We start from the raw sequence: 288,358 nt of genomic DNA, 5'->3' as shown, positions 1-288,358 counted from the left end.
TCCATGAGTCTTATTCCTCCAATACTCCATATTAATTAAAAAAAATCAGGATGAAGCACCAAGAAAAAAAATGCTCCTTTTTTGACAGTTAATGTGGATGTCTCCCATCAACCTGGCTATAATCCCTGAATAAAACTTGAAATCTAAATTGTTAACAGCACAATGTGTCTAATCTTTGTCTGTCGCTAGAGATATAGCCAGACTCAGTTCTGGACAAATGTCAGGACATCAAAATTAATTAGCAGACAAATTCATGGGTGCTTTTTCAGTTCAAAACCAATAATAACAAAAACTCTTAGGGAACTTAATGTTTATGGAGAGAGTTGCACAACTAGGTTCATTATCACCAAGGCTTTCCTACAGCTCATTAAACACCAGCTTTGGGCAATGCTAACTTCTGAAACTGAGCTTCCTTTCTGGTAACAGCAACCAGTCCTATTTTTGCTGCCAATCTGGCCAATCTCCTAGTGAGATGTTTGTGTATGAGTGTGTTTGTGTACTAACCTAATAAGAGTGATAAACATGTGATTAGTTCCCACTGAGTGTCTCACACACCTTTAATTGAGAATAACACTTGTTCTTGGTCACTTACTGTCTTATCCCCATAAGATCAAAGATGTGCAACATGCAACGTGTGAGCTAGTATTTCTTGTAAAAGGCAAACTACTGTCCCTCTTTTCATATAGTTCATCAGTCTTGGAATAGATGTCCCAGCAGTGCACAAAGGAGATCTTATGCTAACGTTAATATAGCACTTTATAGGACAGGAACTGAGAACCATCAGTTCATCTCAACTTGTATCATCAACAATTACAGCTCTTGTCCCAGATTTTAGAGAAGGTTCTGCATGCTAAGCATGTAGTTGATCACTGAGTCACAATGGTGGTATCTTCTCTATTCCCTCTTGTCAAAGAGGATGCTGTTCTAAAGTGACCATGCTGCCTGGGAATACTGGCAAGTTGTTCCAACACACCAGGAGAATTGCAGGTTCCAAACTGACTTTAAGTTAAACCACTGCACCATGCATCGAAACAGACTTCTCATTTCTAAAATAAAACTGTCAGCAACATGATTGGAAGAAATATAGGTTTATCTACTACTAACATAACATGAACCAGTTGGCATAATAAGAAAAATTGAGAGACTAAAAAAAACCTCTTTTCACACTAAGCAGTAAAGCTAGTAAGTTAAAACATAAACCAAAAGTTATTTAATACTTTGGGTTCCCCCACAGACTCCCATTTACAAGCTAGTGACCTCAATGGAGAAAAGTTATGGGGAAAATAAGTACATTGATATAAAATGCAAAGAGAATTGAAAGGATCCTCAATTGGATATTCTATTAAAAACTTCTCAGACTGTTGAAAAGGGACTGAGTTGAACATTCAGAAAGTTACATATCGAAAGGTGAGTTACAAGGGAATGATAGCCTGAAAATATTTCCTTGTGTTTATAGTATCATCAAATAGTAATGTAACTAGTGATTGCACACCCTGCTTGCTCCAATGTGAAGGTGCCCCATTAACTACTTATTGAAGGCATGAGCACACAACATTCTATTTCTCTCCTCCCCAGCCCACTGTGAAGATGGCCTCTGCCTAATTTTTCTTCTCCACATCGAAAGTGATGGGTTTTTTAACTTCAGCTGGCACAAACTGTGCCAAGTGAATTGTTCTGAGATACATTTAAAGATTGCCCACCTGAGGCTACTGTGGGCATGCCCACTTGGTCCCTGACATTTTCAGCACCATTTGCCTTTTGGCATGAAGCATCAATCTCTCCCACTCTGTCAAAACTCTATCGCTCTGCATTTCTCTTATCCAACCTTAAGTATCAAGCAAAGCAGAGAGAGGAGGATGGGAAGTGAATATTTGGAAGGCCAATACTTCTGGCACCAAAAAGGCCTGCTCCCCCCACCCCCACTAAGTTTTCCTTTATTTATTTATAAGGATGCTACTTGCAGGGACACTTCGTCCACAGTACAGCTGCCTGCTGCCCTCCCCACAGCTTCCGTGCTGCAGCCAGGCTGACACATGACAAGAAAGTTCCCTGTGTCTTCAGCAAGGGTGTGCCAAACTTGCAGAGGTTTGGGCAGGCAGCTGACAACCACCCTGCTTCAACAGTGTGGTGGGAAAGCTGTGGGGTGGGTGTTAGTACACTTCCCTAATGCTTGGGTGCAGCTTGTATCTGCAGAGGGGTACAAGCTACAGAGCTTCTTCCCCAGGCTTCCCTTCCACAGCTGGGTGAAGTGGCTGTGAAGCCCGAACTCTTGCTGGCAAGGATGAGAAAATCCACTTCCCTGCCTTCTATCTCCTATGGAAAGAGAAGTTGGTGTGTGTGTGTGTGTGTGTGTGTGTGTGTGTGAGAGAGAGAGAGAGAGAGAGAGAGAGAGAGAATAGAATGTGCAAATAGTTCTCTTCTCTCCCCTCACTTCTCTTGCCAGAAATGACAGAAAAATCAGAGGGGGAGAAAGAGAGAAGTGTCAAACAGTGACTCCTCTGATCCCAGTTTTGTGACCACACCTAGCATTTACACTTCTTTGAGCCAGCATATTTTGGGGTGGCTTTTGCACTGCACATTAGTGTTGGTGTGCAGAAGGGCAGTAGGTTATATCAAACCTTGCTGTATCTAGGTGAAGCAAAAATACTTTTCTAATTTTTTTGGTTGGTATGCTCCTTAAGCCTTCCCCCAGATTTCTCTGAACAGTTGGTCATACCAGCTAGTTTTTCTAGGAGTGTAGTTGCAAGTAATGCTGGAGGGGTGGGGGTAGAATCTGTCATGTTTTGCTAACAAATGTTGTTCAGTTTGAAGAAAAAGAATTTGCTTTATAATTTTTCCCAAAACAGAATTAAAAAAATAATAATCAGTGAGTTGAATCAGGTGATTTTGCACTTTCTCAATAAAAAAGTGACCATCTCTCATCACACCAGTAGTGAGCTGTCTCCCTGGCTTTCCCATACTTTCATAGAATCCCAAGAAAAGACATACTAGAGGGTTTCCTCCCATTCCTCTCAGTAGCAGTGCAACTTTAACCTCTAAGTCCTGCCTTCGAGAAATTGTGAGATAATTTTTCTCTTCCCTGGGGGGTGGGGTGGGGGGAATGGAGAAATAGTCTACTTAGTTCCTTTTCCCACAAATTTATTGGATTATTCCAAAATGTCATTAATACCCAATTCTAGTCTTTACACAGAGCACTTCTAGATAACTACATTTTACATTGCCCCTGATCTTTTGATTATCCAGCTAAAATACAGCAGGGATTGAGAAGATTTCAACATCTATAAGCCTACAAATACAGTATGGAAACAAGCACGTCTGTCAGACTATAGCACCCACAGAGCACTGATAACCAATGACCATTTGCACTTCTTGGCTAGTATCTAAGCACAGAAAACTATAATCCAATCCATTCTCATTCACTGACCCATAACAAATGTCTCATCCAACCTCTTCAGTTTTGCAGAAAAACACAAATTGCTTTGCTTCTTTGGAACGAAAGAGATTCACCACTGGCATTTCTCTATTCATCATGGTGGCCAGCTTTGTTTTTCCAAGATACTACCATGATGGCTATATACTATAGGTTTTGGGACATTTTCCCCAATCAGAATGTCCTTTGACAATTATTTCAAACTTCCAAGAGCTAAGAGCTGAGGCAAACTCAGCATATCCTCCAATTACCCCTATACCATCTCTTGTAACATAACACAGTGATACACTGCTGTTTTAGCAATTACACTTCCTTTTTGAAAGTAGAGTCTCTGGGACAGTGAAAAATACATCTGGAATGAGAATAATCCAGGATTTATTGTAATAATGATCTGCAGGAGACTTAGCTCAATCAGATTTGCACCCCATCTAGAAATGGCCAGCTTGCAAGGCCACAAATTAGGAAAACCTTGAGTTCCACTGCATGAGATAGGACAAAAGTTTTCTTCTTCTGAGAAGCAGGTTCTTTCTTAGCTTTATTCCTGAAATAATTTTGATTGAAAATCCTGGGAATAAAGCTTGAAACTTCAGTAACCAGTGCCACATTTTTTTTCTTCACCAGTGTTTGCCTGTTTTAACCAAGGTTCAGCAATTATTTCAAAGCTGAAGCAGCCTTTTCAGAGTGATAGCCCAACCAAAAACCACAAGGTTACCTACTACTCTTTGAAATGAATGACTTTTTTTTTTTTGCAAATAAAAGAGGAAAATAAGATCTATAAAGTGGAGGAGACTTTGAAGAAAAATGTGTCAAACTCGCTGATTAAATATAACTCATTCATATTGCCATTTCACAGCATTAATGCTCCTTCAGAATTTCTTATTTCTACTGAATCTCATTCCCAGCATGGCTAATTGCCCCCACCCCCCAAAAAAGAGAGAGAGTGGTGGTGGGGAAACTATATTTATTCCTGGATTCTTAGAGAGCTGTTTTTCAAACAAGGCAGAAGCAATGTATTCCTTCAATTGCATCCAATTTTCTCTATAGATTTTTTAAAAACAAATTCCTTTCTCATTCCCTCCCTTACCCTGCTAAAGTATGACAGGTCGGTCTTAATTTGTGCCAAAGGTGAATGCCAGGACCTTTATTTCTCTCACTGCTGAGCCTCAGTTTTATAGCAATAAATGTAGTATTGCTCCTTATCTTCATCATGCTCTATACCAGGGAACTGTGCAACTTCTTCTCAACTTCTCAACATGTGGCCCTTGTGTAGTATGCCTGGGGCTGCATTTGAACAAACAATGGAGCTGGGTCAAACAAACAAACAAACAATAAATAAATGTGATCTCATTCCATTAAATGCAACTGACAGGATTACCCCACAACAGTTTTTCTAAACCTTAGCAACTTTAAGATATGTGGACTTCAGCTCCCAGAATTTCCCAACCAGCCAATCAAAGAGGATCCCTGAGGTAAAGGGGATGCCACACAATTAGAAGAAAATCATATAATCTGGAGACAGATTTGCTTCTTGTCTCCACAACAGGTTATATTTCTCTTCATTAATATAAAGGATACACCTGCAAGCTTAGTTTACTTTTTATAATGAATAGCAAAAATAACTCTCTGCTAATGACACTCTGTGCACCTTTGTTTTCCGGTGTTGCTCTAATGTCACTGCTACCACTTCAAAAGGAAAGGATAGCTAGTGTTTTTTTTTCTTTTTAACCTCAATTTATTTGCAAAGGTGTAATCTCTGAGAGCATTAACAGGTTTGCAATAGATATTCTGTGTGCTCAGGTTCACAGTTTCAAGCAACACAGGCAGAAGCAAGGGTGCTCAACTACATAAGGCATCTGTTTTCGGGGGGAAAAGAACAAGGTGCCAACCATTTTATTTTTTATTTTATTTAGTGTAAAGCCGAGAGTTGGAAAATGGTGGAGAGGTTGACTTGGTAGAAAAATTACACAACCACTTTCTCCTGCAGAAAGATAAAGGCATACCTGGATTTACCCAAATATTGGAATCCAAAACAATAACAACAGAAACAAAAGCCTGAAACAAAACTGATTCCATATGTAGTGTCAAAATATGCTGAGAAAATGTTTTCAGTACTGCTTTGGAGAAACCAGTGCTACAAAGCTTTTTAATTTTACATGGGAAATAGCAGCCTCACACTTTTGTTTTTTTTGCAGCTTCCTATTAGTCTAAAAACTGGAAAAGGCTATGGCAAAAACTGAGTGTATAGCTCTGAATATCATTTCTGGGTGTATGTGCATGTGCTTTTGAAGTTTCCTTTTCCCCTTGAGGGAACTACCCATTACATCGACCTGTCCCACCCAGTCAGGCAGAAAGGGCATGCTACGGACTCCGTCCATGAGAGACCGATGATTGGCAGGGTCCAGGAGGAGGGCCTTCTCTGTCATGGCCCCCACCCTTTGGAACAAGTTACCCCAGCGCTAAGACAGGCCCCCACTCTCCCAGCTTTCCAAAAAGGGGTGAAAACTTGGTTGTGCCACCTTGCTTGGGGTGGGAGGGATGATAGTCAATCATGGGGGTGGTTGGCACCTTGATGGAGCCAATGATAACAACTTATTTACCATCTTGGACTATACGTTTATATTTTGCATTTTATATTTATGTATTTATATTTACATTTATATTTATATTGTATTTATTCTATTGATATTTTAATTTTTGATTTTTAACTGTTTGTAAACTGCCCAGAGTTGTTGTAATATGAGATGGGAGGGGTAGAAATATGATAAATAAATAAATATCTCCTGTGAGGTTTGAGCCTGCTTCTGACTCTGAAAACAAAACTTATCTTGAGTCAGAAGGGGAAAAGGAAACTTATCAGGAAGAATTTGGAGTAATAAAAACCAGAAATGACTCAGCAGAGTGGGAGAAACCAGAGATGCTGATTGGAGAAACTTTGGAGAGAGGTTTGAATTCTCCAATCAGCACTCGAGAAAGAAGAGCAGAGAAGCGTGTGAATTAAAAGGCAGCTTGATTGGCTGCAGGTGAGAAAAGGTACAGAAAGGATTCTTTTAAAAGGCAGGCAAGCCAGAGCAAGCTGCCGGAGGCAACTGATTCTTCGAGCTCACAGTATCTGCAGAAGAGTCTTTATACCAGTTGGAAGCCTTGCCTGTAGCCAGCATGGAAACAGAGCCAGCCCCTTCTGTTGTTGCAGACCTGCTTCCTTCACATGCTGCTCCACTTGAGCCTCTCCTTGCTGTCCCTGCCGAGCACAGCCTTGCATCCAGTTCCAAGCCTTGTCTCATTGCTCCAGCATAATTCAGTCTTGCCTCCAGCTTCAAGCCTCATCTGTCATGAGTACTGATGGTGAGCAGGAGGGGGCCCCTATCCAGGGGGGAAAACGCATGGTAGTAGTGAGGAGTTGAGCAGCCATTCAAAAAGACACAGAAGAGACCCGCTTTGACTTTTGGGGTTTATCTGTATGGGTTTTCTCATGCTTCTTCAATTTGTTAGGATTTTCTGTCTAATGTAGCAGTAATAAAACACTAGAGACCTATTCCTCGTCTCAGAGTGGTTCCTGACTGTTAGAACATCATCGTGACATTGTCCAGCCTTGTCTCCAGATCTGAGCCTTGCCTAGACATTCCAGCCCAGTCCAGCCTTGTCTCCAGATCCGAGCACTGCCTTGAGACTCCAGCCAAATCCAGCCTTGTCTCCAGATCCGAGCCTTGCCTAGACATTCCTGCCAAGTCCAGCCTTGTCTCCAGATCCAAGCCTTGCCTAGACATTTCCGCCAAGTCCAGCCTTGTCTCCAGATCCGAGCCTTGCCTAGACATTCCTGCCAAGTCCAGCCTTGTCTCCAGATCCGAGCCCTGCCTTGAGACTCCAGCCAAATCCAGCCTTGTCTCCAGATCCGAGCCTTGCCTAGACATTCCAGCCAAGTTCAGCCTTGTCTCCAGATCCGAGCACTGCCTTGAGACTCCAGCCAAATCCAGCCTTGTCTCCAGATCCGAGCCTTGCCTAGACATTCCAGCCAAGTCCAGCCTTGTCTCCAGATCCCAGCCTTGCCTAGATGCTTCAGTCCAGCCTTGCCTAGCCTCTGTGCTCCAGCCTAGCCCAACCTGTGCACCCGTTCACAGACTCGTGCCTCAAGCCTCCTCCTTGCCACGCACTCTAGCTTCACCAAGTCTTGCAGCTTCAATAAGAGAATTAGCTGAGTTCTGCCTCACTGTTTTGCCACAATCTGGACCAGCAGCCTTGCCTGGTCATCCTTTACTGCCAGGGTGGTCTTGATTGAATTGTGTTACCTAATCTATTACAAGGACTTTTTTGTTGTTGTAAATATTTATTGTAAATAAAGAATTTAATAGTAATTCTGCCTGGTCATCTCATAGTCTGAACAGGACACCTCCCTAATAGTTTTTTTTTTCCTGACTTGGTCATAGATCCCAAAACAAAAGCTGTTATCAAAGGGCACTGCCACTCACAGTCTCTCTCCTAGTGCTTTCACAGCTGTTGCCTCTTCCTCTTCTTTCAGACCCTTTCATTGGCCTTGCCTGATGCCAGAAGACTGCAAGAATTCATGGGCTAGTCAGCTAGTTCCATGGATACATTCTTATGGATAAATCATTGGCTAGTGAGTGGGAAGAGAGGGAGAGAGAGGGAGAAGAAAGAGGGAGAAGAACACAACAGCAAATCCTTATTATAGTAACTGATTCCCATAAGTGGAATCTCTGTCTCTGTCTCTCTAAATTAATTTCCTTCCAGTTAGACTTGACTCCTAGAGACTATATGGAGTAGTCCATGCATTTTTCTACACAACATTTTCAGAAGCAGTTTGACATCGTTTTCTTCCTGGGAATAAAAACCAGGAGGAATCTGTTAGCATCTTTTCAGACTAATAATTTGTGTTAAAAAGCAAAAACTTGCACGAAGTACAGCTTTAGCCACTTCATGCATCTGATGAAAGAAACTGTATTTCACAAAAGTGTATGCCTCTTATTAATAAACTGAAATGATATTACCCGATTCCTCCTGATGTTGGAAAAAAATTAGAACTTCTTAGAGAAAACTCAGTAGATTTAAATGGATAGTATAAACACTTTTGTGGGAAGGAAACTGTTTTTTTTTTTTTTTTTACTTCCTACATTTATATCCTATCTTTTTCCTGGTAGTTCAAGGTAGCAATATATGGATATTTCCAAAATTTTATTTCCACAATACCTCCACCAGGTAGATTGGGTCAACATTGCTAGAATCATCTAGCTAGATCTGTGACTGAGTGGAGTGGAGATCTTAACCTGACTGTTCTTCACCCAAACAACACTTTAATGGTTTGATTATGCTACACTAGCTGTCTTGAACTGTGGTTTTCTTGAAGATTCCTTCTCCCCCTGCTTGTTTTTCTCTTACTCTAAGTTGCATTTAACATCATATCTCAATTGCTCCTTAGGTTTGGTCCATACAGTCTTCTCAGTTCAAGGGAGAAGATTTTGTATGGTTGTTTTCACAGATTTCATCCTCACAGGCTGAGAATGCTGATTCAGGCCAAGAGGCTGTGTGATTCATATGTCTGATATTTCACTGACATTTGTATTGCATCCCAGTTGGACTAAGGCAGATGTGGGCAGAAAATAAATTATGATCTACTCATAAATCCCCAAGTGATTTGCAGTAGATCATCAAAAAAGCCTGATTCCCAAATGGAACACCAGTATGACTTTTTTTCACCTAAAATGGGCAGCTGAAATGAAAAAAAGTTTGGGGTAACCATGGGTGGATTTTTATATGAACAGAATATTCCATCTGGTGTTAGATACTTATTTTTAAAGCTCATAATGTGCTCAGAGGCATCCTGCTCTTGAATTAATTGCATACCTTTCATGCTTGCTTTGGTTGGTGGATTTTAAAATCTTAGTACAGGATTAGAAGAAATGGTATCTGTAAATACGAGCAGGCTGATATAACACCTCTCTAGGCATTCACTAGGTTCTCTGCCCCATCTGATTTGAATTTGTAAAGATTCTTTTAATTAAACAATGAAAAAGAAAGTGGGCATGGTGTATCCCTTTACACCATAAATCCAATTATGAGATACTGAGAAGTCACAAGCACATGTTTCCCGAAAGGCATATGTTTTTCCTTTCCCAGATGTCTATATAAATCTCCTGCTCTCTGACCAATCAGGAACTGAATATGATACTGTATCACCATGATTTTGTTTCAGTTTCTATTTAGACATAATATAACAATAAATTTTTGAAAATAAGATACCATTTTGGATAAGAAAATATCTTATATTCAGCTCAGGAGAAGTTTCTGAAAATTAGGAAAAAATATTTTAGAAAAAAAGAGCATTTTACCGGAACACTTAAGTGGTTTCTGAAAATAAAATACTGTCTAGGATAAATTGTCACTTGACTGGAACATTTAATCAGGTTTTGACAATGAAGTTCTGTAGTATTTCTCTTTTCAAGGAGATGTCAGCCAGGTATGTATCAAGAAATTTTTATTATTCTTAGTAGGACAGCCTGCAAAAGTAAAAGAACACAGCAGAGTCAAGGCCAGCCACCCATACAGCATTTTGTCCCATCTTTTAAACATCACCATTGGGCGTTACCTTTAACAGAACAGAAATACTGGAGTCTCCTTCCACCCTTTTATTACAAAACCCAACTTTAAAAAGTTTTAGATAATATTATTTTCTTTTAAAAGTTTATAGGAATCATTAAAATTCAAAATAATAATAATACTTTTAAAACATTTAAACAATCTTGGTTCTGGATAATGAATAGGAACTTTAACTCAGTGCCCACGTCTCATATATTTAGTTTCTCTTAGTTGCTTAACTGTACTGCTTAGTACAGTACAGTTGCTTCCATCCGTTGACTTGGGGATTTAGGAACTTGTCCCAAATATCCATCTCTTTCAACTTCTGCCCTTTGTGAAGTAGAACCAACTGCCAAAGACACAACTGCTGCCAGTTGCATGAACTCTGATAGTTGCTTGGTGCTCAGGATCTCTCTGTCCTGAATTTGAGGTTATTTGATCCTCTCTCAGATACCTCATTTTTTTTTAATCCATTAAATTGTGTCTGATTCTTGGAGACTGCCTGGATAAGTCTCTCCAGTTTTCTTGGCAAGGTTTTTCAGAAGTGGTTTGCCATTGCCTCCTTCCTAGGGCTGAGAGAAAGTGACTGGCCCAAGGTCGCCCAGTTGGTTTCATGTCCAAGGCAGGACTAGAACTCATGGTCTCCTGGTTTCTAGCCTGATGCCTTAACCACTACACCGAACTGGCTCTCTATCTCATGTTATATTGATATTTATTCCCTGCTCTTGTCTCACCACAGTATGATGGCAGTTTTGGATATGGTGCTGTTATCCTTGTTAGTTGCTATCCTCCTGCTATTTTCATGTACGCTGAATCTTGTGTTCCTATGCTAGATAAAAGAAGCTTTAACTTCAAGCAGCTCCAAGAATGCACTGGGCAGTGTACTGGCCACTCCCACCAGCTCTCCCCTGATGATTCCATCACTGATGTATGAGGTGGACAAGGCAGTGTTGGGGCAGGTGAGGTCCTTCATAAACAATGTGAAAAAAATGGGATCTTCCAGGTAGATAATGGACAGATGACTTCATTTTGAGATAGTTTCCATGGAACTCATGTTGTAGAGGGAAACTACTGGGGCTACTTGATTTTGGTTGCATGATTTTCCTGCGCCTGCATGATTTTCTTCTAGGGGATTTTTCGGTGGGAAACTGGGAGTCAAACAGAAAAAACTGGAAAAAGGGGCAGCCCTGTCAGTACTGTAAAATGGTGAACATGACAAAAACAGAGATAGGAGTTCCATTTTTGCCTAGCAGAGGACAGTTACCATCTATGATTAAGGCTAATATGTTTATATCATGATTTACTAATTATCATTAGAATACCCACATTCACAAAGCAAACAAATACAGGCAAGTCTTTAAGCATGCAGCTTTCAACAGTAGCTCTAAATGTATGCTGTTCTAATAGCCCTGCACTGAGAATAGCTCCCAAGTGTGATAAACATGTTAAGAAAATTAAGACCTTTTACTCACCTTGAAACGTAATACATTTTCTCCTTGTCACTTCTAAATAAAGAGAACATTAGCAAGGACCATCAGGTAGCATTTAACAGAACTTAAAAAGGAAGACTTACTAGAAAACATGTAATAGGAAAGATTTTCCCTTACCTTAGATTAGGAGAGATATATTTGAAAAGAAAGAGACAAAAATCATACCGTCTTCCATGACCTTCTCTTCTTTAGCAAAGAACAATGTTATATCAGTCTTAAAAAGTTGTTGTTACATTTAAAAATAACAATAATGAAGGTGCGTGGGTTCAACCGCTCAACTACTAGAAATGCTGGAGCATGTGATTTTGTTTTATTAAGTAGTTTTCATGCAGTTTTTTCAAGATTAGTATAGTTTGACAAATTTATTAGCATTAAATGAGAGATTACTTGATGAATTGAGGACAGGGCTGTCTTACAATTCTAGAGATTTCCTTCCCCCGCCACTTTCTTTTCTCACCATTTTCCCTTGCCTACTCAGAATTAATCAAGCATTAGCCAATACACTAGGTTACAGTTATTTTATTTCTAGGCCAAGGAGTCAGAAGAGGAATTACCAAAATAACACTTTGAGGAGGAAAATCACATTTTCTGAGGAATTAATTAAATGGCATTACTTGGATCTATTTTGTTCCATAATATTTAGCTACAATAGACAGAAAAATGGAATCACTCCTTCTTAAATAGTGTCCCCTTTGGGGAAAGAATACAAAGCAACTTATTAGTTTCTCTGAATCCAATGCTTTTTTTCATTTGTAAGATATTCTTCAAACAACCAAAACAATGCATCACATAGCATCACACAGAAATCATATTAACTATATTATTGGTACAAGGAGGTGGAAAAGCTTAGTTATAACAGCAAAGACATGGCCAGGAACTGACTGTGCATGTACCCACCATATTCAAGAAATAGAAAAAACCAGACAGGATGTCAGAACAGGTGGTGAAAATTGCCAAGAAAGAAAGAGACGCCAAAGCCAAGAAAGATAAAGGTTTCAGGAAGGATTTCAGAAAGAATTTCAGAGAGCTGTTAGAAGAGACAAGAACTGAGAACAGTATCACAATGACATATGTAAAGTCATTGAACACAGAAACAGGCACAGAAAAAACAAGGACATTTTTCCCAAAGATCTCAGAAAGCAGAAGAAGGTTCCAACCTTAATATGGTATGCTAAAGGACACTAGTAACTGATTCACACAAGATCAAGCAAAGATTGAAGTAGTTATCTTGAAATTCTACACAGTAAGGGTATCAAGATTGAAGATAACTTAGAAATTATTCCTATTTACAAGAACCTCTAGTACTAGAAGAGGAAGCTAGATAAGTACTCTGGTCATTATCAAGTCAGAAAACTAAAGTATTGATGGAATGTCTATAGAAATACGATAAGCAACAGAAGAAGAATTAGTAAAGGTTCTAAGAAAACTATGCCAGGAAATCTGGAGAATGACACAGTGGCCAATATATTGGAACAAGAGACATTATTGCTGATGCATACTTGAAAGTAAAGAATACCAAAAAGAATTCAAAAGTGTTTCATTTACTGTAATATAGAAAGAGCTTTGATTGTGTTGGTCATGTCAAGCTATGGAATGTCCTTAAGAAAATGGGAACCCCAGAACATTGCACTGCACTCATGCAAAACCTATACACAAAACAGGAAGCCACAGTCCAGATGTAGCACAGTGAAACAGACTGGCTCCAGGTCAGCAAAGGAGTGAGACAAAGCAGAATACTCTCTTTTTATTTATCCAACCTACATAAGGCAGCCTGAGTTGGAAGATGAATGAGGTTCTAAAATTACAGGAACAATGACACTACTCTGATAGTTGAAAATGCAAATGAACTGCAAGTTTTAGTCATGAAAGTCAAAATGCACAGTGAAAAAATGGGGCTAAGACTAAATAAAACAAAGACCAAAGTAATGACAACAGGTACAGCAGCCACCTTTAGAATTAACAAAGAACAATGAAGATATTGAAGTGGTGTATAGCTTTTGCTTTTTAGGATCAACTATCAACAGTAAAGGAACCAACAGTAAAGAAATATATTGCAGACTAGCACTTTGTAGGGTAGCCATGAAGACCCTTAGAAAAGATATTCAAATATCATGACATGTCTATACTTACAAAGTTCAGGATTGTGCAGGCAAGTTTTCCTTGTGACACTCTATGATATCAAAATTTGGAATTTGAAGAAGCAGAATAGAAAATGTATTGATACTTTTAAACTTTGATGTTGGAGAAGGGTCCTGAGAATTCCATGGATATCCAAGAAACCAAACAAATGGGCATCATAGAACAAGTCCATCCAGAGTTCTCACCTGAGGCTCAAACTATCATATTCACAAAGGCTGAAGACTTCCCTTGAGAAATTTATTATGCGGGAATGGTGGATGGAAAGAGAAGAGGATAACCAACAGCCAGTTGGATGAGCTTGATTACAACAGAGGTGGATGCACCATTGGAGACTGAAGGAGAAGGTTGGGGACAGATCATCCTTGACAAGGTCAATTTACCTGGCTGCTAAGAATCAACACTAACTTGATGGCACATAATCAGTATGTGTGCCATCATATGTATGTGTTTGTGTGTATATCAGCCAGGATCAATCTATTGCAGAACAAAGTCCTCTTCATTGAAAGGTTATGTGCCATAATCCACCATTCGGTCCACTGCAGGTTGATAGACAGATGTTTTTCAACTTCTCAGTCTAAGGATATGAGAGAATGACTAGCCCAAGGTCATCAGCTGGCTTCCATGCCCAGAGAGGATTAGAACTTGGGTCTTCCCACTCCAAAATCTTAACCACCACACTGTACTGTCTTTTCCTCTCTCTCTCCCTTCATTCCTCCCTCCCTCCCCTAGTCTACAGCATTGGCACTTGGAAAGAGCCAATAATATATGGAGCAACTTTTGGATAGGAAAGGGGGAATGACTGTTGCTCGGAAATTTATCATAAATTATGTTCCACTGTAATGAATATGTTTGCAGCCACTGTCAAATTCTTCATCAGCTTCTTAATTTGCAGTAGCATGCTAGAGCAATAAAGTACTTCTGCAACTTAGAAAACAAGAAAAAGTATATGAACAAACAGGCCAGACAAATGGACATAAAGTATAGCAACTGCATAGATTCTTAGTGGCAGAGTCCCTCCTAGCAGAAAGTGGAGTGAGGCAACTTTCTTAGGTAGTAGATAGTGTAGGTCATCAGAGACTGTGATTTGGCTTCTGCTCCCAGTGTTGAATTCTATGGGAGTTACTTATGAAAAAAATGCACATGACTATGCTTTTAAGCCGGTAAGTAACAGCAAAACTTTAGCCTCTGGTCAGAGATTTAACCAATTTAGGGAAAAGATGGATACAATCATAATGTCTTTCTCTTATGAATTAATCTAACTTTTCCTCTAAGAAATTAAGAGGACAAGGACAAGGACAAGGGGTTCAGGGGCTACATGGATTCACATATACAGTGCAAGTGCTAAACTTTGCATAACTGGATGCACAGCACGGTTTAAGAAATGGTAGCTTTAATGTAAACTGGAGTATAAGAACTTTCACCACAGTAGAAATGACTGTGATCAGGTGACCTGCATACAGGTTTAATTTATTTGGGGAGCAATTGCAGGCCCCCTAATGTCACAGACCTTCAAACCAGAATTGAACTGCAAAACCCTTTAAATAAAAGGTGTAGTAATTAGTGGGGCCCCCGGAGAGACCTACTGTATATTCAACTTCAGATTTAACTATGGAGCCCAAGGTATGGCTTTGGGTCAGTTATTATCTTGCAGGCCAATCTACATTGAACTGGTTGTTGGTTTTAGGATAAAATGTGGAGAGGCATTGCCCCGATCCCACTCCACCACATCACTTTTTCCTCCTAGCAGAAATGCAGAACATGGATGTAATAAACAACAAATACCTTATACCGGTAAATGATTTCATGCCTACTTTTCAAATAGAGTAGCAATTTCCAGTTTGTGATACTGCACTTAGTCTGTCATATAGGCACAGAAAAATATTTTTAAAAATGGGCAAAATCCCAGTGTTTATGGCAAGATTGTTGAGGTCTTTCAGGATTTGGGCCATTCAAATTCTTGAAATTATTTTTTAACAAAATTTGGGGTCCTGCATATGCTAGCTAAGATGGGAAGAAGTCCACATATATCATAATGCTTGAGGCTGATTACTGTTGACATTTGGCTTCCATCGAAATCTTCCAGTGATGATGTAGTGGCCCGCATAAAGAAAAAGATTGAGGACAGCTGAAACAAAGGATTATACTCTGCAGAGGATGAATTATAACCTTTGTAGTTATACTGCTACTGAATTTAGTGGGAATTACCTCTGAGTAAACACTTACTTGAGGCTTTCAACCCAGCATTTTTACTTTACTTTTTAGTGAAAAAATAGCCATTCTTAGATATGGCAGGAGGAGGCTGCTGAGAAATGAATAAAATAGTTTTGATAATCCTAATGTAGTCATTCCAAAGTCTGACAAGGTAGCTAAGCATTCTGTCTAAGAAGAAGCTGAAAATAATTACTTTTTAGAAAATGTTGACAAGTGCCAGAGATCTCTGTGATACATACTTATCACATTTAGAAACCATCTGGGGGAAAAAAACAAAATCACAGATGATCATTAAAAAAAAAAAGTAAAGTGTTTCTATGGTTTAATCAGAGACTGAACAAAACTGAACTTGGATGTAAATGTATCAGTTGCAATAGTTGTAAGATAATAATAAAGGCCCATAACTAAACTACATAATCTGAATATCTGTAGATTAGGTGCCTGAGTTAATAATATATAACCATGTATAACCGATGAACAGGTAAAAATATACTGGTACCATATATTTTATGTGCCAAGTGACATACAGCTTTGCTCCATATATTTATCTAAATGGACATGAATGAAAAATGGAGCACATGAGACCTACCCAAAGCAGGCCAAAAATGCAGAAATGTTCATTCATGAAGGTTTCAGTTTATATAGCATAGGAAAAATGATGGCTTGTTGTGAGGACAAAAAAATACACTCATAACAAAATAAAATAAGGTTCTTGCATTCCAGTGGGAAAATACCAGGAGGTAGGAGAAAAGTGCCAAGGTGGGACAGGTCAAACTTTGATAAAATTGTCAAACCTTGTTGGAAATTATGAAAGGGTATGAGAACTGTAGTTCTTTGGAATCATCACATAGAACAAGGTACTGTGTACAGTCAATGTCCTACCCCATTTCTTCTGGAACTCAAACCTCATTCATGAACACAAACCTTCATGAATGAACATTTCTGCCTTTTTGGCCTGCTTTGGGTAGTCTCATGCGCACCAGCCAGACTATGAGTTGGGAAGATATGCATGGATGTGTGAACGTAATAGTAAGCGGAGCTTTCAATTCAGGAAGTGAACAATAAAAGTTGTAAATCTGCATTTGCTTCTACATGTCTGAGACTGAACAAGAAGAAGCACTGTTCATGTCAGAAATATCCTCTTTATAACCCCCACTGTAACATAGGTGCATATTTGCTGGATGAGGGTTGCCAATTTTCATCTTTTTTCTGGCAGGACTGTTGGGTCATGAAACTCATGGCCAGCAGAATATTCATCATGGCAAGCTTTTCTGATTTCCTAAATTGTAGCATTTTAAGAGTCAAAGGAAGCTTTTTTGGCAGCAGGCTTTGGTGGAGGGGTGGAGGAGGGGTAAATCTATCCACAATTCATTTTAGTTTTAACTATTATTAAGTCTCTTCTTTCTTGAAAAGTTATACACAGATGGAAGGTGGGAGGAAGAAAAGGAAAATCCCAGAGAAGAACAAGGCATTATGAGACATGCCAAATACTGAAAAGATGGTATGAGTAAGCTTCAAGTAATGGCCCTCTATAATTATGAACATGGTCTTGGTCTTTGTTACCTTTGAAACTATTGATGAAGCAGCTGAAATTTCTTTGATCTGTTCACCTATTTCATCTTCAGCTCCTTCCACCACTTGCCTTTTGGATTGCCCATGTAGACTCGTATTTGCCACATTGTGAAAAAATGAAAATGAATTGTTTACAAAGGAATGGTTGGAATATCATAACTACAACTTACATTTATCTATCTATCTATCTATCTATCTATCTATCTATCTATCTATCTATCTATCTATCTATCTATCTATCTAAAACCCTTATATGGCCCCATCTTACATAGTGATCCTAGGCAGCTCACAAAAACCAATAACAGGAATAAAAGCAAAACACCATTTTCACCAGGTACAAGACCAACCAAATTATTAGCTGCCTGATTCAATTACCACCCAAGCCCAATGTTTGGAGGAAGACCCATGCCCTCATGGCTTTCTGGAAAGCTAAAAAGGGCTCCTCAAATCTCAGGTGGGAGGATTTACAGTAAGGGAAGGGACCTAGAGTGTGTCTACTTTATCTGACCTAATGGGACAGGCAGATAACATTGGGGAGAGGAGATCTCACACATTATTTGGCCTTGTGCTATGTAGGACCCAAAAGCACCTTGAATTGTACCTGGAAACCAACTGGGAGCCGATGGATCTCATGCAATGGTGGTGTAACTCAGAGAAACCACAGGGCACCCAGAACTTTACATGCTACTGCATTCCGGACTAGTTGTAGCTTCCAGATGACCTTCAAGGGTAGCCTCATGTAGAGCACATTACAGTAATTCAATCTGGAGGTGACTTAGGCATGAGTAACTCTGAGCAAGTCCTCCTGGTCCAGGAATGGGTGTAATTAGCACAAAAGATGAATTTGTACAAAGGCCCACTGGCCATGTCTGCCACCTTCTCTTCCAGCAGGAACTATGAGTCCAGGAGGACACCCAAATTGCAGAGATGACAACACTCCTGACCCTGCAATACAAAGACCCACAACCACTCTGTATGGCTAGAGTTGAGTCACAGACAGTTTCTCTCCATCCAGGCCCTTACAGCCTCCAGCACTGAGCAAGCACCTGAACAGCTTCACTTGTGTGGCATGGGATAGAGATGTATAATTGGGTATCATTAGCATACTGCTGATACCAAACCTCATGCTGCTGAATGACTTCACCCAGCAGCTTCATACAGATGTTAAATAGGAGTTAACATCTGACTGCTCATTGGAAGGACAGATACTGAAGCTGAAGCTCAAATACTTTGGCCACCTAATGCGAAGAGAGGACTCACTGGAAAAGATCCTGATGCTGGGAAAGACTGAAGGCAAAAGGAGAAGGGGATGGCAGAGGATGAGATGGTTAGATAGCATCACCGATGCAATGAACATGAATTTGAGTAAACTCCTGTGGAGGACAGGAAGGCCTGGTGTGCTATGGTCCATGGGGTCACAGACATGACTTAATGACTGAACAACAATAAAGCATACTGCTGATACTGAACCTCATGTTGCTGAATGACTTCACCCAGCAGCTTCATACAGATGTTAAATAGGAGGGAATGGAGTCCTGAGCCCTGAGGCAACCCACATAACAGGAGCCTACGGCAGGACCTCTTCTCCCCTACCAGCACTGACTGGTACCAGCCACGGAGGAAGGAGAAGAACCACTGCAAAACAGTGCTCCCCACTCCCAACCCCTGGAGCTGGTCCAGCAGGATACCATGATGAATGGTATCAAAAGCCCCTGAGAGATCTAGGAGGTCCAGGATAGACATACCAACCCCATCCTGAGCCCTCCAGAGGTCATCCACAAGTGCAACCAATGCTGTCTCAGTACTGTAGCCTGGCATGAAGGAAAAGTCCAAATAATCTGTTTTATCCAGGGCCCTCCACAGCTGGGAGCCTACCACCTTCTCAGTAACATTTTCTAAAAATTGTTAGCAGTTTTGGAAGGCACAGAACAAATGGCTGGGTTACTTGGACCAATGAGTTGTGGACAAAATTGCAGTGTTGGAAGGGGGCAAAAAAAGAACACATCTTAAATGGCCAGTGCTTCCCTCCCCCCACCACACAAATTCTATATTCCTGACAGAACAGTGAAAAGCTTTGAAGTGGGATTTGTTTCAGCAGTCTTGAAATATAACATCTCTCTCAAAAGTGGAGGTCAAACACTAACCAGTTGAGATGTGCAAACAACATGACTTTGGTGACTGATAGTAAGGAAAATTCAGAACAGCCTTATTGAAGAAAAATGAAAATGACAATCTGGATTAATGTTAAATATTAAGGAGGCAAACCTACATGCTACAAAAACCTATTCAATGGCATCTGTGGCATGGAAGGGCTCAAAATGGGCAGGACAGTAGACATCATCATGATGCATGCACTGCCTCTTTTTTATATATATTTGGGTGCAACACTGATACATGTATAAAAGGAGTGGGGCTTGCTTTGCAATATTGGGTTCACCATCTTGCCTATTTTGACGATCCCTGCAGACATTCTTGAATATATTTACTTCCAGTATAGCCTTCTAGTGTACTTATACATAAAAATGTGTCACAAAGATTCGGTGTTCTATACATTAATAGGAATGAAATCCCATGGTGTTATTTGGGGACGGAGAAGTATGTGTAAAAATAATGCATTTTCAGATGTTTTTATTTTTCTTTTAAACATTGGTATTATGTTTAGCTACCAGGCGCCAGCTCAACAGTTCTTTAGCAGTTTTAGAGAACAGCCAAGAATGTATTCCCTAGTGAAAAAATAAATGAGTTCTTGCTTTTCCAAGTTTTCTATTATTCAAGAGGGAGCTTTTAAAGACTTGAGGCTTTAACATCCTATTGACTTTTAATGACACATGTTCCTAAAGATGACTTAGGCATCTTGAAATTTTCCTATGAGCTCATTTATGGGTAGAAATGTTCATTTAATTATTCTTACCTGAGAACACAATTTCCCCCTTCCTATATATTCCAGAACAAATTTGTTCAAGTTGGTATATTTCATATTTGTTATATTTCAATTCCCATAATCCCCTACCAGCAGCTGGGTACCATGTGAGTTTCAATCCAATATATCTGAAGTATAGGGACGCGGTGGCGCTGCGGGTTAAACCGCTGAGCTGTCGATCGGAAGGTCGGCGGTTCGAAACCGCGCGGCGGGGTGAGCTCCCGTTGTTAATCCCAGCTCCTGCACACCAAGCAGTTCGAAAACATGCAAATGTGAGTAGATTAATTGGTACCGCTTCGGCGGGAAGGTAACGGCGTTCCGTGAGTCATGCTGGCCACATGACCCGGAAGTGTCCTATGGACAACGCCGGCTCCAAGGCTTAGAAACGGAGATGAGCACCGCCCCCTAGAGTCGGACTCGACTGGACTTTACGTCAAGGGAAACCTTTACCTTTACCTATACTGGATTGGAAGAAGTTGCTTCAGAATGTTAGGCATCCTTTTTTTTTTTTAATCTCATCAATTGTGTCCAATTCTCAGAGACTGCCTGGACAAGTCCCTGCAGTTTTCTTGGCAAGGTTTTTCAGAAGTGGCTTGCCATTGCCTCCTTTCGAGGGCTGAGAGAAAGTGACTGGCACAAGGTCACCCAGCTGGCTTCATGCCTAAGGTGGGACTAGAACTCATGGTCTCCCCGTTTCTAGCCTGATGCCTTAACCACTACATAAAACTGTCTCTCTTAGACTTCCTCAGAATCCAATCCAAATTCTTCATTCTACTCAGTTGCCTAACTCCACATCTAAAGCTACTTTTCCATCATAACTGGTAGATCAGTGATAGGCAACCTGGGGCCCTATAACTGTCTTGGACAGCAATTTTCATGATTTTAACCAGCATGGGCAATGACAAGGTATTGTGAGTATTTTTCTTGCACTATAATATTCAGACTGAAATGAGTTACTGAAATATTTGGTTTGCTGCATGAGCCTTTTAGGGGTAGCTCTCACAAACAGCAAACTTAAGGACACATTGCCTGAGTTTTATATTTGAAGGTTTCAGTTTAGTTTCAACCACTGTAAAAATAAAGATTCTCCTGAGTATTGAACCATACTTGACTTTGGTGCTCATGGTTGATCTAGCTACTTTATAGCATTAAATCTTGCTGTTCCATAACTTGGCCTGGTGACCATTGGAGGCCTAAAGACTTCTGTTTGTCATAGGCTGTTATGAACACAGTCCTCAAGCCCTACTTGTCAGCCCTCTGACTTCGCTATCTCTCATTCTTTTTTCTTCGGATATTTTCCTGATTCCTTTAAATACAAGCAGTGACAACTGGATGATTGGTAACAGTTCATCCGACAAATCTGGAGAAAAGAATATCAGTGATACATAAACTGTTCTAAGGCATTATGTGATATTAGCTCCTACAAAAATAACTCGACAGTCCTACCTTACCATCAGTGATATAAACAATATTATATGGCCAAATTTTCCCATTCATGTAATGGTAATTTCTATGATATTGTAGTGTCTCTGCCAGAGGATATTGGAAGCTATTATACCTCTTTTTAAAACAGTGCTTTAATACTACCTTGTATAAAAGAGATTTACAGAAGATGGTAGAATTTAGATGACTTTGGAGGATTGTGAAAAGCTAAGCAGGGCCAGACCTGGTTAGTAGATAGAAGACAGGACCGCAGGAAATACTAGGCTGTTGCTATACTGGCAACTGAGATAGTGATAATGATAGAAATAAAAAGAAGGCAGTGGCAAAGATTTTCATGCAAATGCCAAGAAAAGTATATAGATATGTCCCTGAAATGACCAGGTTTGGCTTGAGGGAGACTATTTAAAAAAGATATTAGCTATAAATATCATCCTGTGCAATATCAGGATATAGTTTAGGGTTAGGGTTAGTGTTCTTCAAAAACAGTAAGTCATTTCTCTCTCTCTCCAGCCCCCTCAAACATTTTCACTCATGTTTTTTTGCTCAAATTTATGGTAATTATTTTCCAGATTCTAAGCTGGAATTAAACTAAAAGACAAACTTTCGATAATAGATCCCAATGTTTTTCAGAAGGGCCTGACCTGTACTTCCATGGAAACTAGGACTGCAAAATCCATTAATATGGCAATGCAGAATTTAGGCGACCGTCTTGAAAAAAACAGTTTAACTTTGAAAGGCTTAGCATGGAGTCTTATCTAATACACCCACAGACTACCCACCTCCATCAACCTGCTGCTCTTTCAAATGCCCAGCAGTAGTTCCTAGGTACAAACACATAGCAACCTGACAGGCTTGGCTGCTAGATTTCAGGAACCGCTTGCAGGAATATGTAACGGAGGGCTTGGTTAGGCTTTGGAAGGCATCTTCCCCTTTCCCCCAGCTTCAAATGACACATGCGTTAGTATTAAAAGCAACACATTCTGTAATCAGGCTAGCATGGAATAATAATGGTGTAACACTATCTCTGCCTTTCTTTGCTTCTGAGTCTTGCACAAAAAAAATGAACTCAGGTTTGTAGATGGAAGTATCCCACAAGCACTTTGAGAAAAGTATCAGGAAACCTACCATTGTATCACTAATTGGATACGGTGTAATTAGTAGTATTTTGGAGAGATGGAGTGTTGGTTTTTTAAAAAAAAGATGGGATTCTGTGGCTACTGAAATTTGACATTTAAAAGAAGGGGATGGATAGACTCATACTTCAAGAAAGCATGGTTATAATTTTCTGAGAGACACTCCTTTGCTGACCTCTTACATCTCCTTAGCTATGTAAGAATTATAACTGTTGTTTCACATTTGGGGTTTTAAATGCCCAGGCTGAAGTTACTTGCTTTGTTGTCTCAAGTGATTTGAAAGGCAAAAGACAAAAGGAAGATCATCCTTGCAGAAATCAGGCTTTGCGTGTAAACATTCCCAGGTCTATCCCATCTATTGCCTTTGATAAAACTCTTGGGGAGAAAAGCAACTAATTCTCATTGCCCTCCTCTGCACCTATTCCAGTTTCCTGAATTTTTCTTAAAATGTGGCTGCTAGAACTGGACACAGCACTTTGGATGAAGTCTGACCAAGGTGGAACATAGTTGAAATATTTCCTGTGATGGAAACTATACTTCTGTTGATACAGCTTAAAACTGCATTTCCTATTTGGCAACGTTATACTGCTGACTCAAATTGTTTGGTAATTAACTACTCCTCCGAGACCTTTTCCACCCATACTTTTAGTGAGCCAGCTACTCTCCATTCTGTATCTCTGCATTTGATTTTAATTTCCAAGGTGAAAACTTTCACATTTGTTTCTGTTAAATTTATTCTGTTATTTTTAAACCACTTCTCTAACCTGGCAAGATCTAGTAAAGCAGAGTTTCTCAACCTTGGCAACTTTAAGATGTGTGGACTTCAACTCCCAGAATTCCCCAGCCAGCACGCTAGCTGGGGAATTCTGGGAGGTGAAGTCCATACATCTAAAAGTTGCCAAGGTTGAGAGACACTGTATTAAAGTGTCGTTCCTGACTTCTAAAGTAGTAGTTATCCCTCTCAGAAAAAAAAACATGCAGAACTGGCAAAGAACACTCAATAGAGCAGAGTAAGTAACAAAAACAAGAGTAAGATTTAAGATTTTGCAAGGCTCAAAAGAAAGCTTCACTGTCAAATGCCTTTTTTTACTTAAGGGAAAATTAAAATAAGAAAGATTTAATTGCATATACCAAGATGGTGTATCCAGACTCAGGAAACAGACTAAAGAGAGCAAGAACTGTTTAATGAGGGCAAGAATTTACCATCATTTTTATTTCCCAATCTGGTATCATCAGCAAGCGTCTTCTTTTCCAATGTTGTGCCAGATTTGTTCTTGCAGCTGTCAGCATATACTTTAATATGTACCTACAAATCGCTGGAAGAACAAAAAACTATCTCCAGAAAGAAGGAAGGACTTGACAAAGATGACAGAATTTGAAACACTTACACAGAACCAAGATCACTATTAGGAAGTATATATAAATTGTTATTGAAATGTGACATTGAGATGGAACAAATAAAAATCTGTATGATAAAGTGGATGCAAAGCTTCAAAGAAATAATCACAGTAACAATGGGAAGAATTATGGGAAAAATCAGTAAGATTTACTCCAAGTTATAATTTAAGGGAAGATTGGTGCAAAGTGTTTTACAGATGGTATATAACTCTATCAGTAATTGCCAAAATCGACAATTCATACAACAATAAATGCTGGAAATGTCATAACAAAGAAAGAACATGTTATCATATACGGTGGTTATGCAAAAATTTTTTTTAAAAAAAATCCCTCAGAAGTACAGGAAAGAAGTACATCAAAATATTCAGAAAATCCTAAAAATAAAATTTGAACTGAAGCCACAGATATATTTATTAGGTATAATCCCCAGAAAACATAAATGAAAAAAATTTCAATTTATTGAAGTATATGCTGACAGCTGCAAGAACAAATCTGGCACAACATTGGAAAAGAAGAAGCTTGCTGATGATACCAGATTGGGAAATCAAAATTGAGATATTTAGCAGTGGCAAAATTGACTGTATATCTCCACAGCAGAAGTTTAAGCAAGAATTGCTCCCAGGTATAATACACATTACATAGCAGAGCAAATTTAGATATTTGGGATACGGTTTTTAAGGGAAACGTTATGGGACCAATAATGAATAATAGACAAAAGGATTTAAATGGATATTAGCACTAATCTTCAATTTTCAATGTAAAGTATAAATATTTAGCTTGTGCTTAGCATCTGAGAAAACCAACAGGAAGGGAAGGAGAATGGGTCACTAGAAAGCTTTCTGATGTTTTTATGTAGTAGCTCTTTTGTCTTTGTATTATTCTATCGTCACTATCTAACATAGACTTTTATTTCACTATTGTTGTTTATTCGTTTAGTCGCTTCCGACTCTTCGTGACTTCATGGACCAGCCCACGCCAGAGCTTCCTGTCGGTCATCAACACCCCCAGCTCCCCCAGGGACAAGTCCGTCACCTCTAGAATATCATCCATCCACCTTGCCCTTGGTCGGCCCCTCTTCCTTTTGCCCTCCACTCTCCCTAGCATCAGTATCTTCTCCAGGGTGTCCTGTCTTCTCATTATGTGGCCAAAGTATTTCAGTTTTGCCTTTGATATCATTCCCTCAAGTGAGCAGTCTGGCTTTATTTCCTGGAGGATGGACTGGTTTGATCTTCTTGCAGTCCAAGGCACTCTCAGAATTTTCCTCCAACACCACAGTTCCAAAGCATCGATCTTCCTTCTCTCAGCCTTCCTTATGGTCCAGCTCTCGCAGCCATATGTTACTATGGGGAACACCATTGCTTTAACTATGCGGACCTCTGTTGTCAGTGTGATGTCTCTGCTCTTAACTATTTTATCGAGATTTCTCATTGCTCTTCTCCCAAGAATTAAGCGTCTTCTGATTTCCTGACTGCAGTCAGCATCCGCAGTAATCTTTGCACCTAGAAAAACAAAGTCTTTCACTGCTTCTACATTTTCTCCCTCTATTTGCCAGTTATCAATCAAGCTGGTTGCCATAATCTTGGTTTTTTTCAGGTTTAGCTGCAAGCCAGCTTTTGCACTTTCTTCTTTCACCTTCATCATAAGGCTCCTCAGTTCCTCTTCGCTTTCAGCCATCAAAGTGGTATCATCTGCATATCTGAGATTGCTAATGTTTCTTCCAGAGATTTTAACTCCAGCCTTGGATTCCTCAAGCTCAGCTTGTCGCATGATGTGTTCTGCGTACAAGTTGAATAGGTAGGGTGAGAGTATACAGCCCTGCCGTACTCCTTTCCCAATCTTAAACCAGTCCGTTGTTCCATGGTCTGTTCTTACTGTTGCTACTTGGTCGTTATACAGATTCTTCAGGAGGCAGACAAGATGACTTGGTATCCCCATACCACTAAGAACTTGCCACAATTTTTTATGGTCTACACAGTCAAAGGCTTTAGAATAGTCAATAAAACAGAAAGAGATGTTTTTCTGAAACTCCCTGGCTTTTTCCATTATCCAGCGGATATTGGCAATTTGGTCCCTAGTTCCTCTGCCTTTTCTAAACCCAGCTTGTACATCTGACAATTCTCGCTCCATGAATTGCTGAAGTCTACCTTGCAGGATCTTGAGCATTACCTTACTGGCATGTGAAATGAGTGCCACTGTTCGATAGTTTGAACATACTTTAGTGTTTCCCTTTTTTGGTATGGGGATATAAGTTGATTTTTTCCAGTCTGATGGCCATTCCTGTGTTTTCCAAATTTGCTGGCATATAGCATGCATTACCTTGACAGCATCATCTTGCAAGATTTTGAACAGTTCATCTGGGATGCTGTCGTCTCCTGCTGCTTTGTTATTAGCAATGCTTCTTAAGGCCCATTCAACCTCACTCTTCAGGATGTCTGGCTCTAGCTCACTGACCACACCGTCAAAGCTATCCCCGATATTGTTATCCTTCCTATACAGGTCTTCTGTATATTCTTGCCACCTTTTCTTGATCTCTTCTTCTTCTGTTAGGTCCTTGCCATCTTTGTTTTGGATCATACCCATTTTGGCCTGGAATTTACCTCTGATGGTTCTAATTTTCTGGAAGAGGTCTCTTATCTTTCCTATTCTATTGTCTTCTTCCACTTCCATGCATCGCTTGTTTAAAAATAATTCCTTATCTCTTCTGGCTAACCTCTGGAATGTTGCATTTAATTGGGCATATCTCCCTCTATCACTGTTGCCTTTTGCTTTCCTTCTTTCTTGGGCTACTTCTAGTGTCTCAGCAGACAGCCATTTTGCCTTCTTGGTTTTCTCTTTCTTTGGGATGTATTTTGTTGCCGCCTCCTGAACAATGCTGTGAACGTCTGTCCAGAGTTCTTCCGGGACCCTATCTACTAAGTCCAGTCCCTTAACTGTAGGTTTATGTGACCTATAATTTTGCTGAATATTCCCTTCACCTCTTCATCTGCCATGGTCCTCTCTCAGGAGTGCTGCTTAAATGAGGTGGAAGACCAAAGGTAGCCCAGCAAGATCAACTAAAGACCATCTTAGTCCAGCTTTTTTTTTTCTCATGAGAGCTAACTGGATGCCTTTGGGGTCTTTGCAAAGACAAAATGGAAACATAATCTTCCAATGTTGTTTTCCAGTGACTGGTACTGGAAACAATACTGCCTGCACCCATAGGTAATACTGATTCGTCAAGATCTATAGCCCTTGATAGACCTGTTCTCCACAAGTTTTTCCAATAATCCTGTCATCAGGATCCCATGAACACAGGTTCAAGTTCTGATGGGGAACAAGGCCACATTTCCAGATTGCTTCCTTGTATTCAAAAGCAAAGAAGTTAACAGTCTGGGTATACAATACATCAAGTCTTCTCAGGGTACATACAGTAAGTAGGTTCACTTTTTACTTGCTTCATTACTTTTTGCATTCTTTAGTGGACATTTTTTCACCTCCCAGCTGGCAAAGCCTGACACAGCCTAAAATAGAATACCAAACAAGCATTTTTTTTTCTAAATTTGTGCTTATTCTCAGAAGCAGGCAAATTTTAATACAACATGATACATACCTAACATATGTGTGTTCCCAACATACTTAGGTCCCTAATTCAGAGTATTTTTCCTATTTATTTCTCCAGATCTAGGGAAAGGACTTAATTAATTGCAATTGTACCAGCTCTCAGGCTGAAGAGATGATAAGTGACTGACTGGTTCTCTGATAGGTAAACATTTGATCTTGTTATCTTTTCTCTGCTTCAACCCAAGGCAAATAGTAAAGTCATTTTAGTTTGTGTCTTTTCTTCCTCAGCAGTCTTGCTTCCCTAGGTTGTGCTTTCAAACTGTTTGGTAGGTCTTCTTTCAGTTTCACTCAGCAACTCTTAAACTGTGATTAGTAACAATTCCTCAGTCCATCTTAGGTTTGCCAGCCAACCTTACTCTGGATAGGAATCAACAGAAGATAGTCCATCTTTAACTGTCTAGTCCATTGTAGTCATGATAGGATATCTAACTGCCAGTGAGCTCCTCCATTACTCAGCTTGCTCTCCCCAGAATTCTCTCTGATCTTGATGTGTCCTCCTGGACATTTTAAGACTTCCCTCCATGACGCCAGCTCCATATCTATTCCTTCTTTCTCTATGAGCACAATGCCCAATGAAAAGCCAAATCATCTTCCATTCCCAACTCTGTATCAGCAAACACAAACACAAAACGCTAAAAGAAGAGAGCTTGTTTCAGTAACTCTTCTTGCTCCTAATACTCTCTCCAGAGTTCACACAACTGTAGGAAAGTGTGACTAGTCAGCACCAAAACATGGATGACTGCTGGCTTGTCATAACCTCCTTCAAAGCCAGCCAAGTTAGTGGCCATAATGAATTCATCAAATGCTCCAGAGAAGACAAGATACCTTATGTCCACAGTATTCCTAAAGTCTACTTTAGGAGGATACCCATTCAAAAACTGGAGTAAGATGGTCTGGCAAGACTTGTTCTTGATTTACTCCAAGCTGATGTCTAGTAATCACTGCATTGTTTTCAAGGGCTTTATGATCTGCTCTAAAATCTTGCCAGGTATCAGTATCAGACTGACTGTTCTATAATTCCCCGGATCCTTCTTTTACTTCTTTGGAAGGGGATAGCAGTAGCCTTCCTCCAGTCATGTGGTATATTATCTATTCCACAGAGATCTGTGGGATGGGCAAAGCACCAGATCTTTGGAGATTTGAATTCAGTGAAGATCAATAAACATTCTCTATGTTTTTATCAAGATTAAATTAGTATCCTGCTCCTTCAATCAGTTCTTCACAATTGCCAAGTGGAATGCATATCTTCAGAGAAGAGCAAGCCCAAACTGGAGTGGAATAATTCTGCTTCTTCTTCATTATCTGTTACCCTTTTTCATATTCATTTAGCAGCTGGTAACTCTTTCCTTTGTCTTCCTTTTACTTTGAATACATATTCATAAGTCCCATGCCCTCTTCATAGCATCTGCGGCCATTATATTATGGCAAAGCTGTCCTGGGTTTGAGAAGCTGGATTCGCACCGAGATTCGAAAGTGATATCTCCCAGCTTCCTAGCAGTTCATTTTAAAAGAAACCCTGCCACTGAGTCTCCAACCAGTGGGCACTAATGAGTCAATTTTCCTTCCCCTCCTGAGAAATCTAATAAAATAAAGACCTCAAGTGGGATGCAAAGGGCTCTGTTCTGGGACCAGTGCATTGTCACCATTTTTATTAGTCGCCTGAATGAAGTGGTTCCAGGGGATTATTATCAGATTTGCAGGTGCTACATCATAGGAGGGATGGCTAACACTTTAAAAGAGAAAGAGAAGATTCAAAAGAAGCTAGAGAAGTTTGAACAATGAGCCAAAACAATAAAAAAAAGTGAGATGTAACAAGGAGCAATGCAAAGCCTGGCATCTGGGGAGAAAAAATGGAAAGCCACAAGTACAGGATGGAGGAGATCTATGTAGCTTGGCAGTAAGACATGGGAAAAGTATCTGGGGACACCTTGATAACTGGGGCTCCTTGTTCCCTTGCAAGGCCAGGCTGCACTTCTGCTCCTTGCTGGCCACAGCGAGGGGAACCCTTGCTAGTAAAGAACTTTATTCCTTTTATCCTTTGCTTTCTTGCAAACCATTTTTCCTTCCCTTCTTTTTCAGACAGGAAAAGACTGCCCAATTTGTTTCTTATCTCTTTCTGCAACCTCCTTTTGGCAATCTTTCTTACTTTTCCTTCTTTTTCCTTGCTGTGATACCTCTTCTTGAGCTACTTCACACTTCTTCGTCACCCTTACATCTCTCTTTTGTACCGACAGCTCACTCTCTGTTACAACCTCCTAATTCTGTTTTGTTTCTGCCTCTTTACTCCTTAGGAAAAGGACTCCTTCAATTTTGGAGGTACGTAGCCTTATTTCCTCACTGATTCCCCTCTGTTTACATTTTTAATTAATTTTTAATAAGCACTTTATTCAATTTCAATATACATAGTTGAAATGCAATATAACAAATATAGAGAAACAAGAAAAGATAGCTAACAAACAAAGAAGAGACTATAAAAGTGAAGAAATGAAAGATGATTTCTGATTTCTCCAATGCAGATATAAATACAATTTGAGATATAATCTCTTACCCGTAATGAAACCATATTAATATTGTTTCTTTCAAAGCAAACCATTTAATCACTAAACCCCATAATAAAAGCTTTATTTTTTTCCCATCACATGCAAGTAGTCTAGAAGTGGTTGCCAAGTAGTGATGAATCCAGAGACAGTATCACTGGTATTTAATCCCTGATAAGTTGTCAAAAATGTATAATGGCATAACAAATGTCTGCTGGAAATGTTTCCAGGAGGAAGGAACTTTTTATCATCTTTGGTGGACCTGCAAGAAGGCCAAAACATTCTGGGACCAAATATGTAATATTATGCAAAAGATTCTCAACGTGAATATACAAAAAAACCCCAAAAAACCAGAAATGTTTCTCTTGGGCTTGATGGAGAAGGAGTTAGAGAGACAACATGGAAATTTACTTCTACATATGATTACAGCTGCAAGACTTCTATATGCATGACAATGGAAAGATCCACATAGACCTACAGTGGAAGATTGGATTACTAACTGAATGGATTTGGCCCAAATGGCGAAGTTAACAGCGTTAATAAGAGAAAATACTGTCTCCCTCTGTTTACATATTTTGAAAGCAGCAGCTATCTCCTCTTTTGAGCTTTACTATTTCCACAGCTTATTTTCTCCTGATTCTTGGCAGCCTTTAGTTATAGATCCGTGCAATCAGATTTTAATTTTACTGCTTAGCCCTAGCAAACTCCTACCAGTTTGCATCAGACTTTAACTTCATTAATTACTCCATTGCAACTATCTGGGCTGCACATGTGTCACTAACTCCAATCTGAGCTTTAGCTTTCCTGACACCATCTCCACAAATCCGGGCTACATGTATGTACCCTTAGTGTCTTGTTCCTTTTCCCACTATTATACATGCACTTTTGGAATGTCTGGTTTTTAGCAAGCTTTTTTCACATTGATCCTCTGGCTTTTTCTTCTATCTTTCTTTTTTTCCCCTCGTTGGAATTGTGTGCATTTATGTTTTCACTATCTCCTTTTGTAGGAACTCCTATATATATTGGGCTTTTTTTCCCACTGACATTTCCTGCCATAGAATTATACTTATTGTTCTGAGTTTTATTAAAATCTGATCTCTTGAAGTCCAAGACATACATTTGATTAGGCTTGTGAGAAGTGGCGTTGTTTCAATGAGAAGTTTTTGTACTTCAAATATGACACTATTTGCTTCATTGAAATATAGCAATGAAGCAGTGTGTTCTGTAAGCACCTCATCTTACTGCTGGTAGCTCTTGACCCTTCCTGTAGCCAGAAAACATCTTGGAAATGATGTGAAGTGAAACAACTTGACAGCTTTGCTTTGTTCTTCTAAAAGCAGGAAACTGCACTGCTTTGAAAAGTAGATTGGAAAGGCAAATTAGGGGTCCAGACAAATTTGGAATATTGAAACTTTTACTATAAAATTTTGGAATTAACTATATAAAATAAACAGCTTTTCATGAGAACCAGTATTACTTTGGCTACTGCAAGTCATAACAGAGATAAGAGACCTTATGATTTAAATTGGACACTATAGGGGACTAAAGTCCAGGCAAAAAAAGGAAAAAAAACCTGGCCTTTAAGATTGGGATTTACCAAATGACACACAACACTATAACATTTGAAATATTAAAGGAGATCTTCAAAAAATGGGGTCAGAAATTAGTAGCCACAATATCAACAATATCAGTAGCAATGTCTGCCTCTATGGATAGACTATGTCTAAAAGATATTAATGAAGGAATGACAGATGTGAAAAAACAAATTGCTTGATGCAAAAATAGTGGAATGAGAAATATTGGATAAAAAGCTGTGGATTACAAAACAGACAAGGCATTCAAACTGGAAATACAAATGATAGGAAAAAGTATGGATTACAAGTTAGAGAAGAGCCAAGAGAACGACCTTGCTAAGGAATTTACTGGATACCAAAAAGAAGCTGGTTAAGGCTTTGAAAATGACTTTCCATTGGATTTATAAAAGAGGTCTGCTAAAGCCTCTGCAATGGGAAAAAGAAAGACAACATCTGAATGAATTAAAGATCAAGATTATTAGAAGTAAAAGAAAGGAATATAAAGTTGGTTTGTCTGATCAAGTTTCAAATAGGACATGTTTTTATAAAGCTCTGGTAACCCTTTATGACTTTTTGCTGACCCTAGGACTGAAAAGTTGATGTATGGTTTTGCATATAGAAGGGATGGGTTATGGGAAGAAGAGATATTTGTAACTTTATAGGGGGTGATGAGTTACCAAATTTGTTTTTACTTGTGATGAAGACTGGAAGTCTTTTCCTTACATATTTCTTTTCTTTTTCTTTATTCTACTTCTTTCCTTCTTCGTATTTTTTCTTTCTTTGCACTTTTTATTCTTACTCTCTTTTTCTGAATTTAATTTGTATTTCCTTTTACAGCTGTACTTAAAATCTTTAATAAAAATTAAAATTGAAAAGTAGGTTGGAAAGGAACTTCACTAGAAATGTAGTAACAGTTAAATACCCCTTTGCAATTTTGCACAAACCTACATTTAATTACACTTAGCTTCTGTTTCCTTTAATATTAATAATTCTAGCACCACATTATCATTTCTTTTCCAAAGAAATTCCCTTGTCTACTTTCTACCTATGAAGGAGAGAGCTGTCAGCAACACCGGTCAAGAATTTCCCAGAAGGACAATGCTTTGCAGACTTGGCCTCCAACAGATGTCACAGTAATTAAAGTCTCAGTCACTATTACTACATGGTTTCAAAGGGCAAAGGAGAGAAATAATGTACACAGGCAATTAAATTAAGTCCACAGTTTACAGCTACTTCATAAAAGCAATTATTTGGAAGAAGAGTTGTTGCTCTAGGTTTTACTATTTTAAAATCAGAAGAATAATCTAAAAGTTGAACAGGAGAAAAGGAACACCTATAATTTTTTCAGTAAATCCAGTCAGGTGGTCAGGAATGCAGGGACAGCATTTAACAGGAAAACGACCAAAGTTATTTGTAAAATGAAGTGTTAAGGCCCAGGAGAGAGCAGGCAGAGGGCAGGCAAACAGATACTCCTCAAAGCCAAAGTCAGAAATAAGTTTTATTTGCAAGCTGAGAACTAAGGAAGGCAACCTGGAAGTTTCAAGGAAGCAGTGCTGAGTGCAGATGGTTAAGCTGCCGATTCTGGACAAGGAAACATAGCCAACCTTCTATTAGCTATTCCTGAATCATCCACCAGGAACACTAAGAGCTGGAGGCCAGAGAAGAAAATTAAGGCCCATTTAAATTAGCAGGATAGCATCCAGGATGACCCAAACATGACTGCAGAATAAAGACTTACCAATCATCACCAACAGGTATGAATAAACTTGGGAAAAATAAATTCTTTAATGACTCTGCCTTTGGCTGAACAAAGCTGTTTCTGACTCGGGCTGTCTAATTTTTGTTGGACTACAATTTCCATTACTCCTAGTCATGTAGGCTATGATATCCTGTGGATATTTAGAATTGTAGGTTAACAATATCAGTGAACTATTGGCCCAACCTCTCAACTTCCTCAACTCAAACTACACCGAAAGGTTTAACCATAGGTGTGAATACCAGTTAACTAGCTCTGCCTTCATCACACAGTTAACATATTACAGTTTTTCTTGACATCTACAATCAACTCGTTGAGGTAGTTGCTCACTGCCTAATGATAGGCTTGGTAGGGCCATTCTGTAACTTCTAATCATCTGACAAACCTTTCTGAAATCCTTTGGATCAGTTCAGATTAGCTGTTTCCATCTGGGCAATTTAATAACATATACTTTAAACACTCCAGGTTGCCCTGAGAAGCAAAATAATGAAAATGATATCTGTGTGTCTGGAAGAAAAAAAAAAAAACACAGAATAGCCCATCTTAGTGGATGGTTAGACTGGCTATTTTTTTTCTTTTGCAAATGACATTCCACCTTTTCTTCTTCTTTCCTTGCCTTTGAAGCAGACATGCTCTGGAGAATACTATAAAGTAAAAGTTTGTCAGATTCGCCCACCTGAAGTTGTGAAACTGTGCTCAGTTGGGTCTTTGGGAGGCAGTTCTCTTCTTATATGCAGACAGACATGCTGTGATAGTCCAGAGATCACAGGAGGCAGTGAGCAGTATTGCAGAACATCTAGAACTTTTATTCTCCTGAGGTTTATGACATGTCCCAAAATATAAACCTTGGGCAACTAACATGTCCCCACGGTTGGTCAATTGAAGGTGGCTAGGGATAGCTCTGAAAGTGGTCTGTGTTAATGATGATGTGGCATATCATGAGGTTGAAGGATGCAGTGATGGATTTTTATCATTATCATGTCATTTTATCAAATGCCATTTTGTTCTTCTAACTTTGGTGACCTCTAAAACAGGCTTATAGAAGCACAGAATGCCACTTTTTGTTGTTGTGGTGATTGAGCCATCTTGTACAGATTTACACAGAAGTTGGTTGGCAGAAGCTTCTGTTGGCAGGGTGGACAGGGGGACAGATAACAAAAGCACCACTGTGACGTCATGGTGCAAGCTCTGCTCCTTTTCTATATACATTGTGATGTTGCACACATATATGAAAGGAGTAAACTTTGTGGTGCAACTGTGTGATGCCATTTTTATCATTCTGATGAATAGTTGCAGGGGCATCTATTGAACTTGCAGTTTTTGAGGTGGTATGGATGCATTTCAAAGAGAAAGACTTTCCCTGATATCCAGTATTGATTGGTTTATTCAAAAACAGTGGAAGTACTTGGCTTAACTCACACTATGTTTGCCAGCGACACATTTGCTTTCACCCAACTCAACAAATGCTTGTGAAAGCTCATCCTAATGCTGAAAGCGTAAGGAGGTGTATGAAAAGCACTTTGAATCAATTACAGCACTTGGTATATGTAGAATATATGATTCTTTACATTTATTTTGGTCTTAGTGTAGAAATGTGCTTAAATACCATTTGGAAACCACCAATGAATCAGTGGAACAGAGAATTAAAAAATATATATTTCGCCAAATGTGTTCTCTCAGTACTTCAGAATCTTAAAGCAACTTTCCCCCCAAAGATCCTCTGTTTATACTTAGGAGTTCAGCTCCCATATCACAAAATACACTGAGATTGGTTCCACCCCTGGATCTTCCAACATACAGTACCTTGTTCCCTACTTTTATTATTTTCCTTCATGTTTATGCCTGGTAATAATAATGGTATACAGAGTATAGCAATTAAAATAGATAAAAATAACTAGTTCATTTAGTGCATGGCCGACTATGGAATTTGCTACTAAGAAATGCAGCGAGGGCTTCAAAAGATAAATCTGATAAATTCTCAGAGAGTAAAATTATTAATAATGATTATGTATAATCTTTTTTGTGGTCACTGAGGGCCCCTCCAACCCATGGCCAAAAGTCATTATAACACTTTCCCATGTATTTTTAGGTTGGAAACATATAATTTCAGTATCATAAAACCTGAAATAGGAATATAATTTAAAATGCAAAGATTCTTTCACCACCATATACTGCTCTGAAATCCCAGTGGGGAAAAAAAAATCTTATAATCCTGGCCCAGGCTTCATACTGATATGACACAGACCTACCAAATATTAAATACAGACCCCAACCATCTTGGACTAGGTCTTCTTATACCATTCACTAATTTGTGGGGGGGAAATATATATATATATATATATATATATATATATATATATATATATATATATATATATACACATACACATGGTATTCAAGACAGCTAAACAATAGATCCAGCTTCATAAACCAATTATAATTATAGAATCATCCTTCTCAGTGCAGGATCCATTAGAACATCTCTGCCAGGTAACCATCCAGCCTCTGTATGAAGATGTCTTTTTTGTTGTTGTCTTGGAACAAGTGTTGCAGCTTTCTTGGCAAGTTTTTGGAAGTGGTTTGCCATTGCCTTTTTGAAGTTGTCTAGCAAAGGAGAATTCATCACTTCATGTGGTAGCCTGTTCCACTGGCTGACAGCTTGTACATTTTAGAAATTCTTCCTAATGTTTAGCCTGAACCTCCTTCCTTATAGTTTTAATTTCTTAGCTCATATCCTGCTCTCTGCAGCAACAGATAGTAAATCTACTTCCTCTTCAGATATTTCAAGACTGCTATCATATGTCCCCTCAGTAATCTTTTCTTTAGGTTAACATTACAGAGATCCTTTAACCATTCCTCATGTAGCTTGTTTTCCAGATCATTCACCATCTTGGTACTCCTCTTCCAAACTTGTTTACTGTCCTTTTTGAATTATAGTGCCCAGAACTGGACACAGTATTCCAAAAGATGTATGATCAGGGAAGAGTAGAGTTGAAGAATTAGTTCCTGTGATCTGGACACTATACTCCTGTTAATGCACCCCAAGATAACATTTGCCTTTTTAGCACCTGCATCACACTGATGTTTAACTTGTGGTTGACAAGGTCACTCAGATCCCCTTCCCTATCCTAGGGGTCTTTGCATCCTACACTTGTGCCTTATTGTCAAGGTCAGCCTCGCTCCGAATAAGACACGGACTCACTCAATAGGGATTAAGGATTTCCGGTTTATTGGAACGGTGCTTGACAGAAAGAAAAACGGGAATGGGGGTGTGGTGGCATGGTGTCCTGTTTGTACCCTCTTGCTGGACCCTGTGCTCCTCCACCCTCCATTGTCCCCATTGCCCTGACCGGACGGGAGATTTAGGTGTTGATGGGATTTATGATGGTTGGTTGGGCGTTTTCCCGGCTGCCATCTTTGTCCTGTTGGTGCAGGTGCGTCCTCCAGGGCACAAGGCGTGGGTCCTTCTGTGTCACTGATGCTTATCTGAATTACCTTGTGATGTCCTTCTATTAAGCTGTAGATTGGTTCATGGGTGTGGGTGCTTGGGTGATTAGTTGAGCATTGATTTGATTATATCCTTCCTCTTTTCCCTGATGATCATGATCCACGTTGTGAGGCTCTTGTGTGCCTTGCAACGGGGTCATGACATGCTGCCCCCCGAAGTTGTCTTTAGGGTGCTGGCTTCCCTGGGTATGCCTCGTGGAAGTGTCTAGTCAGTTGTTTTGCTAAGACGTGTTGTGCCTGGACCCACTCTGGGTGTGGGAAATGCTTCCATTTTATGAGGTATTGTAGTGTGCCCCTTTGCTTTCTTGAGTCCAGTATCTCCTGTACTTCAAAATGCTGTTGTTTGTCTATCATGATGGGTGGGGGCCAGGAGTCTTCCGTGTGCCATTTGGAAGGGCTTGTTGATTTCAGCAGGGCACAGTGGAATACCGGGTGGATCCGTCATAAATTGTGGGGCAGTTCCAGTTTGAATGTGACCGGATTGATTACTTCTGAGATTTTAAAGGGTCCGATGAATTTTGGTGCCAGTTTCTTCGAGGGTTGTGAGGTCTTTATGAACTTAGTGGAGAGGTAGATCCTATCTCCCACTTTGTAGTTCGGTGCCTCCGCCCTGTGATTGTCCACAAATTTCTTGTATGTGTTTTGTGCATCCGCCAGGGCCGTTTGGGTGATTGGCCAGGTTGTCGCCAGCTGTGCCGCCCAGTCGTCTGGTGAGCAGGGTGGGACGTCCGGTTGAGGTAGTTCTGGTATCGGTACAAAGCCCCTTCCATAGACCACCTTAAATGGGGTGTGGCCAGTGCTCTGATGTACTGCATTGTTGTAGGCTACCTCTGCAAAAGGTAGTAGGTCCACCCAGTTGTCCTGTTGGTAGTTTATGAATGCCCTTAGGAACTGTTCATGGGTTGAGTTTAGGATTTCTGTAGATCCGTCTGTGTGCGGATGCCACGCAGTGGACAGTGCCTGTTTGGTGCCAATGATTTTTAAAAATTCCCTCCAAAATTTGGACGTGAACTGTGTGCCCCTATTGGTCACCAAAGAGAGGGGGCGCTGTGGAGCCTGTATATGTGTGTGAGGAACAAGCGTGCCAGTTGTTGTGCGGTGGGGATGGTCGTGCAAGAGATAAAGTGTGCCTGTTTTGAAAAGTAGTCTTTTACCACCCAGATGACTGTTTTCCTTTGGCTGGGTGGGAGGTCCACAATAAAATCCATGGAAATTTCTTCCCAGGGGCGAGAGGGGCTGGCTACTGGCTGCAACAGCCCTTGGGGTCTTCCCCCCTTCCGTTTGGAGGTGGCACATGTGGGGCAGGTGGCGACATAGTCTTTAATGTCTTTTCTAAGGGTTGGCCACCAAAATTGCCGTCTTGTTAAATGTAGGGTTTTTACGAACCCAAAATGCCCCGCAGTTTTATCGTTGTGTGAGCGTTTTAAAACTTCCCCCCGCAATGACTCTGGCACGTACAAAACTTTCTCTTTCCAGGCTAGGTTGTCTTTGAGAGATACATGGTGTCGGTTGTTTTGCAACCATGTATCCGTTTGTAGTGCTTGAGCGAGTCTTTGTTGCCAGTCGAGTGAAATTGAACGGCGGCTCCGTTCGTTTTCTGGCGTTCGTGCTGGCGTGCACTGATTCCTTGTCTGGCTGCGTGTGACAGCTGGGCAGCCCAGTTGTTTGTCGGTCCATACTGTCCCCATGATGTCCGAGGCTTGCGTGGCGTCCTGTGGCCATCGGGAGAGGGCATCCGCCAGGAAGTTCTTCCTTCCCGGTATAAATTTCAACATGAAATTGAACCAGCTGAAGAACTGTGCCCAGCGCACCTGCTTAGGGCTGAAGCGTTTAGGCGTGCTGAGAGCCTCCAGGTTCTTGTGGTCAGTCCAGACCTCGAAGGGGCAGGAGGCCCCTTCCAGTAGGTGCCTCCACGTTTCCAGAGCTGCTTTGACTGCAAACACCTCCTTTTCCCATACGTGCCATCTCTGCTCTGTTTTGGAGAATTTGCGGGAAAGGTACGTGCAGGGTTTCAGCTGATTGTCAGAGTCCCTTTGGAGCAGGAGAGCTCTGATGGAGAAATCGGAGGCGTCTACCTGCACCACGAAAGGCCTGGTGGGGTCGGGGTGTTGTAATACTGGCTCTGCTGTAAATAGGTTTTTTAGTCTCTTGAACGCCATTTGGCAGTCAGCTGTCCAGTTTAGTAGCGCCCCCGGGTTTCTTGATTTGTGAGTGTCCCCCAAGCCCTTGGTCCTTAGGAGGTTAGTCAGGGGTAGTACAATCTCTGCCAGCCCTGGGATAAACCCCCTATACAAATTCATGAATCCGAGGAAACTTTGAAGTTGTCTCCTCATGCGTGGGCGCTCCCATGCCAGTATAGCTTGGACCTTGCTTGGGTCCATTTCTATTCCTTTTTCCGAAATCCTATACCCTAGATAGTCAATTTGTTGTTTATGGAACTTGCACTTGGAGAGCTTGGCAAACAGCTCTGCCTTGCGAAGTTTCCTGAGCACTTCCTTTAACAGCCGTTCGTGCTCACACTCTGTTTCTGTGTATATTAATACATCATCGAGGTAAACCAGCACCCCCTTAAAAAGGTGGTCACGCAGGACCTCGTTGATTAATTGCATAAATACACCCGGTGCCCCTGCCAGTCCGAATGGTAGCACCTTGTATTGAAACAACCCCAATGGGCAGTTGAAGGCCATTTTCCACTCATCCCCCTCCCTTATCCTTATGCGGTAATAGGCTTCCCTTAGATCTAGTTTAGAGAATACCTTACCCTTTGCCAGGTGGCACAAGATGTCCTTCATTAGGGGCAGTGGGTATTTATTGGATACAGATGCGGCGTTCAGGGCCCAGTAATCTGTACAGAGCCGCAGTGACCTGTCCTTTTTCTCGTGAAAGAGGACTGGAGCTCCTACTGGAGAGTTTGCAGGCTCAATGAAACCCCTCGCCAAGTTCTTATCTATAAACTCCCTTAATGCTGCCAGCTCCCTTTGGGTCATTGCATATATTTTGGGTTTGGGTAGGGGCACCCCCGGGACCAGTTCGATGGTGCAGTCTGTTTTCCTGTGAGGGGGGAGTCAGTCCGCTTCCTTCTCGCAGAAGATGTCTGCGAAGTCTGCGTAGTTGGTTGGCAGGCTGTCTGGCAACGCCGTCTCTCTGTGCTCCGAGGTCATCGTTGCCCTTCCCATTGCTGCCCGGGGAACCCTGTCCCCTGTGGGTGCTTGGTAGCGCCCGTCAGAAAACTTGATCTCTCTAGTTTTCTAGTTGATAACTGGGTTATGCTGCACGGGCCATGGGATCCCTAGTATAAGTAGGGGTTGCCCCACTGGTGCCACGATGAAAGCCAATTTTTCCTCGTGGCTGCCGAGCCATAGCGCGATCTTGCTGGTGTATTGGGTGACCGGGCCCCCTCCCGCTGCTGATCCATCAAGCTGCGTAAACACCAAATGGTGCTGAAGTGGATAGCAGCGGAGGTTAAGTGCGGCTACCAGGTCTGGGTGCATTAAGCACTTAGAGAAGCCTGAATCAATCAGTGCCCAGACCTTTTCTGACTTTTCCCCATGGGTGAGGGTAACATGGACATAGAGGGTGGGGCATTCTTCACTCACCCCTCCGTCAGTGCGCCTGTTGTCTTTTTCCACCTGTCCTCGGGCGCCCATTAGGCCAGGTGGCTGGCGTTTCCTGTCGGCTCGTTGGAGTTGCTTCCCTCCTCCTCTGAGCTGTAGGGGAACTGTCTGGCTCTGTTCTCCCCCGTCCCCACTGGTCGTTTTCTTGGCGCTGGGGTTGGTGTGGCTGGTGCCCTCTGCGTGCTCTCTCTGGGTTTAGTTTTGGGGCAAGCCACCACCTTGTGATCATCCTTGCCGCACTTGAAGCACTGGCCCTTTGCGAATCGCTGGTCCCGTTCCTCCTTCCACAGGTGGGATCTCGCCTTCCCCAGCCCTGCAGCTGTGCGTGATGTTCTCATTGCCTCCGCCTGCTGCGCTTCCATCTTGACTTGGAGGAAAGTGTCTTGGGCATCCTCTGCTTCCCCCGCCAGATGGATCCACTCGGTCAGGGAGTTGGGGTTGTTGCGGCAGAGTGCCCACCTGAGTACATTCAGGTTGAGTCCTTCTTTAAATTTCTCAATCAGAGTTGATTGAGACCAGACTTCCACTTTTCCAGCCAGGGCTTGAAACTCCATTGCATAATCTGCCATGGGGCGCTGTCCTTGCCAGAGCATTTTCAAAGTCCGTTTTGCTCTTTCTTTCTCCAGGGGGTCCCTGAAGTGTAGTTCCATCGCCCGAAGGAAGTCATTGCTGTCCTGCAGCTCCTGGGCGCCTGATTGGCACAGTTGGACATACCAATCAGCGGCCCGTCCTTACAATTTTATGGCCAGGGCATTAACTTTGCCCCTTTCTGTCCTGAAACAGGGGCCCCACTCTTTGAGGTAGTACCTGGCATTAGTCAGGAAAAAGGAGAGTTTCGAGGGGTCCCCGTCGAACTTTATGCCAAAGTCCTTGGCTGCCATTCTGGTCTGGCTCCAGGTCACATCTGGGCTGTGCAGCATGCGTCGCGGAGGCTGATGCGGGTCGTTTCATCTCCTGGTGTCTGGTGGTGTCGGTGTCCTCTCTCGCCGGGTCTCTTCGTAAGCAGGTCGTCCCATCGACAGGGTGGGAGGGTGGGATGTCACCCATCGGGTAGGCTCCTGGAACTGGGCTCTCTCGTAGTTGCCGCTGTCCGCTGGGTCATTTCTCCATCTTTCCTCCGGGTGCGACTCCGGCCATCTGGTGGGCTCCTGGAACCCGGCTCTCCCGTAGTTGCCACTGTCCTCTAGGTCGTCCTTCCGTCTCTCCTCCGGGTATGCCTCCAATCGTCAGGTGGGCTCCTGGGACTGGGCTTTGCCGTAGTCGCCGCCGTCCGCTGGGTTGTTTCTCCGTCTCTCCGCTGGGTGCGCCTCCGGACCTCTGGTGCCCTTTTCGATGCTGCCGCCGCAGGATTCCTGCACCACCGTCAGCTTCTGGAGCAGCAGCTGTACCGCCTGCAGCCCCTCCTCCAGCGTGCTTAGCCTCACCGCCGTCCCTGAACTCCTCCGGGTGCGCTCGATTCTCCGCTCACCCTCGACTTCCATCGCCGTGGACGATGGTCCATCCCTCGGTTCCTCGGGGGTGCTTGGCGAACCTAGAGAGGATCCCCCCGTCTCGTCCGCGGGCCCCGGGACACCTGGGTATTCCCCCCCTTTCCTCTTCCCCCGAGCTGGATCCCGCACTTACCTGGGCATCACGCCGCTGGGACCTCAGGCACATCCCGCCCGAGGGGAGGGGAGCTTCGCCGCTGGTTGCCAGGTGGTCACGTCGCCACACTCCGTTGCTCTCCATACCTAGCTGGGTCCCTCACAAGCTGGTTGGATGGGTTCTAGGTAATTTTTTTTTGTCGATTCCCGTTTTTATGTCAAGGTCAGCCTCGCTCCGAATAAGACACGGACTCACTCAATAGGGATTAAGGATTTCCGGTTTATTGGAACAGTGCTTGACAGAAAGAAAAACGGGAATGGGGGTGTGGTGGCATGGTGTCCTGTTTATACCCTCTTGATGGACCCCGTGCTCCTCCACCCTCCATTGTCCCCATCCCCCTGACCGGACAGGAGATTTAGGTGTTGATGGGATTTATGATGGTTGGTTGGGTGTTTTCCTGGCTGCCGTCTTTGTCCTGTTGGTGCAGGTGCATCCTCCGGGGCACAAGGCGTGGGTCCTTCTGTGTCACTGATGCATATCTGAATTACCTTGTGATGTCCTTCTATTAAGCTGTAGATTGGTTCATGGGTGTGGGTGCTTGGGTGGTTAGTTGAGCATTGATTTGATTATATCCTTCCTCTTTTCCCTGATGATCATGATCCACGTTGTGAGGCTCTTGTGTGCCTTGCAACGGGGTCATGACACTTATGTTTCCTAAGGCACTGATGCAGAATTAACATTTCTCTAAGTTAAATTCTATCCTATTCATTTCATTCCACTGCTCAAACCTGTCTTTTGAATCTTCTCTCTTCCAGCTAAAGCAGGGTTTCTCACTAATGTTCCATGGAACCCTAGGGTTCTGCAAGAGGTCACTAGGGGTTCCCTGGGAGGTCATGATTTATTTAAAAAATTATTTCAAATTCAGGCAACTTCACTTTAAAGAGGTGAGTTTCATTCTTTATTTTCAGTTTAAGAACACTGTTAATACATATATGCAGGCCTACACATGAAATGAATATAATAATTTTGTAACTTCTGGCCTATATTTGAACCTGAATATGCGGGGGTTCCCTGAGGCCTGAAAAATATTTCAAGGGTTCTTCTAGGGTCAAAAAGTTGAGAAAGGCTGAACTAAAGTATTAGCCACCCATTACAGCTTTGTGCCATCTCCACCGTGGCACTTCTCTTGATACTTCCCTCCAAGCTGAAGTGGAACCATTAATAAACACTATTTGGATGCAGTCATTCAGCCAGCTGTGATGTCATCTAATAGGAGCATTATTTACTCTATATTTTACCATTTTGTGGGGGAGAATATCATGGGTCACTCAGCTGAAAGCTTTGCTGAGGTCCAGGTTCATTGTGTCTATGGCATTCTACGACTAAGCTACTAACTCTGAAAGATGGAGATAAGGTTAGTATGACACAATTTGTATATACACATTATGCACATTTTCTCCTTTCAAAGATCTTCCATTTCTTTGGCTTTCCTTTTATTTTGAAAATACTGAAACACATTTTAAAAATACCTTTGGTATTTTCTGCAACCTCTTTAGCTTTTCTGATGGAGTTCTTATAATTTCTGGAAACTACCTTGTATTATTCGTTAGTTATCTTCTCCTCCTTCCATTTTCTATACATCTGTTGGATCTGTTAGATCCCCAACAGATGTCAAGATAAAATTCCCAATTATCACTAGTGCATGTTTCTTTGAAAAGCTGGTCATCTGATCTTGAAAGACTTCATCTGATTCTTCTGCCTGCCTAAGTGATCTATAATAAATCCCACAATTGTATTCCTTTTGTTACTTGAATTGCATTCCCCTTTTAGTTGGCCATTTACCCAGCTTAAAGAAATCCTGGAATTCTTCAGAGTCACTTTGAGTTTGTATGATTTAATGCATCTACAAATTAGGCCAGCTCACTACTTACCCACAAGTCAAGATCATTTATGAACAAATTTGAAAGCAGCAGTCCCAACACTCATCCTCAAGAGACTTCACTTCTAACTTTCTTCAACTGAGAAGATGGACCATTAATTCCCACTGTTTTTAACCAATTAGCAATCCATAAAAGGGCAGGCCATATGCTCTTCAAGTTTTTTTTTTGTATGCTTCTTATGTTAACCTCATACTTCTTTTGAGGGACTGCAAAGTTTTGTGCTTCTTTTTATTCTCCTCATTAGGCCATATTTTCTGAAGAGTCCCCTGTGGGACACCCTTCTCCTTGTGACCTGGCAGAGCCCCATCCTCTTAGCTTTCCAGAAAGCCGTTAGGAGCTGGCTTTCCCCCCAGGCTCTGGGTTTGCAAGTTTGGAGCCCAGGGGTCTGCATAGTTGGATGGATGTTGTTTGACTGGGCTCTGGGTTTTTCTTGTTTGTTGAATTGTTATTGCTGTGTTTTTATTATAGCTGTTAGCTGCCCGGAGTTGTGTCTCACAAAATGGGAAGCTGTATAAATCTTTTAAAATAAATAAATAAATAAATAAAAATTTCCATTTCCTAAAGGAAATCTTTTGCAGCTTACTGGACTCTACTAGAAAGCCACACTGGCCTATTCCTGGTTTTAGTTGGCCTGTTCTAACGTTGTGGAACACATTCTAGTTGAGCGTCAATTACTGTGGCATTATGAAGCAGTATGGAGAGCCATAGGGTCTAGTGGTTAAGGCACTGAAGTAGAAGTAGGAAAACTCAAGCTTTAGTCTTGTCTTAGATATGGAAGCCAGTTGGGCCAGTCACTCTCTCTCAGCCCTACAAAAAGGCAATGGCAAGCCACTTCTAAAAATGCTGCCAAGAACACTTCATGAAGTTGTCCATATAATTTTTAGGAGTCAAAACTGGCTTAAAAGCACGTGTGCATGGACACACAAAAGAGAGATGGCCCTTTTGACCCTGCTAGCAGTTTCTAATTTGCATGCATGCTAAATGTAATAGCATTATGGTCTAACAACAGCATTATTGTTTCCTGTTGCTCTATAGCAGTTACATCTCACACTGAATCATGGTTACTGCTTACAATTAAGTTTAGGGTGGCGTTCCTCCGACTGCTTCCAAGGCCAGCGGTTCTAAGGTGCAATCATTTAGGCATCAAGATATCTGGCTTCTTTAACATAGCCTGAGCTTGCTCGCTTGCTTGATTTCATTAATTCATTCAAAGAGAACAAACAGGGAGAAAAGGAAGGGAAAAAATAAAAGAAAAAGAGCACAAATTTATCCAATCTCTGTGAGAATAATTGAAGTTCTCCACAGTGATTCTATGGAGAAATTGTTTTTTGTCCCCATTATGATCTCAGGCTGAACCAAGATTTAACATTTTTAATAGGAATAAAGTTTCCAGTGGAGTCAGTGGGAGCTAACACCCCATTTTTCATTTACTTATTTATCTAATTAATTTTTATACCTCTTCCCATATCTATTGATGTGATGTTCATATCTGGGGTGTGATTTGGAAAAGCTGAAGTTTTTTTCCCCCCTATGGGATTCATGTTTGTTTTTTAACAAAACAAATGGAAATTAAATTTCAGAAATGCTATGAGAAAATGAAGCATGGTGAATTTCATAAAAACCATGCAGTATTAGTGGTCTTTCTCCCCCCCCAGCCCCCGCACTATGCAATTACAAATCTATTGTTTTAGAACCACATGTGACAATAGCCCTTTGATGGAGGACATTTGTGCCAAATTCAGTTAGGGTACATGATTTCTGTGCCCTTTCCTGGGAACTGATTCTGGCATGAATACAGATGATGAAATGCATTTGTAATAAAAAGGAGAAATGCATTGTCTTCCAGAATTTGCACCAAAGGTTGGGAAAATATGTGAATATCAAGTGCTAAAGCTCTAGGTAAATGGTAAGTATTATTATGACCTTTTTAACATCTGCAGTGAGGACAGTTCAATACCTAAAAGTTCACATCTCTTTATGGTTCACCTAAACAGTTAATTTGAAAATGCAATTTTGGACAGGAACTGACACTTTTAGAAAGCTCTGGTTTCACTATGGCAACTGATTTTGCTTAAACATAACTGTGAATGGGAAGCATAGTTTCAATTAAATGAAGAAAGGAAAAATCTGAGGTAGCATCGCTATTCACAGATCACTGAACTTTGATATCTGTGTACGTATCAAGCTATCAAGCCATTTCTCATGGCTGCCCATAAAGATATTTTGCTCTGTGACCCTGACATTCTTCCTCTAACCCATTAAAGCTAAATACAACCTATAAGTAATGTTGAAAAAAACGTATCTGTGGCCTGGCTATGACAGAACAAAATTAATTGTCATTTTAACTTTTTATTATTATTATTCTTTTTAGCTTCCAAGGGATTTTGGAAGTTACAAAGAAGAACAAAATGGATGCTTTAAGATAGTTTCACACATGAATTTTGCCACTTGGTTTGTAAAATAAAAACTGAGAGATTGCACCAGGAAAAATCAATGCTTTTGTGTGCAAATTTCAGTGGTATAATTTGGGTGACATTCTGGAGATGCAGAAATTGGTCTGGAGGGTTGCTTGCTCCAGTTTTAGGCTGTTATTTTATGCATTTTCTGCTGGTTTAACTTGTTACATTTCTACTTCCTTCCAACCCCTAAAATGATAGTAGGTAATTTGTGAATAAGGACGTCTATTCTCCCAGCAGAACAGAATTCTTAATTTGCCCCTGGCTGAAGACTGCCTATACAAGAGTGTACTTTTGTGTAGGAGGAATCAGCACATCTCAGGCAAAATTAAGAACGTTCATCAAATTCATGAGGAACAGAAGCACTTATAAAAACAACAAAGGTTTATTTTGTTTTCACAAACATCTTCAAGCTGGTTCTTGTCCTGAAGGGTTAAAGTATGTATGCTAACCTGAGAGACCTTGAGCAGCATAAAATAGACCCACACAGGCAAATTGTAATTTTATTTGTACCGTGTGCATTTTTCACCACTCTGGATCTACAGCACAAGAAATAAATTACGTGTTTATCTGACAATATCTGACAATTTTGTTAAAAGTTCTTTTTCCCTCTGATTTCTTTCAAATTATCCATATTTTAAGTATTTTATTCTGGAAAATTGGAAGATTTGGGGGGGAGGGGGGAGAAATAAAACTTAAATTAAAATGGTTTTCTTCCAATTCCCTCAAAACCAGGAATGGGCTGCCTCTGGACTGCTTCAGATAAGCTAGTAGCCCCCACCTTGGATGGAGATAATATCTTTTTAAAAATAGTGTATATTTGCACTGCTGAATTTGAAGCTAGAGCAAATGTTTACTTTGTTGTGATTATATATTTAAAACCAGGAATAACAGCTTGAGATATTTGTGCAGTTGGTCTGGCTCTGCTTTTTCAAACAAATCAGCTCTCTGTACAAAATACCCCTCTGTGATGATGGCCCCAACACACTTCACTATTCTGCTTATAGTTCCACCAGAATGAGAGATGGGGGAGGAGAGGAAGGCAAAATAAAAGATGGGGGAGGAGGGGAAGGCAGCCTTTACACGATGGGCTTAGCCCAAAATCGTCATTAATGAGTGCATTTGCTGCCATCTTACCCTTGTTTTGCACTGCACTTTACCTAAGGTTTGAGGTTTACTCAATCCAGAAGGGCCATCATTTATTAAATGGTTGAAGAACAGTGTGCAACAGGATACGACTCCCATTATCTGACCTCTTTAACTCAGTATGTCATGGGAACTCAAGCCATCCTGAACTTTGATCCAAGAAGTGCCCATAAAGCCCTCCAAGTTGGGCTTCTGTAAGTCCAAAGCTTGATATATCTTTAGTGAGATCACCAACATTTGGTGGCAAAATAAGCCAGCCAAATGTATCCAGAACTATTGTGTCTATTGTGTTTTTATGGTTTTTAATTCTGTAAGCTGCCTGGAGTCACCGTGTGTGAGTTGAGCAGCCTTGTAAATTTGTTTAGTAAAAAAATAAATAAAATCAACTAGGCAAGCCTCCTGTATTAGTGGCTGATAAACAAATTAGAATAATTCTTTCCGATCAACCAAAATCAGTCATGATAATTATTTCTACACTTTTGACCAACACCTAGATCCTTCTCCCAATTCAATACGGTAGCATTATTTCCAGGTTGCAGTACCATAAATATAAATACATCAGCAAATAATGTCCCCCACCCCATGAGCTCTTTAAAGGAAGGACTTCAAGCCACTAATGCAGTTGTGTTGTCAGGCTAGGCTTTGGGAGACACAGGTTCAAATTGGATTCAACCATTAGAAGCAATGGGTGGATTCATGCAACGCATCAATGCCCAGTGTGCTTTAGTTGGCTTTGTCTTAGCAGGCAGTATGAACCAGGCTCCTGCATGTGAGTCAAGGCAGCTTAGCATGATGTGTGTACCAGGCAATAAGTCTACTGGATTGGAGGGCCATAACAAATGTAATAAAATCAATCACTCTCAGTTTGCATTCCCATGTAACATATCCTTTAAACCACATTTATTGAGTAATTCAATTCCAAGCCCATATGCTCCCATACAAGCTACCCCACTCACTCAGCTTATTTATTTATAAAATTTATATGGCTGCCCATCTTATACAATATAGCCTTGGGTAACTAACAACCATCAAGCCACAATGAATATGTGAAGAAAAAAAAAACCAAGACACCCCCCACCCCCAAATTAAAAAACCAGCACACTCCATCCAAGGCCTCATAATACTCCCATACATGTGCTGAGGTCAATTTATTAGTGTACTACTTTTTCTGGGTCCTACCATGGGTATGTTTGACATCAACAACCAGTTCTGCTTTTTCCATGGTGGGTCCCATATTATGGAATGAACACGCAACGTATAGGAAGTAAGTCCCCTTCTTGTTTCACAATATGCTTATTAACTCAGACCTCTACTTTCTCCTATCCTAGTTGCATTGGTTTTTCATATGTAATGTTTCCAATGTTGCTTTTACAGATATTTTTACTGTACCTTGGTGAATGGCTGCATTATATAAATAATTGGTTGGGGGAACAGCCTTTGAGGAAGTAGTGAAAGTCTTGCAGAGAATATGCTGCTGTAACATTTTGAAGAGAGGTGATTCCTTTGTCCTAAGGTGTTTTGCAAAGCACCACTTCAATGCTTTTCACAGGCCCTTAGATTATAATGTGCAAATAGTTCTGGCTTAATGGGATGTGTGAACTAGCCATTGGGTCATTCACAATTTCAGACTCAAATATCATGCTAATTTTAGAGGATCAAATGTCGGGGAACGGGCGGGGTGGGGAGCAAGGGACATGAACTTGTTGAGCAAGAACAAAATATTAACCTCATAAATTGTCCTGGAAGGCCATTTGGCTGTATTCACACAGCATTCTAAGCCATAGTTAAACAGAAATTTACTGGGTTTGCTCAGCATATCAAAGCATGAATTAACTGCAATGGCTGGGCTCATACAATACTGAGAGCCACCAACTAGCTAATTTTAACCAAGAATATTGTGCAAATCTAGTATATGAGTAACAAAACTACCTTTTAGCTCTCAAAATTTCTACCAGCTTCTCTAAAATGCCTGTACTTGCCACTAATAGATGCAGAACAACTAAGTGCGGAATCTTGAAATCTTATAAAATCATGAAAAGTCTTACAAAAACTGCACTGAGATACTGAAACATAAATGAGAATTAAATAGCCGAGTGTATGGTATAGTGCACTGACGATGCTGTGCCCTGAATTTTCCAAGCTGTTTACAGATTGTGGTCTTCTGTGATCAGGGAAAGGTGCCTACCATTGTTCTCTTTCCATATGCTACAGATCTGTGTGGTGCCTCTTCTGCAGAATTCAAAGTGTGAAATATCAAGCAATGGCACACTCAGTACCTTATGGTGACAGATGCTCCTGTGCAGTAATCTTGCCTGCATAATTTCATTATTCCAAAAATACAGGAGGAGGAAGCGTGGCATGTTTGGGACAGAGTGACTGTATCATGTGTGACATTAGCATAGCATCTAACATTCAGTCATGATTTTTTCTGTGATAGTTTATTATTGATAACTGGAGAAAACAAAACAGAAATGGAACTTTGTGAGTAGCACTTGTTCCATCTTTACCAAGGGAGAAGATTGCTAGCACCTCAGAAGACAGGCTCAGGGTTCAAAAGGATCTTGACAGCTTGGAAATTAGCCTGTATTCGACAATATGCACTTCACTGGCAAGAAATGTAAGGTTGGAAAAACTAGATAGAAAGAGACAGGACAGGCAATACCTGGCTCAGGAGTACTACTTGTGAAAAGGATCGTGGCATCCTGGTAGACTGCAAAATAAGCATGACCCAACAGTGTGCTGCAGTTGCCAGGAGAGCTAGTGCCATCTTGGGCTGCGTTAACAGAGGTATAGCATCAAGATCATGGGAAGTGATTGTTCTGCTCTATGCTGCACTAGTCAGACCATTATCTGGAATACTGTGTCCAGTTTTGGTCACAATAGAAAAAGGAGGCTGAATAAGTGCAAAGAGAGCAGAGAAGAACAAAGAGGGTAATGGGCTTAGAGGTGAAACCCTATATAGCACTATTAAAAGAACTGGGTATGCTTAGCCTAAAGAAGAAAAGGCTAAGTGGGGACATGGTATGGATTTTCCAATACCTGAAGGGCTGTCGTAAGATGTGGATTGTTCTCCGTAGCATCTTTGGATTTTAAATGCCTGCTCTTCATGGGTAAAGTGGATTTTATAGCTTTCCTGTACTATTTATTTATTGCATTGTATTGCTTTATTTGGAAACATTAAACAATGCTCTCACTTGAAGAACATGGGTTATTGGGCAGATTATAAATTCAATAAACAAACAGCAAATGTGGAAAGTGGTAGGTCCCACATTCAGTTCCCTGGGATTTTGAAACTAGACATGCACTTTCCTATTGTCTATAGACTAGCCTTCCTCAACCAGGTCACCCTTGGTGTGTTGAACCTCATATTCGCAGACTTGTCAGTCAGCAGACATGACAACAAAAACACTTCTTTGGGCAAGTCAGAGGGATTGTGGACCAAGAGAAGAAACACACCAACCAAGTAATAAAGAGGTTTGCTCCCCCCACAAAGAAACCCGAATGAATATTAAATATGTACTATCACATACTGGAGATTTAATGAGACAACTTCTGGGTTCATGCACATTTTTATTGAGTAGTAATATAAAATGCTTTTTTTTTTCATTGTTACAAGTGCATGCTTTGATTGCCAACATTTCATAAGTCAAATTACAAAGGCAAGGCTGTAGGCTGTAGTGAATTACTTGGGCACTTATACAATTGATAAAAAATATCAGTGGACTGTTTTGTTGTTTTTTCCTCCTCCTTTAAGACTGAACCAGTTGTAACCCGTAACTGATATATAAAGGGAAAAAAAGTGAAAAAAATCACACATTTTGTGGCACATGACAGAACGTAACAAAATGACTAACTCATCATGACGTTAACAGTTCTCATGCATTTAGTTTCACATGTAACTACAAACTTAGTTTAAATTTCACAAGGTTTGCTAAACATGCTAACCATCTATATGTGCACTGACAAGCTTATATTAAAAACTTTTAAGAATACTCTCCCCCTTAGATTTTTTCAAAGCTTTTTTTGATTACAAAATTTCAAAGGCATTAGCATTTTCTTTTTAGAGAATATAAAGTACGCCAGTATACATACATTTCCAGTATAAGTCAGACCACTAAGCGCATTACAGTCCCATACAGGCCTATACAGCCAATTTTTTTTTCTTAAAAAACATGCATAGGCAGATTTTTTACAGAATATAGATGCTTTCACTGCACTTAATATGGTGTCTTGTTCACTATACTTAAAAATGCACCACTCATAAATATTTAAATTCAGCAAGCCACAACCAAGACTTGATTTACCAAAAAAAGAAAAGAAAAGAAGAAAAAAGAAAAAAAAAATCCTAAATATAAACTGAAACAAGTAAAAGAAAAAAAGGGAATCATTATTCCAGTTTTTTTTCCTTAAAAACAGAAATGAAAACGATTTCTCACTGCCAAATTAATTAAGGTAAATGTTATAATTAAAGAAGGGTATTCAAGCACACTAAAGAAACCTGAGGTAAGCATAATGTGTACAAAATTAAATTGTCTTTTTTTGGCATTTTTAACAAATTTGCAACATTCTTTTTTTCTTTTATATATTTTTAAAAGATTGCCTAATTTTTTGTTTTAGATAGCCATCGTCTGACAAGAGTAGCAAAACATTATCAATAAATAGTCTCCTTATTTAGTTTGTACATCACTCTGTTAAAAATGGTTTGGATGTTGTCCATGTATAGTGCTGCAACTGTAAACGTACAATAGTTAGTAAGAAATCAGACAAAGTTGTCATGTCCAGTAACATAATATTAAAGGCCTTTCAGTTAACATATCTAGAGGTTTCCAATGCAATAGGAAAACATGTTCATTCCCCTAACTTTGCAATATAGACCAGCATTAGCTTTCATTTATTTCTCTACAAGCATTTTAAAGGCATGTCCAAGGAGGTGTTCCACCTCCACCCCCACCCCACTAAAATAAAGTTTACTATCTCTTCTTAGATGATATTGTAAACTGAATCCAACATCTGGCCCCAGAGCAGGTAAGCTACTGTCAGAGGCAAGAAAATCCAACTGCTGTTGAGCAGCAGTCCCAAGATGCCCTGCTCAAAAACAAAAAAAAAATCCCTGCAAGTCAGAAAGGGTCACTGAATATTGCTGCTGTTACTGCCATTGCTGTCGGTGCCGTTCGTCTCTGAAGAGATTCCCTTGTTGATGGAATTCAGGTTGGCATCAGAAGGCATGGCATCCCTGCGTGGGGGCATCCTCTCATTGATCCGGTCCAAGCCTTTGGCTTCTTCAAAGCTTGTTATCTTATGCTGCGGCGAGAATCCTTTGATAGCTAAAGAGAAAATGGGGGTGGGGGAAGAAAACAACAACGAGAAAGAAAGTCAGAAGAGTCAAAGGGTGGGCGTTTTATCAACTTACTGAACAATGAGTGAGAAATTCCTTCAAAGTGAAGAAAAAGAGTGACAATGCAATTAAAGCTTCTGGATGTAATTGGAAACAGCTAAAAAGTAAACAGCCAATGTCTCTTGAATGATTAATATGCTCCCAACAAAATTCAGTTCTGGCATTTTGTTCTGCAGTTTAGGCTAAATGAACAACTTTCAGGACAAGTAGAGTTCAGAGAGAGAGAAAAAAGACAACTAAAATGGATTTTCTTTAAATCTGAAAGCCAATTCACATTGGGTTTTTTTGGGGGGGAGGGGGAATTGAGGATCACAATGATTTCCTGTAGGGAGTTTATTTTGCTTCCATAATGGTAGCTGGAATTATAGCAAGAAGTTTGGTCCAAACAATGAGGCAATTAATGCAGTCAGATACCAGCAATAAACTGTGAATGTGAATGGAGACACTAACTTGAAACTAGGAATTTAAGAATATTTTGCAATGACTTAATAGTAGTTTTTTAAAAAGTGTGGATTGCCCTTAATAGATTCTGTGGTCCTCACAATTTCACTTGTGATGGAATTTATGTTGATTTCATAGATTATTTTTCCTTCTTTGAAATAGGCTATGTAGGTTGAAATTTAGCAATTCATAGCAACTTTCAAAACAAAAATTAAGGTTTCAAAAGTATTGCTTATCTAGGGACTCTTGTAATCTTTTTATAGTCACACTCCTAGATGAGTCAAGCTTGCTGTGCTGCTCTGTATGGAAAATCCATAGAGGGAAAATATAACAACTAGCATTCTCAACCACTACTAAGATAAAGGCTCTAAACCACAAGTAATATCCATTCTTTTGCTCTCCTTGTAGGAATTATTCACACCTGCTGATTGCTGTTAGAGCCAATATTAAAGACATTTAAGGCTTTTTAAAATCAGGGTTTATTAAATAGCTACACATCCCACTTAATCTAGAAGAAAGCCTTACCTTTTATTCCCATCAATATTATTACTGAAGCAACATTTAACTATTGTTAAAACAGAGAATTCATAAAAAAATGAAAAGAAAGGGGTTGGTGAGTTGGTGGCATGCTGTGTAACAGCTGAGTTTCTTTATTGGGATAAATTGACTGCTCCCATAATTAAGGCACCCATGTTGGCTATCCATAAGATTCATCACTGAAGGAAAACTTTTTACTGTTTTGTACAAAAAACTCTCAGTGTCTTCACTGTAGCAGAACTGATCATGTGCTATTCAGGAACAATAAACATCTGTCAATCCCAGACAATTACAAAATAATCTCAACTGAAGTTATTCAGTGAGCCATGGACTCTGAATATAATTCTTTTAGCATATTTGACCTTAGCTTTGAAAGTGTAAGAACATGGGAGAAGGTAACTGAATCTAAAAATCAATGACCCTTCCCTTAGCACTGGCATTATGAGTTCCACATTGATCTCACCATTTTTTAAAGGAAGTATTTTTAAAATGAAAGGAGGGAGAACTTTGGGCAACAATCCATTAATAATGCTTAACTTTTCAATTGCTACTATTCTCCATACTGCTTTTTATTTCAATAAAATTAAAATCAAATGCTTTATATTAGATTTCAAAAATGTTTGGTTATGCTTATTTCTGTTCAGTTTTTTAACATGCAGAGATAATCAAGATAGTCCAGCTAGTCTCATCAACACAGGAGAAAATTATTGGATGGATGTGAGCAGAAGCAAGGGTGTTAAGAGATTGAATTTTTGTTTGTTGACAAGTCTATTTTTTTTTTCGTGTAAGAAGCACCTACCAAGGCACTTCCATATTGAAAGGATTTTCCGGTGACGTCACCATTGCTCATGGGACGCCTAAGGGGGTTCCTTTCATGTCCCTGTTATTTTCCCACTGAAGTGGTACCTATTTATCTACTTGCATTTGCATGCTTTCGAACTGCTAGGTTAGCAGGAGCTGGGACAAGACTGACAGGAGGGAAAGCATATTCTTTTCCAAAATTTGATTTGATTTTCCATTTTGCTGTTCCTGTTTAATAATAATTAAACTTGTTTATAATTTTGTAGAACTCCTCTCATGCTGACACTTTGCCCACCATGGCCATGGAAATGAGAACTGCAGAAAGATTCGGAAGACTGATCCCCCTGCCCCCATTATGTGGTGATTATTTTTTATTCATTGCCAGATGGAATCCACTGCATTCTACGCCATCTGAAATGGGGAAACATGGCATTCAGTTTGTGAAAATCCCAATTTTTTCTGGTGGATTAGATCTAAAAGAACCAAGAGTGAAAAGAGAGTTATTAACAGTTTACTTCTACAGAATCTTGTCCAAGAGGCCTTTAATACATAGGTTGTTATACTTTCACTTGAACAAGAGTATGCAAGCAAAGAAACATAACTGCATTTGATTCTACTTCTCTCAGGGAAGACTTGAGTATAAACTATAAACTGGAAGATATTTTCGCATATAAAATATTACTTCAATACAGCACTGGATATCAATCCAATACATTTGAACTTTGCACATTGGACAACATAGTCTGTTGTGAAAACTGCCACAGGACTAAAAATAGCCTTTTTTTCTGGAATTCCCTTTTCCCACATATCCCTCAAGTTTAAAATCTTACCCATTCCCCACCAAATTTCAGAGATGTTTCAGAGCTAAGGGAAGGCTGAAAAAATGACTCTTAAAAAACAACATTCCCTTTAAATTTTCACCACACTGCTGCCAGTTATGACCCCGTTAATTGAAACAGGTACATGATGAATGGCAATGTGATGTGTCCTGTGGTATGCTTCTGTGGAGGCTGTGCTGCTACTGGAGGTCTCCTGTGGCCTGGAGAGGCCACTGGTGAAACTATACTTATAGTCAGTCTCTCTATTAGATTTCCCAAAGGAGAAAACCATTACAAAATAATGAAGTAAAACTCCCATTAGAGTACAAGGTAATAATAAATAGAAGCTTAACCTGAATAAGATATATTTCCAGAATGGGAGGCATACTGTAAATTAATCTTTGTGTCAAGCAGACATATTTATACATCATAGTGTTCAAGAATGTGTTCTGCTGCAGTTGCTGGTCAGACAATGATTATTAGCAGTTTACATTGAGAGTAATGCTAGAAACACAACACAGTCACAGAAATCACAGGAAAAAAAAACAGCCAAACTGTCAACAAGAATGCACACTGCAGAGTAGAATTTGCCAACAGGAATAGAGAATTCCAATGTAAATAGCAGCTTAGTCACTGCTATTTAGAAAGCAGTTGTATTTTCTCTTACTTATTTCTAAGATTCTTTTTCCACCTCTTTAACAAAAACGTTTTTAAAAGCAAAAATAAATAGGAGAAGCCAAAATGGCCCTATTACTTCTTGCCAGAAAACTATTTTTTTTTTTTTTTTAGAAAAACTCACATTTTTATGTGGGCAAGAACAAAATACAACTGAATATTTTTGTTTTGTTTTAAAGGGGAATTTTACAGAGTCTTCTCATCTTGCAAAACAATTTGAATTACTAATTGTATCATTGCATAGAAAAAAGATTTCATCATGAAGGTTGGAGAGCTCTTAACTGTACAACTAACAAAATTTCTTAGGAGTTGAAATGAAAGGTATGCTTAAGAGAGGCAGCTTGACATTTTGCATTCAAACTGCTTTGACAGTAATTCATTTGTGCCAGAAATCCTGTAAAATAATGCTGATGTTAAGGGCGGCATTACAGGAAGTTCCCAAGGCTTGATGAAAAAATACTGTCTTACCATCCTCTCATTGTTTTAATGATTTTTTTCTTCCCCCAAAGTTTGTTTTAAAATGTGTTGAATCACAGAGAAGACCCATTAACTTTGCTATGGACTTCAGTACAGGGGAAATTCCATTCAACTTTAGAGTGTTGTACTCTCTCCGTTTTCAGAGATATCTAAAGAGAACATGAGGAACAGATTGGTCCCCCTGAAGAAACTGCTTGTTTTCCAAATAGCTTTAATTGGATTGCAAGCTTTCTTATCCTTGTGTGACACTGATTCAGCATTTGAAGCTTCATGGACACATATCAAAACATTTTTGCAACTTTAAGAAACAACACCAACAACAAAAGAAACACTTTCCCCTTTAAAGCAAGTAAACTTAGGTTAATACTGAGCCACAATTGTTAGCTCAACACCCACACACTCTATACAAGCTACAGCAAAAATGAATACACCCAGCAGAGCCCTTATCTGTTGTAAGCACAACAGAAAGGGATCTGGCCAATTTACCTTCATCAGCCTCAATAGCCTCAACAGTAGCTGAAGAGAAGAAAGGGGTAGCAAAATGAATGAGAAAAATGAGCAGAGGATTTAACTCTAAGAACAAGTCAGTGAATAGCAAAGGAGCTAGTACACTTAAAGGTTACTGTAAGTGCTGGATTTTGACACAGAAGACAACACAAAATGCCACATACAAAAACAAACACAGGTACTGTAACTTGCAAGCAATAGATTTCTTTTTTATTTTGCAGGGGGTGAAGAAGCATACGATCTTATATTTGAAAATGGCCACAATGGTTAAGTAGAATATGAATTGTCAGTTTCAATGATAAGTCACTTAGGAGAAGAATGATTGCCATATTTAATGGGGCAAGTTAGACAGAGGAGCACCATATAGAGAAAACGTAACTTTAAGCAGGCAGAAGAAATCACCACCATTGCTGAAACAGCAGTTCCTCTCAATTCCACCATCTGGTACCTTGAAGATGTCTTGGACTTCATCTCCCATAATTCTCAGGGAAACTGAGGAATTGTTGGAGTTGAATTCCAACACATACAAATGGTGGAAGGTTGTGGAAGGTTGGTCTTAATAGCAATTCTTCAAGGAAAATGCTATTTGTGGACTTTGCAAAGCATCTTTTCCTCAATTTTCTGTTCATCCTATATATATTTAAAACCAGTGTCCAACAATTTGTTTATGCATTTCTTGTTATTCTTTGAATGTACTGGTCATATTTTGAAGCAATCCCTAAATGGCTGAAGGTCTAACTGAAATGATGCGTATCTATATGTTAATTGTTGAATGGAACTAAAATACTGGAAAACAGCAGACCATTTCACAGTTGCTTGTAGTATAAAACAGATTTCAAATTTGCCTTTTGAAACTGGGCTTAAGAATTTACAAGCAGAAATAAAAAGTACTGTTGTTAGCTTGAATTTCCTTGGGCAGCCACATGGGTCTAACTTACTATCAGCCTGGGTCTGACCAAATCAGAATACTGCACTTTAGCAAATGAAATATATAATATGGACATCTGTAGTATCTCATTAAGTGCCATCAAGGGTATGTTCCCCTATATAATCTACAGCCCTTTGGTGTGGCAAATAAGAGAACTAGCTAATAAAAATAAATATGCGTAATCAACACAATAGAGAGAAAATGAAGAACAAAGATGAGCAACAAGATCTAAATTGCATGGAAATGTTGAAAATAATGACTACTAAGAATGAGCACATTTCACAGAATATATTGCCCATATTTTCTGTTAATTGCTCTTAACAGAAACTATGTGGATTTTGTATATTTGGTGAATGGTGCAAAGTATTAACTAATGGGTGGGTATAGTAATGTTTTACTAGATTTAATACTGCAGTATTTGCCAGTGCATAGTTTAATGAGACTTTTGAATGATGTGACAGAAGCAAATTTTACTTATTTAACCAGACTGCAGCATTTTTGTTGGACCAAATTATCTGAAGGTGAAATATCTTCTAGGCACTACAAATTTTATCAGTGTATCAAAAATACTCTGTCATACTGCAGCATTTACAAAGCAGAACATTACAATATCTGTAACACACAAGCCACCAAAAAGAGAGTTTACCACAGAATACCTGAATCTTCTAGATAAGAGAAAAAGAGACAAAAAAGGGAAAAGTACAGGGAAGAAACTCGAAGAAGAAATGGGAAAGTTAGAGGCTGAGACTGAGTTATTGGAAAGGCGAATGTCCGTGTCTCATGGTTACTAAAAGTTACATCATAATTACAGTAGGACACTCATGGGTGCATGAAATATATGTTACACAGTAGTGAACACAAATAACAGAATAAGAGTTATATACATTAATGTATTTGATCGTGGCTCCTTACTTCAAGAAGTCTATCCTACCAGCTATACTCTACAACATAATTTATACAAAATGTGTTTTGATACAGTCACTGGTTAAAATGCCTTCCTGCTGCATTTAGATCAAAATCACAATTACTGAATACTTTCTCCAGGTTTATTTATGACTTCCCTAGGTATGCATTAATGACTTGCTGATCACTAGATTTGCCACTAGAATTGCACCCAGGAAAGAAACCTGAATTCCAATTCCAAATTTGCAGATTTCCTTGAACAAAAAGAAAAATACAGATTTTGGCATGCTTTTGGGTGGTGGTGGTGAGGGTGGTTAAACAGCTCTCTCTCCATTAAGAGCATCCTCTCCATTGTACGTAAAGAGAGGGAGGTAATTTCCAAGAATATTACCAAATTCTGAAAAGTACTTTGTCCTATGTTTCAAAAGATGGAATTCTTAAAAGAAGGATTCCTACCGATATTAGAACCAGTCTACTAAATTACTGGATGGGGTTGATGGATTTTGCTATGGAGGGAGAAGGGGATCACATATTCTTGAAAAGTACTCAGATTGCAAGTTATTTGTGTTGCTGTATTGAGCTATTCTTCCCAAAAAAAAAAAAATCAGTATCACTGAAATTGTGTTCCCCAATCTGCTTCTTGTGCTTTTAAAACCACAATGGAAGCATCAGCCTATTGGGCTGCAGCTAAATGAACCTAGATGCTGTGCTCATTATTCCAGTCATATAGACTCGGCTTTCCTTTTAGCACTGCTGTGGGAAGGAAACGTGGCAACAGCAGCACATCACAAGCCTAAGTGGGATACTGGTGCTTTATGGTTGGCCTTGTCTACACACCCATTTTAACTTTCCCACAATAGTGCTCATCACATATGCACTCCAAGCACTGCCTGCTGGGAAGTTAACATGATAGCTAGGTTGGCCAGACAAGGAAACAGTCTTGTCAGCCTCCCACCAGGTTTCAGCTATGACAGTAACTCCAGTGTGTGCTTGTCTTGCCATTGCTTACAGGAAGGGAAGTTTTTGAGAATTATGCAAGTTATTAAAAACATTACAGAGATGTATCCATGTACAATGAGAATGTCTCTGCATTTCTAAATTGGGCACCCAGAAACACATTTTGTACTCTGCCTATCTTCCCTGTGACTCCTTAAATTGGTGCAGGCCTCAGCTACAGTCCTGCTGCTCAGACCAATACTGAGTAGAATAGGGAAAGAGCTTGGTTTGGTCTGAACATTTTATCTTTATGTTTGATCCCAAGTCACTTAGTATACTACTGTATAAGGCAGCAGAATTTTAAGGAGCTGGCACAAATATAAATTAGACATTCTTTTCCCCAAGACTTTTCTGCTCCTTTCACAAGAAACCCCTTCCCTGAAATTAAGAAACAATCTATTTTTCTTCTAAATAATATCAACTGGGATAAACATGGTTTGAAAATTGGATCTGTTCTCTCTCTCTCTCTCTAACCCAATTTTGTGAACTACTTTCTAGTCACTCTGTGGTCTTACCCTCTCTTTTTTTCTTGAAAAGACTGCATTGTTATAATGGAAAGAGAATGAAACATTTATGTCCATCACAGTATACATGTGTGAAAGCACTTACCACTTTGCAGAGTTTGTTTTCCTCCAGAGAGCACTCCGCTGGGCAGCATTCCTGTTGGGGTCAACCCTTTCAGCGTCAGCACACTCTCACTCTCTTCCCTGACAGGAACAGAATGAGACTGTGTCAACTGTGGCTAGCAACAGATAACAATCAGAGGAAACAGGCTTGGAAGCTGGGTACCCTTCTAATGCTTCTGGATCCAGTTTCAGTTGAAGAACCCTTCTTTTTTACACTTTTTTTATTGTGGCAAGCTGCTCTGGATGCCAGTCTTTGAGTAAAAAGCAGGACACATGTATAGGAAGCAGAACAAAATCCCCACCAACACTGGTCCGGGAGTTATGACAGACTCTGTACTGTCTAAGTAGTTATAAATCTCAAGTCCACCTGGGAAGATAGAGGATTTCATCTAGAAAGGATGGGAGTTCAGATAGTAAAAACACTCTTTTGAAAGGAAAAAAAGGTAAGAGAGACATGATTATTAACACATCACTATTCCGATTAATGTTCATGTATCAATGATATGCCATTTTTTCTGCTGAAGGCCTTAGGAATAATCTTTTGGGGTCAACATGCTGAGGACTGTTGAAGCAAGCCAAAGATAGTGCCAGAGCCAAAAGGAGGAAGTCTCTTTTCTTGTTTCTCAAACTCTCTTTTCTGTCTTTCTCTCCTCAAAGTAGGTCCCAGGAAAAGGATACCTAATGCTTACCAACTATCGAGTAGCTGTACTGTACTGCCCAGAGCTCTTCCAATTAAGGTAAAGGCTGTAGGAAATTAGAGCAAAGCCACAGAGTTGCAGACTGGCCCTCACATACACTGGATGGATGTGCATTCTGCTCACTACAACACTGGCAATATTTCAGCAAAATTCTGCTTAATCCTGCAGTGCAGCTTTTGGCCTGCCATGTCCCGGGATGACACGATCCCAGAAGTGATCTGCATCCGAAAACAAACCAAACGGCCTCTACATGAAAAAGAGTGAGTGTGCATGTGCAGGTAAATGTTTGCTTTTGCTTTCTGCTTCAGGTAGCAAAATGTCTTTGACTAACATCTAGATTTAAACTCAGTCGGCAGCTCAAAATCATCTGGATTGTTCGGAAGCTTGCAATATATAAAAGTTCTAAGATGACGAACTATGACTGTTGAGAGGTTTTCTGATCTGTTTGTACTGTGAAGCAAAGCACAACTGGGAGAGGGCAATTCCCTCTTTCTCTGAAGTTGATTTGGTGAAGCCCTGGGGGAAGGCAAGAAAAATGCCTCTTCCTGTTTTGCTGAGGTACGTTTCTCTGAAGGAGCGAAGAGTAATTTCTGCAATTCTAAAGGACACGGGAGCCATACCTCAGGACAGAGAACACTCGAGCCATTTTGCCTATTGCCCGGATCTTGTTCCGTATAACTTCTTTTCGAGCTGCAGCCGTGGCTCCTATAAGGAGAAAAGAAAAAGAAAGAGAAAACTAATTTAAAAATTTTAATAGTTGAGAGTAACATCTGAACTTCAAGAACTATAATAGATACATTTCATCTTCCACAAGTCTTTGCCCATCATCCTATCAATCCATTTTATTTTTAATGTGTACATAAATTACAACCCTAACCATTTAGGAGATATATGCTTTCTCTGTTAATACAACCCAGATTTAGGCTTTGAATTATTTTTATTCTTTTAAAAGACACAATCGATTTGACTGCATTGGTCCTATGAAATCACCGGTCATCTTTAATTTTAATTTAAAACTATACAATTCAGTTAGAACATTTTAGAATAGAGTTATCTTTTTCACTTGCACTATATGTAGCGAAATTATATATCAAATGATTATTTAACACGCACAGTTCCACTGATTCTTCAAATGTTTTCCCCTGCTTTTTGAAATATTAACCGTTCCTTTATAATTCTGTATTAGAATAAAAATGTGTACTGAACTCCCATTGAGACAGTATTATAATAATCAATTTATGCTGCAAATGTTTGTGTGTGTGTGTGTGTGTGTGTGTGTGTGTGTGTGTATGTATGCATATATATATATATATATGGGGAACTGAAATTAAGAGTTCATTTTAATAGAAGAAAAATATTGGAGACCTACAAATTATTTTAAATAAGATCTACTGCTTCTGCATGACACCTCTTTATATCTAATTCTAGAGTATCTTGTCAGATGGATTTGCTACTCTCATGAAATGCTTGCATATGAACCACAAACACTTTGAGGAACATGTTGCATGAAAACTGAACATCTGACTGTGAGGAACCATAGGACAAGCTGCTTTACACGTTGCAGCCAAAGAATTAACACTGGAAGCAAAGCTAAGATAATGTATACACTAGTTCTTGATCAAATGATTCTGTCCTCACTGAAATGTTATCAAAAATGCTCAGCAAAAGAATGTGTATGCTTGTCATGTGACTTGGCCCATGCATGAAAATTCATCAATCTCTAATTTCTGTCCATAGACATTTGAATATAATTCTCAATCACCTGGAAATATATACTTAATGAATCATAACTGAGCACCAGTTCAAAATCAGGTTTTAATGACTGAAAGAAAAACATCAAAAATTTTGACTTCTGAAGTGGCCATCTTTATAGCATCTTTATAGCAAATGCTCCACGTGAAAGATGAGAGACTTGATAAAGTTCTCTATTACATCTAACTACTGGCTACCTGTGCCTGATTAATTTCAAACAAGATTGCATTTTGCACTCTTATGGCATAGTGAGAGATGAAAAAAAAATCTCTGTTTATAGTCTATAATCTTTAAAATAAATGTTTGGAACATGAATCAATCAGGATTTTTTAGAAAAACCAAGAAGCAGAAAAGAAAAGGAATTTCACATTACAAGTATTAGTTTCATCTCAGGGGAAAAAGATGATTTGGGTTGATTGTGTTTTGTTACTTTGGAATATAAAACATCTTTAAAGGCCTTTGCAAACAGTAAAGTACAGGATTACTGCTTTTCTCTTTATACAGGTAGTCTGTGCTTAATGACCACATTTGGGACCAGAATTTTGGTTGCTAAGTGAATCTAACCTGATTTTATGACTGTTTTTGTGGTGGCCGTTAAGTGAACCACATGGTCATTAAGTGAATCATGTGGTTCCCTATTGATTTTACTTGCTGGAAGCCATCTGGGAAGGTCAAAAATGGCGATCATGTGACCATACAACGCTGCAACGGTCGTCAATGTGAACCGGTTGCCAAGCGCCTGAATCGTGATCATGGGATGCTGCGACAGTCCTAAATGTGAGGACCAGTTTTAAGTCTGTTTTTCAGTGCCATTCTAAGTCCAAACTGTCACTAAGCAAATGGTCATTAAGTGAGGACTACCTGTTAATTAGCTTTTTAAAATAGGGAGTATTCCCATCCTTTTTTTTTTTTTGCCTGCCATACATTTATACAAGTAACAAGGTAACAGAAAACAACACAAGAATGAATAGGTGATTAAAATATTTCTGATTTGTGGCATGTTCTGCAGTTATGTCAAGAAAACAGTGGTATTGATGGGGGTGGGGGTCATAGGTAAGTAACATTGCAACAGAAGCCCCCACTTTTCTACATCATTGCAGTGTTGCACTTACACCTAAAAGCAATAAGAGCCTGCAGCTGCCACAGCAAGTACCTTTAGAACAAGGCTCAAATCATGCTATTTCCTAATTTAGTTAGGCAATCAAATGAGATCCTAATTATACCCAGGTGTTTAGGCAACTATGCTGATTTGGATATTATCACATCCTTACCTTTTTTGTGTCATGAAAAATGGGGGTCATAAAAATGGGGAGAAAATGGAGGGGTTGCTTTAAGTAGGAAGGCTCCTTTCTGTCCCAACACAGAAATGTCTTAAAACTAGAGCAGTGAGCTGTGAAGGAATTCATGGAACAATGAAAACAGGTAAAGAAAAACAAGGATTCTTCCCAAAGATAGTGATAGAACTACATCAACACAAGGATTTATGTCAGGAGTTAAAGAAAGAAGGAAAGAGCTAGACTCAGATAAGGAAACATCCTGGACTGATGTTAAAAATTTTCTGGAACCAGAATGGGAATGGTATTACATTTAGAACTAGATCAGTTTATCCCATTATATGGAAACTCTCTGGAGTTACTTTTGCAAACTTTATTTGCCTCTCAATAAAAGGAATAATATAGACAAAGACTACACAGGCAAAATGGATTACTGGATTTTTTATCTGGAAATATGAAATAGGGCAATGGTATTCCCTTTTTAAGTCTCTCTCTATAGGAAAGAAAAATAATATATAATAATTTTACTTTCAGAATGGAAAATGAGTGGGTAATTGTGTAAATCATGGATAAAGCAAAACAATTTATTATTTTTACAGCTAACTTTAGTTTTTAAAGCTACAGTTAGATATATTAAGATTCATAAAGCTTCTTTTTTAAGAAAAAGGAAATATACGAATTTATAAATTTCTGTGACAATGTCAAAAGTGTATGAAGGCATGTTCACAAAGAATTCACAAGAGTCACAGAGAAAATAGTTGAATCCAATTAATTGGATTCAAGTAGAAAATATGTATGTTTTTAAATGAGTGACAGTTTGAAAAAAGAAACTAACCAAATAAAATACTAGCCTTCATGTTAGATAAGAAATAATTCTGTGATTCAATTGCATAAGTTAAAGTAATGAATAAAATAGTAACTTTTTTTCAGTGAATACTGTATATTGACATAATATGGTAGGGATGTAAAAGAAATCAAACACAAGTTTCTTTTCAAATAAAATGTTATCCACTAAAATGGAAAGTATTGAAGTAGACATGCATGTAATTCATGGGGTCAACCAACATCCATCTTGAAATATTTCCCAGCTCAAAAATTGTATACAAAATGCATACATTTGAGCAGGTACTATTAAAAGAAAAAGAGAGAGAACATGTTTTAGAAAGATAAGTAAAACATGCACATATTAAGGAAAGATGCTACAAACATGCAAAGTGCATACATCAAAGGAAATTGTGTACCATGACAACTGTGGGTTTATTTATTTTGTGCAGAAATTTTTATGAAACAGACTAGATTCTGAATTCAAGCTGATTTGGGCAGGATTTAAATTGATCTGTACATCCCTAAAATATAGTATTTTCTATTCTTCATATTATCCTTTAGAACAGCAGTTCCCAACCTTTTTGGGAACTGGGACCAGTGAAAGACAATTTTTCCACGGAACCAGGGTGGGGGTGGGGAATGGTTTCAGGATGATTCAAGTGCTTCCTCTTTTTCACGACCTTTTATTCTTTTTTCTTCGCACCATTTGGAGATAGCAGCCAATGGGCTTGCTTTCTCTGACAGGAGGCGGAGCTCAGGTGGTAATGCGAATGATGGGGAGCGGCTGTAAATACTCAGGCTGTGAATTCACTTGCTTGCCCACTGCTCACCTCCTGCTGTGTGGCCCGGTTCCTAACAAGCCATGGACCGGTACTGGTCCGTGGCCTGGGGACCCCTGCTTTAGAAGGAATTTAAAAAATTCGTACGGAAAATCAAATTGCTACAATGAACTAGAGATATAGAAGATTTACAAGTATCTATTGTAGTACTAAACTGCTGAAAAATTATAGATATAAGTAGTTAACAAAGTCCCAGATTCACTGGAGAACATTTTCTGTCTGTACTCAAATGCTTTATTAAAAAAATTAAGTAATATCATACAAAAGAGAGCCAGGTGTAGTCGTTAAGGTATCAGACTAGAAACCGGGAGACCTGAGTTCTAGTTCCACCTTAGGCACAAAGCCAGCTGGGTGACCTTGGGCCAGTCACTTTCTCTCAGCCCTAGCAAGGAAGCAATGGCAAGCCACTTCTGAAAAACCTTGCCAAGAACCCTGCAGGGACTTGTCCAGGCAGTCTCTGAGAATCGGACACAATTGGACAGATAAAAAAAGAAAAAAAATCATACAAAACCAAAAATGCCCTAGATGGGAAGAAGTGGAACAAAAATTATTACCAGATGAGATTATAATCTATGTAAGGAATAATTCCATATATCTGTAGTCACCCTGAATCAATACTTAAAAATATGTTTCTAAACTATTGATATACCTCTAAAATTTATACTGTAAAAAACTATAGACATTTTCTTAATCTCTTGCAGTGAAGCACTTACTTTCTGCCCTTTAGAAATTTGATATGGATGTAAATTTACCGAATAAGTTAAAGTATGTAATACAGATAGATAGACAGACAGACAGACAGACAGACATCTGGACTTGAAAATGGATAAGATCAGAATTTGAAAATCTTTAGAGAGGTCCTATAATGCTATAATTAAACACACTTTCAGTAATTTCTTTAGCAGAAGCAGTAAGAATAAATGAAGAGTTAAATAAATCTATATGCAAACTACATATTATATATGAACAAACCAGTGAAAACTTTTGAAGACTTTGTTAAGCAGGCTTAAATAATTAGACTAGTATCTAGACTTAAGTTTGGAAAGAGTTGGTTTTAACTTAATTCAAGTAACTGGTGTTGCTTTATTAATATAGAGGGCCTTTTTTTTTCTAGGAAAAATGGTTTTGTATTCTTTGGTCTGACACAAGATCAGCTTTAATTTTTTTTCCCCAGCTAGATTTTATTATTATTCTTGAATATTTGTGTGTGTGTATGTGTGTGTCCGTGCATCCATTCATTACTACTAATTTAAAAAAAAAACATATAATATTATACAATGGGAAAAAATGGAATTGCAGCTAAAATTGTGTGTACTAAATTCAATGTGGATAGATAGAATCCCTCTATAGAATATTATGGTATATTCAAGCTAGCATAGTCCACATTTGATGCATCTAAAATACTCTTCGATACTACACAAACTATAACTAGGATATAATCAAATGCTATTGTATTAAACAAGTATTTAATGCATGTGATAAATTCAATAATAGAGTTAGGGCAGATTTATCTTTGCTTATTGTTGCATAAAATAATGAAGAATGTGAGAATGAAGTACACCATAATGTGTTTTGTGTTAAGGCATTGGCTGAAATAGGATAAATAGTAGAAGAACAAAGAATACAAAGAATGAAAGCATATTCAGAAAGGGCTGAAGAAATGAAGAAATCACAACCAAGTATATTCCAACTAGGTGGAGGTAAAACATTTGTTCACTAAATTGCTCAGAAAACATGAACTACTTGTGATTTGTTTTCAAAATTCAAACTGGCATTGGATTGGTAAAATGAGTATGTTTACCAATGCATATTAAACAAGAGGTGGGAATGAGTCTTAATGTTTACAAGGATGGACTAAAACAACAACAAAACCCCGAAGTTTTAAAGAGAAAAATATTTTTGGGAGATGCCAAAACTGATTTTCAGGGTAGGATTGGAACAATGAATAATAAATACAACAAAATAATTTATGCAATTCTGTAGTGAGAGCAAAGGGAAACAGAAAATATTACACAAGAATGTTGAAAGAAACTAGAAGATACAGTTAAGAGAAAATTACAGATGTCTCTGAAATATATATGGAAGGAAGGAAGGAAGGAAGGAAGGAAGGAAGGAAGGAAATATAGAAAAGTATTATATGGAGGGAGAGAAGAAGGCCTGCTAGAAACTAATTTAGAACAAAGAGATAGCCTTCACCTTTACATCATGGTAACTGCTAAAAGCAAGTAGCTTTTCCTTTGCAATATTTCATCTCAATACATTTAATTCTGCAATAAAATCTACAAAGGATTCCCTGGTTAAAAAAAAATCTACTTTTAATAACACCCAAGAGCTAGTATAGTTTTCTTAGCAATTTCTCAATTAAAAAAACAAAACACCGTACAGTTGTCTTGCCACTACAAACTACACAGTTTGGAACAGGAATAGATAAATGCTTTAAGAATTTAGACTAGGTTCAGGTAACACTGTAAACTTGATCTCATGTCTCAATAATTCTTATGCTATGGACAGAATAGGAGAGAAACAAGATAAACTTCACTTAAGGTGGAGGAGACATGAATGGGACCTGGCTTCCTACCAATGGATGGGACCATAAGGAAAAGGATTTATTTGGGGCCACATGCAAATTGTAACTCACCATTTTCTATTACGAATGTGCAGAAATCTGGATTTGTGGGGGAAATGGTGATTCTGACTCCAAGTGGACACATACTATTTATTTATTTATTTTCTATCCTGCCTTTATTATTTTTATAAATAACTCAAGGCAGTGAACATACCTAATACTCCTTCCTCCTATTTTCCCCACAACCACCCTGTGAGGTGAGTTGGGCTGAGAGAGAGGGACTGGCCCAAGTTCACCCAGCCAGCTTTCATGCCTAAGGAGGGACTAGAACTCACAGTCTCCTGGTTTCTAGCCCGTTGCCTTAACCACTAGACCAAGCTTGTCAGCACCTCCTTAAATCAGGCCACTGCGGTCTCCAAATCACCTTTTCCCATCTGTATCTCTGCACAGCTGTATTTTATAAATCCCGTAAGAAAGAGAACTACATTAATGTCTAAAGACTATAATTTCCTGACACTCTATTCAGTTGGGTTTTGCTGCCTACATAGAAATATTTATATTTTACGTATTATTTGTGGTTTTATTGTCTTTCGATTTTTTAGCTTCATTGTAAACTGCCCAGAGTCCCTCTCTTTGCGGGATATGGGCAGTGGCAAAATTTGATAGATAGATAGATAGATAGATAGATAGATAGATAGATAGATAGATAAATAACCATGAAGTAGAGCATTCAATGTGTCTATCTGCTCCTTCTATTATGGGACTATTTGCAGAGTTGGGAGGTTTGGGAGAATTGATGATATGACTGCTCAACCAGTTGCTCTTTCCCTAGCTTCCTCTTCTCCAGAAAAAGTTGGTGATATGTGAGCGCATGCATCTGTTGACCTCAACTGCCAAGGGTACTGTACTTCAAACACTTCTGAGTTACAACGTTCTACTGGAAACTGTTTTTACTTGGGGAAGAAAAGGAACGCCTGAGAACAGGGTGAAATTAAGTGAATAGTGATAAGGGTGGGGAACATTCGATCTGGCCCTTGTGCCAGAATTACTTCATTCCAAGAAAAGTTCTAGATAGGGCCCAATGACAAACAGTTGATTAAATTAACTGATATATGCTGGATCCTGACACCAAAGTGGCTCCAGAACAGGGTTTCTCAACTAGGGTTCCATGGAACCCTAGGGTTCCATGAGAGGACACTAGATATTCCCTGGGAGATCATGATTTATTTAAAAAATTATTTCAAATTTGGGCATCTTCACATTAAAGAGGTAAGTTTCATTCTTTATTTTCAGTTTAAGAACACTGTTAATGCATATATACAGGCCTACACATGAAACAAACATAATAATTTTGTAACTTCTGGCCTATATTTGAGCCTGAATGTGCAGGGGTTCCCCAAGGCCTGAAAAATATTTCAAGGGTTCCTCCAGGGTCAAAAGGTTGAGAAAGGCTGCTCCAGAAGCTCTATGTTAGCTATGTTATGTTATGCTTAGTGAAAAACTAGATTTCTGTCCTGAGGGAATGCTATAGCCAGTGCTGTGCTGTGCTTCACACTAGTGTAAATTAAAAAAAAAAGCAAAGCAGCTCTTGGTCTCTATTATGGCATTGCTTAAAGTACTGCAAGTATATACAATGTATTACAAGGAATAAGACAATGGAGCATTCTAAGCACCTTGGGTCTCACAAGAGCTGTACCCAGTACTTCAAATATTAAACTGGCTTGTTAATTAATGGCTGTATTTATAATTTTATGCAATTTTTAATTGTGTTTTTTTTTGTGAACCGCACATGGTCCCCCGTCTGGGGAAGATGGGCAGTGATAAAAATTTGGTAGATAGATAGATAGATAAGCAAGTTGATAAAGTGTGCCCACTACAGTTTAACACTAAATGACCTGTACTGGGCTGGTTTTTCAATGTATTAATTGCTATTAAATAAAAGCTCATTAACATCATAGCAACTGTAAGGTTTTTAGACTTAAAGCTCTTCCTCATTAATCCAAAGAATTCAGGAAAATGCCAATACAGTTAAAAACATTTATTAAAGTAGCTGTTTCCCTAGCAACTTGAAATATCCTGGCCCATCCAAACTGTAGATCTCCTTAAATTTTCATGACCTTAACCAAGTTTCCATACCATTCATACTGAAGCTTGATAATATGACAGATGTAAAACACGTTTTTCTTTCCTAAAGCAATAGCTTACTGTGATAAACTGCAGCCCAGTCTGTAACTGTAACTCAGTGCATGAATTGCAATAAATCATGCACTGAGTGGCAAGTGGAAGACCACTTAATTAAGGAAGGTAAATCTTGTTCTAACACCTAGCTGGTTAGGAAAAGGTACTATGTGGGGTGGGGGGTGTTATTTGTATTAAAGCTGTAGGTTGGTAAGGATTCAGCAGCTCTCATGCAGCATTTTGTTTCTTTGAAATGCATTTTCATACACACCCAACCTGTTTGTAATTTGAATAAGGCAAACCTGTTTTAAGGATGCAAATATGCCACAACCAGCTTGATCTTTATTAGCCAATAGTGTTCTACCTCATTCTAGTACAGAATTGAGGAACCTATTCCTCTCGAGCTGTTGCTTAACAATGGTTCCCATGAACTACAGACAATAGGGGATGCTGTTTTTTTATTGTTCTACAATGTTTGGAGGGCTACAGGGTCCCCATCCCTACTTTAAATAGTCATTTGATTATTGTGAGTTTAGGAAAGTACATATAATATAGAATACAATTTTGAGACTGGCAGGAAGATATAAAGTATCTGAGAGTTAGCACTAGGACAAGTCACACAACAGCAGATTAAATATAAGCCTTTCTTGACCATTTAATAATACCTTTCTTCTGTGCATAAATAGGATCTTCTTATGAAATTCCAGAGTACGGGGAAAAAGAAAACAGATCAGTGAAGATAAGAGATTTTTAAAAAAGAAAGGATAATGAAGAAGAAGAGTATAATACAAGACAACGTCAATGGGAAAGTAATGCTTAAGTAATTCTGAAAAATAGAAAAGAAACAAATTAGACAGGGAACACTGAAAAGGAATAGAAAAAGAATTATGTGAAGAAAAAACACACTTCAGCACAAAAGCTTTGTTAGTAAACTTTGCAATAAATTAAAATGCAGGAAGATAACCACAAGGCTGGTCCACTACTGGCCATGCTGCTTGGGTCATGCAATGATTGATTTAGGGGATCAAGTATGACATGTTAACCATAGCAGGAGTTCCTTATATATTGGGAAATATGTATACAAGAGTATTTTTGCTGTCTATATCTCCCAGAGTGATTTATTATTTAATGCTGGAGGAGGAGCGGAGAGACGTAGATTCATTCATTCAAGTCTCCAGCAATTCATGACCTAACACCAGTCCTTATCTCTGAACCTGATCTTTTTCATAAAATGATAGCTAAAGGGGGAGAGAGAGCAGAAAGAGTCATGGAAAAAGAATCATGAACCTGTCTAGCACTTCTTAAATGAAAGACAGGATATAAACACATTCAATAACAAGATTCAAATCCAAACTCATTCATTTGGAATTAAGCATACTAACATCAAGGCAACCAATTCTCAAATAAATATACTTGAGGATCAGAGTCTAAAAATGCAACAACAAAAAGATGCCATAGCATCTTAGAGACTTTTCTGTGTATGCCTTCAACCTATGTAATTAGATTATTGAAGAAGAGTCATGTTATACACTTCATAATACTTTTCCTAGAAGGCCTATTCAGCAGCTAGATCCATCATGATTTTCATTTTTATGTTGAAGGATGGTGTCACTTTGGTGACTGAATGATGTGGCCATCCAAACCCTGACATCTGCATATTCAGCAAGATCCTGAAAATGAGCACCAACATGTGGATTCCTGATCAAGTAATTCATTGTCATCTAAACAGCCATAAAATCATATGCATCCTACTCTGGGCAGACATTTCAGGTCATGGCTTTCCTCTATAATTAGACTCAATGCGCCAAGGAAATAAAAAATCTAAACTCTTTGAGAACCAGTACAGGATAGTGGGTAAAGTCTCAAGGTAGCAAGAAGGAGATTTAGTTCAAGTATTTACTCAGCCATTAAACTCCTTGGATCTCTTCAGTCAGTAATTATCACTTAGGGTTGTTATGAGGATAAAATAGTAGAGATGATTACCACGTAAGCCACCCCAAAATCCCTGGAGGAAAGGCAAGACAAATATATAGCATCCTTATGACAGTAGCTTTGAAATATAACTCTTCTTCACCATTGTCCTATATCGATCGTTTCCACAAAGCTAACCAGTTAGGCTCCATAACAATAGCATTTGATATTTTCAACTCTGGATTTATACTTCAAAATGCTACATCATATCTATATTTATTTTTATGGTTGCATTCTGGCTTTCTACTCCCCTTTGGTTTCTCTTCAACTAGTTCCCTTCCTTTCCCTTCTGCTTCAGATGATATATTTGAAAAAAAAATTAAAACTAAAGATTAAACAAACATAAAAAATTGCTGGCTGTGTCACTGTTGAGATCCATTTCAGGATCCAGCTTTGGGTCCTGATTGATCAATGCTGCAAGCACTATTTATGATTCATATAAGGATTCTATCCCTGCGATCCACAAAAGCAGGTTTGGAATAAGCACAGTTGTTGAATAAATGGTGAATTAATGGAATGGCAAGAAATAAGATAGCCCCTTGTGATAGGTTTTATGACTTCTAGGATTTCAGTAATTATGCTGATAGATGCATCAATACTCAAGGATCTTAGGTGACTGAATGCAAACAAAGGCAATACCATCAACATTAGCTTATGACCATCCATTTCAACAATTATTTCACCTGTGTGCCAAAATTGTGGCTGAATTCTTTTTGCTTACTGTGTTTCCACAGCAGTTAGGGTATCAGCAAACAATAGTATTAGAATGCAAATTACATTAAGATTTGTAGTTGTTATTCAGACTTAAGAACTCATTATCAATTGTAAGAGCAACAGAAAAGTAATAGCATGCCATCATGATGTCTTTGGAAAGTTATTGTACAATATTTTTCCAAGTGATTCAAGGCTTCTTCCAAGCAAGACCCAAAGGAATATCCTATTAACTTCCAGTCCTATTGCAACAAATTTGCTTGTTTTGAAAGCAAAGACCAGTAACCAGTACTGACTCTTTGATGATTAATTTTTCTGAGATTTTTTCTAGAACAGCAGCTGATCCAATTTGTGGGATGAGTTTCAGTTGCAGCTTAAAAATATAGTCAAGTGTTTAGAGTGCTCCAGTTTATCTTCTGAATATGTAAAGAACTGCCAAATTGAACTACTGAATCTACAGAAGGAAATGTATGGTCTGAAACCAACAGATAAGTAATATCAAGGTCATCTCAGCTATTTCGAATAAGGTAACACTCTTTTGTTTAAATGGTCCTTTGGGTAAGAAGATTGCAATATTTATTGACTGGTCATTAATGTATACTTTTCCAGTGAATTTTTTGTGGTCCAATTTCAGGTTCTTCTAAATGACACCATTATTTACAAAACCAGTTTGGCTTCAGTATAAGTTATATCACAGAAACTTTCTATATGAAGACAGACAGAAAGTACAATCCTACTAACTTTTTGTAAATCACTTAACAAAATACCGAACTTAACTACAGTTTCTTTCAGGATTGAGGGACTCATGCTTGATCCCTTGGCTCCATCTTGTTCCCATGCTTTTCATTATATAGTAGATGATGATGATGATGATGTTGATGATGATGATGATAAGTCCTCTTGGCTTTAGAACAAGATGCCATCAGTATACTGGTGACATTCAACTCAATTCCTCTTAGTCAGATAGTTGAAGAACTCAACCAATATTTGAAATCCAGATTGGCCTGGATATGGGTCAAGAAACTAAAGTTACAAGATGGAATTACTGTAGGTAGATGCTGTGTTGATTCAGGCAGATTGGAATTTGTTCTGGAAGGAGTACCCTTCACATTAAGGAGATGTCCAAAATCCAGCTTTTTAACTATAAGGTGAAATAGTTGCAGTCCGGTTTCTACTGACTTAATCTGTTTCAGAAGAAGCCTCTCCCTGATAGTCTGGCCAGTAATCTGTGTCATTATAATTCTTTGACTGAATCAGTGAATGCATCAAATATGGCACTTTCTTTAAAGATCTCCCGAAAGCTTCTGGCACAGGATTTTAATGGTATGATGTATCTGTGTGTCTCACCACTGATACAAAGAGAAGTTCTGTTGACTGCTTCTGCGCTAGTATTAACTTTTAAAGCCACAAATAGCCCATTTGCAACCCTGTCTAAACTTATATCATTATCCACAGCCCCTTCCCCCCGTTCCCTCTTTGTCACAGATGAAGTGCAATAAGAACACATTTTGTTTGCAATTTTCCATTTACATTTCCCAAGGAGCTCTATTTTTTCGTGATTTAACTTTTCTCATACTAAATAATCAACTATTTTATTGTATAGTGCCATCATTTATTTTGTTACATAGTCTTGTGGTAATTTTATTTAAAGATTAATAAACACACCAGTAAGTAGTTTATTCAACTATTTTTCTCAAATGCAGTTTTCTCCTCTCCTGAAAATTACAGCACAAGCTCAGAATAACAGCACAAGCTCAGAGGCATCAGGTATGGCTGGGTGGGTGGGCAAAATTGATGAAAGCTGCATTACACACCATAACCTCCACCCTCCACCCATGACACCAGCAAGTGTCATGATGTTGCATGTATCTGCTAAAGGGGTGGAGCTTGCAACACAACACTGCTTTGATCTTTTTGACTTTCACCTTGCAGATGTTTCTGCATAAGCTCACACATATCCCAAAGTAACATCTGACTTATGTTTATTGTATCAGTATCTACAATACAGTGAAGTGGTATTTTTAACACCCAAGATATCAAAGCCCTCCAACAGGAATAGTCTCAGCCCACCTTCCTAGCCATTATGACAGCAACAGAGCTAAATTTCTAACAATCTTCATCTAATGAATATCCAACACAATTAAAAGTGTTACAGTTACATTTCAATGAAATTAATCTAAGGAACAGAAAATTAGGACAGGTAATTAGTAAAATGTGCTTCAGCTGCTGATTAGAGTACAGAGGACAAATCAAGCCCTTTGCTATCAAGCTGTCTGTCATATAAGTGGGTAATTTTAATTAGTACTTAGTTATTTCATTCATTCCCACCAAGCCAATATCCCCATTAATTAGAAAAGCAAGTCAAACTGTGAGAGCGCTATATAGGCTAGTTCCAGATGCCTAGGCAAATATGTATGCTCTATAGTCATTCATAAACATTATATGCTGAAGAATAAACTAAATGGAAATTAGAATCATTGTATGTATCTATGTGTGTCTATAAATAAATAATATAATAAAATAAAAACAGGTAAATGAAAATTCCAGAGTAAATGCTTGTATTCAATAATATCTACAGTGTTTACTTCTAGCCCCCAGCCTTTAACTTCCTAACATCTAAATCAAATAGAGATTTATTCAAATATATGGCCCTTATTGCATGGCATGGGATAATGTCATTCAATAATTCAACTGCTGTGTTGTTTATAATCTGTGGAGTACTTGGTGCTCTTTGAGCTTGGTTGTTTGCCTGCAGACATTTCATTACCCAACTAGTTAACATCATCAGTGAACAGTTCAACCCTCAGCTACACATATTCTCTTCTATTTTCTTCTAATATTGTTTTTTTTTTCTTTCTGAGCAAAGCCTTATATTGTCTGTTCTGCTCCTTTAAAATTTCAATGGAATCTGGTGAATTGGCCTGCAGTGAGGTGGCACAGGATTCCAATTAGCAGCAATACAAGATTTGTCAAACCAGCTCTTAGAATGCCATCCCATCCACCCCTAACCTCTGCCGTTGTCAGACAGCTACCAATCTCACTGATACCTGTACAAAAGAACTTTGCAGTCTTGGCCTCTCTCCTGAATATTTAGGCCAATTAACCCCAGAGAAGGCCAATTCAATAGTAAAAGAAAGAATTAGGGACATTGATTGCCAAAATAATATTACTAGTGCTCCTGAATTCTGTCATCCAATTCTAGATAGCCACAAACCCTCTACTGCAGGGTATCTATACAATCTAACCTTAAGTAGATATAGATGGGCCTTTTCCAGAGCCCACTTTGATGCCCTCCCTTCAGCACTGCTGGCAGGAAGGTTTCATGGGACTCCTTATTCACAGAGACTTTGCCCTTGTGGATCCAGGGAGGTAGAAACTCTTGCCCATGTCCTCGTATGGTGTCCTTTTTATGATGCCACAAGACGTGCTCTGAGTCGTGAGTCCAGAAGAACCGGCATCTCAAAATTGAAGGGTCACACTGATAGATTTTACGCTTATTTATTTTTTAAGGGATGCTAACTCTACACTCACACACCGGGTGGCCAAATATTTTTATCAAGTTATACAATAACTCAAAACTTTTAATTAGATATACTGTTTCACTGTTTTATTGTTTTCCTTTTTTCTGATAATGAATTGTTGGATTAAACTATTTTTTTATTGTAAAGGCTGTCAAAGACCGTAATAAAGATATTCATTCATTCACTCTTCTATTTTTTATAATCTCCTTGACATTAAGTATTCTTAGAGCTAAGTCAAAAGCTATTTAATTTTCATGCAAAGCCCCTTCTATTAGCAATTTGTGAAGTTATTATTTCAATAAGAGCTGCATCTCTGAAATTTTTATCTCTTCTTTATTTTCATGCTGTCTCACTTGTATGTTTATCTGATTAGTTAGTCAAAACACATGATTTTGTTGATAACACCATGACCTCCTGTGTGATGACATCACAAGTATCTATAAACCAAATAATATGGGTGGCCAAGGTCAATTAGATAAAATAGCAATACGAGCAAATGAGATGAATAAAAGCAGTAGCTAGGGAAGCAGCAAGGTGAAAAATACAATTTATTCTTTGGTTTGGTTTTGCCAGAAACATATTCAGCAAATCTGAATACTTACAAGGCCAATTCTTTAGTCAAAAAGCAGGATTAGGAGGCAAAACAAAAGGCTTATTATTTGACTATAAATGAGAACTTGAAATGAGAAATTTGTCTTCCTTTGAAGGAAAAGGATGCTGTGGAAGGATGGCCAAGAAAATGAGACAGATAAAAAATTTAAGTATTCAGAGAATTAAACTTTTATTATAGATTTGGTTCAGAAGCCAGATACTCAACATTATCTGGCTAGACTGGTATAAATGAGCAGCTATCAATGTTTTTTATTTTTAAAAGAAGTAATTGAAATATAATTTACCAAAGTAAAACAAGACTGCACCTTGGGATTTGGTGTCATTTTCCTCTTTTTTTCTCCCCCCCGCAGATTGGAGAGATTGGAGAGAAAGGAATTACAAGAGAGTAAGCAGGCACACAATGGGGAATATATTGGCTGTTTGCCTAGCATGCTTGCAGCTTCCAGCCCCAAGCACACTAGGCCATCAGCCAGTACCAACTCATTCCTTTCGATGTGTATTCCCCACTGTGTGCCTTTTACTCTCTTGTAATCCCTTCCTCTTCAATGAATATAAATACAAACATTAATTCCCTTCCTGATAGTTATACTAGCACCAGAGTGAATATTCCAAAGGACAGGGAAGTGGGGAAAAAGGAGAGCAATAGTAAAATAAGCACATTCACGGTCATGTGATTTTCCACTTAGTGACCTCATCACTTAGTGGTCGAGTTGCAGGTCCCAGTTGTGGCCGCTAAACAAGGACTACCTGTACTGCATCTTATTTGGCTTTGGTTTACTGTACTTCATAGGAAACTTTCTCCATATAAACTACCAAAAAAAAAAAAGTTAAGTCAGTACAAATAGGTGGCAGAAAAACTGATGGGGAAAATTTGAAATGATGCTAACTATGGTCTCATCTTAAATAGTGTTAGTGGAATAGTAGACTGATTAAAATATAGCAAAATCCATTTTCAGTTTTGTACAGTAGGAAGCCATTCAATAGCACATAAATCTATCTGTCTGTAGTGACAGTGCAGAAGTTGCTCTAAAGAGGTTTTGATTGCTCTCCTAGAATACCCATGTCCAGTATTGAGACTATTCAGGGAGATACAAAGAGCAATCTGCTGTGTCTGAAGTAAATGGTTTTGCTTGCAGGGAATTTCCTCTTTTGTATCCAGAGAGGCGTATAGACTGTATAAGACCACCACTCTTTACCTTATCAGAGAGTAGGGATTTATTAGTACAGTCATTTGGTTGTTGCACTTCTGTCAGTTTGTTTTACTTTAACGACTTGCCCTTTCTATCAGAGCACATACCAGGAATGTCTTGCTTTGCCAGAGCTTCTGCATTAGTTTTAATGGAGGAGGCAGGTCTGGCTGCGGATTTTTGAATGGAAGCCTCAAAGTCTTTTTTCAGCAGATCTAAGTAATATTTTATAGCTGACAGGTGCTCAAATAGTGAGATAACAGGTTGAGCTGTAAGAAGACATTGCTCTGCCATAAGCTCCATTGTATTTTCCCATGGGAGCCTCTCCAAATTCTGATTTTGTATCTTATTTTTAAACTTATTTTAATTTCCCTTGAAGTTATTAGGTGAGCTAGCAAGTTGTACTGGTGACATACAGTGAGAGTCCAAGAGGGAGTCCAAATGTTACTTCTTTCAGACAAGGACCTGAAAATATCCTCCCAGGTTGCCCAGTTTTGTGCTACCATCTGCACAATACACCATACCATTATTTCGGTTTAGAATTTCTTAACACAGTATTTTATTTTTATTTTAGTTTTTTTATTCTTAACTAATTTTTGATCATATCATACTAATTGTTTTTTGTTTTATGTATGTATGTAACAAACACACACACACACATATATAATATATGTTACTATTATATATTTTGATTGTATCTGGCCTTAGGGCTGTAACAAACATGATATATATATGATAATACATGGGCAGCGATAAGCAATCCGATACCTTTCGAATGTGTCATTACACTACTCTCATCAGGACTATCCAATATGATGGCCACAAATATGGAGCTGAAGCAAAAATATCTGAAATTCTCCAGGATTATTACCCTTGCATGTTGAACATGTCTCCATCCTTTCAGAAAGTGTTATTTATTACTCTTAAAAGTTTAATTAAAAAAACAAACAAGCAAGATACTGTGATTTAAGAAAGCATCCAAAATTGGTTTCTTGTATATTAGAGGGATAATAATGATCTCAAACTGCTGACTACTCTCTCTGAAAATGAGAGGGAGAGAAAATAATAGCCATTTTTCATTAGGAAAGTACAATATTCAATAATAACTGAATCATTTTAAAAGACTTACCAAGCAGTAGGTCATAAACATACAAAAGCTTTTTTTAGGCTAATATGAAGGGCCATGAGCATTACACAGAAAGGAAATATAGCTGTGATTGTATGTCACAGGGGTTTATTTTACATTTTATGGTATTTCCACTTAGAATGGTTGAGACCTTTGTTACTCCAGTGTGGGATTACACATTGCTATTCAACATGTACATGAAACTACTAGGGGAGGTCATCCAATAGTTTGGGGTAAGGTATCATTAATATGCTGATGATACCGAGCTTACATCACCATCCAAGGTCAAGCTGGAGAGGGTGTGGTAGTCCTGATCCAGTGCCTGAAAGCTGTGAAGGTCTGAGTGGATAAACCTCTCCAAAATGGAGTTGTTGTATATAGGCGACTGATCTGGCTTGATCTCACTCCCCCCATAAAAGTCAATTGCAACTGTGGAGACTTCTAGGATTTGTGGCCTGTACCTGAGCATTAGGAGCTCTGGCTGGTTTGCTACCTGTGGACCAAAAGTGACTCATGATATCATCAACTTGAATTTAGACTAGTGCAATGCACTTTATATGTGATTGCCTTTGAAAATGTATTCATGCAAAATGTAAGAGGTTTGGCTATTACCAGAGAGGGACTGATTTGGTAGCATCTTATCAGCTGTTGCACTAAGCTGCTGATAGGCTTGTGATTCCAATTCAAAGGGCTGGTTTAAATCTATAAAACCCTACATGGCCCAACACCAATATACTTATAGGACTGTCTCTCCGACCTAGATTCAGTAGGAACCTTTATTCCAAGAGGGATTCTTGAATTCTCCATCTCTTGTGAGATGAATGGAGTGGGGTCTTAGATGTATGCCTTCTCAGGAGCAGCCCCCATCTTATGGATCACTGTGGCCCACGAGATATTTGGAGCTCTCACTTTACTTGTCTTTGATACAGTGGTTAAAACCATTCTATTCCAATGAGCCCATGGTGCACATGGTGGACCTAGCCTGTCTTATAACTGTTTTGGTACCAACCTGTTATTTAGTTTTTACTGCTATACAATCATCCTGACTCCTTGAAAGTATGGTGGTACCTAAACTTATCAAAATATATTAATTCAAATACATTACTTGGATTACTGTAATTCTCCCCCTAAAGAATTACAGTCAAATAATCAACTGGAACAATTTAATGGGAGCAGAGTAATATAGGTTGTTTTGCCAGCTAACCAGAAGCAATGGGAACTGCTTTTTAGGCATGCACCAGGAGCACGTCATTCACCAACTATCTTAGCAAACGAAGAGTACAAAAAAATTACAGCAACTGTTTCTCACCTTCTTCACAAATGGTAGAAAACTATTTTTTTTCCTCAAGAGGACCCAAGGAAAGAAAAATAAACTTAATTTCATAACAGTCTCTAAATATATCAATGTGTGTTGGTGGCAACCACAGATGGCTGTCAAAGTAAGGTCTCCCTGGGTCTATTTTTGCAATCTCCAGACAATCCCAAGACTATACTGTTGAAACTTGATGACATGATTCTTTGCATAGGGAAAGGGTCTAAAATTGGTATATTTATTCATTGCAAGGCCTGACAGATTTATTTTTCATTAAAAGAAACACAATTCCCATTCCTGCCCCTGGTATGCTGATTATTTCAGCTTATTCCATCCTGTGATGCTACTGGCCATGCCACTTATATCCTTTACAGTCTGAAAGTGTTGGTTTTAGAAGTCCACTCCTCAGAAGAAAACTACTGCTTACACATGAAGTAAGGCAAATCAAATCAAAATTTGAGGATTCCTCTCAGGGATTATATGGGAATTTGTAGGAAGAAGAAAAATATTGAATTCTGTCTTTGCAACTCAGTAATTCTTGCTTCATTAAGGATTCAATATTATGTTTGTTTTGAAGCAGTAATATTGAAACGTATTTGCTGCCTTAAAACCTGGCTTCCAATGTTCAAATTCAGTATGAATGTATATATCCATTCTATTATCATCCAAGGGATAGCTTCTGTCAGAGAAAAGCAGTTAGAAGGGAAGCTGCAGCACAAAATGGTGTGTGTTAAGACTGTAAAAACTAGTGGTTGAATACCTGAGCAATTACTTCCTGCAGAACATTTGAAGGAAAGAAGCTAGTATTCTATACTTTTAGAGAATGACTATCTGAAATTCTGAACAGATGTACACAACCCTGTGTTCTTTTGCTCCTGTAATTTTAAATAATATTTTATTGTAGCAGTAAGTTTTAAATGTGAAGAGCATATGACAACTGGCTGTTTTAGAACCAGAAGCGGCAAATCACAAAAACTGATTTATTATTTTGAATGATGGTACATTCAAAATGCTAAAAATACTCTCTTGAATTTAGACAGTTTTTTCCCCTTGGAAGAAACTTATCATGGTACCATGGCTAATAGTCAAGATATTCCAATCACATACAATATTGCCTAACAGTTTTAATATTCACGATGGCCACACCCATGTGTTTACCTGAATCCCATACATGATAATATTAATATACAGGTCCAGGAAGGAACTTTTCCTCTAAATTAGGTTAAATAAATCCTCTATGCATTATGTGCCATGTACTGTCTTGTTCATTTGTTGAGCTTCATTGAACTAGATCAAGTGTATGTGGATATATCCTGGCCTGATTCATACAACGTGCTAAGACATACTGTGGTTTGTTTCATAGAATCATAGAATCGTACAACACCATAGAGGACATCTGTTCAACCTCCTGTTCAGTGCAAGATCCACGAGGGAATCTCTGACACCGAGTCTCTATTTGAAAACCTTTAGTGAGGTGATGCTGGACTAACACTGCTTCCTTGTAGTTTTAACCCATTGGTTCTGGTCCTGCCCCCTGCAGCAACAGAAACTAACTCTACTGCCTCTTCGGGTAACAACCTCCAGATATCTGAAGACTAGTATCATATCTTCCCTCAGTTGTCTTTCTGTATCCTGAACAGAAATATATCCTTTAATTGGTGCTCGTAAGTTTTAGTTTCCAGAGTCACTATTGTCTTGGTAGCCATCTTCCAAACTTGTTCCAATCGGAACTCTCTTTTTTGAACTGTGGTGCCCAGAACTCTATGGAGTATTCCACATGGGGTCTAACCATGGGGGAGAATAGCAATTGCATCATACTGCTGGATTATGTTTAAGTTGTAGTTGGCAGGGATACTCAGACCCCTTTCCCATGTACTACTGCCAAGCCAGGTATATCCTATCATATGGTTGTGTCTTATTTTTCTTCTATGCAGATGCAAAACATTACACTTTTCCAGATTAAATTCCATCCTATTCATTACAGCCCAATCCTCAAGCTCTTTTGTTTTTGAATATTCTTTGTCTCCTCTAAAATATTAGACAACTTCCCAGTTTTGTGTCATCTACAAACCTTTTAAGTGTACTTTTAATTCCCTTGTCCAAGTTATTGGTAAAAAGTGCTGAAGAGCACATGGCCAGGGACAGAGCTCTGCGGTGCTCCATTTGATTCTGCCTCCAAGCTGAAGTGGAGCCATTCATGAACACTCTTTGGCTGCAATTATTCAGCCAATTGTGAATCCATCTAACAGCAGTATTATTTAGCCCATATTTTTACCATTTTATGAAAGAGAATATCATGAAGCCCTCTGCCCAAGTCTTTACTGAGGTCCAGGTAAACTATGACTATGTCTGTGGCATTCCCTGATCTACTAAGCTAGTAACTCTATCAAAGGAGATAAAGTTAGTTTGCATGGTTCATTTGTGACAAACTCATGCTGGTTCCTTTTAATTGTAGCCTGCCTATTCAAGTCTTCATACATATGCTGTTAGATAATCTGAGACCTTGTCCAGTATGGACATCAAGCTAGCAGATCTGCAGTTTCCCAGGTCTGCCTTCCACCTTTTAAAAATGGAGATATTTGCTCTCCTCCACATTTCTGGGATCTCATCAGTCCTCTAGGAGTTCTCAGAGAATACTGGTTCTGGAATAATCTCTACTAGTTCTTTCAGCACTCTTAGATGTAATCTACTGAGCCTTGGAATCTTGAATTCATTGAAATAAACTGCATTCCCTCTTACCGCCTCCTTTTTTAGCCTAAGCTGCAGTTACCTCTTTTCCCTGGTCACATAACTATGATCCACTATGGTTCCCTTCCTAGAGAAGACATGAAAAATAGGAATGAAGAAATTCCACTGTCTCACCATCACACATTATTGCTTCACCACTTTCTTCTCACTATGGATCAACAATCCCTTTGGCTTTCTTTTTTATTTCTAACATACCCAAAGAACCCTTTTTTGTTGTTTTTGGGATCTCTCACAAGCCTCAGCTCATTCTGACCTTTTCTGACTCAGTTTCAGGACACTACCTTGTATTCTTGTTTTATGTTCTGTCTTTCCATTTCCTATATGTCACTTTTTCTCTTCAGCATTTTAGAGAGTTCTTCATGTATCCGTGCTAGCCTCTTTAATTTATCTCATTTTATTTCTTGTGGGGATTGTTTGCAATTACAGTACATCTTCAGCACCTTTTCTGGACACTTTTCTCCTTAAGCATTTGTAGACACTGAATATGACCTATTTTCCTTCTGAGTTCATCAAACATCACACTTCTGAAGGCCAGTGTGCAGGTCTGACTTTCTCAGGTGCTCCTCCTCTGGATATTACATATTCAAGGGTAACATGATAACTTTCCCTTAAGGTGCTAGCCCCATTCAGTTCTTCAACCAATCCTTCCCTGTTGGTGCAAATTTAGTTCAGAATAGAACAGTTCTTCCACTTTCTGACAAATAATGAAAGCAAGAGAGGACAAGAATTTATAGGCCCTCTGACTCTTGGTAGAATTAGATTCTCAGAAGAGCTGTATCTTCTTTCTACTCAGGTAGTTATAATAAACTCCCACAGTAGTATCCCTTTTGTTTCTCTCTCCTTTTATTTTTACCCCATATTTCCAAAAGGTTTTCTACACTCTGATTCCTGAATTGCCATTTCTCTTTATATATATTGCTTTTGGCTTAGTGTGGAACATGAAATAATGTTATTTATGAACCATATTTATTATTTAATCTATTGTGTGAACGACCCAACTGAGATTAATTCAGTGAAACATGGTTAAAAAAAAGCCATGGCCAATGAAATGTGTGAATCGGGTCACAGTGTATTTGTAGATGATGATATTCTGTTCCCATAGGTGGTATAAATGGAATTTTCTCTTCCAATCTTATGAGATGCAAAGGCTCAAAGAGGAACAATATTCCTAGCACAACCTTCTCCAATCTGGTACTCTCTGTATTTATTTCTTTATTTAGTATTTCTCATATAAAAACTTCAGAAGATACATATTTTTTCATTACATTTAATTTCTCCCATAATTTCTGAAATTATTTAGATGATGGACATCTTACGTTTGAACTCTTTGAAAAGAAAGAAGCCACATCAATTTACATGAAATAAACGTTATCCCCTGTGTTTCTTAGTTTAAAACTTATATTTTGCATAAATGCCAAAATCCACACCATATTGTATCAGAACTTTAGTGGTCTCCATATATTGTGGAATTCAGTTTACAGAATTCCCAGCTAGCATGGACATTAGTCATATTAGCTGAGAATTGAGAATTATGGGCATCATAGCCCAATACCACTGGAAAGAACAAAATTAGAGAAGGTTGGCCTAGCATCATTAGTATGGCCATCCAGAAAACCTAAAGATTCTGAACATCAGACTTAACTTCTTGAATTTCTCATTATATCCTGTCCACATAAATTATACACTGAATTTATAAATTCTACATAGCATGATCTTCTGTACTTAGAAATCTTGCAATGCGCAGCATAGTTGCAGAAAAGATATTTTAGTATTAAATGCCATTTTGATTTGAAAAGAAGCAAACAGAACATTTTATTTTCATTCTTTCTGTACAAACCATGCATAAGGGCAAACACATTATCTGGCAAGGACATTATTTGGGGAAGCATGGATGAAATGAAATCTAGACTCTTTCTCCTAAAGATCACCCTATGGCTTTCCTTAGGATTAATAAACATTTTCAAGCACAAACGTTAATCATGGCAAACTATCTGAAGAGAAGGCACAAGACACAATGCTTCTTACCATCAAAACCATCTTCCTCTGTTCCAAGTTCATCATCTGAGCAAATGTTCAGCACGTTGACCAGCATCTCTGTTACTGTTAGAAAAACCAAATGGAAGCTGTGAGACAATTGGTCACCTGATGGATCCAAAAGAGGATTCTCAGTGTACTATGGTTAATTATAGTCACGGCACAAAATTACACCTGGCACATAACAATCGCACAGAATTTTTAGCAATTTGTGCAAACATACAGAGAATTAGGTCCAAATTCTTAGGTGGTTAATAAGTGATTACTATTACTGTTTAGTGTTCAATAGAAAGGGTGCTGCACAGACAAAACTCCCATTTTTAATAAATACAGATTCATTCCTTCTTATTGATTTTTATTGATTAAAATGTGTTTTCCTATAGAGGAAAGTCCATGTCTCTTTTTCCTCCAAAAAAACTTGATTAGTCAGCTCAACTTGAAACAATCTTTGTCAGGTTTTGTTTCCCACTAAATTGTGCTACTCACTCCTCTCTCCCTTTCTTTCATGCATTAGGCACAAAGTTGAGGTAACTGGGCACTGCAAGTTACAGAAAATAAGATTTTAACTAAGTAATCATAAATATTTAAACAGACAAAGAAGGCATTTCTATCTACATGAACATGCTGTGAAATTAGCAAAGCCCAACTCTAGATGGCCATAAATGCAAGCTAATTGGATACTTTAAGGAGGGAAGTCTTGTGAATCAACAATCTTTTACTCTTCTGAAAATGCTTCATGACTGGACAGAGAGGTAAGCCTAAAAGTTATTTATCAAATTATTCCTACTTGGAATAACTGGAAGTTAAGCAAAAACAATTTCTCAAACAATTCTTATTTTTCCATAGCAACAAATTTAGCTTTGCTATGAAATATTGTTTCAGCAGGGAATTCAGCCATTTGCAGCTCCTTGCTCAGTGTATTGGCAGGATACACTGGTCTTATAATCAGCTATTGGTCACATTCCCATATTTTTAGTTAGATAAGCTGTATAACTTAGAAACTGCATGTGCAATAAAGATCGTATTTTGGGAGAAAAGTAAATAAGAAATTGTATAATTTTGTGATTAAGATTATAGACGAATTTCAATCTTTTGGGAAAATATTGATTTTTATTGATTAAAATGTGTTTTTCAATAGCTACAGTAAATTGGAAATAAACAAGGAATGGATAGGTATATAAATAAAGGATTCCTCTGGTGCACAATTTGAAACATTTTTTAAAAGGACTAATTGGAAAACAACATACAAGATAAAGTTTGGCAGGAAAAAAATAATATTAACTTATAATTATTAACCAATGGAAAAACAGTTTGGTGTAGTGGTAAAGGCATCAGGCTAGAAACTGGGAGACCCTGAGTTCTAGTCCTCCCTTAGGTACAAAGCCATCTGGGTGAGCTTGGGCCAGTCACTCTCTCTTAGCCCTAGGAAGGAGGCAATGACAAACCACTTCTGAAAAACCTTGCCAAGAAAACTGCAGGGACTTGTCCAGGCAGTCTCCAAAACTTGGACATGACTAAACGGATTAAAAAAAAAATTAACCAATGAGTGCTATTTTCATATGTGGTAGAGTTTTACCCCAGGAACTAGATGTTTTTTAGAATACTGATCAAAATTAGACTTCGATATATCTAGGATTCTTACTATTCATTACACAGTTCCTTTTAACGAGGTAAGAATTGATGGAAATTTGATACACTAAAGTTCATGAGCAGATGATATTTAGAGAAGCTATAATGCTCAAAAGTCATACATCTGCTGAATTATGCAGAATATGTTATTATAATGTTCCAGTACTTCACACAAACTAATTGAAATACAACAAGATTATAAAAGAGTGCAAATATATAAAAGAAATTGGATATTTGATATACAGAAATATACATGGGTCGGTAAGTATATAATGGAGCACGTATATGTTATTGTAGCTTGTCTGCAAACCCTCCTCTCACAACCATGCAGTACCCTTACTACAGCTTCTGGTATCTGGGAAAAACAGCCTATTCACAGTAGGAGCTTAGCATGCCCATATCATGTTTAGACTCAACAATTTCTGACCACCATTGATAAGGCACAAAATGTAACCATCTTCCTAGAGACTAGGTGATATTATTGAATCTCTCTACCAATACCATGGAGGGCAAAGTGAAGGCATAAATATATAACAAAAGTATTTGGGGATAGTGAATTATTTTTGTCTTTTGGCATTTGTGTTTTAGCCTTCAAGGCTGGCTAAAGTCAGGGTAAAGGCACATTGTAGGAGAAGTGTGAGATGTTAAATCTATCCCTTTGCACATCAAGGTAAAAAAATATGCTCTACTTCACTCCAGGCTTTGTCTAAGCCCAGTGTAGATAAAGTTATATATAATAAGGTCGGAGATCTACAAGAAAGTTGGGAAGACGAAAAAGGGAAAAGGAATGAAAATTTCTCTTCTAAGAGGGTAACTTCCTTATTAGCTCAGGGACTAGCTACTTCCTCACTCCTGGATCTCACATTCATACAAACAAACATGCATTAGAATAGAACAAAATCATACAGCCCAAATCTTGATCTATAAAAAATCAAGACTGACTATATACTGCAATTAGCTTAAATGATCCTAGTTTGGAGTTTATATTCAGTAGATTCCAGCCCAGCTGCTGCTGAGTGGAGCTCTATCTTCACCTTGATTTTAGCCAGCCTCAAAGGATAAAACGCAAATGCCAAAAGACAAAAATAAAATGGACACTACCCCTCTTTTTTTTTTTTTTTTAAAAAAACCCACCTGAGAAAGAAAAAGCACCCTCCTGATTGGCTTCTCAATGTCTGATTTTCCCAGACTGCTCTTGTCTCCTGGATGGATAGGTCTGCAAATTGCCCTTAACCTTTTCAGTATCTTGACCTCTTGAAGTGAGATTTCCCTACATTTACTATAAAGCCCAATTTGCAAAACTTCCATTTACCTATCCTTGCACCCACATACACCTGCCATATAATTGTTTTCCTGTAGAAATCCAAGTTTGTGTTGGAAAATTATCTAGGTAGGGTTATCCTCTAATACTTCGACCACACACCTCATAACAAGCATTGGAAAACAACTTCACCTCACCTTGATCATTAGGCAGCATCTGAAATATTATTATGAAAAATTAAAACAGCAGAGGACAAGGAATCTCCCCCTCCCCATCTACAATATAACTGCCTAGCTAATTTCACCTATCTACTCACCCTGTTTCCAAAATACTTCTTTTAACTCACACCATCATAATTTAACTAAGGAACTCCTTAGCAAATTCATTGTACCTACACTTACAAACCTTCTTTTGTGAAGAAATTTCAGAAGATCTTCTTTTGTTTGTAAGCTTACAAACCTTTCTTCACAAAAGAAGGTTTGTAAGTATAAGTGCAATGAATTTGCTAAGCATCTAGAGGATAAAAATGCTCATGGTTGGAGTTGGATGCCAGCTGGGCAGATTCAGTTGAGGTGACAGAGACTTCCTCTGATAGAGTTATTCTGGACAATAACCATAAATAGCTACTACTATTGCTGCTACTGCCAGTACTGTGGAATTATCTGTATCTCAGGAGCCACAGTTTAAGCCTGTGGCTCCTGAGGAGGTAAACAGGGTCTACTGAAATAGATCTCATATGTATATAGGAACCAAGAACTAAAATCAAAAGATGTGGTAACTATGTAGTAATAGCAGTAACAGTACAGTGACAGGCTCAACTCTGCCCATGGCATTTTCATACACAGAAGTAATGGCCTTGGACACAACCCATTGTCTTTTTTAGACTCAAATTCCAATCAAAATCATTCCAGACACTTCATAAAAAAAGGCAGCATTTATTTATTTATTTATTATTTTCTATCCCACCTTTATTATTTTTATAAATAACTCAAGGCGGTGAACATACCTAATACTCCTTCCTATTTTCCCCACTAGAACAACCCTGTGAGGTGGGTTGGGCTGAGAGAGAGAGTGACTGGCCCAGGATCACCCAGCCGGTTATAACAATCATCTGCATATGCCATACACATATACCAACAAGAAATAGTAGAAATCAACAAAGAAAATAAATTTCATACAAGAGTATCTAGCTGAGTCAAAATATTAAAGATTCTGAAAAAAATGTGTCTATATCATGGCAAAAACTAAAAAAATGAAATAATTTCATAGGTTCTGCTATGAAACAAACTCCAAAGATGTACCACTACCAGAAATACCCTGATACATATTACTGACAGTTCTCATGATCTTCAGATCTGGGACTTGGAACAGGATTTTAAAGCCAGAAAAAAATCATCCAACATACTTCATCTTAAAAATATCTGTAACTGAAATTCCCCTTTACCTTTCATTACAGTATAATCCACATCTATTTGTCCTCATTTTAAGCAGATGTAGATATTCTCAATTTTATGAATAATTCTTATACTTTGCCTAATGGATTCATTGTGGGGGTGGGGGAGGATGCTGCATAGTTAGAGAATAGTAAATGGCCCTCTTCTGGGGATATGGAGAGATCTAGACAGATGTGTAAAGAATACAGGTAGTCCTCAGTTAACAACCATCTGTTCAGTGATCATTTGAAGTTGCAACGGTGCTCAGCAAGTGGTGCTTACAGCTGATCCTTGAAGTTCTGGCTGCACCACCTCCGCAGTCACATGATCATGATCTGGGCACTTGGCAACCAGCTCATACTTACGACGGTTGAATGTCCTGCAGTCATGTGATCACTATTTGCAGCCTTCCTTGCTGGCTTCCCACAAGCAAAGGCAGTGGGGAAGCCAGCAGGAAAGATTGCAAGTCGCTCTGGCTGCTTTTTCTCCTGAGGAGCTCTGCTACAGAGTACGAGATCCCAGGATTCTTGTATTCCATAACACGTGCTTACACTGCAGCACCCCCTCCCCAGCCTGCAGGCACTCACCGCAACACTCCCCCACCTCACTCTGTAGTACTCACTTGCCCTCCAGCCTGACTGTGAGCTGCCCAGGACTTCCAACTTCCAGCCGGCTTCTCCATAGACTTTGCTTGTGGGAAGCCAGCAGGAGGTTGCAAGTCATGGACACATAACATCCTTGCTTAATGACCTGCGATTTTTGCTTAACAACAGCAACAGAGACTGCCAATTAGTCATTAAGCGAGGACTTCCTGTACTGGTGCTGACTGTACCATGATACTTTGCCTTCATTTAGTTCCTTCTTATGCCTGACCTACTTCCAACATCTCCAAATGTCCTGGGTGGCCAAAACCTTCCTTTCAGTGAAGAGTTCTTCCCTTTTTACATCACTGGGAAAACAATTTACATACCTTTTTCTCCCACAAATGGCAAAGACCAAGTGAAAACGTCCATGAAATTTGGAAGCCAGTATGGATGAGGAGAACAATTAAACTGTCTGATATTCATAACATTGTTTTCATATTTCAATACTGCAGCTACAAAAGAAAAAGGAGCATAATCAATTTAGCCATTTGATACTACAATATACCTGGAATATGATCCAATTACAGAGAAGTTCAGATGTGCTAGTGCTCTCTTCATGAATGGCTGCAGTTAGTTTTTTTTAACTGGCCATTCTCCAACTAGCTTAGCTCGAAGGGTTCCATTTTATCTGCAAAAAGGCAGGACCGATGGGAGGAAACTGCTGGAACTGCTGGTAACATGAGGTTTGTTATTTGTTTCGGGTATCCTTCACTGGGAATTCACGACTACCATTAATAATAGGAAGGAAAGGAAGGAAAGGAATTCCCCAGAGAAATATGATCTTGAGGAGAATCTTTGAACCAGCCCATCCAGAAACTTTACCATCCTTTATTCAGATCAAAACATGTCTAGCAGTTGCCTAAATGATATTTGACAACTTTTTTTGTACTTGCTGTCATACGTATATTAAATCATGCCACACAAAATGTTACTCCTCCAGAAACATTATTTTCTTTGTTCTGACCAATTTCCATTTAAGGGTTGTTTTTAAAAGTAAAAATATGGGATATAAATTTAATAAATTAATCCTGAACAATGTCCTAGAAATATTTAACTCTTTCAGATCATTGAAATTCTTTAACATTGGCTTCCGGTGGGAATGGCGGACTGAACGGCTGTGCCCACTGGTTCAGCAGGCGGAGCTGACAACATGGTAACTTTTTTTTGGACTCAGGCAGGTTTTCCTGAAGCCCAGAAACGTTCTCTGGATCAAGGAGAATACCTGGAATCATCTCATCTGTCCTCCAGACAGCTGCTTGCAGCCAGAAGATCGCAAACAGAATTTTGCGCTCGAATGGTAAGAGCAGCCAGGAGGCCGGGACATCACCATTTCCAAGCTGTGCTGTAGCCTTAAAGGGACACTAAGACCGGCCACCTCATTTCTAAATCACCAATTTATATTTTTTAAAAAGTATATGTACCCCAAGAGAGGCTTTCTACAGTGAGGAGAAGCTGGTTCTCTTGGTGCTTAATGTTATTTTTGGGATTACTTTTTAAAAAAAAATATTTTAAGTTTTGGATTTTGTTTTCCTTCCAAAGGAAATTCCAAAGATTGAGAGTAAACAATTGTCTTCCTGTTATTATTTTTGTACTAAATTTGAAGATATTAGCATTTTCCTACATATTGAATCTGCTGATTTGAACCCTCAGCTTTCTGTTCTCACTTTCCCTTGAGAACTGTCTGCTATCTCACTCTCACTTTATGTAAACACACTCTGGAACTCTTCCATATCTTGGACTTCTATTTATAGTATTAATAGTATTAATATTTATATTTATAACATTAATATAAATAACATAATAATTATATACTATAATTATTATGTTATTTATATTAATGTTATATTAATATAACATTAATATATATTATTATATATAATATATAATATATTATTAATATATTATATATTGTGTTATTTCTAGTAATATAGTATATAGTTGTTATTATAGGGTGCCATAATCTACTATGTGAAATATGGAGAATTTCGAACAGATTCTTTCTGACCTTCACCAGGATTTTAAACAGATTTCTTCTGACTTCTATCAAGCTTTTATGCAAGATATCCAGGACATTGTGGAAAATATGAGATCTAAAATGTGCCATCAGGTTGGGGATGCGGTGGATAAAATTGAGGAATTTAAGAGTGATAGAAAGGTCTTTTTTAAGAGTGAGATTGTGGTGGATTCCAGCACTGCTGCTGGTTCCCAGAGAGAGAACGCATTCCAGACTGATAAGAGACTTCGCAGCCCAGGCTCTGTTGATGGGAAGGTTAAGAGGTTCAAGGTAGCTCCGCCCTAGAGCCCTTCTGGGTTATTTTCCCTTAGGTTGGTTGAGTAGCCTCAGTCTGGCAAGATGCGAATAGTAAGTCTGTAAGGTGAGAATAATAGAGAACTAGGAGTTGGAATACCGGTTCAGTGTGGTTCTTGGCCTGGTTTCCTGACAGAGACTGGGACTTTTATTGAGATGCTGGATAAAGATTGGATAATGGAGTTGGAGTAATCTAAGGGAGAGAGTGATATGCTAGCCATAAGTAAAATCGATTTCCTGGTGGAATGCCATCAAAAGAACCTGGAATCAATGAGGCGGGCAGTTGGGCTGTTTGATTCTTTCAAGAGGAAAGCTCTATGCACACTGGGGATATGTAACTGCTTTGGTTTATTTTGAAGTGGGATAAGGGTTGAAGAATGTTCACCTGGTTTGCTTTAAGGGTTTGATTGATGCTATTTGCCTTTAAGGATTTGGACTTACTGTTTTGAATTGGCTTTGTTTTTTAGGTCTATTATGATGAAAATTATTAAAACTCTTGTATTAGGGTTAAAGAATCTTATTTGGTTTGCTTTAAGGATTTGATTGATGTTATTCCCTTTTAAAAGATATGGAATTACTGTTTTGAATTGTCTTTGTTTTTTGGGTTTATTAAGATTGGGATTATTAAAATTGTTGTAAGTATAATAGCAGACAACTTATGTACAGTATTTTTTAATTTGATTCTTATTATAGTAGACAGAAATGTATAAAATAGTGGTAGAAAGGGAATAATTAAATATGTTTTATCTTTTGGAGGAGAGAAAGATGTTTAGGAAGTTTATATGAGCCTTTTTTTCTTTATTTTAATATAAGGGGGAGGACTAAATGTACTTAGTGATTCTTATTATGTGATAAAGTGGAATGACTTATAGAAATAATGTGGTGTTTTGGTTTAATATAGAGTAAGAGATTGATTATGGAAATTTTTGTATATCCTTGCTGTTTAAAGTCAGAAGCCACATCTTTGGTAAATTAAAAAATCTCTTGTGTTTCTGCACTTTTTAAGGTTTTTTTTCTTTGTAGTTTTTTGTTTTGTAGTTATTATTCTTTTCTTGAAACCTAATAAAATTTACTACAAAGAAAAATTCTTTAACATTCACTGAGTCTATGAAATAGCTGTTTTGTGTGGCAAGATTATTGTATGCAAAAAGTTGGAAAAGCAATGAAATGCCTACAGTGGAAGATTGGATTATAAAATTAACTGAACTTGCAGAAATGGTGAAGCTAACCAGTCTGTTTAGAGAAAAAAATGACAAAAGTCCTTTTTGAAACTTTATGTGGACTTTTTGTTGAAAGAGGAAAGGATTACACTGATGATTTCTAGATTTGGGGATTAAAAAGAGGATGGGGAAAAGAATAAGATGATAATTACTTGGTAGAAAGAAGGGAAGAAGGCATAACTGTATGTTTTCTTTTCATTCCCTTTCTTTTTTCTTTTTTTACTTTCTATCTTTTTTGTTTTGTTTTATATACTTTTACCTGAATTTGAAAAACTTTATATATATATATATATATATCAGAAATAGCTGTTTTGTTCTTGCTTGACTGTCTACTTACTCTAATATTTAACAGCTCCAGTTTGGTACAAGAATATCTTGTAAGCCATTCCTTCTGACTTTTAACTAGCAATAATTTCACTCTTATCTCTCTCCCTTCCAGAGTCAGAGCACTTTCTCTGACTTCTTTGCTTCTTTCTCTAAATTGTTCTCTCGTAAACCACCAACTGAGTCTAAGACTGAATTTTATACGTGGTATAATTTTGACTGCTTCTGGTCCTTTTTAGTATTTCTTTTAAGAAAACATACTCTTCTGGATTTACTATCACACTAGGAACCAAGTAATTTGAAATAATGCCACCTAAATTCTCAAGTATATTAGCTATTTATTATTTCAATTTTGAGGCCACCCAACTCCATAGCATCTCTGGGAGGCTTACAAATAAAAATGAAAAGAAAACAAAATATATAAAGTAAAGAAGACAACTGAATACCCAAAAAACAAAACAAAAAACAAAACAAACTTAAAGATGATTATTTTTAACCAAATTATTATAGCTTCAAAGTTCCTGATAATTGTCAGCAGGACAATCTTTGTTGCCAAATGTATCCTCATGCTTACATCCCCTATTCAGGGTGTAAACCGCCCAAGACTTCTGTTGCATTTCTGCAACAGGTACAAAACTAACAAATGCTTTTTAAATTATTTTCCTCAATGGTGTGTTATTTTAGGAGAGAGATAAACTCTGTTTTCTTAAAAAAGGGGGGCAAAAATGGCTTGCAGTTTTCTTTCATACACAACTACACAAGAACTTAGTGTAACCTCTTTTATTTACTTTTTGTCAAGTACAATATGTAAGTATTTTCTTTTGTTTATTCCTTTCCCTCCAAGAAAGATTATTTCAGAAAAAGGATTTGCTGCAGGTGCTAAGGCCAAACAGGAAACAGAGGTAATTCACAATATATTTATTTATAACAATATGTTTGTACCACTCAGCTCAAGAGATTCCTGGAGGTGAACGTATACACTTTAGGGAATCCTAAAATATATTCTTGGTCATGTTTGGAGGGATTTTTATAGCTAAAACTAAGTTTAGCACTTTTAATGTATGAACTTTAAGAGGAGAAATTACATATACATGTGACTATTTGGATAGAAGACCACCATGGAGTATTAGGGCAGTGGGTTACTTTGGGAAATCATAAACACCCTAGAAGAAGGAATGAAACATCCGTTTTGAAAACTGCATGGACAAATACTTGTAAGCATCAGTCATTGACTCAAGGTCATCTTTATGTTACATTACTAGAAAGACATTCTAAAATCTCAGTGAAAGATCAGTTGATGACAATGTGTAAGTTCCTGCGATTTTAGAAAATAAGGAGCGATTAAATGAATAATTTATTCAGAGAATCTAAAAGCTACTCTAACATACAACACATTAAAAATGTATACTGCTGATACTGCACTCCGATACTAGTGACTTTAAAACAACAATTTAAATGGTGTTTCAAAAAACCTTTCTTTGTTTTAAAAGCTGGGGCGAAAAGGTACTGCAGTCATTACCCAAAAAGCAGAAAGGAGAACATTTAATAACCAATTACTGTGAAAAGAACCAGTTACAGAGTTGCTAACTGAAAGCAACTATAGATTAGGGAAAATAATTGAGTTCAGTATGTTCCTGCAGTGTTCTCTGCCATTAAATCTATAATATTTAAGTACTGCTAATTTTCAAATATTATGCAAAAGATAATTTGGCTGCCCAATTAAGCTATCAATCCTTCCCAAATTTAATTCTAATTCAAACTAACAAGGGTAATTGTATGATCTGATTGTTTCCAGTAGTCCAGAGCAGGAACAAAATTACGATTATAGCAGAAATTTTGTTCAGCCGCTAGTATTGTTCACCTGCCCTTTTTAATCCTAGTGATATGCAACTATGTTGATGATGCAGCGAGCTCTGGAAAGGCTTTCTCATCATACTGTTTAAACCTCAGCTTGACACGCTTGAAAAATAATAAACAGTTTTTTTTAAGTGATGAAACGGCAAGCAAGATGATTATAGATATTGGAAAAACTCTCCCATGCATAAATGTTACTACACTTGGCACTTCTAACTTAGAATAAATATGAGTAAAAGTGCATTCCCAAAGAGCAATAGGAGATTATAGGAGAAAGTAGACAGGAATGGGTTTTTCTGGTTCTCCCAAAATATTGTAACTTGTAATTGTTCCCTGAATGGTGTCCATTCAGCAAAAAGAAAAGTTAGCCCCCAAACCCCACAAAACATCAACAATTGGATTTAATTACTCAGGATGGGATGGCCAGCAACTCTAAAAGGGATCAAATAACAATGAAGATAATATTACTGGTCATCATGCTATTTGTCTGGATTTAAAATCTATCTGAATAGCACCTGCTGGGAAGTTACAAGAGAGAATTACTAGCACTATATTCAGCTGTGATGTTTCTTGGATGCATCGGGGCACAATAAATGTAGTAAGATCACTTCAGTATAAATATCCTAAACACTTGAGAAAATTTACCTCAGGGTATTTGTGAACTTGAAAGTCATTTCAAAGTTACATCTTCACCCTCACCTACGCATAGTGTCCAGGAAAACACCTGGAATCACCCCAACGGTCCTCTGGATGGCTGCTGGACACCAGAAGATCGCAAACAGCCTTTTGCATTTGACTGGTAAGAGCAGCTGGGAGGCTGGTGCATCACAATTTTCCAAGCCACACTGTAGCCTTAAAGGGACACTAAGACCAGCCACCCCATTTCTAAATCACCCAATTTATATCTTTTTTAAAGTATTCATACCCTAAGAGAGGCTTTCTACAGCAAGGAGAAAGTGCTTGTTGTTGGTGTTTATTGTTATTTTTGGGATTTTTTTTAAAAAAATTCTTTTTAAGCGTTGGACTTTGTTTTCCCTCCAAATATTAAGGAGGATTGAGAGTAAATAATTGTCTCCCTGTTGTTATTTTTGTACTAAATTTGAAGATATTAGCATTTTCCTACACGTTGAATTGGCTGTTTTGAATCTTCAGCTTTCTGTTTCTACTTCCCTTGGGAACTGTCTGCATATCTCACTTTGGCTTGTGTAAACACATTCCGGAACTTTTTCATATGTTCGACTTTCACTGGTTAAGCTCCTGGGGGCACCATAATCTACTGCATGAGACATGGAAGATTTTAAACAGATTTTCTATGACTTCCATCAAGATTTTAAACAGATTCTTTCTGACTCCTATTAAGTTTTCATGCAAGACATTCAGGACATTGTGGAAAATATGAGGTCCAAATGCATCAACTGGTTGGGGATGTTGGGGATGAAATTGAGGAATTCAACAGTGATAGAAAAGTTTCTTCTATGAGAGAGATCAGGATTTCTATTGAGATGCTGGATGAAGATTGGATAGTCGAGTTGGAGAAATTTAAAGGAGAGGGAGATTTGCAAGCCACAGGTGAAATTGATCTTCTGGTGGAACGCCACAGAAAAGAAGGGTGTCATGTTCATTGTTTCGATGTGTCTGTACATCGTAACAGTTCGCATGCCAGAGTGCTGATGCGCGTTCCTAGCTGGGAGGGAGCTGCTGATAAACCTTGCACCGAGGGCTATATCTCTCTGCACTAAACAGGAATGTGTTTGGGTTATCTTTTTGTGTCAAGGTCTTTTTGCCCATTGATCAGCAGAACTTGTTAGGAGCACCTGGGAATGTGAATTTGAGATGATTGAAGGGGTGGGTGGGACTCTGTTTGTAACGGGGCTATTTAGTTTGATTTTAGGCGCGCTTTTCTCATTCTCAGCTTTCTTTGTGTTTGCACTCTATCCTTAATAAAATCAGAACTTAAACTTTGCTTTTGAGTCTGAGCAATTTATTGGGAAAGGCATTCATTACAAAGGGGTTATTATGCATGGGAGGTTTCCTGAAGAGCAGTCGGAGTTTTTGAAGGGGGCATTTGGGCTGTTTGATTTTTTTACGAAAAAAGCTATGTGCACATTGTGGGGATATGTAAATGCTCTGGTTTATTTTGAAGTGGGATAAGGGTTTAAGCATATTTATCTGGATTGCTTTTAGGGTTTGGCTGATTTCATTTATGTTTAACGATTTGGATTAATATTATTAATGTATAATAAAAAAATGTCTATTTGGACGGTTTGGGGTTAAGATTAAGATCATTAAAATTGTTGTATTATTAAATATAATGGCAGACAATTTATGTGCTTTTTAGTTTGATTTTTATTATAGTAGGCAGAAATGTATAGAATAGTGGTAGGAAGGGAATAATTAAATAGATGTTATCTTTGGGGAGGGGAAAATTGTTTAGGAGGTGTGTATGAATTTTTCTTTTTTTTCTTTTAATATAAGGGGAGGGAGTAACTGTACTTAGTGATTTTTATAATGTGCCAATGTGGAATGATTTATAGAAATAATGTAGTTTTGGTTTAATATAGAGTAAGGGATTGATTATGGAAAATTTTTGTATATCCTTGCTGTTAAAAGTCGGAAGTCACATCTTTCTGTAAGTTTGAAAAAAATTCTCTAGTGTTTTTCACACCTTTTTAGTTTTTTTCTTTGTTTCCTCTTTTTTGTTTTTTCGTAGCTTTTATCTTTGCCTGAAACTTAATAAAATTCTTATAAAAATTAAAAAACGCTTACACAATAAACACTTTCTTCCTTCTTTCCATTTTGCAGATGGAAAGAGAAGCTCAGAGGTAATAAAGCTATACTGAGATGCATGCACATCAGCTGTTGTTTTAGTACCTTTTTAAATCTCCCTCATCTGCTACAATTCCAATACATTTTATTCAGTTGTGGACCTGATATGATGCAATATATGGCTTTCAATGGATTAGGAATGGCCGTCATTAGAAAACCATACACGCTTGCTTCTAAGTCCTTCAAAGTTTATTCCCCATATTGATACAACTATCAAATAGCCTGGGAAGACAAAATAGAAAGGCTCATTCTATCCTGCAGCACTATTAAAAGATGTTTGATTTAAATGAACCAGTGACTTTAATCAACAATATAAATTTCAGAATAAACGGTGTTAGTTTATTTTTGGACAAACTTTTAATAATATGGTAACTGTTCTTTTCTGGTGCATATATATTTTATGATGCTATAATACAATACTAGTTTATAATACAGTAAAACAATTTTAAAGAGGCCATAACTGTATGGCTTCTTCCTTCTTGTAGATCTTGGAGCATTCCCTGGCTTGCAAAAGAAAAGAATGATAAAATGAGAGAAGAGATGCCTAGAGTTCTACTAGAGGATGACATGGGGTGAACCTGACCATGAACAAGCTAGTGCCACTGTTAAGGCCTACCTTATGGCAGTAAGGGTGGCAAAATGCTAGTATTCTCCACCCTTATTGCAGCTGCAGATAGCCATCCAGTGGCCCTATTTAGAGTGACCTGGTCCTCCTGGGGTAGGTGGACCCAGACGTTCACTTGAGGGGCCGCTGTAAGGCATATGCTAAGCATCTGTTGTATAAAGTCACTTTGATTTGCACCGAGCTGGATTCAGGCTTGAGGAAGGTCCTTTGCAGATGACTGAGGCTCAGTCTGGCTTTGTTACCTGGGATGAGTTTGATCCTAATCAGGTGGAAACGGTTCCGGTTGGTGTTGCAGGGTGCAGGGAGAGATTGAGTCCACGGCCCCTGCTTTTGGGGGTTCCTCAGGGCTCAACACTCTGACTACTCCTGTTCAACATCTATATGTCATGGTTCCTGTTCCAATGTTCCTGAAACATTGTAACAAGTCTCCATGCCATGTTGGTGCTGACACGTGTTGCTGGACAGAAGGGAGTTGCTGCTGTTAGTTTGTACCAGGCAGGAAGATTGATGATGCGAGTGCGAAATAATTCATGTCTGGACTAACTTGCCTGGCCAAGGTTGTTACCTGAAGATTGCCAGCAACTGTTCTGAACACCTGCAGGGTAATGGAATTGTACTGACAATAGGGGGGAGGGGTCTGGAATTGCTTGTGGTTTAATTGGGAGAAACCCTGTGCTTTTGGTATTCTCAGCTTTGCCTGTGATTCTGCATACTATTCATCATTAAATTAGATTTCCATAGACTTCTTTGTGAGTCTGGTTGTTGATTGATTAGGCAGTCATTACATAAAGCTGAGAATGAAACTGCTAAGTGAGGTCATCCAATGGCATGGGGTGAGGTATCATCAGTAAGCTCAAAATACCCAGCTTTAAATCTCCCTGCCCCCACCTGCTGACTAAGTGATACTGTAGAAATGATGTTTCTGAGAGGAGTGGGGTTTTAAACAGGGAAGAACAGGCTTCAGCTCAACCCTAGCAAGACTAAGTGGTTCTGGGTTTTTTAGGGCCTCCTGGATGTGGTGATTTTCCATCTTTGGTTCTGGATGGACTTTTACTACCCCAAACAGAACCAATGCACAATCTGAAATTGTTGACAATCATATACTGGTAGTCATGCTACTAATATACCCAGATAAAGAATCAGTCAAATGAAATATACTGAAGTTTGAGTTGCAATATAAAGAAGGTTTAGAATACTTTGTTACTGGTGCAGACTAAGATGTGGTTCAATCATACTTGGAATAATGCCACTTCCCTTTTTCTTCCTTTAGCTAATGAATTCACAACCTATTAATAAATACATGTACTATAACCATACTTAAATAATGGAAACATCATATGCAATTAAGCCAAAAAAGCTAACTTTTCAACATTAATTCATCCTATCTCATTATAAATTATAAGTCAACATTGTTATTATCAGAAAAGGGGGGAAATAAAAGTAAAGGACTGAGTTATAATAAAATGCATGCTGTGAGAGAAATGCTCTTACCTTTGTTATTGTATACATCTAGATAGTTTGGTGCTGAAAAAATTGTAATTAGTGATGGGAAGCCTGTTGTCTGGCTTTTCCTGTACATACGATACCTACAACAAATCGCATAAGACACTTCATTAGCACTGTTAACTACTCATTTAGTAAGGTTATTTAGGCTAATTGTAATTCTGTGGATGCCTGTTTCATGGATTTTGGTTAAATGTGCTTTCATATTTTATGTGCAGCACTATATGCTATTTGGATGGAAGTCAGTAAATACCACCATTTATTATTTCAGTACAACTGGGGAGGTTACATAGGTAGGTACTATGGATAAACTAAATATGAAACATCTGCACAGACCGTAGTGAGAGTGAAACTGGCACATTGGACTGGCTGACAAATTTAAAGCGCCTTGGGTCTTGCTTGTAAATAATAGTGGATTTCTGAACAGGACAAGTCTATAATCTCATCCAAAGTTTCCTATAAAGTGGGAGTCTGCAATTTGGCATCCATAGGCACAATATTTTCTGCATCATCCACTGATCTCCAAAGTATTTTTTTTTTTTTAGAAAACTAAAAATGTTGGACTCCCACATTTAACAAGCTCCCTGTATTATCACAAGAAAACCTGAGACTTTTTAGCCATTTCTAACATCTTTTGAGTAGATTTCTTTTTAGTTTTCATGGCATCGGACCAATCATGTGTTGTCAGAAAGGTTGCTGATCTTTGCTATAAAACTAGTATTTCACTTTTACTGAATACAGACTATTCTCAATAGAATTCTCTTTACAAAAGCTTTATTTTGCTATTCACAGGTTTACATATGCCACGTTTATTCCTCTCCAAAATAAAAGGATGTCCCAAAATGTGTTGTCAAGGGGTGTGCTCTTTTTACACATGACAGTGCAGTCTTTCATCTTGCAAAGCAGAGAACCATTCTGTAGAAGAAAATTATGCTGAAAGACAGTCCCAAGAATCCTCCAACAAAAGTTGAAAACGGAAGCACAATAAACAAGTACCTAGTCCAATCCCAGGTTCAGTTCAAACCATTATTTTAAACCAAGATATATCTTTCCTGTATGAGGCTCTCCCTTTCTGAAGTCAGTGAAGGACCTCTTATAGGGGACTCCAAAGTATTCAAAAAGGGGTGCTTCCCTCCCTGAATCACTGAAACAGGCAGCTTACACATGGCTGCCTTGAATATTGCCCCTGGTTATCTGCCCTGTGTACATACAAATATGTCTACTAGGACAGACACACCCAAACTTGCAGACAGCCTTTGAAACAGCTGCAAGTCTTCCAGAGGACATGACTGCTTTAATGCTTTGGAAACAGGCACTTCATTCAGGCAAATATGCTTTGTGAAGCACTCCTTTGCAAAGCTGTACTCTCCTATGCATTTCATCTTTGTCAGAAGCATTGTGAAAGACTGGGGGAAAGCTGGAGATGAATCAACTAAACCTTTATCTCCGAAAAGACAACTCAGTCCAGCTGCTGAGAGAGGAGGGAAAAATGCTTCAAAGAGACTCTGCCATACTCAACTCATTATAACTGAGGCTGGGTAAGTCCCATTACAGTTTTCAAGATTCTATATTTACCTGTATTACTGGCACTAAGATACTTTACTGAAATCTGTATTGTTCTTGCTTCCTTGGTCTTGCCAGCTACGTGGGATTTGACAGGTATGTATAGTGGGAAAACAGAATATCCACTTTCTGTGCCTATACCAAGTTAATGGAGCTATCTAGCTCAGAAGATCCATCTGGCACCCTTTTTCATGGCTTTTCATTTTCTCAAGCTCATTTATTTTGGTAGGTGTTTTAAAATACATATATTGTTATATAAACATACACTGTTGGCAGCTTTATGCCACCTTGGAAGAAAAACTGGGATACACATTAATTAAATTAAGTCATATGCTATAAGTTGCTAGCTCATTAAAGGAAAAGAAAGTGTTAAATGTGGAAGATCTTAGGGAATTAATGTATGGCTCTACTTTTTCTAAATCACAAAACATTTTACATTTTTTTAATCTAACTTTCTGGGGAAAAAATGTACCCTCTCTCTAATTTAGCCATTAGTTGGTCAAAGTGTACTTCCTTTCATAGACTAAAAAGATATTCCTCTTTCAAACTGTTTATCTGTAGGTTTGGAAAATTAACACACTGTAAAAAACTACTATATCCTCTTTTGCTGCTTATCTGCTAAACAAGGGAACCCTCTAACATTACATCACCATAGGTTTTTGTGAGGTTTTGAGTCAAGGCTACTGAAAATAGTTTGAACATCATGATTGCATCTTGGAATATTTAAAGATATGGAAGGGCATCAGAACCCCCCTGCACAGTATATTTTGCTCAAAAATAAATAACCATACTTAGAATGTTGAATAGTTCAAGATTAATGAAAATCACAAAACTCTGAAAGGTAGTAGCCTTCTTCCCTGTCCACTAAAGATACCATTTTGGCATGTCGTTTAGATCTTCAAGAAACATTTCCAAAGGCAGCAGACTATGCTAAAAAGTCTATTTTTATCCAACTGCTTGGAACACAAGATCAAGCCCACTGATACTGGGAAGAATATTCTTAACACACATTATATATATATATATATATATATATATATATATAAAAGAGAGAGAGAGAGACTGAGAGAGAAATACCACTCACCCAGCATCTTGGGCTTCATGAGCTCGGAGTATAGATAATAAGTTATTGTGCTGTAGGAAGTCACATACAGCAGGGTAACTGTTCAAGGTAAAAAAACAAAGACATTAGTTCATACCTTTGAAATTTAAATATTAGATTAAAATACATGAAAAAACGAAATCAGCCATTTTCTTCAAGAATATATAGACGCAAGCCAAAAGTATTTGTATCCCTCCACTTTTTCCCAAAGAATCCCAATTTGCCATGAAATAAATTGAAACTGACACAAATAAATGCCATTCACCAATTTTTATTCTATGATCCATCGAGCGAACAGTTTGCTTTTGATGTCTGACTTATTCTTGTAATATCTTGTAATATTACTTTTTCTAGTTTTTTTACCATTTATGTATAACTTGCTTTTGTTCACTCTAGTTTCCTTATCAAATGCAACTACTTTAATTTTCAAATCCACATTCATCATTAGATCTATTTAACATTCACAGCAAATGATTTGGGCTCCCAACCACCAATGCAGCATCATCTGGGTCCAAAATGCTTGCACAGTCATGTTTCCAACCAACAAAACTCTAATATTGCGACAAATATTCTATTAAATATTTAGACAAGTATTATTTAAATATTCTCTAATATTGTGACAAATATTCTTTAAATATTTAAATAATATACAACACAAAGTGGACACCACATATCTTTATCTTATTCCCTTTTCATTGTTAAACTATTCATACAGAAATCAATTTATTCTCACAAATGCTTTAGTTCAATCATATACCTCTTATAATATTCAGCAGCTAACTTTAACTCCATATTCATGTACAATTTTCCATAGTAAACCTTATTCATTTTATCATATGCTTACTCTAAAATAATACACAATACACTTTCTTTCTCACATTCTCAATTTTCACAGAATTTTCTCTAAAAATCTTGTCTGCACAGTCCTTCTCTTGCATAAAGTCACTCCTGTAATTCCCAAATTGTGTTCACTCTTACCGTTACTCCTCACACCCTTTCAACCAAAATTCTGCTAAACACTTAGCCAGATATTTTTTAATAAGTTCAACTCCTTGAGGTAGTTACTGTATTCACTCTTGCTAACTGACCCTTTGTACAGAGGATCAATAATGTCATATTTCCAATCACAAAAAAACAACTGCAGTCTTCACACACATTAAACAAATTGCACAGCCACTCCATAAACAAACCACATCTATTTCTAACACTATTCATATTACAGTTTCTACACCTTACACCTTTTCAACATTGTCATAGCATTCATGATTTGCTTTTCATCATGAGGGAAACTATTTACTTATTTACTGAATTTATAGGCCACCCAATCTGTCATGACAAAGAATTACATTAAGTCTGGGAAGAAACAACCATTCAAAAGATCAAAACATCATCCACTCAAGGCCTTGGGGTAGAGCCAGGTTTTAAGAGTGCTTTTAAATAGGGCCAGGGTAGAAACAGTACGTATCTCAGATGGGAATGTTATTCCGCTAATGTTTATAGCATTTGTTTCAGTTCTATTTATTGACATATCACTATCATTCCCATACAAATCTCAAAAACGCACCTCCAGCATTCCTTCACTTTAGTTTCATTCTAAATCATTTAATCACTTTGATTTTTAATTCTATTCATTCTGTTCCTTCTTCACCTACTTCCAAAAAACTTTTTTATTCCTATCAAAATTGCTCTCTATTTTCTTTGCTTCTTTTTAATGTTAACAACTCCTTACTCTCTTTACTTTGTTTTGCAACTAACCATTTCTCTCCATATACATTACACACTATCATTCTATTTTTTTGCAGCAAACTTTTTCTCATAACCATTTTTCTGCACCCACAGCCACTTTAACTTCATCAGTCCACCAAGCATTGTTTTATATTGTTCTAATTATTATAATTCCACATTGTTCTACAGTACACTGTCGGTACCATAGAAAATTAATAATTTTTCTTAGTCTCCCATCTTGTTTCCTCCATCTATTCATGTCACTTAGCAGAATAACACACACACACACACCTATAACACACACCTGCATTAATTCAGAATGTTGCACAATTTCTCCCCAAACTCATTCTTGGTTCTTCCATTATCACCAGTCATTGGAATGTAACATATAATTGTCACCAACCTATGGAATCCTATTTTCATACACATCCACAACAACCTAGATGACACTAATGCATATGTCACTTATCCCTTTCATTCAGAATTAAACCCATACCTAACTTCCCTGCATATATCCAACTCTGTTCCACAAGATGAGGCCACTTTCATTCATCTCTATTACATCCTTTCTATTTTACATTTTACAGACATACAATATATCTATTTCTCTTTCATTCATTTCATTTGTTAATTGATGTTCTTCACCATTTATTCCTCTGATGTTCCAAGTTATAAACTTTCATATGCCATTGCCATCACTAGATGGGTCCATAGATAGAGACCTCTGCAACTCATCATGGCTTTAGTTAGTCAAAGCTTCCATGTACAAGTTTTAGTAAGCTAGATAAGGTATAGACTGTGGTTACCAACCTTAGTAACAATTGTGCCACATGTACCATGCACTATTAAGAGTAAGGGCAGTTATGGTTAATTTAAACATATTTTGGCCAGTGTGCCACAACTGCAACTGAAAGCCAATTTTATCTCAAGAATGTTCACACTATTTTATGCAAGCTAAGAACTCTTATCTCAAAACTACTTTACAAGCCATCATAGCACTGCCTGCAGATAAGAGACAGATATATTATACTTTCACACATTCAAGGCACTACTTCAATATATGTGTGTCTGTCTGTCTGTCTGTCTGTCTATCTATACACACACACACTTCACCAACAAGTGCATATATAAACATCTAATTACATTTAAGGTTGCAAAGTCAAATAAGGAAAAGAAAAAAAGTTCTGTTGTCTGCCCTGAGACCTGAATACATCACGCTTACCATAGGAAAGTTAGATTCCTATGATGAGACCCAGTTCAAATCCTGTGTATGAAGGATGTATGAAGTAGTTTAATTGAAACTGTCCCTTTTGTTGTGACATAAGTTACATTAGTGGGGAGGGAGGGCTTACTGGGGGCATTCACATGCTGTTTTCTCCCAATTTTGGCAGAACTTTAATAGGGCTTTCATGAGGTTAATTTAAGAACTTCAGTTTTTCTTCAGCATCCCACTGCAAAGAAAAAGCAAAGGATGAAATCTCAACATGTCACTTTTTATTTTTCCCCTAAATGTGCAAAAAGATGCATGGATAATAATGCTACCAGTGAAAAATCTACAATCTTCAGCATGCAGAAGTATCTTACTCTATTTCACTACAGTGGGATAAATGCTTTTTATGAATCTACCCCTCAATACAGGCATTTTACTGAAGTAACTATGGTAACTGTCTCCAGTTATATAACCAAGAGAGCTACAGGTAACATGAAACAAAGAGGAAGAATTTATTCATTTATTTATTTCTATAGAAAATGTGTGACAGCCTCTTTCATAGCTCTCGGTGCTTACAAAGATAAAATAAAAATAATACTAAATGTGTTACACAAACAGTAATCTGAAAAGGCTAAGAAATAAAATGTTTCTTAGGGACACTCCTCATTGTAACAAGAAATTACCTTGGAAATTTCTTCCACAATAAAGGCCCCACCAGAGAAAAAAGCAGAATTTGCTTGTGATGTTAGACATATCCATGATGGGACTGCAAAAGGTGCCTTGTTAAAGACCAGAGAGAGCAGAGCAGACTGTACAAGAATAAATGGTCCTATCTTTGGATATGGTTCTACTGATAATTGAAAGAAACTGCATTAATATACTTCCATTATAAAGAGATGGTCCTCTGAAGGAAATTTAACATTTTCAGATATTCAGTATTATAACTTATGAGATATAAGGGGAAATGTTCCTTCTTGAGTTCAACTTTTTAAAACTTGTATATTTTTCCTACTAATTATCTTGTTTTAAGACAAGGCTGTAATATAATTAAAGCACTTTGCCAGAATCAAATCTGCTCATCTGGGCTGGTCATTAAGGGAGGGCCTGTCCTGTTGTGGGTCTCCTTTCCACAAAAAATACACCTTATCAGGACTTTTGGAGGAAGAAATGGCAGACTGAAGACATTCTGTGAAAAGTGGAGCCAACGGTTGTGGTGAAGAACGAAGAGCAAGTGAGTACACTGGCTTTTCAACCTGCTCTGGACAAGGAGCGGTCTTGAGATCACCCAAAAGTGCTCCAAACACTGCTTCTCATGATGGACTGCAAGATAGCAGTCCCTGGTCGCTTGAGAGCTCTGAGAGATGAGGGAATAGCCATCTTGCTCAAACTGTGGTTGGCCCCTTTGAAAGTCCTTTTCTAATCACTTTTGGAAATTGTTTGTTAACTGCTTTTCAGCTATTAGAAACCTTTGTATTGACAAGTTTGACAGCACTGGGTGAATTTCCCTTCAATCCTTCATTTTAACTACAAGTATAAGAACTTAAACAAATTTTATTTGGAATAAACAGCAAAAGGGTGATTAAAACTTTGATTTTAAGCAGTTACAAATGAGTAAGGGTCCAGATAAATTTGAAATAAGATTTTGGAATTAATTTTAAAGAATCCTTCCCATGGGAAAATAATTTTGTTTTGAATATTTAAAAAAAAATAATAAGATTTTAAAAATTGGACATCAGAGGGAACTAAAAATTATAATTAAAGAAGAAGAACACATATATTCGACTTACAATTACAGAATGGAGCAAAATATTCTAACATTGGAGATATTGAAGGGTATTTTTGAAAAAAAATGGACTCAGAAGTTAATATTAATAGTGTCAATAGAGACACATGACTCTGTGGAGAGATTGTATATAAAAGATGTTATGTTTTACCTGACAAGATTGAGACTGAAGTTGAAAGTGTATTTACAAATGACAGGCTACAAGGATGACATGGAAAAAGATGTTTCACTGGACATACAAAAGAAATCGGCTGATGTTAATAATTAAAAGGGATATACAAACAATAAACCAAGAGAGTGACCTGGATAATTTTCGTATACTGAATTTACAAAAGTGGCTTGTAAAAGTTTTGAAGAATTTTGTGAGAAGGGACAAAGAAAAAATGAAAAGAAATCAAGTTCTATGGCATTATTTGAATGGACTAAAGATTGTTAGAAGTAAAAGGAAGGAATATAAAGTTGGTTTATTTGAACAAGATTACCATAGATATGTTGTTACTTCTGGTAACTCTTAATGGACTTTTGCTGTCACCAGGACTGAAATGACAATGCTTTAGGGATTTGCTTATAGATATGAGATGAGATATGGGAAGAAGAAATCATTTATTGTATTTTAAGAGGAGGTGATCAGTTATTCAAATTGTTTATGCTTGTGGTGATGAAGGTTGGAAATTAGTTCTTTATATATTTTTCTTTTTCTTTTTAAAAATAATTTTAATATATATGTATGTATGTATGTATGCATATATAGTTAGATACACACACACACACACACACAAACACACACACATACTGCACTATAAAGAGAATGCTAGAAGTGGTTTTATTTACCACTGTTTATACTACTTGCGAGATACTTTGGGAGGAATCTTAAGCATAGAAATAATTGCAATAAGGCAAGTAATAAAAAAGTTAATATATTGATATATAAGCTTGAAGTAGAAATGTGAGAGACACAGAAGCTCTTTGGGACTGTTACCGGCAGTGTGGACTTTATGCAGAACAAGAGAGAGGTTCAAACCGAGGTTCCAGACTTCTGCCAGATGAAACCTCAACATATTACTAGACTGCTGCTAAACTAGAAGTTTCAGTACCACCACTTACAAAACACAGAAATCTCAAAAATCTCACCCCCATATGTTATGAAATCCTCTCATATTTAGGCCAGAGTTAGCCATCCTACATGTACTGAATGTGGAATTGCACATGCTGCTTTTGTTTGAACAAACAATATTCTCTCCTAGACCCAGGCTCAGGAGAAATAGAAACAGCAGCATTAATGTGATTAAGTAACTTATTTTAATTTTGAAACAATCTTCCAATTTTTAAAATAATTATGTAGTTAAAGAGGGGTATGAATATTTATTTGAATGTGTGTGTTTTTATTTATTTATTTTAAGGAAAACAAAATGTTTAAGCATTGTTGGGGATGAATGGTGTGCAAGATAGTTTAATGAACTGGAACTGTGCTTGCCACCAGCACACTGATGATTGACAGAAGCCAAGCTTCAACTGCAATGACTCCTGTCAAAAATCCTGGAAACATAGTTCCAAGGCAGCACACGACTGGCGCAACTTGCTATGGAATCACAGAGTCTGAAAGAGGTATTTAGGCCATTGGTTCCAACCCTCTGCTCAGTGTAGGAATCCAAATTAAAGCATCCCCAACAGTTGGCTATCTTCCTTCTGCTTGAACAGATCCAGTGAAAGGATGATTACTGTTTCTCTTAGTAACCAGTTCCACTGTAAAAATGCTTCTACTGACAGGTTGCTTTGAATGCTCAGAAGAGTTCAGAAGCAATCCTCTCTTTCTCTTTCTCTGGAGGAGCCCAGTATGTACCAGCAGCTTTGAAGCTTTTTGAAGACAAGATGTTGCTGGAGCTCAGTTAAAACCAGATGTCAATTATGACAAACTTGCTTCCTAAGAAAGTTATTTCAGGTGGCAAAATGTGTGCCTAATGCGGTTCCACATTTGGAAGCAAAGTTTATAACAACTGAAACAAGGGAATGACTATGTGCACACAGATATTGGCTGAAAGCTCACTTTCAGCCCAATGTCTTGTACCTCTTATACATTCAGATAAATCCTATTCTTCTTGGAAGCTCCACATAAATGATAAATAACTTATATTGGGGTTTTCCAATGAGATGCTAATGCACCTGGGACAAGACAAAGAAATGGTAACTCTTAAACGAAGAATTCTTGACATTGTAATTCTTGACAGAATTACAAACAGAATACACAAAGATCTCACTTAGAGCTCAGTTAGGGTGCAGCAGGTTTATTTTTAAACCAGCATTATATCTGGTCCAATTTACAAATAGGGATTTTGCAAGATTCACATTAGATTCTGCTGTAATACAATTTGTTGTTCCATAATTCTTTTTTGCTGAAATTTTCATACGTTAGTCAATATGTAAGGGGAAATAGAATTTTATTAGATATGCATCTTTTAAAAAGTCCCCTCAGAATGGAATTTTAGACATCAGTTATATTTTTTGCAGAAATTAAGATTTATACATGCTGAAGGAATAATAATGATGGGTTACAAAGCAACAAACATGTTAAATAGGAAATCATTCTCACCTGTAGAAGTATGAACACCCTCTGACTGTGTTGTGAGTGAAATGTTCCTGAGTCTTCTCATTTCCAAAGTCCTCTAGTGGATCTGACCAGAGGATGTCACACATAGGTCCATATGCAGGTGGTTCCTTGAATCGATCTAACTGAGAAAAAGAGAATATAAAGAGAAAGGCTAAGGGCCATGTCTGGATCAGAAGAACCGGAACAACTTTTGACCACAACAGTAGAACCATATTAGCATTTGTGCTGCCATCTTGAATTTATCCACTTCTGTCTCAACTACAATTGAACCTTGAAGCCACAAGAAAGTGGTTATAATAATATAGCTGTACAATATTGTAGTGCTGCATGATAGTGTAAAGTTAATATGTAAATTTTATGGCATTGTATATGTACAGTATCTCACTAAATCTTTGTACCTGATGAAGTCAACACGAGTCCCCAAGGGATTATATACTGCAATGACAAAGATACTGACCTCACAATATTCCCTACATGCAAGATTTTGAAGGAAGCAACAAATCATAAAAAGAAATGTTGTGAATAGTCACACTGGAATTAATATTTAGAGATAAAGCTGTTCCTGACAAAAGGATACGCAACCTTACTACAAGAACAGCATGAACTGACAAAATGTCACAATTATACTATAATCTCAAAAAACATACCCATCACAGTACTCCCTGCAACTGCTGACAGATTAAAATTCAGCCTGTCAGCAAGCAGATAGCAGCATTGGCACACAGCTCCATAGTCACCTAGCCATGCCCTGCTTTATCCCATTAAAAATAATGTTGTTTGGAAAAACCCTTTCGGAACAAGATGTCACATACAATATTAACTGCTCTATGAATTAAAATCCTTTGAATATCTATTCCCAGGATACTGTAATGAACAGACAAACATAACCAGAATTTTCCAAAACTCAAATCGATTCATGCATTTTAAATGCTATTTATTTTTTTTTCTTCAGTTTTTATGCTGCTCAATCAAGGCTCTGAGCAGCTTAGAGCAACCCACAGAATTAAAACCAGTAAGCCATAAAACAGTAATTATTGTAAGATACCAGCAACCTAATTCACAATTATTTGGGGTAGATGATTCCTCATCCATCCCCAAATGCTCTCTTAAAGTGCCATGTCTTTACAGATCTTCCAAATACCAGTAGGGAGGGGCAGAGTGAATATCTGGAGCAAGCTGTTTCACAGGAAAGGGGCCATCAATGAGAAGGCTTGACATTAGAATCTCTGCACTTGACATTCACTTCATGGTGGGACCCTCATCAAGTCTTTCCTCCCAGATCTCACTAGAAAAGACAGTTGGAATCCAGAGAAGGTGGTTTGAGGGTGTAGGACTGTGCCATATAAGGCTTTTACCTGATGAGCTCTCCCAGCAGCTACATGTAGCTATTTAACAGCAGGGTGAAAAAGGCTGACATTGTGCCTGAGGATACAACTCCCCACCCCCTGACTGCCACTAGCCATTCAGATAGGAGTGCCATTCACTCCCAGTCCTTGCAGTTGGTCAGAACGCTACATGATTGATGGGACTGATGCCTGCCAAGACAACCAGCAAGACCAGGAGAACTGCAGTCCCCTTATCCTGCTCCCATCAAAGGCCATGTAAAAGAGCGACCAATGCACTTTCCATCCCATATTTAGGCCTGAATTCTGACTGATACTTAAATCACTTTCACATAAAATGTAACTATCAATTTGTAGAAGCAACTTACATTGCTTATAAACAAGGAACAGTTTTATTCAGACTGAAAAACAAGCACTTATTACTAAAAAAACAAATAAATAAAAGGAGGCCCCTAAACCATATAAATTTTGTGTGAGTTAAACAATGGGAAAAACAAAAGTTAAGTGTTGCTTATTATTGCAGGCAATTTAAGTGAGTTTTAAGGCCAGTCAAGACATAATCACAAAAAAGTGTACTTCTCAATCATTCTGAATAAATCCCCCTCTAGAGCATCTATTGAAACTGTGAACTGTTTCAAGTAAAAAGTCAGAGTGAAAGTTTGTACAGGAATGACAATGTAGAATGCTGAAAAATCAACATTAATCCAGGCTTCTCCATTTATCAGCCATATTGACAAAGAAATGTGGACGATGCATTTCAGATTCATCTTGGGGAATGTGGCACCTCTGCCTCATAACTTGCCTCAACATATGCTTTCTATTCTCTCACTGATCAGGGGGGAAGTATACAGGAAATCAATTGCAACAACTGAATAACTCCCTAGTAAAGGTAAAGGTAAAGGTTTCCCTTGACGTAAAGTCCAGTCGTGTCCGACTCTAGGGGGCGGTGCTCATCTCCGTTTCAAAGCCTTGGAGCCGGCGTTGTCCATAGGACACTTCCGGGTCATGTGGCCAGTATGACTCACGGAACGCCGTTACCTTCCCGCCGAAGCGGTACCAATTAATCTACTCACATTTGCATGTTTTCGAACTGCTTGGTGTGCAGAAGCTGGGACGAGCAACGGGAGCTCACCCCGCCGCGCGGTTTCGAACCGCCGACCTTCCGATCGACAGCTCAGCGGTTTAACCCGCAGCGCCACCGCGTCCCAAATAATAACTCCCTAGGTACATATTAATAATAAAGCTATTTAATTCTATTTAAACCAGAATAACATTTAAACACTGATGACTTGCTATAAATAAAATCAGATCTGCTTGGCTTAAGCAACATAGTGGAGAAATCTTTTGTATAAATAGGACATTCCTTGTTGAATGGGATAGCCCCACAAATTATTCTCAGTTTCCTTTCCATCAATTGAAGCTCATTTGCCCCTGCTGGGGTTGAGGGCAGTTTAATTTTTTATGCACCTTACTTTTGGTTTTAAGTGGACTAACAGACTAGTTAAGGTTCGACACAACCTAAGCAAATAGTTATGTGGCACAACGTCACCTACAAATTTCATTCCCAGCTTTTAGACTATTGGAGATGGAAAAGCATGACTTTGATTCCCCAAATTGTTGTCTGCATGTCTCCACAGTCACAAAGGGCAGAGGCCATCAGATAGCCCCATTTGTTCAGAGTATTTTTGGATCTTGTTATGCCTGTGTGCAGTCTATTCAAAGATTTCCACACTTCCCAACTTTCTCCAGACCCAGGTGCCAGCTCCTCTGCTGGTTCCATCCAGTGTTGGTTCTTTGTAGCTTTCCACCCTACTTTTAAATTCATCGAAATCATTGATTGACCTAACAAAACTGTTCCTGGATTTTAATCTCTGAGGAGCTGGTTGTAGGCCACACAGAGGGTGTTGTTTGGATATTGATGATTTAAGCCTCTCACTATATGCTGCTGCTTCTCTATGGACAGCAGGCAGGGCAATGCCGGTTAAGGGGTAGATCTTATCTAGAGAGGTAGGTTTCAGACATCCGGTAATACTTCTGCTAGTTTCATTTAAAGCAACGTCTACTTTCCCAGCATGTGCTGATTTATACCAAACTGGGCAGGCATATTTGCAGTCCTTTGTGACTGTGGAGACATGCAGACAACAATACATATGTATACTTATCCTTTGTGCCCTGATCAATGCACATTTGAAGACCTCATGACACTGTGACAGAACACAATTAATGTTGCCAGTTTCTGGGCAAGATCTGTTTAACTTTTATATATTTTAACTTTTATATTTCATATTTTAAATTCTATGTTTTACAGTATGCCTCATTTTAATTGTGATGCTTCTGACACGAATAAATAAATAAATCCCCCAAATAACACCTTAAAAATGAAAGTGTTTTCAAAAGAATAGATGATTGCTACATGACAAAAAGGCCACTATCTCTTCGTAAACTCCTGAAAAAAATATTTCTAATAAATCTTTGAACTGTTAAAATACAGTATAAAGTACACTCTTGTTAAATATACTTTATTGATTTCTACTATTTAAGCTGTGATAATACAGTTACTTTGAAAAAAACCTGAAGTTTTAATGCAGAATCTAAAATTACATGGCATCCTTCTTAGCAATCTGTGTCAAATGGACATGCTGAATTAGATCATAATCTAATAGGTCACTGGAAACTTTTTTTTAATGATAAACATTTTTACCCTGATTCAGAACAGGCATCTGTACATTGACAGTAACCCCAGGTGTATACAAGCAGTATTTTAGGTACTTGTTCTCCAAACTTACTTTTCTGATGTCATCTAAAGTATTGATCTCAGGAGACAGGCCACCATGCACACATAGAAACTGTTGGTTCATCAGAGCAGCCAAGGGAAGGCAGTCGAAGGCATCCATGCAGGCGTCATACACACGTTCTGAATACTTTATTTTACCTTTTAGAATGGCATCAGAAAAAGGAAAAGTTAGATAAGGTTGCTATCTATACAAACCAGTAGCAAATATTAACCCATCTCCTTTCCTACTTCTATCACCATCAACACAGCAGTAGGCATGAATGTGCAACATGAATCTATGGATATCAACTATGTTGTGATATTCAGTATTCCCAATGAATAGGTCTTACGACAAAGACTGTCTATAAAAATAAAACGATTGAAAGCTTTTCTGTAAATGCAAAAATTCCTTCCCAGTGGAGATGAATTTTGTATCTTCACTGATCTCCTTCAGATATCATATGGAATATATTCTGTTCATGTGAAACTTTTTGTAGTTCATTTTGATGACTTGATTGGGGTAATTTACTTAACTTTGGCTGAATGTAATTTTAAATCAATTGTAGATTTTATGCTTTTTATATTCAGTAAAGATGCATTTTTATTCTGCTTGCTTATTAACTTTCATACATTTCCAGCTTTTTTATACATTTTGTTGAGTTATCTTGAATGTCATTTTGCAAAAATCCAGTATAATAAATTAAATTTAAAATTATGTAATAATTACTATTAATTTCATACATTGTGAATAACTATTAAAATACATTAAAAGCTCCTATTAAAGATTATTAGTATTTTTTTAGTCAATGCAAAAGTTTTTTTTCCAAAAATTCAATTTCTTTCCATATTCCATTAAGCATTCTCCCACCCCATTTAAGAGTAGGTCGCTCTCCAAATCTGCCCTCTGCATTTTCCTAATTATTTGCACAATCATAACTATAAATAAATTAGAACATACAATTAATCTGAAATGCTAACTTACAACTATGCATAGTAAAGAAGCAATAAATTATGACACAGTCAAGTAAATTAATAGACTCTTCATTCTCTGCTCATAAACTAAATGCCACTGTACACATTTTCATAGGTCACAGCTCCTAGGTCTTACGAAAAAGACTGTCTATAAAAATAAAATGACTGATGCATGACCACAGCAGATTTTGATGCAACCACCAAAGGAGAAAATGATGAGAAGCAAATAGGAAGAAAAGAAGGCACAAAGCTGTAAAAATTAGAGTGGGAAACCAACTCTACACTGTTCCTTTCTTCAATTTTGGAGAAAATGACAATTTAGAGGTAAGGTCAAATGCATCCTTTCAACATTTACTAATTTCCACAACTGCAGTCCTCTCATCTTTTAATAAAGATCAGTGAAGTTGAAATATAATTGCTGTCCCATCTGTAGTAAGAACATTCTACTGAAGATGTATGCAAGCTGCAGTATGAATGCATTCAGTACTATTAGAATTTGACAGCAAATTGGCCCATTTTTGCTGGCATGTTTTTTGTGGTTCTTCTTCCCACTCCCCAAGCAATATGGTGGGAATAGGAGAGGGAAGTCAATGGGAGACAAATCACTCCCATTTTTACCTTAAATATCCCAAAGGAAAATAGCCAGAGATCATTTGGCCAAAGTTTGAACTTTTTGATGCCAAATTTTAGTTTTAGACTGTTTTATGGATGTGTTGGTATAATGGTATAAATGAGAACAATTTGCTTTCAAAGGCACTTCATCCCCATTTGCACTGGATAACCTGAGTAGATACATTCCTGAAGCACCCCTGCTGTCCTGAAACTTTGCATCCAACGTGGAAAACCAGAAACTCACATTGTGCTCAGGAATATAGAGCGATAAATTCTGTTAAAGTAAACCCTTGGAATCTTGATACAATTTCAGGGACTCTAATCACATATGAAGATCAAGACTGAAGTAAATTGTCTTTAGATTACAGCTATCCATGAGCATTTTTGAAAAATCTAAATGCATGTTTTAAAATGGTCTTTAGTTTACTTGTTTTATTCCTGAATGAGATTTTTAACACTCTCTCAAAAAGGAACAGAATCAAAAGAAGGCATTTTGAGTCATACTTACATTCTTGTTTAAATGTGAAATACTCTGTTAAATGTCTACATTCATGATTCCCACGCAGTAAAAACAGTGTTTTGGGATAAAGAATTTTCAAGGCCCACAAATAAAGCACACACTGCAAAGAAAAAAAAAGGTAGAAAGGTGGTCAAGGATGAATATTCAATTCTGCTTTATAAACATACACTATATATATATATATATATATATATATATATATATATATATATATATATATATATATATGAGAAATATTAAATTAATCATGCCTGGTCATATTTAGAGGCTTTTCTAGGTTTTTAGATAATTTGCATGGCACTTGCTTTCTATGTTTCATAGTAAACTTAGTCTTGTTAATACATTTACTAGTGATTGACAAGCCGTAATTCTTTCAGAAATGTTTTTATACTAGGGGAAAAGACCGAACTGCAATATCCATACAAAAAGATCAGTTCAGACAACATTCACCAAAAAAGAAGGGAACAAACACTCTTCTTCATAAGTGTTTTACAAAAGCCTTCTTTGTTTAAGAAAACAATGCAGGAGTGGTTTCCTAACCTTGATATTTGCTACTTTCATGAAAGACAGTGAAGTTGTCTTTATTTGTCATTAGCTTGCATTGCCCTTAGGCAGGTGAGAATTTGGCAAATGACCTCTTTGCTTTGATAAGCCTGTAAGAAAAATCAGTCATACTTTTGGGATTTCCCCCATCTGTTTCAGTTTGTTGTTATTAGAGACGATCTAGATTTTCAGGCTTGTTAAAGATTCACAGCTAGTTCATTTTCGGAGAGATAAACGGAATGGGTATGTGACTTTGGGTAGGTTGGGTCGCATCCACATCCGCTATGGAAATCCTACAATATTAAATGAAACTTAAACAAAGAGAAAAGCTTAAGCAACGAGAAGGGCACATTTCAACCAGAGAAAGAAGAAAAATCACACTTTTGAAATAATTTTCTTCCAAGCAATCCTAAAATGATCTTGTTATTATTTCTTTAGCTACTTGGAAATAAATGTGAACAAATACATCCCACAAGCCCCTTTTCATAGATATGGTGCTTGTTAACACTTCTTTCAACAGTTATACCAAGTTTAGAGACATCTCCACAAATAATGGAAATATCCAGAAATGTAATATTTTATACATTTTTAGAAATACAAAAATGACAACAGGAAAAGTCTGGAATTCTGTGGAACAACTTCCTTATTTTTGAGAAAGGGAGAGCATAATTTTAAAGCAATTAATAACTACCATGCAAAGTTAATAATTAGTACACAAAAGACCTGAAGTTCAGAGAAAGATGTGCATCTAACATGGTGAGAGTGATGGGACATTATAGCACTAACCCCCAGCTGTGGTATATTTGTATATGGAAAAGTAGTCTTAAAGGCATTCCTCGAAGAAGAAAATTGACTTGGGAAAACTGCCAGCAAAACCAGAAGACAAAATCATTTAAAAAGATCCAATAAGATTGAGAGACAAGCTAGCTAAGGATTATTAGATAACCATAAGCCCAGTGAAGTCAAGTTACATCAAGGTATGCTTAATTTAGTGCTGCAAGCTAATCAGTGGTAAAAGTTGCTGTATAACCCAAAGAATTTCATAAGAATTCTTCTGAAGTATTGATAATCAGGTAAAGGAAGCTACTTGTGAATAAGCATGCTCATTTCTGTACCTAATACATTCTATTTAGCCCTATATTTTTTTACTCAGGTCAAAGGTAAGAGACTATATGCAGGTTGTACAACAAGATATTTGTAGAGGAAAAAAAAAATCAAGGAGTGCATAAATACAAAGTACAGTACTAAGTGGCTAAGGATACTGCTTTGGAAGGGAAGGGGAGGGGAGGAATGGAAAACTTGGAGGAAATATGCAATTAAATGCAATGGAGGACCATGGAAGAAGGTAGGCTGGCAAATAACACATTCATACAAGGAAGACACGACTTGGCATCTTTTTTTTTTTTTTTTTGCCAGTCCACTTGTTAGGAAAGTAAAAGAATGAGAAATGATTGAAACTTCTCCTTCCCAATTCAGCTGAATCCTCCTGATTTATTTATTTATTTATTAAATGTAAACAGCACCATATATTGACCATATATATGATCAGATCACACCCTGGTGGCCCTGAGATTCTCTTATGTTGCCCCACTCCACAGGGAGGCAGGTCCCATTCGATTGGTCCACCCCTGGCGACTGATGGACCCCAAGGGGTTTCGGGGGGGGGGCTGGGATCTGCTGGATGGTCCAGCGAAGGCCCTGGCTGCTGCCTGGAATAGGGAAGTGGCTGGGGCCTTGGACAGGATCGCGCCTGTGCAACCTCTCTTGCCCCATCCAACCCAATACTCCCCGTGGTTTACAGAGTTGCGGGTTTTGAAGAGGGTCAAGAGATGTCTAGCGTGCCGCTGGAGGAAGACAAAGACCAAATCCAACCGAACACAAGCTAGAGCCGCTATTAAGGCCTACCTTGTGGCAGTAAGAGTGGTGAAATGTCAATATTTTTCTGCTCTTATTGTGTCCGCAGAATGCTGTCTGGTGGCCGTTTAAGATCACTTGTTCCCTTTTGGGGAAGATGGGGCCAGTGACCCATCTACAGGGCTGTGCGGAGTTTTATGTGCATCTGCAGGATAAAATCGCTCAGATCTGTTCTAAGTTGGACTCCAAGCATGAGGCACAGTCTGAGGAGATACTGAGGGAATGTAGTTACCCAGTTATCTGGGAACAGTTTGATCCTGTTGGACCTGAGGAAGTGGACAGGATCCTCTGGACTGTCGATGCCACTACTTGTCATCTAGACCCATGCCCCTCCTGGCTGGTGAAAGCAGCCCAGGAGGTGACATGTATTTGGGCCCAGGCAATGGTTAATACATCCTTGGGAGAGGGAGTGTTCCTGGCTGCCTTTAAGGAAGGGCTGGTGCACCCCATCTCAAGAAACCATCCCTGGGCCCTACTGTGTTGGACAACTTTTGTCCAGTCTCCCACCTCCCTTTTTTGGGGAAGGTGGTTGAGAAAGTGGTGGCATTGCAGCTCCAGAAGGTTCTGGATGAAATGGATTATCTAGACCCTTTTCAGGCCCGGATATGGGACATAAACAGCATTGGTCGCACTTATGGATGATCTCTGGCGGGAGTGGGATGAGGGTACTGCAGGTCCTAACTTAGAGTGAAGTACCACGCTGAGACAATGAGTAGGTCTGTAGTGTTTACTGAAAGCTCAGAAAGTAAGAATCCTGCCAAACTGAAATAGCGTGGGAACCCACACAGATAAATCCAAAACTCAAGGTGGGTCTGCTTTGAGTTTCTTTGAAGGACAGTTCAAAGCCTCTAAACTATACATTTTCCCCCCTGAATAGGGGCCGCCTCCTGCTCACTATCAGTACTCATGACAGTGTATCCATCCTTGCTCTTCTTGACCCCTCAGCAGCTTTCGATACCATCGACTTTGTTATCCTTTTGGGGCGGCTCAGGGAGTTGGAGGTGGGCAGCACTGTGTTGCACTGATTCACCTCCTTCCTCCAGGGCTGGTCCCAATCAGTGTTGATAGGGAATGAGACATCCGACCCTTGGCCCCTCCTTTGTGGGGTGCTGCAGCCATAACTTCGAACTCAGAAGAGAAACAGCCTGTGGAGGCTAAAGGTACTTTCATTCCTTAACAAATTATGGTCACACGGTATAAACTTGATTCTGCATCTCCAAGCTGAAGGGTTATTCTTTTTCTCATTTCTTTTGGTCAGCAGAAGCTGGTCGCTAAAGACTCATGAGCTTTCTTTTATGGAAATCTGTTCCTTTCCCTCTTCACAATGCACTAAACAATCCAGCTGACATCTGGGAAGTTACAGGTCATTTTTCAAAAAGGCACAGATTTGTTTTTCTCTCTTGCTCAGAGGAACTTGAAGCACAATAATTTGCTATTTTCCTGATGGAGGGACAGCAGGGTCATTCGCCATCTACCCAACAAAATGGCCGTCCTCCAGGCAAAGACTCAAAATAATATCTTGAATCTATTTCCTTGTCTAACTTGCCCTTTTTTTCGCATTGTGTTGGCTCCTGTAAAGTTGGCATTCTCAGGAGTGTCTCTTGCTATCTGACAGGAATTTGAACTAATGAGCTGGAGAGGACCTCTTCCTCCAGAAAAAAAAAAAAAGGGAAGGTGGTTCGCTGGCCCCAGAAGTGCACCTCCTCAACCTAGCTGGCTTCTTTCCAGGCAAAATGTGTTGCTTTTCAAAGGCATGGTACTCTGCCCTAAGTACTCTCCCTTTGGGGAAGAGTAATGTGAAGAATTCCCATATTACTTGCCATACTGACTTAGGATAATTGAAATTGTGATCCTATAGTGTTTCAACTCACTGTATTTTAATAACATGACATTCTGGATTTTTTCAGTCATGGCTATAGAAAATGCATTGTTGTTTTTTTCATAAAATGATCACATGGTCTCATTATTAAACTTTTCACTTTAACAAATGTAGAATGCAAATTTATATATAAAGTGCAGTTACACTGAAATATAATAGCGTTACCATGTTTTTGTTTTTCCATCTTAGAGCAAATCCGCAACTCAATGATAGCATTGAGATATCACCTATTCCTTAAGTTTCAACAATAAACTCCTTCCTTCTGGACTAATTTTGGGTGGGAATTATGGGAACTGAAAGCTAGAAGGAATATGTGATGATTGCCTTAATCCAAATAAAACTCTCAGACTCAAAATCACAATTCAGGTTCTGGGTTTATTTAGAAAAGAATGCAAACAGGTAAAAAGCTGAGAATGAGAAAAGCGCGCCTAACCTCAAACTAAATATCATCGTACAAACATCAGCCCACCCCCTCCTTTGCATACAGTACAACCCCACATTCCCAGGTGCTCCTAACGAGCTCTGCTGATCAACGGGGAAAAAGACCTTGACATTTAAGAACTAGCCGAAACACATTCCTCCCTGGCACAGTCCATCACGTCTCATGTACAAGGCTCTCAGCAGCACCCTCCCAGCCAGCACACGTATCAGCACCTTCGCAAGTAAACCGTTACGATGCAGAAACACCGCAACGGTGAACATGACAGAATATTAGGTATTATAAAACTAAGAGAATTAGGGAATCTGTGTTTCTCTCTTGACAAGCATTTTAATCTTGTGTTACTCCTGGCTGTTTGCCATGCAAAGAGCTACAGAATAATTTTGGCTAGTCCACACAGTATTTCTACTGTGTATTGTGCATATCATTGGGGTAATATGGCCACTCCAGTCAACCCTCACTGTGCATGCTTATTGTACCTCAGGAACTCCCTGATAGCTATACTTTGCATGGAACTAGGAAAGGTACAACAGAATGCAATGCCTGTGAACCCAATCCACATATAGTTGGCATTTCTGGATCATCTTACAGATTAGCATCTTGGAGATGCCTAGAGATCCTATTCCATGTATATACTGTATGTATGTATGTATGTATGTTTTAACAGCAATAATTAGAACTAATACAAACTAAAATAGAACAAAGAAACTGAAAAAAAGAGAAATAACAGAAAAAGCTAAAAGTGCAATAAAAAATGACTAGAAGAAAATTAAAAAAAACAAAAGATAGAAAGAAAGATATAAAGGTATAAAGAAGTGGCTTCTGATATTCTTCACAGCAGTTATAAGTACAATTATATTTTAACCTCTCTCTAAAGTTACAACATAACTCTCTTCTATAATCTATCCTGTCTAATCATCAAAACTGTAACTCACAAGTTCATTTTTTTTCATTTTTAGGCAAAAAGTCCATAAAGGCTTTCCAGTCACCAATAAATTTATTGGTGGCTGGAAAGCCTTTATGGACTTTTATTTATTTATTTATCCTTTCTCAGTTTGGCCATCTCAGCAAGTTCTGTCAATTTCACCAACCATTCCTCCATAGTGGGTAATGCAGAATCTTTCCATCTTTGTGCATATAGTAATCTCGCTGCAGTAATCATATATTGAAATAATCTTCCATGGCTTTTTAAAAAACTGTTTAGCCATCAATCCTAAAAGGAAATATTCTGGCTTCAACTGAATATTAATCTTTAAAATTCTCTGTATTTGAATCCATTTTTTAAGCTTTTTTACATTCCCACCAAGCATTATAAAATGTCCCTTCATGTTGTTCATTTTTCTAACATATATTTGAAATGCCTTTATACGTTCTAGATAATTTCTCTGGCATCATGTATCAATGACACATCATTTTATAAAAATTCTCTTTATGATCATAACATAAAGTAAATTTCAACCCTTTCAACCACATATTTTCCCATTGATCCATCTGTATATTATAACAAAAATTCTTAGCCCACTTTAACATCATTCTTTATCCTGTTCTTCCTCTATTTCAAATTTCAATAAAAGTTTGTACATTTCAGCAATTACATGTTCATCACTGGTACACAATTGTACTTCTAATTCTTACTTTCCTCCATACCATAAGTCTTTTTATCCATTTTGAACCTTTCTGATAACTGTTAATGGGAAAACCATTGACAACTATATCCTTCTGCCATTAGTTGCTCTCTTGATTTAATTTAACATTCTCCTTGATGATTTTCCAGTAATTCCTGGTATGTTAACCATTTATCTTTGCCTGCTGTTTCTCTTCTATGGAATGCTTCTTGTGCTGAGATCCACAGAGGTGTTTTCAAGCATAGCCTGGGTTTATTTATTTATTTATTAATCAAATTTATCACTGCCCATCTCCCAAATGGGACTTTGGGTGGTTTACAATAAAGCATAAATAAAAATATAAAACTATAAAACACTATAATACATAATACAATAAATATAATAAAAACCACAATGGCTGAAAGTTCTTTATGATTTGCAGGCAGAGCTGGGTCCTGCTAAGAAACTAACCATCCCCAAGAATGGCTACTCTCCCTCCCACCCCAGGCATAATTACAGAACCAGGTATTTCCTAAAGTCCAGGAGACAGGGAGCCAATCTCACTTCCGGGGCAAGGATATTCCAAAGGGCAGGTGCTATTGCAGAGAAGGCCTGCCTCCTGGACTCTGCCAGATGGAATTCTCTTGCAGACGGGGTCCGTAGCATGCCCTCTCTGCACGACCAGGTGGGACGGGCTGATGTGATGGGGAGGAGACGGTCCCTTAGGTAACCTGGACCCGTGCCATGTAGGGCTTTAAAGGTGATAACCAACACCTTGAATTGGACCCAGAAGCATACTGGCAACCAATTCAGCTCGCAGAGGAAAGGAGTAACGTGTGCTGATCTTGGGAAACCCAAGATCGCCCTCGCAGCTGCATTTTGCACCAGCTGTAGCTTCTGGATACTCTTCAAGGGTAGCCCCATGTACAGCGCATTGCAGTAGTCTATATGGGAGATAACCAGGGCATGAGTGACTGTTTGAAGGGCCTCTCGCTCCAGGAAGGGGTGTAATTGGCGCACAACATGAAGTTGCACAAAGGTCCTCCTAGCCACGGCTGCCACCTACTCTTCGAGCAGGAGCTGTGAGTCCAGGAGCACCCCCAAGTTACGCACCAGGTCTGTCTGGGGCAGTACAACCCCATCCAGAACTAAAGATGACAATTTCCCAGAAATCAAGGAGCCATTAATCCACAGCCACTCCGTCTTCCCCGGGTTCAGCCGCAACCTATTATCCCCCATCCAGGCCCGCACAGCCCCCCCCCCAGTTTATATATATTCCGTATTTTCAAAATCCACATTAATTTTAATTTTATCGTACCATAAGTATCCATGGCATCCAAACCTCATGCTGTGGCTTTCTAACTCTTAAAAATCTCTCGTTTCTCAGCAACATCCATTCTTTCATCCAGACAAAACAACAAGCTGCAAAATAGTTTCAAATCTGGTAAAACCAGTCCTCATATTTCCTTTGCATCTTAACTTTAACTTATGGTTTTTTTCCCTTGCCATACAAATTTAGATATATCTTTTTGCCATTGTTTGAATGGTACATCAGTTGTCAAAATAGGTATTGTCTGAAACAAAAATAACATTCTAGGCAAAATATTCATTTTTATCACAGAAATTCTCCCTAACAGTGACAATTTTAATTCCTCCCATCTTAACAAGTCCTTCCTAATTTCATTCCATTCTTAACATAGTTATTTTGAAATAACATACAATTCATATTTGTCATAATAACAGCCAAGCATTTTACTTTTTTCTCAATCTTAAAACCAGTTTTCTCCATAAGTTCTATTTGATCTTTGATCTGTGTATTTTTAATATTTTTCACAGAAGTTCTCTTTTTGTAGGGAAAGCACCCCATTCCAATCTCCCAGGAGACATCAATTTTCATATGGAAAGTCCAGTAATTTATCCGTAAGGCCTTTATAAAATGTTCTTCGTTTGGGGCATAAATGTAGATTAACTTCCACCCCAACGTATCTGCCATGGTTGTCAGTCAATATAAGATCTGGGTTTATATACAAAATAACTCCATTTCTTTTTTTCATTCCTGCTGAAATAAATTCTTCACCCAAATTTTTGTGACTCAAATATTTTATATCTTTTTTCCTAATATGCGTTTCTTGTAAGCAAATCACATCTTATTTTAACTTTTTCAAACAATGATTTTTTTTCTATTTTGAGGAGCATTTGCTCCATTTATATTCCATGTTAAACATTTATAATCCATAGTTATGCCAAGATTTTAGAAGTCAATACCTGCAGTGCCCAATGTGGTGTCATCTTCAGTGTCTTCTTGTATCTGTTGTGGCATTTGTTTAGTCACATCTGCCATTGTCACTTCCATTTGCATTTCTTCCAATTCTTTAAAATTTCCCCAAAAATCTCGTTTCCACAAAGAATTCAGTCTGAATCTCTGTTTAAAAGTAAAAATTACCCCTTCCAACTTATCCCATCTAAATGGAATACTCTTCTATTTAAGTTTGTCAGAAAAAAATACTCTTTTCTCTTACGTAATATTCTAATTGGAATTTCCTTAAGTATAATTATGTCTGTATTATCAATCCTCAATCTAGTATTAAAATGCTGCCACAAAACTTGATCTCTTGTCTTCTTCCTGACAAAGTGCACAAGGACATCCCTTGGAACATTTCTTAATTTTACATATTGTGCATTAATCCTATAAACCTTATCAATCCCTGTCTCATTGTCATCTTCCACCCAATCCAGAAAATTAGAGACTTAATAATCTTTTCTTGGATATCTTCTCCATGTTCTTCTGGGATTGCTCTAAATATTAAATAAAATTCTTTTTCTCTCAGTTCCAGTAATGCCAAGTTGTCCAACTCTTTCTCCATCTATTTATAACTTCTGCCTTACCTTCCAAAATTTCCACTTTGTCATTAATTTGTTTCAGAGATCCAGCCAATTGTCCTATAGATCCTTCAATTTTCTTAACTTCTTTCATATCCTTTTTTATTCCTGCAAATCCTCCTACCATTTCCTTTTTTAAAGCATCAAACTATTGGTAACCGTTGCAGTTATCTTCTTGCCAATGCTCCTCAAACATTTTCTGCAACAAATCTGGTGAAATGCCCAATCTGTAAGTTGTTCTAAGGAACCTCTCCTTCCTTCTCCTAATTTTGCACCTTTTCTTGTGGTTGCCATTATTATAAAGTGAAAGCATGTCAATTACTAGGGTCAAAGTAAGAAGCAGGCTTCTCCTTTTTTTTCTGTTTTGCTTTTCCATCTTTTATTCTTTAGTTCCAATTAGCTCTCTGTAGTTACAGTCATACAATATGGCTCATATTACCTTTATCTTCTTATTTTATAAAATCCACCAATTATTTACTTTCCTTAATAATAAACAATCAGCATTCCCATGAAGGTCCAGCCTGTTGTCTTAATTAGTAGAATTATTAATTTTACTATTTTGAAAGGCAGTTCCATCAGGAAAAAAAATAATTCTTTTGTTTCTAAAATTACTATCCCCTTTATCTCTTTAAAACTTTCTTGAATCACAATCTTGTTAAGCTTTTTGCTTTTAAATTAGAATCCTTTAAGATAGCATTTTTCCCCCTATTCTTAATTTCAAAAAGAAGGCAACTCACTGAGTGTCTTTCCTGCCATTCAGAATCTCTCTCTTAAGTTTTAAATTGATAATATCCAAAGGTGTTTAAGAAAGTGAGTTTTTTGCTGATCATATGTTCATAAAGGCTACATGGCGGTTTTGGTCGCATTGATATTCCCTTGGCTCCCAAGCTACCCAAGTCATAATTGGCCACAAGAAACTCAATTCCTGTGGGCTCCTCACAAGGAGCAGCTATCCAAAGCACAAGTAGGCAATCCCACGATCCTTCCTCCAGAGAGATTTTCATAGCCAGAACCTGTCTCCAGGCTGCCTATTTCACAGCAATGCTGTACCCTCCGCTCGCATAGCTACTCGCAAGGATGTCTAACCCACCATAGGTCCTCACCCAGAAGCCCCCTAGAGCTCCTATTCCAAATGTGTGTCTTTTGGCAGATAACAGAGAAATCTGTTATCAGGGACAGAATAAATGACAGAATAAATGTAATTTTTTTCCTCTCTCTAACAAATTAGATGATGCATGTTAACCATATGCATTCAGGATATACAATATACTTATAAGAAGAGGAAACTGCAGTGGCATCATTACATAATCAAATGGCTTGAGAGGATACAGCAGCAATCTTCAGCTAATCTGGTTGGGAATTTAAGTGTTTAAACATTGCAGTCGCAACCTGTCTGGACAGCATCAAGTTAGTGATACATTTTCGCTGATAACATCTGCCTGTTTTATTTTACTCTCAAAAAATCACATTAGCACAAGTTTCTTTTACCATATGCTGAACATTCTTCAACTTATTTATTTATTTGTGACATCTGGAAGCTCATTCATCAAGTTTAGGATTAATCACTAAATTAGCAATTCATTAAGATGACGATATGCAAAAAGAAAAAAAAATCCTCATACTTGAAATGGCTTCCATCCTAAGAGATTCAATACCAACTAGACATATAGCTTTTTAAACAGCATATACTAACTTTATTGAACACAAAATTTTTTATATTGAGTTTCATGAAAATCTGATTTTAAATGGCAGCATATACATCAGTTAAATATATAAATAATGCAAACCTCCTGTGGTTTACTCTTTAATCAAATGAATAAGTATTTGGCCAATTCATAACAAACTTGTTCTAAACAGAATATAACAGAATTTGGATTCTGGTTTTATTGAAAATTGATCAAAGGCTCTGTGTATGAAATAATTTTGTCCTAAATGTGTACATCTGCTTTAATAGTCAGATCAAGTTTTATTTAAAGTTGAAAGCTAGAACCAATTCTTGAACATGTAGATCAACATTTACTACAATATCTCCAAAACCCGAGCATTGCCTGATTAGCAAATGCCAAACAGGCAATTGCTAATCCCAAATATGTGGTATTGTTCAGGCAATTATCTGATTGCTATTTAGAACAAAATTTAGATACGCTGCACAAACCTCTCTGTACTCCCTACATAGAATAACTGTTTTCAGATGATTGTATGGAGAAAAATCCATATCCTCTATATGCTTTGATCTGTCTGAAATATGGGTGGCCTGCACGTTGCTCTGGATGGAATAAAACTGTTCAGATATGTCATTCTGTGTTAGTTCCTTGTTTCGTGCAATTAACATTAAGCCATGTTATCTTTCAAATTCCTTGCCTTTGCCAATGCAGTAGGAGAAATGGCACATCCCTCTTGCTGAAGAAGCTGCCTGGACAAGCAGTGAAATGTTTCTACCAAAAAGAAAGAAATCCAGTTGCCATGACTCAACCTACAGACAATTCCACCTGGATGACTCAGAATCTTCATCCATTCATCGACATCCCTCTTGCTATTGATTTAGAAGGTAACTTAGATGGTGTTCTAGAGCTCAGCAGCAAGCATAAGGAGCACATGGCACAATGTAAGCCATTCCGGATTTAACTGCTGGGTTGGAGAAAGACGACTGGAAATAGATCAGGACGAATGTACAAGGGACTATGCCAAACAGGTGCTTCTCCTGCTGCTGACTGATCAAATATCTGAATACCTGTCTACCTGATTGCCAGCAAGGCAACTCACAATCCCATTTACTTTTAGTTCCCCCCTCCCCAGTTTGGTTCAGAGTAGTGGGATAGGTGATGACTTTAGTAAGAGAGGGGAATTCCCTCACTCTTTCCATTTCCTTGCTTTTCAAAGTGTCCCCCTTTTAGTTTAAACAACCTCTTCCCCTGAATAAGTCAACTTAGCTTGTTTGGGGGAATTCCTTCTTCCCATTAGTTTGTGTGTATGTATCAGCACAGATCTTCAGCAAAGGATCATTACCTTGTCGTGGTGCTGGAGCTTCAGCACCTCAATGATGCCATGAGCTAAACCGTGAAGGGCCACCCAAGATGGGAAGGTCATGACAGAGAGGTCAGACTAAATGCAATCCCTGGGGAAGGTAATGGCAACCCACCCCAGTATTCTTGCCGTGAAAACTAAATGGATCAGTACAACCAGAGATATGTCGGTATACCATCGGAAGATGAGGCCCCCAGGTCGGAAGATGGTCAAAATGCTACTGGGGAGGAACAGAGGATGAGTTCAACTAGCCCCAGAAGTGATGACGCAGTTAGCTCAAAGCCGAAAGGATGGCTAGCAGCCGACGGTGCTGGTGGTGAACGGTGAATCCGATGTTCTAAGGATCAACACACCACTGGAACCTGGAATGTAAGATCTATGAGCCAGGGCAAATTGGATGTGGTTATTGGGGAGATGTCAAGATTAAAGATCGACATTTTGGGTGTCAGTGAACTGAAATGGACTGGAATGGGCCACTTCACATCAAATGACCACCAGATCTACTACTGTGGACAAGAGGACCACAGAAGAAATGGAGTAGCCTTCATAATTAATAGTAAAGTGGCTAAAGCAGTGCTTGGATACAATCCAAAAAACAACAGAATGATCTCAATTCGAATTCAGGGCAAGCCATCTAACATCACAGTGATCCAAATATACGCCCCAACCACAGATGCTTATCATGAGTACTGATGGCGAACAGGAGAGGGCCTCTATCCAGGGTGGAAAACACATGCGTAGTAATGAGGAATTAAGCAGCCATTCAAAGAGACACAGATCAGACCCACCTTAACTTTTGGGGTTTATCTGTCTGGGTTTTTCCCACGCTTCTTCAGTTTGTTAGGATTCTGTTTTATGTAGCAGTAATAAACACTAGAGACCTACTCCTCACCTCAGTGTGATTTCTGACTGTTAGGACAATGCTGAAGAAGTTGAAGTAGAGCAGTTCTATGAGGATCTGCAGCACCTACTGGACAACACACCTAAAAGAGATGTTATTTTCATCACGGGAGACTGGAATGCTAAGGTGGGCAGTCAAATGACACCTGGAATTACAGGTAACCATGGCCTGGGAGAACAAAACGAAGCAGGACATAGGCTGATAGAATTTTGCCAAGACAACTCACTCTGCATAACAAACACTCTTCCAACAACCTAAGAGATGGCTTTATACATGGACTTCCCCAGATGGACAACACCGAAATCAGATTGATTACATCCTTTGCAGCCAAAGGTGGCGGACATATATACAGTCGGTAAAAACAAGACCTGGAGCTGACTGTAGTTCAGATCACGAACTTCTTCTTGCACAATTTAGGATCAGACTAAAGAGATTAGGGAAGACCCACAGATCAGCTAGATATGAGCTTACTAATATTCCTAAGGAATATGCAGTGGAGGTGAAGAATCGATTTAAGGGACTGGACTTAGTAGATAGGGTCCCGGAAGAACTATGGACAGAAGTTCACAACATTGTTCAGGAGGCGGCAACAAAATACATCCCAAAGAAAGAGAAAACCAAGAAGGCAAAATGGCTGTCTGCTGAGACACTAGAAGTAGCCCAAGAAAGAAGGAAAGCAAAAGGCAACAGTGATAGGGGGAGATTTGCCTAATTAAATGCAAAATTCCAGAGGTTAGCCAGAAGAGATAAGGAATTATTTTTAAACGAACAATGCGTGGAAGTGGAAGAAGACAATAGAATAGGAAGGACAAGAGACCTCTCCCAGAAAATTAGAAACACTGGAGGCAAATAACAGGCCAAAATGGGTATGATCAAAAACAAAGATGGCAAGGACCTAACAGAAGAAGAAGAGATCAAGAAAAGGTGGCAAGAATATACAGAAGACCTGTATAGGAAGGATAACAGTATCGGGGATAGCTTTGATGGTGTGGTCAGTGAGCTAGAGCCAGACATCCTGAAGAGTGAGGTTGAATGGGCCTTAAGAAGCATTGCTAATAACAAGGCAGCAGGAGACGATGGCATCCCAGCTGTACTGTTCAAAATCTTGCAAGATGATGCTGTCAAGGTGATGCATGCTATATGCCAGCAAATTTGGAAAACACAAGAATGGCCATCAGACTGGAAAAAATCAACTTATATCCCCATACCAAAAAAGGGAAACACTAAAGAATGTTCAAACTATCGAACAGTGGCACTCATTTCACATGCCACTAAGGTAATGCTCAAGATCCTGCAAGGTAGACTTCAGGAATTCATGGAACGAGAATTGCCAGATGTACAAGCTGGCTTTAGAAAAGGCAGAGCAACTAGGGACCAAATTGCCAATATCTGCTGGATAATGGAAAAAGCCAGGGAGTTTCAGAAAAACATCTATTTCTGTTTTATTGACTATTCTAAAGCCTTTGACTGTGTGGACCATAACAAATTGTGGCAAGTTCTTAGTGGTATGGGGATACCAAGTCATCTTGTATGCCTCCTGAAGAATCTGTATAACAACCAAGTAGCAACAGTAAGAACAGACCACGGAACAACGGACTGGTTTAAGATTGGGAAAGGAGTACGGCAGGGCTGTATACTCTCACCCTACCTATTCAACTTGTACGCAGAACACATCATGCGACATGCTGGGCTTGAGGAATCCAAGGCTGGAGTTAAAATCTCTGGAAGAAACATTAACAATCTCAGATATGCAGATGATACCACTTTGATGGCTGAAAGCAAAGAGGAACTGAGGAGTCTTATGATGAAGGTGAAAGAAGAAAGTGCAAAAGCTGGCTTGCAGCTAAACCTCAAAAAAACCAAGATTATGGCAACCAGCTTGATTGATAACTGGCAAATAGAGGGAGAAAATGTAGAAGCAGTGAAAGACTTTGTATTCCTAGGTGCAAAGATTACTGCAGATGCTGACTGCAGTCAGGAAATCAGAAGACGCTTAATCCCTGGGAGAAGAGCAATGACAAATCTCAATAACATAGTTAAGAGCAGAGACATCACACTGACAACAAAGGTCCGCATAGTTAAAGCAATGGCGTTCCCCATAGTAACATATGGCTGCGAGAGCTGGACCATAGGGAAGGCTGAGAGAAGGAAGATCGATGCTTTTGAACTGTGGTGTTGGAGGAAAATTCTGAGAGTGCCTTGGACTGCAAGAAGATCAAACCAGTCCATCCTCCAGGAAATAAAGCCAGACTGCTCACCTGAGGGAATATTAAAGGCAAAACTGAAATACTTTGGCCACATAATGAGAAGACAGGACATCCTGGAGAAGACGATGATGCTAGGGAGAGTGGAAGGCAAAAGGAAGAGGGGCCGACCAAGGGCAAGGTGGATGGATGATATTCTAGAGGTGACGGACTCGTCCCTGGGGGTGTTGACGACCGACAGGAAGCTCTGGCGTGGGCTGGTCCATGAAGTCACAAAGACTCGGAAGCGACTAAATGAATAAACAACAACATCAGCACAGATAGCATTGCTGCTTGCTACACACACGCACGCGCACACACACAAACAAAATACATAGAAACCAGCCGTTCTTTTTCTGCTTTAAGATGCTTGTCTTTAAGGATTCTCCCCATACTCCTTGGTTTAGGGCAATCTGAATATGTGCCTCTCCTCTTTCCATCCCTGAGCACCCATTAAGTGAGCATCACACTGCAAGAAACTCCACATGAACTTACCAAGTCCCCATACCATCTGCAGTGGGATTCCTCCACCATTCTTTCCATGCCTACCCATTACGACCCAACTACCTTCATGCACAGCTAATGATGATTCTGTTGGGTCCCAGTTGTCTGACCGTGCCATGTCACAGTCTTATGGCCATACGTAGTCATAATATGTTCATGTTGAGATGATGTTCTGTCAGCAGCAGACCACATAGTTCAGACAGAAGGGGAAGACAACTTTTTCTGATCCCACTTACCATGTCACTGATTGCCTGAATGCCTGAAAATTAAGTATTACTGTGGGCAGGATGTTGGACTAGATGACCTCTAAGTTTCCTTGCAACTCAAAATTCTATGATATTTTCAATTCTTCATTATGTTGCAAGAATATGTACAGTATGTATGCTCAGACTGGTAGATTTAACTTGCTTGTAGTTTTCCTTTAGAGCTTAAAGCAGTGGTTCTTCTACTGTTTGACCCAATTACCTCTCTTCCCAGTCTCAAATGTCATTACCCCACCACCACAAAACTGACTGATGTTTTACACAAGTGTCTTAGCAGTGGCAGTCCCAAATTGGATCAACTCACAAACAAGCTATTACAAATTGCTCCATTACCCACAGTTTAAAAACCACTGGCTTGAAGTGTTGAAAAAGAGTTGTTTCAGGTAAAGAGAATGTGTATAGTACAATTTATATTAGGAATGGCAGCTAGGTTGGGAAGTTTTTTTTAAAGGTCTTTCCTTCCTTTCTCTTCCCTTCCCTTCCCACTGCAATTTTTTTTTCTTTTGGTAGACAGTCAATACCCAAAAGAACTGGGGGAGATTTTTTTAAAAAAAATACTGGGATGGGTGTTTTAAGAATCTGACTCTTTCCAGTGATCACTAGATGGCAACGAGTTTTTTAGGTATCTCTGCCGCCATCTAATGGTCTCTCCTAACTTCTACAGCTTCAAATCCTGTTGTTTGCTGTGTCTGGAATTTCTGCATCTGTTCCATATTCCAGTTTGACAAAACCTGGAGCAGGCAAAGGTACATATCAAACTCAATCCAAAAACCAGACAGCCAGGAATGGAGTGACATAATCTATGGAACACATTTTTTTTTTTCATCTGTACACAGAGCAAACAATTTACAGTTATTTCAGGTTTCTTTTGAAAACTGGAGGAGGCACTCATATCTGAATTCGCTGTCCAGTTTCAATTGTTACTTCAAAACTATTCCAATTCTTCACCACCCAACCAGCAGGAAGCATATCAGGACTGATAAATCATTTCCACTAACTATACACATATTCATTCCATCACATATTAGAAGAACAGGTTTGGAAACTGTTCACAAATTCTGCCTCTTCTCTTCAAATCCCAGAACACTGAGTCATACTACCCAGCATTTTAGTTTAGAGTGTATGTCAAGGCACAATTTAAGCAGAATGTTGTGCTGTGGCATTCCTCTTTGATTTTAGCATATTGAAACAGAAAGGGAATCTTCATTGCAGCCAGAAATGTATTTTTGCTTGCAGAAGATATGCTATATTTGCTAATCTATATTTACAAATCATATTGTTGCTAGACCCTTTAGCAAAACATGTCACCATATAAAATCCAATATACTTTTCCAAGTGACACTTATCTGAAGGTCAGCCTGGGAATAGCTAAACATCACTGATTTGTAAGATTTCCACTATATAGGACCTACAGTAGAAGAATGCATGAAAATGCTATTACTTACAGCTGGCATGTGACTCAGTGCTTGCACAGGGGACCTTTCACCTTTTTCACAACAAAGATTTCAGGTTTGGCGTCCATTTTAGCCTCTTTCACAGCTACAAATCATTTGCCTACTTTTCCAGAGACTCATATTAAACTATTAAAAGGGAAGAGGAAGGTATCTTTTTAAGGGAGGGTGTATGCTTTTGGACTTCTTCTAGGCATTTGGGTGGCCACTATAGGAAAAAGGATTTTGAACAAGATAAGCCAAGATAAGTCCTCTGACAATTTCTGGAGTGCTCTTCTTAAACAATCATTACTGCTTCTTTACATTTTTGCAAAGAGAGAAAGAAAGATGGATGCAACTGTTTAAAGACTAACCTGTATAGTACGGTTGTATAGTAACAGGTTACAGTAACAGAATCTTCCAAGTCTGAATGCGCTTCCCTCTTCCTTCCCTTTATCTTCGTAAGAACTAGGGAGGGTCTTGTCTGAAACATTTACTCAGACTACAGTTTGGAGGCCAGACTGATTTCTTTTATCTGACTTCCAGCTCTTCTTTCTGTTCATCAAGGTTATTCTTTCTTCCCATTACATCTTGCCCAAATGGATATGCCATGGATTCATACTCCTCATGCAATGAGATCAGTGGGGCCCAGGGATGTTGTTTTTCAATGGGAACCCCTGTCCTATGGAATATCTTTCTCCTGGAGGTCAGTAGCAACCCTAGCCTTATTCCAAAAGGCAGTGAGAATGGATTTATTCTGAAGGATCATTGAAAGTTGAAGTTGCCTATCTGGGCTGTGACTAAATGATGTTAAAATGAACTGGCACTATAAAAATATGAGAAATAAATAAATAAATAGAATCTGAATATCTTACTTTCTGCCCGCCGTATACGTTACAGCAGAACTGGCATATTCGAGATCCCATGGATTAAACAGTGTCACCTGATGCGACCCAAATGAGCCCTTAAAACCTTGGCTCTTGAGATAGAGTGGGTGTTGAACTCATGTGGGATGCTTGGTGAGATTCTGTTGTTGTTCTTTTTTCCAGACATGTCTCTTTGTATTGTTTGGATTGTACTGTTTTAAATTCTTGTATGTCACTCACAGTCATGTTGGAGTAGGGTGGTCTATAAATTTAATAATAAATAATAGATAAAATTTAAATGTAATGATAAATACTTTTAACTAGCACAATTAGGGCTACCAGAGCTGCAGAAAACCAGACGGACACTAGATGACAGCAAAGTGACACAGATACTCCAATTCTATGTTCTCTAATCCAAATTTTTCATCACAGATTTGGTAGCCTTCTGTAACAGCCTTATTCTGCTTTAGTACCATTACTGTTAATATTATGAGTGATTGAATTGTTCCTAACAGTTTGTATTTGTTATTGTCCTTTTGTGTTTTCTAGATCCAGAAAAAATGTTTGGTTAATGTTCTCCTTGAAAGGGAAAAGGATAGTTTTGTGGTGTCCTTATGCCCAGCCTTCCTATGATGGCATGAAACTCTTTTACTAGTTTTTGCCAATTGTTAACCTGAGGACAGTGTACAATTCTCCCAGGTTTGATCATAGAGTGATTTTGTTGCAGCTTCCAAGTAGTATTCAAAGATACTACCAAATCAAGACGTGACAGCATCTCTGCCTTGCGCCAAGATAAAGATAGTTGCCTAATCCTGAATCAATAGATGATCTTTCCCAGAGACCATATGTAGATATAGACTGATGATTTTGTTAAATTTAATTCACATTTTCTAACTTTTTTTCTTCTTCCTCAAAGACATAAAGGTATCAGTAACCACATCAAAGTCAGTACTGGTGGGTATGCCAGCTGAAGAACTTGCAAACTCCTTATCTGTCTTCCAGAAATAAGCGAGGGGCTTTCTTGAGGCCCTATGCCAACCTAGCAAGATGGATAAGGCACAGTGTCTACAGGAGCCCCATCTCTGCAGCTGAAAGTAGCCAAAGGACTATAAAGAAATGTCCATGTCCATGGACATCTGGACAAGGGTGTACATATATCTCTGTGCTATTGCTAGAAGCCACTGAACAAAGAAGTTAATGCTATATGAGCAGCCAGGACATTATAGATATAATGGGCACAACAGGGAGCTGGTGAAAAAGAGAAAGCTATAAGATATTGTTATTTCTGGACCTAAATTATATCAGAAGGATTAGGAAGCACTTACTAGGAATTATGATGCCATGCATGCCAAGGAAATTAAAATATCAAAGAAATAAGAAATTAGGGTGGTAATGGAAACTCCTCCACTGAAACTGACACTGTGGTGCATATAGCCTCTTATGCTATACTGGAGATAATTTACAGCAGTTGTAACTAATACCCACTGACAGCCTTATCCTCCATGAAGTTGTATAATAGCCCTAAAAGTAATTCAAATTAGCAGCTATCTTGTATAAAATATTCCATTTTGCAACCATGCATTCTTCCTTTTGTCAGTCTTGAATCATCCTGTGTTCTAGAATTAAGAAAAAGAAAAATGTCTTTCTACCCATTTTTTTATGTAATGTTACACATGTCTATTATATTTCCAATTATTTGATCTTGAAGAATTCCTATAATAATTTATCTTAAAAAATGTTGTCATGAACATATAACAATGTTCATATGGTGATTTAAAGCACTCCGAGAACACCTGAGTAGGGCTTGTATTAGGGACACAAGTTTTCTTGCATATTATTAATATTAGAACACAGAGAAAATGTATCTGGAGCCCTCATTTTATTCCTCTTAATTTTTATGCTAAACTGAAGTATTATCACTATCTAACGATCTCCCTTCCATAGGAAGAAATACATTTTTTTTAAAAAGAAAAAAATCCTAATTATAAAGTAAAAGGTAAACTAAAGTGGAACAAACATTGCCTACTATCTTAACTTATTTCTGGGGTTGGGGAAGGACAAATTTATTTACTTTTTAATCTACACATTTTATTGAGCTTTACTGCATTTACTTACACACACACACACCACACAACACACTCACACAAATAAAAGTTTGAAATGCTTCATTTTCCTTTGCCATGCGTTATTATAATCTACCACCCACCTTGTATAATTTCCAATTCTTGTTCCTAACAATACAGAGGTTTCCTTCATGTACCGTATTTCTTCACTTGAAACAATTTGCAGCCAGCAGGCAAGAATAATCCCACCCACCACAAAAAAGAGAGATTCAAAGAACTTAGAAACTGTTTGTCCAAGACCTTAAATCCAGTTTGGCTTTACAATAGATACTGTCTTTTCCTTAATATTTAGAATATGATTAAAACATAGAATGGCCTTAAGAAGCAGTATTAATTATTACGAAGTGTCATTTAACATGGCCAGGAAGAATACATGTTGTCCCTTTATTCCTCTTATTTTATATTATGTTAGGAACACAATTAAATGCAAGACAACTCAAGTGTTAGTCATCATAATTATCTGATGCCACTGGAGGAAAAAAAAAGGCAGATTGCTTTTAGTTTAACTATACTGCAGTATAATTGCGCAATGTAAAGTTGTTGCTCTATTTCAACTTGGCCAAATTACAAACCAGTTTAAAATGATTTTAAAACTTTTAGGAAAGAGAACATGCATGATTAAGATCGCAATCCTGCATACAGAACTTGGAAGTCTTTTGAACTCAGAGAGACTTACTTTGAAGAAACAACCTCAGCCTAAGGGAGAAACAGTTTCCAGGGCCATGTGACAACTTTCTAAAATCCATAAAGCTGTCTTTAAAAAAGAAATGCTTTGTGGGAAAGGGAAGGGAAGGGAAGGATGGGATGGCAGATTACTATAAGCCAAATTGCATGACTGATTTACTGTCTCATAGGAACAGATGTAGGCAGGTTCGAAGAATGGTGCCTATGAAAGTATCTTTAAATTGGATCCATTAAATGTGTCATACATTAGCTAAAAAAATTGGGAATTTTACCACACTGAATGAAAGATATAGGTTAAGTCGCAGGAAAGGCTACAATTAATTTGATAAAACAGATTTTTATTTAAAGATATGTGTAAATTATCTTTTGGGGCATACAATAAAATGAGTTTTACAAGTCCAATAAAAACCTCATAATTACTTTTTAAAAAAACAACATAATATAGATTAAACCAGGGCCATTTAGGCTAATGTTCATGCTGAGTTTGTTAGCTACTAGAACTTCAAATAGTAGAACTCCAAACCATTAAAGGCACTGAAAGTAAAGGTGAAGACTTCCAAAATAAAGAGTGTTTCATTTTAATAGCTGGTTTTGTACCAGTTGAATATTCTGGATTATTCAATGGCAGCCCAGAGTCCCTCTTCTGGGGGAGATGGGCTGTAACAAAATTTGAACAATAAAAATAAATAAATAAATAAATAAATGAATGAATGAATGAATGAATGAATGAATGATAGTAGTCAAATCTGAAAATGACTCTCTAGATGACTATATAAGTCCTGCTCAAATTCTGTATTTTATTCTTCTTGGGAGAACATTTTGATACTGAATTCACATCCAGATATAACATTTGTTGCCTTTTTGTATTACATTGCTGTGATAATATAATGCATTTCGTTGTTTGGTAGAAAGTAAGCATTTTCCAATCTGGATGATTCTTTCTGACTGTCTGTCTTAAAAACCCTCCAACCTTATTTTGAAAATTTCATATATTTAATAACTTTTAAAATACCAGATTATTTATGTATTTTTGTGGTTTAACATTTTATGATCTCTTGTATGTGAACATTTTCTGGCTGCTCATTATAAAATTTATGATTGTGGATTAAGATCCATATTAAACAACAAATATGTTATCCCTAGCTCCCTATTATGGCTTACAATTACCTAGAATTACCCAAGATAATTCAATACAGGGCTTTTTAAACGTTGTGTTATTTTAATGCAATATATATACGGTACAAGGAGAATAAAGTTAAGAGGATGAACAGGAACACTAGATGGATGGAATGAAGTTCACTAACTGCTTCTGACTTGATTCAAAACCTGGATTACTTCTGTCACTACATTCTGAAATAGCGGGCATTCAGTGCCATATATATTGTACATCTGTTTGCATTGATTGGCTTTTAGGTTCTAGCAATCATGACTTTCACTTTTCCATGTCATCTTAAAAAACAGTTCTTTCCCACACTCTGAATGATCTCCTTTAAAATATCTACATCTGTGGAATCAGACTCCAGCCAACAAAAGTTAATGCCACAATGAATATGTTAGTCTAATGCCACAGGGAAGTTTTGTTTAAGCAGCAAAAAATTAAAATGTCCATCTTTTGGGAGTATGTACTCTTCAAAGTTATCAAAGTTGAACAGGGTATAATTTTCCAAAGCGAAGTTTCCCCAATGCTATTTTGAATCCATTTAGCATTCAATGCTAACTGCACAATTTGTTTTGAAAATAATTTAGATTAAAAAGTTTAGACATTTTGAATATGCAAAATTATTTGGTTTTAACAAATAATTCTTTGACCAAATAGGCTAACATTACATACTAGTGCTCAGGAGAGATATGCAAAATAATTGGGACTGGAATTTCTGTTGCTAAGTGAAGATGTCGTAAGTGCAATGTCATGTGACTGCGTTGCTTAGCAATGCCAATCCCAGCAATCCCTGTTGATATTGTTAAGTGAGGATTACTAGGCATAACTCGGCTAGGCCCCTCAAGGAAGCAGCAAGACCTGGACAGGCAATTGCGCATGGCAAGAAGGAGACTGGAGATGCGGGGCTCAATCTTGGCACAGAGGCTGGGCAAGGCTTGACTGGTTCTATAAGACAGGACTTGTTTCTGGAGGCAATACAGGACTCAACTGAAGCAGCAAGGCAAGAAGTGGAACTCAGAGTGATACTAGACTGGACTGGAGCTGCGAGGCAAGGCTTGGATCCGAAAACGAGGGAGGACTTGACTGCAAGGAGCTAGACGTGGAGCTAGGCTGGACTGGAACGACAAGACTGGACTTGGGAAGACTGGGTGTAACTGAGGTGGCGAGACTAGACTGGGAACTGGAAGCAAGGCTGGGCTGGACTGGAGTGGCAAGACAAGACTTGGAGCTGGAACTCTGGCTGGACTTGACTGGATCTGCACAACAAGGCTTGATGCTGAAGGCAGGACAGCGTGTGGCTGAAGCAACAAGGCAAGACTGGGAGCTGAAAGCGAAGCTGAGATCTGCTGGACCAGCAAGGTTGGACTCGATCAGAGCGACTGGCGAGAGAGGCAGTCCCACAATGTTAGAAGAAGCTGGGTCTGATTCCACAATGGCTACAGACGAGGCTTCTGACTTTGGTAAGGACTCTTCTGCTGAGACGAGCTCAAAGGATTGGTTGTCTCCGGCAGCTTGCTCAGCGCACGCTTGCCTTTTAATTCGTTCCCTTCCACGCCTTTTCTCTTCTGCAGCCAATTGGGCTGCCTTCTGATTCATGCGCTTCTCTGCTCTCCTCTCTTGTGCACTGATTGGAAATTTCAAATCCTCCTCCGGATTTTGCCCAATCAGTGCTTGTGCTTTCTCCCACTCTACCGAGTCATTTTGGGTATCTGTTTCCCCGATTCCTATGGATAAGTTTTGTTTTCTTCAGATTGTTCAGGGTAAGTTTTGTTTTTGGAGTCTGATTCAGACTCAAACCTCACAACAAGGCAAACACAGAATATTCTTACAGTAACACAATGAGCTGCTTTCTAATGAAGAATCCTCTACATCACGTTTGTCAAAAGCAACATCAGGAAAATATACATTTAGAAGAATAATATATTTAAAGAAACCAACCTGCCTTGCAAATTAATTCCATAGCTAAAGTGAGAAATAAAACTTACTTCAATACTGAAGTATCCTCTGTCAACATAGTCCCCTAGAAAAAGGTATCGTGTGTTGGCAGGAGAACCTCCTACTTCAAACAGCTTCATCAAGTCAAAGAATTGTCCATGGATGTCCCCGCAAACTGAAGAGACAGATGGAGATAATAATTAATGTTATATGTTATACAACTGTATTTTCTAGATAATAATTTCTAGCTTAATTTAAATGTAGGATCTGGACAATTTCTTCTTAACATATCGCACCACTGACCTGCCGAGCCTAATGCTATCTACACTGACTACCAATAGCCTTCAAGTTCGCTATCCAAGATTTTTTAGCTACTATGAAACATGGAACAAGAGAAGAACTATGCAAATGATCTACCATATGGATGGAGTTGGGTCAGGCATAACTTTAGGCAAAGCACACTGACTGCCTCAGGTTACTCATGTGAACTGGCAGCAATGTCCTGTAAGAGAAAGCCATAATGCCGTGCACTCCCTTTGCTTTCCTGATATTAGACTGTATCTTATCCATAAATTAGCAACTATGGTATAAGATACTATCACATCATCCGTGTTGAAGAAAGATTCAATGGTCAGTTCAGTCAGCCTTTGAACATGGCATGGGAAGGAACACTATCTTGTTCTTTGCCTCAGACAGCAAGATGTCTCAGGCCAGCTGTAGATTAGAAACTAATGGACTTTTTTTTAAAGAATCACAACTACACTTAGAATGCAAGTTTATTCTGCCCATAATAATTTTTGATCAAGGAGATTTTGTAGCACATCTTCTATTGACCAAAAACAATAGTGGGGTTTGGTCCTGCTATCGAAGGAGAAATGAAGATTAAACGTATGCCATGAGAAACAGTATCTCCACTGTATCAACTCTATTAAACATTCGCTTGATTAAATATGAGAGAACTTAATTGAACTACTCTTTTCCGTCAATCATTAGAAGTCATTTTCTGCTTTATGGTTATACTAGAACAGACTGCAAAGAATTAAAATGGCAGTAGTAGAATTCTGAGAAATGAATGGCAGGAATTATTTGATTAGCAGAACTTTCCGAACTATTACATCAAAAAATAATAAAATACACTGTTAAGCTACATAAGTAAACCAAAAAATGCGAGAGTCCTAGCTTTTTGTTTTGAGAAGGGTACGTTCATTTGCACTGAACACTGAATTCAAGAATAAAAGAGTATTACAGAATTTGTCATGTACTCAAAAGTAAATAAATACAGTAGCTCAGTTTAATAATCACACCAACGCACTGTGTCAGCATCTTGTGTGTAATATTAGTGGATACTAAACTTACTTGCCTGTATTTTAAAATCATGCAATGTTAATAAATCTGATTTCTACCTGTGCTTTCTGCTAAGGCATTCAGACGCAACTCAGTTCTTATGCTATATTTTTACATCATTACTCTTTTCTTGCAGGGCCATTTCAGTCCTTACACTCCCACACTTTCATTGTTTATTTCAATTTTATGGAAATGGAAAAAATATTTAATTGGACAACCATTAGCCATTCCTGCACCCAAGAAATAATCAATTCTCATCAAGTTTATTTACTAAAACTGTGTGCTACCCAATGATATACGTATCAACATATGACTTAGAATGGGAGAAGCCACATATTTATAGAGAGTTGAAATTATGGTGTAGCTCTAGTGCTGTTAATAAGGTCACACTAAAATTTATCATACCATACAATTCAGTAGTCATATTTCATTGTGGGTTTTTTTCCCCCACAGCATGGTGCCATATTATCTTGACTTATCCTACCAGGGAAAACAAACTCCCTCGTTTTTGCCTTAATTGCTGGGATATCCTTGCTTGACATATATAAGAAATCAATGCAGCAACCCTAGCAAAAGCTTTACTGCTTTAGCCTTTATTCATACAGTAGCAAAGGCATGCTCCCTTCAGTAAGTTTGACTTATTTGGGTCCTTTTTTCTCTATGTCTAGGAAACTAGTTTGAGCACTCTCAAATAATAGATATTTGCATGCCAAATACGTTCATATCCTGTATTATTACATCAAAGGCCACATCCATATTATTTCCTCTTCCAATATTTATTTTTATTTATACATTTCTAATATTTATAATCCAACATTTTTCACAAATATAACCAGGGGGTGGAATCCATCCATTCTATTAATGGAAACAAGTTCTGCTGAGGGATTTCCTTTACAACTGAAGGTAAAGAGGAGTGAGAATCATTTATCCAAGCCAGTTATCATGGATGGAGCCACCCAGTCATGAATATGTTACCCAAATCTTTATTTATTGCAGCAATATTAAAACAAAGATGTTTAAAATGGTGTGCCTTCCAATATTTATGGAAATATTTATAAATATGCTTCTGAAGGGGAGGGGGACAAGCCTATGTTCTTTATAATTCCATGTGCTTCTGATATAAGTTTAAGTTATAATGGGCATATACCAATATGTCTCTAACACATTCAAAAGAGAAGTATCAGCAGAGAGGTGGTTTGTAGACATATAAAGATTTGGAAGAGCAACCTACATGAGAGAGTGCCCAAGAACCCAGGGAAAGATCCCTCCATTTCACTCTGGGAAGTCTTCTAGTGCTGGTTTTGTTTTGCTTTTTACCTTCCATTGTTGCTATGGAATTAATAACTTTTTAGAAACTGTATGCCACTGTTCCAAGCCAGGTTTTCCTAGGACAGCTTACAACATAAATATCACATGTAAAAATAAACATTTAAATATGCCATAATACAAACAATAAAAACAGCCTGGATAACACCAGAAGCATAGTTCTTCAAGATGAACTTGGGAGACAAGCAAAAACTCATGAGAAGAGATGCTCCTTTAAACATTATGGTGCCAAGTTATGAAAGCTGAGATGGCAGCTATTTGGATCTGAAGCAGAAAAGATATTCATAAGGAGCATGGGTATGTTTGCTGCACCTTTCAGTGCTTCTTAAAGAAGCCATGCCTTTTCCAGGGCTTGCATACAATAGTAGCCACGGTAACCATTTCTGCTGCATCCTTAACTCAATATATCATTTTCCTGGGGCATCCTAGTAGGAGAGGATACCATGTTTGACAGCACTGAAAGCTATTGTGAGTTCCAGGAGAATCAGCAGGGTCACACTCCCCCTTAACCCCACCCAGCAAAGACCAATACAGTTTCAGTGACAAAACCAGGTTAAAACAAAACCTGACTGAAATGGATCTAGAAAAATTGAATGTCTAGATCTGAACAAACACTTCTTACACAAGCATCTTGCCAAAGGCCTACTACTGTTCAATTCTTTTTGGTCATGTGATGAATTTTTCAGGAGTGTTTTCACTGTGGCTTCTCTAATACGGAAGCACTATTTCATGTAAATAGGAATTAATACCCTCCTGCACTAGCTGAACATCCCCTTCCTACATGAGGATATAAATCACAAGACAAGTTAACAGGGCACTGGCTGATTTCTTATCCACATCCACGTTAAAAACTGAAAGTCATCCAAAAGAATCTGATCAAACAGTGCTACAGAAACATTTGCAGATGGAACTGACAAAAGTGCAAGGTCTAAAACATAATAAATGCTATTTTTTTCTCAAATTATGTATTTTTAAAACACAGACTTATAATCAAAAGCAAGGTCATAACTAAACTTTTAAAATAAGAATTAGATTATTAATCAAAGATATTCAAACTTTTGGGGCTGGTAGGCACAGATGGTGGTCTGGGCATGTTGCATCCTAAATCAGTCTTTGCCAAAACAGGAATACATGCTTAACTTCATTCATTATGTAAGCATTCCATTTTTATCCTGAGTTTACAAAATCTGGTGAATACCATGAAATCTCAGGTATCTTATTCAGATAAGAAGACACAGATCAGTACGTATTAGATCTATTCCTATCTCATTTGTCCAAAACTTATCTAAACTACATTCCATTTAAATTCTGTATTAAAGAAATAAACAACCTCCAATTTATTTTCATGTTTTTTTCCTACCATAACAATTTGCATACACTTTTCCTAAAATATAGTCTGTCTGTCTCTCTCTCCAGACTTTCAGCAAAACTCCAGAGGTACACAATTTGAATGACAGTGTTTTTCAGGGCAGACATTAATCTAGGAAATGTAGACTAACAAAAGAAATTATCTGCTCTTCAAATACTGGTTAAATATGTATAGGATTACTGCTTAAATAGTGGGACGCGGTGGCGCTGCGGGTTAAACCGCTGAGCTGTCGATCGGAAGGTCGGCGGTTCGAAACCGCGCGGCGGGGTGAGCTCCCGTTGCTCGTCCCAGCTTCTGCACACCAAGCAGTTCGAAAACAAGCAAATGTGAGTAGATTAATTGGTACCGCTTCGGCGGGAAGATAACGGCGTTCCGTGAGTCATGCTGGCCACATGACCCGGAAGTGTCCTATGGACAACGCCGGCTCCAAGGCTTTGAAACGGAGATGAGCACCGCCCCCTAGAGTCGGACACGACTGGACTTTACGTCAAGGGAAACCTTTACCTTTTTACTGCTTAAATTAGTCATTCTATATTTCAATAAATGACTATTTAATAATAGTGAAAGGTGAAGGTGAAAGGTCCCCTGTGCAAGCACCGAATCATGTCTGACCCTATGGGGGAACGCCGCTTTTGTGATGTTTTCTTGGCAGACTATAGCCGGGTGGTTTCCCATTGCCTTCCCCAGTCGTCACCTTCCCCAGAAAGCTGGGTACTCATTTTACTGACCTTAGAAGGATGGAAGGCTGAGTTGACGTGAGCTAGCTACCCGAGAGAGAATCCAGCTTCTACTGGGATCGGACTCGGGTTGTGGGGGGAGGTTCGGCTGCAACACTGCCACCTACCACTCTGAGCCACATGAGGCTCATTTTACAACAGTAAAATGTATTTATTAAATATTAGCTTAACGTGTATTGGATATTGAGGGTAAAACAGAAGACTTTGACAAGGATAAGGCTCAGAATGCTTCCACAAAGGAATCCTGTTTTGGACATCCTTAGCCAGAGAACACTGCTTTGCCATCATCTACTGAGTCAAAGATAACTACCAGCAGAACTTCACCTCCACAGCACAGCAGAAATAGGAGGCTCCAGAGGCAATGGAGCAGAACAATAGCTGTCTACATACATTGTATGTACCAGAAAGAAAGATGAGCTTGAATTTAAGATGCCCCACAAAGAAAGAGACCACTGGAAAAACATAACAAACACAGACCCAAATCCTATACAATGTCCACAACCTTCTCTTGTCACCCTTCTCAGCTCCAGCTGAAGACTCACCATCCCAATAAATTTAAAGGCTGTGGCTTCCTTGTTTATGTTTGTACATATATTTATGTATCTCTGTTTATGCATCTATGTTATTCATGTGTATGTATCTCCCAAAAGTCACACTTCAAAATAGACCAAGAGAAGGACAAAACAATATGTAAATAGTCCATCTCTTCTAAGCCCCTGAGACCCTAATCTTCAAAGGCACCTTCAGCAGCGATACCTGAATATAGTAGCCCCTTCCATTTGTTTTCAACTGCTTTTTTTTCCAGCAAATAAATAGCAGGACTCCCAATTCTCAAGAAATTATTTGGGCTTTCTCTTTCCAATTGACTTTCTCTTCCAATTGACTTCAGCTAGCTGCTGATGGTTGTCTCAGAAAGAAAACTTAAATCAGCAAAGCTTATATGGAGCTATCCATGGTTCTGGTTTCAGTTGCTCTTGAAATGAGAACTTCTGCATTGACTTTCATCAAACCTCACCTATTTAATTTGATTGGATTCTATGTATCTTTCACCAGTCTAGATTATTCTATGTAAATTGGGTTTTCTCTGTTTAGATCTGTCTCTATCAGGTGTAAGTGGCTTCTTTTTTGACCCCCAATTAACCACTTTATAACAACAAATTCCAACTAAGTCTAGAATATATTCTACAGTATCTGCCATAAAATCAGAGCCATTACCTACCTCATGGATTCTAATATAATTATTAAAGAGCTTCATTGAAATAAGTCTTTAGGATCTAATAATAATAATAAGTTTCTTATTTCTACTTTTCTAAAAAAAAGTCAAAAGCAATTTTCACTTATTACCAAGATTGCGATTTGTCCACACTATTCAATTTACCATAATAAAACCATTAAGTCCATTTTACCAGCTTACCTCTCATTTAATGTAATAAAAGTGTGTATATGGTACAATTTTATGACAGAAAATATATTTTGAGGGAAAAAAATCCAAAGTGGGGAAGTATCTGAATGTGGTTGTATCTATTCATGATCTGATTGTTCAATGGCTGCAAATGGATAGATTATTATTTATTGACCTTTGAGATGAAATCCTGCTTTGCCCTCTACAGATACTTACTAAATATTTTATATTGAAAGCTGAAAAAGAGCCTAAGGGCTTTTAAAAGAGAACTCTGTCTCTCTTACAGAGGATACTGTTTTAGATATTGAGCTGCAGATACCATTGGCCCTGAGGCACTAAAATAACAGCAGGTCAAGCACACCATACAGTTTACAGTTTAGCAGCTGAAGTAGTTCTTTTAATGAGCTCTGAGTAATTTACATAAAACTTGCAGGATTGTAGATAGCCCATACCCTTATCTCTCCTGAACATCAGCTTAAAGATCTGTCGTTGGAACTTAAAAAAAAAAGTTATAACAAATGTCTTTTATTTTACATGTTTTTGTGATTTAAAAAAAAAAGATTGAAAAATCACCAAGTGGATATAGCTGTTCTATACAGAATCAGACCAGAAACTGAACAGATGGACCAACTGAATGATTATTAAAAGCCACAGGCAGAACATTAATTTATTTTGAATTTGTGCTTCAGCATACAACTATTCACACATACGCATAAAAAATCTGGAAATGCTTAATTGATTTGATTTATATATGATGAAAGATTGAGTGAATTGGTGCATGATACAACACTGATAAGAGGTTTGTAGTGTGGAACAGATAACTATTTGGTTATGCCAAGAGTGGACTTTGGGGCATAAATGGGCCTGGAAGGAAAGTTATGGAAGAAACTAGAGTGAAAATAGAGCGATTCCAGAAAGAATCCTGTATTTTAAAAAATTATAAAATAAATTAATTTACAAAATAATGGGAAATAGATGTATGGAAAAGAACATATGGAAAGAAGAGTGAAAATATTTTGTTGCAGAGTGCCATAGAAGTGTATTGAATTACACTAATGTATGCAAAAAGATGCTTGGTGGAATGATGACATGAAGGAGATTATGGATGAAGGAAAATTGCTTATATAGAGATGACTGCTGTAAAAAGTAAGGACAAGAAAATGATAATCATATAATCCATATATAGAAAAAAAACCATAATCACAGAGAACGTAGCCAAAGAGAGCAAGAAATGGTTAAGATCAAGAGGCACAGAAAACATATGGCCATTTTATAGAAATAAAAATTTGTTTGGGAAGTGGGTGAAAAAGGTTAAACAAGGCCTCTGACAGAGAGAATGGATTTTTGAAGTGATAAAATGATATGGGAATGAAGTGAGGGAATGATTGGAGTATTTCTCACATTCATAAATTTTTAGTAATCTGCTGAACAACAAAATTCTGGTCTGCAAATGAGTACATACAAGCTGCTTTGCACTTCCCAAATGTTGCTCATGTTTGCCTCTGGCTCTTTCAGTCAGAATTGTGCCAAACAATTGACCCAAGAGCACTTAAGTAATCCCTGTGTATTTTTCACTCTTGATATCCTTTTCTTTATATTGGGGAAGTGTAGCCAAGCATGCCTGGGCTGTTTGCTCACAGTCCCAAAATGGTAGAGTGAAGTCTGAGCCCTAAGCTGCTGCTTATCTTCCTCCTCTTGCATGTGGAGGAAGGAGAGAAGCACCCACAAGCCAAGTGGCCCCTTTGTGTCTCCATGGCTTACACATACTCTTTGCTTCCACATCACTATCCAATGGCAATTTCAGTCTCCGTCAGTAATCATGGGATGTTTGTGTGTTGCTTCCTGTTTGTTCACCTGTTGCTCTTCCTCCTTCCTCCCCCTCTCCTACCTAACTTCTGCCCTCCTGATGCAGAGGAGGGAAGCAGCCTCTTTGCGTCTCTTCCAAGGGCATCTTATACTAAACATTTATTTCTCCATTTCAATGTCCACTTGACAAATCAGTATGTGATGAATGTAGAGGATATTTCAAAATGACCTGCTATGTTCATCTCTTTTTATGTGACTATACCCATAAAGCCCTTTCACAGGGCATTTTATCTCTTGTGGTATGTATACACTGTATATTAATCCATTCCAATGTGTCTGTTTTTCGGAGACTGCCTGGCCAAGTCCCTGCAGTTTTCGTGGCAAGGTTTTTGGAACTGGTTTGCCATTGCCTTCTTCCTAGTGTGTGACTGGCCCAAGGTCACCCAGCTGGCTTTGTGCCCAATCTGGGACTAGAACTCATGGTCTTCCAGTTTCCATCCCAGTGCCTTAACCACTGCACCAAACTGGCTTTCATATGAAGAACAGTCTCTAAATGGTATTCTCTAATTAGATATTTCAGAAACCCTTTCCTCAAGTCTACTATAAACAAATCTTAAGACAGTTGTTTTCTACTCAAATACGTTATTTAATAGATCGGGACCTGCAGAAGACTAGAGACCTATTAAGAATAGTAGAATCCATTTCAGTAGCTGCTGCCATTCCTTAACCAGCTGTCAACAGGGAGAATAATGTCTTCATCATCAGTTTATGATATCTCTAAGTTGTTTTCCAAGGAAGTATTGAGAAATGAACACAATCCACTTCTTAAAGGGAGTTAATTGCTTGGTAATGAAGTGCTCCCTCTTGCTGATCCTTTATTTACCAGCAATGGAATTGTAAAAATTTCCACATAGAGAACAGATGGACATTCCCCAACTGTTGATGTTACTATCCTGCAGCAAACTTGATATTTATAAATGATACTGTGGCCTTCAAAATGTTTACACTATGCTCAAAGGGCTGGGTTAATTCTCTGTTCTAACTTTCCCCAACTTGATGTCCTCAAGGCATGTTAGTCTACAAATCTCAGAATCTCCCAGTCAACAAGGCTGTTGGTATATGAGGTAGCAATTCTGGGTGGCATAATTAAACTTATTTGGAGGACATTTGGTTCAGGAAAGTCTCTGAACTTAAGTGGCAATCTATCTGACAGTTATACTGGAAAATCCAAAAAGTGGAAAATAGACTAGTTTTCTGTTGTATGCAAACTTTTTTTTAAAGAGCTAGATATTTTATCTTCAAAATTGATTAAAGTTCCAAACCTCATTTTCACATAATTTGTCAAAAAAAAAAAATCATATTGTGCTTTACTTTTCTTACTCATAGCATAGTATTAATATCACTATGAACACAGAGTGTACTCTTCCAATTTAAAATTCAAGTTTAAATTGAACAGAATTTATGGTAAGGGATTTGAAGAGTTTGCCAAGGACTTCATTTGTTTAACAATAATGAGGAAGACAAAGGACTGTGATATGAGAAATGCAGAGTTCTCAAGTTCATGAAATATGGTTTTAATATTGCAGAGCTAAGAACAGAGCAAGGGTGAATGACCAAGTACAGGCAAAATGCAGCTATAAGTCAAGGAAATGTGTGTCAGATGCTGATTCTGCTAAAAATAACCAAGGAAATTTGGATCAAGAGCTGTAGGCTTATACTGTATGAAAGGCCTGACCATCCTATATGGTCACAACACTGAATCATTAGCATCCTCTCCTGCAATTCTGGCTTACATTTACACTACCAATGCAGCAATATATATCAGCTGAACCTCCTGGTCAACTGGCCTTAGAGCTGGATCCATATGCTTGACAATAAATTGGTACAAGTGCATATGAAGCTGATCTTCCATATATTCTGACTATATTGTGCTTAGGAAGAGCTGGGAAGAAGGGACACAATGGTATAAACATTCAAACTATTGTACTAGATCTATGGTGTAAGTGACCATGGCCAATCAGAAATCATGATTTTATGAGAGGACACTACCCCCACCCTGAAAGGACACTCTCTATCAGCATTTACAAATCTGTAAAGACACATCACTTTCACCAGGCTTTAATTCTCAAATGATTTTAATTCCTATTTTAGTGTCAATTCTAATTTGTGTATTTAACTTTCTATATTCTGTTCTCAATCATTATTGTCTTTAAGCCCCAAAGTGGAAAAGAAAGGTATAAATCAAATTACAAATACAGTACTATACTACTGAGAATATTTTAGGGCCAAAAGCATTACTGAAAACAAACATGATACAGAAACTGGTTTTACAGCATTTTTATTTATTTTCTATTAAAAGAATCAGATGAATCATGAAGCTCATGGACACCAAGAATTAGTCTGGGAGTATGGATACCACACTACCTATCCTCACATTAAAGATCCTAAATGTAAGTGATATAAAATGAAGATTAAAAAATAAATTCAACTGCTATACACTGCCTAATTAAAGTTATTCAGACTTACAGTGAGTAAAGTAGCTTTCAACCAAAGTTCATTTATTAAATAAGAGTAAAAGGTAAAGGTAAAGGTTTCCCTTGACGTAAAGTCCAGTCGTGTCCAACTCTAGGGGGCGGTGCTCATCTCCGTTTCAAAGCCTTGGAGCCGGCGTTGTCCCTAGGGACACTTCCGGGTCATGTGGCCAGCATGACTCACGGAACGCCGTTACCTTCCCGCCGAAGCGGTACCAATTAATCTACTCACATTTGCATGTTTTCGAACTGCTTGGTGTGCAGAAGCTGGGACGAGCAACGGGAGCTCACCCCGCCGCGCGGTTTCGAACCGCCGACCTTCCGATCGACAGCTCAGCGGTTTAACCCGCAGCGCCACCGCGTCCCTAAATAAGAGTACTCATTTATAAAATAAGGGAAGGGAGATGAAACAGGGACACAAGTAGAAGAGTTATCATAGATGCGAAATTATGGAAGAATCAAAAACTATACCACTAATACACTGTGTTTATGTAAAGGAGACACATAGCAAGTGGGACTGATGATAGCAATTTCACATCTAGAAGACTATAAAGTACCACACTGGACAAAGTAAGATGGCAACACAATTGGCTAATTTCTGGCATATTTCTGCGAAGCCCAAATGGTCCAAATACTGAATAGACAGAGGGTTTGAAGTTCTGTTTGCTGGACAGCACTAGTGTTTTGTTCAGTTAATTGAACAGCTATTACACCAAAAGGCTAGGAAGGGACAATATGTTTCTGTATCTTCTGCTTCTCATAATGTAACCTGGTATTTTCAGTGTGAAAGGATGTACATATGGCAAGACCTTCTTGGAAATGCTATACAGTACATACTTACATATCCTCTTCTATGACTGGGGCACAATGAACAGGCAACTGGAAAGTGGAGCCATTCCGTTGTTGCTGGCCTGTCCAATTTACAGAATTGCTTATAAGCACCATTTCCCCAGTGCACTGCTCTCTAGATATATCGGTCATATGATCTGGAGTTTAGAGAAACTAAAGTCCAACATTCTCAGGTCTTCTACAAACAGACTCATTTGGTAAGGAATGGAATTATCATGGAAATCTACAAGACAAATTGAGGGGAGACTGTGGGTTATGTTCAGACTTTTGAAATTATTCCACAGAAATCAATGGGAGTTAATACTAACCCACTCATTTCAAATAAGACTACTGTAGGCATAATTTAAGTCTATCTGATGCTTTATCTATCTTAATCTGGACTATCACAACACAGTTTAAGAAAATGTTCTTGAAATACTACTAACTTACCAACGATATCCCTTGTTTCCTCCAGGAACTGAAGACAGCTTGCTTAACACTTTCACTCTCAGGGGTAACTTAACCTGAATCTCTATCATGGTCCAACCATCACAAACATAATGGTTAAAATCCTGAATATTAAAGTAGAGGAATCCAAATTTATCTTCCCCACAAGAACCCTGTGAGGTAGTTCACCCAAAATCACCCAGTGAGGTTCAGTGATTGAGGCTGTAACTTAACCTGAATCTCTATCATGGTCCAAAAATCACAAACATAATGGTTAAAATCTTGTATATTAAAGTAGGTGGTGAGGTGAAAGGTCCCCTGTGCAAGCACCGAGTCATGTCTGACCCTTTGGGGGGACATCGCTATTGCGACGTTTTCTTGGCAGACTATAGCGGGTGGTTTGCCATTGCCTTCCCAGTTGTCATCTTCCCCAGCAAGCTGGGTACTCATTTTACCGACCTCGGAAGGATGGAAGGCTGAATTGACCTGAGCTGGCTACCCGAGAATCCAGCTTCTGCTGGGATCGAACTTGGGCCGAGGGGAGAGTTTTTGGTTGCAATACTGCCGCCTACCACTCTGCGCCACATGAGGCTCATATTAAAGTAGAGGAAACCAAATTTATCCTTTCCACACTTTATAGAATCACAGAGTTGGAAAGGACTATTTTGGCTATTGAGTTTAATTCCCTCCACAGCACCGAAATCCAAATTAAAGCATTCCAGATAAGTCTGTAACTTAAATCCATCATTCTATGTTCTGCATTTTGGAACAATGGAGGTCATATCTGGAAATTCTTTTGTATGAACTTCCTTAGATATTGGAAGAATGCTCAGCCTTTTCAAGGCTAAACATTCCTAATTACTTCATGGTCTCTTCACAATATTTAGATTCTAGTCTCCTGATTATCCTTGTTGCTTTTCTCTGAACCTGATTCAGTTTGTGTGCTTCATTGATAAACTATGGTGTATGCAACTGAACCCAATACTTAAGTGGGTCTGACTAGAGTAAAATGGAATTCTCTCTTCTAACTTGAAACTCTACTTCTGTTGATGCAGACTAAAATATACTGCTGATTTATGTTAAAGGAGGCATGGAAGATGTTTGTAATCACCAAGGGCAGTAACCAGGAAGAAGCTACTATTTGCAGAAAGGAAGGCTAAGATCAATCTTTGATCCCATTAACCATTTAGTTTCCTTTAAAATCTAGAACTCTCTCAATGTTCCTACTATTTCTCTAACCTTAGCTAAATTTTCTATATTGGTAAATATCAAGTCAAAAACAGCTAATTGCGTGCCTTCCTTTACGTTCAGAAGCAGGTTGTTAGAAACACTGGTTGGGAATCTCTCTTCTATTAGATGCTTGGCAGAGTTTGCCTTGCAACAAATGTCAGGGTAACTGTGCCCCATTATTCTTATTTCATGCCTTCTTGAAAGCTCTGCTATTTGCTTTTTGGAGATTCTCATCCACATCTCATTTTTGAATGAATAAGTAATTATTTTTTTAAGTTTAAAAGATCTGAATGTGATGTAAGTTGTTTCCAAAGAAAAACAAATGTTAACATATGTTCCCCATAGTAACATATGGCTGTGAGAGCTGGACCATAAGGAAGGCTGAGAGAAGGAAGGTCGATGCTTTTGAACTGTGGTGTTGGAGGAAAATTCTGAGAGTGCCTTGGACTGCAAGAAGATCAAACCAGTCCATAGTCCAGGAAATAAAGCCAGACTGCTCACTTGAGGGAATGATATTAAAGGCAAAACTGAAATACTTTGGCCACATAATGAGAAGACAGGACACCCTGGAGAAGATGCTGATGCTAGGGAGAGTGGAGGGCAAAAGGAAGAGGGGCCAACTAAGGGCAAGATGGAAATATGATATTCTAGAGGTGACGGACTCATCCCTGGGGGAGCTGGGGGTGTTGACGACCGACAGGAAGCTCTGGCATGGGCTGGTCCATGAAGTCACGAAGAGTCGGAAGCGACTAAACGAATAAACACCACCACCAAAAGTCAGGCCCCATAGACATTTTTTTCTATAAATTACATTAAATGTTTGAATTGGTTGCTATTTTCTTTTAAGCACTTCCTTAGTTGTTTGATGCATGACCTTAGAACATTCCCAAATACAGTGACATTTTATCTAGGGAAAAAAACCCCATTAATTAATAAAACATATTGTGATTGGCTTAAAGGAACTGACTTTTGGTACACTCTGTATATGAAGGGAACACATTAAACACAGCTTTGTCAGATTTGTGAATTCATCTTTTTCTTCATTGTTTTCAAGCCCTTATACTTTTGAAGTCATGAAAAACACAGAAAGTGTTGTAAAATATGTAAAATCTTTGTCAAGGAAAATGCTAGGCTTCTCACAAGACTTTTATATGGCTATATGAATGGTTTTTTTCCCTCCAAAAGTGTTGTAATTACATCAGAGCATAGGAGGAATCTTCAACCTCTACATTATCAGTACTTGTTATGGTTTGGACCAAACTATGTTCTCAAAAATTCAGACATTATCGGTTATGTTGATAAAGCATCCTTCCCAACCTAGAGTCCTCCACATCTTTAGACTTCAACTCCCAGAATTTGCAGTCAGCCAAATTTGCTTCACTTCCCAGAACTAGTGTCTAAGAATTCTGGTAAATGAAGTATGGCACATATGGAGGAAATTGGGTTAGGGAACATTAAGCTAAAAAAGGATTTAGATTTTTCATACTAGAAGAACTTCTCCACAATTGTTTCAAGTGGCACATTCAGCAATTAATTTGTTCCAACAGTGTTTGCATGCCTGAGTGAGGGAATGACTGCAAAATACTACAATACATTGCAGCTGCAGTGCTCTTGTAACTCAAGTTGTGAAAAGTTGTGAGCATACCAGTATCATTCATTAGCATGCTCACTATGGAGAAGCTATCGCATTAAGCACTACATTTTCTTGGATGTTGCCTTCACATTATATATACTAGGTGCTATTTTGGCATTCTGAGGCTCTTTGCTTGAACTTTAGTGGGCTGTTAACCTTTTCCTCAGTAGAAAACTGTGGGGATGTTGAACATTCATAGCTGCATGCAAAAATTTAGGCACCCCTGGTAAAACTGTATGTTTCAACAAATCTCCAAGTGAGCAGAAGCTGCCATAAGCTCAGCATGGTACATCTTTCTGCAAATTTGAATGCACAGTTACTATTTATGTGCAGTTGTTTACAACTTCAAAGTAAGAAAAGAATGAATATGTCAAGGGCAGAAGTCTGGACACCTTTTCAATCAGTACTTTGCAACACATCACTGGGCAGAAATAACAGCTTCATACAGCTTCTAACTGGCTTCTGTAGCCAGTTAAAAGTCTTCCAGTTCATGCTTTTGGAATTCCCCCCCCCCTCTTCCTTGCAGAATTTTCAATAATATTCAAATCTAGGGATTGTGAAGGCTGTTCTAATATCATCATCTTTCTTTCCTGTAAGTCAATGGTTGATTAGGAGGTATGTTTGAGATGATATAGCCGATCACTTTTCAGCATTAATTTCTTTACTGACTATGGGATCTCAGCTTTTAGGACATGGTGACACTTAGTTGAATTCATTCTTCCTTCTACCTGCACAATATTTCCTAAGCCACTATCTGCTATACAATCCCAAAGCATAATCGAAACATCCCCGTGCTTAACAGTTGACAAGATGCTCTTTCCTTCAAGTGGTTCACTTTTCAATCCAAATGCATCTTATATGGTTTTTACAAGATACAGTTGGATTAAATGTTTTATTATTTTTGTTTGTTTCATCAGTGCAAAGCACTTTCTTCCAAAATGTTTCAGGCTTATGAAAATTTTCTTCTGCATATAATATCTTGTTGTGATCAGGCTGAAGAAAAGGTTTCCTTCTGACAAGTCTCCCATGCAAACCACTGTTGGATAACCAATGCTGAACTGTGGATCACTGTGGACAACTACTCACTTTTTCACCAGGTCACAGTGATCTGTGGTTTCTGTTCTGCAGATCTCACCAGTTTGGGAGCAGTTCTAGCAGAGATTTTTTTTCTTGGTCTTGCCTTGACATCAACAATTCCATGTAACTTCCATTTCTTAACAATGTTTCAGACTGTGCAAATTGACAGCTGGAAGTGCTTAATTTTATTATAGCCTTCCCTGTAATGTAATGTCTTCATTTTCAAGTGCCCAGACAGTTGTTTAGAAGACCCCACTGTTGTTGAAAGAAGACAGAACAATAATCACAATTGACAGGTTAGAAGGATAAGGTATTTACGGAACTGTCTTCTCCTGTAGGTCTAACAGGTCAATCATCTTCTGTGGGCTTATTAACAAATTTACCTCACATTAAAAAAAAAAAAAGCAGCAGCACTGAATCAACTGGATGTCCAAGTTTCTGCAACTTTCACTGCCATAATCTTTGTTTTCTTATTCTGAATGCATATATAACTGCACAAAAAAGGTATGCAATTGGATCTGCAGAACTATGTGTTTAACTTTGTATCATGTAGAGGCTGTGTCAGTTTCAGGGATTCAGTGAAACATACAACTGAAGCAGGGATACTTAGGTATTTGCAGGCAACTGTGCTCTGCAAATGAAATCTGGATGTTACCACTAAGTGAATTCTAACTATATTCCTGTAGTCCTTTGGCCTCATAGTTCTGTAAAGAATTCTGTACCAGGAGAGACAGAGCTAATTAGATTTAATAACTAGCTTCTCATTTTTAACTCCCTTAGGCAATATACTGCACTTGGCTAAGTTATTCTTCTGATTAATAACATGCTACATGGGGCTTTTCGTGGTGTTTGAGGCTTTGCACATGTTACTTTTACTAGAAGGGCTTCTTCTTAGGGCCAAATTCTCCCTCAAAGTATTCTCTATCCTAGTCAGAAAATATGCTGCTTAATAAAAAGCATATGGACCTCACTTAGGGATTAGGCAAAGATGGGAATTATCTCCTATACATGGTAATTAACATGGTCACTGTTTATATTTTTTAAAAAACCCAATTTATAACCAATTTACTTGTGCATCTTTGTACGTTTCTAAAACAAGAATGGAAACTTAAGCACAATTAGATTTTGTCAACTCACCTAAGAAGCCAGTCAAAACTGTAAAAAAAAGAGGAGGGGAAGGAGGAAGAGGGGGGGAAATAAGGAGGTGGCGGCAATCAGATCAATACGTTTCATGAAAATATTAAATATCATATACTATATTTTTTTCAAGATGCAACACATTATGGACACCTGTTTCTCAATGAATGCCTTATTTTGTCTACCTGCTTTGGTGCAGTTCCCTTGCCCCATACAGTCAATATCCCAGATAGATAGTAATTAGCCAGTTATGAACAGAAGATTTTCCAAAAATAGCAGATACAGAGTATTTGTCTGTTTTAATGTGGGTCTGCTTTTTTAAAAAAATTGTACTACCTTTTTTCCCCTCAAATTTATTTGCCCACTTCAGTATTTTACAAATGGAAAGGCGAGATATAAATAGAATAAATGTGAAAATAGATAAAAAAGCATCCTGTTCTTTCTGGAACAGCTTTGCAGAAGACATAGAGATGCAAGGAAATAAGGAATTAGTCAAAAGATCACCCAACTGTTCCTCCTCTAAGAATATATTTGTATCCAATCAGTTGCTTAAAGCAATCCACAGTTTCCCAAATCTGAATACTGTCAGTCTGAAATCTGAAGCAAAGCCTTTCCATTTCACCATAAAATGACCAAATAAGTAAAATAAATTTAGTAGGGAACTTTCTATTTCATCTATCTCCAGCATCCCACCATTAGATTTTTTCTTTGAGAAATATCTTTTTTTCCACTATCATTAAAAGTTGTATCACACCTTGTACAGAGATCTTCCTGACCATGCTGTCAGCTTATTTATCTGGTCTACTGAATGCATGCCTCCCTTCCATTAATTCTCTGAATCACTTAACACAAACATTGGAATGGTGCAGCCTATGTGATACAAGATACCTGCTCTCCCACCCTAGAAGCCAAAAATAAAGGCATAAATCCAAACAAAGCAGCTTGGCCAGCTGTTCCCCTTAGCAGTGTAAATTCCTCCTTGCCACATTAAACAAAATTTGTTGACAGAGCAACACACATTGATCCAGGAGGCTGCAGGATCAGCTCAGCTTATGCAATGGAAAAGCTGAATACTGCTCTTCTGACATCATCACATGTGACGCTGATGCTGTCAACAAGACAACAAAGATGGAACTCCCAGTCAAGGTAGTGTTCCATTGTATATATGTTTTTAAAGCATGCTTTCATATCCTTTCACTAACTGCTAAACTGCTTCAATGATTTATTACTATTAATTGTAAGGGAACATTTTTCAAACATAAATATTCTTTGTGAACATTAATGATAAAAATCACCTGTCAGCCTTCTGCCATTCAGTAACTGAGAGGCTACCACTGGCTTTCCTGAGAAACTAATTTGAATAGGCTCTGCATCTTCTGGGTTGGTCACCCAAAAGCCCTTGAATGGTGGGATCCACATAATGTTAGCAATCAGTGCTTGGGCATTTATTTATTTATTAGCTTTATATATCACCTTTCCTCTGCAAGCTCAAGACAGCATACAGAGCACTCTCTTCCATTATTTCCCCATAACTCTGTGGGGAAGGTTGGAATGAGATTAGAGAGCTGGCCCAAAAGTCAACCAATGAGCTTCTAAGGTTATGGATGGACTTGAATCTGGGTACTCCCAGTCATAGTCCAACAGACCAACCACTTTTTTCCCTTTCATTATGTTTTTTTTTTTCCTTACATTTTGTCCCAGGGAATGTCTTTTTATTGATCTGGCTATAAGCTGCACTAGGAGCCTTTCTTGGTAGAAATGCTTTAAATACATTTAATAAACAAATGGATTTGCAATAGCTGCAGCTTTGTGGGGACCTAAGCTACATTAGATTGAAAAAAAAAGTTAATCTAAGCTAATTACTAATTATAAAACCCTTCAGTTTAAATATCTGACAAGCGTTTTTGAAGCTTCTGAAATCTAATAAGCAAACAAACAACTCTGTGATGAAGACACAGAAGAAACAACTGTAGCAGAACCAGAAAGAGGAAAATGTCATAATGTCTTCTCGCACTACCTACTGCATTCACGAGAGATCCTCCTCTTTCTCCCATGGGGGGGGGGGATCAAAAGATCAGCCTGCTAAACCATTTTCCTATATCGGAAAATTACAAACAAGAACTTCAACAATGTTGCTTTACAAATCTAAAAAAAACAAAAAAAACCCACCCCTTATTCTCTTGCTGCTGTTCTTTTATTTTCACATCCCACTTATTCCCCCTGAGTAATTTCTTGCTATTATAGGAAAACACTATAAAATCTGGGCTCAATGTTCCAGTTGTTAACACTCCAGTTGTTTCCTACAGGGAAGTGTGGCATTAGGTGGAGGAATCTTTATAGATTACCAAAAAAAGCATTAATTTGGATGGGGGGGGGGGAAGAGAGGAGGAGAGTAAGAAAGGGGAATAAATTCACACGAGTATAATATGCTTTTGAATCCTTTACAGTATTTACAATATAAGGGTAACTTTATACCTTCCTGATGTGTGAGACTGTAATTCACATAAACCACAGCCAGCATGGAAAATAATCAGGGATTATGGAGACAACAGACCAACACACCTGCAAAGTCTGTTTATGAATCCTTTAAGATAAGTTTGGTTAGAGATCTTCCTATCTGAGGTTCATTTACCCCAGTCATGTCTCACTATCTTTGCTTCAGTGCCTCTCCTTGTCCCAGTTATCTCCTCCATTCCCATATTTGAAGCTCAAAGCTTCATTTGTGATGACATTTGTTTATAGCTCTCTAAAAATAAACCCAATTGTGAGCCTGTAGTTTAAAGAAAAACATTAATCCTGTTTTTATATTGTGTTCAAGAACACTTAAAACACTTTTTGGTACATAATTTGGTAATACATTGACTGGTAATAAGGAGATCCTTCCTTCCTTCTGACATAATCATGCTTTTCATGGATGGTTTTCCAGCTGATGATTCAGACAGGCAGGATTCCACCCTGGAGACAAGCACAGCTGTTTGGATTTTCCCAAGTTTATCCAGACAACTTTCCAATGCACTGGAAGTTGGCTGGATAAACAAGTTATTTTCCAAGCTACATCACAGTATGGGGCTGAGATAGTTAGCTGCTCCCTTATCAGCAGTTTATAGATATGTACTATCTCAAGTTTACTGTAGCGAAATTCTTTCTTGTGCATTACTATGGAAAATGGATTGAAACACAAGATTTTCCAAACAAGTTAATTCTTTTCTTGCAGCCCCAAGTCACTAAAGTGATTGCTTGCATTGTAATGTTCAATCATTTTTCTTCCAACTGCCCCCAATTTAAGATTTTTTTTCTTTTTAAATACAGTTTGTGAAAATAAATCATATAAATCTATCAGTTCATTATTGATCAATTCTAGATCTATTAAGACAGAGACAAGATTAGCAACCTCTTTAGATATTAAGTTGAACCTACTTTCTCTCCCACTTGGCCCTGAAGCAAACAGCAGAAACAATAACAAGTATACAAAAACAGGCAACACAACTTGTAACACAACTTAGAATGCTGAAGGGTACCCTGTCTCCATGTGTCATCCATCAATTATATCAATTTCTATTTTTTCCTCCTCTTTGGTACAATGGTATTTATCTAAGGATTGCTCTTGACTTCTCTTCCTGTTTCTCATGGAAATGATTTTATATCAGAGCAAAGAGTGGATGACTCAACTTCCTATTGCAAGTCTCGGCTGTCTATGACCATAATAAAGATATGATTTGATTCCTGTTGCAAGTGCTTAGCTTCAGCTTATATATGTTAAATGTTCAGTGATATCAATAGACACACATGGTGAGCAAATTACACTCTGAAGTCTTGGTCATGCTAGAATAAGCATTGTTCATTGGTTCAACATTTCTGTTAATGGAAAGAAAAATACCAAGGCTCAGATCTCATGCATATCTGAGTGCCTGTCTAGGATCTCCTTTTTTAACCAACATATCCAAGACAAATATATTTGCATTATATTCTGTATTATTATTATTATTATTATTATTTTTCTATTATTTTTCTATTATTTTTCTATTATATTTACACTTGCCAACAGGCATGTTTTGTTAAGGTGTCACCACAATTCAATATAACCTTCCATATGTATGTTTCATCTATCCCTCCATCATCACTATCTCTTTGGAAAAATGTACATTTTTCCAAAGTCACATTTTCTCTATTATGAGTGGAAAAAACTATTTAATTACAGAACAATGTGAATTAGACCCCACCTAATATTTAAACATCCAGAGTAGGTAGCAGCATCTAGATGTCTTAGCTGATTTCAAAAAAGCAAAGCTGCATCAGACCTAGTTAGTACTTAGAAGGAAGACTAAGAAATCCCAGACCTGTAAACTAATCTGAAAAGAAAGCACGGGCAAACCACTTCTAAGAAAACAGTATCAACATGTCCATGAAGTCACAAGTTTTAATGGATACAGAAGAAGTACTTGTATGATCTGCCTCCTTCTTTGCCTTCAACAAAACCCACTTAAAAAAAAAAGAGAAGAAAAACAGGTGTTATCAAGCATGCTAAAATATAATCTAAAAATACAAGGTTGAACAGGAAGACACAGTGTATGTATTTCTGCGGTATTTAGGAATAATTATTTTGGCTTTCTAATGATAACTACAGAAACCAAAGCAGCAATTTCATAGATGATTAGTAGGGATTTACCTATTATACTTCCTTAAAACTATTCTCCAATTTCTATTCTGCATTGTGTTCAAACTAAGTGAAATGTGACATCTCATCATAAAAATGTAGCGCATGTCCTATTTGCAAATGTCTCAAGGCACCAAATGCTGCACTACAATTGAGTGCAACCTTAGCCCTATGGCTGCTTCATCCTTCCAACAGGCTGGAAGAAAGGAGGGAGGAATTAATACACAGTAGAGAAACTTGAGGAAGGGAGAGGGGGCTTAACTGTCAGCAGCTTTTCAAATGAGATCTGGTAGTGCCAGAAAAAAAATACAGTACTGGAACAGGGATACAAAAGAGAAAATGCATTTGAAGGGGCTGAAATTTTGAGAGGAAAAATAATGAAAAGCAAGCAGTTGGACATCATGACCTCAGTGGCCCTTCCAATTTCATGATTTTATTTCACATTCACAAGCCTAAATATATAGTCATGTATAAATCTAAGAGATCTAAAAACTAGAGACCTTCAAGTATGGTATGCTAGGTGATTCTTATGGCCCACTCAGACAAATCCTTGTCCAAGGAGGAGAAAAAACAGCAAGAGCTGGTAAAGAACCCACAAGTTTAATCAAGAATTGCTAGGTCACTCAGTTATTGCTGATAATGGGTACCTTGCTAGAACTTGCATTGCCCCCAACTCTCCAATCTACTCCTGATCCAAAAAGATGACCATTAAAGGCAAAAGGACAGAGAGATAAAGAAGTAACATTACTTGGAAAAGCATTTTGAGAATACTGATCTACTTGAAAGGAATGATATATCTAGGCGTAGGCATAATTCCCAAATACTGATCAACACCAGCTAGATTTGAATGGAGGTCAGATTTAAAATTCCACTTAGGAAATGTCAACTTCCCTCTGTTTATTTGTTAGATTTCTACCCTCTAGAAGTTCAAGGTGGTTTATAGGGAACTTATCTTCATTTTATCCCCAGTTAACCATGAGAGGTAAATTGGGCTGAGAGAGTGACCAGTCCAAAAGTACCCAGTGAATTTCTATGCCTGAGAGTAGACTTAAAACCTGGTCTCCCTTGTTCTACTCCAGCAACTTAACCATTATATCACACTAGCTCTGAAGTTAAGGGTGCCCTGAACTGAGCTTCACTCCTGCTGATGTACAGGAATGTCCATGTAGTCTTCTTGGCAACAAGGGAGTGACAACCTAAAATAAGTAAGAAGATACGTACGGAGGACTCAACTATCATGAACAAGTTTAAGTCTCTAGGACTTATTTGAGGGACCAATTACATCTGAGATTCTTGAAGGCACTTGAGAAAGTTATCTTGGAGCACCTTTCCACATCTTCTATAACAGAGGATTGGAAAAGAGAAAACATTCCTATCTCTAAAAATAAAAAGCTAAAAAGGAAGACCCTGATAATTACAGACTGGTCAGTTTTGCAGGGCAAAATTCTAGGACAAACTATTACAAAATATGTTTGCAAGCACTTAGAAAAGAATATATTGCTTGGCAGAAGCTGGCACAGGTTTAACAAGAATAAATTAATACTCAACCCAATCTTTTTTTCTCAAATAGAGTTGACCATGGAAATATGGTAGTTTTTGTGTACCTTGATTTCAGTAAGTTATCTGACAAAGGCTCCCATGAGATTTTAATGGAGATGGCACAATGGGAACTGGACTTCACTACCACTAGATGCAAAGTGACTAAACAATCATACCCAGCAGGAGGTTCTGCATCAAGCTGAACGGAGATGCTGAGTGACATACCAGAAAGCTCCATTCTTGGCCTCAAGCTGTTCAACTTATTTACAAATAATTTGGATAACGGATATTCAGAAAGGTCAACAATTATTGTATTTACATAAAATGAAGATAACCCTGCATTTAAGATGATCCTTCTATTCCTCGAAAGGGAAGGTTTGACAGGATTATATTATCTTATTTGTTAGATTCATATTCCACCATTTGTTGTTAATCTAAGAAGGTTCTCCCACTTCTAGATAGACCGAGTATTCTTCAGATAGAAAACAGACTGAGTAGCTTTGGGTTTTGGGGCCTACCAGTCCTAGGACTATGCCATCTTTGGTGCCGGATAGGGTTGCACTGCCCCAAACAGACCCCATCCGCAATCTGGGAGTTCTCCTAGACTCATGAATCCTGCTCAAAGAGCAGGTGGCTGTCATGGAGGACCTTTGCACAACTTCGTATTGGGCACCAGTTGCACCATTCCTAGATTGAGAAGCTCTACTCATGGTCACTCATGTCCTAGTCACCTCGGGGTTAGACTACTCTAATGTGCTTTACATGGGGCTGCCCTTGAAGAGTAACTGGAAGCTTCAGCTGGTGCACAATGCAGCAGCGTGGGCAGTTATGTGGGTTTCTAGCAGAACACATGTTACAACTCTGCTTCATGAGCTGCACTGGTTACCAGTCTGCTTCCAGGTCCAATTCAAGGTGCTGATTTTGACCTTTAAAGCCCTACAGTTATTTGAAGGACCACCGCTCCTTGATTACATCTGCCTGTCCCATCAGATTCAGCAGAGAGGAAATACTGTGGGTCCCATCACCCCGGGAGCTACATTTGGCAGGTCCTAGGCAGCGGGCCTTTTCTGCTGTGGCGCCCGTGTATTGGAATATCCTACCCACTGAAGTGAGTCTGGTTTCATCTCTTCTGACCTTCCGAAGGTCCCTCAAGGCCTGGAGACCCCAGGGGACTGATGAATTATTGAGGTGACTACATTATTATTAACATCTCTCTGCCTAATATTTCTTCCCTTTTAGCTTGTTTTTTTACAATTTTTATTTTTTAAAAATATTAATAATAATTGTTTGGTATTTATTAACTAATTGTTTTTAGCCTTGTTATATAACACCCAGAGTCACTTCTTTGTGAGATGGGTGGCTATATAAATTTGATAAATAAATAAATGCTGCATTCTTTTGCTAAAATACAACATATGTCATTGGCTGAAGATTTATACCAGTCTCACTGGATGAATTTTATTCTTTTGACATATACATATACATGGATATAAACAAACAGAGGCAGAGTGAAATCCCACCTCCTGGCACTATTTTCCAACCTCTACACATTCACTGGAATGTCTGCCTGAAGCTCACAGTTACTTTGTTTTCAAACACTTCTATGTTATTAAAAATGCCCCTAGTAGTTTCTAAGAGGTATAACCTACAATGAAAACTGCACCTATTATTACAAAAAGAAAAAATGACTTAAGACACAGAACTGGAATGAATATTCTCATCATCTATCAGAAGGTGCAAATACAGTGGTTAAACCATCTAAAACAAAAAAGGGTCAGCCATCGGCCTCTCTGATGTTATGCAAAGATGCAGGAGAGCTTCTTCAAAAAAGACCTTAACAACTGGGCATTTTCATAAAGGGCACAACAGAGGCTCTGTTCATTGCAAAATTTATTGTAATTTAAATTCCACTCAGTAATCAGAGAACTCTGGACAGATTGCAAATAACTCTTAAAACATTAAAACAGCAGAACAGTAAAAACAGCAAAGAATATGAATAAACAGGAAAAAATGAAGATAAAGGACATAGAAACCTCTATTCCTAGTGTAACAAGGATATTTAAAACAAAAATTAATAACTAACATGCCTGGGACAGATGTAATTGCTTAACCAATGAAGAAAAGAGATCCCAGTGAGTGCCAGGAAGGATTTCATTGGAAAATATCCTCTCTTATCTAACCCTAAACTGCCTGATTTCACTACATGAAGAGCTCCTGAGGTTAACCTAAATCCTGGGAAAGAAGATATGAGAGGACAATTCTCTGACATATCTGTACATTTGAAGCAGATCACAAGTACAGACAAGCTGTTAGAAAATTATATTTTAAAGTGTGTGGAACAACAGTATCTCAAAAAAAACCCCAAAATAATATGCTTTTGTATGTCTGTATCTTGTCAATCCCTACAAGTAACATAGTGCTACATGTAGCTCACACTGATACCCTCAACAGTGCATATGGCAGACTAAGGTAGGTGGGATTAAACTAGGACTGGATGAATGCATTAAGGATGAGTTACTACACCTACATATGTCTCTTTTAGCATTCATAACATTCATTTTTATTACTTACAAGGTTGCCCCACACAGAAACATAATATGAGTGAAAGAACTGCAAAAACAACAACTTTCTGAAATTTACAAATGTAGTGGTATTCTCATCACTGGATTTCAGAATATTATTTATTTAATTGATTGACTGATTGATTTCTATAGCTGCCCATCTCAGCAAGTGACTCTGGGTGGCTTACAGAATATTTAACTCTGTCTCATCAGAAGCTAGAAATTAAGCCTATTCAGTAATTCTATCTTATTTCAGTGGGAAGCAAGCCCACTGGCAATATTACAGAGGTAGAATAATAAAGCTATCAGTACAATGCTAGGATTTGCAGAACAACCAAAAGTCATCTCTCTTTTTAAAAACTACAATAGAATTAAAGGAAGATCCAAAGCAAATGAGGAAGCAAGTATCTGGTTAATCAAGCATCTGAAAACAGATACTTGATTAACCAGATATTTTCAAGAATATATTCACTGTCATAGGAAGAGGACATAATACTTTTGAAATTTGTTTATTATTTATTTAATTATTTATTTTCAGTTGCTAGTTTGTTGAACACTGGCACACTGCCTTCAGTTCTTAACTTAGACCAGCATTTCTCAACTTTTTGACTCTGGAGGAACTCTTGAAATATTTTTCAGGCCTTGGGGAACCCCTGCATATTCAGGCTCAAATGTAGGCCAGAAGTCACAAAATTACTAGATTCGTTTCATGTGTAGGCCTGTATATATGCATTAACAGTATTCTTAAACTGAAAATAAAGAATGAAACTTACTTCTTTAATGTGAAGTTAAACATTAGTTAAACACAAAGCAGTGTGACTTAGGGTTAAGGTGAAAAAAAAAAAGACTTTTCCCTCTAAAGTCTCTGCTCTCCTTTCCACCCTTTAGCCCCCTCTCCCCAAAATCAAGAGTAATGATGACCTCACAGTGGGACAGGAATGTCTTCTGAAGCTTGATAGACAATCGGGATGCTGAGGTACAAATCCCAACCCCTCAAAGACTGCTTACCTCTGCCATAATATACGAGGCATTATGCTGTATTTATTGCAATATGTAATGAAGCAACACTTTGGTTAATGGCTTATTACACCATAAACCAAACATTTTATAAATACGATAGAGGAGATTTCCTGTTACCACGTCAGTATTTATTTTTACTTACCAGTGACTGGGGCATCTATATCCAGCAAATTTTTTTCCTGGCGGAGAATCGAAGCACCCTCTGTTATTATTCTCAAAGCAACACTTTCTTCCAGCCTTCCTTCCTTCATAAGGTGTGCCTTTAGGATATCCACTCGGGGTTTTCCATCATTGTCAAACACTTCCTTCGCTGTGAGCCGATGGCTTGGAGGAAATGGGACAGCTGCAAGAACAAAGGTAATGGATTCAATGCACCAAGAAAACCCCTTGTCTCAATAAAAAGCAGTGTTTTATCTCCACTACTGATCGCTGCTTTCGCTTCCAAAAACGCTTTGTATTTATTAGATTGCAATGCAGCAAAGTATTTCCTGGTATTGTTAGAAAGCTTCTTGGATCTATGTTGCAATTCCTAGTAATTTATTTGTAGCTGGCTATTTTCTTCACCCTAAAAATTAAGCACTGTTATATTATAGATCTTGATTCTTTGGATCTTTTAAATGATGAACATTTTGTCTGAACATTGGTTATGAAAGAAAATGAGGAAGGGGAGGAGGAAGTAGTAAATGCAGCAGTTGTACCCAAGAAAACACACACAAAGCTATTCTGAATTTTTCTTTACAGGTAGTCCTCACTTAACAACCATTAGTTCAGCAATCGTTTGAAGTTAAGCCTGGCCCTTCGTGAGGCAGCTGCTGGCCGAGTGAGGCCTCAGCCACATGCAGCTTTGGAAAGGCCTCACATGGCCAGCAGCTGCCTTGCAAAATGCTAGGCCAGGTGTACCTTGTCAGCAGAAGGAGGAAAGAGACAGCAAAGGTCGGGTGGGGCAGCGGGTGTGCAAGGGTGGGATGCAGGTTGGCGGAGAACAGGGCGGCCAAAAGGGCAGAGGAGGGGGATAGATAGGTGGGTGGGGAGAACTGATGTGGAGGCTAGTGTGGCAGGGCAGGAGAATGGTAAGGTCCTGGCGTAATGATGGTGCAGCCCTGGCCTGACGACCGCAACCCGAACTACCGAAACTGCTGTTGCTAAGCAGTAGTCATGTGACGTTTCACCTAACAACCTCATTGCTTAGTGATGGAAATTCTTAAAAATGAGGATTGTTAAGCAAAGACTATCTGTACTGCTTTCCATGACTATAAGACTCACAACATGATGTTTCCCCCTGCAGGTGTTACTGGATATACCATCAATTGTACAGAGCTGGTTTCAAAATGGTACTGATGCATTACAAGTAGCAAAAAAAAAAAAAAGCCACACCTCTACAGCCTTGGAAAAGCAGCCTTCTCTCCTCTCCTGCACCTCTGAATCAAGTGAACCAAAATATTCTACCAAATAGAAGCTGCAGCCTTTTGTTTTTCTGGCAGCCAGCTAGTGCTAGATAATCACAAATGGAAAACAAAACAAAAACAAACAAAAACAAACAAAGCAAAACAAAACAAAAACACAGCCCATGCTTAGTCAGCTGATTGGACCTGCAAATTGGGCGATGATCAACATTAAGACATTTACCTTTAAGCATTATTTTTAGGGGAAACTAAGGGTGGATAGCCCTGTGGAACTGAAGAAGAACAGATGTCCCACCTGTGAGTACTTCCTTAAAGAAGCTGCAGCTTTTTCTGGTAACTACCCAAAAAGAAATTTGAGGTAAAGAGGTACCAACAGTATACTCATACCTGCTCCAAAGCACCGTGTTGCTGTCAATACACATTTGAGGCCTGGAGGCACACAAGATCTTAACCATGCACTAAATATTCCTTTGCCTATGGAAGTATTGATTGAATGGAATGTGAGGAGAGGATGTCTCAGTGCTTGTATACCTGGAAACAAACTGCTTCCACATAATTTCTGCAATGGAAGTTGTCAAAAATCTTTTAAAAATAACTTCTTTGACTGATATTTTGACAAGTCAGCCGCTTGGTAACAGGGTGCAGTGACTACTACTCTTACCTATTGGGCCATAAGATGAAAAGGATGGGAACAAAGAGCTTGCTCTCAATTTCCACTTTTTCTTTTTCTTATTTTACAAATATCTGTAATATTTTGAGTTTTGTTACAGCAAAACATGTCGCATCTAAGTTGCTCCATTCTATATTCAAAAATAAAAATGACTTCTATTTTGTACACATCCCTACTACCGGCACATGAGGATGCAAGTCTGATATTTCAGTTGATGTTAAAAACGATTTAAGGTATTATCATGTAGTAAAAATAAGCTTTACAGAACTCAAGTGATACTACACCTCTTACTTTCTTGCCTCCAGATTAAAGAGGGAGAATCTGGTCAGTTTCAAGGATCAACATGAAGGTTATCCCAGCTTAACCCCCCTTCCCAAACAGCTAAATTGGAGTGGCATTAGAAGCTATCTTGCCAGCTGCAGCACAATTAATTATATTGATTCAAGCTGCTGCTGTGGGTAATTCAGATTATAGAAAAATGAATGAAAATGTCTGAGAAGGACTGAGAACTAGTATATCAACAATGTGCTCAAATCTATATGATTTAATAGAGAATTCATCCCACAATATACTGCAATTTCTTAGTTAATTAAGGAGTACATTACTTTCTAAATATTAAAGCAGATCTTCCTAACACTGGGTCCCATATACTTCTGAACGCTCATTCCCTAATCTACAAATGGTTGGAATGATAGGAGTTGTACTCCACCAAAATCTGGTTGCAAAGGTATGGAAAAGGCTGTCTGAAAGAGCTATTTCATATGCTGTTTTCCATTCACAGCAATGAGGAATTTAAAGATGGGAACTGCACTTTCCAGAGAATTTAAAACATTCTATTTCTCTGCAGACAATGCTGATCTGGCCATTCTGTGGGATGTCTAGTAGTTTTCCACAAGTTATCCTCCAAGCCATAATGTTCTAGATGTGGTCTTGCCCCAAAACAGACCTGTTTTCTGACACATCATGTCTTGAACAACATGAGCTGCTTCTTGGTTGAAGAATTAACCTCTAAAAACTGCCAGACACTCCCAGATTGGCCAGATCAGGAAGGTCTAGAGGAGAAATGGAACATTCAGGAGTGCTCTGGAACACCATGTTCCATGGAATAGTATAATCTTTATAGACCTAATGAATGGTATTTTTCATTCTGTTTCATCCTTCCCATACGTGAAAACATAATCTTAAGAAATTATAAGAAACAGCTATTAAAACCACTAGATGGACTAATGAAACTGTGCAAAAAAAAGGTATTTCATAAATGTATTCATAAAAATATAGGCACACTAAAATAGGGCATCCAAGCGAAATGGGAGAAACGTCAAAACCACTTACTGGAGTCACTCATGAGCTACTCACTCATCCTCTCTCATTCAAGGGGATTGAAAAGGAACTGCTTTCAATTTTTTTCTAAAATTGTCTCATCCTATGCTGATCTGTGACTGCGATATTGTTTTGATTTGATTGCCTCATACTGTAAAGCAGGCTTTTCCAACATGGTGTGTCTGTCTTCAAATGCCAAAATCTCTCACCAGCTGCAGAGTGATAGGGAGATGTGTAACAAGAAAAACACCACCAATATCCTGTGACATACTGCAACAGTAAACTCGAAAACCCCAAAGAAATTCTCCAATATTGTAAGAATGAAGTAGAAAAAAGCATATTTTGCAGAGGAATAAAAGTTTCAGAAACTGGAAGACAATCACATAAAAATATGTATTTTTTACAAAGCTGGCCACTGTAAAAGGGTCCATATTATTGTAAAGTTACGCAAGAGGTCAGCCACTCTCCTGAAGTTATGTAATATACTGGTGAAATGTACTTCGAAACAGCTTCCTATATCCAGAACATTATTTTGCTTTATGCTGAGAGATAGGAATTATTTCTAATCTGAAAATTGAACACGTAATGTCTGGGAAATAATGAGTTTTTCCACAATTCCAATTTATGATCTTGAAGATTATCATATATTCTAAGCAATATTTAGGAGCGAAAGAAGGATACAATTCTGGTAGGAATGGGACTGGGTTTTCAACAGGTTAGGAAACTAGAAAGCAAGAAAGACAATTTCCAAGCAAAAGGTAGCTCTTGTGAATCTTGGCTTGCTTCACAATTTTCTACATTTACCCTAAAAATTATTGACAGAGAAATACAATCCTTCAATGCAGCAGAAATGGTTAATATTTTTGTTTAGTGCTGCCTGTGCCAGCAACATCAATGTTCTCAGCATAGCTTTGGGAATAAAGTTCTTAATTAACCAGCTGCTGCAGTGCCAGCAGAGGGGAACACAACACCATTCTTGGCTCATGTACTATTGTATTCTCTAACTTCCTGACATTTTAACCATTATAGTCTAGCTTCTATTAAGCTCCCACTACAAAGAAGGGCAATCCTTTTCTATATGCATGAATATATACCAATGATTCAGAAGTATATAATCAAATCTGTTTATTCATCTACATGATGCAATGCTAAATATTGCATTTTATTATTGTCTATTCTGGCCATTGTAAATCTGGTACTCTTTCAGGCAGTTTGGTTAAGAGCGGTAGTATTCCAAAACATCTGGAGGGCACAAATTAGGAAAAGCAGGATTAGTCAAACTATATTGATACAAGACAAATAAAGTTTCAATCTCTTCCATCCTCATTGTCATCATGACCTTTCCTACACAAGGTTGTATTATTTGAGATGGCTACTAGGGCCCCAATTCTGCCTCCCATGATTCTATAATACTTTGTAATAATGGGCCATATCTTAAGAAATTGGTATGGGTTACAAGCATATGATCTCCCATTCTCTTTTCAAACACAATTTTAGAAGAAATGCCAACCCTCCCACAATTTATTTAATACCAGTTCAGGGCATTACAGAGATCATTTTGATATAGACCAGACATCTAAAAATCATTCTAGAAAGCCAAGCACAAATAAGTCACTTTACTAGAGCTGGGCTAAAGACATCAGTATCAAACTTCTGAAGTACATATTGCTGAGAACTTTGTCTTTTTAAAATGTTTACACTATCTTGAATTGATTTACAAAGTAGGAAAACTTCAACCACTTTTCCTATTATTTCACCTATACTCTGTTTTTGAAGTCAACTATAAATTATATGTTTTAGTTTTGTTTTAAGTAGACCAATAATTATATTTAATTATCATTTAATCATAGAACTGGAGAGAAGAACTGATTGACTGGTTCTTCAAATGGTATGACCACCAATTAGTTCAGGCTGAAAAATTCTAAAAAGCAATCAGGATTTGTGCAGTATGTTTGAGTCACTGAAAATACTACAAAAATGTTTTATAAATTGAATATACAATAGAAGGGACTCAATATCCAGACTTTAGCTATTTAAAATACATTTTCCAGCTGCGATTAATTAGCTCAAAGTAAAAAAAAAGAAGAAGAAGAAGCATGGCTGACCATTTCCCACCCATTATATAACAATAATACTGTTTATTTTGTACATATGCATGGCATATTTAACTCTAGTTTTTAACTTTTTAAAATTGGTTTTAAAGGTAGAAGGCTGTGATTGTTGTGTTTTAATTGTGTACACCACTCAGAGTCACATGCAAGTGAGATGGGTGGCCATATAAGTGTAATAAATGAATGATTGAATGTTTTATTTCCACAAAGGAACTAAATATATATTTAAACAGCAGTGATTACAATGGAACTCTATTAAAGCATGTAATTTATGCCATCACCAAGAGAGGGCACTTAAGGATTCTTATTAAATGCACAGCCCACTCTTTAGGCGTAACTCCTCTTCTAAGGAAAGCTCTTAAACTGGATAATTTCTTGATGGGTTGCAACCTTTTCTAACTACAGAAAAAAACAACAACGAAGTACCTCAAAGACATTCCTTGTTGGTAAAGTTTTCACAGACTAGACTCCAGTTTATTACATGCATGCAATCTTCATCCTTCTTTGGCAGGCATTCACTCTCTCTCACACACAAACATACAGAGAGGCATACAGGGAGAAACTGATTCAAATGGCAATGAAATGGAAATGTATAACTCTCAATAAAGCAAAAAGAAGTGATCCCTTTGAGCTGATAAGTCAGCTGAATTGTTATTTGTTCATTTGCTTGTTAAATTGCATTTGCTTGTTAAATTGCATATGCAATTTATGTTATCCAGAAGAAATGCAAACTAAAAGAGGCCTTTATTAAGGCACTGTCATAATTCACCGCTAGAATCTAGGGTCATCCTGTGAACTAAACAGCAGGGGGTCCTGGAGGGAAGGAAAGAAAAAAAAAATCTTTTAAACAGGAACAAGGCTATCCATAGTTATTAATTAAATGGTTGTATCATCTCTAATATCCAAGAAATGTGCTTTTCAATCCTATTTTTATCTTTTGGTTGGTTGTTTTTGAATGTATTATATTTCTTGCTGTATATTGTGAGTCCCCCAAAGTTGTTTGGAGTCAGGCAATGCCTAAATCAATTACATTAAATTTGCAAGAAAACATAAGAGATGTCTTTCCAAAAACATCTGGTTGGCCATCGTGAAAACAGAACGCTGAGTTAAATAGACCTTTGATCTGATTCAGCGTATCATTTGGTAATGTTCTTACATAAGAAGAAATGATTAATCTTTTTTTAAAGTGATTTGATAAGGTTTAGAATATTGATGAACAGATAACTATAGTTTAATTGTTAGTCACCCAGAGTCATGCAACTGAGATGGGCAGCCATACAAATTTAGTAAATAACTTTTATAACAATAAATAAACTATCAGCTAAAGGATGCATCATGCATCCCTTTGTCCTAAGACGAAGTGTCTGAGAGAACCACATACTGTAGACAAGCAGTTGCAAGCAAAAGGTTTCTAGCAACAGTACACTATTATATACATTTCTCATAGCACACAATACAAATGTATATGCTCTTATCTGTAAATTGATCACTATTAGTTTCTTTAAGCCATCTATTTTAACCATAAGTGTAAACTAGGCCTTAGAACTGATTAGTTTTTGTCTGAAAAATTACCCGTTCCCAGACTCCCAGTGGCAAATAGTTCATAATTACACACAGTTAATACTCTTCATTGCAAAAACTGAATAATGACTTTGGTTTCTTTATTTATGTTATCATTCACTCTTTTCTCCACGTGCCAGGAACATCTTATATTTTTCATGAAATTTTTGCAGGGGACAGTCAGAATTCTGATTGAATTCTAAAATTCTGATAAAAAAAACGTTGATAACTGAAGTAAGGGGAAGTGTTAATTTTTATTACTGTTCTTCATGTCATTGAAGTCATTTTGACAGTTACACATTGGCTTTATTTACAAAACATTCAACCCATTTTCTGGGTTGGCAGAATACACTGAACCATAAACTAATCAAAAGGGCTGGGTTTGCACAATACACTAATCCACCAAAATGCATAAAAAACTAACAAACCCAAAGTCTCCCCACCAATAGAAGCACTTGCAGGAAGAAAAAAAGTCAAGAAGGTAGTCATGTAGTCAGACACCATCTTAAGTTTTCCCTCTCCAAATTAAAGCTAACCAAGTTTACTGTGCTGTGTTTATTTATTTTTAATTGCTTTTTAAAACAACGACAGAAAAAGGAAAACAAAAACAAAAAAATACACAAAGATACGTATGTTATAAAAATATATAACAGGTGTTAAAGATAAGAAAAATATAAAAGACATAAAATAAAAATATGAAATATAATATGTCATTACAACAACTTGCTGTGTTAATGAACCTCCAATCCCCATCTATATAGATCCAAGTGTATTTAATATTTGTATCTTAGCATGTCCTTCCATGGTAATCTGAACCATGCAGTGATATATGCAATAGAAATAGTATGATTATTATTCTCAGACACATTATGTGAAGACCCAGCTCTCTGGAAAAGGTTCTAATGCTGGGAAAGGTGGAAGGAAAGAGAGGAAGAGGATGACCAGCATTAAGATGTATGGATTCAGTTACAGTGATGATAAGTGCACTATTGGGAGGCTTGAAAGAACAGGTTAGAGACAGATCATCATGGAGAAAAGCTATCTAGATTTGATGGCACATAATCAATCAATTATTATTATATTTTTATCCTGCCTTTAAATACTTCTATGCATCTTTGCTAGAGCAGTAACACAGCAATCTCCAAACGCTGCTCTCAAAATGGATTTTTTAAAAAAATAAAATAAGCATGTTTATTAATTCCATAAACCTTCTTACTAGCTTATGATTAGCCATTTGTAACCAAAAACAACTAGCCAAGAAAGCTTCATAAGCTTTATGGATCATATAAAAGCAACTAATACATACAACAGCTACCTTTAAATCTTCAGTGGCTATATTTAAATCTGCAACAGTAACCCTAGATACAATCAATAAGCCCCCCTCTTTAACCAGGGTTTGTTAGTATCCAGATGTAAAACTGATTTGAAAGTTCTAGCTATTATGAACTCCATATATTCCAATTTCCATCTCACTTAAAAAGTCAAAATCATGCAGGATACAGTGAAGGCACCAGATTCAATCCCAATATTTCCATATCTTCAACAAGGTAGAATACGGTAAATACATATACAGTATGAAGGATCAGACCAAAAGAACACATACTTGAAAGGTATAACAGAGCGAAGTAGGGGTTTTTGTTTTGCTTGTGCTAAGGAAGGAAGATGTATTATATCACTCATACCCAAGAACTGTTAAATTATTGTTCTAATAGTTTACAATTATCCTGATTTTCTGAGATCTCATAGATCCTTAATGAACTTAGTGATTTCGCATTAGGCCATGATCTCACTAATGACTTAGAGTTTTCATAGCAACACTCACCCATTCTTAAAGCCTATCCTCACTACTATTATATGAACCTAACAATGGTTAGATGGGTCTAGGAGTCTAAGTCAGAAATTATCTTAGTTTTAAGCTATTTACTATATTATGTAATATGCAGCTCATAACCTCTAGTGTTTTCTTCTCCCCATGGATGCTCATGGTTGGATAATTTCTGTAGGAAAAGAGAAATTCCCCAACTATTTTCCAAGAGCAAGATTTCTTCCTTGATGAGGAAAGTACTCTCACTACTAAAAAAAAGCTCCTGATGTCTTCACTGCCAATCACTACAAACCATAATCAAACAATGAAAGAGAAAGTATTTGCTCATAATTCTTGGCTAACTTGTCACATTCCACTTCAAGAATTTCTTCAAAGTTATCTTTTCAGTCGAAAGAAATCTCCAAGGCAATTCTTTTTTATTAAACTGAATGAGAACTAATATATTATCCTATGTGCTGCCAACTACATATGTGTACTGTACGTGTGTATGTTTCACCAGCTTTAATAATAAAAGAGAAAGATGAAGGGATACAGTATTTGCAGACAACTGCTGTAAAGGAATAGCTATTTTAGACTTACTTTGCCAAGTTGCTTGTTACAGGTGACATTCAGTACATTAAAAGAGAGTCATTACAATTCATGGTTGCTAAGAAAAATGGCACAGTCACAGCCCCCTAATAATAGAAGAACTGTCAAACCAAGTACTACAATAAATAATTATCTGAGGAGTTATAACACTCTTCCCAAACCTGACGCCCTGAAGATGACGGATTTAGCTGAGTATGATGGAAATAATAAGAGCGCAAGGCACAGGGCTGGAGCAATATTTACATACAGAATACTTACCTTTTGCTATTGTACTGTACACCTGGCATAGATCTGAGAATTCTATGTATTAAACAATGACATAAGTAAAATCTAAGAATATTCAAAGCACAACAGTTGAACCTAAAATTTATACTCAACATTTTCCATCTCTTTTACTTTAGTGTTGCCTCAAACCATGTGTAAACTGCAGAATTAAAAACACATGACATTTACAGTTTATTTTTATTACTTAAAAACAATGGAAGAGAAGGAAAAAGGAAAACAAAAAACAAAGTACAGAGAAAAAAGAGAAAAGAAAAAGTACACAATGGCTAAATGAAATATAACGAACTATTATGTATATTTTAAAAGTAATAAAGTTGAATTTTCAGGCAGAAAGGAATCATACTGTCTAGTCTTTCTACTGTGTCTGTCGAAAGGCTTAAGAGAGCATATACTCTGTCAACCAATTCTTGGTAACTGATGTACAAATCTCTTTCTAAAAAGACATAACAATATTTGGCATGCATGCATGCATGCATGCATTTATTTATTTATTTATGCATGCATGCATGCATGCAATAGTTATATTGCACCAATCTTATTAGACTCTGGGCAGGGTATATATTGAGGAAATGATGTGGAACAACCAGAAGACATGATCAAAATCGTGTATGTAAATGCATTGTATTTTAACACAGAAGAATAGTCTGTGGAGTTCAGCAGACCCAGCAAAGAATATTTTGGTGAATTAGCCTCAGCTTAAAGTTTTAAGAAACTTATTTGACTTTAAAAAAAAAATCTGAGATATTAGAATTGAATATGCCAGTTCTTTATTCTTAGATTCTTTTAAATAATCAATATTTATATTTGTAAGTTTTTTCAAATGCAAATAAAACTGAACAGTTGGTTTAGATTTTGAAAAAAAATATTCTCTAATACAGGTAAAGGCAAGGACTGGTTGCAAAGTTACTTTTTCATCACCATTGTAACTGCAAATGGTCACTGTCTGAGGCAGTTGCTAAGTGAGGACTACTTGTATATATAAAATCATAACAGTTATTGGAAGCCACCAAAGCATCATGTCCCAACTGGGAATTTAACAAATATTTTAATGAAACATGTTATTGTTCAGCTGTTTTAGACCAGCTGTATTGTCTTGGTAAGCTCTCAAAACTCTTAAAGGTACAATTAAGTTGTCCTGTACATGCAATTGAACTAAAACTGCCAGAATTCACTGACAGGGAAGACTGAAGAAAATTCATTCCTAACATTATTTAAATCAAAAAGCAACTTTAAGATGCTGAATTAACATCACAATATATTGCACTATTATTACCTAGGAAGACTAAAGTAAAAGCGAATTCAGGAGGATTGATGGAATTTTGACAGAAAAAGGTAATACCAATGGCAGATTTATTATTCTAGGGTCAGATTAAGCTGAGCAGGTAGTGCAAGCGGAGAAGCCATCTAAAGTAGAAGAAGCCATCTCAGCCCACAGATACTTCTTGGATCAGAGACTTCCATGTGGACATCTGTCAGAATACTTTGTTCAACAAGCTTCTCAACATGGAATAAGCACATACATTACTAACAAAGAGAGAACTATGCATTTGCAGGTTGTCTTCGTTTGTACCAACTTCCAGTTCATCAAGAATTTGGTTTTAAAAAACAGTTCTTTAGAGAGATAATTTAGGGAAATAATCAAGCTCAAAATAATCCTTTTTACTGTAGTAAATGCAAAATACAGTATTGTGCTTGCAAAAGCTGATTGCAAGTTCCTGACCTCCATCAGTGGAATTTATTTTTAAACATGGTGTCCCACCCAAGTTTGTTCCATAAGCTTTCAAGCTATGTATTGAGAGCTTATGCTGTCATTAGACAGTGAAAAAAAATTAAGCCTAATTTTAAAGACATTATAAAAATAATGAATTAAATAGAGCTTCAATGGGAAAAAAGCACCTTTTACCTCAGAAGTATGAAGCAAAAGTTTCATCAGAGTTTACGTAATGTACATACATGGAATATATCTCGGGACAGAACTTAAGATAATAAAATGACCTGTTCTTAGCTAATTCATCCTGCCTTATAGCTCCTTGTACTTCTAAAGAAAACTTCCCCAACTTAATAAGTACATAGAGTCTAAGAAGAGGTCTATACAGTCCAGCATTCTGTGTCACACACAGGCCAGCTGACTGTATTTGGAAACATCACAAGCCTGGACTGGAAGTGAGATACTCTTTCCATTGTTGTTTCTTATGAAACTTTGGATTTTTTGTGCTATCCTGCATCAATTTACACTTGTTTACATTAATCTGTATTTGCCACTTTGAAAACTTTTCACACAGAAAGACTTTTCTCTTCAATTGGTACTTTTCACACAGTTTGGAGAGTTCCTTTTGTAGCTCTTCACAATTCCTTTTTGATTTTAGCACCCTGAATAGTCTGGTATCATCAGCAAACAAAGCTACTTTATGGCCAAGTTCCAGATAATTTACATACAAGCTAAAAAAGCACTGGTCCAACACTGATCCCTGGGGGAACTCACTTTATACTTCTCACCAGTATGATAATTTCCTATGTGTTCCTACTTTATGCTTCTTAACTATCTGATAGACCAAAAAGGCACTTAAACTCTTATCCTGTAGCAGATGAATTTGCTGGTGAGCCTATGGTGATGGGCTTGGTTAAACACTTACTAAAAATCCAAGTATGCAGTATCTCTTGGTCATCCTTGTCTACATGCTTGCTGACACATTCAAAAAAATCTAGAAGGTTAATTAAGTAAGACTTACCTTTGCAGAAGCTACACTGCTTCCCTTTCTGCAAGGCTCAAGATATACAGTATTGGAGATTCTCTTTAATAATAATTTCAACGATTTCTCTCTGAACAGAGAATCAGCTAACTGGTCTCCAATTCTTTTTATTGACCCTTGACCCTTTATACATTTTTTTAAAAATTGATGCAAAGTTTATAACATTCCAAAATCCCCTCTCCCTCTATTTTTGTCAAATAAATCTAATACTTTCATTTTGCAGGAAAGTACGAAAAATTACAAATTTTGTAAATCCCATGCTCTCCATATTCTGTAACCAAGAAACATATTCCAAGTACATTTATTTTTTTATTGGTTTAACTTATTATACAGTTGACAATTGAAAGCCTTTGGTAGTTTACAATGCCAAATAAAATCAGAATTGAAGCCAAAGGTATTAAAAATTAAAAGCAACTGAAACCAACAATTAAACATAGATTTCAAAAAGCGTACCATAGTCTTTTTAAAAAGCAACAAAGAAGTTAGGTCTGTCAGGATGGAGGGAGAGTATTCCAAGGAACTGGAGCAGCAACAAAGACATTTGTGTGACTGTGAATGGGGCCTATAATAGCTTACAGGTAGACCTCGTTTAGCGGTTGCAATTGGGACTGGCAATTTGGTCATTAAGGAAAGCTGTCACTAAGTGAAAATCGTGTAACATGACTGTGCTTATGATTTTACTTTAGCTTTCCTTTGTTTTACAGCATCAGAAGGATACAACCTGAAACAGATGGGTGAGCCCAAATGACAGGGAACTTTCAGGAACTCGACTCAAGAGGAAGCCAGGGAAAGAGCAAATCTTATAGCCCTTTTTTCCACTCCCCCACCTATGGAATGCTCACCCCAGCACTGGGATAATTAGCAAAGAGAATTAATGTTTGTACTATATTTACATTCATTGGAGAAGAAGGGATTACAAGAGAATAAGTAGGCACACAATAGGGAATATTCTCAAAAAGAATGCACTAGCACCAGGTGTGGGCCTGAGGCCGTCTACCTCCGCCACTTTGGAGGCAAACAAAAGCTTTCAGGGTGAAATTGATTAAGGTCTGGTCAGTTTCAGGCAGCCCCACCAGCCAGCCCAAAGGTTCTAATCAACTAATTAAGGTCACAGAGCTGAGTTTGTTAACTTGTGGTTAGCACTTTTTAGGAAAGTGCTGAGCTGCAGAGAAAAGCAGCTCAGGAAGAGATAGCTTATTTAAGCAACGTCTGTGCTCTTGAGAGGGGGGGGGGGAAGAAACAGGTCAGACACAAGACAATGCGTACTGATTGACTGTAATGGTGCACACGTGAGAGAGAGAGATGCTGCAAAGGTCATAAATGCAGGCATTGGTTGCAAAGTCACTTTTTCATCAGTGTTGTAACTGTGAATGGTTGCTGTCCAAAGCTGTCACTAAACAAGGACTATCTGAATAGACAAACATCCTCAAATAACCTCACTGTCCAGTGTCCAATCATATAGAAAGAGATGCTTTCTCAGATAACTTGGATCCAAGCAGAATAAAGCTTAAAAGTCAGTAACTAGCACATTTTAGCCTTCTTCCCCCTCAAAAAGTAGCAGCCAGGAAAAGATTTTAGCACAGGTTTAATGTGGTATTTTTCAGTCCTTCTGGAAACTAACCTGGCTTCTGAATTCTGTAAAAAAATGAAGTTTCTGGAGTAGATATAAAGGCAATTAAACCCATGTACCAGTTTTAAAGTATTTTTTAGGGAGTCAGCTGCTGTATTAACCAAAACATAAAAACCACCGCTTCCCCAATCTGTTTTTCTAAAGAACACTTTGTTTCCCCAATATGGGAAAACAGATACTTCCAAAGAACAAAAGAGCAACTTTTAAGGAAGTGTAGTTCAACTGGATTCTCAAAGTATTCCCTGGCCTACACTGCCATTCTGGATTGGGTTCTGCAAAATTCATGTCTGCTAAAAGGAGCCATTTAAGGTTTGAGAATAAAGGTGTCCTGCTTCAAGAAACTGTTTTTGGAGAATACAGTGCAACTGTCCATATATAAATGCTTCACATTTTCCAAAAATATCACAGCAATATCCTTGGTTGTAGAAATAAATAAATTACAAAGCAAGTAAGCAAGCAAGCAAGCAAGCAAGCAAGCTTGATCCTACAGAGCAGTACGTTTTGGATTCACGGACACTAAACATAATGTGTTTGAGAAAAATTACTGTAAGCATTACAAAACATCCCCAAAACAATCCCCCTTAACTGCATAAAAGCATAGTTCTTTTGAAGCTTGCCCAAAGCTGCTATTTTTTGTTGTTGTTGAGCATAACCACAGTGATGTGACATTCAAGCCATGTTACAATCATTACCTGTAGCTTAATACAAGTGTTCTATGCACATTTGCTTTGTATCTGAAAAGAAACTATTTCCTGGCTCCTGATGTTTCAGGCACCATGGTGGCTCCATTTAAAAAGCTAAATGTTTGACATTTTACAGCTCAGAAAAGGTTTGGGAAAATGTAAGCTAATTACACAGGTCCAACTGTACCTAGTTAAACTCCCACTGAGCGTTCCAGGAGTGTGTGGGCAGTCTTTTGTAGGTAGGAGTAAAGTTGTTGCTGATTTCACCATAGCACAGTGTGAGCTCTGCAATCTTTTTATAAGCTGTTCAACTATTTTATTTGAATATCTCAATCAGCAAAGAGGAAATGAATTGGAAGACAACAATATAATTGTTCAGTTCCAGACTACAAAATACCATGTAACTCTAGCTCTTTACACTAACTTTACAAAACAGATGAAAAAAGCCAACTGTCACTTATGAGTCACATTTGATAGATTAAGGAGATTGGGCATATTGCTATCATTCTTGTACTCATCTACTTTTCAAATCAGGACAACCAAGAGCTATTCAGATTACTGTGCTGATTAAATGGCATTAGCTTCCATTCTCTCTTTCCATATAAAGTGATACCTTTTTAGCACTCAGTTGCTTTCGTTACCATATGTTCTATTATTCAGTCCCGGTGTCCCCACCACAGCTGTTATGAGTCTTAATGTACTTGGTGATTCCTACAAACTTCCCATTCTACTTGACCTTTTAAAATGTGTGTGTATACAAGTAAACCGGGAGGTGATAAAATGCATCCAACCCTGTTAGAGGGAGTGGAAGAAACCATTTTACTTTGGATGAATGGCCATGCCTGAAGTAATAGTTATTCTGTGATTTCTCAAGCTCCATTGTGGCCACCATTTTGTAAAAGCACCCACTACAAGATCTCAAAGTTCCAGATCCTTGCTCTAGTTTGATGGATGGACAGACAGATGGATGGAGCAAGCTCTCAAATCTTTCCACATAACGCCTTGCCTCAGTTCTAGACATGGAAGCTAGTGATTGACAATTATGTGAAAAATGTTCAGAGTCACACTTCACAAGATTAGCCTTACGTTATCTTCATATTTTACAAAATAAGCCAATTCTTGCCTTTTGTAAATAACAAACAAAAGCACTGAAAGCAGACATTATATGGTTTTTTTTAAATTTGAGAGCAAGCAGTTTCTCAAACACAAATTTTTAAAGAAGATTTCAATGTACATAATGACTATTATAAACATATTCCATGTAAAATACACAAAGTCTTTGCTTAGTTCACTACTTAAGCTATGATTCTATCCTGTAGAACATTTGCCTTTGATTTATGGTTTCCTTCAGAGTAGTTAGTGAGTATAATTGTTTTCCTAACTCTGCTTATTCTAGATGAGGGGAAAATGGTAATATCTCCTCCAAGGAAAGCACGAATGACAGTATCTTATAAATTAATTGTACAAGACTGTTACAAAATGTAATCAATTACTGTATTAAGAAATTACTGCAAAGAAATTTATTCAGCTAGTGGTTACACAACATTACCTATGACAAATGCCACCCACTTAATTTTCTCTATTCTGTGAAAGCCTGCACAGCCACTTCACCTCTATCCCATGTAAAAACAGCTGGGAGCTGCTTCTGAACTAGCCATATGAGCCTTGCAAACAATGCAGCCGCATTAACTCCTATGCCTTGCAAAGCACCTCTTTTGAATGCTTTGCATAGTCCAAGTCTCTTTAGCTTAGGCTTCCCCCATTGCCTTGGAATGGTAGGAGTTGATGGGCAGCAAATTGTGGATGGCTGCACTAGCTTGTCAAAATAATCCACTGCTAAATTCTCCTAAATAAACAGTCATATTTTCCAATGGAAAAAGTAGGCAGGCTACATCGACATTTCTCATAGGTAGTACAGATTTTAAAAATTACCCTGAGTAATGATGGGAACATCTTTTTCCTATTATGGCTGTTTCTGTTATAGTGTTGTATTCTTAAGCACAAATAGAAATATAATTTTAATTAACTCATACATCACTCAGTAAGTAACAGCAGCTATCATACCATTGAACCTGTACCTGTGTTTGTACAGACCACCAACAAAAATATTGTTACCTTCCCCGTGCTTCCAAGACTTTTATTATACCAAAAAAAAACCCTACTTATTTCTGAACTTATCACCAGACTTATCCAAACCAATGCAATACTATACAGTACTATACCTATACCTATATGTATTTATGCATGTTTGTGTGTGTGTCTTTGTGTGTCTATATCTAATTCCAAAGGAGTTTTACTAACAGTTCTTTTCTCTTTTGTTGACTGAGATATAATAAAGCCACCTTTATCTATCTATCTTTCTATCTATTAAACAGATTCATAAGGCCACCTAACTCTCACACAGTGACTCCAGGCAGCTTACAGAATTAAAAACCATAAAAACACAATAGACACCCCCAGAGGCAGCAAACACATTCACAGCCACTTGATTGGCTCTGAAGCAGCCTGGGGTCCCCTGGCCTGCTGACAGAACCACGTCTTCAGGGCCTTCCGGAAAAGGGGGGGGGGATCTTATCTCTGGGGGAATGGTGTTCCAAAGGGAGGGAGCCACCATGGAGAAGGCCCTTTTCCTTGGCTCTACTAGATGTACTTCCCTAACTGAAAGGACCCACAACATACCCTGCCTCCCCGCTCTGATGGGCCGGGTGGATGTAACTGGGGAAAGGCGATCCTGCAAATAAGCCACCATTTAGCCACTTTGTGGCTTCTCTTACTGAACTCTTGGCTTTCTACAGTACATCCATCTGTGTTGGGTGAGGAAGGAAGGTACTTTACCAGCTGCTGGATAGCTGTCAGCATCTCTGCTAGAGCAGAGAAGCTGCTGGACTCTGCTTCCCCTTTCGGTTTGTCTGTTGTCAATTTGCCAAAATCTACACCTACTCCTCCTCTACCATCAGTCACCTGCTAAACTACACTCTATCCTGATGGCTTCTCCACTGCAAACTCTTCCTCTCTGCTCTTCTACAGAACAAGTATCTTCCTCCAACTCATCCCCACACTCAGGAGTTTCCAGCATTTGCCTTTTGTAATTAGAGACCAAGGACAGTACAGTTGTTCCTCAGCCTGCCTTAAATTCAAGGGGGGGGGGGGACAAAGGGAAGAAAGAGATTAGAGCAAGGCCAGAGCAAGGCTTTCCTTCTACAGTTTTATCAAAGGAACCTTGCAGAGTCTTGCAATGGCAACCAACCTTTGATCCAGAATACCACCTCAAAGATCAGTGAACTTTTCATGAAGAAATCTGCCCTTCTATCTCCCTGCCAGCCTCTGAGTCTAGCTGTTTTGACTGTCAAGGGTTTCCTCAAAAAAATATTTAGACCTGTGTATCAGTACACTGTCACCTACAGCAAAAAATATGAGACACACTTAAAAACAAGGGAAGCAAGGAGAAATGCCCTGGGATTCCTCTGTCTGACAAGCAGGTTCTAAATAAACAAGTATGTAAATTAGCATTGACTGCTGTGATTTTTACTTCTCAGTAAATATGCATAGAACTGTATGTTTAACACCAAGCTAGAAAAAAACAGTGAATCTTAAAGGATAGTATCAGTGATATAAAATCATGATCAACATAAGAAGGAACTATATCTTTGAAGCACAGACACAAATCAGAATGGGGAGCATCTTTTCTAACAAATTTTATTAAAAAGGAGTAAGATTTCATCAGCTACAGCTCATTTAATCCAATGCCTGAAAAGGTGCTCCCAGACTCCTGAGTTTTGGTTACCATAGACTAACATGGTAATCTATATTGGTTACCATATAGATCCTCCTACAATATCTATAATTCTGAAAAAAATGCTGATTTTTTCTTTCAGGAAGCATGAGAAAGGAAAAAGTCACTTCTCTAAATTATGGTTTTATTTGAATAGGTTGCACGCATACAGAAGTCTTCTTCATATGTCAGAAAAGGCCCAAGGAAGAAATGGATTACAAAACATTATGGAAAGCTACCGTATATCCCCTTTCAAAGAAATAAAAATTATGAGAAAATTATATAGAGAAAAACAACAAAAAAAAGCCAATATTATGTAAGAAGAACTAATCCAAGCCACATGGGAAGAACCACCTGTAACAATTCCAGTTATATGATTCAATAGTATACCTGATGGATTTTCTTTTGTGAGAAAGACCTGAAATTATCAAAACAAATGCTTTCACGTAATTATCTAAACAAATTGTTCTTCACCGAAGCTGTATTTACAGCAGCTACTACAGGAAAAGTCTATAAATCTTGAAGGGCATTTAGAAATATTTGAGAGAATCCAGGGCGTGGGATTTTTAAGATTACCTCTACTGCAGTAGCATCTGATAGCCAACAGGTTATGAGTCATTCGTTTATCAAACATCTAATCCACCATAATCAAAATGAATCTTAGGGTCTTGCATATGTAAGAAAGCAAGAATTAACATACCCACAGTCAGGTTAAAACCAATCCAAATTACAATTACCACATAAAATTCCAACCCCAAAACATTAAAAAGGATATAAAGGTAACAAAAAAGCACAGAGAACAACAAGAAAACATGGTGGCAACAAGTATAAACTTAAGAAAAAACCCTCCAAACTAATCCAGTTAATAACATCATGCTTATGCTCTTTCAAGATAAGTTGGTTTCTAATTAACTAATTAACAATTAAGTTAATTGACTTGATTTGCTATTGAAAAAAATAAAGCAGCAGAGCTTTAGCCGAACAATTAGTTTGGGTTAACTCAGAGGTACTTGATCATGAACCATCTTACAGAACAGCTGTCTCCTTCCCCAGCTGTAAGTAAATTACACTATAAAACACAGGATGTACATTGTGTAAACGTAAGAGAAATTTCCTCCCTCTCCAAGGGGCAGGGTGGAAGTCATGTAAAATGACATAATGTTAACATCTGTATATCTGTGCTCTGGAAGCTTAAGGGAAGGTGGACTGCATATACCATTTTAATACTGCCATTTTTTGGAGTGGCATCAAGAAGAGAGGAAGCTTGTTCTCCATCTCCATTATTGTTCCAAACATCTAGCTTCAATCACTGAACCTCTCAAAATGTGGCTGTATACATAGCTTCTCCCTAGATGTTCAGGCCAGTGCTGGTTGGAGCAGGCAATCCTGTCGGTGCCAATTAACTTAAAGAACAAAGAGTTTTTAGAGCAAAACCAGCACCTTAAACTGTACCCATAAACCAATCAATAACCAATGCAGGACCTGCAGAATTGATGTTATGTGCTCCCAGTGATGAGAGCCAATGTATTTGTCACCATCCTTGAAGATGAAAAATTGAGTTGATATATTTCTTCCATAAGTATTTTTTAAATAACAAAAGAGGAGAAAATAGAAATCAGATGTCTCTTTCCTAGTTGAGATAAAAGTAATATTTAAAACTCTTTCTCACTTCATATGAAATAAAGCAGCATGGTGATCTTCTGAAAAATGAAGCAACAAAGATAAAAGAAATACAGATTCTCAAAAATGTTCCAATAGAGGTTGTGTAAACCTTATGTAAGAAATTGTATGATGGCCATAAAGAACATACACTTTTTTGTGTCATATGCTTATATTATAAATTAAGATATCTGATAGAACAATGTTTAATTCTCTTCAGTGCCACTTTCGTAGTGTAATTTACTTATAGCTGAGGAGGCAGACATCTGTTCTGTAAGATGGTTTAAGCTTAAGAACCTGAGTTAATCCAAACTAATTGTTTAACTAAGGCTCTGCCATTTTTTGCATAACAACTCAACTCAATTAACTTCACTGTTAATTATTTAATTAGCTAATTAGAAACCAACTTATACCTCAAAGAGCATAAGAGTACCCTGTATTCTGAATGCAAGGTTCAGCTGTTAAAACAGCTGCTAAACTTATCAATTCTTGGATTAATAACACGCAAGCAGCACAACATAACCTATGATCTCCCAAGTTCACTGCTTCAGAAGGTTGCTACTCTGCTTTTCTATGTTCAGCCCCAATGTCTGAAATTCTTTTGCTCATTCTTGTTTTAAACAATGCACTTTCAACCTTTCTGCAAATGTGGATTGGGGATCACCAGCACTGCAGAACCAGCAGTCCCCCAGTGTGTATCTCATAGGAACATGGTGGAGATGTAGAGAACAAGCATGTAGCTGTTGAAGTGGAAGAAGAAAAGCTAACAGATGATATATGGACTGAACAGCCAACAGTGTGTGAGGGGATTAATAGTGGGAAGTTGAAAATTAAATAAATCTTAGCCCTACCTATTTTGTGACTCACTCTACTATATCATTTTGGCTTAGTTCATATGACATGCCAAGTCATGACTGACTGAATCATGGTTTACTGAATTACTCCATTAGTTCTGCACTCACATGACACAGTGAACCATAAGCTAGCCACACAGGTTGACTTTGCACTACACACTGAGCTAAAATGTGATAGCTAGTTTGTGGTTCAGGGAGACATGTCTCCACAGTTTTCATCTCTCTCAATGACTCTTATCCAAAAGATCAAGATTCACTACATAAACTGACTTCCAACTTTAGTATTTTCCTGTTGTTGTTGTTCAGTCGTTAAGTCGGGTCCGACTCTTCGTAACCCCATGGACCATAGCACACCAGGCCTTCCTGTCCTCCACTGCCTCCTGGAGTTTACTCAAATTCATGTTCATCGCATCGGTGATGCTATCTAACCATCTCATCCTCTGCCATCTCCTTCTCCTTTTGCCTTCAGTCTTTCCCAGCATCAGGGTCTTTTCCAGTGAGTCCTCTCTTCACATTAGGTGGCCAAAGAATTTGAGCTTCAGCTTCAGTATCTGTCCTTCCAATGAACAGTCAGGGTTGATTTCCTGTGGGACAGACTGATTTGACCTCCTTGCAGTCCAAGGGACTCTCAAGAGCCTTCTCCAGCATCACAGTTCAAAAGCATCAATTCTTCGGCGCTCAGCCTTTCTTATGATCCAACTCTCACAGCCATACACTACTACTGGGAAAACCATAGCCTTGATTATACAGACCTTTGTCAGCAAGGTGATGTCTCTGCTTTTTAATATGCTGTATAGGTTTGCCATAGCTTTCCTCCCAAGGAAATTTTCCTACCCTCCCAAGTATTTTCCTACCCTGTGCAATTAGAGCTCCTTATCCCATTCAGCAGAAAGCCATGTTCAATTCCATCTTTATTAGAAGAGAGGCAGAACAAGGATTTATCCCACTTGGTCAGATGGAACTTTACTCTGATGTCTAAACAAGACTGAATATTAGCCTTGAGTCCAGACAGAATCCTTTTAACTCTGTGATGTACATGAAATCATTAGGGTTCTTACAAGTCATCTAACCCACACTGAAGTAAACCATGGTTTATTTAACCATGTATTGGTTGACTAAGCCACAACTACCTGGGCTCATTTATTTTTATTTTATTTTTATCCTGCCTTTATTATTTTTATAAATAACTCAAGGCGGTGAACATACCTAATGCTCCTTCCTCCTCCTATTTTCCCCACAACAACAACCCTGTGAGGTGAGTTGGGCTGAGAGAGAGGGACTGGCCCAAGGTCACCCACCACATTCATACAACATAATAAGCCAAAAACAAACCAGATTATACAGTAACACAAAACAATGCATGAACTTAGTCCCAAAGAGTTTTGGGCCATTAATTAATTCCTTTTAAAGATACACTAGGACTGCCATAAAATTATTAGCCCTGTTTATGAACCCTGTCTAGCTTACCACTGTTGAGGAAAAATAAGAAGGTTCTCTTACCAGAGTTGAACTTTCCAGTTTTTCAGCTGTTTGAAAAGAAGTCATGGAAGGATGTTTATGACAATGAAGCGAAGTACAAACATGTGCATACCCTGGCTAAACTTCAAATTAATTATTTCAGGAAAGTGTCAGGGAAAAGATGTCTTTAGCTTCACACAATCATCTTTTCATATTCTGAGAAATCCACACATATGACTGAAAGGATAAAAGTGGACACATATATGAATTTATTTAAATAAAATCACCATCTAACTCAGGAGTTCTTTAAGTTTTTGCCATCACACCTCCCTTTAGTGTAATCTTAATGTACACCCCTCCCCTAAAAATCCAAACACCAAAATGAATACAAATGAACAATGAAAGCAATACAATGAAACTATGGGAAAGGTGCATTTATTGCAACAATGTACAACTAAAAGGTTCTTCACACCTCCCCTGCACGTCTGCATCTTCCCAGGGGAGGTACAACTCACAGTTTGGGAAACCCTGATCTAAATGCCAAGACATAAAATCATTTAGTCATCTCAAATGGACTGATGCTCATCAGCCACAGTGGATGACTTTAAAAAAAAATCTGATTTATTTTTCAAGGACACATGAGTTCTTGACTAAGAGTTTCAAACTGGATACTTATCTTTCTAAAGTAACAGGTGTCATTTTCAATTCTAATCCCACTACCATCCAAGCTTGCTATGTTCAATGAAAGAATGTGATCTCATTACTTTTGCTGACTTTTAGACCATTCAAGCAAATCAGAAATGCTTAGAGGATGCTGGAAGCTGAAACCTGACTCAAATAAATAAGGTTTATTGTATTTTATTATAAAAGGGTTGCAAAGCATGATGCAGAACTAGGACTAGTAAAGGCCTGGTGGAAATTGTCTGGGAATTACATATATAGTATCTTGAACAACATAAAAGAAAATTGAGATATAAATTCAATACAATTTTCTTTAAATCTGAAACTAACTCGCTACAGAGATTATTCAGTTACTCTGAGGAACCTTGCTATATGGGTAAAATTATTAACTGAGAACTGGGACATTCCCTGGATACTTACCAATTGCTGATAGCAGAATTAAGTAGGACTATGAGAAAAGATGTTCAAGCTATTCTTTAATTTTTTAAAAAACCCAGCATGAGATGTATGACCTTAGAAGATATAAAATATATTCCTTCTGAGGAATTCTCATGTAATTTTAATACATAGCTCAAAAGACAACACACACATTATGTCAGAATATCATCTGATGCAAAAATGTGCAAAATTTGATATTCTTCCACAAGATTGATTTATATTTAATCCTGGTAGTACAAAGACTTTGAAAGAGCTGTTGGGAAGAAAGTCATGTACGTATGTATGTCTGCAAGTGTGGGTGTATGTGTATGTATATATATGCCAGTTTGGTCTAGTGGTCAAGGTGCTGGGCGAGAAACCAGGAGACTTGAGAGTTCTAGTCCCACCTTCAGCAAAGGATCGTTACCTTGTCGTGGTGCTGGAGCTTGAGCACCTCAATGATGCCATGAGCTAAACCGTGAAGGGCCACCCAAGACGGGAAGGTCATGACAGAGAGGTCAGACTAAATGCGATCCCTGGGGAAGGTAATGGCAACCCACCCCAGTATTCTTGCTGTGAAAACTCAATGGATCCGTACAACCAGAGATATGTCGGTATACCATCGGAAGATGAGACCCCCAGGTCGGAAGATGGTCAAAATGCTACTGGGGAGGAACAGAGGATGAGCTCAACTAGCCCCAGACGTGATGACGCAGCTAGCTCAAAGCCGAAAGGACGGCTAGCGGCCGACGGTGTTGGTGGTGAACGGCGAATCCGATGTTCTAAGGATCAACACACCATCGGAACCTGGAATGTAAGATCTATGAGCCAGGGCAAATTGGATGTGGTTATTGGTGAGATGTCAAGATTAAAGATAGACATTCTGGGCGTCAGTGAACTGAAATGGACTGGAATGGGCCACTTCACATCAAATGACCACCAGATCTACTACTGCGGACAAGAGGACCACAGAAGAAATGGAGTAGCCTTCATAATTAATAGTAAAGTGGCTAAAGCAGTGCTTGGATACAACCCAAAAAATGATAGAATGATCTCAATTCGAATTCAGGGCAAGCCATCTAACATCACAGTGATCCAAATATACGCCCCAACCACAAATGCTGAAGAAGCTGAAGTAGAGCAGTTCTATGAGGATCTGCAGCACCTACTGGACAACACGCCTAAAAGAGATGTTATTTTCATCACAGGAGACTGGAATGCTAAGGTGGGCAGTCAAATGACACCTCGAATTACAGGTAAGCATGGCCTGGGAGAACAAAACGAAGCAGGACACAGGCTGATAGAATTTTGCCAAGACAATTCACTCTGCATAACAAACACTCTCTTCCAACAACCTAAGAGACGGCTTTATACATGGACTTCACCAGATGGACAACACCGAAATCAGATTGATTACATCCTTTGCAGCCAAAGGTGGCGGACATCTGTACAGTCGGTAAAAACAAGGCCTGGAGCTGACTGTAGTTCAGATCACGAACTTCTTCTTGCACAATTTAGGATCAGACTAAAGAGATTAGGGAAGACCCACAGATCAGCTAGATATGAGCTCACTAATATTCCTAAGGAATATGCAGTGGAGGTGAAGAATCGATTTAAGGGACTGGACTTAGTAGATAGGGTCCCGGAAGAACTCTGGACAGAAGTTGGCAGCATTGTTCAGGAGGCGGCAACAAAATACATCCCAAAGAAAGAGAAAACCAAGAAGGCAAAATGGCTGTCTGCTGAGACACTAGAAGTAGCCCAAGAAAGAAGGAAAGCAAAAGGCAACAGTGATAGGGGGAGATATGCCCAATTAAATGCAAAATTCCAGAGGTTAGCCAGAAGAGATAAGGAATTATTTTAAACAAGCAATGCGCGGAAGTGGAAGAAGACAATAGAATTGGAAGGACAAGAGACCTCTTCCAGAACATTAGAAACATTGGAGGCAAATTCCAGGCCAAAATGGGTATGATCAAAAACAAAGATGGCAAGGACCTAACAGAAGAAGAAGAGATCAAGAAAAGGTGGCAAGAATATACAAAAGACCTGTATAGGAAGGATAACAATATCGGGGATAGCTTTGACGGTGTGGTCAGTGAGCTAGAGCCAGAGATCCTGAAGAGTGAGGTTGAATGGGCCTTAAGAAGCATTGCTAATAACAAGGCAGCAGGAGACAATGGCATCCCAGCTGAACTGTTCAAAATGTTGCAAGATGATGCTGTCAAGGTGATGCATGCCATATGCCAGCAAATTTGGAAAACACAAGAATGGCCATTAGATTGGAAAAAATCAATTTATATCCCCATACCAAAAAAGGGGAACACTAAAGAATGTTCAAACTATCGAACAATGGCACTCATTTCACATGCCAGTAAGGTAATGCTCAAGATCCTGCAAGGTAGACTTCAGCAATTCATGGAGCGAGAATTGCCAGATGCACAAGCTGGGTTTAGAAAAGGCAGAGCAACTAGGAATCAAATTGCCAATATTTGCTAGATAATGGAAAAAGCCAGGGAGTTTCAGAAAAACATATATTTCTGTTTTATTGACTATTCTAAAGCCTTTGACTGTGTGGACCATAACAAATTGTGGCAAGTTCTTAGCAGTATGGGGATACCAAGTCATCCTGTATGCCTCCTGAAGAATCTGTATAACGACCAAGTAGGAACAGTAAGAACAGACCACGGAACAACGGACTGGTTTAAGATTGGGAAAGGAGTACAGGAGGGCTGTATACTCTCACCCTACCTATTCAACTTGTATGCAGAACACATCATGCGACATGCTGGGCTTGAGGAATCCAAGGCTGGAGTTAAAATCGCTGGAAGAAACATTAACAATCTCAGATATGCAGATGATACCACTTTGATGGCTGAAAATGAAGAGGAACTGAGGAGCCTTATGATGAAGGTAAAAGAAGAAAGTGCAAAAGCTGGCTTGCAGCTAAACCTCAAAAAAACCAAGATTATGGCAACCAGCTTGATTGATAACTGGCAAATAGAGGGAGAAAACGTAGAGGCAGTGAAAGACTTTGTATTCCTAGGTGCAAAGATTACTGCAGATGCTGACTGCAGTCAGGAAATCAGAAGACGCTTAATCCTTGGAAGAAGAGCAATGACAAATCTCGATAAAATAGTTAAGAGCAGAGACATCACACTGACAACAAAGCTCCGCATAGTTAAAGCAATGGTGTTCCCCATAGTAACATATGGCTGCGAGAGCTGGACCATAAGGAAGGCTGAGAGAAGGAAGATCGATGCTTTGGAACTGTGGTGTTGGAGGAAAATTCTGAGAGTGCCTTGGACTGCAAGAAGATCAAACCAGTCCATCCTCCAGGAAATAAAGCCAGACTGCTCACTTGAGGGAATGATATTAAAGGCAAAACTGAAATACTTTGGCCACATCATGAGAAGACAGGACACCCTGCAGAATATGCTGATGCTAGGGAGAGTGGAGGGCAAAAGGAAGAGGGGTCAACCAAGAGCAAGATGGATGGATGATATTCTAGAGGTGATAGACTTGTCCCTGGGGGAGTTGGGGGTGTTGACGACTGACAGGAAGCTCTGGCATGGGCTGGTCCATGAAGTCATGAAGAGTCGGAAGCGACTGAATGAATAAACAACAACAAAAGTCCGGCCTTAGGCATGAAAGCTGACTGGGTGAGCTTGGGCCAGTCCCTCTCTCTCAGCCCAACTCACCTCACAGGGTTGTTGTTGTGGGGAAAATAGGAGGAGGAAGGAGTATTTGGTATGTTTGCCGCCTTGAGTTATTTATACAAAATAACAAAGGTGGGATTGAAAATAAATAAATAAATAAATAAAATATGAAGACAGCCAGAAACACTTTTCAAAGCAGCCATATCAGCCTTCATTCATTCATTCATTCCATTCAATTTGTTTGGCCATCCATCTCACATATGTGACTCTGGGCAGCTCATAACAATTAACAACAGCAAGAGCCATAAAAAAAATGAATCAAAACAACAAGCATACAACTGTATTAAAACTCAACTCAACCTTGCATAAGACCTGTCTGCTTTAAAGGTTCCAAGAAGGTGCTTAATTTCCACTCTTCCATGTTGCAAAGCGCTTTTTTTCAAATGTGCACCCTACTGCATATCTCCTTCCATAAAAAATCAGCCTGGAAAGCAAATGTCATGCCACTCTGCAATAATGGGTATTCCCAATTACTTCTTCATTATATGCCACCATGCACTTAATTGTTGAGTAGCATTAACGATGATATTGGTAGCAGCAAAACCTGCTACCTTACTACCATCTGGCCTGGATTTTAACTTCCTGGGGACCTTGGAAGTCAATAAACTACATATTACAGGAGAATGAACAGGTACCCCCAGTGTTTTTCTTGCCCTACTTTAATTCACACACTATTGGGAGCAAGAGAAAAAAAAGAGTTAGCAAGCTGAGTTTAGAATCACAAATATGGATGGATATGTTGGAAATTAAACCAATATTTTTAAAAGTTAACATTCCAAGCTTTCTGCCTATTCTCTTTTCCTCTACATTAGAATTCTTTTAATCTCATTTGCTTTTGTCCTACTTAGGAAGAGCCTCATAAATTTTGATAAGTTCTTATTAAAAAAAAAATCCTGAACCATCAAAATTCTCACCCAACCTTAGCAACAGTATGCATCTGCAGATGAACATTCTTGGCACAAATCAGTTCTAGTGCGTGTGTGTGCCAGTGTCCTCATTCTTATGCTTCTCACTCCTGAAACCTCAATCCCATACATTGCACAAACAGCACTTAACAGCACAGCAAATTTCAGAGTGCTCTTTCTAAAACTACAGCTTCAGCTTATAGCGAGCCAACAGCAGAGTATCCAATATAATATAATTTGTGGGCGGGTGAGTGGGCGAATTGGGTAATCAGTGGGTAGGAGAAATGCAGCAGTAGTAATCTGTTAGAAGAGAGACCCTTTCCAGTAAGGCAGGATCATACTGCATTTCTAGTAACGCATTCCTCCACAGAGTACGTGTGGGTGAGCTGCGATATTAGCATTTCTCAGATTTTCAAGTAGACTTAGTTGCTCTCTTCCAGCAAAAAGAAGATTTTAAATACACGAAAAACCCACACAAACAACATGCACAGAGGTCTATGAATACTAAGTACCAAGAAAGCTAAGCAGATTTAAATTTGGGATTGATAAAACCCATGAGGAAAAAAGGTCCAAATCTTTTGGCACTTTGAATTCACCCATGCAGTGAATAGGATTAGTGCAGCATTTGAGCTGGATGTTGGACAACACCCCAAACATTTTTGGCCACTTACAATAAATTAAAGACCATACGTTCATCTCTTTCTAAAAGACAACATAAAATCTGCTTGATCAGTTGAACTGGCATGAATGAAGACTAAACTTCAGCATGCTAAAGAGTAATATGACTTAAAGATTTGTTCATATGTAGCCCAAATCATGATTCACAACTATGTACACAAGCCTCTGCATGCTAGATAATTTGTCCTTGATTGTCTTTGTATATAAATCAAGAATTGTGATTTAAAGTAAAGTCTAATTGAAGATTTCCAGTCTCAAAAGCCATTTGAGGTTGGCTTATATGTACAGTATATGTAAAAATCAGCACTATTTTTAATTTATTTTAAAACCAGCACTGTTGTTCATTTATTTTTTTTTACTATTCATGTTGTATTTTATTGTTATATTGTGAGCCATCCAGAGTCGCTTTGAGTCACGAAGCACCTAAATTAATACATTAAAATTGAAATTAAACTAATTCCATGAAATAGAAACACATTACAAATGGACTATCACCTCACATCTCCCATTAACTGTTTTCATTCACTCAGTAACATTGGTTTCTACTGATTACGAAATCTAAATTTAAGATGCTTAATCCACCAGTTATATAATTCAACACACATTGGACTAAACCATGTTTTGCTTAAACATGTTTCATTGAATAAGCTACAGTTGCCTGGATCCACACAACGTGCTACGGCAAAGTCAAATAAACCGCACAGCATGACACAGTGTGTGAATTTAGCCCCAAAGAGTTTTGAACTGATAAATTACTTTTAAACAAAATATCCATGACTTCAAAAATTATTACATCTGCGAATCTTGCCTAGCTTGCCATTGCAAGGAAAAATGAAAAGGTTCTCTTATCAGAGTGAAACTACCCAGTTTTTCAGTTGTTTCACAAAGGAAATTAAGGAAGGATGTTTTCATTAATTGATTAACACTGGTCTCCACACTAAAACTTAACATTTCTTAACCTACCAATCAGATTTGGGGGCCTTAAAATAATGTACAACAGAATAGACTGCAAGAAAGCAAGCAGTGACAAAAATAGTTTTGCACCATATTTAGCAATTTACAAGGACAGACTGCCAAACACACACACACACACACACACACACACACACAGATCTTTGGCAGGTCTGGAAAGACTTTCAAGCAATCCCAGAGGCAATGTTACACTGGTTTAAATGAAAACATTTGTAACACAAGGGGAACACTGAGCAAAACAGGCATTTCCTTTAGAATAAATATCTAACTTTATGTGTGCCTCCATTCCCAGTTTGCATAATACCGAAATGAATTTTTCTTCCTCACAGACATAATTTCAGCTTTCAGTAGGATTGTGGGACTGAGTTAATTGTTTACATTTTCTGTCACAAACCAGGCACCAAGTACAGCTGGAACCTCCTGTTTACTAAGCACCCAAGAGCCACCAAGTACCTGTGAAATACTGCATTCCTAACTCCAAAGGGACACTTTAAGCAAGAATTGTCTGTGACAGCTGTTTTTAAAAATCCCCAATTACACCACCTATTGGATAAAAGCAGAGCTACATACAAAATATTTTGGGATGTGCAACAGCATCAAAGCTAAGCCACTAAGCTCTCGGGATTTTTCCCTGCCTTAACTCAATTATGCCATAATTATTTTTACAAAAGCAAGAAAATCATTCTTGGCATTTATATATGTATGTATATGTTTGTGTGCAAATGTGCCAGTTTGTTTAAGCAGCTCAACAAAAGGTAAAGAAAGAGGCAGGTACAATAAGTCTGCTTACAGGAACAGTCCTGGATCAGGTTATATACCCCCTTACAAGACTTTCTTATAAACAGTGTTACAATGCACTGTATAAATGTGTATTTCCTATTTATATCTCTCCTTGAGGCACAGTTTAATTTTTTCCAACTGCCAAAATGTCTTCATGCAATATTGTTATGATTAAAAAGTAAGTCATTTGGAACTAAATCAAAATTTCTTTACAAAGCCTGATAATGAACCATCTTCAAGAAAAAGCCAAACTCAGAGAACCCCAAGAACCCAATCATAATATCTATATTGTTTGGTTCTGCTTTACTGACATTGTGATTTCTGTGGTTTTATTCTAATTGGCTTCATGGACTCATTGGATAAAAGTTCAATTCAAAGATACGTTACATACAACGGATCCAATGTGCTAAGATTTCTTGCAGGTAATTCTAGATGTCAGATCACTAGTTCTGCTATGTGAAGCTGATTACACTGCGCTACCTTTCAAAAAAGAAAGTAATAGAAATACCAAGACTTTTAAAGCCTTTCAGACTATACTTGGTTTAAAAAGCAATAATGAGAGATGTGAAAATAGGGTGAATCTAATTTCTTTTCACTTGGCATCTCTAAGTGATAAAAAAAAGCATGATTCAGAGAACTCTTCAAAAGCAAATTATTTGCAGAATAACCAAAAGGTACCATCAAAGGACAAATTATAAGAATATAAAACAATCAACCTAAAATAGATCACTGTTGAAGGTAATACTGAGAACCATTCATTTAGAAGCCAGTAAACCAAAGTGTATATTCAGCATCCCTAATAGGGGATGCAGTATTAATCAGATTAACAGGTTAGCAGAATTTTAGTTTGTATAACATCACTTAGTGTCTGGCAAGTACAAGGGGAAAAAACAATTAAGGTATCTCCCTAGAGATGTAGAACTGCAGACTAGGCAGAGCACAGTGTAACAGAGAAAAGTTATATTGATTTCAAGACAGCCAGCTACCCATCTCTTTTCATTGGTTCGCTTACGCTGAAACCAATTTTAAGAATGAACATGTAGAACAAAACATATATGAAGCAATGGTTATACATTCACAGGCATGATGATTCATATTTGCAAACAATAAACACTTCTTTCAGTCAAGTTGAATTCTAATGAGTACACAGACACTTCCATTGTTTCTTCTTGGTGACTGTATGGAAGTGATCTTCCCTACCTTCTTCTGTGTGCTTTTTTTTACAGTCCTGAGATTTCCTGGTGGTACCCCATTTAAGTACTAATGAGATTAGCCAAGGCTAACTAGATGCTGCTACCTGCTTATTAGCCATAGATGATGTATGTAGATGATGTGTTTGTAGATTAATGGGGAAAACAAGCTAGGTCAGCACCGAACAATAATTCTCTTTCATAGCTTGTTAAATTCCTATTTAGGAAAACAGAAATATTTGCCTTTTATATAAAAAACAACAAATAAATAACAGTATACATTCAATTTCAGTTCTATTATCCAAGAGCAACCAATTAAAAAAAGAAAAGAAAATACAGGTAGAGGTAATACTTTGAATACTTCCTAGGATCTAAAACCAAATATTTCCTTGTAATATGTGCTGAGAAAATAAGCAATAGTCATCTAAACATGCAGGAGGAGAAATTAAGTATGAAACTCTCTACTGTATTGATTCTGATTGTACAAACCAGATTTTGCCTCCTAGACCACAAAGAAAGCAGAGCAAAACAAGGTATCAAATGAGTAAGATTAAGGCACAATTGTAAATAATTCCTACTAGATACATGGACTTCAACTCCCAGTATTCCCCAACCAACATGTAACACAAAGAACTTCCTAAAATGCTAAAAAGAAAATGTGACATGAATAAGAACTGGAAGGAAGACATATACTGTAAGCATAGAAGGGTGCAACCAGTCACCAGAAACTGTAGGGATTGTGACAGAAAAGCTAAAGCTCAGAATGGGCTTAGATTTATGAGAGACACCCTGAACAACAAGAAAGCCTTGTTTAGGGACACCAGAAATTAAAGGAAAGGCAAAGAAGTTACAGGTCTGTTGCAAGGAGAGAGCAGTGAATTGTTAGCAGGTGATTGCAAGAAAGCAGAAAAGCTTAACTAGTATTTTAAGTCAGTCTTCCCTAAGAAAAACAGAATCATGCCAGACTAACCTTACCTCCTTTTTCGACCAACTTACTAGCTTAATAGCATAAAGAGGAATGCTTGGACATAATACACCTTAACTTCAGCAAAGCATTTCACAGTGTCTCCTAATACTCCACATAATAAAATGTGAACTACATAATACAACTATTAAATTCATAATGGGCTGAATGCCTGCATACTAAGCATACAATGGACTGAATGGAGTACCACAGAACTCTATCCCGTAATTGGTGCATATTCAATTTTTTTATTAATCACCTGGATAAAGGGATTGAGGGGAGGATGGTCAGATTTGCAGATGGCATAAAATTAGGAGGAATAGCTAATATTAAAAAAGATCTAGAAAAGTTGAACAGTGGGCTGAAATGTACAGGATGAAATTTAACAGAGAGAAGTATAAAGTCCTGTATCTGGGGAGAAAAAAAAACAAAGGCACAGGAATAGGTTGCAGGACACTTGGCCTAGACAAGTACATGTGAAATGGACCTGGGTTTGTGGTAGATCACAAGTTCAGTATCAGCCAACAGTGTGATGCACCTACTCAAAAGATAAATAGTGCTTTGGGATCTATCAACAAAAACATAGAGTCCAAATCAAGGGAAGTTACTGTCCTTCTTTACTCTGCCATGGTCAAGTTCTACTTGGAATACTCTGTCCAGTTCTGGGCACTGTAATTTAAAAAGGACATTGACAAATTGGAACAAGTTTAGAGAAGGTCTACCAAGAAGATAAGGAGACTAAAAACCAAGTCCTATGAGGAATGGTTAATGGGACTAGGAAGACTGAGAAATATATAATAGTGGAATCTAAAGGGTTATATACAGATAGAGTAGACTTGTTCACTGTTGCTCCAGACTGCCAGACCAGAACTAATGGGTCACTGCAAGGAAGTAAATTTAGGGTAGATAGTGGGAAGAATTTCCTGACAGTAAAAATAGTCAACAGAACAGTTAATTGTCTCATGAAGTGGTTGTTTCCCACCACTGGAGGTTTTCAAATGGAGACTTGATAGTCATTTGTTTGAATACTTTAGCAGAGCCTGCACTAAGCAAAAGTTAACACAGAATGTTTCATAGAATAAGAGTTAAAAGGAGCCTAAGATATAATATGCAGGTCCTATATAATATCTGTGATCCCTTTTAACTCTGACTCTATGAAATATCTCCAGAAAACACCTTAACATGTTGCATATGTTCTGGCAAAACAAAACTTAGGGAAACATGTTGTTACTATACATATGAATAATACTTTTTAATCTGCTTTCACAACCTAATTTAAACAAAGATTCCACTATGTTTTTAAAAAACAAAAACTTTTACTTAATAGTTAATATGATCACAAAATGGAAAGCACAAATTTTATATAAAATGTATGTGCAACCCAAATGTTCATAATATTCAGCACAAGAGAACATGCCAAGAGGATACAGACAACAAATGATTTGCAATACATGAATACCTTTTTCTCATAATAAGATTTTATGTCTGGGTTCTATTATTTCAATTCAAGCTAAAAATATACCAGGTTTGATTCTTGTTTACTAGAATGGGATACTCAATGTTCAAATTATTAGGAAGTTTTATAAAGCTAGTCAATGTGCTGCAGGAACATCAGAGGAAAATAAATGCACATGCCTTAATTCTGAACCCAAGAACATGTCTAAAATTCTATTCTGAAATTAGTAAGATATGACTTTTTCAGTGCATTTAGAAATGTGAAGGGTTGAAATCCAAGCTCCAAGCATCACAAAGCTTTTTATTTAGTTTACAGAAAACCCAAACAGTTGTCAAAACAACAGGCATTCTGCATAAGGACTGTAGATATGTAGCAGCTGCCTGAAAAGGATCATCCTGGTTCTGTTCAAGAAATGTACAGTATCCTTAAGCACAACTTAAGAGAAATTACCAAATAAAAGAAACATCTCCAAAACAAGTTGACTCCTTTAACACAAATAGATACATATTTCTTCTATATAATTGTTCATAATTGCTGAAGATGATACTCCAGTTACTTTTCCAATGTCAACAACTATTCAGCTATAATCAAAAGCCACATTAATAGATACACTAAAAGAAAGAAGAGAGCCAGTTTGGTGTAGTGGTTAAGGCACCAGGCAAGCAAATGGAAGACTATGTGTTCTAGTCCTGCCTTAGACACAAAGTCAACTTGGTGACCTTGGGCCAGTTACTTTCTCCCAGCCCTAGGAAGGAGGCAATGGCAAACCACTTCTGAAATCTTGCCAAGAAAACTGCAGGACTTGTCTGGGCAGTCGCCAGGGGTCAAAAAGGGAGGGAGGGAGGAGGGGAGGGAGATAAAAGGGTAATCCTCATCACCATCATAACAGGGCTATTTTTGGGACCAATCGAAGTGAAAAGGATAACACTGCCATACATCAGAAACATCTCAGAAACCACCAACAGACTTTTACAACCACATGGCATCACCGTAGCACATAAACCAACTAAAACTCTTCAAAACATATTAAGTAACCCAAAAGCCCAGTAGCCCAAGAATAAAAAACAGGAGTTATCTACAACATACACTGCAAGGACTGTAATAGCCACTATGTAGGACAGACAGGCAGAAGACTAGCAGAGCGCATCCCCAAACACCAACTGGCAGTCAGAAGACATGATGAGAACTCCTTAATCTCACAACACATGGACAGACTTAAACATACTTTCAACTGGGAAACTGTGAGCATCCTAAACCAAGCCAAATCCAAAAACACTAGAGAATTCCTGGAAGCCTGGCACTCAGACAAAGCAGCCATCAACAGACACATAGAGGTAAACAACATTTATATACCATTCAAAGGAGACAATAGAAAAGCCAGAAGACTGGAACACCTCCTTGCCAGCAATCAACACCCAGATATGCACTAGGATTAACACCAGATGAACAATCAAACAGCACAATATACCCTAATCAAGGAACTATTAACTCAGTCAGTCAACCAAGCAGCAAACAACAGCCCAATCAAGGAACTCTCAAGAAGAGAACACAACCTCCACCAACACAAGCTGGACAACCCAAGGTACATAAACAGGAGCAAGGCCCACTCCCTCTTCACACTGAAGATGTTGCCTAGTCTGGCAATGAAACGTCTGCAAGAAAACAACAAGGCTCAGAGAGCACCAAGGACTCCACAGATTCTTGGGAGTTCTGGTTGTAACCCTATCCAGTTATGTGGAAGTAAAACCTATTGAACTTAAAAGAGTCTTAGAAGCAGCATGGACAAAATAAAATTATAATATACCATTATGTAATAATGGTGTCTCCAAAGTGCATGTTGGGTGAACTGTTCATTCTACTATCTTCCTTTCTTACAAGGTTCCTTAGTTCTATTTTATAAATAGTCCATACAGCAGTATGTTGTAGCAGGCAATCTTGACCAATGTATACCTGCCAAATGAAAGAGTCTTCTTTTGACTGCTTCTCATTATTTAACCTAGCTGAATCAAGAAAAATTCAAACATGTCAATGAGACAACAAATGCATAATTTAAAAGCAAGATATAATAAATATAAACAATTCCAATATGGCATTTGCTTCCAGCCTTTTCTGAATTGCATGCTATTCTGAGATTGTATGCTAACGTAATGCTTTTTTATGGCACACAAGGTTCTGTTTAAAAGCTGCCCATTTTCCAGTTTTCCATTTCAAAATGTATTATACAAAAGAGTAACATTATTTCTGATTGGGGACAGAACCACTACAAGTAGAATGGGAGATGGCTGAGCCTCTTCCCAGTTCTGCATATCCTTACATCTTTATGTCCTTGCATCCTATACATCTGCATGGATTGAAAAAGAGCACTGCAACTTTCATAGCTGAAACAGCCCCATTTTAAGGCCATTCATGCCTTCTGTCTCTATGAGTCATGTCAGCAAAAGGCATGGTTTGGATAAATCGATTTGCAAGATAGTCTCTAAATTAGAGATTTTAATTTGCAAAAAACAGAATAAGCATATTTGATCTGAAGCTAGTCTTTTCTGTGGCGTACTGACCAAATTGTGCCACATCTGACTGGTACTGTTCTTAATCTTTACAAGGAATGATGCAAGAGTATAATTAATTGTGGTAATCTAGTCTACACCTTATTAAAAAGTATTACTGTATGTGAAAACCTCAATTGAAATAGGCATGATAGGTAACAGAGATCAATATGCATGGGCCTATCTGCTAATGTGCAAAGATTGCAGTTGGAATTTAAGAGAAAGAGGATATGGAATATGCTTGGAACAAAGTGAAAAAGCTATGCTACAGAGAATCATAAATGTGGGGAGAGAAAAGAGAGAGGAATTTTGATGGAAATAAAACATTATTCTGAGCATGGTTGGAAAAGGCTAAACAAGAAGTCTCTAGCAGAAGGACTGAAATTAAGAATTAATCAAATGATTTGGGATGAAACTGAAGGAAGGGAATGCCGAAAGGAAGTCCTTTTTTAGATATTTGTATAGGAATGATAGTGACAATACACAAAAGTAGAACTGAAACAAATGCTATATATATTAGCGTTAAAGAAAAAATATATACTGTGAGAAAGTTAAAAAATGGAAAGGATGCAGGTTTAGACAGCATAAATGGAGAAGTGTTAAAATATGACACTCTTCTCTTTATGGAATTGGTGTATGACATGTTTAATATGTGTCATAAACCTGTATCTCACAAAGGAAGAATGTGACAATTGGAAAAATGTTGTTATTGTTCCCCATACAAAAGAAAAGGAAAAAGACTGTATGTAAAAACTACTAGGAGTTTAGTTTGTTAAGTGTGCTGGGGAAAATGTTTGGCAGAATTTTGTTTGAAAGGATTTAAGAGATGACATGGCCAAAATTTAAAAAGTAAAGCAGGTAGGAGTATGCAGACCATAGTTTTGCTCTTCAGTAGTTTATTGAGAATGTAAGAATATAAAAAAGTTTTTGTTTCCTCATTTAGAGAAAGCACATGACATAGTGAATAGGCTTGAATAATGGAATGTTTTACATGAATATGTAGTTGTAGGTTGATTGCTGAATGTGCTAAGAGCAACATATGGTAGAAGTAAAGACCTCTGAAAATAAACTTAACAGTGTTTCAACACTGAATGGTTACTGAATGGTTCAATACTGAGCAGGGACCAAGTCAAGGAAGTGCAATACCCTCTTAATCAGTTTAAGCATTAGTAGATAAATATATAAGAAAGGTTTGTGATTACTAGGGCAAGGATTTCTATGACATGTCGTATTTTTTCTGGAACCTTTATTTGAATTTATAAGTAAGTTAAAACAAGTTTTAGAGTGAGAATGAGATGCTTTTCATTTTGCCTGAAAAGTCATATTTTGACTTTTTAAAGGTGTTATGTCATAATTCTGCTTAATTTTGCAACAAACATCCTATTTTGGTCATTGGCAACCCTCCTGATAAGCCAGCAAGTTCGAGCCATCAAAGTAAGTGAGAATTTGCACTTTTTTTATCTTATTGGCTCCCCAACTCAGGGAGGTGTGTGTGTGTGTGAGAGGGAGGGAGGGAGGTGGGAACAAAGGCTTCTCTCCTGACCAGGCCTGCAAAAAAAGTTGAAAATTTCCCTGTTTTGTTTTCTTTTTCTTATTTGCTCCCCAACTCAGGGGGGTGTGTGTGAGAGAGGGAGGGAAAAGGAAAAAGGTTTCTCCCCTGAACAGGCCTGAAAAAAAGGTAAGAATTTGTCTGTTTTTTCTTATTATTATTTGCTCTCCAACTGAGGGCTCTGTGTGTTTGTGTGTGTGTGTGTGTGTGAGTGAGTGAGTGAGTGTAAGAGAAGGAGAGCAACCTTTTTTAAAATGACTTCAGCAGGCAGAGGCTTCTCCCCTGACCAGGCCTGAAAAAAAGAGTGAGAATTTGCCTATTTTTTTCTTTTTCTGATTTGCTCCCCAACTCAGGTATGTGTGTGTTCGAGGTGGTGGAGTCACGTGAGAGCTGCAGTCTGATTTCAACATGCCTAAAAGTAGATGTTCAGCGAGTGTGAAACTACGGGATCTTGTTCAAAAATTTGGGAAGCAGATTTTCAGTAGCAATGGTGATATTTTGTTTTGTAAATTGTGTGAAGTTAAGGTATCGGCCCAAAAGCGTTTTAATATTCAACATTCTGATACCACAAAACACAAGAGTTGTTTAGCAAGATTTACCTTCACTGAGAACAGGCAATGTCTCCTTTTTGAGAGAGCTTCTTCTTCAACTGCAGGTTCATCAAATACCCAGTCAGAATTTTGTACAGATCTTTGTACAATGATGGTTATTTCAAATATTCCCTTAAGGAAATTAGGTAGCGGTAGCCTCAGGCATTTTTTGAAGAAGTACACCAGTCACCCGATTCTAAATTAATCAACTGTAAGGAAAAATTACATCTCTGCCTACTATGAAGATGTCTCTGCTGTTGACAACAATAAAATATGGGTTTCAATAGATGAAACAAGTGATGTAAATGGAAGATATGTAGCCAATTTTATTATTGGCATTCTGAAATGTGACCAGCCTGGTGAAGTATTTCTTCTAACATGTGAAACTCTACAAAAAGTAAACAATTCCACTATTGCTATGCTCTTTGATGATTCTATGAAACTACTCTGGCCAGATGGTGTAAAAAAGGGTAAATATCCTTCTCTTTGTAACAGATGCTGCTCCATACATGACTAAAGCAGCCAAGGGGCTTAAACTTCTTTATCCAAAAATTATCCATATCACATGCCTTGCACATGGTTTATACAGAGTGGCCGAAGAGATTCAAAGCAACTATTCTGATGTAGATAATTTCAAATGGGAAAAAAATGTTCATTAGAGTACAAAAGTTCAAAGAAATTGCTCCTACTTGGCTTTCCCTCCCCAACCTGTCATGACACGTTGGGGGACTTGGCTGGATGCAGCTATATATTATTTCACAAATTATGCTTCCTTGCAGTGGATAGTTAAAAAATTTGACTGCTGTGAATCTTCTTCCATCAAGATTGCACAAGCTTCCGTTTCTTGGCTAGAAACGTAGCATATATAGGATCTAACTTCAGTGATTATCAAGAGCAATCACCCACCCTGAAACTGTACGAATGGAACTTAGTGATGCACTGAACATTGTAAAACAAAGTGAGAATGATTTAAAGCAAGCAAAGGGGAAAATGACTGAAAAAATTAGTGATAAACTGCAAAGAGTGCTACAAACTAATCTGGGTTATTCAACACTTTGCAAAATAAGTAATGTTCTAAATGGACTCAAAGCAAAATTTGAAGACTTTGAGCCAGAATTTTCTCCAGATGAGTTTGCTTTTGTCAAATTTGTTCCTATAACCTCTTGTGATGTCAAACAAAGTTTCTCCAGACACAAGAACATACTGGTGGACAACAGAAGGCGTTTTGAGTCTGATAACCACAAGATCCAATGCAGTTCTGCTGTTAATGAAAACTAATCCAGGGATGACCATTTTACTCTCAAAATGTTCATTTGATTCCTTCAGTACTAGCACTTCTGCACTGGAAGTGAAGAATAAACCTTTTAATTTGTCTTTGTGTGTGTGTGTGTGTGTGTGTGTGTAAGCACAGATTTTTAAAAATTGGGTGCTAATTTCAGAAAAATTGTAAAGTCATATTTTTGCTTTAAAAGTCATAGTTTTGGTTTAATTGGTTATATTTAAACAGTTTTAAGGTCATAAATGCTTGCGTATTTCTAACATTTTTAGGTCACAGAAATCCTCGCCCTAGTGATTGCCTTAGAGGTGTGTTGCTTGGGGACATAAATATGCATGTAGTTTTCTATGTTGTTGGCCGAAAATCCCTATGATTTACAGCAAACATTAGACTGACTATATATCGGAACAAAGTATACAGAACTGAAAATAAATATCAAAAATCAAGATAACTGTGTTTGGCCGAAAAAATGGAGTGAACAATTGAAGCTTGTACATAATTGATAAAAAACCAGAGAAAGTAGATAAATGTGTGCACCTTGGTAAAATGTTTACTAACAATAGAAAAATGGATGAAGAAATTTTATGACATCTTGGTAAAAGGGCAGTGGTCTGTTACAAGGAATGAATTTTTGTCAAATGAACCAAAAATTGTTGTGTACAAGAGCATGTTTCTGTGAAATTTGTGATATAGAAGTGCAAGCTAGTTAGATCAGAAGAATCAGAATGCCATGGGAATATGATACTTATATGTATGTGGTTAAAAAAACAAAGAAAAAAATGGTCATAAACGAAAGGGTACTGAATAAATGTGGATTGAATACCAACGTGAGTCACCAGTACAAGAGATGTGGAAACTTGTTATTCAGAAAGAATGAATGAGGCTTGACTAACCGCCCAGCGTCGTTTGTACGAGATGGGCAGTGAAGAAATGTGATTGATAAATAAATAAATTAATAAATACATGAATGAAGAATGAATTGGTCAAGAGGAAAGAGAAGGCTGAGAAAGTCATGTCTGGATGGAGTTGATGAGATTCTCAGAAAAAAAGAGGTAAGAAGTTTAAAGGACAAAAGGCAATTCATGAAGTGGGGTATAGAGGCAATGGCAGCAAGGAGAGATGGGGGTAGAGTGAATAGAATGAATAGTTTGTTGATAGACTAATAGAAAAGAATATATGTAGCTCAGGGTTGAACTGTGGAGTCCTTGGTGCTCTCTGAGCTTGGTTGTTTGCAGCTGTCTGAGGGTAACATCGTCAATGGAAAAACCACTGTCCATATCATAATCGGATAAAGTAGAGAGAAGAAGGGAAAAGATGCAATAGGCTCTCAACTGCATAGGCAAAGTTGGTGACCCAAGCAAAACAACGACAGACACCTGTGTAGCAACTTTCATGCAAAACCCTGTAATTGAAGCCCACAGGGAAAACACCATCTGGGCTAATAAGGATGCTCATAACAAAATGCAAGTTATACTAAGATATAAGTCATATAAACATACCCTTGACACGTGCTGTGACTGCAGTGACTACGTAACTAAACACAGTGAAGACAAGTCACACAAGCTGGACACAACCAGAGGAGAAGAAAAATGTCCACAGTCACCAGCAAATAGTTCTAAGAGGGACATCAGGGACCTTAGCCATGTTTACACATGCAGCCTGCCAAGATAACCTGCAATACATGGACAAAGCAGCTAACCTTACTTCTCCCAATTATTCTAGGATGGTGTCAGGAGAATTGGCGAAGAAACCATGCTGAGTCAGGTTTGCAACTCTAGTTTCTTTATTGTTCTTGCAACATACAGAAACTTGCCAGACTAAAGGTCTCCTAACTGATCTAAAAGGAAAAATACTTTTGGAAATCTAGGGCGGAGCTAGTCTAGCTTTCTTCCTCAGCACCACCCCAACACTCTCCAAGCTGTGAGAACGTTTATCAGCTTGGAATGCACTCTCTTCTTCCCAGCGCCAAGCCCCATAACAGATGGAAGATCTATATAAGGGAACCAATATGTATGAAAGTCCTCTTCTATTTAAGATGGCATGATAATTTTGTTGTTTGGTAACTACATACATAGGCTACATTTAAAAGACTGAGCATGGAAACACTAAATGTTTGGAATCCCAGCACAGGCTTTATTTTAAGTCACCAAGACTAATGAACAAGCAAGAAGTTAAAAAAAATAGGGTTTCTGTCAGGAAACCAGGCTAGGAACCATGCTGAGTCAGTAATTCAACTCTAGTCCTTTACTGTTCTCACTTTAGAGATAGAATCTTGCCAGACTAAGGCTACTCAACTAACCTAAGGGAAAATAATCCAGCAGGGCTCTAGGATGGAGCTACCTTGAACCTCTTAACCTTCCCATCAACAGAGCCTGCGAAGTCTCTTATCAGTCTGGAATGTGTTCTCTCCCTGGGAACCAGCAGCAGCGCCAGAACCCACCACAGTTTCAGTGTAAAGGGCAACCCCTTTGCATCTCAGCTAAGAATTTAATGGAATGTGGGAAATCGTATAAACATTCAAATTAAGCACTATCTGATGACACAATGTTCATGTTTCATTCAGGACTACTCCAGGAGCTGCTAAGATGATTAAGTAGCTAGACAATTTTTGGAAACATAAAAAGTTGCAGTATTTAAACCCCATACAAGATGTGTATTCATAAATGTATATCCTTAAATGTAGAATATAAATTCCTTGATAGATCGGGAACATAACTGGAGAGAACACCACAATTTGCATATTTAAAAAACCTGGGGAGATGTGAGGGTTTTACGACAAAGACAACGTTTCCTGTAGCAGTTATGATGATACAAACTCTGTGAAAACACAGTCCCAGATACAGGCACAATAAATGGTATCAGCCTAAAATGATTTTCCCCCAGTTATTATTAAGAGAAATAATTCAGTTGAATGAAAAATGAGACAGAAGATGCATAACCAAGAGGGGAAGTTAGGGAAATGTGTCCCAAAGGCTATAAAGTTGTCCCTTTTGAATGTCTCTTAGTGGCCCTGGTGTATTTTGTAATCCAAATAGATGCTGAAAGTTACTTTAAGATCTGAGCAACGTCTAGACAGACTGCCTTGCATATTCCATTTCTGTTCTGCAAATTTGTCATGCATCTGGGCTCATAAACCTCTTCTCCTGTTATTTACAACAGCAAGATAAACAGCTTAGTTTAAAATATATTTGTTTTGATAAAGTGAAACAATTTCCCATTATAATGCTGTAGAGATGTGGTGCACTAGAGAGGAGCTATTTGGCTACTCTCTAATGCTAATCATATTTAATTGTAAGTTTGGCTCTTTCATCTAATTTCAATTTCCATTTAACTTCCAAAAGCATGTGTGAATTGTACCTGGGTTGGTTTCACATGGATGTAAGCAAAATAATGTTAGATAAACCTTTAGAAGATATTTAGGGGCCTGGTTCATACCATCCCACTTTTTACCCACATTTTCTAAACAATACAAAGTGTGGCATTTAAGAAGATTTCAACTCTTCTTGTTCTAGAAGGCCTACACACATTAATACAGTAAAGTTTTTCTAGACATCTAAATGTAAGGGCAGATATGGCGTTTGTTCAACATATCGTAAACTGATACGCAACAGGACTAAGTGGAATGCTTAAATACATACTCAGTAAATTTTAAATGTGCTGCATTTTATATATCCAGATTAAGGCTTCCTTTTTTAATTCCCTCCAGCCGTGTTACTATAATATTAGGCATGACTGTAAAATAAACATGTTTTCTATAAGTACAAACCTTTGGGTGTATTCTCTAGAAAGCTAACAATGCCTAATCAGGATGAAAGAACAGGGGCACTAAATATAAAATATCATCATGATTAGAAAGAGGTATAAAGAAACTATGAGTGAATCCAACATTACACATACGTATCTGTACTTCTCTACCTGTATTGTAGTAACACACCATAGGTTTTGCTTCCACTATTCATCTACATCCCATCAAGTTGCCCCAGATTATATATATTTATTGCAGCAACCTTGCTAGAATTAAGAAATTCATTCTGGAGAGGGGATGGGGGCTCTGCAAACCCATGTATGCCACCTTGATCTCCATCATGGAAAGGCATTTGTGAACATTGGTAAACCCTCTTTAGATGACTGCAGATGATGTTATTCTTGAAGAGAAATGGAAATTATTGATAGTAGGTCAACATCAACATGATAACAAATTCTATGGTTTTATGTTTTATAGTTTTCATAGTTTGGGGTTCTCATTATTGTTATGAGCCACCCAGAACTGTGTTTTAAGATGGGCAGCCATCTTTAGATGGATGGATGGGTGGATGGATGGGTAGATGGATGATAGAAACAGACAGACAGACAACAGATTCATGAGCAGTGCTGAGCAAATGGAATACACTTCTCCAATACTGAGAGGCTTCTGGCTCTTTTCTGAGCAGAAATTGGGCACTGATGATTAATCTTTAAAGCATTAAACTAGGATAGTAGTTTGGCTTTCAACTCCCATCAGCCCCATATGGCAATGAAATGTGACTGTAGGAGCTGTCTTCCAAACACCTGAAAAGCACCAGATTGACTGAAGATTATTTAAAAAAACAAGTAGCAACAGACTGGCCCCTTCCATCATACACTAGCTAAGGTTATAGAAGTAAGGATGGAAGAGAAAGCAGCAGTAAGCCTGCTGTTGCTTCATTAATGCACAAAGTACAAGTACATGCAGTTCTTCTACTTAACAGGAATGCGTAATTGCATGTATATATAATGGAGGCTAGGGAAGAAAACCCATTTAGATCCCAAAAGCCCTGGTGATCTCTCTATGCCCTGCTGGGTTAAATGTTTTAAAGCATTCTAAATGTATTATGACTAATTCATGCAATAAAGCAAACAGTGAAAAAAAGAAGAAATGTACAGTAGAACTCCAAAAGACTATAATTGCCAGAACCACTTCTGAATGAGTGAACATGCATAAACACACTGGCAACCAGTCACCTGTGGTTCTTTTTTTATGAAATCTTAAAGCATCAAAATGAGTGACATTGCACTGGATGAAAACCCATTTCCTAGTGTTACAGAAGTATGCAGATTCTATTATGTCAGAAAAATATGGTGCATCATTTAAATCTCCAAAATATGAATATTAAAACCTACATAACTCTGCCATAATGTGTCCTATCTTTGTTTTTCTAATCCCAAATTGTCCCACTTGTAGTAAGATTTGCTGACTTTCCAGTTTCCCCTTTCTGTATGACAAACGAAGTATACGCCAACCTTCCCCAATGACCAGGGTAGGGAATTCTGAAAAAAAAAAATTCTTCAATAGGAGGGTACTCAGACTAGGGAAGGCTGGCATACCCGTGGTCCAAAGCCTACCTGAATAAAACTAATTCTAACTTTGTTAGGCCCCAAAATATCTCCACAGTATCTTTTTTCATCCTACCCCAAATGGCACGTCAACTAACAAACCTTCATAAAAAAGGCCAATAGGCCATTTCTTAATCATATGCTAAGAGCCTTGAGAATCATCTCTACCTAAGACCAAAACCGATGCAAAAGAAGACTCCTGTTTCCTCTAAAACAATTAAATCATGAAATGAAGCCATTAATAAAAGTCACTTTGAGCATCAGGACATTATAGAGTTATCAGGACACCAGTTGAAACATTTTTTTTAATTGCTCTTATCTTTCTTTTTAAATAATCCCTGAAACAGAATCAGGGCCACAAGAATAATGTGCCTCATTTGTGAGCTGACAGCTCTAAAATGTCTTTAGTGTTCCTTGCTATCCATTAAGCACCTTTTAAATGATCCCAACCACATAAATAAAAGTTCTTCCTGGGTATTAGATGATGTACCCTTTTTCATGAACCATCTTCTCCCATTACTGACCTGAAGACAGTACAGGGGGTGGGGAAGAGAAGAGAGATGGGCACCCATGTCCTTATGAACTTTGCTCTTCCCCTCATTAAAAGCTGCTGAAATGATGCCAAGATTCTCCTTTGACTTAGTAGATGGCCAATTATACTAAAGACACAGAAGACCTTATGGCAAACTGCTTTGCTGGAACAGACTCTGAAAAGGAACACAGTAGCCATGCATATCACAGTAGTTAAAGGCAACAAGGGCATAAAGCACCTTTTACAGGGTTTTAGTAAATAGGTCAGCTGTCACCTGTGGCAGGGTTCAAGCTACTTACTGGAAGAACATACTGTCTGTGGCATCTCAGTATCATTTTTCAGGAGCTGAGACTGGAATTTTCAGTGCTTTCTACACCCTGGTATATTTTTTCAGCTAAGGGTTTAATTTCTTTTTCAGGATCTGGGTGTAGCTGAGGTCACAACATGGAAAAGGTTCATTTTACAAATGTGGTTTAAAAACAGAAAATGGGTTGCCATTTTAGATATTTTTCAGTTGCGTGCCTTCTGGATTTGTCAGTGTAATGCTTTCATTTTTTTTTCAATTAAACAGAACTAAGCTGGGCTGAGTTTAATAGTTTAATTATCAAAACAGAATCTTGAATATTGCTCAGGTGCTCACCTTTAATCTCAATGAGAAGGATAGTACAGTATTTTAGGTGTCCAATATCTCTTTTCCCACCACAATATTCATACACTTACAAATCATCAAAGTTCACAAAATGCTGTTTTCTCAGTTCAACTATCATTTTTGTGAATAATTAGTTAAACTAAAAAGAAAACCCTCTCTACTTTTTCTGGCAGTAACAGGTCGTTCCTCAGCAACATAAGTCAGCAAAAGCAGGAAAAATATTGTTTTATTATTGGTACTAACTGAGCAATTGCATATGCAGCTAGAGTTCTTATGTATTATTTACTGAAGATATTTGCACACTGCTGCCTTTAAGAACCATCTCAAAGCTGTTTGCAAAATACACAGTACGGTAATAAAAACAGTAATTTATGAATAGAGGAGGAGGAAAACAAAAGCTAAGGACCCGTTCATGCAACTGTTCAACAGAGAAGACCTAGATAAAAAGATAGATCTTCAATAAGCACCTAAAAGATATGTTCTTCACAAAGACTTGGTGCCACTCTGCAATTGTTGGTAGTAAGACCTCTCCCTATGAACTTAATGATCCAGCTGGTCTATTAACAACAGAAGCAGTCTGTCCCTTAAGCCACTGTATATCATAAGCAAAACCTTAACCTAGCTTAGAACTTAATTGCCAGCAAGTGCCAATTAATTTATCCCTGCCCAAGTCCTACTAACTGGAACAAGGAACTGGTTCACATACAGCATGGAAAAGTTACTGCATCAGGACCAAGGAAACTTCAGTACAAATCCCCTCTCTATCAGGAAACTCAACTGGCAAAACTGGGGTTAGTCAAACCATCTACAGAACTGAGAGACCACAAACTGAGGAGAGAAGATCTTGGGAAGTGAAATATAGCAAATAAATATATACATAAAATAACATGCATTATGTTACATTATAATGAAAAAGATACTGCGTCAGGACCAGGGAAACTTCAGTACAAATCAGGAAACTCAACTGGCAAAATGGGGGTTAGTCAAACCATTTACAGGACTGAGAGACAAATTGAGGATACAGAAGATCTTGGGAAGTAGTATATTTTATGTAAATAAATATATACATAAAATAACATGCATTATGTTACATTATAACATTAGTGTCTAATATAGCAGTGTTTAAGTATGTTCATGTTTCTGCCATTCAATCCAGTGTGGAAACTAAAAAGCTGTATGTGGGAAAGTAAAACCAACATATAAGCCTTTAACCCTCAACACCCTTCCAAAGATACCCTGTATCCTTGCTACCCAGGAACCTACAAGTTCAGGAAACTCCAAGCCATTTATGATGAGGTACATTTCATATTTCAGAAACGGACAGCCTGAACTTTAATGGATTACATATAGAATGTATTTCTGTCAAATAAGAAGAAGGGATTGAAACAATTGGCAATAGAATCACCCTTTTTGTGAACCACTAGGCAAATGGAATAATGACAGTTTGAGAAGGCTTGTTGTTCACTGGCTGATGTCACCTTCAGGAATCCCCAAGGCCCTGCCAGCAAAGCCACTTTGCTTAAGTAGGGGCACAAGCTAAAAATAGCCATCTCAAAAACAAGTTAAGGAACTTTGGATGGGGAAGAGGAGGAGGGAGGGTGAGAGAGACAGATGGATAGATAGGAAACTGAACCTTACTTATTTTAACTGCACTAGTCTGCTCTGCAAAACATACAGATATACCTATAGCAGACAAAATATGTAGTATGGACAGGATAACTTCTGTCTGAAGAGAAAGATACCCATTGCTGATGTTCTTTGGCCTCTTGCTTTATTTTTAGTCAACTGACAAAAATGGAAATGAAGAGACTCTTATTTTGAATGGCCACAATGCCACACCTGCTGTTCTCTGCTTCATTTACCTACATTGTGATGAACAAGGAATCAATGATTGTCAACCAAATATGAACCACAGTCTGGACAAGTGCTCTTTCACTAATTCAAAATAGTTCGGAGGCAAAAAAGATCTGATTCTGCCTAACATATCACCAGTGCAACGAACATGCATCTGAGTAAACTCCGGGAGACAGTGGAGGACAGGAAGGCCTGGTATGTTATGGTCCATGGGGTCACGAAGGGTCGGACATGACTTAACGACTGAACAACAACTTTAAATCTCATTGTGGAAAGCACTGACCAAGCACCAACTTATAAATCTAGAATAGAAGGAAAAAACTGGTGTTATCTGCCAATAGAGGGTGAACACATGGATAGATGGCTTCAATATTTGGTGCAAACCTAAGAGAATACAATATACAGGGGCCAGACCCATGAAATATTATAAAAACTGCTTAACTCTGGAATCCTTGGTCCTTTCTAAGCTTGGTTGTTTGCTCGCAGAAGTTTCATTACCTGACTAGGTAACATCATCAGTGTGAGTGAGTGTGCGGTTTGCTCTCTGCTTAAATACAGTAGTTTGCTAGCCAGTGCTGGTGGGCGGGGTGTTGTTGTTTTCTTCTTCCCTTGTGAACTTTATCCCTTTGAAGATGTTGTTGATTGTTTCATGTGTCTTCTCTAGTTGTTCCATTTTTATTACGACGAAGGTGTTGTCTACATACCGGATCCATACTTTTGGATATATGCGTGGGAGTGCTATAGTTTCTAGACGCTGCATTATGGCCTCTGCTATGAGTCCTGAAAGTGGTGATCCCATGGGTGTTCCTCTGCTTTGTTGGTACATTTGTCCATCAAACTAAAAGTAGGTAGTGAGGCAGAGGCTGATGAGGTCTATGATTCTGGGTATTTTGATCTTAGTGTATTTGGCTAGGTCGGGTGTGTTGTGAAGCGCTGCTGCCACAGATTCATTTGCTACTTCTGGATCTATGGGTATAAAAATTCTGTGACATCAAATGAAACCATAATTTCATCTTCTTCTACTTTTAGGTCTTTGATTTACTGGAAGCACTGTAGTGGGGAATTGATAGAATATTTGTTCCACTCTGTGAGATGGCCAAGCTTTCTTGTAAGTTCTTTTGCTATGTTGTATGTTGGGGTCCCTGGTAACAATACAATTGGACGAAGAGGTATGCTGGGCTTGTGTATTTTGGGGGGTCCACAGAAGTGTGGGAGGAGGGGTCCACTGCTTTCCATCCCCAGTGTTCTTTTGAGATGGGACCTTTCTTGGTTAGGTCATTCTCTTGATTAGGTTGTCTAGTTTCTGTATTGGGTTGGTGTTTACTGGGATGTAGTTTTTTTGTTTTTTGTTTTGGTCCTCCAGTAATTCTTTGGCTTTTTATACGTACTGTGTCCTGTCCATGATAACTGTGGTTTGCCTTTGCCTGCTGGGAGGATGGTGATGGTTTGGTCCTTCTTTGGGTTTTTGAGGGCCGCTCTGTCCTCTGCTTTGAGTTGGTTCTCATTCGGTGTTCTTATGGTCTGTGGTATGATTGTCTGCTTTATGTTTTCTTGGGTCTCTATGGCAGGTCCTGTGGTTTTAAATGATGCTTCTAAGCTGCAAAGAATTCTAACTGATTAGCATCATCTGTGTTATAGTTGAGGCCTTTCTGGAGGATATTGTGTTCTGCAAAGGATAGTGAATGGCTGGACATGTTGACTACCAATTTGGGTTCAAGTACCTCTTTCCTCTCAGGTTTAGCTTGAGCAGTTTGGTTTGGAGTTTTGTTTTCCTTTTTTCAGCTTGTCTAAGAGATGTAGTCTTGATGGTGGTTGTCAGCATTTTTGTGTGTTCTGAGATCACGGTTTGTTCCAATTGCTCCTTGAGGTTGTCTGTGGTATGGTGGTCTTCGTTTAGTCTGAGGTGAGCATGTATGATCATTAGCCATTTCATTTTTCGGCCACTTCGTTGAGCTATTTTCCATCCATCTGTGCAGTTTATTGGAGGTTTGTATCTGACATTGGTGGGCAGAGTATGCTGTCGTAGGCATTCATGCAGAAAGAATAGTTCCTTGCTTGAGGTCTGCCTACATGTAAATTTCTCCCATTTGCATGCTTTTTGAAGCTTTTGCAGAGCAGACTACTGCAGTTAAAAAAAGTAAGGTCCAAACTTGTTCATATGTGATTCCCACATATGTGGGAATGTGGTTCAGTACTGACCATATGTGCCCATATGTGGTTCCAATAGAACAGAATATGTGTAGCTCAAGGTTGAACTGTGGATGAAAACTCGTTAATCTCACAACCATTGTTTCAACTGGGAAACTGTGAGCATTCATGGCCAGGCTAAATCCTAAAATGCTAGGGAATTCCTGGAAGTTTCGCATTCAGACAAGTCAGCCATCAACAGGCACATAGAGGTAAACAACATTTACATACCGTTCAAAAGAGACAATAAAAAAGCTAAAAAGGAAACAAAAAGACCAGAACACATCCTCCAGCAGCCTGCACCTGTCATGTTCACTGATTCAATGTAGTTCATACATCATAACATTTCACATGCCATGGCGCTGACGCGCGTTTCTGTTTGGGAGGGAGCTGCTGTGAGACCTTGTACCAAGCTCTGTATGTGAAATCAGTACAATGGAATGTGTTTGGGTTATGTTCTCTGCTCAAGGACTTTTCCCACAGACCATCAGAAAACGTTAGGAGCACCTGGGATTGTGAACTTGAGAAGATTCTACGGTGGGAAGGATTTCATTTGCACCAAGGGTTTTTAGTTTGGATTTGGCACACTTTCATCATTTTCAGCTTTCTCTTTGATCCTGCATACTATTCTTTAATAAATCAGATATCTTTGAATTCCTACTCATGAGTCTGATGGTGTTTTAGAATAGGCAACCATTACATAAAGCTGAGAATCCCCAGAGTTGTACCGTTAGCTCCTACCAAGATCAGTCTCTTGTGAGGGAAAATAGTTAACAATGGCTGAGTCAAAATCCACGACCGGTGGAGCAGGGCCAGATATGGCACCAGGATGAATCTCCACCCCGCAGAGCTCGGCCATCAGTATCCTCACCCCGAAAAGGGAAAGCTACTGTAACCTGGGGCCAAGCCACTCAAGCGCCTGCTGGTTCCACTCCACCCGGAGGTGGAGTGAGAGACTTTTCTGTCAAATTTGATGGGGATCCAACAAAGTTATCTTTCTTTTTAAGTAATGCTAAAAGTTATATGAGGCAGGTTGGGGCATGCTTCCCTTCCGAAGAGGCTAAAATAACTGCCATTGCCACCAAGTTGAAGGGTTGAGCGGCTGACTGGTATGTTCAATTAAGTGATGCTGACTCCCCTGCACTTGATTATTTCGATGATTTCATGTGGGCGTTAAAGCTGCATTTTGAAGATCCTCTGGCCAAGGCAAGAGCTAAGAAGGTGCTGAAAGATCTTACCCAGGGCCAAATGTCAGTAGCTGATTATGCCCTAGAGTTTAAAGCTCTGGCTGGGAAAATCACTGACTGGTCTGAGTCAACTCTAATAGAGCGTTTTAAAGAGGGACTCAACCGGGACGTCCTGCGTTGGGCGTTGTGTAGAGATGACCCCGAGTCATTGTACAACTGGATCTGTCTGGCAGGAAAGGCTGAGCACACTCAGCATACCTCCATGCAAACTAGAAAACCTGAAAAACCACCCACCACCATGAGAGGACCCCGAAGTGCTGCGACTGCTGCCCGGCCAAGCTATAGAGCCAGGGATGAGGAGAGAGATTGGCATTATGCGAGGGGTCAGTGTCTCCAATGCAGAAAGGAGGGCCATCGAGCAGCTGATTGCCCAAAAGCCAAGGCTGGAGATCGAGTGGGGAAGCCGCCAGCCAAATCCCCCCCCCCCGGTGGCGAATGACAGCAGCCAAAGGGACAGCCGATGCTGAAGAAGTAATCTACCTCTCAGGAGGCTGAAGACGACTCTAAGGAGCCGGCAGGAAATGCCAGCCACCTGCCATGAAGGGCGCCAGCGGGCAGGTGGAAGAGGATGGGCACGAAGATGCTATGGTGAGTGCTGACTGTCCCACTTTAGCAGTAAAAGTGAAATTGGGTTCCCACACAAAAACTACAGAAGTATGGGCTTTAGTTGACTCTGGGTGTTCCAGGTGTTTAATTCACCCTGATCTGGTTGCTGCTTTGGAACTGCCTAGGTTCCCCCTCCAGCAGCCTTTGATCTTCACACAGTTTGATGGTTCAACAGTGGGGGGGACGGTGGCAACCCATTTCACTGGAACTGTGGCAATGCAAATGGGTAGCCACTGTGAGACTTTGAAATTCGTTGTAGCACCTGTTGGCAATCCCTTGGTAATCCTGGGGATCCCCTGGTTGACCTATCGAAGCCCATATATAAACTGGGAGCACAGAACTGTGACTTTTAAAAATGGATTTTACCAAGCTCCTACAGCAGAGATAGTTGCATGTGCAGGGGTTGGAAGGGCAGCGATAGCCACGCCGTGCCCTGACTTACCACATTTAGAAGGCTTGCCTGCTCAATACCAAGAATTTGCAGACTTATTTGGGGATATGGAAGCAGATCAGCTACCCCCCCACCGGAAAACTGACTGTGCAATAGAGTTGGTCCCCAATGCTCAAGGCAAAAATTTATCCGATGACTCAGAAGGAGCTCGAGGCATTACGGGACTTCATTGACAAAAATCTGTCAAGGGGGTTTATTGAACCTGCTGATTCCCCAGTTGGGGCTCCTGTGTTATTCCGGGAAAAGAAAGATGGCACGCTTCGACTCTGTACGGACTATCGAGGGTCAAATTCCATCTCTATTGTCAACAAGTACCCTCTGCCCCTCATGAAGGACATGTTAGCTCATTTGTCAAAGGGCAAGATTTTCTCCAAGCTCAACCTTTGCAAAGCCTACCTCCGCATTCGCATAAAAGCTGGGGATGAGTGGAAAACTGCTTTTAATTGTCCACTAGGATCGTTTCAGTACAAAGTCCTCCCTTTTGGGTTGGCAGGGGCACCCGGAGTCTTCATGCAATTGATAAATGAAGTATTACATGATCATTTGTTTAAAGGGGTCCTGGTTTATTTAGATGATGTTCTCATTTACACTGAAACCGAGGAGGAACACGAACGCCTCCTCAGACAGGTGTTACACAAACTTAGAAATGCCAAACTCTATGCCAAACTTTCCAAATGTGAGTTTCACAAAACCCAACTTGACTATCTGGGCTATAGGGTATAGAAATGGACCCTGCAAAAATTCAGCCGATTCTAAGTTGGGAACGTCCCTGCACCCAGAGGCAATTACAAAAGTTCCTAGGGTTCAGTAATTTCTATCGGCAATTTATCCAGGGGTTCGCTGAGATTGCTCTGCCCCTCACTGATTTACTCCATACCAAGGGCTTGGGGGAGACACGCAAAGTAAAAAACCCTGGAGCAGTGCTGAATTGGATGCCTGAATGCCAGGCAGCATTTGAGAAATTAAAAACCCTTTTCACTGCTGAGCCTATTCTACAGCACCCTGATCCTGAATGCCCGTTTGTGGTCCAAGTTGATGCTTTTGACTTCTCTATTGGGGCTATTTTGTTACAAAGGGATTCAGAAAATCGCTTAAAACCCTGCGCTTATCTATCCAGGAAATTTTCTGAAACAGAATGCCGTTGGCATGTTTGGGAAAAGGAGGCGTTTGCTGTAAAAACAGCTTTAGAAACCTGGCGCCATCTCCTTGAAAGCACTAAATGCCCTTTCGAGGTTTGGACCGATCACAGGAATTTGGAAGCCCTCCGCACCCCACGACGTCTCAGCCCTAAACAGATTCACTGGGCTCAGTTTTTCAGTCGATTTAACTTCCAGTTAAAATTTATTCCAGGAAAGAAAAACTTTCTGGACGATGTTTTGTCACGTTTACCTCAGGACCTTGACCAGGTGGCAGATATGGTTGTGACTGTTTTCACTGAACCACAACTGGGCTTGGTTGCTGTCACTCAGAGCCAGACCGGTGCGCAGGCAACCCCGCCCCTAGCCCAGTCTGGGAAGCGGAAAGTGCAAGTTCCTTGTCAGTTACAGAAGGACTTTCTCCAGGCACTGAAATCTGACACTTGGTTGCTAGCTAAGAGAGACAATGTTTCTTTTGAAAACGGTCTGGCGTGGGTGGAACACCACCTTTATGTGCCTGAAACTTTAAGAGCTGATGTTTTGCAGCATTCCCATGATGATAAACTTGCTGGACACTTTGGTTTTGACACTTTGTCAAAACCTTGCATTTGGTCCGCCGTCAATTTTGGTGGCCAACCTTAAGATGTGATGTAAAAGACTATGTTGCTTCCTGTCTGTTTGTGCCATGTCAAAACAAAAAGGGGGGAAACCACAGGGGCTTCTACAGCCAGTGGCCAGCCCATTCCGCCCCTGGGACGAGATTTCTATGGATTTCATTGTGGACCTACCTCCCAGTGAGAAGAAAACTGTCATTTGGGTTGTAAAGGATTTTTTCTCTAAACAAGCTCATTTCATTCCATGTGCTCCATCCTGACAGCCCCACAATTAGCGTGCCTATTTCTCCACATCTACCGCCTCCATGGTAGCCCCTCCCCTTTAATTTCTGACCGTGGCACACAGTTTACACTAAACAAGCAGTGTCCACATCGTCCCATCCACAGACTGATGGTTCTACTGAGATTTTAAATGCCACTCTTGAACAGTTTCTTAGAGCATACATTAACTACCATCAGGACGATTGGGTGGAGTTGTTACCTTTGGCTGAAGTTGCTTACAACGATGCTGTGCATCAAAGTACCGGACAAACCCCTTTTCACATGGTTTCTGGTCACGACTTTGTTCCCATCCCTGAACTGCCACAGCCCCCTTCCCAAACATGTTCGGCATCTGACTAGGCTGTTAAACTGTCTGATTCCTGGCCAGTAATTGAACAAGCTTTGGCTGATGCCCAGGCTGCTTACAAGTCTCATGCTGATAAGCATCATTCTTTACAACACGACTTCAAAGTTGGGGATCAGGTGTATCTATCTACTAAGTTTATCAAATCACCTCAAGCCTCTAAAAAACTTGTTCCCAAATTCATTGGTCCTTTTCCTGTTGTTCATCTTGTCAATCCAGTTACTGTTAAATTGGAACTGCCTCACAATTTGAAGCGCTTGCACCCTGTTTTCCATTGCCGCTTGCTTAAGCCTGTGCACCACTCACCATGTTGGCACCCTCAACCTCCTCCTCCTGCTCCAATTATAATTGACAGCCAACAACACTTTGAAGTCAAGGACATCATTGATTCTCGCAAGCGTCGAGGCACCCTGCAGTATCTGGTCTGATGGAAACACTTTCCTCATCCTGAATGGGTGTCTGCCCACCATGTTAACGCTCCTGATTTAGTTAACCATTTCCACCTTGCTTATCCTTTGAAGCCTGCTGCTTAATGTATTCTCCATTTTGGGGGGGCAGTATGTCATGTTCACTGATTCAATGTAGTTCATACATCATAACGTTTCACATGCCATGGCGCTGACGCGCGTTTCTGTCTGGGAGGGAGCTGCTGTGAGACCTTGTACCAAGCTCTGTATGTGAAATCAGTACAATGGAATGTGTTTGGGTTATTTTCTCTGTTCAAGGACTTCTCCCGCTGACCATCAGAAACCGTCAGGAGTACCTGGGATTGTGAACTTGAGGAGATTCTACGGGGGGAGGGATTTCATTTGCACCAAGGGTTTTTAGTTTGAATTTGGCATGCTTTCATCATTCTCAGCTTTCTCTTTGATCCTGCATACTATTCTTTAATAAATCAGATATCTTTGAATTCCTACTCATGAGTCTGATGGTGTTTTAGAATAGGCAACCATTACAGCACCTAGATAAGCAGGGATTAACACCAGAAAGAAAAGCAAAAAACAATACCCTAATCAAGGAACTACCAAGGAGAAAGCCACTCTTCCAGCAATACTGGCTGGCAAGCTACTGTATATAAACAGAGAGCTAACCCCACACTCACTGGCACTGATGATGTTAACTAGTCAGGTAATGAAACATCTGCCAGCAAAGAACCAAGCTCAGAAAGGACCAAGGATTCCAGTGTTAAGCAGTTTTTATAATATCTCATGGGTCTGGCCCTGTATATTCCCTCAGATTTGCACCAAATACTGGAGTCATCTATCCATGTGTTCACCCTCTGTTCTAACTTAAACTCCCTTCCCCTCCCCCACAAAGTGTAAATAAGTAAAAACAGAGAGAACTGGACCTCAGGTGGGAGGAAGTGGACCCCCTATCTAATAATTGAGTCAGATTATGGGTGAAGGAAACTGCTAGCTGGATTCTTAATTCTTGGTTCACTATAACACTAGTCTGAAAATAGTTGGAAGGTTGAGTAGAGATGAACCAAGGCATCTGAGGATACAGTAATGGACCTGCTGGCCTTCTATACTGGACTCCTGATATTCTTTGTCAAATCCTCTTCCCCAACTATACTAACATCTTTCAGAACACACTCATTTGTTTTCCTCTAATGAATGGTACTCTTGCTTTGATATCACTTTGATTGGCATCACTGAAAATTAAATCATGCCCAATCTTAATTTTGCCAGTTACTTCTGACCTTCACAAAGATTGTTAGTCCTAAGTCAACTGTGGGTCTGAAAGGGAGAGTCTACAAACACACACACACACACACACACACACGGTTACAAAGAATCCAACCTTCTGTAGACATAAACCAGAGTACCTCAACACACATAACTTCACTTTGTATTTGGCACAGACTTTTATGTACTTCAGTTTTTATGGGATCCTTCTGCAACTCTTCACCGTCTGCTCTGGATGAAACAATCTTGGGTAATTGTGTATCATCTGCTTAATGTCACTGAAAGCCAATCTCCATTTTTTCTTGGCAACCTCTGATTTGGAGATAATATGTAGTTAAGGACAATACAGATGCTTAAAAATTATTTTTTTCTAATCCAAAAGCATGCAACTGATATTTTATTTTTTATTAATAAGTATTTTCATAACATGCAGAGTTAAAGAACTTTTTTGTTTTTAAATGAACTAATTATATGAATGTCAATGCCTTTATTACAGATCTGTTAAGTCCCTCAGAGATATGGTTTTCTCTTTTGGAAAACGTATGCCAAGGTCTTTTATTTATATGCACTAGAATTATGTAACTTGTAATAACTGAGTATTTCCTCTGATAATTCAAGAACTAAAGTTAAACTTACCTAATGTGAGCAGTACAATCTTCTGCATATTTATTTAGAAGTTAAGTCATTGCATTCAAAAAGATATACTGTCTTGTAATTGCATTTAGGAATCCAACCTAAGTTTTGGGAAAATTTGGCTATGCAGATACAAGGACAATTTGTATCTGCTCACCCTGGTTCTTAAAGTAGACGTCATAGCTTTGGAATGTTTCTTACATTATCAATTACACCTTCCTGCTATCTATACAGAATGATGAGCATTTTATATATTTTGTTTTTAAAAAATGCTTCATGCTTTCAAAACTCAAATTAAATTAAATTAAAATAGGACATCAGCCTGATGGTTATTTTGCTACACTATAGCTGCAAATAGATTTATTATCCTAATTTGCCAAAATTAGTTGACCACAGGTGAGCAGGCAAATCAGAGGAAGAGCCAGCTCAGACACAATCCAACATCTCGTTCAGTCGGACCAGGCCTTTAAAACCAAATGGCATCCTATTGGTCTATACTGGGTTGTGTACAAAACACAGCACATTATCTGCAGTGGTGACAGCAGCAGACATCAGATTAGCAGCACCTTCCTTATAATTTCCTTGGATGCCACCTACATCTCTCTGCATACCCATTTGAAACCTGCAAGCATATATATAATGCAGATGTGCAATTTAAGGTTGAAGAGACATGAGGAAATTCTAGTTTAAAAAATGTTTACACTCATTTAAAAAGGTAAAGGTAAAGGTTTCCCTTGACGTAAAGTCCAGTCGTGTCCAACTCTAGGGGGCGGTGCTCATCTCCGTTTCAAAGCCTTGGAGCTGGCGTTGTCCATAGGACACTTCCGGGTCATGTGGCCAGCATGACTCACGGAACGCCGTTACCTTCCCGCCGAAGCGGTACCAATTAATCTACTCACATTTGCATGTTTTCGAACTGCTTGGTGTGCAGAAGCTGGGACGAGCAACGGGAGCTCACCCCGCCGCACGGTTTCGAACCGCCGACCTTCCGATCGACAGCTCAGCGGTTTAACCCGCAGCGCCACCGCGTCCCTTTTACACTCATTTACCTGTATCTAAATCATTAGTTACACACAGATGTGATCTTCTTATATGATTTATAGCCATTTTAGAGTATTATTGCCAATATAATTCTGCACAATATGGTGCTTATTTCCTTTCTTAATCATTATTTCCTTACTTAATTCACTGAGAGCCAATATGAAATGAGTCAATGGGCAGCACTATACAAGAATGAACATGTAGTGTAGGCATGGATGCTACATTTCACTGTGCCCTTATTGAGGAAATTCTCTGCATAGGTAAACTTTTATGGGCAAATTGGATTCAAGATATTCAGGAAGCTTTGAATGGAGTTATGAAGGTTGTGTTCTAAAGCCCAAGGTCAGCATTATTTCTTGGATTATACTAGCCAATCTCTACAAGATTATTGACTGCAATTCCACAGACCATCTGACTCTGTTCAGGACAGTGGGCAACACCATTTCATTTTGTGCCAGGTAAAATATTTGGCAATTATTTTTTTCTGCCCAGGAACAGTTTAGCTGCTACCCTCTTGTCCCTAGGTAATTATTTCAAATTCTGCAGTATAAATAGCTTCGTTTTCCCAATCCCAATAGCTACACCTGGAATACTGAATTGTTGTTAACTTGATATATATTTCTTACCTTCTGTTTTTTCCTCTGACACTGTAAGGATTTAAAAAAAAAATCTTTAGTTTTAAGTAGAATAGTTTTGAATATGTGCTGCATGCTCTTTCAGAAAAACTTTATGGTAATGCATGTGATTAAATTGGCAGTATTATGTAGTGGAACATCCTGCTATTTCTGTTTTTCCCCACTTTATTCGTTCATTTCATATCATGCCCTGGCAAGCATTTTCCTACTTGCCTATTTCACTTCCTTTCCATTATCTAATGTAATCAGGCAACCATTAAACAAAATTTACCAGGAAGCCTGTATTTTTTTTGTCTCTTTGTATATTTATGCCTGATTATGATTATATGGTATGAAATCTTGCAGTATCTTTTGATTATTGTTTTGATTCAAAGATAAGCAACAATAGATCTGCTGGGACCAACATAAAAAGCTGGGGTCCCCAACTTTGTTAGGCTGGGAAAATATATCGTTTCCATGAGATATATAAATAATTACAAAACCCCAATTCACCAGAATGCTTATATGTCAGTTCTCTAATCCTTCACTAAGTCATTTATTTTCTTTCTTTATTAAACCAATTTCTATGCTGCCACAATCAAAAAAAGGCTCTTGGTGGGTTATACAGAACAGATGCAGATTAAAACAACTGCAAAAATAATAGAAAAACAAAAGCCATACAAAATAAACTACAAATAAAATATATAAAACTAAGGGTGGCAACATTCACATGAGGGGAAAGCTCTCCTAAACAATTTGATCTTCGGGAGCTTCTGAAAAATTAAGAGGGAGCCAATCTGTTCTCCACAGGGAGGCTGTTCCACAGCATCAGAGCTGCTACAGAAAAGCTGCCGCCCCCCGAACCACCCATCCAAATTCTGACAGCCTCCAGCCACCAGGAAATAGCAGTGATAGCAACTCCTCCATGGGTTGGGGTTGGGGTTGGGGTGGTGATGTACAATTGGGCATTGATGATAGCACACGCTGAACTGTTAGATGACCTTTCCCAGTGGCTTCTTAAGAGATATTAAAGGGGAGTTTATTGATACTTTCCTAGGTTACCTTGGCCTTCTATTCTGGGCAGGTGGCTACACTTCCAAATTAAGCACAGGGCCACTCCTACTCTATAGGGGGTAAGGGAGGTATAGGCCAGATTTGTTTGTTTCTTTAAACAAATGTTTATGGCTGCCCAACTCATACACGGTGATGCTGGACCGCTTACAACACACTGTAAAAAAAGATGGAAGGCCTCCTCTGTTGTGGTCCCTACACTTTGGAACTGTTTGCCTTCAGAGTTTCAAACAGATGCCTTCCTCCTGACATTTCCTAAAACTGTTAAAAAGCAACAACAATTCAGTCATGCTTTTAATCAGAATTGAATACTTCTGATGGCCATCTGGGGGATTTCCATTAATTCCTTGTCTTTCTTTTTGTATTTATTCTTTATTTTAATTCTGTTGGCAGGTTACAAACCTTGTGGAATAAATAAAAAGTTTTCCAAAGAAGCTTGTGGGATGCCAGAGGTATTCTTGGCAAAAGATACTGTTGCTGGAATCTGGCACTTTGCTTTGCAGCATGCCAGCTGCTCAGAGTCAGGTGGGACAGGAGCTACCTTTAATCAAGGAAAGTATCTGGAGGAACACTGGTCTTCCTGGGCATTATGTTGGGACCCAGGTACAAAGCCACACTGCAACTGGGGTTCAACATTAGCATTTCTGAAACTTGCAAACATCCAGAAATTCCGAAGTCCAGCATTGGAACCAGTCAATGAAAAACAAGTAAACAAGGTTAATATTTAGAAAGTTTGCAGATGTGAGATATGAACAGCTCACAACACAACTACTTTTCACTGGACATTTGAGCAATTATGAAACCTGTGTCCTTTCAAGAAGTGTTTCAAGCTCAGAAAGGCTGTATTTCATGCTTGAAATTTTTCTAAAGTGCAAGAAACAAGCTGTTTCATTTTTGGGCAGGATGATTTGCATATCTAATATTAAAAACATTTCGAGGTGAAATGTTTTGCCCACCTTGTAATATAAACTGAGTGAAATGTTTTGCCCACCTTGTAATATAAACTCTTCCCAGTTTATATTCTGGAGGGAGGAAGGACCTGTGGAGAGAGGGATTTGAGAGGACATGCCCTATATTACCATCCACACACTATTCTAGTACCTGGTCATCATATACCCCTACCAATGAATATTTTCATACACTATTAATAAAACTGATAATCAAGTAAGCCCCAATGTCTATATATTCTTAGCAGTCAGTGAAGTGGTCAATGAAAAAAACTGAATGAATAAAATCTAAAACATTATTGTGCATCTATTTTACAATATTTATAGTGTTCCCCATTCCAAACAAAGTTTGGAATAATTTTTTAAAATTTTGTTATCCAAACTTTGGGATCCCTTCCAATGGACATCCACAGAACACCATTCTTTCTTTCCATTTGTTTTTAAATAATGTATTTTAGTTCTGTTTCATTTTATGCCAGAATTTTTAATAATCTCCCCCCCCCATCCTCCTCCTCCTTCTCTTCCTCCTCCTCCTCTCCCCTAGGAGGTTGGTGTTTTACTCTGCATTCTGCATACTGTTCTGGGAATTTAGGATGAAGAACAAATGTCATGTAATAAAAAAAAGTAGAATGCAGATTTGAAATACTGGATGACAATTTTATGAAATCTGCTAAGGTTCCATGAGTAAACTATGGTCTGTTACACATATTGCCCTTATGTATTGCACTAAGATAAAAGTAAGCAAATCACAATATGGATGGCTATTACTTATAAACTACTGTGGGCTTACATTTCTACCTTCTTGTTCTACTGTCCCTTCATCACATACAAATATGCAGATAGAATTACTTTGCAATGCAAAATCCTCATGTGTAATCCAGTTGAAACATTAATATATGAAACTTTTGTATGGGCAAGTAGAGTTAATTTTTTTTTAAAAAAAGTGTTTTAAAACAGGAAACATACATTGGTTTTCTTCCTCTTCCAACCCTCTTATCATCTGTTTGTCACTTTATGCGGGTGATAAAATTAAGACACATAGAGCCTACATGAACTTAGTTTTCAAAAAACATGAGACCCCTTCTGTTTAAAAATAACCCATATCTCAACAAGTCTGTTCCTTAGGACTAAAGTGTGCGAGAAAAGAATTTGTCAGAGTATTCCTCTATGCCAGATAAGTGCCCCTCAAATATATTAGAAGGCACAATTCCACAAGAAAAGAAACTGCACGATATGATGACATGTTTAAGCACTGGTTTAAGTTCCATGCATAGGAAAAGGGATATGTTGATTTAGGATCTATTCCTGCTGCATATTGAGGAGATGTCTCTTGGATTATTTTCAATCCCTATCCTGGTGTCCAACTGCAAACCACAATGTCCACAGTATTCCACAGAATCATAATATCCACATGTGCTAATTCAAAACTCCATTAAGACATCAACATATAATATCCAAAGTCTTTCTTTCCATTTCTGTGCCTATTCCATTTATTTATTATAGTCTGCCTTTCCTCCAGAACACATAACAGCACACATGGAGGCCTCCCATCATTTTATCTACATAACAACCATCTGGTGTGCTAGGTTAAATTGAAAAATATAAATAGCACACTCAGTGCACTAACCATGTCTTAGCATGTTTGTGTGAGTCTAGCAAATGGTGGTTTATTCAGCTAACCATAATCAAGAAAAGTGTAGTTTAATATATTCTGTGAACAAAATCAGTGCAAAGTCAACCAGTCCAACACCTTAATCAGTATACCATACAAAGTGTCAGCCCTAAAAGGTAGACCAGATTAAGAACCAATGCCATATAGGTCATTATTATTTTTATTGTAACAGCTATAGGAACAGAACCTTACAAGTCCAAATGTGCTTCTCCTTCCCTCTCTTATTTTTGTGTAAACTAGGCAGGAGCTTGTCTGAGATGTTTTCTCAAGTTACTTTCTTGGCCTGGGCTCAGGACCCTTTTGTTTGACTGTTGTCTTGGTAGTGGCTCAAGCATAGTTTGAAATATAATACAAAATTTAGGTCACAACATATGGTAACATATATTTGTTTTGCACTTTAATGATGCCACCTGGTGCTATTTATCAACAGCCAATTAATGTTCAGCTCCTGTTACACATATTTGCAATATTTCTTCCAACACCCTATTAAAGTTTGGTAAATTTTAAGCTCCCCATGCTACACACTTAAGAACTGTGTTTTGCCCAGGATAACTTAATTTCATGCCAAGAACTTCTCACTGCTCCCTTCTATGTGCCCTACTTAAAGTTGTATTAAAAAATTATTCTGTGCTTTTCAATCAGTTTCACATAATCTAATAGAAAAGAAATGGCTTTGATTCCCCCACCCCAAAAAGGGAAAAAAATTAAGGTCAAGTCATTGTATAATAACTCTCCAGCCATCTCCAGCTTCCAGGCTTTCCACTCTTCCATTGAATCCTAAGGAAAACATCTTGGGGTAACTCCTTTCATAAGGTTTGTTCAGTTCAGGAAGGGAGGATAGTATGGAAGACTGCAGAGTGATGATGCATAAAAAAACCTTCCCGGTAGCAATGATACAGGCTCAAAAATGCAATAAAAAGACTCTAAAAGTACCCAAAAAATGAAATAGGAAAAAGAAAGCTTCTTTGTGTAAGGTCTTGACACTCACTAACAGGACAATTGACTGAAAAACACACCTCTCACCTGATTAAAATCTTCTGCACACTAGTAAGATGTGTCTCAGTTGCAATTAAATTATAGGAAATTCTAAATTGGCATCTGCACATATAAATTAGTACATAAATGTCATGCCAGTGGAGACTTTGTTCCTTTTTTTGTTGATACATTTTTCCCCCTTTGGTGATACTTAAGCACTCATCCTAGTGAACTTTATGCCTGAATGCAGATTTGAACCAGGTCTTTCGAGGCATGACCTGACACTATACCTCAAAACTGGTCTATGGACTATTGGTGGTCCAGAGAAGTCCACTGCAGCCTCCCAACATTTAGAAGCCAGAAACTGTTGCCACTTCAGTTCCACTTCCCTGCCATGCATCGCCAACTGGCAAAAGCCATCCCAACCTATGCCTTCTCACATAGGCCAACAACCAGCTGGCAGCCATGGCACTACACATGGCCCCCCTACATGCACTGAAAGTCTGCCTGCTGTTCCACCTCAATCCCACTTCCTTATGTGCACTGAGAGTGCACTGACAGCTGGCAAAAGCTCACTGTGTCTCAGTCCTCCCTGCACATGCTGCGTCAGCTAATGAGAGCCCATTGCCACCTAGGTTCCTGCCTCCCCACATATGCCAAAGGCCAACTTAATTTTTCAGTCCCCATCTCCCAGTATGTACTGACAATCAAATACTAAGAGCCCACTTGCTGGCTTGATCCCTGCCTCCTTGCAAGCCCAGACAGCCAGCTGGTTTGTGAAAATGAATCAGTGGGTGGAAAATGGTACACTGAACCATACACATGCTACAAGTAGCAACATGAGCACTACAATTCTGAAAACAACCTCAAGCGCAGTTACTGATTGTGGGTCCAAAGGTACTGTGCTAAATGAAACTATGATCTCACACACGCAACATGAAAAGTACAAACAGAAAATGTGTTAATATCTAAGAATGGGGTTTCATTGGGCTTGAGATCCACTCACCTGTAGCCCCTAAGTACTCCAAGATTTCTATTGTGGAACATTCTTAATGAGCAATTTTGTTCTAAGAGTTGTTATTTTGGTCTGGAGAATATAATATATTTTCAGATTACTTTTTGGTACAACATTTAGTACAAAGGGCCTTTAGAAATGGAGGCGAAGGAAAGGCATACCAAGATGCAACTATATTCATAAACTTACAGTATATGCCAAAAATGCTTCTTCCCATCCTATTAAAGACAAAAACATAGGGGGTTGGTGTGTTTGCTTAATTGAATGGTCCATGAATGCAAAAGTTTCATAATCATTGCGCTAACCTATATAAAAAAAATGGCACCCCAGATTATTAGGATGCTAGAAAAGCTTCCCTAGCAGCAAAGACTGCAGCATCTAGAAGAAAGAAGGATGCTCCGGGAGACAGATAAAGAAAATCATGTATAGTACAGAAAACATAAATTTTCCCCTTTCTCACAAAGGTAAAATGAAGGATTGGGCTATCAAAGTCTACTAGCCTGGATGGTTCCAGTGTCTCATTAAAGCAAGATACCCTATCAACTGTTAAAGAGTAACAATGAAAGAGAGGTATTGCCCTCCGGTTCTTGTTAGTGAGTTTCCTGAATGCAGATGGATGATCATATTATTACAAAGAATGCTGGACAAGCGGGCTATTGGCCTAATTCAGCAGATCTCTTTTATCTCTGCAAGTGCATTTAGCCCTCCTAGTCTTGGACCCTCACAGCTGCCTCTCATTTGCCACTGAAAACCAAATGTTCTTGGCAACCTACTCGGAAAACCTCTCTCTCATATTTAGAACTAGGGCCATAAAAAGTAGTAGTAAACAAATGGGAAACATACTGGATGTATGAGTTTAAGGACTAGCTATATATTAAAGTACCTGCCAGGAATACTTTGGAATATGTCCATTTACTTTTTAAATGGCATCTTTTCATCTCTTTAAATGCCCCCACTTAATGAGAAAGATTTGTACTGACTGCTTGAAAAAATATACACATGGATGGTTCTGGAGATCTGATCTTCAATTAAAAAAAGAAAATGTTGGAAATTTATTAGAATGTGCTGTCCTATCTACTAAGCCTTTCATACCCTTCCATTTAGAAAAAAATGGCTGGTCTTTGTTGGAGGGAGAATATTATTTACTTAAATAAACAATTACAGTTTGCTTTAGCTTCCTCTAGACATTCTCTGTTTGGTCTTATCCACTTTTCCATACCCATGGCCATACCCATACTTGCTCAGGGCTTCTAACCCACAGACAAAAATAGTGGTTTTCAAACCCAAAAAGATTGTCCACCTCTGTTCTAACCCAGCGAGGGCAGCCAGTGATCCCTTTTTTGGGGTGGGGAAGGGTTTCTGGAGCTCCTTCCAACTTGCAAAATTTTACTGGCACAACTGCTGAAATTGGCAGCATGACATCCTTCTCAAAACCTTAGCATAAGCCTAAAATAGACTGAGCACAGTTAAGCATTAAGATATCTCCAGACAACTCAAAAATGAGGGGAAAACTCAAGAGATTCCACCCAGCCCCATTTATATGGCCTGCTCCAGTTCCCCCTGTGATAATGTCTGCCTGGCCTACTGTGGCCCTCCTTCGCATGGTAGATTAAAAGCTATACCAAACTGACTCTCAAAGTGTTTCTACAATGTTTAGAGTATTGCAAATGTCCAATGTGTTTTATTTCCTTGCAAGGTAGGCCAGAAAGACTGAGTGGCTTTTCTATGTCTCTTGAAGAAATGATTGCTGGGATAAGAGGACTTCATGGTGAAATGATGTATGTTTAAATAGTGGACTAAATCAGCGCTTGAGCCAGACAACATCTGGTATCAAAGCAGCAGCACATAAGCATTAGATGCAAAACCAGACAGAGGAATTATTTCTGAATGCTGCTCTATCCTTAAGCAATTGTGTCTTAGCAGGTTGCAATTGCAGAATTTTGTAAGACAGTTTCTTTTTAAAATGTACAGTCCAAATGATTTTTCTAGATCAAGTAAAAGGATTTTCTCTACTGGGTCACAATTTTTTTTAAAAGGAAGATGAATTACCCACTACAGTATGTGATGATGCATTATGCCACTTTTCCATCAGGAACAAGATTTGTTGCAAATCATAATGCACGTTATTAATTGCATCTTTTCCCTCATTTATCCACTGTACTGGCCAAGCCTTAAAACCTGAACTGGGCATTTTATTATGTAAATTGAGTCTGGCTAACAAGGGGCCTGGGAAGTATCAGATTTGGCACAAATAAAATGGTGCTTTGGTTGCAACAAACCAACCAAGAGGGAATCTTGATAACCCCAGCTCATTCTCTTCATTAAACAGAACACAGAAGAGGTCATTTTGAAGGAAGACATGACTGCATTTCAATTAAAGCATGACTCCTATCAGTTTCAGAGTGTCAATAAGAACAGGGCTTTTACCATTTAGAACTACTTACTTAGTTCTTTGGGCTATTTGGTTGGTTACACAGACAAAACAAGATGATGGAAGAAGAAGAGTTTCCCCAATTTAGCACCTATACATGTGCTAGGACTCCAACTACCCAAATCCTCAAATAGTATGGCTGTTGGTTGAGAATTCTGAGTGCCATGGTCCTAACATACCAGAAGAATGCCAGGTTAGGGCAGTTAGGGCTACAACATGTCACTTGATGGTGCTTTGTAGTCAGATCCAACAGATGATTTTGTATTCTTGCATTCATATTAAGAAAACAAATGTTCTTATTTTAACAGAACAGAAAATACTGATAGCTTTTTTTCATAATTTTTTATTCACTCTTCTAACCTTGTCTACAGTATGTAGATAATTATACTAAAACACTTTAAATATACAGTACATGGACTTACTTTATCTGATGAATCAATAAAACGGGGTGTAAAAGTGTCACTGTACCTTCCTTACTTTCTATTACTTCTATATAAAATGGTTATTTATATTTTCTAGGCCTTTGTTTGAAGTTACTGTTATTTTGCTCTTTCAAGTTACCCTTCCTTATCTTCCAGTACTTAAATGGACATGGCCATGTTGGGGGGTTTTGGCAACAATATGGAATCACTCACCATTGATTTCTTCTAGAATGTTTTTTTTTCTACTTTCCAGTCTAGCCTACACCCTGAGAATTTTTGGTAGCCTCCAAGAAAACTATATGAATTTTTAATGGAATTCAACTCAAAGAAAAGTGACTTAAAATACACACATTCATCCGGGCAGTTATTTTATAATTTTTATAGGGACTTTACTGTTTGAGACTATGATTATTATTTTACGGCTCATTCCAAGTTTTTAATTAATTTGTATAATTCTTTTCTGTTGGATCAGTCATGTACCACTTTTGAATGATAGCATATAAAATACCTATTACTAATATTAAATTGAAATCCAACAGAAGTTAAGGAAACAGAATAAAATAGAAAAATGTATGGAAGACAGAATATAACTGGTGCTGCTTTGGAGAAACAATAGACAAATTGATGAGCGTAAATAATGTTATGGCTGACTCATCATACCCTTTGCATGCAGCAATACCAATCATGTTAGAGGAAAACAACCAAACAAATTCACAGTATTGCTCTTGATTATCACCAACTCTGTTTTTGTGAGAGTGCAACAGCCTATACAAAGGTGGCAGCAGCACCTTTATTTATTTAGTAAATTTATATGGCCGCCTTTCTCACACAACGTGACTCTGGGCAGTGTACAAAGATTATCAGTATCTTCACTATCTAAGTTGTCAAATGAATTATATTTCAAAATCTATCCATGGCCACTCTGAAGTGGGTGGTCTTTGGGATTAAAGATGCCCAGAGAGGACAACAGAGACTACCAATATGTAACCAAATGGATTTCAAAGGTACTTTTAAGGTCTAGTAATTGCAGGGAGAAGTAATATGTACAATACAAGAAATAGGATACAAGATAATCTAGCTCTCCAATGCATTCACTGGGCTGATAAGGACTTCTGAGACTTTTCTTCCAACACATCTAGAGGATGCCAGATGGGGAAAGTACTGTCTCCTTGTTCATGACATAATTCACACTGTAGTTTGCACATACATTCTTTAAAATCTTGGAAGCCAAACAGTAATTGCTAAATGTGAACTTTTAAAATGTTTTTTTATTCTTTTCAATCCAACAGAATGTTGAAACGTAATTATGTAAAGGGTCTTATGACTCTGTCCATTTGTCTGTCTTCAAGATAACTCCCCAAAGACATAACAGAGTGAGATGGTAGCAAAAGAAAGATTAAGATTGAAAAAGAGTCAGATTTGGCTGGGGAATGCAGAAGAAAAAATCCTCAAAGTTCTCCATTATTTCCCTATGGAGAAGATAGTTGGGTAGCAGTTCAGAACACTGCCTACTGCCCCTTCCTAACACCTCTTCCCTTCAGAGGAACCCACAGAGGAGCCATTATAAAGGAATGGGAAACAATTCCAGGGTTCCAATTCCAAACAATTCCAGAAACAATTCCATGTTCTATGTGCTTTCCAACTGGGGCTCTTCGTTTCAGTTGCCCTGCAGTCAAAGGACCACAAATTCACAAGTATATATCTTTAATGGAAATCTGTAATGAAAGCTGTTTGAAGGTGGCCAGTGCCTAAATCAAACTGAATAAATAAAAAAGGCCAGCACTGTCATACAGCCACTGAGGCATAAGGTATCAGTTTGGCAGGTAGTCTATTGCAACAAAAGGGAAGAATGCAATTAAAGGAAATGCAGGGACATACACTAAGCCCTTCACAGACAAAACAAATAAACTGGCACCTAGGAGCAATGGATAAAATGGTGAAACAGTTCCTTGACTGCTCCATTATAAATTTTTGATGGGCTCTTTTATTATTGAATTTCTGATTAAAAAATAAAGAGATGTCTCTTCATGCCATCTTCCCAACATGTAGTATTCTTTGTATAGGAAAACTGGAGAGCACATTAATATGATTTGTGAGAAGTGTTTCTCTCTCAGGACGTATCTCCTATGACAAACTTCAGTCTCCAGTATTCTGGGATTGCTGCCCACTGCACACTGTGTGGAAGAAAATGATGCTGTGAATTGTAATAGTACCTTCTCAATATTTTAGGTGACAGAGGCAAAGGTATCCTGAAGCTAAAACATGCTACAAATGTATAGCAACTCACATGGAATACATCCACACTACCCTCTTCCTAACATCTGCATCCTTGAAAGCAGGAGTTGAACAACTGGGCTGCAGTTTGAACTGATACTGCATGCATAAAGATAGATTTTGGAAAATAACCATTTCAAGAACTCATGTTCACAAGAGGAAGGAACCAAGTACTGTGCTTTTCTTCAATTTCTCAAATAAATACCTGTGCTGTAGAATTTGCATTATATGTAAACTAAAGTCTATACATCCTTGCAGCATTATTGTACATTGTTATGGAGTGCCCATAAAAGTTTCAGAGTGGTTCCATAAACACACATCTCAGAATGAGAAAGGCACTCCAAGAATCGCTTTCCAACTACTGTAGCTTTAACCTTAGTTCTACTTTCCATTAACAAGTTTAATGTATTTTAAAGGACAATTTCACCATAGGCTAATCAACAGAAAAGACTGTCAAATGGCTAAAGACACACTCTTTAGAAACATCAGTGGGTCCCCCCCTCACAAAGGGTTAACGTAAGTAAGGAGACAGTAATTTAGCAATAGAAGATGAACTAAATTATTCCTTCAGAATTTAAAAATAAGTGTCTCATGAATTAACTCATTCCAGATGGATGCTGGGAATTCTTTAACAGAATAATGAAGTTTGCATGCTTTATTCTAATTGTCAGGGGAATGCATGTTCAACATTCTCTAGCCAGCTGTTTATTCTGGGGTTGCAATGAAATAAAATATCAAAACAATTTCTAAAATGGCCCAACTATGCTATATCTCTGATTTTTATATATAATTTTATAAGTATTAAAATGATCTATCTGGTTTTTGAAGCAGAACATTTTTCTTAGGTCATGCCTTCAGTTGATATTCAGGATTCTAAGGTGATGGTCCATAAATAAAAGCATACTCTATCTACATCCAGAAACAATATACTGTGGGAGCATCAACTTAAGCAATGTTAGTAACATTATGGAAGCCATTCTTTATTAAGAAAAACACAATTAACAAACAATTCATCTGTTGCTTAATTTAACAAATTAATTTTAGATGCTATTTTAACTTCTTTTTTTTAACCACTTCAAACATCCTTTTGAAGGGGAAAGTGAGGCAAAAATAATAAAACTAATAAATTGATTATACAAACCCTGTCGCACAAACTATATTAATGGTGAACCACAATATCATGACTCCCTTTTGCTACAATCTGGATAAACACCCTCTTAAGGAAATAAGGTCATTATTGGGAAGAATTTAAGTATTCCCCTTCTGCTTTTTGTCTCTTGATTAAAAACAGTATACTGTATATAATGTCTCAGCATTATCCAGTATCATGCAAAAATGCTCCTTTATAATCTTGTCTGAAGTTTCTCTTAGAACGATGGATTCAAGATTTCAAAGCAAATAGTACTTTCTACTACAAAAGCACACTTACACTAAAATCTTCCCAAATGATTAAATAAGAACATGTAAGATTCATATTCAAACCTAGCCATCTCTAGATGCCTTTTATGAAATCTGGGGATTTTTTGTTGTTTTTTGGCAAACACAGAAAGTATCTTAAGCTTTTGTGCTCTATATTTATCCAAGGGAATTCAATATCAGGAAAAAAGTTTGCTATTCTAAATGCTTTGGGTACTTCAAAATTCTTTGATGATTTCACTGCAACAAGGAAGCACTTTATTTCCAGGAGAACAGTGATTTTAAAAATTACTAAAGTCTCCGTTATTTTAGATATCAGAAAAGCATATTTCTTTTTCTACCTTACTGAATAAACCTAAATTAACTTATGAAAAGATAATGGTGCAAACAAAAAAACCCACACACTTCAAATTTATCTTTCAATGTTATATAAACATTGGCAATAACATATTCTGATGAAAAAATCCAATAAATATATAAATTCACTATATATAAAACTTTTCTTAATAAAAAGGCACAAAAAAGAAATAAACAGTGCTTGGAAATTTGTAACATGGACAAAACAACTAAAAAAATTGATCAGATTGCCCCAAAACAAAAACAAGAATTAATTCAAATGTAGCTACAGAAAATACCAGTAATCCAGAGCTGCAAATCAGATTGATCAGATGGAGATTTATCCTTCTGATGTTATACAATAATTTTATTGGAGTGCTTAAAAGATCACTCCTCCCTCACCTCCAAGAAATTCAGATCAAGATCAAAATTTCCCCATTGCTAACATTGTACAGACTTAGCTCTAGCTGATCAGCATGAAATAGTAGGCAGGGCTTCGCAGGTCACAGAAAGAGCAGTAAATGTCATCCACATGTTGCCCACAAGTGCTGTTAAAGGTTGCTATGAATATTCACATAGTACATAATACTGTCCACAAAGTGCTCTTCCTTGCAACCAAATGAAAGTGCTATCCATCAGTTCCTGAGCCAGCAGAAAAGTATTTCGTCATCATCATCGTCATCATCATATTTGCTGCCCCCACTGCTGAACTCAATTCTGCCACACCAACAAGTCCAGCAGATGATACCATCCTTAATTATTGATCGTGGACCAAGTTAAGGAAAGGGACTGGTGGATTTTTCAGCTTTGTTTCCCCTTTCACCAAGCATCTCCTGCCAATGGGAAAATCACCATTCTCTCAAACATAGGGTGGGATGGAGAAGAACGTTGCAGTTTAGATGGATACTTAGAATAATAGATTTACCCACTGTCAAGTGGCCCAACAAACAGGTGGAAGGCAATAAAGGGGAATAATTATACTGTTCTTCATGTATAATAAAAATAATAAAGACAATGAAACACTATGGTCAGATCTTTGTAGAAACAGTTGAAAACCTTAGATGTGCCCATGCAGAACACTCACAGCAGGCAGGCCCAGCTCTTTTCCCCAGTATAAACTGATCTTCTGTGCAGCACAACACTCCTTCAAAAGAGTGCTAAAGCTGTGTTTTAAAACAGGTCTAGAACATATGCCTCTGCTGAAGTCATATGTCTAATTTCCTCTTCATCCTAAGCCAAAATAGCCTTGGAGAGCAGTGCCCAGTAATCAGAGGAAAGAGGATGTGCTGAAGTGCCTAAAGTGGCCAACTGGAGGTAGGCAATCCCCAACCCCTGACTGTATTGGTGGATCCATGTCAAAAATTGTGTGAGAGAAGGAAAACTGCATGAAAACTGGAACAGCTGAGGACAGGTTTGGACTGGGGATAAGAGAAAGGCAGTGTCATGAGGACATGGCAGGAAAAAAAGCAGCCATTAGGCATGTTCATGCTGTGATTAGTGTCAGAAGAGGAAGTGTCCAAAAGTAGCTTCTGATACCTTACTGCAAACCATTAACTAGTTCAGATGCGTCAAGCTCTGGGTAACTGAAAACAATGTTCTCACAAAGATCTCTATAATCAGATGCACTGAAAGAGAAAAGGGAATAAGTTAAATCCCACTGACTACATATGTTTACTTTTAGAACCCAATTCATTTCTGAGTTGCCAGGAAGGAGCTTTCTTAACCACCCCTAGTTGGGCAGGAGAGCTAGTTGTCCATTTCCCTGATAAAGAAGGAATAAGCAGGTCTTCAGAATGTGAAGACCAAACCACCAGTCAACCCTATAAAGTACACCAGACTAAGAAACAGACAACACATAGAGCTACTTTCATTAGAACTGCTATAGTAACAGAATACTGCAAGTCTGAATGTTCTTCATTCCTCCCTCTTTTATCTTCATGTGAACAGGGGGTGTATGTATGTGTCTGAGGCATTTCCATAAACCACTTTCTTGGTCTGGGATCAAGCCTCATTTGTCTGAATGTTGCCTTGGTAACAGATGTTCCCTCTGTCCTGCAAGGCCATCCTCTATAGCCATTACACCATCCTCTCCTTTCCCAGGTTCTGAGAAGGCCATAACAGGACATTTATTCACGTGAGATTCAGGCTATGAACAGCACTGTACTGTATTTGTAAATCCCTACTTACTAGATCATACAACAAGTATGTGCCTACAGTGGTTTATTCCATCCAAAATTGGCTTTCACAGAGATTAGTGAAAGCCAGTGAAATTATATATAATTAATCTGAAGAGAACACAAGAGGAATTCATTCTTCTTCTCTGATTCTCTAAAGAAAATGTTATTCTAATCCCTACAAAACAATACTGTTTACTTGTGAGACCGCTACACCTGAGGTTCTCAGCCTTAGGGAAATCACAGTACAAGCCCTGGAGTTTCTTACTCCCCAATGTGTGCATTTTCTCCAGGGAGAGATTAACTTTTGCTTGTCCCTTTTGCATTTCAAAATGAAAACAACATACCTTTTCAAACTTCAGCCAAGAAACTTGATCAAGAAAAATTGAGGTCATAAAGAAAGATGGTCATGCCGCTGCCTCAAATTATACTTAGGGAGATTTAAGAACCAGAGCACAGTTTTGTAGGGTGGAGGGTGGGGATTTTACACACACTTAAATGTTCCCTACACCACTACTTAGACCAAAGCCAGGTTCTCTGAAAGAATGAGTTTCATTGTAAAATTGCAAAACTTAAACTATGCCCCCAAACCAGTAGTCTTCATAAGCTGGGGACCTCATCGTAAAAAGTTTAGCAAGAAATTCTCAATGGCAAAATCAGTAACGCCAAACAAGCTTTCCTGAAATACCACATTATTAGTTTTCCTCCCAAATATATAACTACAGAAGAACACTGGAAGCATTTTAATCAAACTGCACAATTGTTTACCAATTGTTGTCTTTCTCTTGGATATTTTTCAAAACCCTAAAGCAATTCCAGATATGTATCAGCTCCAACCTGTTTTGTGAGACAGTATTAACATATGTCAAATAGGTTATTTTTTTATCTTGCCCCTTCTGCAAGATCAAGATGGGGTACATATTTTCATATTCCATTGTATATTCACAAAACTGCTGTGCTCTTGACTAATCCAGGAATGTGCAATTGGCCCAAGATCTCGTAATGAATGTCCCATTAATGAGTGAGGATTTGAATCTTCAGCCCCTGGTTGTAGTCCAGTATTCTACCCACTAAGCAAAGGTTTTTGTCAACCATGCACTCCTGTTTCAATATGCCTTCAATTATAGTTGGCAGGAGGGTGAGAAGCATTGCCTGTAAGAAGCTATGTCCTGGATGCCAAATAGCCCTGTCTTTCATAACAAAGAAAACCATACTAAATTAGTTTTAAAGGTAGGGTGTAGTTTACTAGCTGTAGTTTTAAAACAATTACAGTTAAATAAAAAGGAATATGGTGACTGATTTATTGGTATACTTGAATAGTTCACTGATTAACATAATAATCCTGTAGTAGATTGCTCTAGGTGTGAAAAATGGAAAATGATTGCCCCTTCCGTTGCAAATCTAGCCTGGCAAGAAAACACGAGTGAACTGTTGTAAATTTTAAATGCCCCAATTGTAAGAATGTACATTTGTAATACTGGGGGAATCTTACTATCCCTAGAGCCCAAATATGACCAAAAAGTTAAAAGGCACGAGTCATTATAAAATTAAGAGAACCCAGCATGAGCAGAATTCTTTGAGAATTCATTAAAACTCTTTATCCAGACTTTGCCCTAAAAGCACTGCATAGAAAAGAAAACAAAAAAGACAGATGGGGGTGGGGGGGAACCTCTGTGGTATTACAATATTAACTACACACTAAGAAGATAATTTTCTTTAGTACTGTAGTATTCTGTCTATCCATCTATCAGTCTCATCTACAGATACTAATTGCAAATAAATACTGGGAACGTAAACAGAATGACACTGGTTTTGCTATTACCACTGTATCCAGGAATAAACATAACCTCTATGCAACCTTTATATATAGGAAATGGAAATATGTAAAACATGGATCAATCACTATCCTTTTTACAAGATGGTTCCATATCTGGGACCGGGAATCTGCTTCCTGTAACCTTAAAATTAGCCAATTTTGCAATGATTTCCAAAGTCTGACACTTTGATTTATGGCTGCTCCAATCATGACACCCTGAGTGTGCCTCACCACATCTGATTTCAGATATAGGACAGTTAAGAGAATAGTGTATCAAGAAAGGGCTCTTCCATGATCAGCCTACTCACATCTTCGAGCAAATGTTGCTAGTTTTAGATTACAGCTCCCTTCAGTCCTCATCACCAGTTGTGCTGAATGCAGCAAGCAGGAGAAGGAGTTCCAGATTTATTTATTTATTAAATTTGTATACCACCCAAGTCCCAGTGATTCTGGGCAGTTATCTGGAAGGTGTCCAGTTGGGAAAATCTGTTCTAAGTTCAAACTATATTAAGTAGGGAATTCCTTTCAGCTGCAGACCTCCAGAAAAAAAACCGACACCAAGCTTAGTCTTATGAACAGCAATATAGGACTATGTTGTGGCTTGCAAGATAAGTAACAGCTGTTCTGGGTTTTTTTCAATCTCTAGGCTGGAAACAGAAATAGATGGCCCACCATCTGGTTTTATGACAAATTATTACATGGATGATGGACTATATTCAGCTACAAGGGTCATAAGTTATAAAGGGCTACACTAAAGTAATGGGCTAATGAAATTACTTGATATATCTCAGAAACATGACATCAGCAAATATTCCAATAAAATCTTTATTGTTTGGATAGGAATGGTATATCATGACAACGTCATCATCAATTGAGAAAATGAAAGATACAGAGTTCCAACATCGCAAATGTCTAAAGATGGTCATTCAACTGGAATCTGGATGTAGATATGGTAATTTTTTAAAATGACCTCGCAGTAGAATGGTAGTGGGATTTAAATGGATTTTTAGTCCTGTGGAAAACTGCCTACAATAAATCAAGCAGGGCAGTGTTCATCCCACTATGAAACATAGCAATCCTACTGATTATATCCCATTATTCTAGGCCACCAGTTCTAGGAGAATACATAGTCTATCTACAGTATATATAATTTTGATAAATAAAAATCAATCAATCAATCTCTGGTGTACATGAGATGCATACAAGAAGCAAGTTAGGAAGAGAACTTACTGACAAAGGCAGAAAGCAGAACAAAGGTTGGACAAACTAAAGATGAAAAAGTGGGGAAAGAGAGGAAGATTTCCCACCCATTTAGACTGCAGAGAACAGGACTGAAGTTACACAGGGCAAAATACAGGACCTGCATTTTGCTTTCAGGGTGTCTTGGTCTCTTATATTGCAATGCAGTATACAGGATCACTTCAAGCCAGAATTGGCATTTCACTCTCATAACTCTCATAAATGAAGTTATAAATCAGCAATATAATTTGTGTTGCTGTCTTCTGGCATCTTAACGTCAGAGTTTTGCATAAACAAGTTAGCTTGGACTCAGTGTTGGCAGCCTTATAAAATCCTTAGCAAAATAATAAGATAGCCATGTTGACTTCCAAACAGCAGGGTTGCTATGCCAACATCAGCATGCCTTGCTTATATGAAGGTATTGCAGAGGCCCTTCCAAGGTTACCCCGGTCACACAAGTCCACTTTTTCAAAAGTGGCTCAAATGGGATACCATTTAAATGACCCAAGCATATAGGTCATTACCACAGAACTGTCATCCTCCAAGGAGGGAGGGATTCTCAGTTACAGCAGTCATGCCCTTGTATGGCTGGCCCGTTCAAAGCTTATCCTACAACACGAATGGGCAACCTGTTGAAGACTCAGGGCTGCACTTGCTAAGGGACACAGTGGGCAAAGCAGGAACATAAAGTAGACAGGCAAAAAAAAATCTGCTTGTAAAGGGAGGGGAGTTTTCTTTGTATTGTAAGAACTTACACAAGGTTTTCCATAGGTTTCCTGCCTCAAAATTCCATGAAACCATTCTATCCATTTTTGGCAACTGTAACACTAAATATTTTAGGTTAACCAGAGGAAACTCTGGGGGCAATAAAAAAAGAGTGTGAGGATCACATGCAGCCCAGGGGCCAGAGGGTATCTTTTTTGCTCTAAGACTTGCATAGCTAAGATAAATTGTCTTGTTGGAGTGTGTAACTAAATATGTCATTTCAGTACTATCAATTTCAGGAGGCAGATATAGAACATGAACCACAGCAGCATCATGAATGTCATTAGGAATAAGCTACTGTCTTTTCTCTAATCAAAGAAGTCAGTTTAGCCATCTCTTCAAGTTCCATCATCTTCACCAACCATTCCTTCATCGTGGGTAGTGCTGGACCTTTCCATTTTTGAGCATATAACAAGCTACAGTTGTTTTTTATACAACATACTGCCAACTGAGAAATACTAGATCTCATGTTTACAAACTTTTTTGGGGGGGAAAATCTTTGAAAACTTTGCTTGTTTCCTGTATTTTTAGAAATAGGCTTTATTGGGCTGGTGACTTTTGTGGGGGCTATGATCATTTCATAAAGTTAACTTGGGGGATGTATTTTCAGTGTATTCATGAATAATATTTCTATTTCACATCTCCTGCCATGCATCTATAAGCAGTATACAAAATTAGTATATAGATCTTTACAAATTAAATCACCTAAAACACGAAGCTCTAAAATAAAATATATGAAAAAAGATAAACCAGTAACTGTGAATAATGTACAGTACCATCATGACATGCCAAGGACAACAAAAATGTTTTCAACCTGTGCCTAAATTGAAACAAGATCATTAGTATTAAGAGAACTCATTGTGAGTTCTATTATTTGAAGTTCTGCTATTATTTGCATTTTCTGTTCATTGCTGGAAACTATCTTGAGAAGTTTATTTTAAAAAAAAACCTTAAAACCAACTTACTATTAGAAAAGAAGCAAAAGACAATAATGACGTTAAATAAAAATAAATGATAGGTAGGAGGTAAAGTATAACAAAACGTATCTGAGGAAATAACTGAAATAGTTTTAAGAGTAAATGGAAATAAATGTAAACAAAAACAGTATAATGTTCAAGTGTGCCATCTTTCATCCAGAAATGTATTCAAAAGCATGTGTTAATTAAGGATGTCACAGATTCAACCAACAGACAGTTGCATGCAAGGTTCTTATTGCTGCACCCCAAGCACCCACTCCGCATTCTTCCCCAATAATGCAATGCAACCACTCCAAGTTTCTCAAGACTTACTATTCTTTCCAGTGGGCCTGAATTACACAAAGTTCTCCATGGAAATGTTGAAAACATAATCTATAGCAGCACTTTTATTCTGCTACGCTTGGGAGAATGTAGAAGAGAATGTATCAGCTAGTCCAATGCTTGAACACTATGGATACTTTGTTTCTTGCATGCAGTGGTTTAGATCGCAGCCATCATTACTATAACACAAGACCAAAAAAAAATGCAAATATCATAGACTTTGTCCAAGGATGCCATTGCTTTAGTTAAATGCTTCTGCTTGTGCAAGCTGGAGCATCTCATTTTCACTCATCCCTCTTAGCCACCTATCTGATATTTAAAAGCTCCTTCTGATGGCCAGAATCATGCCCCATCAAACAGCATTGAATTTGGGCCACAGATTACGACCAGATGGAGGAATGGAAGTCAGCAAAGATGATGCAGACATGCTATTCAAAGCAGCTACCAGGTTCCCCTCTATATAGACCATCAGCAGCATCATAAGAGTGACAATAACTAAGAAGATATTATTTTAAAAAATCTTTATTAAAATAGTATTGAAAACTGAACAGCATCTAAAAAAAATCTGTTTACAAATAAGAGATCCCTTGTTTTCTAACTAAATAATTTAAAAAATGCTACAGCAATACTGTTTTTGTTTAGCAGTGGCATTAAATGATAATATTTTTTTATAGAAAAGCAGATGCAAACTGCATACCTATTGCTGAAAATTCTGGAAGTTGAAATCCCTGAACTGGTGAGGGATGATCCATGGAGACAACGGCCTCATTAAATGATCATACAAGCATTATAAACTCCGAAATGAACACGTGTTTTAGGTTTAATTGAGGATCCTAGCCTGAATAAAGCCAACTTTCCCAAGTGGAACCATCTGAATATGCTAACTACAACTCTTACAGCCACAGCATGAAGTCCCTCCTATCCATGGAAAACTGGATTAATATTCATTACCAGACCAGGAAAACAAGTCATAAACCAGGCCGGTGGAGTTCAATCTCTTTTAGAAGTCAACAACTAAAACAGTCTGATGTATATAGAGTTTTCACATTGTTCTTCTGGAATCTGTAAGAACTACAGTAAACTCCGATACTATCCATCAAAACTTTAAGTCCATGTTGGATCTTTTTCTCTGTTCCAAAGACAAAGAAATGTGGAAGACAAGGTAGTTAAAATCCCATGCTTAAAGCTATTTCTTGTTCAGAGATTTAGGAAAACATGAAACTTAGAAGGCTTGACAGTACTGGTGAAAAGAATAGAAACCTCTAGAGTAGCTTACATAAGACAGATATAGTGTAACAACTGTATCCTCAAACTGCTATCACAATGATGGCAACTCTTATCCTACCCTCTGGATCCAAGATATGTTATGCAAGTATGGCTCTTTCATGTGGTCTAGCAATAACACTCAGAGGTCACAGATGCATGTTTAATGCTAGCAACTATGCTTGCTGAACCTCTAGGTACTTGTGATTCTAGGCTCAGGAAGGACAGAAAGATACTTTCTTCAGTTGGGGATGATTTTAAGATTGGGCTGGAAGTTCTAGAGATGAAGATAACGGCAATGTCATGGTATACTCAAAACGATATTTTGAGTATACCATGACATTACCATTATCAATGGCAATATTGATTACAACATCCTTGACTTTTACCTCAAGATATCTTTTATCCTGCTCATGGAAATGTTTACAATGGCACTCACATTCAATTCCTGCTCATACTTACAGCCTAAGTATCAGGCTGAAGCGTTCTGTGAAATGAAGTTCTTATTATGGAAATCTTTAAAAAAAAAATGGAAGTCTCAGAAGTGGGAACCATTTGATATAGCAAAAACCAAAGCCACTTCTTTAAATCATAGCTCCTTTAACCACATAAAATACCTTGCCTGTTTAGGTCTGCCTTGAAGTGGCATCCACTTTTCTAAGCTGTGGCTTCCTCCATTTGTCTTTATGAGGCTTCTTGAAGGATGCAAAAGAATACATATATCATTCAACTTGATTTATATATAATATCGCCCTCAGCTCTAAAGCTTATTTTGCCATACGTGAACAACCCAGGCTAAAATAAGGATAAACGCACTATTAAAAGTTAAAGTGCATTTCCAATCTAATACTAAACTTTTAGAGAATGATCAAAACATTTCTAAGTGCTAATGGGTGGACAGGCAGAAAAGTCAGGAACTTACAATTCTCATTATTTTTCACTAACTCTGTCAAAGGACACTTTAACATTAAGTACATTTCATCAAATGTACATTTTACACATGATATAAGAACAATTTGAACAATATAGAAATGGAAGCAGCTCAGAAGACTGCCCAAAAGCTGACCAACGATCCTTAAGCAGGAACAATCAACAGCTTTGCTTCACAACACCTCCATGAAGCTATGAAGCTTATAAAGAAATATTCAGAGTGTGTTTAGATGTGGTGATCTTTTTCTTTTTTTTGCACATATCATGAAATTGGGGGACGTGGTGGCTCCGTGGTTAAGATGCCAGGCTTGTCAACCAGAAGGTTGCAAGTTCAGCAGTTCAAGACCTGAGTGCCACGTGGCGGAGTGAACTCCCGCACTTGCCCCAGCTCTTGCCCACCTAGCAATTCAAAAGCATGCAAATGCGAGTAGATAAATAGGTACCGCTTCAGCGGGAAGGTAACAGCGTTCCATGACTGTCATGATGGCCACATGATGTGGACGTGTCCTTAGACAACGCTGGCTCTTCAGCCATGGAAACGGAGATGAGCTCCCTAGTGTGTCATTAGACATGACTAAACGGGAATCTTTACCTTTTTTTATCATGAAATAAAGGAAGTGGGCAAAGCTACATGTATGATGTTAGTACCTAGAAATACCCCTTCCAACACCAAAAAGAAAGAGAAAGCAAGTACCAATGACTTTTTGCAAAATTATGCCACTAAGAACAAGTCAGCTGCTGTTATAACGTCACTGAAGAGTTATGGTCTTTCCTACTGTCCTAGTACCGAATGATTCTGTACTAATTGGAAGGCATAAAAAAGTAAGAACAGGGCAGAACAAAGTGAACTGTTGTGGAGATGACTGCACAGAGGTAGCTGCAAGTCTTTTTCCAAACACTTTACAAAACTTTCTTACAGAGAACATAGCAGTACTTGGCAGTGGGAGTCATGGATCATTAGAGAACAAAGAGTGGGGAAGCAGGAGGAGAGAGATAAGGAAAACAGTGAAGTAGCAATGTGGAATACTTGTTGAAAATGTCCCTCATTAAGAAGAGGGTATGTCCCAGCTATAGTTATGAAATAGTTGCCCCATCTTGAAGCAATCACCCCCAAATTATGATAGAATTAAGTCTGCAAATTCATACAATTACCACACTTCTATCTTATCTTGTGGAATCCAGAGACCTTCTCAGATTGTGCCATAATCCTTTAATAATTTTAGTGTTTATTTAGGAGATATAAAATAACCTTTTGATTCCTGGTAAGAGGAGAACCATCCAACAGTAAAAGAGTATGAATGCAGCTTCTGTATTGCTCCCATTGCTATTATATAAAGTGAATTTTATAACAAGCACACAGAACAGATCAGTGATGCCTGACAGGTCAAAATCCAACATCTCAGAAAGAGTAAGTTCATCTCCATCTCAAAATACTAAGTAGTTCAATATGGTTTCCCCTTCCCCCTTACTCATGAATGGCTGCAGTCCAGATTTAAGACTACTGTACTGATTCCAAAGCAAAAATAAGAACTCTTACATTTAATGCAACAGGATTTCAGTATGTTTAATTTGGGCTCAATTAAACTATTATTTAAGCTCTCTCTTCCTCTAAGCAGCATTCCATCTTGCCCAATCAACAGACATAATGGTTGTGCTCATACACCATGCTAAACCAAAAAGTCTGGTTATACTATCATACCCTACAGGCTTTCTTCTATCATTTGCAGTTGTTTTAACTGGGATTTTCAAATTACTATGTCAACCTATCTGGGCAGCTGCCATTTGGGGTCTACAGAAATTACCATTTATAATCAAGTATAGTCCCTCAATTCCAAGTTTGGATCTGTAAACCTAAGATGGTGCTTATTCTGAATTTGAGTAACATAATAAGCTTAAGACTTCAGTTCAAGAACCAGACATGTAAGGAATAAGGTAAGAGTCCACACTCATTAAAAAGATTTTTGATTTAGCTTCTTGTGAGAACACACCGAATATTGGGATAAGAAATGAAATTAGGATTCCTCAAAAAATCATCAAGTGTTCCACAAGAAAATACATGATGGCATGCTAGCCACCCTTGAAAATAACTTTGGCAACACTATTCTTTCTCTGCAACCCAGAAGTAGTGTTAAGAGTCCTATTTCAGAACTTAAGATGGTGAAAGAGAAAGCTTTGAAAAGACTAACAGTGCAAGTGGGCCTCTACTGCCCTGCTTTTTAGCATTTAGACATTACAGTACTCAGCAGGTACAGCAATACAGAAGGAACTTCTTGAGATCAGTGATGTGGGCGAGAAAATTCTACAGAACATTTTCAGATCTGTAAATTTATTCATAATAATGAGTACAACTATTTAAAAGATAGCATTAGGCAAGCTTGGCATTTTGAATCAAACATTTAATCACTACACTACTTTATATCCTTATTGTGATACAAAATGTCTTAACACAATGTTTCTAGATCACATCTACCATAAGGTTTTCTAAGCAATCCATACCCCAGATTTAATGTTGCAGTATGCCATGGTATGATTAAACATAGTTTGTTGAATAAACTGCAGCTGGCTGGATTCACACATTTTAAGCCATAAACTATGGTGAACAAACTACACTGGTCGAATTGACTGAACATGCTAAGCCCAAACTATAGATTAGCATGATATGGAAAGCCAGTCATAGAACAAGCTGCCACTTCTAACACAGCATGCAAGGAAACTTCTCTCTCTCCATAAAGGATTCCAATTGTTTAATATATCTATTCAGAAGGTTCATAAAGATGAATAAGCTGGTAACAGACTTTAATAGGTAATAAACTGATTATGTGGTAGAATAAAGCGGTATGAAGTGAAGATATGCTTTCTTGTCCCATCCCAATCAGTGTAGCCTGGTAGACGGGCCACATATTCCAGAACAATACTGCAAGTTAAATAATGGTGCTAAAGATGGTAAGTTCTTCTTCTCTTTCCCCTTCTCCTTCTCTTCTTCTTTGACAGAGGGGGAAGCTTGCTTTTATCCTTATTCTTCTAAAAGTACTTTTTGTAATCATTCAGCTTTACAGGAAAAAACACAGCATGCTGCTCTGACAAGCATGACCACAGGCAAATTACATTTCTTTTACTTCTGAGGAAAGCAAAACAGGCTTTTTTTATTAGTCTGCAAAAGCTTACATTAAACATATCCAATATGTCCTTGCTTTCTGTAGGATCCCAACCTATCATGCACAAACTATCTTGGTTTGCTCTGATTATTTCATGGAGATTTGGTTTCAGCTAGTTAAGTCATAAATGTGATCCAAGATGTCTCATATTTGGAGTTAAACCAAATGCAAGATTCACCTTTTACTTAGATATGTATAGGTAGCTATTAAAATTCTGAAAAAAAAAGTCAGTCCCAAAAGAATGTCAGGATTGTCAAGAATTGGATCTTTTCACCTTCCCACCTGTATCCCACAGCATTTTACCATAGCTAGGAAGAGGGAGCAAAAGCAAAGAGTGTCAGAGTGTCTCAATCTTATTGTGGTAGACAATGTAGGAATTAATTTGAAGAGAAGAAAGACTGTAAAATGTTCAGGTTTTGTTCCTTATTTACTTCTTCTTGAAAAAAATATATAGCAGAGCAAGAGTTGGTTGAAGATAGCAGATGCTTAACAAATTATGGAGTCTCATTGTATTTCTGCAACAGAAAAAAATACACTTGCAAGATCAAGTTCCTGTTAATGTCACATGAATATACTGGATGTGATTATCTTTTAAAGCAGCTTTATAAATTGAAAAACTATGTTATCAAGATCCTCGCTTAAATGACAAGTTCATTTGGTCTAAATGGGAAAATAAACATAAAGATTCTGGCAAGTTAATTATTTTATTTTCAACTGCAATCTAATCCTATACATGTTTACTAAGGATGCCTTACTGAATTAACAGTGTTCTGCCCCCAGATATGTGTATATTAGATTAAATTTCACCTTATTTCAATGTTCTTACTTTAGTGAACAGAAAGGCATGTCCATGAGCAGAACACATTTAAGCATACAGTAGCTAATCAATGCAAATTTTAAAAAAAAATCTGACAGGGAATGCCTATCGAATTTTCTCCTAAAACTGCAGGGAATCCTCCACAACACTTAAGACAGCTCTCTTTCCATTTTCAAACCCCAGGGTCTCTAGGTTTTCATAAGATGAAACGATGTAACATCCATACAACGCTCTAAGCATGCCTAAAGATTCAGACCTTTAAAAATGACTTATTTGATATTAAAGATCAGACAGCAGGCAATTTTAGCTCAATGGGTTTGCTCAGGTTAAATACAGACTTCTGATACTATCTCATGAACGTTTACTCAGGCATGTTCCATTGAACTTAAAGGAACTTGGTTCTCCTAAGTAAACAGGCTTTGATTTTTTTTTAGAAACTAGAGCTTTAGAGGATAAGTTATTCTTTTTCTTTGGAATGTTGGCATATTCATATATTAAGATCAAGATGCAGGAAAACCAATAACAGTTCTATCAATATTCACACCACCCGAGATAGATGCTTTCAAGCTGGCCATTATTATTCTTGAGGCTTGCAGGTTCCATTGATTCCCAACCCTTTTGAGGAAAATGAGAGAAAATACATTCTAAAAGAATGCATTTCAATCATTGTCTAGTGTATTATTACACATTAGGCCACAGTATTCTTAACCCATCTCAACAGTGGGTTTGCCTAACATTATACTACAAACCATAGTTTACAAGATAAGGTAGATGGATTAATACAATAAACCAAGCCTGCCTTCTCCACCCTGATCACCACTCAGGTGTCACAACTTTTCTCAGTCATGCTGGTTGAGGAAATCTGACCTAGAGTTCATGTCTTGAGGACATACAGATTTGGGAAGCTACACTAAGAGAAACAAGCCACATTTTGATTTAGTGAGATCTGTGAACCCAGCTAGCACAATCCAGTCAAATGCACATTTCCTTGGACATGTCTAATTATTTTCACCACACAGTCATATTCCCTTCCTGACCAAAAGCAACAAAAAATGTTGCTATTTGTCTCACTGGGGAATGGACGACCACCTTGCTACAATTCCAAAGTTCTCATTTGGAAAAAAAAAATAATAAAGGCAAATTTAGGATCAGACAATGAGGCTGGAATCCTAGATGTATTTAAGGTAAAATCCCCCTTGAGTCAAGCTAAATTCCTTGTGACTACATGGACACATCCATTTAGGTATTTTGACAGCATGAACACAGTCTACTCTTACCTACGTCCAGTGTTAATTTTCTTCCTTCATTCCTTCCTTTCTGATTTACTAGTCTAACAAACTAGATTACTGCCATGGGATCTCCCATCCTACCCAAGTTATATAAGCTAAAGTTGAGTACATGCTCTAGAGAACCTGAAAGTCCACCCAGTCAGTTCAGTGGGCTATGTGTGTTTGGGGGAAGGGAAAGAAGAATGCAAAATAAAAAATTACAGGGGGAGCAGAGTATCACTTTCTATTCTGTTTCCTGTGCTTGAGGGCCAGCACATTTCCATTTATCTCTTAAACTGCAACAGTCAGAGATTCGTGGATGAAAAATACAGATTCTTCATCCAGAATGGGATGGATCTAGCTAGTGATAGGATGGCAGCTCTCTCTGATTCCTTCTGTTGCTACTGCAGCATAAGCTTACCTGTTACCATATCAGCATTCCCTGGGAAAAAAAAAAGAAGGTAAAGGGGAAGGGACGGAGGGAGGGACGGAGGGAGGGAGGGAGAGAGGGAGGAGTTGTATGGGCACAGGTGGATTCTTCACCCTTCCCACGCAAATCATACAATGGGCCAAAAAGGGCAGCTACAGAGAGGAAACAGCTCCCTCCCTCGCGTTCCCTTCTTCCTCCCACTCCTGGCACCCACCCTCCATCACCTTTCCACCACTGCCTCCAGCTTGTCATATATCAAGCAACATGTTAATGGTAGGGAAGTGGGGGAAGCAGATCTGTTGGGAGGAAAGATCCGGCTGTCAAAACCTAATTGCGCACGCACGCACACACACACAGAGGCCTATGAGAACCCAAATACGTTTCTGAAGTGATCTGCGTTCGAGAGGGCGTTCCACCCCAAGAGTGGGCGGGCAGAAGGTGGAAATGCCCCGGGGAACTGGGAGGGGGCGATTAGGGAAGGAGGGAGGGAGTTTTGGTGCGAATTCCCTCCTCCCCCGGATCTTCCAGCCTCAAAGAAAGAAACTGAGGGTTCCCCCCCCCCCGCATCCCGCGCAACCATACCGAGGTTGGGAAATTGCTGCAACGCGAGAAAAGCAAGGCTGTGTGTGTGCGAGTGCGAACGTGTGTTTTCAAGCCGTAGGAAGCTCGCAACCCCAGCACGGAGGCCATTCCAGGCGCTGCACCCCCCTCCAGCCCTGCTGATCGAGCCCCACCGACGTTCCCTAGGTGTTCCCTCTGCACCTAAGCCATTCTCCGCCCACGCTGGTAGTGCAGCGCGCCCCATCTATTGGTCACTTCCCCCCTTCTCCCTCCACTCCGGCAGACTCCGAACCAGTCACCCACTTCCTATTTCGATCAGACCTCCTCCTTTCTTCTCTTCTCCCTCGCTCTCCTCCCGCCTCCATACGCCTTACTCATTTTGCAACCGCAGCCACAGTAAATAAACACACCGCCCGGGCTCTGCCAGCCTCTTACACACACACACTTCCTCCCCCGCTGCCTCCCCCCGGTTATAGCGCAAAGGAGGAAAGGGAGATCGGGAGCGAGTCCGCCGTCTAGCAGGCGGCCAAAGGCGGATCTCGCCCTCCCCCACCCCGGCCCCTTCCCGAAGCCGGCTGGGCGTCCGCGGGCGCCGAGCTCACCTCTTACCTTTCACCACCCTCTCCGTCGTGGATAACTTCGGATCTAGCGCCTTGTGTTCAGACATTTCCAGCAACCTGAGAGAGGAGGAGAGGAAGGTGGCGGAGGCTCGCTCTCTTCTGCCTCACCAGACACAAAGCTGAAGGCGGCGGCGGCGTTTGCAGCAGCGAAACCGGCCAAGCGATCGGCTGCGTCTCGCCCCGACTTCAGGAGCGGTTCAACTTCACGCCTTTCTGCCGCTGCTCTACCGCGTCCAGTCTTCCCTCCTCCTTCGCTTCGCTTTCCTGCTTTTGCTGCCACCGCCACCGCTCCTCCTCCGGATTTTTTTCCCCTTACCCCTCGATATGTCAATCACGCCTCCCTCTTATTAGAAATATGGGCCGAGGAAAGTAATTGCAGTCAAGGAAAGGCGAGCTCAGTCACGGCGCGCAGAGCGAGGATCGGAAGGTTAAGCAGGCTGCAAGAACTGGGGGGAAACGCATCAGTCCACGACAGCATAGGAGACGAGCTGCCGCTGCCGCCACTGTACAAGCTTCGGGCTGCGCCCTGCCCTCCTCCTCCTCCGCCTCCTCCGCCGCCGCCTCCTCTTCGGCGTCGTCTCCCTCTTTCACTGCCGCCACCCCTTTCGCAGGGTCTCTCCTTTCACTCACGCAACCCCAGCCACTAGAGCGCCGCTCAGCCCAAGGCGCACCCTACCCTAGCCTGTGTAAGCTTTCCTCTCGCGCCGCCCGCCTCCCTTGCCAAAACGCTAGCTCCGCAACTATTGGTGGGAGCCCGACTGCCAATCACTGTCAAGGCAGCCCGCCCCTTCCAGCGCCGCTGCCCTTCTTCCCAGGTGTTCGCTGCCACCAGCACAGCAGTGTCCTCGTCCACCTTTTGGAACGGGCGGGCACGGCGAGAAGGGGAGGGATCCTGCCGGCGGGAGAAGCGAGACGGAGTCGCACCACCAATGGCAAGGGAGGAGGGAGGGCGGCTGGTACCAGCGGGAGGCGGGGAGGGGTGGCAGCCTCCATGGAGGGTTTGGTTGAGCAGCAGTCGAGAGAGCGAGGCGCCCTTTTGCGCTACGCCTCCAGCGAGGGAAAAAAAGCAAGGCGGCTTGCTGCGGGCGGTGGCTTGCAGTTGTTGCGGCACCCAAAACGGGCGCATTTCTGCGGAAGCAAGAGGCAGCCGGTTGTTCGCAGAGGACACCCTCTGGCGCCTCTGTCCCCCTCCGTTAGCTCCAAGGCCGCTGCAGTCGCCAAGAGAAAGCTGTATATAATGTGCGTATCATTAGCGAGGGGGGCGGTCTCAAGTCACTTGCCAGTCACCGTTCGCCGCTTTGCTTGAGAAAGGGGGGGAGGGGAGAGGAAGCACCGGGGGGGGGGGGGAAATCGCGCCTGCGTGTCCTCGGTAGCCGTTCCAGACACGTCTCTCCACGCGGTGCTGCGGCCAACCTGCGCGAAAGAGACTGGAGGAGAGTGTTGTCAGGCTTCCCTTGGGGTTTGAGGACTTCCTGCATCGCGCGCTCCGCCACCTCTCCCTGCTCTCGCCCGCTGCCACCCGGGCTTTGCTTCTCTGTAAGAGGCAGGAAGAGCCGCTTAGCCCGAGGATGAAAGGACGGGGTGTTTTTCCTTTCTCTTCCTCCCCCCCCCCCGCTCTTTGTAATAATAATTGCAAAGCTTGATCGATGGGTGTTCTGACAGGAAAGCTCCCCTTCTGGCAAGCGTCAAAGACCACGTGTTCGCAGTGACGCCAACGTTGTCTTTTAATCTGGAATTTTAGGCTCGGTGCACACGCACGGCTGTGTGAATTAGAGGAGACTCCTTTTGAATTCGAGCGTATGTTCCAGCCAGTTTATTTTAGAAATGCACTTTGGGGAAGCGCAAAATTCACACGCGTGAAACATACTGAACGTGGTCCTTTCACCAAAGAAGCTTTTCCGTACTGCTGAATTGAAGTGCATTTCCCCATTCTTGACTCAACAGAAAGCTTTACTGGCAAGGTGAAATTTGTTCTCCCATTTCAGTTCCTATCCTATCTCTATTGCCCCTGTGCTTGGCCACTGCCAGGCCCCTGCCTTCCCTCCAAGGTGATGGGTGACAGAACTAGCAGATTTTAAGCTGATGAAGGTGCCCTAAGATGGTATCAAAATAAAGGGGCAAGCAGCATTAGTAGAGGAAAGCCAGTATGGCATAGTGGTTAAGGCACCAGGCTAGAAACTAGGAGACTGTGAGTTTTAGTTTTGCCTTAGGCACAAAGCCAGCTGGGTGACCTTAGGCCAGTCCCTCTCCCTCAGCCCTAGGAAGGACACAATGGCAAACCGCTTCTGAAATCTTGCCAAGAAAACTGCAGGGACTAGTCCAGGCAGTGGCCAGGAGCAACACTGACTCGAAGACACCAAAACACACACGCACACACACACACACTGGTAGAACTAAGGATGACTTAATTCTGTCTAAATTATGGGCTGAGGATGAGGTGAGGGCAAGGTGTTCATGGAGACACATCACTGCAAAAAGAAAAGCTACTAGGACATGGTTTGGTACAAGTGAAGAAATGCACTTAAACTGCCTTGTACTGTGAATGCAAAACCAATGAAAAAGTGAAAGCTAGATACATTGTCAACTACAGACCCTTCTAATTTTATAGGATTTTTATTAGAGATATGTCCAAGTATTTTAAAATCAGAGATCACATTCACCTGCATAAAATGAATGATTGCAGCCATGGATTTCATCATTTTTCATCCTGCCATAAAAAATGGTATCCCTTTGATTTCACAGTATTTTTATGGTTGCATCAGAATTTATTGCCGAATCACAGACCCCATCTGTCTAATGGAATGAGCTATAGTATATATATATATGATTTTGGGTGCCACTGCTATTTAAATATTATGGGAAAGGTGTATCTGGAGTACAGATCCCCTTGTTTCTAAGGATTCTTACATGGAATTCATTTGGCACCAAGTTTAAAGCACATAATGAATCTGCCTGCAAAAATGATCCAGAATAATCATGGTATCCAATGGTTTGTGGTATCACTCTGTCACAAAAACATGAATACAAAGCAAAGTTCCTCTTGATTTCACATAGGGGTACATACAAGGGATAGAACCACTACAGAATCACACATCACGTTTACATGGTCTAAACCAGAAAAATCATAATGGCAACTTGAAGAAAAACTGTGATGTAGAAATGCATCCTAAGAAAAGTTTAGACGATTTCATTGTGGGATCTCTTTTACACAGCACATATTTTTGTTGCTTTTTGTTTGCTTGTGCCTTGGAGTCAGTGTTGACTCCAGGAAAATGCCTGGAATAGTCCCTGCAGTTTTCTTGGGAAGATTTTCAGAAGCAGTTTGCCATTGCCTTCTTTCTAGGGGCGAGAGTGAATGACTGGCCGAAGGTTAGGCAGCTAGCTTCATCCCTAAGGTGGGACTGGCACTCATAGTCTCCCAGTTTCTAGCCTGCTGCCTTAACCACTAGACCAAACTGGCTGTCATACATCATATTTATGGTCATCTAAATAATTAAAGTAATTGGACCTGTATTTTATAACTCCTTCATGATGCAAAATCTACAGCACCAAATATCAGAGCATCACAAATGAAAAATCGCAGTGTAAATCATGGATCTGTGCAATGCTTCTGTGTGGGTTCTCTGGATTTTTTCAAAACTATCTTCCAAACATATCTCTGAGCTCCTAAGCTGGACAGTTTTAAATCATGGACCTTCAGCTTAATAACATTAGGTAAAGGTAAAGGTTTCCCTTGACATTAAGTCCAGTCGCATCCAACTCTAGAGGGCGGCGCTCATCTGTGTTTCAAAGCCGAAGAGCCGGCGTTTGTCCGTAGACACTTCCGTGGTCATGTGGCCGGCATGACTAAACGGAATGCTGTTACCTGCCCACCAAAGCGGTACCTATTAATCTACTCACATTTGCATGTTTTCGAACTGCTAGGTTGGCAGGAGCTGGGACTAGCAACGGGAGCTCACCCCGTCACGCGGATTCTAACCGCCAACCTTCCAATCAGCAAGCTCCGCAGCTCAGCGGTTTAACCCGCAGTGCCACCACGTCCCTTAATAATATTACCATGACACAAAAATAAGGAACTGAGTCACATTTTTTTAATCCTATGGATTTTGATAGGGCATTCTCCCCGCCCCCATGTTCATCAGTTTGTACACCATATTTATACTGATGGATTATTAATAATAAAATATGTACTTAAGTGGTTTACAATGCCACCATGGTAAAAATAATGTATCTGAGCATGAATGTTAATAAATCCACATGGCATTTATATAGGATCCATTCATGCCCATCGTTGAATTAAGAATATATTTGTGTTCCTGGACCAATCCATAAAAATCACAGAATACATTCTTCACAATATCATCACTGGGTTAAACTATGGGTCCTTGAAAGTTTTATAGGACATCCCACAAACCTGAGATCAAAGTTCAGAATACTGCCTTGACCATAGACTAAAGAATAAAAATCATTGCAGCTCGATACTAATGATATGGTTTTAGATCCATATCACAAACCAACATGTAGTGCCTAGATTTGTATAGATGATTTCCTCACTGCCACTACAAAATGCTCTTAAAATTGTTATTTAGTGACCAAGGCATAAGTGACTGACACTGGAGCCTCCTGGTCCAGGAACTGGTACAACTGGTGCACAACATGAGGTTGTGCAGAGGCCCTCCTGGCCATGACTGCCAACTGCTGTTTGAACAGGAGCTGTGAGTCCAGGAGAACTTCCAGGTTATGCACAAGGTCTGTTTGGGGCAGTGCCACCTCATCCAGAACAAGAGGTGGTAAGTCCCTGGAACCAGAAAGCCTCAAAACCCAAAGCCACTCAGTCTTTCTGAAGCATGTTGTTCCCTATCCAAACTCCCACAGTCTCCAGACACCGAGACAGGGCATCAATGGCATCACTTAATTCACCAGGAGTGGAAATGTAAAGCTGAGTATCATTAGCATACTGATGGTACTTCACCCCATGGTGATGGGTGGATGATGGATATTAAACAGGAGCAGAGTACCAAACCCTGCAGAACCACACAAACCAGGTGCCAAAGGCAGGACCTCTCATTCCTGATCAACAGCAGCTGGAACTCTCCCCAGAGGAAGGAAGAGAACCAGCACAATATAGTGTCATCCACTCCAACCCCCAGAACCAATACAGAAGGATACCATGGTATAGAAGGCTGCCAAGAGGTCAGAAAGAATAAGGTTGGATGCACTACCTACATCCTGCTCACACCAGAGGTCATCCAAAAGCATGAATAATGCTTTCAGTCTCATACCCAGATCTTAGACCCGACTGAAAGGGATCCAGATAATCCACTTCATTCAGGATCCTCTGAATCTGTTGTATGACCACCTTTTCAACAACATTCCCTAAACATAGAAGATTGGATACTGGATGAAAATTGTCCAGTATGGTTAGGTCTAGTGATGGCTTCTTGAGAAGGGACAAACCAATGCCTCTTTAAGGTTAAAGTTCTTGGAAAAGCAGGTATTTTAATAGCCTGAACTAGTTTGCTTCTGTATCCATTTCTTGGGTTGTAGAAATCACAAATGCTTTCTTTCTGGAACCATTACTGACCATATCCGTGCACACACACAAAGATTGCAAATAATTCCAAAAATATGATTCTAGAGTATAATTGTTCTGTTTTTTTTGTTTTTTTTAAAGAGTAGATGATACTACAATTTTGGCAAATTCCAAAACATGCCTACTATCATGAATTGTAGTATAGAAATCACAAGTCTGCTGCTTCACAGTACAGACGTGACACTAGGCAAGTCCTTGCCACAAAGCGCCTGGTAAATCACAGACCATTTCCACGACACAGAATAAGCTCTAAAAATCACACTTCAGGTGTTTTCTGGCAATGACGTGGTACAGAGAAATGAATCTGAACCATAGAGTCCCATGGATCATTGTAATTGTTACAGAAGATGACACTAAAATTACAGTCAGATCACATTTGTGTCCAAAAATGGAACCATTAAAGTAACACAGTGCTTGATGGAGCTGTCAAGGCAGAAGAACATTAATCTAAGGTATTAATGTTGTATTGAGAATCTCCCTGTTCTAACTATCCATCAATTCAAATGATGCTTAGAACAGAAAAATGTTAGATGCTGAAAATGGTTTTCTGCTGTAAACTCCAGCTTGAACTGCAGTGATTGTCAGGAATCTACAATCCAAATTGGATGTATGCTTGTCATTATAGTTATCCCACACTTAATAGTCATCACTATGACCATCTTCTGATATTTGGAAATGCCAGATGTTCTCCACCCTACTTTCCCCCAAATGTTGAAGCTGTCTGCTTGCTCAGCACTTTACCTACCTCCTTACTGGTTTACATGCCACTTCAGTCATAACTCTGTACAACCAGTAGTAAAATCAAAACAATATTTTAAAAATACCTCCGTAACAGCCATAACAGCAGAATCCCAACATCAAGCTGCACATTACTTGCTCAAACCCAGATGTCAAGCATCTTTTCAGCTGTGTGCTTCTGTAACAAAAGCGCACAAAAAAAAATTAATAGTTACTTTGCTACGCTGTTATTTCATTTTTCCAATATACAAAGATCACTTTAAGGGTTCTTAAAAAGTTTTTGCAACACAGTGTTGGAGAATTATGGCTAAGGTTATTTATTAATGCAGAATATGCAATTAAAATATCTCTTGATCTTTTAGTGTACACCTGATATACTGACAGCCTCTGAAACTCCTAAATTATTGGGGTATACTGAAAATGGCTCAGTAGAGCTTAAACTACAACTCCAATATATAAACAACTAAATAGTTTTACCAAGATACTGAAATTTAAAAGAACTTTGGAATAAAAAGTTGGAATATCACCATTAGTTGGTAATCATGAGCTTTGTTGAATTACAGAATAATTGCTTCCCAATGGTTTATTACTTGCTTGTGACTAGCAATGTAGAGCTCCTGTTCTAAAGGGTACATATTAGAAAGTTAAACTAGAAGAGATTTTGGAGTACTGGCACTATGGAGTTGAACTGGGCAAATGTTGGGGGCAGTTGTGTTTGCTCCCCAAGGTGAAGGCGCAGAACAGTAAATCAGAATCTACTTGAATGTTATTTCTGTATTGTCTACTGCATATGAGAGTGGAAAAACATAATAATTCTGAAATTTCAGGGGTTCCTTTCTAAATCTATAGAGGGATGGTTTTATACTTTATATGAGGTGATCCAATTGTCATGAAGGGGCCAAACTTATTTTGATTCATCCTGAATATATGTATAAATATAAATAAAACTGATTACTGTGTCAACCTCAACAGTAGTGATCAAAGGTGGAAAAGGTTATGATTATGATCTGTATTATAGATCACTATGATTTTCACTTTTGGCTAAAAAGGTCCCAAACCTGAGAAAGTGTTTTCACAAAATTAAAAATGCTTGAGAGCTAGGAAAATTCAAGAGACACAGTTATATGTGCCTAATGTGAATCAATAGTACTTTTACCCATTATTGAAAATGAAAATTTCAGCCCTATCCACCCAGAAACAAAGAAATAAACATTTACAGTGCCTTCCACAATGCAAAATCTATGGAGCCTTTAAACAACTCCAATAAAAATCTGTATCTCAGCCACAGAATATAGAGCAAACAAGAAAGAAGCTGAAAGCGAACAGGCAGTGAAAATGGATCAGTCACGGTGATTTGTACAGTGAATATGAATTCATGGAACTTCTTGAGGAAAACATTCGCAAGTTTTTCCTGTATCCTGCAGCAATTCTTGTTATTGGATTAAGGGAGATTCCAATAGCGGTTAAACAATTTCATCATAAAATACAGAATTGCCAAATGATCCAACATTTCAGTTGGGTGGCTTCTACCAATTTGCTTTGTTGTTGAAAAATGTGCTTTTCAATGAACTACCATTACTTCCTCTCATGCTTATGACCCATGATAGCAGAAAGAATGAGAAGCACAATGGGTTTGATTGTTTTTTTAGTGCCTTTTATCATTGTGTTCTGGGTCAGTTCAAACAAAAGTGCTAATAGTAATGCTGTAGAGGAAAAAGAATTTAGTATGCTTTAGTAAGATATTCCATCAAAGATCAATTGCATGCTGGAATTATATCTGTCAAGAAGACACATTTTTGTGGGACTGTCTCTCCCCAGTTGTGTCTACCTGTCCTGTGAGAGGCAACAGGAGAGGCATGGTCCGGATCCTGTCCATTAGGGAGTGTCATCTGGTGGATCTCAGGAGGACAGCCTTTTCTGTTGTGGCACCTGCCCACTGGATTATCATTCTTCCAGAGATTAGATTTGCCCCAACCCTACCGGCTTTCTGTAAGGCCTTAAAAACATGGTTTTGTTGCCGAGCCTGTAGCCCTAGGCAGTGCAGTTGAGACAATATGTTGCTTATGTTGACAGCGTTTGTTTTAACTCAGCTCCTATATTTGTCATTTATTGTTCTTTGTAATGTTTTTATCTTGTATTTTATTCTCCGTTAGCCATCCAGAGTCATATGTTTCAGATGGGTGGCCATACAAATTGAATAAATAAATTTTTGCTAAAAAAAATCATGGTGGTAATTTTGAAAAGACCAAGGGGTACTTCGAAAATATTTAAGGCTTTTAGTTCTTGAAAGGTAGATTACAGCTCCTTCAAACTGGCTGAATCTTAGCAGAAGTGGAATAAAATACTGCTTTCTCTTCTTTTTTTAATTGAAGAACTATATCAGGCAATAATAGATTAAGCTGGTTCCTTGATACTAAGACATCTGAGTACATTTAATGAAAATAATGGATTAACTACAGATATTTCTGAAAGCTCATGTGTAACTCTGAAAAATCTTTTCCTGCAGCATAATTTAGCTCCTGGTTTAACAAAGAAATTCACATTGTTTGCCTTTTCCCAAAAAGGAGTTTTCCTGCCCATTTTCCAGGATTTATTTTTTTTAGTACAGGTGCATAAGGAATCTATTGGAATGGCACCAATACCTGGCTCACATGACTAAAACAAACAAGCAAACAAACAAAAATCTTAAACAGAAGTCTTGAATGGAAGATTAATCTCAGGAGAGCATGACTGTACTTCTAGCATGGACTCATTACATACTGTATAGCTGGCTGTGTCCAATTAGATAATGGTTCCATTTGGATCTCATGTAAACAAATGCAGACCTCTAAGCATCCATGCTTAAGAGTCACATGTTTCTATCGCAGTTGTCCCAAAAATCTCTGGATCCATGATTGTGTGATAGCGCATTGCATGCCAATGGATGTGATCTGTAATATGATGGTAATTTAATGTGATTTCATTTTAGGTAAAATCTAAATTCAGGAGGAACCATGCCTCAGATCCATGTTTTTTCCACTATAGTGGCAGCAGATCCATAACTGTAATAACTCTGATGGATGTGATATGTAACATGATGGTACAAACAGTTATGCCTATGATTTGATGGTGATTTTGTGTGGATCCATATAAAAGTCATGTGAATTCAATAAATCTGTACCCTGGAACCAAGTTTTTCAACATGGAAGTATCCCAAACAGTTAGATTGTGATTGTTATACAACACATCCATGGTTAACTTTGATTTATTCTATGTTGTTAAAGATTTGTATGACAAACCAGACGGTAATCAAATCACAGAGGTGAGTTGTGATTTGACACAAACAGTGGCTGTGAACTCAGCCCATGAATAGGCAGCAGGTAAGAATAGAAGAATTTGTCAGCTCTGCTTTCTGCCCCATCTGAATTTTTGTGATATCAAATTTTAAATGGTTTTTCTTTTTTTTAATGTTGGGCAAATTTTAAGAAATTCACCAACCTGCACTTGCCAAATCCAACAGGCACAGCCATTCTAAGTATGAGGAACAATACTTGCTTACCTGCTAGACATCTGTTACAGATCCAGAAACTGTTGGAGGGGAAAAGGGGGCAACCCTAATACAGCATCATAAATCTATCTGGAGCTATAGAGCAGTGGTCCTCAACCTTTGCAACTTTAAGATGTATGGACTTCAACTCCCAGAATTCCCCATCCAGCATTGGCTACAGCAATTTGTTCAGAGTGGCAAGACAGCAAACCTCACTAAATACCCCACATATTTTTCCAGGTTTTTAATTACTGGTTTTTAAATTTTCTGCTATTTCAAAGCTGTTTTATTCATTATTTTATAAATTAATCCTGATATTTTTGGATTATATCTCCCATGATACTGCTGCCCATGCTGTGGGCACCATGTTTCTTATCACTGACATTTTTTAAACTGAAAAATGGTGCAGAAATATTGTGAAGACAGCTTCTTATATTGTACATGCAAACATGCCTGCTGTAGCTGTCCTATCTTAGAGCGAAAAACCACGCTGAGACGGTATCTTGGGTCTCTAGTGTTTATTGTCCTACTCTAATAGACAGAAAATCCTGCCAAACTGAAAGGCCATGGGAAACCTTCACAGATAAACCCCAAAATTAAGGCAGGTCTGCTCTGAGTTTCTTAGAAGGAAGGTTCAAAGCCTCTAAACTATGCATGCATTTTTCCCCCGGGATAGGGGCCCCCTCCTGCTCACCATCAGTACTCATGACAGAAGCGATTACCACAAATGACGGTAATACCTGTATCTGTTCAACGGTTCTTAAAGAACTAAAATATACAGTTTCCCAACAAAAAATGTGCAACTTCTTTTTAAAATCAGTTCTAAAGGATTAGAAAGTAGCCAATACAACCTCAAAGTTTTTTTGGGGGGGGGTGGAATTTGGAAAAAGGATTGGAGAGATGCAGGAAATTACAGGCCCCTTAGCTCAATGTTGGTTCTGGATAATATGTGAAAAAGTATTATTTAAAAAAAAACCATAAAGGAGAATAAGCCGTGCTAAAAAAGAACCAGCAGGGTTCCTGCAAAGTAAATCCTGACTCACTAACCTTTTAGACTTTTTTTTGAAGCTGTTAACAAGCATGTACTTGGACCTTGAAAAGCCTTTAGCAAAGTTCTTTTTTAAAATCTTCTGAGCAAACTGACAGATAAGAGGAGAGATGCTCTCATGGATCAGAAACTAGTTAAAGAACAAAGAACAGAGAAATAAGAATAAATGGGCAATTTTCATTTCAAAGTGGGATTTTTGAGAGCAGTATTTTTAAATTTGCTTATAAACGATTTGGAGTTAGGATTAAGCAGTCAGGTGGCGAGATTTGCTGCTGATATTAAACCATTTAGTATATTAAGATTAAAAGATTTTTTAAATCTTTTATGTTTTTTAATGGCATATTTTAATGGCATATTTTTAATGGCATTACAAATATTCACTCATCCAGTCTGACTCTATGGGCCTTAAAATGGCACATTTAAATCAGTGGAATGCATGGGGTTATCACACTTATATGTATACACACTCTGGTAGGGTCCTGATCCATATTTAGGCTTTCTTCTTTTTTTTACTTCTAACTTTTCTAAAAAATTAAAAGATCTAACTATATCTTTAATATAGCATGATCCTCAGAACTGGGGCGGGAAAGTGGGTAACCATTCTTGGGGGTGGCTCGCACCCTAGAGGCCCTCCCACCAGCTTGGAATTTTACACCGTCTTGGATTTTACATTTATTTATTGCATTTTATAATAATTGTAATGGGTCCAGTTTTATGAGATTTTAACATTTCTGATTGGAGTTTGATTTTATTGTAAACCGCCCAGAGTCCCTCTTTTGGGGGAGATGGGTGGTAATTAAATTTGAATAATAAATAAATAAGTAAACAGCCATTTTCAGGATCCAGTAAGGCTTGGAACCATATCATTGCCAAATAATTATATATAAGCAGAACTAAGCCCAATAAAAACAATTTGCATATGTTCCCCTTCGCAAAACAAGAATTTAGAGGAGGAACCAATGACATGATAAACTGATTTCACATAGTTCAATGGCTGGCCAATCAAACCACATTATGGTTTAATGTGAACTCTTTGAGCCAGATTAGCAATTGTACTTCTGCTGCAGGAAATATTCCATTGTAATAGAGTACTATTACAAGTACTACACATGGTTGAGTTCATTTTGATTTTCAAGGAGATAAAGGTATCCCTCTATGTCATCTCTTCCTCACATTTCCTGAACCTTCCTTATTTGTTTGACAATATAATATCTCTTATTAAATTACTTCTCTTTCTGGCCATTTCCCAACCAGTGACTTTTGGCATATTTTAGTATCATCCAACCATCTTCAACACAATATAGAGCCTGTGTGTGTGTGTGTGTGTGTGTGTGTGTATTTATTTTATTACTGTAAGTTTGTACACCGCTCAACTCCCAGCAGAGCCAGATGATGGCTGGATGACTAGAAGATGCTATTAATCACCAGGAGGGATTCTGCCTCTCTTAAAAACAAGGGATGAGAAATAAGTACGCCTTTTGATGTGGAAGGAAAAACAGTTGCATCTGTCAGAAAACTTATATAACCATAGAAAAGGGGCAGTGTACAAATGTACTGCTAAAACTATGCACTGTAGCTCTGTGCCTGCCTCAACAAAGACTGCTGTCTTTTGCATTTCAAAAGCTGAGGATTCCATTTGGTTCCATTTTGCATTGATTTCATAATCCCACAGCAAGGGGAGATACAAACCTTAAACAGATAAAAATGTTGAAGTAGAAAATGAAGTAAAAGTTATAATTGAAAGCAGCAGCCTGGCAGTTGGCAGGCAGGCTGGTCTTGTAAGAAGACAAAGAAGAAAGAGACAGACCTCTTGTCAATTTCACCCCTGCTCCCTAGCCCTGGATTACTGCGCCTATGGGAGAAGTTGCAAGTAGCTGGATCTCAATCTGAGCTGCATTTTAAAGTGAACATTTTGGAGTCTGTCTCCTGGTTTAGGACTTTTCCTCTTTCCCACTCCAGCCACTATAATAGAATGTAACTTTGATTTGAAAGATTAGAAACCACAGCTAGATGCAAAACAGCAAAGATGGCATTACAGCTTCAGATGCTTTTATGCACAATGTAGTGATGGTAGTACAGCAACTTAAATGCTTTTTTATTTATGTATTTATTTTCCTTTTTTTTTAAACAAGACACACTCATATAGCTTTTCATGGGGTTGGTAATTTATTTCCTTTCTTGTCTTGAAGTGCTGAATGAAGAAGGGGATTTTTGATTCCTCAGGAACTACAGCAACTAGGTGGGACACTGATTGAGGCTTTTTTTCACCTTCGTGTTGGTCGGCTGGAGGGAGCACAGACTGACCCATGGCTTTCTCAGCATGTTCCCTGCATTTCAAGACAGCATTGGAGAAGACAATTGCTGGTCACTTTTTTAATGATATTTTTATCCCACCTTTATTATTTTTATAAATAACTCAAGGCAGCGAACATACCTAATACTCCTTCCTCCTCCTATTTTCCCCACAACAACAACCCTGTGAGGTGAGTTGGGCTGAGAGAGAGTGACTGGCCCAAGGTCACCCAGCTGGCTTTCATGCCTAAGGCGGGACTAGAACTCACAGACTCCTGGGTTCTAGCCTGGTGCCTACTAGACCAAACTGACTCTCAAACTGCTTTGAAGGAATTGGTGAGTGAAAATGGTGATATGAAAGGGCCCATTGTTTCCAAAAGAAGTTCACATAATTTTTTTTTAAAAAAAGGATAAGAGCTGTTCCCAGGCTCACAATCTTAAAATGACAAGACACGTAAAAGGTAGGGCATGGAGGGAAAAGATCTGTTCTGTGGAGATGAAAGAAGTAGCAGCTGAAAAGCTGGAATTTTATGTATTTTAGACCCATTCAATTTATCCTATTGTTTGACTAGCAATTTATGCCTTTGTTGAAAAGAGGCAGGGTGTGCTGCCCCTCATTGCCATAGTACCAAAGTGACCTTTGGGTGGTACAGGTGGTTCAGTCTGCAGACAGCAGAAAACAGCTCCCGGGGTTCTGCTGGCCATTCCTTGCTGTGATGTTCTTCCCAAGAGTCATGTGGAACAGCCCAGCAGGTTAGTATCCAAGATGAATGTGTGCAAAGTTTCTGCCCCTCAGATCTACACCTTGGGGACAACAGTAAATGAGTGCTGCATTTCTGTTGGCAGGGAGAGGTAGGATTTTTTTTTTGTTAGTATTTGCAACATGTGCTACTCAGCTACCAATTAATCCTTAAAAAAAAAAGAAGAAGAACAGCAGCAAATGTAGGATTACAAAAGCTGTTTAAAATCAGTTTTCCAAACCTGACACTCTAGAGATATCTTAGGACCTTGTAGACTTTTCCGGTTCCCAACCAGCCTGGAAGATTGGCTTTATATTACTCAACACATTTGTCTGTGTGATACATCTGTGTATGTGTGTGTGTGTGTGTGTATACACACACACACACACACAGATGTATCACACACACACACATATATATATACTGTGCATATATATATGTACAGTATATACATTCAAGTTCCATCTCAAAGTTTAAAATTACAAAAATCAGGTTTCTGAAAAATATGTACTGATATCTTGTACATTTGTTTCCCTAATGTTTCAATGGATTTTTTCAAAGTTTCATGAAGTAGATTGATTAAGGGTTAGAACTAGCAACCTTCTTTTCCACATGCAATTGCCCCTTGCAACTGCTGCTTGCAAGATCTTCCTGGTAATAATCTGAACTAGCCAAGTTAACCCAAGCTGGCCATTTTGGTCTATTCTGGATAAGAAGGCCTGTAAAATCTCCAGATGAAGCTATTATCTTGTTGGAACAGTGAGGTTTTCCAGCCATTTTTGTTGGCTCTGCTTGACTAGCTTCGTTCCTGGTTTAACTCTGATAGTTGTCTGCAAGTCTAAGTGGCTACCTGTGTGTCAGCAGATGCTAAACTAGGTTTTGAATATGGTGAAATGCACCTCCAGCCATTATTTGCATTGGAAACTAAAAGATAGTAATTCTATACCCAAGTGAGGACATCAGCCGGGCACAAATAGGCTTTCAAAATTCTTCCCCCAATTTCTGGACAGAGAAATTGGGGGGCATTTTTTCTAAATTGCTTTAGCCAAAACTTCTTCTGAATTGGCTGTTGAGACTGTCTCACAGGATGGTGATTTCCTGTGGGATTTCAGTGAAAACTACGGATGCCCCAGACCCCTTTTTTAAAAAAAATTATTTTACAGTGAATTTGACAATCACACTCAGTCTTTGATCCCCTCATTATTTGTTTGTTTGTTTGATTCAAGTACTGCCTCACCCCGAAACTGACTCTAGGCAGCTCACAATATAAAAAGCCATAAAAACACAAATTACAGCAAGAACACTGTATGCCAATCATGAAAATGAAACAGCTCTTCCTTAATCAAATTAAATGAGAATTTGGCACCACCCGGAGCACTATCCCATCACCCTGCCAGCTACAGGGCAAGTTTGAAGATATACATTTATATTTTCTGTCCTCTTCTTTGAAGGTGTCATTTGGTGTTGTCTGCATTTTCCCTCTCATTGCAAACAAAGAGAAGGAACAAACTTAGATCAACTTGACATCCTGCTGTTTGGAGGTATGATAGAAAGCTAGGAGAAATTTGGATCCAAATCTTTTCCCATTAATCCCCACTTCTGCCTTTTGGTGGCCCTCCATGATTAGCATTTTCTGTCCCTGGAAAATGTGTTTCACCAAGTTTGTCAGAGAAGCAGGAGATCAAATCAATTTTTCTGAATTCAGCACAGAAATTCTATGATCCTGGAAGTCATATTATCAATCCACAATGAATACAATGGTTTTCATTCAGAAGATCAAGGTAATCCTGGTACTTAGTGCACAGAGAATCATTGATGCTCATATCTAACTGGAAAAAAGGACTTTCTGCTGGTAGCAATGAAGTTCTGCAGAGCCTGTGGGAGGCTTGTTTTCCTATTGCAGGAAATCTTGCCTCATCCTATGTTCTGAGTCTCAAGTTCCAGTTGATCTGGGATTTTGTTCAAAGGTAAAAAAAATATGGCTTCATGACTTTGGAGGATCCCTTCACAGCAACTGCTCTAATTTTTCTTGCATATGACCTAGACAATACATACTACCCATCTGATTCCTTCTTAAAACATTGCAGATTCTTACAATTGTTCCTACATGTACAGTAGCCCAGGAGAGGAAACGGGTGAAATTTGATAATAACTCAGATAAAATTATATTGAGTTATTTCCAATTACTAAAAATAAATCACATTAGCTCTTTTCTTTAAAAAAAAGTAGAATTAATCAGTGTCAGACATGACTAAATGGGAACCTTTACCTTTACCTTTATCTGCAGCAAACCACCAGAATGATGGAATATGAAAGACTATGTCTGAAAAAAATGTCACCATTATATATTGGCCTCCTAATGTCTGACCTAAGTACATAAACTGTGTCATTTGTGTGATGACATCAGCAATATATCATTCGCTCCTCCTCATTCCTCCCTGAGGATATCCATGCATTTAATCACTATTTGTTGTGGGTTTTGGAAAGACCTCTGCTGATCTGGGTGGATACTTCCACTCAGCAATGCTTCCGAATTCCTCAAAAGCAGCTTGCCTTCACTTCTCCTAACATTGCTATTCTGAGGAAAAGAAGCAAAAATAATTGCCCAGCACTGATGTGTCACAGCTGTTTCAGAAAAGAAAATCCTCCTGTACCACTGCATGCAAAAGGGAATAATAATAATAATAATAATAATAATAATAATAATAATAATAATAATAATAATAAAAACAAAAACCCTACACATATACCACCATCCTTATTTCACATTGCATTTATTTATCTGACTGTCTGAAAAGACATTCAGCAGTTCCGGTCAGAGGGGAGCCGAATAATCATCAATCACTGTAAGGTATCTACTAGACTCAAGTAGCAGGGAGGCATGGTAGGACCAAGAGTTTCTGCCAATGGAGAAACTCCTCAGAGGTACAACCTCTCAACTCCCAACCAAGTATATTTCCAGAGATTTCAAGTATAACCCATATGAGCTGGAAATAAATTAGCATCACTGTTAGACAGGAATGATGTTAAGGATGCCATGTTTAGAGGTTCCCTATAGGTTCCCTGTGACTCTATCTGCTGTGGTTTGATTTTACAGTACAGAAGTGCAACAAGGAACAGAAGAATTGGCTAAAGAAGGGCTCTGTTGCACTCCAAAGAGGTATGCTAAGAACATGGAACAACATGACCCAGTTAGAGCAACAAAGCTCTGTGAGATAGCATTCTGTTCCAAGCAAGTCCTATAAATGAACGTTATCTTCCATTAGGTGCAAAGTCAGCTTTTACATTATATATTATCTGTGCCTTGCACATTTGTGACAGCTCTGAAAGCTTCTATTTGATTTTTATTTCTCAAACAAACTTCTGTTATTTTTATAAACTCTCTTTCGTATAGCAAGTCCAGTTAACTGACTTGCTAGCTAGTTTTATCCTTGACTTGTTGCTGCCATATATACCCCACTTTACTTCTACAGGTGAGCAGCAATTATTTTTCCAGGAGATTGCTGTTGTTGTGGATCACCTAATAGTGTACACAGAAGTGTTCTAAGCTTCCTAAATTTTTGAGTAATAAAGATCTGGTCTGTGTGTATGTGTTTTGTGTGTGGTTGGTTGTTTTGTTTCATTTGAATATTGAGTCAGTTATGGATAGTCTGGGTAGATGCCTATGAATCACTTGTCACACAATCGTTTTCAGGATAACTAACTAGGTGTACTACAGAAGGTAGTATCTGCTGAGTTCAGCCAAAATTAACTGTAGTTTGCTAATCATGGTTTTTCATTGGATTCACAAAACACACTGAGCTGTATTCTCAGTAACCATAATGGGTAGATCAACACATACTACAGTATGCTAAGTTGGCAAGCCACATGGCTGTGTATATTGCATGAACACAACCAAAGGAGGATTTTGTAATCTTTAGTTTATTAATCAGGCCCATAATGAACTGAGTTGTGTCTAACGTGAAGCCATAACCAGTGGATTTATACATTATGCAAAACTCAAACCAACCAGATCATTACATGTGAACCAGATGTATGTAAAGACAAGACTAGCTTACAAGGATTGGTTCATTCAAGAAAGAATTACAGCCAATTGTGGGAAACTGAAAGTAATCCTAAATGACATGTTTGTTTATTTCTCATATTTAATTATTAGATGCATACCTAAATATCCATTCTGAATGTCCACTAAAATAAAAATGCTTACTATAATATATAGCCTTCAGAGTGTGTGTGTGTTCATATTCAGGTAAGACTGCATAGTTAACAAAGTAGTATGCCAGTTTCATGATCACCCAAGATTAAAAAGTGAACCTTATTTAAATTATAAGAGTATTAATGAACTGTTGTATATATTCTAATAAATTACTGCTGCTGCTCCCCACACCACCCAGGGCAATCTTTTCATAGTACCTCGTAATGGAAAAATAAATGCTGGAACAGCCAGATCTCAATCTGTTCTTATAAAAGTCAAATATTTACAAAGCAACACACTGAACCTTGAAGGTGATTGTCAAGTCTAAAAGGTTTTAATGAATATAATTGATTGGAAACATGCCTATTATAATGTTCTTGGTCAGACTCAGCTGTCTTCTGAGTATGTTCTAGTAATACTCAGCAACACAATTGGATACAGGTTGTCCCTGGAAGTGCCCTTTTGCCCAAATCCACGCTCAAAAAGGTAATGGAATTCATGTCCCACTTCATGCTCTGGTCTTGTTGTGCCTTGGAATGCTGGCCAAGAGACATTACAAAGGTAAATATCATGCTCCATGGTTTGATAGTTCAGTACAAAAGTTTCCACTTTTTGATGAGCTTACTAAGCAGTGTATCTGTATAAATACAAAAGATGCATAATATGAATTGTGCCACTGATAAAATGTGTAAAAAACCTAAACATTGTGACTGAGTACAACATTACAATAAAATTAAAATGTAGCTTCATGATACAAGTGTTCTCATACAGTATTTTTCATCAAGAGGAACAGGTTTGAGAATATATATATTAATTCCCAGTATACATTTCCCACACTTCTCAAAATTGCTTCTGCAGTGTTTTTACTTACCTGTGTTTTCAAGCATACCTTTTATAGGCCATAGCTTCAGTGCTATTATGTTACCAGAGTGGTTAAGAGAAAATTCTTATTTTTAAAAATTATTTGTGCTCTATACTTAATTAACTAATCACATTATACCAGTGACTATCAAGGCTTCTTGTCCATAGGCTTCTGGGGGCGGAGGGTTGTAAGCCTTTATAGTAAAAGTTTGGAGGTCTCAAACTTCCTCTCCCAAAAGCCCTCTGGATCAATTCACCTTGGTCTATGGCTTGGTAGTTCTTGCCACTATCTGTGTTCTAGGAAGTATATTACCTGGAAGTATCTTTTAGGCAGAGCCCTTTAAAAAACAAACAAATAGCTTATGCCTCTCAAGACATCCAGGAATATGTTTCCCAACATTGGGCTGGTTACAGAGAAGGCTTGACCCCAGGTTGCAGCAAGTCACAAGCATGACACAAGTTCCTCACTGCTCTTTCTCTTCCTCAATGCATAGTTGTCTTAATGACCTACTGCATGTTACATAACTGTTGCGGCTTGGTACCATGGAAAGAGCCAAGATAGCAGTCCCTTGAGGCTGTGTGTTTGTTTGTTTTTCTCATAAGATCCCAGCCTTAAAATGGCAACACTGGCACTAAACCAAGGATTGGATCCTGACTTGGATTGCAGTTCTATACATGCTCACCTTGGAGTAAACTGCACTGCATTCAATGGGCCTTACTTCTGAATAGACAGTATTCTAGGATTGCAGAGCCTACCACAAACTTCAACAAAGTTAGGTGTTGCCTGCAACCATGCAATCAAAGTCCTGCCCTTTTGTACATATGTCCCATGTGCAATGCATATAAAATAGGGGTGGGGCATCAATCCCACTGTCACAGCTGCCATCTTGAACTTTTAAAGAACACACATGCTCAAAAGTACATTAAGAGAAGATACATAGACACATAGGTGAAATGTTTACTGTTACCACACTAAATCACTTAGTTCTAGCCCAAATCTACTTAAAATGCATGAGCATCTATTTTAATTCTATAATGAAGTGTTGGACTGGCTAGTTAAGTGATCTGGTATTTGTTTTTGCTTAATAGTCAAGCAATCACAACTGTTACATTGAAAAAAAATCCAGTGTTAACATTTTTCAAATTTAATGGAAGTCTCCAATAAACTTTCAAGCTGGTTTTTCAACATCAGATTTTTTTTAAGTTGTGGATGCTTAGAGAAAGCTTGTTGTTATGCCTCTTGCTCAGAATATTAATACTCTTTCAATGTTCACTCTATATTTACCTTCCTGAAAGCTTGCTCGGGTACTTTAAGATAATGTATAAATTTCACTAACCCAGTGTACATTTACCTATTTCTCTACTGATGCAAATTGATAAACACAATGTTGGAATTCGCTCATTTTGGAGAATTATTACATTCTGTTGGGGCATCTGGGAGAAGGGGATGTTTAAAAAGTCAAGGTGATGGCCACAAATGTGTAATATGCATGTCCCCTTTTAACATGTGTTGTGTGATACACGTAAAAAAGAGGCAGGACTTTGATGTCACAAATGCCATCTTGATCTTTTTGACACTCCCCACACACAGAGATGCTCCTGCATACTACTAATTCTTCCTGAACTCCTGCTGTCACATAAGTGATAGTTCTCCATTCCAATTTCCCTGAAGAAACAGCATATGTTTAAGAACACTAATCTTCAGTCTTGCTTCCCAGAGCATCTCCAGAGTAAGGCCAACAGTGCCTCTCTAGACAAATGGTTTGCACTGCATTACCTGCCTGTTTATGAACTCTTTGGTATTAAGGTAAAATACACTATTATGTTTTTTTTCAAAACTCTAACATGTGGCAGGCAGCTTTCCTACTCAGAAATGCACCTTGCCTCCTCTGTACACCATGGCTCCAATTTCTATTCCTTGCATTCTACTTACATATTTCTATCCTGTAGGATGCTACTTGCAAATATTTAGTATTGGGAAGCTTCTATTATATTTCTGATTTAAAAAAAAAATCTGTGAGATTATTGAACACTGCTAGAACATGTTGCTTGCATTCCCAAACTTTGTTTATTTCCCTTAAGATCATTCCATCTGTTCTACTCAGCTGCTCAACAATTTTTTCCATATTTTACAGTTTTAACTTTGGCAAAGATTGTTTTTTTCCCCTCTGCCTTTCCAGCCTTAAAGCAATGGCTACAGTTCCAATAGCATTTGGTTCAAATGGAAAAGTAAGATCCATTTATCAACTATTTTACTGAAACTTAGTCTCCTTTCTTTGTGCACTGAACTTCTGTAATAGAATTAGCATTTCTTCTTGGTTTCCTATTTCGAAACCAAGAACTCCAAGGTTAAACATTTCCTTAACTCTCCTTGTTAAGAAGTGGTTAACTTGGCTAAGTAGTATTCTTAATTAGTAGTATTCTTAACTCATTCACTTAGTGTCAGCCCTCCCAGGTAAACTAGACAGGAATCACGACCAGGTGAGCTACTTCTACTTTATTGGTAGGCTACGTTAACAAAACCTTGCAAGTCTGAAAGTACAAATCTCCTGCAGTCCCTTTTTACCACCTGCCAAGTTAGGGCGGATCCTTTCTAAATTTCTTTCTCTGTCCATTACTCAGTTGCGGGCTCCTCCCCCTTTTATCTGACTGTTCACTAAGCTGCATCTCTTCCCCCTGTCTTCCAAGGTCATTCTCACATTCCATTACACTTTGATATATCAAGAGATATAAAAGTAACTTGAATGTGATAATTAAGATGCATGTGTAATAAAAGAAGAGTTGGGGCAAGCATGAACGAATGCTGAATGAATATGGATTGAGTACAAAAGTAAGTGGGCAGTATGGAAGAATTGCTTTGAGATGGCTTGATCATATAGAGAGAATGAATGAGAATGGAAGCATAAGACAAATTTATGAGGGAAGAGTGAATGGGTTGAGAGGAAGAAGAAGACTTAGAGAACCAGAAAAACAAAATATCCACTAACAACTTACTGTGTAAAACCCTCACATAGGGAGCCCACACCCCAATCCTAGCTCAGAGCTGGCAGAAGGAGCAAGGTCTTCAAGGCATATTTAAAGAAAAGCAGGGTCCGGGCTGTTCAGATCTCTTGAGGGGATGTTATTCCAGAGGACAGGTGCTTTGATAGACAAGGCATGCATTCCATCTCCCCTTAAACATTTATGACCGGAGCATGCCAATCCTGTTTAATCTTACAGGATGAGCAGAAAGAATGGGAGAAAAAGAATTTCTCAAATAATTAGCTGGATTCTCATGTAGCCGCTCAGGTCGACTCAGCCTTCCATCCTGCCGAGGTCAGTAAAATGAGGACCCAGCTTGCTGGGGAAGGTGACAAATGGGGAAGGCAATGGCAAACCACCCCTCTGTATAGTCTGCCAAGAAAACATCGCGAAAGCGGCATCCCCCCAAAGGGTCAGACATGACTCGGTGCTTGCACAGGGGACCTTTCACCTTTCACCTTTCATGCCATATAGGGCTTTGTAAGTGACAACCAGTACTTGGAAACCTCTGCAACCCAGGCATCTCACATAGCAGATGTGTTACATGAGCATAATGCAGCATGTTCCTAATCGCTCATGACGTGTTGCCACCACATTCTGGTCCACCTGAAGCTTCCTGGTGGCCTTCAACAGAAGTCCCATGTTGAGTGCATTGCAGTAGCCCACATGCAAGGTGACCAGGCGATAAATGACTTTTAAGGGCCTCCCAGTCCAGGAATGAGCACATTTGGTACATGGGACAAATCTTTGCAAGGTCCTTCCTGGCTACAGCTGCCATCTGCTCTTTGAGCAGGGGCTGAGAATCCAGGAAAACACCTGGATTGCACACCAGTCCTATCTGGAGAAGTGCAATCCCTCTGAAAGCAAAAGATAGAGAGTCCTGTTACCTGGATGGTCCCATGTACCAACAGCTACTTGCTGTTGGGGTGGGGGGCTTCTCCCCCTCCCACCCCTCCTCCTTCTCCTCCTCCTCCTCCTCCTCATTGTTAGCTTGCTTACTGTATGTAATGCAAGCTGTTACAAGGCCCATAGATGTCTCAATGCTACTGTCAGTTATTTAGGCTTTTTGTTCTTGTTGCTCTTGGCTTTGCTTGCTTGTGTTCTTGCTATCTTTTTTTCTGTTCACATATATCTTCATTCACTCATATAAATATCAAAAAGGGAATCCAGCATTCATTCACTTAATTTATGATCATTCTTGAATAAGTATTCTGAGACTTAGAACTGAGCTTTTAGTTTAGGGATTGGTGGTGTTGATTGGTGGTGTATGGTCTATGAAGAAATATATTGTAAATTCCCTCTATTGCATTTGTTTAGTCATACAGTTTTAGCTTCGATTATTATGATGGTTAAAAAGGACCATTATTGGGTATAACTGATATTTAGAAAGAAAAGAAAGAAGTGTTGAGACAGGTGGGAAGGGAGTAAAAGAAACAGGATTTGCCAGTATGATCAGCCTGCTTGCTTAGCTGGTTTGACTACCCTGCAAACCTGCCAGATGATCTGGCAAGAGTTCTGGGGTTGTTTTGCCTGGTTAACCCATCTGAAAGAGAATGAATCATCAAATTACCACTGTGGTTTGGCTGTGCAAAAGTGCTTTGTTTACTTTGACATGGAAATATGTATAAAACACAAGTGCATCTTAAAATGTAAAAAGAAAGAAAAATACATTGCTTGAAATGTATAATCCAAAGGTTATAACAAATACCAAAATGTAAAGGGCTACAGAATGTGAAAGGCTATGAGTCTTTTAAGCTAAAAGTATAGTAGGAAACTTAATCCATAATCTGCAAGATGAGATATTGAAATCTCAAATAAACTGTAAGCTCTTTTTCTCCTTCCAGCAAGTCATAGCATTCCTCTACTAGCAGCTCCTTTGTGATATTTTTTAAAGCCCTGAATAAATATAACTGCAGTATTAGCAATAAGAGGATCGTGCATATGATTAAAAACCACTAATATTGACATTTTGTTGTGTATGTATTTTCAAAATCCACAAGTTACAAATCACACAGATAATTTTCAATTGTATCATCGGCTAACAGTTTTGAAACATGAAAGGACCATGATTAATTAAAAAATACCTTTCCTTAATAGCAGCTGATTCACTTACTAACATAGTATGTTATGTTGTATAACGTATTTAGTTATGGCCTATTAAAAATTTATGATAGTATATTATCAACTATTATTTGAAGGTAAGGATTTAATTATAATTATTAAAATTGTTCCCAAATTGTTCATAGTGTGTTTTTATATATACCTTCCTTCCAATGGTAAAAGGCTTCAAGGTGTTCCATCAGTGGTCTAGGCTTGGTTTTCCTTAGGATTAAGTCTCTTGTAGTTGTAACCATGTCAAAAGAGAATAATCATATATTTTTTAAAAAATTTAAGCGCGTACACACACACTTACACAAACAGACATACAAATTTACCTTACTGGCTACATCCACATATTTTCTAAAAAGTGTTATGTGAAAGGCTCATCTGACCAGTGCTATGATGGATGGCACAGGGCAATATTTCTGGCTCCATCTAAAGACAACCACAGCATGTAGATGATTGAGACATGCATTCAAATAGTGTAAATGGTAAAGAGCACGAGTTAACAGATGAAATAAAAGATCATTGATCAGAAGATGATTTTGTGATGAAAGATTGAGATACTGTAATTAGTGAAGGATACATGCTTGACCAGAAGTTCTGGTTGTGGGACAGCCATAATAATCTAATATTTCTTCATATAGGACTTGTACTTTCTCTTCCTGCAGTTATTCCACTTTCTGTCTCACTTCTTTCACAACCTTTTTTTCTTCCACATTCATTTTTTTTAAAAGATTACTCTCCCAAAAGAATGGATGGAAAGTAGATTAAGGAAAAGGGATGTGGAAGCTGTTTGGAAAGGAGTGATAAGAATTATAGCACAAAATGCTACAGGCTTTGCTAATGGCAGTAATGAAAAGGATGCTTGGTGGAGCAATGGAAATAAATTGTTTTGGAAGTAGGTGATGAGAGCTAAACAGGGAGCCTCCAAAGAGAGAGTGAAATAAAAAATAAAAAGCATGAAATGTTTTGCGATGAAACTGAAGAGATAAAAATTTGGAAGGAATATTTTAGAGATTGTTATAGGAATGATAGTCATATGCCAAAGAGTGGAATTGAAGTAAATACTATAAATATTAATGTCCAAGAAAAAAATGGATGAAAAGTAACTCTTAAATATTATCACAATATTGAAGAACGGTAAAGCTGCAGATGTATGTGATGTAACTGTGGAAATGTTAAAATGTGAACGTGGTTTGTTATGGAGTAGCTGAGCAACTTGTTTAATTTGTACATGAAGACTGCATCTGTGTTTGATCACTGGAAGAATGTCATTGTTTTTCTGCTACTAAAAGGGAAAGGTAATCGGATGGAATGCAAGAACTACAGAGTGATTGTTAAGGATGTCTTTGAAAGTGAATTCTGATTGAAAGGAATCAGGAACTGACAATAAACAAAATCTGGCAAGTGCAATGCCGTTTTATCCTGGGTTCTTCAGCAGCTCATTGAGAAATGAACGAACATGAAAAGATAGTTTATTATATATTTGTTCAGTTAGAGAAAGCATCTCATTAAAAATGAAGAGGCTTGAATTATAGAATATTTTGCTTGATAAGAGGATAAGAGCAGAATATGATGAAGAAAGTATGCATGAGAATAAATGGAATGCTTAGCAAGTGATTCAATCCTGAACAGGGAGTAAGACAAGGATGTCTCATGCCCCTTGATTGGATAAAAGTATATGGAGCATTTGTGGTGATGTTAGATAGGTTGACTGGAAACGTTAGTGTACTTTTGTATGCAGATGATGCTGTGTTGTTGGCAGGGAACCTGAATGAATTGCACTGAATTTAAGACAGATTGTATGATCCAAGGAGTATGGTTCTGAAAACAAATGTGTGAAAGTCCAAGTTTATATCTGGCAGAGAAAATGGAGTAGATAATTGCAAGTTATATATAAGTGGCAAAAAAACTGGAGCATCTAGATGAATTTGGCAGAATGTTTACTAAAGATGGAACGACGAATGAAGCAATTTTAAGATGTTAATGGAGAGATAGTAGATACCATCTACTGAAGGGATCATTCAGAAGACATACCCAGAGGTAGAACAGAGGGAGAGAACAGCCCAGATCACACAACATTTCCTCTTTACCATACAACTATTCTCCAACACTCAGAGAAGCAGGAGATGGCACCGCATCAGCATAAAAAGAAGCAGATAACAACGTGACCATCACATAAAGAACCACACCCACCAGCACAGCCACCCAATTATATACAAAGCTGGGTAGGACCTAGGTAGTTAATGAAATGCCTACAAATGAAAAGCCAACCTAAGAGAACCTCTTCAACCCAGCGCTTCAATCCTGAATTACTTACATTCTCTTTCACCACAATCTCAATCTTTCCTTAAATTGAGATTATTCAATGGAGAACTTCTGCCCTTTAATGGTGGCAGTACTTATATTATTATGCTTAATAAAATATCAGAAACTGAGATCTTTCTAAAAAGATCCTTACTGTTTCTTAGGTAATAAAAGCAGAATAATTGCATAAAGTAAGTAAATGGGCATATAAGGATACTCCTTAATTTGGAATATCAGTTATTTTTGATGCAAAATTATGCAGAGTCATGTCTTTTCCTAATGTAGAATTTATTCAGTTCTAATTATTTTTATATCTTTTAATAATAACCTACAGACAATATTATTGCACTTATATAAACTTTAGTCAAGCTAAGCAACTAGGTATAAATGTATGTCCTTTCCTTTGCTTTATCTGGAAAAATAACATTAAGCTTCATTCATTCATTACAGATTTTAATATCAGATTTCTTCTTGTAGCTGGTTGCAAACTTTCTACTGAAAGTCTAGTAACCTTTAGCATTGTCTACTCTTGATGCTTTAAGTCTACTCTTGAAACAGGAAATCTTCATATGTCATGTCAGTTTTGTTGGTTTAAGATGATCTGGCTTTTTGGCCAACAAACACACAATTTTTCCTTATTGCATTAAACTTTTCTGAAATGTCTTCATATCACATTATGTAGTGTAACCAAGTGTAGACCAACCTCTTGACACTTGCTTTAGTTTTGTCAAGTTCTGTTTGCAAATTTAAACAAGCCTGACATAAATAGCTGTCAACGCTTACTTATTACAGCAATACACCCCAACTCAAGTGTTTGGTTATATACATGGAAAGTACTACAGTCTTATCTCCAAGCTATTGTGATTATTTCACTCTTTTATCATTTCCTGGTTAGTTAACACAAGAAATCTAAACAAACCACTCTAGATATAATTATTGGATTGCCAGAAGAGAACAGCTGGGGAATGATATTTCCCCCCTGCCCCATTTGTTTTGTGGCATTGACCTGATAACATAGATTAAATAGAATAATTAAAGAGTTCATTTCTATACTTTTTCCTATGTTAACAGGTAAAACACTTTCCTATAAATCTGATAAGCAGATTATGCGTTAAGAGAAATAAAATTATAACAGGTTATGTTAGTTTATGAGAAAAATGCATCTACAGGATAGAAACACTGTGTATGCTTAATTATACCCTAAGCCAAAACTAATATTAACCGTGGGTAAGTCACTTACCCATGCTAGATAACAAGTCCAAACTTAGACAGTAATGGCTTGCTAATTAACTTATTTTGGCCAGTCTTCCAACCACCTTTATAATGACTGGTTGTCAACCATACTAGATGGAAATCCACTCCACAGAAAGGCTAAAATTACATTTATTGAGATTGGCTATCTTGCAAGTCTGATTGTGCTGACTTTCCTTCTCCTTCTTATAGTTCAGTACATTAGGAAGGTGTCTGCCTGAGCCACTTGTGAATGTTATCTCACTGTTCTGGACTTAAATAATACTTCAGACCCTTTTGCCTAGGCTCCTGCATATCTCTATCAAGATCATCTCTGCACTGGTCCACCAACACTTCTTTTATTTTTAAAAGATAATAACAATAACAATAATAAAATGTGTGGTGGCCCAAATGCACCAGAGCTATAGCAGGCAGGTTGAAGGAAGGCTGAACCCTATTGAATGTACTGATTTTATATAGTGTATTGGTTTTACACAATGTACTGTTTTTCATCCTTATTGGGACTTTTCAGGCATAGTATCCTCCATACTGTTTGAAGTATGCCTGAAGAGTCCCAATGAGGACAAAACTAGTCATGCAGTGCCTCCTACTGGTTATTAGGCAATATCTAAAGCTATATTAGCCCCCCCACCTTTAAGGGAAGGCAGTCTTGAAGACTTTAGCATGAGGCCCAGACCAATTAAAATCACGAAACTCTCTAGTATGAGAGCTTATGGACAAAAGAAAGGCATGCTTGCATAGCTTCTCCATTTACTCACACCCTGGCAGAAGATGCATTATGGCCTGAATTGCCCATTTGCCCATCTTTCTGTAGGGACATTGGAATAAGGAGCCTGCATTCAGAAAAAAAAAACATTATGTCATAATAAATAAGACAAATATTGGTTCAGTACCATGCTATATCTAACACCGACTCATGCTAATGCAATAATCAAAAACTTTAAGTGAATCAATAATATCTTAACTTTTATACTATAACAAAAACAATTAAGCTCTATGGCATTTTAAAGATTAACAAATACATCGCAACATGATCTTTTATACAATATGACAATCTACTTCATGAAATACTTCATGGACAATTAAAGCTTTTTCAAACATGCATATTAATATCTTTGAATGGGGAACCAAGGAAGTCTGCACTCACCACATCCCTTCCACTTTAATCTCTCCACATGAAAAAAAGAATATTTGATAGGAAATAGTAAATTACCACAATCTGGGCTTGCAGTTAGTAAGAGGACTCAGTTCCACTGATCTTTATCACAATGGTGGAATGGACAGCCATGGATGGGGCACATGGCTGTAATAGCACTCCGTGAATATAATAAGAACTTTTGACGAAGAGTCAAAAAAGGTCACAAATATTCTCTTTGGATTTATCCTCAAGCAAAAGCACTTTTGTGCTAATGAAGAATTGAGTGCTGTTTAAAATGTCGCCAACAAAACATGCCCAGCACGATAAGAAACTACTCCAGTATCCTGTGGAATGCTCTGAAAATCTCACCATTTTTCAATATGGTGAAAAATATTTATTACGCTGCCTGAATAGCTCTTGCATGTTTCAGTGATATTCATCTTCCCCTATATGAAAGGCAGCCTACAAATATTGGCTTAGGAGCCTGAGGCATAGAGAGCTGTAGGTTAAGCCTAGGACACATAAGCGGTGACAGCTTGCTTCCTTCTGTTTGTTTCAGCAGCTGGCAGGCCATTGTTAGGCTGAAAGTACACTTGATTTATTTACTGGAAAATGAATTGAAGTATTACATTCCTAAACAACCTAACCATCTCAGTTCTCTGGGAATGTAGAAATCTTTTAAAAGCATATAATATAGTAAAAACAGCAAGATTGTACAGATAAAAATAACAGCAATCATTATCATTTACTCTAATATTTGTTGCTGCTGCTGTTGTTGTTGTTGTCTGGGTAGCTGAAAAGATTGTCACCTGCTGTCAGAGAAACCCTAAAACAGGCCTGTTTGGGAAGGGCATTCAACCAGTAGACTGCTCTTTCTTGTATGTCACCCCCCCCCCCTTGCCTCACTGGGGTGAAGGCAGCCAGAGAAGGATCTCAGATGAAAACTTTAGCTCCAGGTAGATTGCACTGTGACTTACCCTTAGTCTACAGTGTTTCAGATTAATTGTTAATGGCAGATGCAGAACTGATTTTGGAGGAGGACTGAATTCAGTTTCCACCCATGGATGAGGGGCTGGACGATGTCAGACACAAGGGTTAACTGATATTACTCATGGATGCCGGTCAAACCCTTTCTTTTGAGCTAACCCATTTCTCCATGGATGAGAACGCAGGGAACCAATTACATTTTAAAAGTGGGGCATAATGTATATGAGCCTTTATCATTTCTAGGCCTGGCATAAGTTATCACTGGTACAACCTGAGAAAAATTTATGCTAACTGCACTGGTGCGATTGGAATTTCTGAAGAGCTCCAATTCAATATTATATGGTTTGAGCAAGAAAACATTTCACTGGACATCCTCAGTAACTAATACAGATAGTCCTCAGCTAACTATGGTAATTGGGACCAGAATTTCCATCGCTAAGTGACATGGTCATAAAGCACAACATCACAAGACCGTGCCGCTTAGTGACAGCAGTTCTGGCAATTCCCAGTTACTGTCATTAAGCAAATCATCATGGATCATTAAGCGAGGACCTCATGTGACCACAACTTCCAACTTCCTGCCAGCTTCTCCATTGACTTTGCTTATGGGAAGCTGGCAGGGAAAGTTGGGAATTGCAATCACGTGACTGTGGGGCAATAGCTGGAACTCTGAGGACCGGTCATAAGACCCTCTCTTTCAGTGCCATCGCAAGTTCAAGCAGTCACTGAATGAATGGACATAAGCCCAGGACTGCCTGTAATAGGGATGTGCAAGGCTCCCAAGATTCA

General features: G+C 38.4%; 1 protein-coding gene across 3 annotated transcripts; it reads right to left on the bottom strand.

Moving 5' to 3' along the window:
- Nucleotides 1-51,585: 51,585 nt before the first annotated feature.
- On the bottom strand, nt 51,586-258,601 carry PPP3CA (protein phosphatase 3 catalytic subunit alpha). Of its 3 annotated transcripts, none has more exons than XM_063310446.1 (14): nt 257,759-258,601; nt 169,503-169,703; nt 142,770-142,894; nt 118,317-118,428; nt 116,238-116,383; nt 112,091-112,230; nt 104,768-104,845; nt 102,109-102,203; nt 91,787-91,912; nt 86,485-86,559; nt 62,458-62,542; nt 61,123-61,220; nt 57,666-57,695; nt 51,586-53,359 (listed from the first exon to the last, which is right to left on the bottom strand). In XM_063310446.1, the coding sequence occupies exons 1-14, from the start codon at nt 257,814-257,816 to the stop codon at nt 53,163-53,165; spliced, it is 1,566 nt and encodes a 521-aa protein (XP_063166516.1). In that variant the 5' UTR covers nt 257,817-258,601; the 3' UTR covers nt 51,586-53,162. The 3 variants fall into 3 exon arrangements, with proteins under 3 accessions (XP_063166516.1, XP_063166518.1, XP_063166517.1); XM_063310448.1 differs by having other exon boundaries at nt 257,752-257,772; XM_063310447.1 differs by lacking the exon at nt 57,666-57,695 and having other exon boundaries at nt 257,759-258,596.
- Between the last annotated feature and the right edge of the window lie 29,757 nt (nt 258,602-288,358).

The sequence above is a fragment of the Candoia aspera genome, chromosome 8 (genome assembly GCF_035149785.1).
Source record: "Candoia aspera isolate rCanAsp1 chromosome 8, rCanAsp1.hap2, whole genome shotgun sequence".
Classification (NCBI taxonomy): domain Eukaryota; kingdom Metazoa; phylum Chordata; class Lepidosauria; order Squamata; family Boidae; genus Candoia; species Candoia aspera.
The sequence above is the reverse complement of the archived record's forward strand: the minus strand, read 5'-3'. Positions and strand labels throughout refer to the sequence as shown.

Bases quoted from the DNA above. Each gene is read 5' to 3' on its own strand.
- PPP3CA (XM_063310446.1), bottom strand. From the start codon at position 257,816: ATGTCTGAACACAAGGCGCTAGATCCGAAGTTATCCACGACGGAGAGG. The intron at 169,704-257,758 runs GTAAGAGGTGAG...TTGTTCTTGCAG, and splicing joins GACGGAGAGGGTGGTGAAAG to CTGTCCCATTTCCTCCAAGC. The intron at 86,560-91,786 runs GTATGTAAATTG...TTTTTCTAACAG, and splicing joins GCCATTTGTGGGAGAAAAAG to TAACAGAGATGCTGGTCAAC.